Genomic DNA, 288358 nt, shown 5'->3' on the forward strand with positions numbered 1-288358 from the left:
CATTAGGTGTGTTATCTTAACTAATAACATTTATTAATTAGCTTATGAAGCCCGTATTTAATGTTACAGAAAAAAGTTCAGTGATCCGTCAGATCCTGTAGGTCGGCTAGTACAGTTTACTGCTGAACAACTCATTTTGTTAGTGTTAAATAACAAAGAAATCGAAAATTAATAGTTAGTTATACATCTTCAATCTCCCCTCGAAGCTCCGACAGTCCTCAGAGAAGCTGTCAATCAACTGCGAATCATGACGACACGCCCCGTTTTATAGCATCAAAATTGCTAGCTAAAATCTAAATGATCACAAAAACGAACAATTGAATATATATCAGCGTGATAATAACTACCTTAAATGACCAAAACCATGTTTCAGAAAGTTTTATTTGAAGCAGAATTTATTTTTAAGTTTTCACTGAAGTCTCATTCGACTGCATTGAGAGGGCGGGGTTTATGACCTGTACTGCATCCAGCCTCCAGGGGGCGATCAAAGAGCCCGCAGCTTCACTTTTCAGGACGTATGAGACACACCCGCCCCAGAGGCGGTTAGGATCAGGGATGGGGTTAGGGAAGGACCTGCTTTTTTCTAAAAAATTCACATTGTACAAATTTATACGAAATGACTACCTCGCAAAAAGTTATGTTTTCCTGTGAGATTGGGTTGAACATTCTCAGAACGTTCTGGCAAGGTTCTCTCAAAGTTATGAACAAACATTCTTCCAATAACATTACAGAACGTTCATTCAAGCTGATCTTAAACGATGTTGTCATGGAACGTTTTTGTAAAACCTTTTAGTTGGACGTATGTCTAACTTTTTTAAATATTACTTTTTGTTTCAAAATGTTCAGTGAACATTCAAAAGGAACATTCCTATTATGTTTGTAAAATGATAAAATGGAACGTTACCTTAAAGAGGACGTATATGCCTCTTTTTACAAGATGTAATATAAGTCTCTGGTGTCGCCAGAATGTCTGTGAAGTTTCAGCTCAAAATACCCCACAGATCATTTATTATAGCTTGTCAAATTTGCCACTATTTGAGTGTGAGCAAAAACACGTGTGTAAATGCAAATGATCTGCTGCTCCCGGTCCCCTTTCCAGAAGAGGGCAGAGCCTTAACAGCTCACGCTTCGGTTGCTCAAGAACAACAAAGCTGGAGAATCTCACGCAGCCAAAATGAGGATTGTCAGAAACGGCGTTCAGCCTTACACTGTTCAAACCGGAGCCATACACACAGGGCTAATGTTTATGATTGCTTTCAAATACTGTGAATGGTCTAATATTTTTCCAAAATATCGCTCTGACAGAAACACTCCTTTTTTAGCAATCGAGCTTGCCAGGGTCAACTTGCTGGCTATCCAAGCTAACGAGACTCTAAATAGTGTTCTGTGCTCATCTGTGCAGCCAACGACAGAACAGTTAGCATGCTTTGCTCAAACTTTTGCCATGGCGTTAGAACTGGTACACTGTTTTAGCTTGCGAAAACAAAATGACAGCTGAGTGATTTCAGTCCCTCTATTGAAATCTATTTTCAAAACTCAGATGCTTCAAAATATTCATAGAGAGATCTTAAAAGAAATCCATAAGTCTTCTAAAGAGACATGATCGCTTTATACAATGAACATATTAAATATAGGCTTTTATTCAAATCAATAATAATGATCAGCGAACATACATACAGCATTCAAATTTGGTAAATGTAAGATCATTTCTCATTCACATTCTCGCGTTAAGCAAGTTCGAGGTTCTGTTTATGTTTGCTAATCCATGTTTATATGGAGGGACAGAAAGCTGTCAGATTTCATTAAAAATAGCTTAATTTGTGTTCTGAAGATGAACAGAAGTCTTACAGGTTTGGAACGACACGGTGAAATATTGATGACAAAATTTTCATTTTTGGATCATTTATTGTGTTAATGGGAACATTATCAACTCGCTCTTGGAACTGGGATGTCACTCATCCGAAAAACGGTCAGTGATGGTCTCTAGGGACACGCAAACCCAGTTGAAGTTTGTGCATGTGTGTGAGAGCCATAAACATGAGGGAATGGACATCACAGCAGAAGGACACACACACATATGCCGTGACAGATTGTTGCCATGGAAGCATTGCTGCCCCTTAGATCATTTTCAGCCTCTCAGTCAAAAACAGTCAGGAGAAGAGGTAGTAAAAGCAGGAAGAGCCCTGGGCTGACAGCGCCCAGCTGTGCTCATTAATGTACGAGAGATGCTTCTGAAGAGCACGTCCAGGTACCGTTTAACTCGCTTTCATATCATGGATGTCCCCATAGGGAAGACAAAACACAAATGAGATTCCTTTAAAGGAACAGTTGACCAAAAATTTCTGGCATTATTTACTTACTCTCATGTCTCTTGATTTTTATGCATGAAACACAGTGCAGTTCTTTTCTAAACAATGACAGTTCATAGCGTCCACATCTGTCAAACTGAAAAAGGTCATAATAGGGGTCCATATGACTTGTGCACTAGTCTTCTGAAGTCATGTGATGGAGAAACAGTCATTTCCTTTAAGCCATTATTCACTGAATATGCAGCAAATAAGTTTGTAACAACATGAGGTTGAGTAAATGATGACAAAATTTTCATGTTTGTTTGAACTATTTCTTTAAAATCTCAACTGATTCTCCTAGACAACAAAGAGATTCAGTTCGAAGCAAACTCAAGAGATTTGAATTAAGGTGCCCTTATCATGGATTTCTGAAAATGACCTTTCATGTAGAGTGTAACATAGCTCTACGTGAATGAAAACATCCTGCAAAGTTTTAAATCTGAAAGTGCACCGTATATAAAGTTATTGTCTCTCAAAAGTAAGAGTCGACTCAGAGTCAATTAAACGAGTCATTTGTAAAACGAATCCCAAGCCGTTTCCTTGTGACATCACAATGAAACATTAGCATATTGCCCGCCCACTTATTGCGCGCACAGACACCAGGGAAAATTCATTTTTTCAACAATACCACAGCAGTACAATCTTTTGTTGTGTTCCCATCATTTCACCGACGACTGCTTCTCAAACCTCTGGGAGTTTAACGCAGGATTCACAAAACACTTGATCTTAAAATATGGATCAATGCCCAGTTTATTAGGACCAGCTTGCTCCTCTGAATCTCAATCTGTAAGTATGATTAATAACTGATGTTTATATTTTCTAGCGATCATTCAAAATTCATAGTTTTGTATGTTATGTTGTGTAACGTACAGTCTGTATGTCTCCTGCTAACCGGCTAACTCACGTTTCTGTAGTTCTGCTATTCAGATGTGGGTCCAATATTGTCTAAAATATGTTGATTAATGCAGCTTATCTGTCTTATTACTTGGAGTAATGATCAAGGATAGAGCAGGACTTTTGTTTACAGAGTGTAATGCATTATCAGCTATTCACGTTTGTGTTCGGCTAATGTGGGCCCGGTTCACGGTTTTTCTTTGTTAATAGTTATGACAAAAAAGTCTGTGTACACATCTGTCCTAAATGTGTATCTTATGTAAGAGGTTTTCAGCTTCGCTTGGCATTCTGATACAGTTCCCACAGGTGCACTTACATAAAGTATAACAGTGACGCTGCTATCACGTCTTATAAATAACTAAGGTGACAGTTTGTGATTGATCGACTACTTCAGACGTTTCATCGTCGAACTCGGGCTCGAATTGATATGGTAAAATCGATGCTATCTTTTCTGCCCATACATTGTATACAATGTCTTGCGAATTGATAGCTGTCATTCAGGTAGAGCAATGGGCGTTTAGTTTCCGGCACGCGGTGCACGCAGTAGACCAATCGCAAAGGATTGGGCCATCTGACCAATCAGAGCAGTGTAGGCATGGAAAGGAGGGGTTTAGAGACTGATTTTCTGAACTGCTTCAAACGAATTGTTTACAAAAGATTGAAAACTCAGGTGAAATTAAATGTATATTATAAGAAAACGAAAGTGTTTTTTGACCTTGCATGCATATAAACCTGTTGTAGGGGAGTCCCAAAACAATATTAGGAACCTTAAAAAAGGCAAAATTGGGGCACTTTAAAATAATATAACTCTGATCTAAATTCAAATACTAAAAAAAATTGTTGAAGAAAACCACTGATTCAAAGATCTCAATGTCTCAAACTCTGCCAAAGAATGCAATCAAAAGATCTCAATATGAACTCAAACATATCATCAAATTTATCCAAGGCCCAATAATCTGATTTATACCATCAACATGGATTTATAACTCTTTAATCTAAATGTATGTCAACAACAAGCTGATTTGTGTCTCTTTGTACATTTCTATTATGCATTTTATCGAAAATGAATTACATCGCATTCAAAGTACAGCGTTTAAAAGTTTGGGGTCAGTAAAATGTAAATAAATAACTAAATAAATAATACTTTTATTCAGTACAGATGCATAATATTGTGATAAAAATATAGTTTATTAAGATATTTATAATGGTACAAAAGACTTCTGTTCTTTTGAATTTTCTCTTCTTCAAAAAAAAAAAAAAAAAAAAAAAAAATGTATCTCCGTTTCCACAAAAATATGAAGCAGCACAACTGTTTTCAACATTGATAATAATCAGAAATGTTTTCTTGAGCAGCAAATCAGCATATTAGACTGATTTCTGAAGGATCATGTGACACTGAAGACTGGAGTAATGATGCTGAAAATTCAGCTTTGATCACAGGAATAAATTACATTTTAAAATATATTCAAATAGAAAACAGTTATTTAAAATTATTATAATAATACAGCTTTTAATGTATTTTGATCAAATAATGGTGAGCATGAGACTTTAAAAAACATTAAAAAACCTTACCAACTCCAAACTTTTGTTCATATAGTTAGTTTATATATTTATAGTTATCACAGTTCATACATTCCTTGAGAAATGAACCCATGCCTTCAGCATTGCTAGTTAACATCTGTACTAATGAATTCAAGTAATGATTTTATAAGAAACATCCGAGACACTTGCAGCATAACATGAGAACTCCATTAAGTCTCATGGGATATGAAAGAGCCATCTGGGTGCCTCATACACACATGCTCACACACTCTTACCCATAAACACACAAAGACACCCATTTTAGTGCAGTGTATTTTCACCTATCTGCACATTCGAAATGACTGAGTTCACTTACTCAGAAACGAAGAGGAAATCTGTAGACACAACTACAGGTATCAGAATGACTCAGCCAGTATGCTGCAAATGTGGTTGAGAGAGCAGGCTTCAAACGGACTAGAAAATGCTCTCTCCACAGCGACACAGATGAGGTAAACAGTCTCAGCTGGGGTTATTGATGCTTAATTGACTTCAGTACATCTGCAATTCCATTTGCATGGTTGAGCGTTTGAAGGCATTAGTGAAGTTCAGGTACATTGAGGGATGTTCTTTATGCAATGGCTCTAACTGCATAAGTGGCACATCTGTTGCATACAGAAATAAAAATGAATACGAAATGAGGTACGATTGTGTTGCTGATGAGATTATCCTATTCCTTGTTTGCAAGTGACTTTGATTTATTTACTCGCTAATGCAGGCATCTCGGACCGAGGCTGTATCTAACTGCATTGAAAGGCTTTTGCACTAGGCTATATGACAAACAGATTATATCTATTTATCAATATTTATCAGTTCTTATCTGGCACAGACAAAAATTAGGATGTTAATTTAATTTTTTTTTAATACCATGCATAAAATGTCCTTCTATTCTGACAAATCAGACAGAGATTGATTAGCATTCTCATTTATGTCTGAGTAACACAGGATTTCTGGAAGTAAACATTTTAAAATCATTGCTCATGGGAACCTACGTAGAGAAATGATGATGGAGATTTATGAAATGGCGTCACTAATGCTGACTGACTGAAGGCGTCACAATAACACACAGTCCCAAACCCTTCACTATAGCGACGAACCTGAGATGTGAAGTCAATTTGGTGGTTTAAAAAAGCCTAAAAAATAAAAATATGTTTCTAGTGATAAAAATATGTCACTAGTGAAACATCTAATGTTATATAACAAACCACTGTCATATATATTCTATGTTGCTTGCAAAATAAATATATTTGGTGAAACTACACAGCTACTTTTTTGATAGCCATCAAAGGTGCTTTTGGTGTAGTTACAATATTCACCAACAGGGGTTAAAATTTGTAGCCAACCCTCAATCCCTCATTATTTATTTTTAATTTAATTTAAATACTACAAAACAAAAGACATAAATGCTGGACAGGAATTATATATTATATATTATTATATTATTATAATAATATATTTTATATATATATATATATATATATATATATATATATATATATATATATATATATATATATATATATATATATTGCTAAAATGAGGAAATTAACTAGAACTAGCTTGGCTGAAAAGTTGTATGTGCAAAAAAAAAAAAAAAAAGCGCTGTAAAATACAAAGATAAAATGTTTTGTCAAATTACACTCCTAATTGTAGATTGTTAGCAAAAAAACTATTTTTTGCTGCACTACAATCCCCCTACTGATAAATATAGTATATCTAAAAATAAATTTAAAAAGTTAATATCATCACTGCTTTAGGTTTGAGACTTGTCCTGTTACCTAAACAGCAGCAATACAAATTAGTCAGGGTAGCGTCTAACCTGACTAAGGTCAAATGCAATAAAAAATGCACACTTCAAGTTCCAATTCATGAGGAAATTCCAGTGCTGTAAAACAAAACCTAACATTACGAAATCACGTTTTCTGTTTACAACCCTAAAATATGGACATAGAGCTGAAACAATGGAACCTCCAGCTTGTAAATGCCCAGCAATTTGTGGTTATGTAAGACAAGCACACTGAAAGTGCCGGCCCGGAGGCCAGTGTTTGCATTTCCTGTAATCTGAGAATCCATTCAGTCAAGCACGATGTAAATGGATGCCAGTCTTTACTGTGGCCAGCCTTGGCAGCGTCAGCACCCGGTATGCATGTTTCACCAGGTGAACACACTTGTAGTTTTATTGCATTCTTCTGTTGCTACATATGTAGAGAACAACTGCAAAATAGAGGGACTCACTTGCATAGGAATAATGTAGGTAGTGAGGTATCTCTCAGAGCAGGGCCGCTCACTGCTGTGTGGAAGATTGTCTTTCATTGCATCATACTGTTTGGAGGACAGAGCTACAATGTCATCAAGATATGGCCGCAAGCCAAGAAACAAAGCTCCCCTAAATATCTATCTAGGTTGCCTGATGTGCCGGCACCCTACCTGTTTATAAGGACACCATTGTTTTACCATAATTAGGTTGTGCATCAAATCGTCTCTAAAGACCAGCGGAAGTTAATAAAAGATACACACTTTAGCAAACAGTGATGTTATCATCTGTACACAAAAGACATGCTTTAAAACACAAGCTGTAAAAAAGGAAATTAATAATGTCAATGTTAGTTTCAAGGTGTCTCGACATTGTAAAATTAGGACTGTAACTTTAAAATATGCGCAAAAAAATGGCCAAAAAAACCACTGATGAGGACTTTGAGTATCTTCTGCACTTTTTTGAGATGTTTTTTCTGTAATTGTGCAAATCGATTAATCACGATTAAAGGTGCTAAAGAGGATGTTTTGTTTTATACATTTTTGCAATATTACTTGAAACTGTCTTCGCTAACTGATAAAAGACTATTTATAACCCCCAAAATGGATCTTTACAAAGTGTTCGTCATTCATGCTACATGCATGCATCGGATCATGTCAGTATAGTATTTATTTGGATGTTTACATTTGATTCTGAATGAGTTTGAGGCTATGCTCCGTGGCTAACAGCTAATGCTACACTGTTTGAGAGATTTATAAAGAATGAAGTTGTGTTTATGAATTATACAGACTGCAAGTGTTTAAAAATGAAAATAATGACGGCTCTTGTCTCCGTGAATACAGTAATAAACGATGGTAACTTTAACCACATTTAACAGTACATTAGCAACATGCTAACAAAACATTTAGGAAGACAAATTACAAATATCACTAAAAATATCATGTAATCATGGATCATGTCAGTTATTATTGCTGCATCTGCCATTTTTCACTATTGTTCTTGCTTGCTTACCTAGTCTGATGATTCAGCTGTGCACAGATCCAGACGTTAATACTGGTTGCCCTTGTGTAATGCCTTGAACATGAGCTGGCATATGCAAATATTGGGGGCGTATATATTAATGAGCCCGACTGTTACGTAACAGTCTGTATTATGTTGAGATTCGCCTGTTCTTCTGAGGTCTTTTAAACAAATGAGATTTACATAAGAAGGAGGAAACAATGGAGTTTGAGACTCACTGTATGTCATTTCCATGTACTGAACTCTTGTTATTCAACTATGCCAAGGTAAATTCAATTTTTAATTCTAGGGCAACTTTAACTTGAATTTCTTTGTATTGCAATTCAATTAATTCCTCCTTCTGTCATTCCAGTTCACATTCCAATTCACCTTCCTGTGTGGTGTGGCCAGTTCAATTTAACTTCACACTCATTGCCTGAAAGCAAATTCTTATATTCAGAATTTTGCACAACCTTGTCTTCATAGCGCTCAGATTGCATGTCACAGTCTTCCAGTCTCATTCAAACACTGCAGTGGATGACAGACATCATTGTGCCAGGAACCCACTGTGGCGTGCTGCTGATGTGTTTCCTGTATGGCACTGGCCTCTGGGCGCAGAGATGGGTTTCTCATTTTGTCCTTGACTACAGATTATGGGGAAACCAGTGCCAGGCCGCAGCATGAAACGCCTTGCAGAGCAACAAAGACACTGCTGGAGACATTTGGAGAAACCATGTCAATGCTGAATGAGCATGTGCTTGGGTTTGTGCATGTCTGATCACTCGGAACATACATACAATAACTATAAATCAAGATCAGACATTTTCCATATTCAATCTTACTCATAAGTTTTTTTTTTTTTAAACATGAGATCTATGGACCACATCTTTGGCCTGCTGTCAAATACTACAGATAGTAAAGTGCTTAAACAAACAGGAAACACATTTACAGTAAAACACTTATAATGGTAAGCTTGCAGCACAGGAAATAAATATTTAAAATATGCGACTTCACCCTTTTGAAAGTATAGACAAACCACATTAAACATGTTAGCTTGTAATTGTTGATAAAATCACTTAGCATACCAAGTTAATCCAATCTTTCAGCTCATGTCATCATCAGCTTAAACAGTAAACATGGTTACTTCTGCTTGTTATCTGAGTTAGGATAGCAGGAAGGGACATATAGAGGGTGATTTAGCTATCAGTAGCCTAAGAAGTAGGCCTAATGTTTACATGAGACAGCCTCCACCCACAGGAAGTTCATCTGCCAATAAAGTGCTTTAGGCAACTGCACAGCTCGTTTAAGTGCTTTAACAAAATGACAAGCTTCACTTTTATTTATTTAAACCCTGCTAGCCAGCTAGGTATTCATCATAAGTGTATTCACTGCAGGTTTTCCATCCTTCCATCCATCCATACATACATGCATTTATCCATTCATCCATCTATCCATACATGCATCCATCCATCCATCCATCCATCCATCCATACGTGCATCCATCCATCCATACGTGCATCCATCCATACATGCATCCATCCATTCATCCATCCATCCATACATGCATCCATCCATCCATCCATACATGCATCCATCCATCCATCCATGCATCCATCAATCCATCCATCCATACATGCATCCATCCATCCATCCATACATACATCCATACGTGCATCCATCCATCCATCCATCCATCCATCCATACGTGCATCCATCCATCCATACGTGCATCCATCCATACATGCATCCATCCATTCATCCATCCATCCATACATGCATCCATCCATCCATCCATCCATACATGCATCCATCCATCCATCCATACATACATCCATACGTGCATCCATCCATCCATCCATCCATACGTGCATCCATCCATCCATTCATACGTGCATCCATCCATACATGCATCCATCCATTCATCCATCCATCCATACATGCATCCATCCATCCATACATCCATACGTGCATCCATCCATCCATCCATCCATACGTGCATCCATCCATTCATCCATCCATCCATCCATACATGCATCCATCCATCCATCCATCCATCCATCCATACATGCATCCATCCATTCATCCATCCATCCATACATGCATCCATCCATCCATCCATCCATCCATCCATCCATCCATCCATCCATCCATCCATCCATTCATCCATCCATACGTGCATCCATCCATACATGCATCCATCCATCCATACATCCATACATGCATCCATCCATCCATCCATCCATACATCCATACGTGCATCCATCCATCCATCCATACGTGCATCCATTCATACATGCATCCATCCATTCATCCATCCATCCATACATGCATCCATCCATCCATACATCCATACGTGCATCCATCCATCCATCCATCCATACGTGCATCCATCCATACGTGCATCCATCCATTCATCCATCCATCCATCCATACATGCATCCATCCATCCATCCATCCATCCATCCATACGTGCATCCATCCATACATGCATCCATCCATTCATCCATCCATCCATACATGCATCCATCCATCCATCCATTCATCCATCCATACGTGCATCCATCCATACATGCATCCATCCATACGTGCATCCATCCATACATGCATCCATCCATTCATCCATCCATCCATACATGCATCCATCCATCCATCCATCCATCCATACGTGCATCCATCCATCCATACGTGCATCCATCCATCCATACGTGCATCCATCCATACATGCATCCATCCATTCATCCATCCATCCATCCATCCATACGTGCATCCATCCATCCATACGTGCATCCATCCATACATGCATCCATCCATTCATCCATCCATCCATACATGCATCCATCCATCCATCCATCCATACATGCATCCATCCATCCATCCATACATACATCCATACGTGCATCCATCCATCCATCCATACGTGCATCCATCCATCCATTCATACGTGCATCCATCCATACATGCATCCATCCATTCATCCATCCATCCATCCATACATGCATCCATCCATCCATACATCCATACGTGCATCCATCCATCCATCCATCCATACGTGCATCCATCCATTCATCCATCCATCCATCCATACATGCATCCATCCATCCATCCATACGTGCATCCATCCATCCATCCATCCATACGTGCATCCATCCATCCATCCATCCATACGTGCATCCATCCATCCATCCATCCATCCATACATGCATCCATCCATTCATCCATCCATCCATACATGCATCCATCCATCCATCCATACATCCATCCATCCATCCATCCATTCATCCATCCATACGTGCATCCATCCATACATGCATCCATCCATCCATCCATCCATACATGCATCCATCCATCCATCCATACATACATCCATACGTGCATCCATCCATCCATCCATCCATACGTGCATCCATCCATCCATCCATACGTGCATCCATCCATACATGCATCCATCCATTCATCCATCCATCCATACATGCATCCATCCATCCATACATCCATACGTGCATCCATCCATCCATCCATCCATCCATATGTGCATCCATCCATTCATCCATCCATCCATCCATACATGCATCCATCCATCCATCCATACGTGCATCCATCCATACATGCATCCATCCATTCATCCATCCATCCATACATGCATCCATCCATCCATCCATCCATCCATTCATCCATCCATACGTGCATCCATCCATACATGCATCCATCCATACGTGCATCCATCCATACATGCATCCATCCATTCATCCATCCATCCATACATGCATCCATCCATCCATACATCCATACGTGCATCCATCCATCCATACATGCATCCATCCATACGTGCATCCATCCATTCATCCATCCATCCATCCATACATGCATCCATCCATCCATCCATACATACATCCATACGTGCATCCATCCATCCATCCATCCATCCATACGTGCATCCATCCATCCATCCATACGTGCATCCATCCATACATGCATCCATCCATCCATCCATCCATACATCCATACGTGCATCCATCCATCCATCCATCCATACGTGCATCCATCCATCCATACGTGCATCCATCCATTCATCCATCCATCCATACATGCATCCATCCATCCATCCATCCATCCATCCATCCATCCATACGTGCATCCATCCATACATGCATCCATCCATTCATCCATCCATACATATGCATCCATCCATCCATCCATCCATCCATTCATCCATCCATACGTGCATCCATCCATACATGCATCCATCCATACGTGCATCCATCCATACATGCATCCATCAGTCCATCTATCTATCTATCTATCTATCTATCTATCTATCTATCTATCTATCTATCTATCTATCTATCTATCTATCTATCTATCTATCTATCTATCTATCTATCCATACATCCATACATACATACATACATGCATCCATCCATCCATCCATCTATCCATCCATCCATCCATCCATCCGTGCATCCATCCATACATGCATCCATCCATTCATCCATCCATCCATACATGCATCCATCCATCCATCCATTCATCCATCCATACATGCATCCATCCATACGTGCATCCATCCATACATGCATCCATCAGTCCATCTATCTATCTATCTATCTATCTATCTATCTATCTATCTATCTATCTATCTATCTATCTATCTATCTATCTATCTATCCATACATACATGCATGCATCCATCCATCCATCCATCCATCAATCAATCAATCAATCAATCAATCAATCAATCAATCAATCAATCAATCAATCAATCAATCAATCAATCAATCAATCAATCAATCAATCAATCAATCAATCAATCAATCAATCAATCAATCAATCCATGCATCCATCCATCCATCCATACATATGTGTTTCATAAACTACATATCAACTTACCATTCATTCTGTGATGGAAATGAAAGTGGTGGAAATGTTTTTATCATTATTATTATTATTATTATTATTATTATTATTAAAATACATGTTTTAAACATTTTTGTATAAAATGGCTGACTCCTTTGCTAAAGCAAAATTAAATAAATATTAAGTATTTAATTATTATTTTATACTTCATTTTTGTATCATTTGAGGAACAGTCATAATTTGTGAGAACATGTATAGTATGTAAGTCATTTTCAAACAGTAAATATTAAAATTTAGTTTATAAATGTATGATAATTTCAATCTTTGTTTAGATTATCATAATTCTAAAAATCTAATAATATTTTAACAATTCATATTTTAAGTTCGAAAGTCTGGGCAATTCTAAAACAATAAAAATCCACATAAAAGTGAAAGAATTGGCATTTAAAAATTCTCACATAACAAAAAAAAAGGTTTAAAAAAAGTTTGAAATATTTTTTAATGTTACAAAAAACCCTGGGACATAAAAGTGCCTGTAGTTGTCTGTGTAATTGACAGCAGGCCACATGTGTTGTACGTAGCCATTAGGTTGAAAATAACCCTTACTTTTCCTTGAATTGGGATGGTGTCCATTACTTTGTTGAACTTATAAGTTGTAAAACATGAAGACAGCATCCAAGTATGATGTAGTAGTTTAGTCTGTACCAGACTGACCACACTGAGATCATAATGAAATAGTAGCTCTCATGGGGTGTGTCCTTCTTAAACCCGCTGCATACTGTCATCTGCAGGACGAAACCTATTTAAGTCCTTTAAGTCGATGAGTTACTGTCAATACAACTTTGCACTGACACTTAAAAGGATAGCGCACCAAAAAGATGAAAGGGTTCACCCAAAAATGAAAATTCTGTCATTATTTATTCACCCTCATATCGTTCCAAACCCCTAAGACTTTTGTTCATCTTCACAAATTAAGATATTTTCTGAGATCTGAGAGATTTCTGTCCCTCCATTGACAGTCCATGCAACTTCCACTTTGACGCTTCAAAAAGTTCATAAAGAGATCGTAAAACTAATCCATATGAAATTTATCCAAATTTATCCAAATTTTCTGAAAAGACACAATAGCTTTATATGATAAACAGATTGAATTTAGGCTTTTATTTACATATAAACATTGATCAGCGCACATAAACAGAAGCTCAACTGCTCGATTCATATGGATTACTTTAACGATCTCTTTATGAACTTTTTGAAGTGTCAAAATGGTTGTTGCGTAGTTGTCAATGGAGGGACAGAAAGCTCTCAGATTTCATTATAAAATATCTTCATTTGTGTTCCGAAAACGAACAAAAGTCTGGAATGACATGAGGGTGATTAAATAATGACAGAATGTTCATGGAAAGGGTGAACTGTCCTTTTAAATGATGTGATCATTTATTCACCCTCATGTCATTACAAACCCATATAGTATTATTTTATGTGGAAATTTTGGAAGAATGGTTATGCAGTAAGGCTCTCCTATACCTTCTATTCCTTTAAAGTCACAGGGCATAAAACCTTGAGTCTGAATATGGTATTTTTGTAAAGAATATGATGTTTTTGTAATAAAGATTTTATCATTATCCCAGCTGCACCCTAAAGGTAACAGCTCTTAAATAATCTCCACGTTCAAACATGCTTCACATGCTCTAAATAAGCTTCTTTTCTGCAAGATATCGACTGAAGATTGCTTGTTGCCTTGCTGTAAATAACAATCATTTGTGCTTACACATCCGAATTGCTGTCATGCTGTGCGCTTGCATCTGAGTGCTAAACCCATCAGTCGACATCTCAGCCTAGCAGCCGATGGGGATTCCTGTTTGGACGTGTGATATAGGTCAACAGCAAAGCCGTGTGGAGCACAAGCCACTCAATATGGTTCGGTACGTGTCGTTTTGTCCATGACCCACTTGCAGATCGAAGGAACACAGTGTTCCCCTATCGCTCCAGTTGCTATGGTAACACGGCGGGAGAGAGACGCAGGCCGTGGACATCATTTATGCTGCCAGGCAGGGATGTGAGCAAGAGGAGAGTGACAGAGGAATAGAGACCGACTAACACACAGAGATCAATACATCTACATGGGAGTAGATTTATGAAATCCCATGAGGGGAATCCAGAACTCCCATTCATAAAACCACAGTTGCACATGCCAATTAGTGTTTCAACCAAAAGAGCCTTTTCTGCCAGTGGAGAGAATGAACTCAGCAGACTTACATATAAATAAAGGCTTTGTGTTGTTGTTGTTGTTGTTGTTGTTGAGTATCATTTGATACATCAGGCTTTTATGGCTGCTAGTATAATATAGTGAGAATATACTTGAGGAGGAATTTAGAGGCCCACACTAAGTAAAAATATGCAGTTTGGTGCAGATGCTGATATTTATATTGCTAAAAAGTTGTCAGTTGTCTCTCTATTTCTCCCAATAATACAGTATGCCTTAGAAAGATGGTAGTTAAATGATTCATTTTGTGATCAAAGTTATGTTGTTATTGTAGGGAGCAAAACGTATAATGCAATGCTACTCAATTATAATTGGAGAAATAAACTTCTTTTTGGGTTTGAACCCCACTCCTGGTAGGGACTAATCTTTAAAACTTCTGAACGGCTGACATGAGACAATGTGAACATTGATAGGCTAAAAGTAAACTTGTCTAGATGAACACGGATATAAAAATCATTGTTAGTAGTCACACCCTTAATGTATAACCAGGATGGCCGAGTGGTTAAGGTGTTGGACTTAAGATCCAATGGACAAATGTCCTCGTGGGTTCGAACCCCACTCCTGGTAGTGGCTAATCTTTAATTAATCTGAATGACTGAGTGAGAAATTTGTGAATATTGATCGGCTGAAAGTAAATTTGTCTACATAAATGCAAACATGAAAATCATAGGTACTTGTTGCTGACCTAACAAATAATCAGGACGGTTAAGGTGTTGGGCTGATGCTGCCTTCACATGCTATCAGAAATGTGGTAATTCTGGCTGAAAGTAAACTTGTCTAGATGAACGCAAACATGAAAATCATACTTACGTGTTGCAGCCTTAGCATATAACCAGTATCGCTGAGTGGTTAAGGTGTTGGACTTAAGATCCAATGGATAAATGTCCTCGTGGGTTCAAACCCCACTCCTGGTAGGGGCTAAACTTTAAAGCGACTGATATCTTTATGAAAATCATAGGTACTTGTTGCTGAGCTAACGTATAACCAGGATGGCCGAGTGGTTAAGGTGTTAGGCTGATGCTGCCTTCACATGCTATCAAAAATCTAATAATTCCCACTTCTGAAGTCATGATTAAGAGCTCATATCATTGACGTTTTGAAATGGGAGGGCGTTCATGTGCAATTTTTACCTAGGAAACTTGTATTTCTGATAATCCCGAAAGCACATGAAGGCAGCATTAAGATCCAATGGACAAATGTCCTCGTGGGTTCGAACCCCACTCCTGGTAGCGGCTAATCTTTAAAACATCTGAACGACTGATGTGAGAAATTTGAGAACATTGATTAGCCGAAAGTAAACTTGTCTAGATGAACACGGACATAAAAATCATTGTTAGTAGTCATAACCTTAATGCATATGACCAGGATGGCCGAGTGGTTAAGGCGTTGGACTTAAGATCCAATGGACAAATGTCCTCGTGGGTTCGAACCCCACTCCTGGTAGCGGCTAATCTTTAAAACATCTGAACGACAGATGTGAGAAATTTGAGAATGTTAGCTGAAAGTAAATTTGTCTAAATGAACACGGACATAAAAATCATTGGCTCATACCCTTAATTTGTAACCAGGATGGCTGAGTGGTTAAGGCGTTGGACTTAAGATCCAATGGATAAATTTCTTTGTGTGTTTGAACCCCACTCCTGGTAGGGGCTAAACTTTAAAACATCTGAATGACTGACACGAGAAATTCATGAACATTGATTGGCTGAAAGTAAATGTGTCTATATATATAAATGCAAACATGAAAATCATAGGTACTTGTCGCTGACCTAATAAATAACCAGGATGGCCGAGTGGTTAAGGTGTTGGGCTGATGCTGCCTTCACATGCTATCAGAAACTTGATATTTCCCACTTCTGAAGTCATGATTAAGAGCTCAAAAATGGGAGGTTGTTCATGTGCAATTTATACCTAGGAAACTCGTATTTATGATAACTTTGGGTTCGAACCCCACTCCTGGTAGTGGCTAATCTTTAAAACATCTGAACCACTGATGTGAGAAATTTGTGAATATTGATCGTCTGAAAGTAAATTTGTCTAGATGAACGCAAACATGAAAATCATACTTGTCGCAGCACTAACATATAACCAGGATGGCCGAGTGGTTAAGGCGTTGGACTTAAGATCCAATGGACAAATGTCCTCGTGGGTTCGAACCCCACTCCTGGTAAGGGCTAAACTTTAAAACATCTGAATGACTGACACGAGAAATTCATGAACATTGATTGGCTGAAAGTAAATGTGTCTATATATATAAATGCAAACATGAAAATCATAGGTACTTGTCGCTGACCTAATAAATAACCAGGATGGCCGAGTGGTTAAGGTGTTGGGCTGATGCTGCCTTCACATGCTATCAGAAACTTGATATTTCCCACTTCTGAAGTCATGATTAAGAGCTCAAAAATGGGAGGTTGTTCATGTGCAATTTATACCTAGGAAACTCGTATTTATGATAACTTTGGGTTCGAACCCCACTCCTGGTAGTGGCTAATCTTTAAAACATCTGAACCACTGATGTGAGAAATTTGTGAATATTGATCGTCTGAAAGTAAATTTGTCTAGATGAACGCAAACATGAAAATCATACTTGTCGCAGCACTAACATATAACCAGGATGGCCGAGTGGTTAAGGCGTTGGACTTAAGATCCAATGGACAAATGTCCTCGTGGGTTCGAACCCCACTCCTGGTAAGGGCTAAACTTTAAAACATCTGAACGACTGAGGCAAGAAATTCGTGAACATTGATTGGCTGAAAGTAAATGTGTCTATATAAATGCAAACATGAAAATCATAGGTACTTGTCGCTGACCTAAAAAATAACCAGGATGGCCAAGTGGTTAAGGTGTTGGGCTGATGCTGCCTTCACATGCTATCAGAAATTTGAAATTTCCCACTTCTGAAGTCATGATTAAGAGCTCATAGCATTGACGTTTCGAAATGGGAGGGCGTTCATGTGCACTTTTTACCTAGGAAACTAGTATTTATGATAATCCCGAAAGCACATGAAGGAAACTTGTATTTCTGATAATCCCGAAAGCACATGAAGGCAGCATTAAGATCTAATGGACAAATGTCCTCGTGGGTTCGAACCCCACTCCTGGTAGCGGCTAATCTTTAAAACATCTGAACGACTGATGTGAGAAATTTGTGAATATTGATCGCCTGAAAGTAAATTTGTCTAGATGAACGCAAACATGAAAATCATACTTGTTGTAGGCCAACATATAACCCGGATGGCCGAGTGGTTAAGGCGTTGGACATAAGATCCAATGGACAAATGTCCTCGTGGGTTCGAACCCCACTCCTGGTAGGGGCTAAACTTTAAAACATTTGAATGACTGTTGTGAGAAATTTGTGAACATTGATTAGCTTAAAGTAAATTTGTCTAGATGAACGCAAACATGAAAATCATACTAACTTGTCACAGCCCTAACGTATAACCAGGATGGCCGAGTGGTTAAGGCGTTGGACTTAAGATCCAATGGACAAATGTCCTCGTGGGTTCGAACCCCACTCCTGGTAGGGGCTAAACTTTAAAACATTTGAATGACTGTTGTGAGAAATTTGTGAACATTGATTAGCTGAAAGTAAACTTGTCTAGATGAACTCAAACATGAAAATCATACTTACTTGTCACAGCCCTAACATATAACCAGGATGGTCGAGTGGTTAAGGCGTTGGACTTAAGATCCAATGTACAAATGTCCTCGTGGGTTCGAACCCCACTCCTGGTAGGGGCTAAACTTTAAAACATTTGAACGACTGATGTGAGAAATTTGTGAACGTTGATTGGCTGAAAGTAAATTTGTCTAGATGAACGCAAACATGAAAATCATACTAACTTGTCACAGCCCTAACGTATAACCAGGATGGCCGAGTGGTTAAGGCGTTGGACTTAAGATCCAATGGATAAACGTCCTTGTGGGTTTGAACCCCACTCCTGGTAGCGGCTAATCCTTAAAACATCTGAACGACAGATGTGAGAATTTTGTGAACATTGATTGGCTGAAAATGGCTTGACTAACCCATGTTTTAAGATGAATGCAGACTTGAAAATTGTAGTCTGCAGTTGTTAACATGTGGCCAGGTCTGCCTTTCTCAAAAGTATTGTGAGCTAAGTTGATCGTAGGCTCTGGTGCAAATGGTTCACGAAATATGGATAAAAGAAGCTGTCAAGCTTCAAGAAGGATGCAAAGTATCATTAACAAAAAGCAATAAACCAATATTAGTTGTATTATCATTGTTACAACACAATGGTCAGTGTTGTAAGACACAGTACATGACCAGGATGTCTGAGTGGTAAAGTTGTTTGACTTAAGATACAATGGACAAATGTCCATGTGGGTTTGAACCTCATACTCCTGGTAAAAATAAATATTTCAAAGGCAGTCATGAGGTTGTATTTATGAAATGCAACTATTACTTTCATCACACTGGTGTGGTTGGTTTTGATGGGATCACAACTCAAAATATAGACAAAAAAGGGAACTTTCAAGACCTCAAACTTGTTTTAAATTACACAGTCATTTGCGAGAGAAATTGTTCTTGACCAACTCAAGTGCTCGAATAAACTTTTACTTTGAATTCAAATATTTCTTGGTTCTAACATGGCTTTCATTTTAATGAAACCAAAATAGCTGTACATCAGTGGATGTACCATATGTATCAGGAATGGGGGACATTTGTTTGCATTTGTTTTGTGAATTCGCCGGAATGGATATCGAGCACTTTAATCCATGTCTCAGCTTATTAAAAAGCATAAAGCAAACAAGCCATATGTTCCGGCTTAATCTTCATTTACTCTTTGTGGATTCCAGAGTATATTGACATTGAGTCACTGTTCATCCTTCTCACGTGGATTTTCTGAATACATTTGAATGTAATCGTTCCAGGGCTCACATCAGGTCTGATGTTGAACTGCTTACCATGCATTCTCTCCGGGAAGGAAGTCTCGTCCCACCGGAATACCGATCAGCTACATTGCACCTGTTGTCTATGCTGAGACATCATCTTTATGGCTGATTAGAGTGGTGATTACTTCCTGATAGGCTGGACCGTTGGGTTTGCCGGGGCTGGTTCTACTGCAGCTCATTAGAAGAAGGCCAGTGAAGTCTTACTAAGCAAAACTTGCAGAAGGTTTAGCCTGAAAAGTGCAGCCGGCAGCAAAAACACAAGAGAGAGAAGAATGACATTTTTGATGGTCTCATCATTGTACTATAATCTTCTGGGTTACGCTGTCTTTCTGAAGTTGTATCATCCAGTGAGGTAGAAAAACCATCATAATGCCCATTAAAGGTTATATTCTACATTTTTTTATAGCATTTTATTATTTTGTTATCTCACTGAAGTCCACTTATGATGTTGGTCAAGGTTTTTTTTGCAACAAAAACAGTTGCAATTTAGTTTAGCATGACCATTTTCCACTCTCTCACACTTAAAGGTGCAGTAAACAATTTCTGAGAAACACTTGATATTTGGAATCAATCCAATCAAACACACCCCTCTCTTCATTGCTCCGCCCCCCCAAATGTATGAAGATGCAATGCAGTCTCTTTATCAAAGCTGAAGCGAAGCAAAATAATGCTTTGTGAAAAATTAAGCAGAGATGGCGAACGACAAGGAAGTACAAACAATGAACATGCAGTACGCAAGAGTATATACAAGCAAGAGTTGGTTGTTAGTCGCCAGCAGCACACCAACCCCAGACAAACAATGACACTCAAAACTGTCCTATTACTATAGCTAACATTTAAACAACAGCATATCTTGGTTCTCTGAAACAGCAAAACCAATTTTACTCACGTATGTAGCAAAATCAATGCAACCTTGGTGTCAGGCTTTCAGTTTTCAGGCCTTCCCACTTAGGTCTATCCAGCGCTGGAAAGCTTTTCTATTATTAACGTGGGTCCTAAAGCTCTTTCCTGATCATAGCCCTGCTTTTTCTGCTGATATTCCTCTGACATTTCCTCTTTGTAATATCTCTCAGCCATCTTTCTTTGTACAGTCTTTCTTCAAATCTCCCTCTTGCTCACTCTCTCTCCCCTCCCATCAGTGTTTACACCTCCCTATTGGCTACAAGTGTGTTGTGCTGCTCGGTCCGATCCACTTTCAACAGCGTTGAATCACTTACTGCACCTTTAAGACCCTTTTACATGACTCACATTCTAGTCTCAAATACATTGTATTCTATAGAGAAAAAAGGTCAAACAACGGAAGCTCAAAGTTCACATGATTTCAATTTTGACCTCATTTGCTGCTGACTTTCCAAAATGCAGCCAGTGATTACCAAATAATTTGCATCATTATGTTGGTGATGTTGGCATGAAAATCAAATAAGACTGATCATGACTGCATTAAGATGGCATTCAGACATTAATCCACAAATTATGCAAATTAGACATTATATGCAAAATATTAATACATATAATACATACAGTACACTCATGTAAAGCGATATATATACCTTATAGCAAATCTCAGCTGCCTGATTTTTCTTATTTCATCACAAAAAGTAACTATATTATTGCAGTTTTCTATATAACGTTGGATATATAAATATGTCCAACTTCATTATATTGTATATGTTGTATATATAATAATATATATAATATATAAATATGGGCGGTCATATGTTAATGGGTGCATGGTTGGGATGCCATGACAATGATGATTTCAGAATGACCCATTTTTGCTTAGTTTCATTTAAATGGATTGGAGCGTACTTCCAAATCATTTACATGTACACTTACATTTATGACATAAAACGGAAGCTGCGATTATCTTTTCCTTCCCTATTGTGACGTATAGCCGAGTGAAACAGCTTCACGAACAAGAGAAAATGTAGGGCGGGACTTGATTTTGTCCATTGGGAATTGATTGGATTGTTGACTCATTTTGGTTTGCTATTGGTGGATCTCGTGAGTGACAGGTTGCCCCGCCCTCACACCAGTAAACACATCATCAGAGATCAGATGAGAAGAGATTTCCCTGCAAGAGGTAGGGGAAGTTATTTTGATTTACGGATAAATCATTTATAACACACAATGCAATAGTCCATATAAAATAAAAATTGTCCATTTTGATTTCATGGTGACTTTAAAAAGCAACTCAATTAACCAAAGCATCCAATCTGTGCTTTTTATTAGCATGTGCATTCCTGAGAATTGAATCAGTGTCCTCAGCATTGCCAGCGCCAGGCTCTACCAGCTACAAGAAAAAAAAGTGCATAGAAAGGCCTATTTTCCACAATATAATATTTTTAACAAAGAATAAATTATGCTTTCTTGAGCACAAAGCAATACCAAGCAGCAAATTATCCACAGTTGGAGGGCGTAAGGTGGGCGGTGCAAAAACTGTATGTCATCCTTAAAATAGCCATAAATGAAAGCTAAGGCTGTAATCAGAGAGTCTTACTAATTAATGAAACATGAAGGCAAAAAGGACCCCAAGCAGATTGTGACCTCAATCCTCCTCTGCTTATACGAACTCTCAGTGGAAACACCAACTATGCACAGCGTGACACTTTTCTTGGGTTTAGACTCAAGGGCATCCTTGGATAGCACATGGTGAATCACCTCCGCACCCATCCAGTGGGGTTTCTAGGGATGAGTCATCCTCATTAATGGTAGGCTATTCGGGAACATCCGCGCAGCCGCAGAAAAGCGCATGCACGCTCTGTCTTAGGCGGGATTCCCCTCTCAGCATGCCTAACAGAACCCCGGCTGTCAAGCAGTGCAGCGGATGGAGTCCAGCGACGTTGACGTTTCAGGTAGTTTATCTGCACGATGAGTCATCGACCGTATGGGTGGGTCATTCGCACACACTCAACCTTTATTCCACAGCAGAGACGAACTGTGCAATAATAAGAACATTCAATGAAAGGTTAATGCAATGCATATTTTTTTCAAGATACATGCGTCCTTGCCACAAAGTAATCCCAACTGCAATAGTAGCAGTCATTTTTCACACATTACCAACACATATATCATCAGAGAAGTCGATAAGAGCCCTCACGGCATTTAGATGGGCTGGTTTCACAGAGCTATTATTCTGCTGCGGTTCCTTGACATCATTGACATTGAGCCTGTCCTGGCTAATGCTTCCCCAGTCTGTGATGATAACACGTCTGTAAGGAATTGAATGAGAAGACACATTTGTCTTTGGCATGACATATTTCATTATCCATTCAGACCAACCGATACGACACCAAATGCTTGCAAGTTCCTGGCATCTAAATTAACATGATCAACAAACATGCTAAATAATGTCTTAATAAAAATATAACAAATACAAAATGGTTTTGTGAGGGTTAGGTTTAGGCTTAAGAGATCGAAAATAATTTATATGTAAAACATATTTAAAACTACATTAATTTAACATATAAATTATTATCTATCTATCTATATAATATATATATATATATATATATATATATATATAAATTTTTAATAATTCTATTTTGTAATTTTTTCAAAATTTTAAATTATAATATAATATTTGACCCTTATAAATTCCCTTATATAAAAATTAAATGCAAATTAAATGTTTTTGTCCTTAATAAATTTAAATGAGAGCATAATATTTAACATTTTCTGTTAAATAAATTAATTAATTAATTAAAACAATTTATGGAGATTTATTTCAAATGGAAATAAAAGTAATTTCCCCACATATGTAAACTAGGAACATTAATACAAACCCCTTAAAATATAAAAGAAATAGTAAAAAGTAAAAATAGATGATAAAAATGTAGAATAGATTAAAAGAGCATCTGAAATTTGTAAAAATGTTATTATTGTATTTTATATGTAATTGTATTAAATAGTGCAAAAAAAATTGATAAAAATTGTAAGTCCAAATTAAATGCATTGGGTCAATGCTTGTACACTGTAAAAAATGACCGTGATTTTAACAGTAAAAGACTGTAAAAATGCTGCGGTGAAAAACTGTCAATTGGTTTACAGAAAGTTTCCGTACTATATACGGTGAATAGCTGTAATAGATCTAACGGTACATTTAATGTAATTTTACAGTAAAATACCGTTAAATTCACAGTTTTTGGAAGTGAAAAATAACAATTAATTGTAAAATTTACATTAAAAAAAACGTAAATTGACATTCCCACAATTCCCTGCGTGACACTTCACATTTGATATATTTTCGTTGAAATAACTCTGTTTCTTCTTAGTTTTTCTCATTTTTTTTCTAATCAGTTATGTACATTAGGGTTTTATGTTACATCTAATGTTGTTAAATTAATGTTTATTGCATTTTTAAAATTTCATGCATGTTACCATGATGGTGTTTAGTGTGTGTGTGAATGACACTGTGTGAACCTTCTATATGTTAGTGTTGTCCTTCTCAGCTTGTGGAAAATCTGCTTGTGATGAACTTTGATTCATCATGTGACTCTTATCACCACTGTGTTTGGTGACTGTCAGTGTATTATAAAGGTACAAAACAGATATTAGTACTTCATTAGGTTGGTAAATTAACATTATATAAGTTAATGAAATACGTTATTTTACCGTAAATGTAACAGATTTTTTTTTTATGTTGCTACTGTATTTTTTACGGTAAAGTTCTGGCAACCACAGCTGCCGTTTTTTTACCGTAAATTTTACTGGGATTTTTTTTACAGTGTAGAAGATGTTTAGATGGTCTAGGAAACAGCATGCAGACTGAATAAAAAACCTCAAAACATGAATGAACTGAATTTGCATGGACGTACACTACTACACATCAACTGGTGTTTGCTGTTCATGTTTGTGTTGTATTTCTTTACTGTAGTCAGCATGTGTTGCATCAGTGCTTTGGCCTACTTAAAGTAGATTCATGCAGTTCTGCTGTCTAACAAAATGACCTGTGCTCTCACATCATCTGAGATATAGACTTCATCCAAAAACAACCATGACAACACGCTCATCACCACGGTAACCCGACTCATTGAGCTGCAGAGAGCAAGCTCGCCTAATGAGGGATACAGAGTTTTCCCTCTCCGCTCGTGGCTGCGGCACATGGTACGATTCATGCGGCACCTGTTGATTTATACTCTACTGTCAGACAGATACAACACTAGACAGCTCATGTCTCACTTCATACATGCACCAGACTGACTGCATCCACAGTACAGAGTCTATTTAAGTCTTATCTTTTTCTTCTCAGTGCATTTCAGTGCATCGTTTTAATGGCAGGTAAACCCAGAGGAAAACTGTAGAGATTGCACTTTCATAGCTCAGGAGACTTCGCGGAGTCCTAAATTACTGTATGTTTCATTTAAGAATCAGCTTTGTTAAGACACTCAAAGTTCAATGCAAAGGGAGATATTTTGTTTTACAGAATTCTCTGTTTAAGGACTACAACAAATGGCTGGTAGGGACTACAACGAGCTTCTTCCCACGTTACTGACATCACAAACCCCAAAATTTACATAAACCCTGCCCCCGCAACACACAACAAAGGGGGTGAGGCCATGTTGGGCTGCTTTAGAGAAGAGGATGAGTTGTTGTAGTAGAGTGTTGTTGCCATGCTGTCATTTTATGCCGGACTGCTTCACAAACGAGGGTCAATTCAACTCGAATCAACTCCACAACAACTACATAAGAAACATCCAGATGCATGTTAAAAGTTCTTCCTGAGTCTCTCCATCAGTGTCGACTCCGGTTTGAACAATGTAAGGCTGAACACCGTTACTGACAATCTTCATTTTGGCTGCATGAGATTCTCCAGCTTTGTTGTTGTTGAGCAACCGAAGCGTGAGCTGTTAAAGCTCCGCCCTCTTCTGGAAAGGGGGCCGGGAGCAGCAGCTCATTTGCATTTAAAGGGACACACACAAAAATGGCGTGTTTTTGCTCACACCCAAAACGGGGCAAATTTGACAAGCTATAATAAATGATCTGTGGGGGATTTTGAGCTGAAACTTCACAGACACATTCTGGGGACACCAGAGACTTATATTACATCTTGTAAAAGGAGCAATATAGGTCACCTTTAATAGTTAGTAAGGTAGTTGTTAAGTTTAGGTATTGGGTAGGATTAAGGGATGTACAATATGGTCATGCAGAATAAGGCATTAATATGTGTTTTATAAGTACTAATCAACAGCCAATATCCTAGTAATATGCATGCTATAAGCAACTAGTAAATAGTGAGAATCGGAGCCTAAAGTGTTACCAAAAGTCAAAAACAGACTTGTGTCATAATGACTTAGTATAGCAGTTCTGATTTTTATGTCATTATTCCAACTTCTTATCTCATAACTAAGACTTTTCATCATAATTTTGACTTTTTATGTCATATTTATGATTTGCCAAAGCATGATTTAGTTTTTTCTTATATGGCAGAAATGATCTTCCATATTCGAGCCCTGGAGGACTATGACAAAAGAAAGCTATCAAAAGATGTTTAGGTTCACATGGACATTTGGTGTCATCAAAGCAAATCTGAGAACAGTCTCGGCCATTATCGAGATCTTTTCTGACACTCCAAAGGAGAAACATATGAGATTACTAGGGTCTTTTGAAGTCTCAGTTTGTTCTCCATTTCATCTAATTGCTTTGGAGAAACAACTGTGATTTTTCTCTCCTAAAGCTTATGGAACTCAGTATAAGTTCTGGTGAAAACTCAAGAGGGTTGGTGCAGATGTTGGCCGTAAACCTTCAAGCTTATATGACCTGCTGCAGGGAGAGATTGATATCTGCAGTAATTTGAGTGGTTTTCTGCCCTGCGCAAGACGTGGCATGAAGTCAAGCCTCATTACAAGTATTAGTCAAACATTTATTCCTGCTGTTTGAAAGATCAAAAACAGCCACATAAACAGTCGTGTGGGACCGATTTACTGGACGTTTCTCTCCTGGAAGGCATTACTGATAATTCAACAGCATAAACAATTTAGAAAATAATACTGTCACAATGCAACAATAGCATACATGTCTTTTTTTATCTGTGCATGACTGTAATCGTGTCTGCCTCCCCCGCACGCATGGATGATGTCATCGTTGGCAGAAGGCAGCGCTTGTGATTATTTTGTTTATCACAGAACATAATATTCATATTCCTCTACAGTAACTGTAATTGTGACCGTCGCATTGGCCTTTTGAAATTGTGATTAATGAAACGCCCGAATCTCTGCAAACGGTGCAATGGTTTTGACTTTGCCAGCCGAACACAATGTCAAAGTTAATGGAATGTCAAGGAAATCCTTCAAAATCTGGATAATCTGTGATATCTAAATCTTTCCACCAAAACCACCCCAGGCGCTTATACCTTGGCAGTCAAAAGAGGAAAAGGATAACAAGCGGCAAACATGTTTGGCTTTAACACGAGAGAGAAAGAGACTGCATCTCCTGCTGGATGGATATCACCTGCAAGACAAATGCTACTAAAGCAGAACATGCGAGCATGAAATTTTGGAGACATAAAAGAGAGCGAGACATGGAAATGATTTTGTTGGATTGCACATACTCTTGGCTTGGCTGTTCAGAAAATTATATAATTGATTTTTTTTTTTTTTTTGTATACAAGTACAAAACTGTCACTTCATTCTGCAACAATGCAATATAATAAAAAACGTCTGTATACTATCCAACCATTCAGGATGATCTTCTATACAGCCAGGGTGTGAAACAGCAGGATGTGACTGTGAAATTGAAAAAGTGACACTTTATGAATCAGTTAGAAGGCAAACCTCAGCTGTTGACCTTCTGATGTCCTCAGAGATGTTGCCTATTTACTTCGGCTTGAACAAAGTTCACATCACCATAGAAGTTCTTGAATAATTGTGCATTTAGAGCATATATACACAGCACACAGTCCCCTTCTGATAAAAGCTATTTAACATGCATTTGTGAAGTTCAATGCATGTGATTCATACTATATATTTGTAAGGTCAATGCCATATAAAATAGGTCTTATATATAGAGATCCACCGATATATCGGCCAATAAAAGCAAAATTTCACACTATTGGCTATCGATACTTAAAAAAACAGCCGATAATCATGGCCGATATATCCTGTCAATCAAAAGAGGGCAGGAAAATGCACTGAATTTGTGCTTTGTGTAAAAAAAAAAAAAACAGTTTGATGTTCAATATTAATAGTAACTATATATGAATTAATAACATTCAGAAAGTTAAGAAATAATTGTGAAATGAAATTATCATTAATTTAAAAGAAGGTATAAAAGGCAGAACCCTCAAATATCAGTATCGGCAGATATCACTGAATAATCAGCTATCGGTGGAGAAATTTAATATCGGTACATCTCTAATATATATATATATATATATATATATATATATATATATAATGTTTTTCAGGTAAAATGGATACATTTTATAAACTATAAATAGGCCTATATAGGCTATCTTCTTTCTTTGATAGTTTTTTATGGCACATATAATCAGCATATGAAGAGTAGATGGAGAGTGGATCAGGTCACTTTTTTTTCCTTCCTAAAATACTGAACAGCTATGTCTTTCTACTAAACACTGAAATGTTTTAATGCCTTTTCCTTAAAGCATGCACTCAAAAAACTTTCACTGTTGTTAGTTTCACTCAAACCACCCTTGTTCACATTAGTTAAAAAACTCATGTAACTTTCTACTAAAAATGAGTATTGTCAGATTTACTTAAGTTTTTGTTCAGTCAACTTAACATTGTTGAGTGAAACGCACAAATTAATGTTGACATAACTAACCGGGCAGTGGATCCGTAGTTCCCAGCATGTTTTTCAAGGGACTGCATTAGGAGAGTAATTTTTTTTTTACTTGTTTTTCAGTAAAGGGAAAGATGCTGTTAGTTAATGTTAGTGTTTAATGTTCAGACATTTAGAAGAGTTTCTGTAATGTTTTTGAACTTTGTGGTTACCATTATGCAGAAGAGTGGCACCAGAATCTTGTATGAACAGCCTGACCTGACTGTCATGTAGGCATTTGGTGTTGATCCTCTATGGAAGTCATGGTGCCAACAATTATCACCATCTAGTTTTCCTATAAGCTTGCTTTAGGTTTGTTTTCATGAAAGCTCTATTCAGACACACGGACGGGACACGCACATGACTACACCATTTCACCCGAGCTGCTTACACAAGTGGGCAAAATCCGACCATGTTATGCAACGTCCTGCGGAAAGGGCTTACCTGTCCGTGCCACAGTGCCTCATTTTAGATGTGTAAACCCTTCTCATGGGAACACCATCATTTCCCATGAGGCAGCTGTTTGACTGAGGCCTTGGACCCCTTCAGAGAGAGCGAGTGTCTGACTGAATGGTGTAGTTGCGAGCGATCTCTGGAGAGCGCAGAACCCAGCATGTGTTTTATATGAAGGCATATCCGGAGAGATCAGACCTCAACCACAGGGTATTTTTTGAGCTTGAGGGCAGAAGGAGGAGGGATGAGGGAGGAGAGAGACTCTGCTTATAATGGATAATAGCATGCTGATTACTGCATACTGTGCCGTATACACTGAATGCTACCTACTTTTTGTGACATGCTCATTATATAGCAATAGTCAAAATGTCATTAAAAAATATTGTAAAGTTATGACTTTTTTGACTTTTAATGTCATAATTATGCCTTATCTCCTAATTTCTACATTTTATGTCATCATGTTTGCCATAATTTCGACTGTTTATGTCATAATTTCAACTTTTTAATGCCATAATTGTTTGTCATAATTTAGACTTTTATGTCATAATTAGTACTTTTTATCTCATAATTTCGACTTATGTCGTCATTTTGCCTTATGTCATAATTTGGACTTTTTAATGTCATTATGTTTTATGCCATCATTTATACTTTTCATGTCTTACTTTCTGTCATCATTTTGACTTTTTGTCATTATTTTGACTGTTTGTCATATAAGTTGGACTTTTTTAATGTCATAATTATGTTTTTATGTCATAATTTAGACTTTTCATGACATAATTATTACTTTTTATCTCATAATTTGAACTTTTTATGTTATCTTTTGGACATTTTGTAAATTTCAAACATTTTTGTCATAATTTCCATCTTCGATGGAAAGCTTCGATTATAAGCTTGACTTTTTTAATGTCATAATTATGTTTTTTATCTTATGGTTTAGACGTTTTGTGATGTAAGTATCACTTTTTATCTCATAATTTAAACTTTTTATGTCATCATTTTGACTGTCACAATTTGGACTGTTTATGTCGTAATTTCAGCTTTTTTGATGTCAATTGTTTTTTGTCATAATTTCGACATGTCATAAGTCGATTTTGTCAGTTTTGACTATGTATGCCATCATTTTGACATTGTCATAATTTCGACTTTTCATAATTGTTTATTGACATAATTTCGACTTTTCATGTCATAATTATGACCTTTATTTCATTATTTAAACTTTTTATGTCAATTTAGATTTTTATATACTGTATAATTTTGACTGTATATGTAAATTTCAAGAGTGGAATACTAACATATTGCTTAATGCATACTGAATGCTGTCTACAGTTATTTAAAAAATAATATGTGAAACAGTGAGAATTATGCCATGATAAACACTGTAAATGTCACTATGCACATACTATATACTGCAGACACACTAAATGTAGTATGCTAGTATGCTATTCCAAAATAGCCAAGGTCTAGGAGCCACTGTGGGAAAGCATCTGGACAGCCTCCAACGCCTCCCTTTGCTAACCAGGCATGAAATTCCTGCGGCAGTGAGCAAAATGAAAGAGTGTGTATGTTTGCGTGTATGCGCGCATGTGTGTATGTGTGTGTTTTCAGACAGATATAGAGCAAGAGAGAGAGAGGGTGTCCCGTACACAACAATCACAGAGGAGGGCAACATGTAATCATAATGACCAAGCCGAGAGGACGTGGGATGATGCAACATAATGAACATAAACGCAGGAATGCAGGGAGAGAGAGAGAGGTAAAGAGGAGGACAGGATGAAACTTAATGGCTTTTCCATTCGTCAGGAATGTGCTGACGAGCATGTCTCCTCAAATTAAAACACAAAGAGACAAAACGGAGAACATGCAAACACATGGCCGATAAAATCACCTGGCACTAAAAAACACCATTAACGAGCACGGCTGGTGTACGGCGCATGACCTAACTGTTGCATTTTTAATTCCGTGGCATTTACTGAATTAAACAGTCCAGTTATTATGACTGTACCATATGGGAATTCAATTATTTCACATTTTAAATGACATTTTGTGTAGAAATGTTAACATTTGAGTCAAAAAAGAGATGTTGAAAATCACACTGGAAATGGAACGTCAGTTTTTCAGATTGCATTGTGGGATACAAGTATGGCAAATGTAATATGACATATGTATATTCCGTACTACATATAGAAAATTTGTTTTCTGTGCACCTAAAAACCACAGGTATATATTGTTTTACTCTTAATTTATCACACGAGAAATGAAAGTCAGGTTGAACGGAATGTATTATGGGATACAGTGTGTTCTATTATACTGCACATTATGTCAAATGTATCTATATTCCGCACTATATAGAGAAACCTTTATTGTTTTCTTTATAGCATTATTGTATATATTTACTTCATAAATGCAATTTAAAGAATATTTTCTTTAACATTTAGAAAATTTCTATATACAATAAAAAAATTCCATATAGAAATTTCCTTTTTAAATGTGATTTAAAGAATATTTTCTTTAACATTTGCATTTTGTGCACAGTATATACTTACAACATGCTATTTTTTTCTTTTTTTTAATGCAATTTAAAGTATATTTTCTTTAACCTATATAAAATATAGTATATATTTACAGCATGTTACTTTTTCTTTTTTTTAATGCAATTAAAAAAATTAAAGTACATTTTCTTTAATATATAGAACATTTACATCTCATGCACAATATTCTTTTTTTTAAATGCAATTTAAAATATATTTTATTTAACAGAAAAATTGCATTTCGTGTACTGCATACTACTTTTATAAAATGTAATTGAAAATATATTTTATATAAAAGTGTCTTAACTCTTTACAGTCTGATGAAATAATGAATAAAAGAAATGTTAAAAACTGCAGGTATTTTTTTCCCACTTAATATATCACACTAGAAATGAAAGTCAGGTTGAATGCAGTGCATTGAGGTATACAGTGTGCTCCAGTTCATGCAAATTGTGGCAAATGTAGTCTCGGTATTCATTAATACAGAAAATTTGTATTCTCTGCACAGTATTAAACTATATTTTATCCAAAATTGTGATTGCATGGTGCGCATGCACTGTGGGATACAGATAGCCACTCTTTTGTAGGCCTAAATGCACATTTTAGCAAAGGTAATAGGTCATCCAGGAATTTTAAGCACACAGAAAATCACATACCGTGTAGAAATGGTAAGATTGGTAGAATGTTATGTTATTCTGAACATAACCAATGTATTTCAACTGTAAAACTCATTTTGCTCTGTTACCTGCCCTGACTTCATGCAATAGCATCTGGCATGACCTTTAATTGAAGGTTATCTGGCAGAGCGATATACATTAATCACTGCACTTTTGTGAAGCATCAATGGTGCGATCAGTCTTCCTGATTGGCTGAAGATCAAGCAATCAATGATAATGCAAAAGGAAGACAAGTTATTCAAGGGCAACACAGGGAAACCTGAGCCCTCAGGACAATCAAACAGACAATATTAGACTTGTCTGGCTAACAAGATGACAATATCTATTTCAGGATAATGACATCATATCTAGTGCCGCAGGTTCATTGATATAACACTCGTTCCATTCACGACTGCAGTGTGACTCATGTTATGGCAAAGGTTATTTTCATATCTGTGGTCATCCATAGTCCTACTCTAGTTTCACTGGTGTGACTAGATTAATCATACAAGAAGTGTGGGACTTCAAAAACAGTCCAGATATCTGGTCTAATAATGTTCTCCAAACGTTAGCACACAAACATTATTTATACGTGGTTTGTACCATTACTTGTTTCAGAGTTTCAGTCAGAACATTCAAAAGTAACATTCCCATAAGAATGATAAATGGAATGTTTGCGTAACCAAGAAGAAACGTTTTTAAAACATTTGAAAAAATTGGACGTTTTGAATGTTCAGAGAAATAACGCTTTCAGAACATAATGGGAACGTTAGCAAAACGTTCTTAGAACATATTTTTATTAGCTGGGTATCTATACACAAAATAGTAAAGAAAGTTAAAAATAAAGTGACTTTTGTGTACCAGGGGTTGATTTTTATTAAAAAATAATACTTTATTTCTTTTATTTTGATATGAAGGTCATAAGGTCATATTAAGGTTGTTTTGTTTTTTAGTATTTAGTACATTTAAATATTTATTATGTGAAAATTATATTATTTATATACACAGTAAAAAAAAATTGTGCCACTAATAAAGTATTCAAAATTTAGTGTACTTGGTTACCAAGGATACAACAGTGAAATATGAGACCTGATGTGTGAAGAGAACAAAGACTAATCAAGGAAAATATCACTTATCATGGAATATATTATTAAGCCAATCAAGTTGTAATGTTATCAAATTATGCAAAAAAAAAAAAAAAGTTTGAAAATTAGAAGTAGGATACAAAGATGAAAAGTCATAATAGTCATTTTGTTTCAGAAATGTTTAAAATATCATTTCTAACTCAGAATGCAGTGAAACATTAGAGATGTGGTAAAAATGACATTGGTGAAAAAAAAAAAAATGTCAGAATTATTCAGTGATGCACCTTCGTTTTTTCTAAAAGTCCACAATTCAGTTGAAGAAACACTTATATATCACAGTATAAGAACATAAACTGCTAATAGACTGAATGTATCGTGATTTGTGACATTCGCTGCATTCATTTCATAAACACACAGACTACAGAATTACCCTGGGCCAAAAATGTCTTTCTAATTTCACCCACAATAGAGTGAAATCGATGAGCAATCATCACACAAATGCTCTATTCTTAGCCTGCGGTTGTCCTTGAGTCCAGGTTGAGAGTGCATTAAGAGCCGTATAATGTTACACCCTGGATGAAACACAAGGACGGATGAAGGAGAAACTCAGGAAACAGACAGTGAGTCATGAGCTGTGCTCACAGCCATAAATCACTCCTCTATCTCTCAAAGCTGGATATCTTTGTCAATGAAACAAGTGTTCAATGGTACACATTCATCTGAAACAGTTCAATACGAGCCCTGACTGTACAGAAGGTAAAACAGTGCTGACAAAATCTACATTTCTGTTTGTCAAACTAAAAATAATTAAAGAGCCATGAATACATTGAGGGCTAAATGAGGGCTATATGGTATAAAAAATGCAAGATAAAAGCCAAATCTGACTGAACAAAGCAAGATTCTGTGTTCTTTTTAAGTGTGTAATTTAATAATTGCATAAAAATTAATGTTATTAATATTACTCATCGTTTTAAACAAAGCATTTATTTAATCAAGCTCCAAAAAATGTCACATGGGCAAACACATTTGCATATGCCTGCCTCCAGAGCAAGACATCGACGAATAGTTACACACCATCATCATTTCTGCAGAGACTTCAGAAGGAACAAGTTTTAAGAACAAGTGGATGGTTTATTTTTAATGGCGTCATGGATCACGTTGGAGGATTATATGTTTGTTCGGAGCATTTGACTGCAGTTTTTTTTGTAATCGAGGCACAGTGTAATGAGAGTTCACAAAGAAACTCCTTGACAGAAACTGTCAGCTGCACTGGATCTGACAGCAGCTACAACTGCAAGTAAACGATTTCATAATGCTCTGTCTATAAATGACGGTTTTAAACGGATGATGTTTTAAAAACACTTAATCATGTGAAACACCAAGTGGGCATTTCCTATGCAATGACATTAGCCAATAATAATAGTGCCTGTTTACTGACAAGCCTTAATGGAGCCATTCCTTAACAATGGATCATTTCAGACAGAGGGTCAGAATGAGGGTTGAAAAGAATAATTTTTTCCACATATTTGTTTGTTTGTTTGTGTGTGTGCAAAAAAAACGTAACATTATAATTGAGCGTTAAGGAACATATTTAAAAAAAAAAAAAAAAAAAAAAAAAAAAAACATGCCATGACCCCTTTAAAATGATTTCATAGTCAACACACACCACTGTGACCCAGTTTGGAATATTTGTGATGCTCAATTTAATTTAAGGCTCTTAAAAAAGGAACAAAAGAGCATATAAGCACTGAAGCCTTGAAATACTGATTGTCATATAAGCTCCGGACATGTTGAACTGCAGTGCTCATGTGGGAAACAAACATCAATATCTTTTCCAATCGTTTTACAAAAGTACACCCGTAGAAGAAAAGGTTCTATATAGAACCTTCAAGGGTTCTGTCAAGCGCTTCATATATAGAATCTTTTAGGGTTTCCATCATGGAATCATTTTATGGATTTAGTTTAAATAATTCTTTTTTTTTTAATTAAATTTTATTCATTAAACAGCTGATAACCCATTAAACATGCAAGTATTATGCAATCAATAAAGACATTTCTTCTTATATAGCGCCTATTTGGCATAAAGCGTTCTTTAAAATTGAGTCAAGAACCCTAGAGCTCTATATAGAATTCCACTGAACCTTTTTTTCCTAAAAGTGCACCGCTCCAAAAACAGTTTAAAAATCTTCCAAACCTCTTTCTTTGTTCAAGTGTATTGACATTAAAAGCTTCATGATGGTAATTTAAATTGAAATGGACAGAAACATGCTCAGGAAGTTAAAGAGTTTAAACCCTGTCCTCTCGTACCGTACATCATTACACGCTCACATTGCATCTGCTGAAAAATTGCTGGTCATCTTGTAGGCCATATTGAGTTTCAAGCAAGTATTGTCCATGATAACATTTATTTTGAATTAAGATGGAAGAAATAGCAACCACAGAGGAACATTGGCCTGGAAGTATGTTTGACTGGAAGACTATTAACAATGCGGTTGAATCTAAAACCAGGCAGAGATTCACGTGGTTATTTTGTATTAAAAAGTCACTCCGTTCCAGCATGCTGTTGATTTCCAGCAAAAGGGATAGAATTCGGAGCAATGCCGGGTCAGTCAAGGACAACATTTCCCGATTCCAGCAATACAGGAGGAAAGCTGTGACTGCAGCTCATAACCAGAGCATATAAACACTAACTGGTTGTTTTGGTCACTTTGGTGGCATCTGCTAAAACCTCCAATATAAATACAGAAGATATTTTCAGAGTTTGGGTTTGTTTGGGTTCCTTCTGTCCAATTTAAAATTTGGAAATATCTGCTGCCATTTTTGCATTTCATTATAGCATCTGTAATATTTTAATCATTTCCTTTTATATCAACAGAATAAGAACAAATTCCCAAACCCCATAATTGGTAAATATTTGCTTCTTGAGGCTAGACGTCAATTGTCAGTTGTTTACTCCAGCAAATTTTGTTTCTGAAAGCCAATTTCTGTTTAGAAACAAACATTTAAGTCCTGATGATTTCCATTCTTATTATACACATCGATCAGGCATAACATTATGAGCACTGACAGGTGAAGTGAATAACACTGATTATCTCTTCATCACGGCACCTGTTAGTGTGTGGGATATATTAGGCAGCAAGTGAATATTTTCTCCTCAAAGTTGATGTGTTAGAAGCAGGAAAAATGGGCAAGCGTAAGGATTTGAGAGAGTTTGACAAGGGCCAAATTGTGATGGCTAGACGACTGGATCAGAGCATCTCCAAAACTGCAGCTCTTGTGGGGTGTTCCCGGTCTGCAGCGGTCAGTATCTATCAAGAGTGGTCCAAGGAAGGAACAGTGGTGAACCGGCAACAGGGTCATGGACGCGCCAAGAGTCATTGATGCATGTGGGAAGTGAAGGCTGGACCGTGTGGTCCGATCCAGCAGACGAGCTACTGTAGCTCAAATTGCTCAAGAAGTTAATGCTGGTGTCAGAACACAGTTTGTTGCGTATCGGGCTGCATAGCACGTGGATGGCCGGGTGCGTGTGCGTCACTCCATGTGGATGTTAGGATTTAAAGGATCTAAGGATTTATATGTATGTATTGACAACTTGCCCTGAAAAAAATTATATATAATAATATTAATACACTGTAAAACCGAACAGTGAAATTAATTAAATTAAATGAGTTTGTTTTACTCAAATAATAATGAAAGTTCATTGTACTTAATAGAAAAAAGTTGCATGAACTCAAAATTTCATTGTAGTAAGCTGAACTTAATATGATTGAGTTGAGCTGCAGCAGATTTCTAATTCACAGCATGCTTTGCGTCAGACCATATAAAGAACTGTTGAAATGAAGTGTTATTTTGTGTGTTTTTGCACAAGATTAACATATGGAGATATAAGTTAATGTTTAATGTTGTGATTCTGGGGGGTTCTGTTATGTTAGTTTTGTAGGGTTACCACTGTGGTGAAGAGTAGAGCCTGTGGTTAGGTTGAGGATGAGCTGCAAAACATTTAAGACCACATATGTTGTTTGATTACATATATGCAAGTATGTAATGACAGTCTCTCTGATAGTTATAATAGCATGTGTTATTTGCTATGTAACATTTAACCAAGATCTGAATGTGATGTTTATGTAAATTAACTGTATGTAATTAACAGTTGGGAAAGGGATGCTGGTGACGGGATTATTAGTGAGAGACACCTGTGCACCACACTGGCCTTGATCCGCTTCCATGGCTCTCAGCCCCGCCCCACTTGTCACAAAAATTTTAAGTTCTACCAACTTTAAAAAAAAATGAGTTAGTTTACTTAAATGTTTTGAGTATTCTGAACTTATTGGGTTTTACAGTGTAGAAAAATGAAGGAGAATGGACAAGAATGGAAAAGGAAACAATAATATCGAACCATATCTTTTTGCCAACAGACATTTTGAATTGTAAAATATTATACAATTATACATATATGATTACATATACATGACTACATATACAATCAAAACCCTATAGTTACTGAGATATACAGTAGTCGTGACAAGTAACTAGTTCTGGTCTCACTTTATGCCTATGTATATTACAGGAGTAAATCACCCAAAAATGAAAATTATGTCATTTATTACTCACTCTCATGTCGTTCCACACCCGTAAGACCTTCGTTCTTCTTCAGAACACAAATTAAGATATTTTTGATAAAATCCGATGGCTCAGTGAGGTCTCTATTGCCAGCAAGATAATTAACATTTTCAAATGCCCATAAAGGTACTAAAGACATATTTAAAACAGTTCATGTGACTACAGTGGTTCAACCTTAATGTTATAAAGTGACGAGAATACTTTTTGTGCGCCAAAAAAAATCCCAAAATGACTTTATTCAATAATATCTAGTGGTGGGCGATTTCGAATCAGTGGTTCGGAGCGCGTATCAAACTGCCAAAGTCACGTGAATTATTGACATTTTGAAACACCTATGATGTAACAAAGCCTCTTTACTGAAATCACGTGACTTTGACAGTTTGATACACTCCGAACCACTGATTTGAAACAAAAGATTCGTAAAACTTAATTTACGTTCCAAAGATGAACGAAGGTGAGCAATTAATGACAGAATTTTCATTTTTGGGTGAACTAACCCTTTAAAGGTGCCATCGAATGTTTTTTTACAAGATGTAATATAAGTCTAAGGTGTCCCCTGAATGTGTCTGTGAAGTTTCAGCTCAAAATACCCCATAGATTTTTTTTTAATTAATTTTTTAACTGCCTATTTTGGGGCATAATTAGAAATGCACCGATTCAGGTTGCGGCCCCTTTAAATCGCGCTCTCATTTACATTTGATTCTGAATGAATTTGAGGCTGTGATCCGTGGCTAACGGCTAATGCTACACTGTTGGAGAGATTTATAAAGAATGAAGTTGTGTTTATGAATTATACAGACTGCAAGTGTTTAATAATGAAAATAACGATGGCTCTTATCTCCGTGAATACAGTAAGAAACGATGGTAACTTTAACCACATTTAACAGTAAATTAGCAACATGCTAACGAAACATTTAGAAAGACAGTTTACAAATATGACTAAAAATATCATGTTATCATGGATCATGTCAGTTATTATCGCTCCATCTGCCATTTTTCGCTATTGTCCTTGCTTGCTTACCTAGTCTGATGATTCAGCTGTGCACAGATCCAGACGTTAATACTGGCTGCCCTTGTGTAATGCCTTTCATAATGTTGGGAACGTGGGCTGGCATATGCAAATATTGGGGGCGTACATATTAATGATCCCGACTGTTACGTAACAGTCGGTGTTATGTTGAGATTCGCCTGTTCTTCGGAGGTCTTTTAAACAAATGAGATTTATATAAGGAGGAGGAAACAATGGAGTTTGAGACTCACTGTATGTCATTTCCATGTACTGAACTCTTGTTATTTAACTATGCCGAAGTAAATTCAATTTTTGAATCTAGGGCACCTATAACATGTAACAGGCTGCAAGGTGAAAGGCAGCTAAATGCCATTATTGTGTTGTCATTTAAAAAGAGTTTAACTACACCACTTCTTCCTGCTGTCTTACTTTTTAAGAGCATTCTGTCTTTATTGGCGTGAAAGTGTGACCTTAGCATTCCTTTTCATGGTTTCCTGCTCTCTGACACTCAACAAGATTTCCAGACCAACAGTAGGCCTACCATAATGCGCCGAGGCAGATGTGGCTCCATTGTTTTGAGCCGGGGGAGAGGGAGGGCCTTCTGTAGCTGTCTGGTTTTGAAAGCGTGCCGGGTTACAGCAGCGCAGACGCCGTGGCGGAGCTCCAGAGGTAAATGGAAAACCACAGTCTCCGGTCCACACAAGTGCAGCATGAGTCACCGGAAGGAGCCGCGCACTTGCAGAACTCATTAAGGGAAATGCAAGGCATATGGATTTCCTATGTCAATAAAGAGCGCTTGGCAGGCCACGTAAACCTCCTGGTGAATCCTGGAGGACTAACACACAGAAAATGTCTAAACTTGCATCTGATTAGCGTGACAGAACATGACTCGAATTAATACATAAAGAGTCCAGATTTCTTTCAACAGATCATTAATACCAAAGTTGGAGCATTTTATGAAACCACGTTGTGCGTGAAACGGGACCGCCGTTGAGGGGAAAACGTCTTGGCAGTGGAAGCTTTAGAAATGCCTCTGTCACTTTTAGTCAGTTTAAACTTGACATGTCCTAACAACTAAGGAGGGCTTCCACATTACTGCACTGTATTTCCATGTCTGTGTTTAGTTTTCAGTGTCTAGCGGGTGGGTTTTGTCCAGATCAAATTAATGCAGAGGATCAAATGCCAAGCCCGGACATGCATACCATACCAAACTCAGGTCCAGTTTTCCATTATCCGCTTTCAGCTAATTTGTGTGCAACAGCGCCATCTGGTGGACATGAGCTTGTATGACTCAAACCACTCTTAAAGGGTTAGTTCACCCAAAAATGAAAATAATGTCATTATTACTCGCCCTCATATCGTTCTACACCCGTAAGACCTTCGTTCATCTTCAGAACACAAATTAAGATATTTTTGATGAAATCCGATGGCTCAGTGAGGCCTCTATTGCCAGCAATGTCACCGAACCTCTCAGGATCCAGAAAGCTACTAAAGACATATTTAAAACAATTCATGTGACTACAGTGGTTCAAAATTAATATTATAAAGCGACGAGAATAGTTTTTGTGCGCCAAAAAACAAAACAAAAATAACGACTTTTCAACAAAGCTTTACGAATCTTTTGTTTCGTATCAGTGATTCGCATCAAACTGCTGAAATCACGTGACTTTGGCACTCCGAACAACTGATTCGAAATAAAAGATTTTTAAAGCTTCAAAGCAGTGTTTTGAAATCGCCCATCACTAGATATTGTTGAAAAGTCGTTATTTTTGTTTTGTTTTTTGGCGCACAAAACTATTCTCGTCGCTTTATAACATTACATGAACTGTTTTAAATATGTCTTTAGTAGCTTTCTGGGCATTTGAGAGTGTTAATTATCTTGCTGGTATTGGAGGCCTCACTGAGCCATCGGATTTCATCAAAAATATCTTAATTTGTGTTCTGAAGATAAAGGTCTTATGGGTGTAGAACGACATGAGGGTGAGTAATTAATGACATTATTTTCATTTTTGGGTGAACTAACCCTTTAAAAATAAAGGTTTTTTATTGGCATTGATGGTTTCATGAAGAACATCTATGGAAAGGTTATTTTTACTGGAAAAAGGTTCTTTAGATTTCCTATAGTATTCTATATATTCAAGTTCATTGCATTGTGGGAGTGGGATACATTATTTACATATTGTGCATAGTTTACACATTGCATACCACATAAATATTATTGCTATTCCAGTTTTTTTTTTTTTTTTTTTTTTAATTAAATAGCTACAGGCTTTAAATAACGTCAGAAAATGTGTTTAAAACGTGACTACATGTGCGATGCAATTTTGTGTGATTCAATTCTGAGCTCACTCATTTACTACAGAGATTTACTGCTAGTAGCTCTGTAATAAAACCAAAAACTAAGCTTGTTAGGCTTCATCTATATTTTTAATCTCTGCCCATCTGTGAACACGAGTCTTGAAGCTGGTGTTTCAGATTAGGCCCAACAATTCCCTATAGACCTGCACTTGTATGGTCTGAGAAACAGGGGAAAATAACTCCCCCCCAAAAAATGCATACAGATTGTAGCAGATTGCAGTCCTCCTTGTATGCATTCACAGACAAAAATAGTAATAGGGTGGTAACAGTTTACCCATGAACTCATTTGCCCTTTAGTATTTTAAGAGCAATATCTTGTTTAGCAAAGGTCACAAGCCACCGGCACAGAGTGGGTGGGTGGTTGTCTTTAAAGCATGAGCAATATTTTCCACCACGGACATGTCTTTAGATCTCTGACCCAAAAAAACAAAAAAGAAAAAAACACTGGGCAAGTTATGTAGAAAAACCTAATCTGAAATTATAAAAAGTTTGAAATTATAAAACAAATTTCATTTGATTATATATATATATATATATATATATATATATATATATATATATATATATATATATATATATACACGCATGCATATTATATGCATATTATGCATGAAATATGAGGGCTTCAGTAATAAATAAAATAATAAAAATCAGACAAATCTAATCTATCCATACAAAACACAAACAATTACAAGTTAATAAAAAAGCTTTAAATCAATTTAAAAAAAAAAAGAAAATCTTATGTATTTTTAGTTTTACATACGTACTTAAAGTATGGTATTATTATTATTATTATTATTATTATTATTATTATTATTATATGGGAGGGATTTAACAGACAGAATGTAATTAAAAAAAATACGAATTAAGATAATCTTTAAAAGAAAAACTCAATTTCCCATGATGCCTTCTGCTCTAGTGTGCGGTGAATGCGCGTTCTACCGGAAATACTCTTGTTGTGCCTGTGGATTTGATTTGTACAGGGCTGTCGTTTTACTGGCCTTACGGTAAGAAATCTCCAGCCTGCAATGCAAACCCTCCTTTCACGGCATGTCACAGATGGATATTTAACATCTGATCTATTCACCTGTATTTCTCTCTTAAGTTACATTAGCACCGTTTCTAATATCTGAAGACAAAGCTAATGATGCTAACTGCTTTAGCGTCCCATTTTATTTTCTCTTGACGGTTTTTGCTTCAAAGCAGATGAATGAACACGTATAAATAATTATGTAAATAAAAGACATTTTAATGAGACTGCGAGATATATTGGTTTATATATATTTTGGGTCGTTACCATGACCTACAAAGCTAAAGTTTAGCATGTAACGTTACAATAACTGGCTTAACATTAATGTACAGAAATACAGTGGTCATATTCATTAAAAAACAACTCAAAGTGATTTATAAGGTGTTTAAAAATCTGCGTTGTTGTTTATCATAATATTGCCTGTTTGTAAAAAAAAAAAATCGCTATTGAAAAAAGAATTTGTCACAGTAAATGCATATATATATATATATATATATATATATATAAAATGATAAATGTGTCTGTTAAACGACTTACCTTATTTATGTCGTGGCAGTTGCAGAAACCAGTGAAGATGAGTGATGGATTTGTTCAACTGCAATCCAGCTGTCACCATAAAAATCTGCTCAATGCCATGTGGAAGCTGAGGACCATGGGAAACCTGTGCGACATCACAGTGCAGGTGGACTTTCAAGGAGAGCTGGAGGAGTTTGAAGCCCATCAGGTGGTCCTCGCCGCATCCAGTGGTTACTTCAAATCCCATCTCTTAGCTAGTGACCAAGTGAAAAAGATTTTCCTGTGTGAAATTTCACCAAATGCATTTGCAAAATTCTTGGAGTATGTGTATTCTGGGAAAATGGAGGTGGAGAAAAGTTACATCAGTACTGTATTACAAATGGCTAATCTCCTGAAGTGCCAAGACTTGGTGGATGCATGTGAGGCAGAAATTCCCAGCGCCGTTTCAGCTGAATCTCTGCAGAAAGATGATGTGGATTCAAATACTTCAAGTACACAAGTCAAGACAAAACAAGAATGTGTGAAAAGAGCAATAAAGAGAAAAAAGACAGTGAAAGTGCCCGAAAATGTGAAGGAGACAGAACTGGACGTGCACGGCAGGAGAAGCAGTAGGTTAGCCGGTCGCAGAGTCTCTGTGGACTTCCCTCTGAAAAAGTCAAAGATACAAACAGAAACGTTGGACGAATCCGACACGGCAGCAGAAGAAGAACAGATGTCACATGATCCACAGGCAGAACCATTACAGGATGCTTTGGGTGAAAAAGACACTTGCGATGACACTGGGTCCGAGTCACCTCACGATGAGGGACCTGAGGAAGACCCTCAAGAATCAGACTACCTGCCTAATGAGGAAATGGACGAGGGTGACGAGGCAGATGAAGCAGAGAAGGAAATCAAGAAAGGAACTGCAAAGTACAGGTGTGAAAAATGCAGCCGCTCTTTCTACTACGAGAAGAGCTACATGAAACACTTGAAGGTCAGCCACGGGGTTCAAATGGACACCACGTTCCGCTGTGACATCTGCCAGCAGACGTTTGCCAACCGCTGCAATCTGAAAATCCACCAGAGGCACGTGCACAACGACGAGAGGCTCTTCCCCTGCGATATCTGCAACAAAACCTTCAAGCGCAAGAAGGACGTGACCCGCCACAGACGGCAGGTGCACGAGGGCGGCACGGACAGGCACTACTGCCACATCTGCGGCAAATCTCTGAGCTCCAAAACGGCCCTGACTCTGCATGAGAGGACGCATTCGGGGGACAAACCCTTCAAATGCGATGAGTGTGGATCCAGATTCTCCCAGAGTTCAGCCCTCAAGACACATCAAAGGTAGTGGGATACACTAGTTTGGCTGATTCAAGTGATTTGAACAAACCCCAAAATCTCCTACTCTAAATATTAGGGTGTTAAAATATGAATGCTTCATCAAATTGGCTTTTGTCAGTAAGCAACCACTCGTTATTAGCCACACATATTAGCAACCTGTTCTGAAAACCTTAGCAGCTGTATAGCAACACCCTGGCAACAAGCCACAACACGCTACCATCATGACAGCAAAATTTGCACAGGCATTGCTCACATTTTCCTCAGAAAAAGTGGAAATCTAATTTTTTTTATTTTATGGCCTATAATATAATATCACATATATATATATATATATACAGTACAGTCTAAAAGTTTGGAACCACTACGATTTTTAATGTTTTTAAAAGACGTTTCGTCTGCTCACCAAGGCTACATTTATTTAATTAAAAATACAGTAAAAAACAGTAATATTGTGAAATATTATTACAATTTAAAATAACTGTTTTCTATTTGAATATATTTCACAAAGTAATTTATTCCTGTGATGGCAAAGCTGAATTTTCAGCATCATTACTCCAGTCTTCAGTGTCACATGATCCTTCAGAAATCATTCTAATATGCTGATTTGCTGCTCAAGAAACATTTAATGTGTACAATATTTTTTTTCAGGATTATTTGATGAATAGAAAGTTCAAAAGAACAGTGTTTATCTGAAATCTAATCTTTTGTAACATTATAAATGTTTTTACTGCCACTTTTGATTGATTTAATGCATCCTTGCTGAATAAAAGTATTCATTTCTTTCATTTCTTTTCAAAAAAATAAAAATAAAAATTCTTACTGACCCCAAACTTTTGAACGGTAGTGTATAATGCTACAGAAGCTTTGTATTTCAGATAAATGCTGTTCTTTTGAACTTTCTATTCATCAAGGAATCCTGAAAAAAAAAAAGTACACAACTGTTTTCAACATTGAAAATAATCATAAATGTTTATTGAGCAGCAAATCAGCATATTAGAATGATTTCTGAAGGATCATGTGACACTGAAGACTGGAGTAATGATGCTGAAAATTCAGCTTTGCATCACAGGAATAAATTACTTTGTCAAATATATTTAAATAGTACACAGTTATTTTAAATTGTAATAATATTTCACAATATTACTGTTTTTTACTGTATTTTTAATTAAATAAATGTAGCCTTGGTGAGCAGACGAAACTTCTTTTAAAAACATTAAAAATCTTAGTGGTTCCAAACTTTTGGACTGTACTGTGTATATATATATATATATATATATATATATATATAATTTCATATAGTATGATGTCAGTATTTTGACAAAAAATACTGTTCACACCTGGTGAAAAACAAAAACCTTTCAAAATACATTTTAGAATACTAGTGCAGAAAATGAAAAGTGGTGGAATTATAATTGTTAAAAGGGTTAGCTCAACCAAAAATGAAAATTCTGCCATTAATTGCTCACCCTCAAGTGAAGATATTTTTTGATGAAATCAGAGATTTCTGTCCCTCCATTGACAGACTACGCAGCTACCACTTTCTAGGTCCAGAAAGGTAGTAAAGACATCATTAAAGTAATCCATGCGACTCCAGTGGTTTAACCTCAATTTATGAAACAATGCGAGTGCTTTGTTAAAAAAAAAAAAAAAAAAAAACATAATTTACCACTTTATTTACAAAATATTAATCTCCAACGCACGTTCGTGTAACAACGTCCGCTCTTATGTCAACACAACATGTATGCATCATGGTGTTCTCATAAACACATTGGAGATTAATATTTTGTAAATAAAGTGGTAAATTATGTTTTTTTTTTTTTTTTTTTTTTTGAGCAAACAAAGCACTCACGTCACTTCATAAAATTGAGGTTAAAGGGTTAGTTCACCCAAAAATGAAAATTCTGTCATTTTTTACTCACCCTCATGCCGTTCCACACCCGCAAGACCTTCGTTAATCTTTGGAACACAAATCAATATATTTTAGTTGAAATCCTGCATAGGGAGCAATGACACTTCCTCTCTCAAGATCCATTAATGTACTAAAAACATATTTAAATCAGTTCATGTGAGTACAGTGGTTCAATATTAATATTATAAAGTGACGAGAATATTTTTGGTGCACCAAAAAAACAAAATAACGACTTATTTAGTGATGGCCGATTTCAAAACACTGCTTCAGGAAGCATCGGAGCACAGATGAATCAGATGAACTGATTTAAATATGTTTTTAGTACATTAATGGATCTTGAGAGAGGAAATGTCATTGCTCCCTATGAAGGCCTCACGGAGCCATCGGATTTCAACTAAAATATCTTAATTTGTGTTCCGAAGATTAATGAAGGTCTTACGGTTGTGGAACGGCATGAGGGTGAGTAATAAATGACAGAATTTTCATTTTTGGGTGAACTAACCCTTTAAACCACTGGAGTCACATGGATTACTTTAATGATGTCTTTACTACCTTTCTGGGGCTTTAAAGTGGTAGTTGATCTTCATTTTTGTTCAGAAGATGAGCGAATGTCTTACGGTTTGGAACGACATGAGGGTGAGTAATTAATGACAATTTTTGGGTGAACTATCCCTTTAAACATGGTGGTTTAAATTGCAAATACTGAAATAGTCACATATATGTTATGCATCCTTAATGAACATCTTGGGTTATGCATTAATTATTTAAGCATTCTATCTTATATTTCCAGGATCCACACCGGAGAAAAACCTTTCGCCTGTGACCTCTGTGATGCCAGATTTACCCAGAACCACATGCTGTCTTACCACAGAAGATGCCACACAGGTGAGTGAACTGATTCTTGTTACTGAAAGAGAAATAATATGATGGCAAAAGATGATGACTTCCTCTTCTCTAGGTGAAAAGCCGTTCATGTGTGAGAACTGTGGGAAGAGCTTTGCATCCAAAGAATACCTGAAACATCACAACAGAATCCATTCTGGATTCAGACCCTACAAATGTGAAACCTGCGGAAGAGCATTTGCTCAGAGGAACTCCCTCCACCAGCATATGAAAATACACACAGGTATCCTTCACAAGTAGCTGAATATTGCTGTGCATTTCACTCAAGTAGTGCAAAAATGGTCATTTTATATTGATAATATAAAATAGTGGGAAAAGCTGTTTGATGAAAGACACCAATGTGCAATAAATAATTGCATTAATTATAATTACAATAAATATAGTTCATAAGCATAACCATAGGCTGGTGATGATAAAGCAATGCACTACTGATGTACGGTCACAGGTTCTTGTTTATTTTACAATAGGGACGATCATTAAAAAAACAGAACTATCTGTTTTGACACTGCTTTCTTCACAGGTGAAAGGCCGTATCATTGTAAGGACTGTGATAAACAGTTCACTCAACTCAACGCCCTGCAGAGACATCAGAGAATCCACACAGGAGAGAAGCCGTACATGTGCAGCATGTGTGGAAGAACGTTCACAGACAAATCCACCGTACGCCGACACACTATGGTAAAGAACCAGCTTGGTTTTATAAGTGGGGTTATAGTGCCTATAAAACATATATTCACACCCATGGGCTTTCAGTTCATTGCATTACAACATTAAATCATGATTTATTTAACTATAAATGGTGCAAAAAGTCCAGAAAGGGCTGTAAGTATCTTTATAGGTTTCAGTATGCCAACTAAACCCGTTACTGTTTCCTAACTTTTGGAACAAATTAAAACTTGTATTTAAAATCTGAAAAAGTATTTTTAAAGGGATAGCTCACACAAAAATGAAAATTATCCCATAATTTACTCACCCTCAAGCCATCCTATGTGTATATGACTTTCTTCTTTCAGTCAAACAGAATCGGAGTTATATGAAAAAATATCCTGGCTCTTCCAAGCTTTATAATGGAAGTGAATAGTAACCGATATTTTGAAGCCCAAAAAGTGCATCCATTCATCATGACAGTAATCCATACGGCTCCTGGGGGTTAATAAAGGCCTTCTGAAGCGAAGCGATGCGTTTTTATAAGAAAAATATTTATATTTATAACTTTGTAAACTTTAGGCTTCCATACGCAAGTCGAATCCCGCGGAAGAGTGAACTTTGACCTGAAGTATTGACGAACACGAAAGCACAGAGGATGGAGCAAAGCAAAACACTGGTCACGAATTAGAAGTCTAAAATGAGAATTTTTAAAGAGACATGTCGGTGGAGCTTGAGTTTGCTGCCCAGCCCTATTTATTTGAACCACAAGAGGCGTCTACTCTCACCTAAGCTTATGCTACTCCTACATCCTGCGTCATACGCCGAAACTCGACTCTCTTGTGAACGCGCTAACGGACGTTACCCGAAGCTAGTGGTTATAGTCTATAAAGTTTTAAATATGGATATTTTTCTTACAAAAATGCATCGCTTCACTTCAGAAGGCCTTTATTAACCCACTGGAGTCGAATGGATTACTTTTATAAGGGATGGAGGCGCTTTTTGGGCTTCAAAATCTCAGGTACCATTCACTCCCATTATAAAGCTTGGAAGAGCCAGAATATTTTTTAATATAACTCTGATTGTGTTTGACTGAAAGAAGAAAATCATATACACCTAGGATGGCTTGATGGTGAGTGAATTATGGGATAATTTTCTTGGGTGAACTATCCCTTTAAGTTGGTAGGGATTTAGTGGTGCGCATTGAATTGGGACTTAATATAATCAAACTTTTTCGATATTGCAGACTCATGACAAACAAACTCCATGGAAGAACTTCCTGGTTGTTTTGGAGGGAAATGTTGAAGACAGAGTCAAGAAATCTAAAGGCTCTTCTCAGAAAAAGGACAAGGCAGCGGCTGCTGTTCCCGAAGCACAGGCTCATCAGAGCGACACAGGGAAGCCCCAAGAAGTGTTGGCTGTGTCCGGAGAGCCCGTGACCATTTCTGGAGACTGGGCCGGACCTGGAACCATCGCGCTGGTCAGCCACTCCGCCCTGGGCGGTCTCACGGTCATCCAGACCGAAGTGCCCGTGGGCACACAACTGCAGCCGTTAGTCACCACGGACGGCACCAGCGTTATATCTCTGGATGCTTCTGCAGTTGGGATGCCCGTCACCGTTCCCTTTTCTATCCCCATTTCGGTCGCGCATTCCATCAGCGTTTCGTCATCGATATCCGGTTCTGTGCCCATCACAGTCACCGGTCACGTTTCAGATGCCATATTGGCTCCAGCAACGACTGCTGCAGCATCAGGAGCCGATGAAACAGAGAACGTTCTGGCTTCGGCTGCAGATGAAGAGTGTGTAGCGGTCCAGTCTGTTATGGTAGGGGAGACGGACTGTGCAGACACCCAACAGGAAGTCGACAAAATCATTCAGACTGCAGATGCTTCAAACGGCATAGAAATCTCAGAAGGAGAGGGTGCCGAGTAGATGATATCAACTTCAGTTTCAAAAACTCGGCAGAATCGATCAGTTGTAAATACTTTATGAAGGATATCAAAATGTTCATTTACAGTCTTGATTTGGTGCCGTGATTGGAGAAAATCATCTATATTGTGTGTAACTTGTACAGTTCTTAAATCACAACGTTAAATTCTTCTCTGGTTTGTTTCTGACAACATCACATACGATTTCCCCTTTAATTTCTAGGGAACGTCTTGTCATTATTTGTGTTTTTTTTTGTGTTTCTTGTAAAACCAAATATTTGCTTTATAATGCTTTTCATTGATATTTATTATGCTCAACACTACAAGTACACCTTTCAAATGATGTAATGCTTCCTTTTTAGTATACTACAATCATGTGTATAATGATTTGCAACCATGAAAACACTCCTTTAAGTCGTTCAATAAAGTGTCTACTGAATTCAGCTTCCTTTTTGTCTTTTAGATCAAGAGATGCCCAAACCAGGGCCCGCAGGCAAAAGTTGACCCATGAAGACCTTTAAAAAAAAGAATAAGTGAATAAAAAAAAAAAAAGTACATTTTAATATAATATAGTTGGATGTAATGTCTTTTCAAGTTAAAGATTTGGGCATCTATGTTTTTGAATATGTATTAATATATATATACACACATATATAGACGACCATTCAAAAGTTTGGGGTCAGTAAGATTTTTTTTTTTTTTTGAAAGAAATGAATACTTTTATTCAGCAAGGAAGCATTAAATTGATGTGAAATTTTTCTCTTTTTCTTTCCTTAACTAGCCATGTAATTTGATCATCAATGTACGCAGCACAAGCAGCATAGGTGTTACTTGCCATAATGCAGTATTTAGGCGGAAACCGACAGAACTGAATCATGTAGCCATTTCAGTACTGGTTTTTATTTCTGTACATTCTCACAGACATTCAAAGACATCAGTTGCTCTGTGGGAAAGTACATAGTTTGGTACGCCTTCATGGCTTCTTAAAAACTCTAGAGTATGGTAAAATACAGACGTCACGACACGTGAAACACAGAATGACATGCGCTGCTGAAGACCACAGGAGTGGAGAGTAACATGAGCTTTGCATTCACAACACGACACACAGAGAGCATGTTAATAAAGGTTATACAAGGATTTTATAAACGCATCAATTTCTGAGCTGATGGAGATGGTGATTTAACGCTGTAAAAAATATATAGTTAAATGGATTTTTTGATTAATATTAATAGAGTAATAATATATTTATAATATGTATGACTAATTATAATATCATTAGACTAATTATAATATTTTAGATAATAATTAAATTAAATAAATAAACATTTAAGAAAACAATCCAAAAGTAAAATTTCAAAGAGTGGATAAAAAAAAGAAATCATTTCCATCCGGTATGACACGATAAAGACATTTTTGTAGGAATTTAAATTCCCATTCAAAATGGTGGATTATGGGAAACTCTCAGTGCTGCATGAATGTCTGGTGTTACTTGAACACCGATTAAAATTAAACATGAGCTGCATTTTGAGGCCTGCATGCCAACTAGTGTAAGCAGACTACAAAAACTGCACAAATAAAAACAACAAAAGGTCAATGTCTAAATAATACTAATCAAAATACACAATCCTGCTGCACCGACTCAATAATTAATAATCTGTACAATTCATGCAGCTCTAGCACATTGCAATTCAGTGACTGTTGCAAAAGAACCCGAGGACTATCTCAAATTCCCATTGTATCCTCAAATCTCCGCGTTTCCAGAAATACCCTCGTAACGCACCAGGGAAACCAGAGCAGATCTTTGAACTGCAGTGCCAAATTTTGATATGTGCTATATTATATAACTGGATATCAATGTTAACAGTACAGGCTTATAAGTATATTCTCTAGAAATGCTGCTGCAATACATTTTGACATACTGTTTTGGGAAACCTGGACTAGGCCATTGCACAAAACTGATGTGAAATGGAAGTGGGGGAAGAGGGTGCCATGCAGTGGGTGGTCCAGATCATTTTAGGTCGCCCTCGTCACCCTGAATAGTCTTCTTGATCCGCAGAAGCATGGTGGTGTGCCACTGGTCCAAGCGTGAGATGGAGTCAAACTCCTTCACCTGAAAGATGGAGAGGATAAACTCTTATCATATGGAGGAACTGTAGAAGACTGAACTCAATACAGGGCTATTAGCATTAACTATAACTTAAACATTTTTTCATTGAAAGAAAGCTGAAATAAAACAAATATTAGTTGAAAAAATTTGAAATGTTGCCTTGGCAATAAACTGAAATAAGTTTGGGTTGAAGCACTAAAATTATTAACTCGAAAGGAGTAAAAACTAAAACTACTAATATAATAAATTAGTCCTAAATAGCAATATTTATAAAAAAAAAAAAAAATCACATAACAAAATTACTAAAGATTAAACAAAAACGAACATGAAAACTAAGAATATAATTAAAAATATTAATAAAAACTAAAATTGACACTGACGCACATTAGTGTCACCAAAAGGAATTGCAAAAATGAGGACCAAGTAGACAGTCCCGACCCAGACTCATGCCATTGGTTGAAGAAAAAAAATCAATTAAATTTATTTTTTAAGAATAAAATGGAAAGATGATTTCATGGATTTGCTTTTAAAGATGCTGACAGTAAAAGTCTTACCGCTTCTGTGAAAGCCTCAGCGTTTTGCTCCTCATGGGCCTCTAGAAGTTTCTGTAAGGACAAAAAGTCTTATAATTACACAACAATGAATATTAATTTTTGAAAGTGGTGTAAAACTTGATGTTTACAGCTCAATGACCACTTCAGTGATGGGGAACGTTCTTTGCTTGCTTTCTCTATATAATTTATTCCCAATTTGAATAACCGTTTCCTTTTTGAATGCTACTAAGATAACCAATGTGAAATCTTGATTTTCTAATACAATAAATGATTCTCAGGTTGCATTGCCTGTGTAGAATATGCCGTTTTTCCACAAACAAAACGTTTGTAATGTATTCTGTTAATAGACATCATTATTAAAATATCAAGGGCAATAATCCACAATAATAATAGTGCAGCCTTAAAATGTAATGAGTTCCTATTTTTTAATTTCATAATTATGACTCTGCATAGCCATACTGACCACGCCGATGACATGTGATGTCTACGCAAGCAGGTGCGCGGAGGTATGGAAAATTTTGACAGCCATGTAGGATATCGTATCATTGCATTCAGACAGAACGCAATGATTGGATGAACATTTTTGGTCCTGAGACTTCCACATAAGTATATGCACATGGTTTAATATAAAATATTCCTGTCAGATATGGTTCGAGTCCTTCAATGCTTTACCCACTAGTCTAATCAACCCTGATTAAAAATGTGTTTTTATATACATCACAAACTCTATAATCACAAACCTTCATAAGTTTGCATTCTCTTGAATCCGAGAAGGCTGGAAACATCTCTTCATACTTTTCAATAGCAATCTATAACAGAAAAGAAATCATACATGTCATCCGTATCAGTTCTCCATATCATTCAGCGCATCCTCGATCGAGAACTGACCTTTGCGTTTAGCTCATCCACGATGAAGTGACACAAAGAAGCTTTGAAGAAGTATTCTTTGGCGCTGTATTTCAGAAGGGGATTGTCCATGGTGTTGCTTCCAACCTGTTCAAACACACAGACAGGAATTCCCGAGTGATTTAGCAACTGCTGGTGAGCGAGTAATGTTGGAAGAATCTGCAGGAGATCGACAGATGGCATACCTGCTCGTAAATCTCTATTGCTTTCGGGTACTGTTCTAACTGAGCGCTGTATGAAGCCACCTTCAGCAGACACTTGTTTGCAGAGCTGTAAATGAAGAAAATGGACCATATCAAAGCTTAAACTAACATACAAAATGCCTTAATAATAAAACCTGGGGAAAACACAAGACCTTGACTATTTGGCTTACCTGTTTGATTCCTCTCCTTTGTAATAGTCAGCCGCTTGTTCATAATGTGCAATCGCCTTTGATCAACCAGACACAGAATCAATTTTGTAGTTTTAAGAATTCAGTGTCCTACAGAATAAATCTGTTCTACATTCTCAGTATATGCCATATAAATAAGATGCACCTTCGGGTTACACCAAATGACATTTTCGTACCTTCTCAATGTCCACCAGCTCTGACTCGTACACCTCAGCGATTGTGATATGATGCTTGGCTGCGATGGTGAATCTTCCCTGAGGATAGAACAGAGAAGACATTCAAAAAATGAATATCAACTGAATATTTCATTCAAGCTTTTCTAATATATTTGAACATCTACAACGTTTGCGGATTATACAGATTATAAGTCTCATCTAGTGACTTTATGAATTCTCCTAGATTTTGGAAGGAAGAGAAATGCTTTACGGTCTCATTATTCTGTTCAAATGCTCTGTGGGAGTTTTGCCTGTAATAGTTGGTGGATTGCTGGACAGTTAAAAAGTGAATTGCAGTTTAAAATGCTCCCAGATGAAACACAGAACAGAAATGGAACAGCCTGACTGAACATTACATGAACTATGATTTTGACTGCTATAAAAACATCTTACCATGTCTGTGTAAATATCAATGGCTGCGTTTAAGCACTTGATAGCCTCTAATCGCAAGCATTAAAGAGAAGGAGGAGGAAGAGTTAGACAGTCAGACTTATGATCAATGATATGGAAACAAAACAATTTATTGACTTCTAAGGGTATTTTTTGTCTATTCAGTGATTTACTCTTTAATCTGAGTAATTATATATATATATATATATATATATATATATATATATATATATATATATATATATATATATATATATATATACATATATATATATATATATTATTATTATTAAAATTTCTAATAAACTGTATATGAAGACTTCAGATGCAAAAGCCTCTAAGTGCCATCTGAAATTTTCTTCTAAAATGAGCATTTTTATCAAGCTCGTATGTTTTGGTTCAGTAATTTCACTTTAATGGCAATTAATAGGTCCTTTTCATTGCCATTAAAGTGAAATAACTGAACATAACTAAATATCTAAGTCTTCATATGCAAAATTCACTAATATTTCATGTACTCACCCTCAAGTTGTTCCAAACCTGTATTCATTTCTTTCTTTTGCTGAACACAAAAGAAGATGATTTGAAGAATGTGGGTAACCAAACAGTTTCTGGTCCCCACTGACTTCCATGGTATTCTTCAAAATATCTTCCTTTATGTTCGGCACAAGAATAAACTTCATGCAGGTTTAGCACAACTTGAGGGAGAGTAAATAATGACAATTTTCCTTTTTGGGTCAACTATCCCTTTAAGTGCAATGAATCATACATTCTTATGCCATATAGAGTCAGAGGACAGTGTTTATTGTCTGAGCTTCACTGTTCTGATGTTCTTCAAACTTCAGTGTTGTTATTGTTAATTAAAACTATTAAAAAATTGTTTCATTAATTGAAATATTATAAATAAGAAAAAAAAAACTAAATTAAATAGAAATATTAAAAATAAATAATACAAATGACAAAAATCACATAAAATTACTAAAACCATAATTTAAAAATTAAAACTGAAAACTAATTCAAAGTATTAATACATACTACAATATATAATACAGTATATAATGCTAAAACAACACTGTTCAGTTCAAACAGAAACAACTGTTATAAAATGAGATTCATTTAGTTAAAGGTACACTATATAACTTTTTTTCCTCTAGCCGTTAAAAAACAAAACTGCATGCATTTTGCGGAAGAACATTGTTTTGTCTGTGCTAAATATGGTTATCATACTGCTCATAAAACATTCACTACTAGGCTTAAGAGATATAACCAGTTTAGATGGAAAGGATCTCAAGCTGAAGACTTTACTGTAGCTTTACCCATTAATAGCCATAATGAACATAATCAACAACCATAATGAAATAACCCTTCACAATAGATAATGCTGTACAATGAACTCTGTTAGAGGCAATTTATCTGTTCAATAAAATACTTGACTCAATACCTTACAACATTTCAAATCTCTCAGTTCTCGACATCTCAGAAAAACACATGTTGATTCTTGTTTTATTACAAACTCTGTTGCTTTTTCTTTTTCCCCAGCAGACTCTCCTCTTTTTTCCCCAGAGATTGGCTTCCATGTCAACCTTTCTCACTTGTTGTGACAACTAACCTACACCACTCCCACATCATACAAGCATCAAAGGAGCCAGAGCAACTTTTCTCTATTTACAGATATGACAAGACACATACAGGCGAATGATGCATGTATGCAATTTCATGCTAGGTCTAAAATATAAACAATTGTAATAGGCTACTATAGTAAATCCGGGTAAGACAAAAACAAGTTTTGGAAGAAGGATTGATGATGTATTGACTTATTTTTTTAAATGTTGTCAATTTTGACAAAAAAAAAAAAAGTTACGTAGTGTACCTTTAATGAATCCAGTAAGCAATAAAGTGATAGGATGAACTGATTCTTAAAGATTTGGTTTAAGAACACATTTAGGATTATGTCAGGCCTCATACAGTATATTCATCATGAGATGCATCAACATCTGCTCATTCAGAATAAATCATCTCTGTGATTGTCATGAAACTAGGAGTTATCATCTGTGTCCTCACCATGTGGATCTGCCTTCTTGAAGGCGTTTCCCGCATCAACGTAGCTGGTGGCCGAATCGTGCTTATTCTGAAGCTGCATGTGAAGTCTGGCCGCCTGACAGAAAGCATTGCCTGCAGCTGGATACAAACACACAAACCTCATCAGTGCAATACGAATATATAATAAACATAATACATCCTGTAAATTACAAACAAAGCCATTTTAATATTGAAGATAACACTATAATAATTTGCATTAATGAGATAATCATTCAGAAATTAGCAGTGGTTAGTGGCCATTCAAACAATTTGAATGTGTGTTACATAATAATGATCTTTTAAGCATTATATAATACAATAATGATTGTTAAAGATGAAGTATGTAATTCCTGCACCACTAAAAAGCACATACCACTCCAGTTTTTGGCCATTTTGAACATGTTGGCCGCTCTGGCGTACATCTCACAAGCCTCTTCCACTTTGTGATTTCCCCTGAAAGATGTGAGAAAATTCAGATTTTTTTCCGTCCATTTTAATATCTTAAAATTATAATGATTGCCTAATAAATCTATAAGCCAGAAGTTAAATGACTTATAAATATTGGTCAGGATTAAAAAGCAAAATTTGATTGTATATATATTATTGGGTTAAGTTAGAAAAGCATAGCTGGTAATAAACAGAAAGACCTAGATAGCTTGTGTCCTGGTGGAAATATTCAATTGGGTCAGTTTTTGAAGTGCCTCATATCATATTAATCAAACCTATTCAAATTAAATCCATTTCCAACATACTAGGTCAGAGCTTGTTTACTATAAATAACACTGAATATATGCTTATATGTTTGGGATGGCAGTAGAACATCTCACTTTTATGTTGCTGTCAACACTGTGCTCTCTTAAAACTACTTTAATCGGCCGTTCTTTTAATAAATGTTAACTTTTAAAATAAGTTACAAGTCTAACTTGAATTATTAAAAAATAAGTACACTTAATAAATATTGAACTAGCAACACATATCTTGTTTTACAATAACTTTAACTGTATTTCATTATTAAATTAAATATTACATAATGTATAATTCATATATATATATATATATATATATATATATATATATATATATATATATATATATATATATATATATATATATTTAATTATATATATATGACACTTTTATCATTTTTCCTTCATAAACTGTATACTTTTATTCAGTAAATGTAAAAGTGTCATGACCTTCCCACTCGAATGCATTAACTAATAATATTTTGGGCATTGTGGTAGTACCACAAGACTGTGTTTCTTAGTATTATTATAGTGATATAAAAACAAAATGAATGTAAATACCGCAGCCACTGCGCCACTAATGCGCCAAACACAGAACACTTCACTTACTGGTCCAGTCATGCAATCACATCAAATATTATTGCTATTATTTGTTTTATTGTTAAGTCATTATGATTATTGCAAAGAAATTCAACTATCCTTTATAATAAACAAGTCTTTTTCTAGCGATTGATGCGCAAAGCGGCCTGTAACAGCTTGGCTCCGTTGTACAATGAAATTCATATATATTTTTAGTTTTTATGCATTAAAACACAGCGTTAACTAGTAAACCCGAAGCCAAAGCTTGAAAACATGATCATATTGCTTTATACGTTATACACTGTTTTAACGGACAAGCGGAATGGTGGGATAAATAGGGAAGGAAGCATCTGTTTAATCTTACCCAAACATTCCTCCTAAAAAAGAGCCAGAAGACTTCACTTTCTTATCGGCGTCAGCCATAAGCTGAATTGCCTCCTTTTCTTTCCCGGAATTGTCCATTACTTCTGTTGTTAAATTAACAAATAAACACAAAAATCTGTTTTCGCTTATCTGCTAGCTTCTCTCGCGCTCTGTCACTATGGCAGCGGGGGATTACTGTCATTGCGTTTATTAAGCGTGGGCGTACAGGACGCTCGATCGAGGAATTATGGGATTTTGAGTTCTGAGACGCACTGAAAAGAACTTCCTTTAAAGAGAATCGAACACGAATAACTACAACTCCCATACACAAACATAAACGCGCGTTACGTAATATTGCAATTATCTTATATCGAAATCATTGTACCCTCTCTTTTATAAATTTTGAGTTATAATAACAATTTTAGCTAAACAATATTTCAATGAATTGTTTTTACTTTAATTAGATTTGTGGTTTAGTGTACTTAGTGTATGTGAGGAATGGATAAGCATCGTAGGCTGAATTTTTTTGGGTTTGCACAGCTCAAATACAATTTGCATATATAGAGAACATGCTTTATTGAGGATTAATCAGCAACAAGCTTCTGCACTGCCACTGCAAAATATTATGATGAAAAATAAAAGGATCTTTCCATACTGAGCACTAGATGGCATTGTAGATCACCAGACTAGTTCACTACAGGGCGTCAAGGGCTGAAATATTGAAAGTAGCTCAGTGTTAGTTTGCATGGGCCATTAGCTACACAAATGTAAAAATACAAGCTTTTAACAGTACCTGACATAGTGTGCATATCTTAAAGTTGTAAAGAAACAGGCAGAACTTTAAAGTAGCGTGTAGTAGACTATTAAAACTCAAAGTACAACTCATCCACAAAGTACAACAAAAGCACCACACCTTTCCTCTGCTTATATAAAATTGTCATGAAAGGGTGGTTAGTTTCCGTTCCTCTGCTCTCTTTTGCAGCAATGTGTGGAAAACAATGACAGGTTACTGTTTCAAAACCTAGGGAGCATTTCTGGGCATTATAAGTGACCTCAGAATGTAGGACGGTCGCTCACTATTGTTTGAGACACAGCCAGTAGATAGGAGCAGCTTTGCTGGTGATTTTCCTTTGCTGCTTATATGTATAAGGTAGGAGAACAAATAGAAAGTGCTTACCTGCACAGTGTTAAATATTAATGAACACGGCCACAGCTGCAGAGTGACATTATTCATCAAAAGCCGTGTCAGATAAAAGAGTATTTCAACATGAAATATTTAAATGCCACATCTAGTTTCCTTGAATGAGATCAGCTTACTGTAACATTTACAATCATCCTGTATAAAAGATGATTTGAGAAAAATTGTTCTTGCTGAAAACCTTTCTGTGCTGGTCTGCTATGATTTGAGATGTAAAACCAAAGTCATACATCGATCAGGTATAACATTATGAGCACTGACAGGTGAATGAATCACCCTGATTATCTCTTCATCACGGCATCTGTTAGTGGGTGGGATATATTAGGCAGCAAGTGAACATTTTGTTCTCAAAGTTGATGTGTTAGAAGCAGGAAAAATGGGCAAGCGTAAGGATTAGAGCGAGTTTGACAAAGGCCAAATTGTGATGGCTGGACGACTGGGTCAGAGCATCTCCAAAACTGCAGCTCTTGTGGGGTTTTCCCGGTCTGTAGTGGTCAGTATCTATCAAAAGTGGTCCAAGGAAGGAACAGTGGTGAACCGGCGACAGGGTCATGGACGGCCAAGAGTCATTGATGCACGTGGGGAGCGAAGGCTGGACCGTGTGGTCCGATCCAACAGACGAGCTACTGTAGATCAAACTGCTCAAGAAGTTAATGCTGGTTTTGATAGAAAGGTGTCAGAATACACACAGTTTGTTGCGTATGGAGCTGCATAGTCACAGACCAGTCAGGGTGCCCATGCTGACCCCTGTCCACCGCCGAATGAGCCAACAGTGGACACGTGAGCATCAGAACTGGACCACGGAGCAATGGAAGAAGGTGGCCTGGTCTGGCGAATCATGTTTTCATTTACATCACATGGATGGTCGGGTGTGTGTGCGTCGCTTACCTGGGGAACACATGGAACCAGGATGCACTATGGGAAGAAGGCAATGTTCTGCTGGGAAACCTTGGGTCCTGCCATCCATGTGGATGTTACTTTGACACGTACCGCCTACCTAATCATTGTTGCAGACCATGTACACCCTTTCATGGAAACGGTATTCCCTGGTGGCTGTGGCCTCTTTCAGCAGGATAATGCGCCCTGCCACAAAGCAAAAATAGTTCAGGAATGGTTTGAGGAGAACAACAATGAGTTTGAGGTGTTGACTTGGCCTCCAAATTCCCCAGATCTTAATCCAATCGAGCATCTGTGGGATGTGCTGAACAAACAAGTCCAATCCATAGAGGCTCCACCTCGCAACTTACAGGACTTGAAGGATCTGCTGCTAACATCTTGGTGCCAGATACCACAGCACACCTTCAGGGGTCTAGTGGAGTCCATGCCTTGACGGGTCAGGGCTGTTTTGGCAGCAAAAGGGGGACCAAAACAATAGTAGGAAGATTATCATAATGTTATGCCTGATCGGTGTATGTGCAAGTGACTGTGATTGATTACTGTGTGTGTGTACTTGTTTAACCTACATTTCGAGAACCAAATTTCCCCACAGCAGTTAACCACAGCGGTCCCCACGATGGAATGGATTAATGAACATACAAAATGATGCTTATTTGAAAATGTAAAAATGCATAAAGTTTTCTGTGATTGATAGGACTAGTGTAGTGGGATAGAATAACAGTTGGTACTGTTTAAAACCCATTATGTCTATGGAAAATCCCCATGAAGACACTGAAACCTAACATGAATGTTTGTGTTTATGTTTCGGATCAGATGAATGCAGTTTTTGGGTTTTCTAGGTGATGGAACGTAAGTCAGATTGACAAACACATTCCTTGTTCTCAAACAAGCTGTCCTGTCCCCCAGAAACCTGATAAAACAGCAAGCTGCCCTTCTCCACGGGTTCCTCCTCCCAAATCTATTTTTATAAAAAAATAAAAAAAAATTTAGCCTAGGCCTATGTGTGCGCTTTACGTTGTAGAACAAAATATTCAAATATTATGTTTACCGCATTTTTTCATTCATATAAAATAACAAATGAGATTTTAAATCATATTTTGTCCACTGAACTAGGAAATGTCCACGGTTTTTATTTCAGAAATCGGGTCACCGTACTTTAATGTACAGATTCCATACACTCTATTTTATATTTATTTAATTAATATTGTTTTTTATTATAATGATTATTATTAATTATAATATGGTTAACCGGAAATTTTATAGCCTGAAGTTGTAGTTTACAATTTCATTCCTATCCTATATAGCGCACTACTTTCTACCCATAATGAAATAACGTACAACTAATGTATTACAATATTGGTGATATTGGGATCATCGTGAACAAAAGACACAGATTACATTCGTATTAAATGTTTATTCTGGCTCTTGGAGCGTTGTTCTGTTCTGCGTTGGCATAGTTACATCCACCACAGTGAGTGTGGATTCATACAGCAAGTTGCTGGAGTCCAGTGTGGCACCGAACAGCAAACATGCATGATTTCACTGCCCTGTAGTGAGGAAGCAGTATGAATGCATGCTGGGAGACAAGACCACACTGACACTCTGCAGCACATACATCAGAGAGGTTTACAGAGGCACATTCATTCAAATATACACCCATTTACAGTGAAGAGTTCATGTGAATTGCACAGCTGAAAAAAAAGTTTAAATTTGGTTCCGCTGAAACCATCAATGTAAATCTGTGGATGGATATAGTAGTGATAACAATAATAGTAGACATGTTCATAAGTGTAATTTTAAAGACAAAAGCCCTCAAAGTTTGTTTTTATAAGACAGGCCTCACTTTTAGCTAGTAAATAATGTTAAATAATAGCTATTCAATAAAATAGCTATTTCTAGCTTTAAATAAATTTGAATTTTGAATTAGGCATTTTTGTTGTTCATGAAATTCTAATACTATATTACAAAAAATGTTCAATACTCATTCTGCAGATAAAGAAATCAATAAATACTAAATCTGAGGGTCTCGCCAAGATCCTCTTATACAACAGAATATTAAGAATTATAAAACAAATAGTTACACATGATAAAATACACATTTTTTGCACCCAAATATACAGCAAATTGGCTAAATACAGCAAACCTACTGCCTTTGTGGAAGCTAGCGTTGCCCTTAATATCATTCTTTTGACATGATTATACTCTAAAACATTTCAGACTCAAAGAAAGTTTGGCTTAATGACGGAGTGAATATGTGCGTTAATTCTGGTGTATTGTGGGAAGATTACAGGCATAGAGTGAAGGTAGACTGGGTGTATGGCTCTCAAGAGGAACTGAGGCCGGAATCCGACTCCCCATTGGTCTCCTGGGATTTTCCTGCACAAGGAATGGAGGAGCACGGAATGCTGTAGGTGGAGCAGGCACATGTTTGGATGACATCCTTGAGAGCAACCTGTTCCTCTACTTTGAAAATGTTTGACTGCTCAAGCTTGTCTTCGCAGATTCTGTGAATAAAAAGAAAGAACAAATCATTATTTAATCTTTAGGTCAATCTGAGGGAGGGAATCAGACAAATAAAGGAGTGTCACCGAACAAGGAAAAGGCTAAAAGGAAGTTTCATTAACAAAAAGTTTGAGGTGAAGGGGAGTGGATCATACAAAGGGCAAAGATGTGAGTAGATGAATTATTTCTGTTGTTTTATGATAAGCATGTACACATGTTTGCCACAATCATCAAAACATCATGCCTTTAATTTCTGCAAAAGACCTTAGAGTAGACAGAATATTTAATTAGACATAAATGAAAATGAAGATGTAAGTGTTACAAGTACAGTCTGTGAAGTGAAACATTACAAATATGTCTTTCAAAAAATTATGGACAAAAAAAAAACCCTGAGGACAATGACCTAGGACAATGAGACATATTAAACAGACTGTGATTGTAGACACATTTTCATCCATATCAAATTCAAGTCAACTTGATAAAACATAATTTCATTTCAAATCAGAATTTATCCAGGTCAAATGCAAGTTAAAAAAAAAAACAAAATACATAATTAGCCGGCCAATAGCTGCATGGTCTGAGTGACATCAGCTGAAAATGAAATTTGTTTCAAATAAACATGTATTTAATTTGATTAAAGGTTAAGAAGACCCATTATAATGTCTTCTTTGGCATAAAATGCGCTGATGAAATGTTCACATTAAGGCAGTGTGTACACAACATCAGTGTCAACTAAAAACAGAAAACTTTTTATGTTTTGGCTGTTCCTTTAGACGACAACTGCGTTTTGGGGGCATGAAAATGCAAACTTTTGAAAACGGGATTCAAAGTGCACATTTTTGAAAACGATACCTTTATCGTCTCGCATAACCTGATATTGCTGAGTTCAACATGTTCCTGGGTCAACATTTTTGTTGATCCTGGAGCAACATTCAAATCAACCAATCAGATTTCAGGGACAAGTTTACAGATTATGTCAAAATCATGAATTGGTGCTTCTACATCAGTGTTATTCATCTATCATTTCCCTCTGATTTTTGGGATAACTTATGGGTACGGTTAGGTTTAGGGGTAGGAATAGGGTTAAGACTAAATTTTCAGACTAGAATGTTCCAAAATATGTTGACCCAGGAACGCATCTAACTCAGCAATATCAGGACGTGCTATCGTCTCCATGTAAACAACAAAAATGCCAATTTTTGTGAAAGCGGTGATGTCATGTGTTTAGTGTTTCTTTACAAAGTGACATCGTCAACTACTGGCCTGGCATGCAAAATACAGCAATTTTTAGTCGTTTTTGCAGATCCATGTGAACGGGAATCATTTTGACAACGTTGTCGTCTGTACGTGAAACTTTCTTTTCTTTCTTCATGTTGACTTTAAATATGGTGTCTGCCCTTACGAAGGTCAATAAATGCCACATTCTCTTTCATGATAAATAAAAATAACAACAGTCAGCCTAAAACTCGAAACTATCCTGCTTGTGTGAAACACGTTCCCATTTCATAGTCAAAAGAGGCTTCTGGGATATTATTTAGATTCACAAAAACAAGATACTCATTAAATGTTCCATCACCAACATAAGTGATTTCCATGGAACAATTTCTGTACTTTATAAGTGACACACATATATGCGTATATTTATATTTTTTCTACCATGATGTTTCTACCATCATGATGTCAGATGATATATGTGTGTTTAAGAACATTATGCATACTGGTCGACCCATTTCCGTTGTCTCCTGGAAGACTTATGTTTTACATTCGCCATTACAAATGACATGTCAAAACGTGTTCTTTGAGCACCCAACTCTAATACTAATAATTATACAGAATATCTAACAGACAACATTTGAATATAGTTTGGTTTAAGAACTGTCACGGCAAATGCGTTCAGAGTGAGATCATTCATATGTAGATAAATGCAGCTTTTTCTTATCAAGATACTCAGGCAAACTTGTTTGAGAGCAAAAGCCATCCATACATTCATTCTTCAATGATTAAGTCATTGAGGTCCACGCAAGGGATTCATGCACTGTTAACGTGGCTAGTACTAAAAAAAAAAATCCACAGTGGAAAAAAACAAAAAATGCACATCTGCACTGTAATTTGTCTAAAATGGGTTCTGGGTGGAAAACTAGGTCACTCATATAAAGAGGAAGTCTCTAATGGTCAGAATGATGTAACAGGAAGCTGAACCTTAACCCAGTGGTCAATAATTTCAATAAAAGCCACTTAAAAATCATAACTCTACAGTTTAACTGCCTCACATCATTGCTGTAAAACATGGTTATCTTAGTGCTAGTCAGTGAGCATGACCTGTCAGGCAGCAGGCAAATGCCAAAAAAAAAACAACAACTGGGAAGCAGAAGACATTACTGGTATCAGAGGAAGTTGAAGCATTGGGTTTTGGCACCAAGCATTCATGTATTCTGCAAAAAGAGGCAAATTACCATAAAATGATGTGAGAAATATTCAAAAAGGGGAAAGGAAAGATGTGGAAAGAGTCAATACTGCATATAAATATTTGGTTATCAAGGAAAAGTGGAGTCACACCACCAGGGCTTGACATTAACACCCGCCAACCCGCCAAATGCGGGTAGATTTCAGCTGTGGCGGGTAAGACAGCCACTCCCACTAGCCACTTTGGCGGGTTGAATATAATTTCAGCCTACAGCCAAATGAAAAGTAGCCAAGCTCGTCGTATCACAAAATTCAGTCACAATTCTTTATCGATTAACTTGAGGTTAGTGAAGGTGGGATAGGCGGAATCGCGCTGAATGACACAACAGAAGCGCTCGTGTGCGCTCTCTCTGTCGCGTGCGATTCAGTTCTCCTTGCGCCTGAATACAAGCACACACAGATGTCAAAATGCGTCGTGTGGAGTATCTCGCGTGAATACAGTCGTCTATGGCTTACGGCTAAGTGGACGTAAACAGGTGGGTAAAAACTGGATATCAAGTAAATCAAGTAAAATGACTCAAAATCAAGTAATTTAAGCATGCCAGAGTCAACTTTAATCATATAAAATGTAATTTCCCAACAGCAAAATTGTGGCCAGTGAAAATGCTGAGTGGCTAGTAACTTTGGAAAACCACTAGCCACATTGGCTGGTGAGCAAAAAAGTTAATGTCAAGCCCTGCACACCACACAAAATACAGGTTAAAACTGTAATCTTTTGACTATTTGGTAGTAGTGGGCTATTATTGTGTGTGTGTTTGTGTCTACCTGGTATACCTTACATTATGAGGACTAAATGTCCCCACATGGATTGTAATACCAGTAAATTTTGACCTTAAGGGAGACATTTTTTTAATATAAATCATACTAAATTAAGTGTTTTGAAAATCTAAAAATGCAGAAAGTTTTCTCTAAAGGGCTTAGTTTTAGTGTAGATAGAATGTACAGTTTGTACAGTATAAAAATCATTACATCTATGGGAAGTTCCCATAAAACATGAAAACCAACCAGTATATTGTGTATATGTGTATGTGTGTATATATATATATATATATATATATATATATATATATATATATATATATAAAATAAAAATACGAAAAATATTGACTTAATCTATTCGAAATTGCACTGAAAATTAACACAAAGTATTTGACAAGTACATGATGACAGAATTTTCATTTTTGGTTGAACTGTTCCTTTAAAATTCAATAAACAGGAACACTCTTAACAGCTCTTTAGGGGTTTTAATGCAGTGGAGAAGGAACAAAAATACAGAACGAATATCAGCTGAATAGTCAGAAACTGCAAAAAAACGGCAAACACAGCATGTTATGTAAAACTTCAACATCTGTCAGTGTTTGATGGAAGTGCGTCCTGTAAAACCTAGCCGTTTTTAAAGGATAAAATTTAAAACTACATTTTTAAGTGTGTGTACACACATACAAACACACAATGATATTTACACAACAGTTGTGGAGATCTGATTAAAAACTTATTTTTGTGGTGCACTGCATAAATTCAGAACATCATTGATTAGTTTATTAGTTTAACCTTTACCCAGAATGAAACACAGCTTCACTTAGACATGTGCTGATATGCCCGGACTATCAGGGAACAGTCATAAACTGCTGCGTCATTTCCACAGAAATTCACATACAGACTGACATGGGCATTAATGGTGTTGAAAGAGTCAACATGGCAGTCAAATTTACTATGACAACATGACCTCTTGTAATGCATTATGCATCTAGTTGATGATTACTCTTTCAACAATGTCTCTACATTCTAGAAACCGTTTCTAAAATTAAATCCCCTATCACTCGACAAAAACTCTGAATAACATGTAAAAGATATCCTTTATCGCATGTTGCGGCATGTCTGATTAGGACAGTGTTGTAAATGTTAGTTTAAGTTTATGATGACAATTTTCCACCTGCAGAATTAAACTGCTATTGCTACTGTACCTTTATGAAGTTTATGTGTAAATCACCTCTGACTATCTGATTTCACATGTGAATGAGTAACAATATAATATGCCAAATATTTGGACAGGAGAGGGAAAAGTACAAGTAAACATAGTTCATTAACATTCTCAGCCGTATTAAATACTGCTGTTGAATTAGCATGGAAAGAACCAATGACAAATCATAGCCCACCTGTCATATATGAGGCCATCAATGCCCTGGTCCCTCAGCTTCATCCTGTTCTCATGGTCGTTGTTATAGTCGCCCCAGCAGAAGACCACTAGTCCTTTGGACTGAGCCTCTCTGATGAAGTCCATGTTCCTCAAGAGCTCATCAGTGTGGGCGCTGATTCCCTGTGAGTGCATACAAAAGCAAGCTGTTTAGTCTTTGTGACGAAATTTGACATGGCACCAATTTAAAGAAAACAAAACAACCATTTTCCTCTTGCAGTTTAGACAAAACATGATTAGATCTCTTTTACTTCATAGTTTTAGAAAGTTTGTGATTACACACAGTTTTATTATGCTGCCAAAACTGGCCGTCTCTCCATGCTATTACAAAACTATGTTCTGAAGTATCAACAGCTGTGTTATTACACCATCGGGGTATCGGGTTCTCTCACCAGTATGTTCTCACTCTGAGCAAAGCTCATGGCGATCTTAGTGCTCTGACAGCGGATGTCCATGAGTTCAGGGTAGAGGTCTGTCACTCCTTGGGTCAGAAATAGGATAGGGTATTTGTTCTGTTTTTGTCTCACCCTGAGGAAGAGAACACAAATAATTGCAACCTAAACACAACATGCAATCAAGATTGACTGAAGATTTTCACTGTTAGTTCATATTAGTTAATGCATTAACTAATGTTAACAAATGAGAGCTTACTATATAGTGTTACCGTAAAAATATTCATTATCCTAAAGACTATCATTAGAATATGCACGTGAACTAGGCCTCGTACATTGTGCAAACATCAGGATCAAAGCATGAGAAGATTATCCTTCTCTTGCCGGCATTCTGCAGCACGCATGTGAGGATGATGTCCAAGAACTGATTCATGTTGAAGTAGGTGGAGAGTTTTGCATCCCAGGAGCCATCCTGTTTGGAGGAAACAGATACAGTGAGGGCGTTTTTTTTTTTTTCTTTTTTTCATTAACACAGAGAACAAACATCACACATATCGCTTGGGGCAACACAAACCTTAAACTGACAGATCCACTTCAGCTCAATGTTGAATCCCACATGATCTGGAACAGACTGGAATATCTGCAACATAATGTCAAATGAGAAGATAAGTAGTTAACCAAGCAGTATGGATGGGTGACAAAAATGTATCACAATGTTCTAAAATCTTTTGGTTGATTTAAAAAAAAAAAAAAAATTATTTATATCAGGGTTCCTACACATTTTCCATTTCAAAATTCCATACTTTTCCATACTCAAATTTCCAGACCTTCCAAACGATTTCTGCCATTGGTAAGCCTTGGTCTCCTTTTCTATGTTTTCTCTTTTACATGTTTGTAGTCCGGGTCCTACAGTCTTTTAGTGATTTTTAAATAAGTGTTTGATTGTTGAAGTTTTGTATTTAGTAATCACGTCTAGGCCCTTCTCTTCTTAAAACCACGTACCTGTGTGACTTTTGTTGGGGATTAATCTACAAGTACTAATATATTCCCTGTTGAACAGGGTAGCATAGTGACTTAGGTTGTTTCCCTTTCCGACCATACCACTCCCTACATAAGCGTAAATATTTAATTTCTCTATTAAATCGATACATTTACTTTATAGACATCCTTCTGTGATTTATCCATTCTGGTCAATGTTTGCTCTGTTGTTGGTATTAGTTGTTGGTATCGAAGCATTTCTATAGAGTAGCCTAAACAAGTGGAATATGATAGTTTCTGTAATATTTTAGTAATGTAGAACTTTCTAAACATATGTGCAAAGTGAAGAGAGGTGAAAAAGTGATGTGTATGAACTAAATAGTTGTCGGGGGGTCTGGGGCATCCTCCCCCAGGAGAAGATTTTTGTGATTTCAACATGTAAACGAAGCATTCTGGTGCACTCTGACAAGAACATAAATGGAAAAAACAACATTTGCTTCAAGTAAAAATAAATAAATAAATAAAAATAAATTGGCACTAGGGCTGTGCATTGACAAATTTCACAACTCAATGCGATTTTGATTCAGAAGCTTGCGATTTGATTTTGATTTGATTCAGTATTTGTTAATTTGGGGCCTATCAGGTACAGTACATGGCAAATTTCCTCAAAGAAAAAATCTCAACCAATGCTGTAAACTGTACAGGGAACCACAGCTGGTACATCATTATAATAATAGGTTAAAATGGATTTGTAAGCTACTTACATATAGGCTAAATTACACATAAGGAAGTTTTTATAATAATTTTTTAATAAATCTTTAATGTCAATTATTTTTCTACTCTTTTTTTATGTAGGCTAAACATTTAAATGGTGGCTGTCATAAAATGGATTTATACATTCAATATCGAAGCACATGTTAAGTACAAATACAATGAATATGCAATACCCTATAGTGCATATATTTAGCAAAATGCTCCTCTCAAAGTTAATTTTTGTAGTTAAATAACGAGTTTTTGGACATTTAATGGCTTTTCTGAGGTAGGCTAAATGTGATATTTTTACAAGCTATTTTATTTGAAACACTGATTGATCAATCGCATGTGACATGATTTCGGTAAGTTGTACTGCATATTTCAACATACCTTTGGAAGTTCATTTATGTTTATTTTGTGTTGTAATTAGTAAAGCGGTTGAGATGGTTGGTTCAAGAGTGCTACAGCGATCTATCATGCCACAGAGCACCAAGAAAGATTGCGACTCACTCCAGTTTATGGGAAAGTAGCCCATTTTCGATTCTTGTGAGAATCCTGTGACAAGCACACACTCGCCCCGAAAAAAAAACTCTTCGGATCTAAACGATTCACATAAATGACGTATTTTGATTCAAAACGGCTAATTTTGCCAAAAAGTGACTAGTTTGCAGGTATGATAAATTAGAAAACTGAATAGAGCCAATAGTCTGGAAACACAAATATTTTTCCATACTCTGATTTCTTTTTTCCATACTTTTCCAGACCTGGAAATTACTCAAATCAAATTCCATACTTTTCCATACTTTTCCAAACCGCGTAGGAACCCTGTTATATATATATATAAAATAAAATAAAATGCTGTCACACCTGTGAAAGGGAAGGGAAAGGCTGGTGCTCATATATATATTCCTCTTCATCCTGCAAGTCTAGACAAAGCAACAACACAAAAGCAATAATTATCTATTTAACAGTTAACTGTTTATTTAGCTCAATACAGCTCAACAGAGGCCTGGGTTCGGCAAGTGTTTTTAGAGCTATAAGCACTAAAAATAATACAATTAAAACACTGATTTACAGCAAAGACTGTGCTTATTAATGAACTATCCTAAGTATTACAAATGACTTAATAGCCAGGGTTTTTTCTTCATTATCAGAAAACACTTATACTGTCTTTTATGCACTACCACATCCTATATGAACTAATTATAAGTGAAATAGGGATAAAACACTGCTTAACAGTCTTAGAGTTCATGAAAGATCTGTCTTGAAAGATTTATATGTTATATAAAAATGTCTTTCACTATGCAGATTTTGAATTTGATTTTTACTTCTGGAACCTGACTGTTATATAATGATCAGTTATCATATATGTGTTATCATATAATGATCAGTTATCATATATGATAACTGATCATATTGTACTTTTGTTACATGAATTAATGGGGCAATTGTACCTTTGTGGTCATGAACTTCCATGGCAGTTGTATGGGCCAGCTAAGAAAGACAAACACATTTATACTCATCAGTATCAGTATGGAGATAATTGCATTACCTTATTGCATTGTTCAAATAAGGTAAAAGAACCTGAAAGAAGTCTTACTTTTAAAAGCTGAAGTTGATCAAACGTAAGATCCTTGACGGGAACTTCGAACAACACCATTGAATTCTTGTCATTTTTCTATAAAAGGACACAAAAATGTAAAAGGGTGAAGATAGATCTTTCTTTTTTATTATGTTTTGCAGTTTCAGCCTGTTCAAGTCTGAATTAAAAAAAAGGTTTAAGTAGGAAGTCTTCTGTCAGTTCAGTCAAAACAAAAGCTGTACTGATGGACACAATGTGAGTCGTTCAAATTATACTAGCAAATTCTCACTGCACAGACTAATGTGAGCCAAATGCAACTGTTACCTTTTTAGAAGAAATACAGCAGGTGAGGTCGTGGTACACGATTGGAACTAAATCTTTAGACAAATGAACATCAAACTCTACATAAGCAGCTCCCTGTGATGAAAACAAAACAGATATGATTTAGTCTTTTATATCATATAACAAAACTTCATGCATTTTGGTATAATTGCATTCTTTATTGAAACTCACATGGTTGGCTGCACTTAGAAATGAGGCAATTGTGTTTTCCCTGATCTTGTGATGCCTGAAATAAAAGAGCAACATATTTCTTTCTGTTAAACATGTACTTTTTGATACTTTGTTTATGCAGCAAATTTATGTGCGCTTATTGTGCTTTCCTGATGCCTCGTGGGCCTATCCATATCCATAATATCCATAATCCAAGCAGACAGGCTCTTGTAGCAGATCAACCACACTTTTGCTACTCACTTGGCAGCATGTGAGCTCCCTGCTCCTCGGTGTCCAACATCCAAAGGGCTCCTTTTCTTCCAGTATTTGGTGAAAGACTGACTCATGTCACACTGAAAGCCTCGGATAGGACGCGTCACCAGGTAATCCACTGAAATTGCATTAAGAATAAAAGGATTTACTTAATGTATTAACTTCAGTGAAGTGAACAGTTAATGGTTAAGCTTCAGCACATCAATAAATGAAAGGCATATAATCACATTATCTAGCCACTAAGCAACAATTCAAACAGGGCAGATCTCGCCAACATGACTATATTTACACAGTCTGTGACATGTTTACAGAGGCAAATGTTGTGTACAAGCAGCAAAAGAACAGGTACCATCATGGGCAACAGGAATGTACATTAGTTTTATGTTGTAAAACAAATAAGACCGGACAAAATAACATCAGTGCATTGTGGTACAGATCATACCTCTGACTTTTCCAATAGTATGTCTGGCATTTCGGCTCATGATGGGCAGGGTGACTACACCCAAATCTTTCCCGCTCTCCACAAAAGAGGATGACAAGAGGCATGCGGTGCCTACGTGGCCTGGATGAGCATCACCCTGAACCACAGGTTCACTCAAGTCCTCCTAAACCACAAAGAGATGATAGAATAGTCCTGAGTCACCAAGAGGATCCATGCAAAATTAATGTAAATCATTTACAAAATACTTTGTGATACTGTTGTGGTCATAATCTTTATATGAAGCAACACCGAAGGCTATCGTTCACGCACCTCGAAGAACTCAAAGGTGAGCTCTAGGTTGTCAGGGTCCATGGTGTGAATGGTGTATTCTGTCCACTTGGTGGGTTCCAGAGCGTATCCACATTCTGGTTGGGAATGACGAGACTTATATCCGCCATCACTGATCATACTGATCTCCAGCGTAGTGGTCATCTTATGCCATGATGAAGGGCTTTCTTCTTCTTCGTCGTCTTCTTCTTCTTCAATACCTTCCAGCATCAGCTTCAATCTAAAACAGCCATTAATTAGGCAGATTGTATTTTAACATGTTCTCAAAAAGTGAAATAAGGCATCAAAACAGTGTAATGTAAAGTGAAAAAGACAAATGAATGTTTAGTACTTGTTCTAGAAGGAAGTACACTCTTCGAATTGTAAAAACATAGTACATCCCTACTAGGGTTGCAAAGGGGCAGAAAGATTCCGGTAAATTTCCGGAAAATTTTCGGGAACTTAACCTGGGGAATTTTGGAAATATTCCAATTTGGAAACTTAACATGAATTTATGGGAATTAATTGGAAATTTTGGGAAATTTATACAGATTTATAATATTTATATAAAATGTATCATATAAAAACAAATATAAACATTTTGTTTGGTCATAACATGAAATAACAGTTATTATTTTTCACATTCAATTAATTCTAATTTAGTAAATATGTAAATTAAATATATTTGTATTGCAGCAATTATGTGTTATTTATTTCAGTGTCACATGATCCTTCAGAAATCAGTCTAATTTTGCTGATTTGATACTTATTTGTTATTATCATTGTTGGAAACAGTTGTGTTAGCATGTTAGAATGATATCTGAAGGGTCATGTGACACTGAAGACTGGAGAAATGATGCTGAAAATTCAGCTTTGATCACAGAAAAAATATTTATTTTTATGTATATCAATTATTATACCATTATTTTAAATTGTAGTTATGCTTCCCAATATTACAGTTTTTTCTGTATTTTTGATCAAATGTGCATGTTATGGACTGGGGGAATGCACAGTGCATGCAGGGGGTGTGGTCTCAATAAAGTAGTCTGCTGTGTGAGGAATGTGCAGGGTAAAAATTAAACTAAAATTGCATTAAATATGGTTGTTTTAACCAAAATTATGTTGCAAGATGTTTTTTTCAACTACATTTAAGTACCCTGTTATAGGCTAACCTGCAATTTTGCAAATTCCCTGTTTATTCGCATTAATTCCCGTTAATTCCCAAATATTTTCGTTAATTCCCATGGAAAGTTTCCAGCTTTGAAAATTCCCGGAATTTTGCAACCCTAATCCCTACATTAATTTTCTGATATTAAAAGAAATCTATTTGACTATAGTCAATTCTTTCTCATGTAAGTGACTCTAACAGAATTAATAAGAAATTATAAATAAGACCTTTATAAATAAATTTGACTGACTGACCTCAAGATAAGCTTTTTAAGACTATGTTCACACTGTCTAAATCTGATTATTTGTGTATCCAATTGGAATCTGATCTAAATAATTGACTGTCCAGTATCGCAACTGTTCTGATCTGATTTGTGTGTCCCATGGCTCTCTTTTGTTTTTTTCCAAAATATCTGCATTTTCTTTCCATAGCAATGATGTTGCGTTGGTATGCCAAAAACAACATGGACGGGTTTGCATTGTTGACAATGACAATATTTAGCAGCAGCGCTGGACTACTAATGAAGCAGAGACAGAAATTGAGGCGGACAACAACACAACGCAACCTTGTTTTCTGCAACAACGTCTGACAAGTTTACGATTTAAGTGGCATATGAAAGTGTTATATATATGCAAAAAAACCTGTGAAATCGGTTCAGACTGATTTAAAAAGGATTTCAAACCAAATGTGATTTTTTGCCATTCACACTTGCTAAATATGATCGGATATACACAAAAATCGAATTTGAACTGACAGTCTGAATAAGGTTTAAGAGTTAAATGTGTGTTCTGTTTTCTGTGAAGGCTGTTACCTGAAGCGTGACTTCTTAAATTTTTTCTTAGTAATAGATACTGGAGGTTTCACGGAGTAATGAAGCCTGAGACGAATTTCTGTCTGGCACGTCAACCAGCCAGAGTCCACACACTCAACACCATCTGCAGATCAAACAAATTTTATTTGCCTGTTAAAACAAGATGATATGAAAGAATGTTTTGAATTCGAGGTGAAGTTGCATTCAAACATGCGTTTATGTAATTTCAATTTTCAAACTTACTATGGACTCCAAAATGTCCATCGTCAATCACAAGCTCTGGTTCTGCAAGAAACAAACAAAAATTAATATGGAATGTTAACCACTCATGCTACAAAAGATAGAGTCACCAGTACAGAGCAAACAGTGCTGACATGAGACATTTATTTTCTGGTTTATTTCTTAAACAATCTAAATGTTAAGATAAAATAAGTCTTCAGTTTGCTCTGTACAGGATGGAGATCTACACATTTGTAGCCAGTATATTCTATACAAGCAAAACTCTGCATGTTAGAATTTAAGAGGAACACTAGAGATAGTAATGAAAGGATTATTATTTGGTTAAATGTATTTTAATAAAAGCTAAATAATAATAATAACAACCTAAATGCATAATTTAACATAAGTGTTACCATGCAAGCAAATTGTTTTTGGGGCAACACAAGCACAAAGAAATGCTGACATCTGGAGCAAACAGTTACATCATTAAAATTATGGATCCTGCCTAGCAAAAACTAAAAACAAACATAAAAATAGTATAATGCCCTTACAAAAAATGTAAATTGTTAAATGCATGTATTAAATGTGTGTCGTTGCACGCAAATAAAGAAGTGTTAAATGCATGTGTGTTTCAAAAACAGATTTGTAACTATTTTTAGTGTAAAAATCAACTCAAAATAATGAATGTGATTGTTCAAATGTTTTTTTTTTTCAGAGTTTAAAAATGTGAAGTGGCTAAATTAGGGGAGGGCAACTAAAGCAAAAAAAGCACTGCTTGTAAACCCAGGAATGCGTCAGCGGAAACAGCTGTTTGTGTAAGATGGGTAATAGCCCACTAGATGTTTTGGTTTCTAATAACTGATCCATAAGGTTCCCTTAAGTGGCTTTTACTGACATTACATCTGTCCATGACAAATAACACTGAAATCAACATTAAAGACAACATGAAATAAAAAGAAATGCATTATTTTCTTTAGAACATGCATCAATGATTCATGCACAACAAGACCGGGTTATTAGGGTTATTTACTTTCTGAATAAATGTCGCTGGTTTTATTGTGCATGATTCATTTATGCATGGTCTAAAAGAAAATAATGTGGGCAGGGAAAAATAATATTAACCAACAAAAATAATGGCCACTTTATGTTGCAGTAATGTTCTGAGATATAAAATCACATTACTTCCCACATTGACTTGAAAATATGGGAAATGTGTTGTGAATGTTTCATGTTGTCTTTAAAAAGCTGAAGTCAGAATGTATTGAGTATGTAGTAAGCATGAAGGACGGAGTCTACGATTTCATTAGACACATGTGCACTATTTTGGGATCAGATACCTGAGGGACTCAATGAGCGTGGCATCTGATGGGTCTCCCATCTACTGACTATGACTTGACATGGCCCACCTGCATTCTGTAATTCCAAATGGGGGTTAAGATTATGGACAGATTTTGGAAAAACAAAGCCCACTTTGGCCATTCAAACCAAAGTTTCACTCCCGAAAAAAAAAAAAAAAGAGGCATATTCACCACTTTCTGCCAGCCAGCCAGTTGGTTGACATCTGAAAGGTGGACCAATTAGTCACAAAAAACACATTGTCATTTTTCACAGTGTTTAACTAGAGATCTCCAGGTTATTTATATGTAAAAAAAAAAAAAAAAAAAAAAAAAAAAAAAACACTTTGAAAATCCCTGTTCTTACCATTTAGCTTAAAATGTTATTTAATGAGATTATTTTTTCTCTAATAGTTTGCTGACATGCTTAACTATGAGAAAATGGTTCTAAATTCTTAATTCTTGTTGAAAATAATTCTGCTTCTAAATTCTAAAAGAATATTTCTGGCTGTGAGATAGCAGTTGACGTGTAAATATTATGTATGAGGGACACAGCATGTTAGGAGGGGTTTGCAGGAAACCTGCAGTCACTGTTCCAGAAACTTCATTCTCCAGGAAAAAAAACAACAACAAACTTCCCAAAACAGAGTCAAGTTCAGCAAAAAGAGATTAACAGCTGTGATGAGAAAGACCTGGAAACCCCACACACACACTCACACAGAAGGATTTCAGACTCTTAAGACTACGTAAATTCTTAAAAAAAATTACATTTAAATACTTAAGCACCCTAAGAATTAAAAATGAATAAAAGAAAGCCCTTGAGGACTGTTTGAAAAAGACATAAATAGGGCTGTCACGATTCCTCGATTAAATTAGAGTAAAATCCATTTAATACATAATGTGCATAAGTTAATTGTTTATATTATGCATATTATATTATGTATTTTAACATTGTTTTTCTATAAAACCATATGATTACCTGCATTTGATACTTTATTTGAACCAAATATTATTGCCTTGTTGTTATTATATATGCATTTTAAGAAATTTTAAAGGCTACTGTTTGCTTAGGTCTATTTTTATTACCACAAAAAATATCCAATTACTCGATTAATCATCAAAATAATCGACCGATTACTCGATTACCAAAATAATCGTTAGTGACAGCCCTAGACATAAACACATCCCATATGCGAAAGAACTCTGTAACAACAATCTGCAGTCATACACGTATAATAAAAGTGTTGGATATAATCATGAATATCACAAATAATATCAGTACATACCACATAGATTATGATGAGTCTTTAAGAAAGATAAAAAAAAAAGATGTTATAAACAACAGATGCACCGATACTAAATTTCTCCACTGATAGCCTATTATTCAGTGATATCTGCTGATACCGACAGCGATAGTTTGAGGGTTCTGCCTTTTAAACCTTCTTTTAAATTAATGATAATTTCATTATAATTAATGAATCATTTTATTTTTAATTATTATATTTTGAAAGAAATGCAAATAAAAATTTTTGAATATTATGAATGGAATATTCTCTCCATTTCATCAACTTGTTTCAGAGTAACTGGTCTCAGTTATTATATAATTAATATTAACACACATTAACTAGATTTTGAACATTAAATTAATATTTCTTAACTTTCTGATGTTATTAATTCATATAATTACTATTAATATTGAACATAACTGGTTTCTTTAGCATTTTCTTTACACAAAGTCCAAATGCATTGCATTTTCCTGCCCTCTTTTGATTGACAGAATATATCGGCCCTGACTATCGGCTGTTTTTAACAGCGTGATAGCATGAAAATTTGCTTTTATCAGCCGATACTGCTTATTGGCTGATATATCGGTGCATCTCTAATCAACAAGAACATCTATAAATAAATAAAGCAGAGACTGCTCTTTAAAGCTGTTGGGAAATCAGTTCACTATTGGACGTTTAAAGATTCATTTATGTCTTATATCATGTGTGTTTACTAGGAAACGAAAATCTCACCTTAGATTCCAAAATGAATCCCTTGAAATAGCGATATCTAGTTTCACTCCCTTTAGGAAGCTGAATGGTAGTTCTCCACAGGGTGCTGTGGTAAGACGAAACAAGCACGCAAAACACAAGACAAACATGTGTCAAGGGTAACTGTGATTGTGCTAAAAGGAAAACATAAGATGGTACTGAACATGTACCCATCCTCCTCCGCTGGCTGTAAGGTCACAGCTTTTTGATGGCACCAGCTGCCCAGGGTTTCACAACTGCCAACCACTGCTATTACCTCACCTGATACAGAAGAGAGACAAAATAGTTAATTTTTTCTCTCCTGTCAACACTTGCACATAACAATTCTTATTATTAACAAAACATTTCTATATTACTATTATATCAATGGATTTTGTAATAACTTTCTTTAATGATGCATATTATTAAACACCTATTTACTTTAATAAATATACATTTATCAGCATATTATGGATGTCTTATTCACTGAAAAAGGAAATCATGTTTACCATTTATCGATAATTTACTTACATTATGCACTAATGTAAAAGTAGTAAAAAGTTTACTAATCAATCTTACACTTAATATTAACTTAACATTACTTTGTTATTCTCACAATTTATTCGATTTTAATTGGTACTGCTTTATAAATGCTTTATAATAACACTGGGCAGCTAGTTGTATTCCTCATTTGCAAGTCGCTTTGGATAAATGAAAATGAATAAATGTAAATGTAATATATTTCATTATTACCATTGACACATTATTACATGATATAATTATTTAAATCACATCAAGAAGTGTACTTAAATAGTTACAACCATAAAAACACTGTAAAACTGGTTAGTTAAAAATAAATTATGCAAACTGAATGCCTTCAGAGATTTAAAACTCTAAGTACAAAAGACTAGGAATTGCATGTTTTCCTATGTGGGAATACTTGTGTCATTAAGTTCAAACTCGGATCTGATTAAAGTATCATGTTTGCCTTTAATCTAAATGATCTCAAACAAAACAAAACTATAGCATTTGCTATATAAAAGATATTATGACTAGACTCATGTTCAGCAACTGAGCAAACTCTAAAGATCCCAAAGTCAAACTTGCAGAATTTTAATTAGACCACCTTGATTGTTTTTATTAATAACATATTTTAAGATTACAGTGCACCTTTAACTTAATCACATCTTGTAAGTGGCCAAAAGAAAAGATGATGTTATTTTATTTCACAGTTGAACTACTGATTCACAATATAATTATTTTTATTAAAAGTTGTACAATGTGTTATACTCTTTTATTTAATTTTTTCTCTTACCCAGCGCTGTGGTCCCTCTCACTGTCAGAGTCACACTAGTGCTGTCCATGACTGACACACGAGCAGACGGAGATGAGAATAAATAGACCTGAAACACAGGGAAAGAAACACATCTGTTTTCCAATGCAAAACAAACCAAGAGCATCAGCTGATCTGGATTTGCTCTGTTCCAATACCTTAGTTCTTTAAGATTCCATTTTATTATAAATGTATTTTAATTATATTAAAGATTAAAACACGCCCTGGTGGCAATATTAGAGAGGGAAAACTAATATTGTGTCAGATTTATGAATATAAAAACGGTCTTTAAGAGTTAAGCAACCGGTTCAACCACAATACGATGAAATCTGAACCGCTCGAGTTGGAGGAAGCAAAATCAACACGGTCTGAACCGGCTGCAGCCGGTTACTGTCAGTGACAACAACACCCGGTATCCGAGAATGGTGCTCAAACATAGTAAGCTGCCTACCTAGACAACATTGTTACGTTCAAACGCGACTATAGATGCCTAAAATGCTACCTAGATAGGGAGCCCAGGGAGGTTTTGAGACGCATTCAGCGTTTACTGTGCAGAAACGTGTATACATTGCGCAAAACGAAATGTATAGCGTACATTGAGTGTTAAGTCCGGCGGATACTGTAATTAAAAAAAATGATAAACTTGCAATTACCTGAGTTTAAAGATAAACATCCATCCTTTTGTGCAGAGGTACCGGGAAACGTTAATCGCGCGCTGACGTGCCCATGTTTACATGCACGCGGATCTGAAAGCCCGGTAATGCGACAGAGTTAACTGTACACCATTTTCTAAAACAAATTAATTATTACGTCTCTCAATTATTACGTCTCTCAATTATTCGAGTACGTGTACTTGTTGAAACCAAACATGCGATTTACAGGTTAAAATAGCGTTGAGAATGTGACTTTGTTATAGGAAATAAAAATGAGGGAGGACTTGAAGTGGACAGCTTGGTCCCGCCTATTTGCGTTTTCTGAGCGCATATGATTGGCGGAAGAAGTGATTGGCGTTTGATGGGCGGGTCTTCCTCCCTGACGCTTATGGATGGAGTTTCATCGACACAAGATATGCTTACGATGCAATTAAATATAATTAGTGTAATACAGTAAATTACAAAAGATTAGATTTCAGATAAACACTGTTCTTTTGAACTTTCTATTCATCAAATAATCCTGAAAAAAAATATTGTACACAAATATTTTGTACAATTGTACACATTAAATGTTTCTTGAGCAGCAGATCAGCATATTAGAATGATTTCTGAAGGATCATGTGACACTGAAGACTGGAGTAATGATGCTGAAAATTCAGCTTTGCCATCACAAGAATAAATTACTTTGTGAAATATATTCAAATAGAAAACAGTTATTTTAAATTGTAATAATATTTCACAATATTACTGTTTTTTACTGTATTTTTAATTAAATAAATGTAGCCTTGGTGAGCAGACGAAACTTCTTTTAAAAACATTAAAAATCTTAGTGGTTCCAAACTTTTGGACTGTACTTTATATAATGTAGCCTATATATGTATGTGTGTATATATAATACTATAGTAGGCCTATATATATATATACTATAGTATTTTTTTTATATTGAGAATATGCTTTCTGTAGCCTACATTTTGTGCATTATCTACCTTATTAAAAATGTTTAATGTTTACTTTATCATTTTCTTTCTGTTTGGCACTCTGCAAAAAATCAGTTCACAGCCATCCAATTACATAATCATTAAACTTGGAAACTTGGAAACATCTATCAGTCTGAACAGAAGTCAGAGGTCTTCTGAACATGAAAGTTTTTCCATATTGAGACTAATAAATTAATTTTATGGCTGGTGAGCAGATTAAGTTAACATAGGCCTACTGGAAGAAACAAGGCAAGTAATGTTTTTAATTAAAATGTAATAGAATATACATGCTAAATTCAAAAGGTTAGAAAGGACAGATGAACCTTTGCTGTAAAATGAGAACAGAGACATTGATTTTTCTCGTGACTCTTCTTTCAGTTGAACCGGTTGCATAATGAGGTGTCTCGACATGACAGAACACAACTCTGTGTTGCATAACAGAGGTCAGTCAGGCACACACGTGTTTAAGAAAAAGTTTAGGGGAAAAGTGATAGAGAGAGTAAAAAAGTTCAGAACAGCATGACCCGGATTCATGCAATACAAAGATAAACCATATCTTTAGTCATAAATTAGTTTTGCTTAGTCCTTGATTTCTTTATGATGGATGGTTGCTGCCTCCAGTAGCTCTTCCTGTTGTCTGTGTGAGCCATTGAGGGGTAAAATACAATTGGTCTTTTGAAATGAAGGCTATTGCTCCCAGAATGGTGAATGCTGGCTATTTGGCAGTGCTTAGCACAAATGAATGGATGAGACTGCAGGATTATAAATATTTAATGAGTCAGTCTCTTTCTCTCTATTTACCCCATTTCACCCTCCCACCATTTGGTCTTTCCTGTGAATAAGATAATAGAGAGATAATGAATAAGGTGTGTGCCTAGAACAGCTTTTAGATGGGGAATTAGTACAGTGTCAATTCCACCCCCCAAACCCATACAAAAAAAATAATTATAATGAAGCTTTTCAGGATGCAATTAGTTTTTCATGCTTGTATTTTCAAAAAAAAAAAAAAGGAGAGGAAGCGAGAACACTGGACAACTTCTCACTGGCTGATTTGGTTGTGGATTGGTGTAATAAAGAATGCTGAGTTTTGCCCTTCCAACATTTCAACACTTCAGGAAAGCCCTGAAGAATGCTGGGAAATGCGATTAAGGGTTTTTCTAAATAAGCCTTTTTATACAAAACAAAGAAACGTTCACAAAACTTTATCATTAAGAACTTGTATCATAAGGACATGTATTTTTGGCCTCTATTCCAATAGTCATAAAGAAATACATCTAAATATATTATTAAATGTTTCCCTCTCTTTAAATCTGAACTATAATATTAATATGATTATTTTTTGTTTCCATACATGTCTTTATTAGTTTAAGTATTTATTCTTTTTCAAAATGTAAAGTTTTTTTTTTTATATATTTTTTTCAATTTTAATGCAAGATCTGTTTCTTATTTGAGTAATTATGGGAAATTCAGTTGCAAGTAGGTAAATATGGTAGGTATATATACATTTTATTTAAGAAAAATAATTCAAAAGGGGTCATGAAGACACTGACGACTGGAATAATGTTGCTGAAAATTCTGCTTTCACATCACAGGAATAAATTACATTATAAAATATATTCAAATAGAAAACTATTATTTTAAATTGTAATAATATTTTAGAATATTACCATACTGTATTTTGTATTAAATAAATGCAGCCTTGGTGAGCATAAGAGACTTATTTCAAAAACATGGATGGCTTAACCATCCAGCTCTGCATAAACAATATTCCTGTAATATTTACAGATTTCTAAAATGGTGGCTGTGGTTTTTGTATAATGAAAAACTTAAAATCAGAGACATGTGAAAGATTTCAGATTGTGCTTCCAAAGTGGAAAGAACAGCGCAACCTAGTGGCATTATGGGTATATTGCATGAACACATGTACTACATACACTGCAGTTTACACTGTTTTCTTAGAGATGATGAGTGCCATGATGAAGAGTCATGGTTTGATGCTTTCAAACAGAAGTATCTCTAATTTATTCAGTTTTCAGTTGAGTTTTATAGCAGTTTGAACAGATACTGTGATGATAAGTTCAATGCTGAAGCCTTCATTTGAAGCCATCCCACAAAGAAGGGCTGGAAACTCTTGAATTTTTCATGAAGAAGTGTTTAATCTTCCACATATGAGGAAATCCTGTTAGCAGACTACTAGTTTAAAAAGTTGTTGTTTCTTCACTGTATGTTATGGATATGGAAGCTTGTTTCCGTCACGGAATAATAATAATAAAAAAAAGTAGGCTAAGAATTGCGAGAAAAAATTAAAAGATAATTAAAACTTTTTCTCACAATTCTGACTTTTTCTCAGAATTGTGTGATACAAACTCGTGATTATGAGAAATAAAGTCAGACATTTATGCGTTTATATAGCAATTGACCCTTCGCAAAGACCCGCCCCCCTTAGTTACTGTTCCTTTGTCCAACAAGCCGTGGCGCCGTCATGCCACACAGAGTGAAAAATACTTCACGGAGCAAAGAGGACACTGATAACACATCGACAGACAAGACAGAGCAGGTTACTTATGATATTAAACAAAGTCCCAGCTTTCAAACTGTGTATTTTTTTTAAAGAAATTCGAACAATAAAAACCGCTTTGTGGCTCTTTAATGTGTCGTGACAGATCGCTGTAGCGCCTCGTGAACCGATCATCTCTTTACTAGTTCATTTATTGCATCAAATAAACATGAATGAACATCAGAAGGAATGTTGTTTCAAACGCGGAAAGACGTCAATACACACCATTTTTCAAGTTCAAGTCCACTGAGGTTAATCTTCTAACTCCTGACTGCTTTGTCGGACAAAATGGTGGATTCGGCGTTATGGCTGGTTAGATCACTTGTCAATCAAACTCCCGGCGAAGGGTCAAATTCCGACTTTATTTTTCACAATTGCTTTTCGCTATTGCGAGTTTATATCTCACAATTCTGACATTACAACTAGCAATGGCGAGTTAATATCTTGCGGTTATGAGAAAAAGTCAGAATTGCAGGATGTAACCTCGAAATTGCCAGAAATTAAAAAAAGATGAGATTAAAAAAAGATGAACCAATGAAAGGATCTTGCTATTGACCCAACCTGATCTCACGGCAATTCCTATGTATTTTACGAGGTGACTTCACTCGAACAGATTCGTACGTTTTTTGCTAAATCGTACGTATTTTACAAGTTGCCAAATTCGTATGAATACTTACAAATGACCTATGCCCCTAAACCTACCCGTCATTGGGGTTTAGACAAATCGTACAAATTAATCACCTAATAAAATATGTACAAATTGGACGTAAGATAGCGTTGATAGACCTCAGTTCAGCTTAGACGCCATATTGAATTTAACGCAGATGAAAACGAATCTGTGAGGGATAGACTACTAACTGTAAAAAGGTCCTAGATCACGTAGTTTTCACAACTTTTTTTATACATACACCAAAATTTGGAATGATATTCCATATCACATAAGAAAAATACCATCCATCACATGTTTCAAAAAGGCATATAAACAGTTACACTTTTACTCACTGATCATTTATTTATTGTCCTACTTCTGTTTGCATCGTTTGTATTGTTGTTTTTAGTCATTTGTATTTGTTTAGCCTGTGCTAATGTTTTGTATAAGTGTTTTTTTGACCTTGTGTTGTAAATTGTGTTTTATGTTTTATGATCTGCAGAACAGGAACCTGCTGGAAACCAGTCAGGCCCGTTTAAATTGTACCTTAATGTTACTTTTTAACCTTTCCTGTATAATAAATTAAATGAAATGAAATGAAATGAACTCACAACTTTCAAAACTGTTTTATGGATTTTTTTCTACTGAAAGTTTTTCGGAAAGACGTTTCATCAGCTGAAAATAGGTACGTTGTTTTACAACAGAACAATCAATTAAACGCACTGTATTTCTATCCCTCATATCCTCGTTTTCATTCCTTTGAAAAATTAAATGGCACTACCCTGTTTAAGGTCTATTAAAGCACTTCTCCAAGTGCACTACTTTCCAAATTAAACATCTCCAAAACTGCATATCTCCACTGGGTCAAAGAGTTTTGTTGTTGTTGTTTTGTTTTTGCCCTCTCAGTTAATTGCAAAAAAAAAAAAAAAAAAAAAGGAAAATTAATTACTTTAGAACCCTTAATCAAACTCTTAATTTGTATAGATCCAGCAGATGGACTGGCATGAATAATGTCATCGTCAATCAAAGACAGAGGCGCTGCCAGTGTGAACAACAGCATAAGGGTTTTAATGTAGATCAGATGCCATTATAATGGATCTGACATCACTCAGAGGCCATTTGCACTTCAGGGCTGCATGCGGGTTGCTTCATTTGCATATTAGACGCTAGACATTGATGACAAGCCTTTATATGTGACCTTCACATTTCAATTATTTTGAGTGGGCAAAGAGAGGAGGCTTCAAACAAACACGACCGCAGGTCCTGCACATACCCGGAAGAAACAAAAGCATGTTCATTTTGTCATAGGTGGGACATAAAGAATAATGATAGGCAAAAATGAGATATCTGATTGAATACAGTTCACATTCATTTACATGAACAAGTGGTGTGATTAACTTTGAATGCTCCCATTTGGTATTTTTAAGACTAACTGATGTAGATTGTTCACTGAATTAGAATTAGACTGGTATTCATGTAATTGAATAAAAAGGACCAGCTAGAGGGCTCCTTTCAATCCTAATTTTGCAGTTTCGAGAGACTAAGTTGAAAGGCCAATTTCTTTTTCTTAGGTCACTTCTGTTATAAAGCACTTTTTGAACTCTAACTTTATAATAATAATAATAATTAGCATTTATTATAAATTCTTTGAAAGGGTAAATAGACTTTCAGAAATATAACATTGTTGTCCTCATGCAAGCCAACAGACTATGTTTTATGCTATATTACAGGGCCGGTGTCCTGACATTTCCTCCTACCCATCAGATTGTCCTACGAGGGCTTACTGCACATGCACACATCAATATGACACCATGTCATAATAAATAACACAAAATTACTGTATTTGCATTATTGCTTAGGGTTGGGGTAGGTGTAGGTGTAGATGTTAATAAAGCCTTAAACCACATTAATATCATGCTGGAAGCACAATCTGATAGGTAGCATTTTTCACTGTCAAATTGTGCTACTAACTGTTTCAATGGGAGCAAAATCTGCCAGAGTAGCACCAGTTTGCTGCCCTAGGCAAGATTTTACCCGGTGCCCCTTGTATTGCAGCCAATTCCACCACTGAACATTGTGTTCATACACTCACACAGAAACTCCATAGCTTCTCCACACACATAAAACAAATTATAATTTATAAATACAATACAAATAAGACTTTTTCACAAAACAACTATATTATAGATTGTAACTATATTGCATCTGAAGAGAGAAAAGGAGTACATGTGACAATTGTTTTACATTATATTATTAAAAAAGATGATAATGGTGAAACTATACAAAAATAGCACCTAAGCCACATTATAGCCTAAACACAAAGAGCAAGAGTAATTACACCAAGCATCCATGCACAAAATGTATCCATTGAACACTTCTCTAGCTAGCATACTGTTTAATTTTCAAAATTAGTTTTAAAAGTTTTTGTTTTCCAGCAGATGCAGCAACCTTCCACTAAACAATGGCACATTTGTAATGATACAGAATAATCTTCTTTAAGGCCCTGTCTACACCTGGTATTAAGATTTTGGTCGTTTGGATCACAAGTTGACGAGACACATACACATTTACACCCGGTGTTTTAATCAGGGGCGGTTTCTTCATTAGGGCATTAGGGTGACGCACCACCAAAGTGAGAAAGGGATGGATTTTTTTCAACCACAGTGTTACGCTATAGCTGTCTCTGCTAGGCTGTTTATTCTGCCTTTGGATATACGCTATAGCAGGGATGGACAACTTCAGTCCTGGAGGGCCACTGCCCAGCAGAGTTTAGCTCCAACCCTAATCAAACACACCTGAACCAGCTAATCAAGGTCTTTAGGATTAGTAGAAAGTTATAGGCAAGTGAGTTTTTATCAGGGATGGAGATAAACTCTGCAGGACACTGGCCCTCCAGGACCGGAGTTGCCCATCCCTGCGCTATAGTCTAATCAGCATCAAGTCATGGTCTGGGGAATACCGCCTCTTTTTGGGGGATTTCACTCTGGCAGAGAATTGCCCCGAGTGCTCTCATAGACTTCCATTCAAAAAACTTTTTTTTCGAACTGCAGGCACTGCAATGCAATCTGGGTTCCGGGAGGGCTAGCACTAACGTGCTTTCGTCATCATACATAACCTTAACTTGTGCAGCGATTGGTGGAAACATCTCTATTTATAATCTTTAAGCTAAAGTGACATCAAATAATTTCCTCAGTGCATAACTTACATTTCACAGACATTTTCTCTAAATGTTAGAAAGTTGAGAAAATAGTGGAAGCACAAACTTCCATGAACGAGCGTCGCCGTGCACATGTGCGCCAAACAGACAGAGCGCAATAATTCTGACTAAAATATACATTTAGCTAAAATGTAGAATTTATGTAGAATTTCAAACCTACAATTTTTGTATTTTTTTTTTTTTTTTGTATTTTTATGATAGCAGTAACTGTAAAGTGACTATTGTAGGGTAATCAAAATAGCCTAATAATTAGTCAGTGCTTTTTTTTTTTTCATTTTTAGTTTAGTGAATGTAACTTCTGCTTTAAAAAGCATTATTTTGTTTTTAGATTGTAGTGTCACAATGTTAGAATGTAGGCCTCATGTAATTTGACCCCTTTTTCTTGCACATAATATAACATAGACTACAAGGTTACATTCATGTTTGTTTTCATAGCCTTCAACATGAACATTGTTTGTAGGAAAATATTGGGCAGAATGTGAATTTTTTTTAAAAAATTAAATACAGATTATAATTTTTTTTTTTTTCAAATAGAAAAATACAGAGATTATACATCGCCATTCAGCCCAAAAATAGAGATATGTTTTGGCCATATCGCCCAGCCCTATGGCATGCTTTAAATACTGAATTTTCCATGTTTTAGATAAGCAGTAATAATACATTACATCACATTATTTAACAATTAGCCTATTCTGCATCTCTAATTCTTTTTTTTTTTTTTTTTTTAATTTTAGCACCAGCCGCCGCTGGTTTTAATCTGTCTCTTTTGTCCACTTTCAACCACTTCTGTCCTGATTTCTTCAAGGGGAGGGTCTATTGGTGGGTAAATCTATGGGCTTTTTCAGATCTTTCAATCTAATGGACAAAATAAGCTTGAGCTATTTACATGTGAAAACGCACAGAGATGATGGAAAAACATACAGAGAGCAGCAGCTTTTGTTTCTGCTCTGACAGCCATAAGACCACACCAACCACCGTGAGTGTGTATTAGAAATCAGGAATGGTGAGAGAACATTGTGCTTGGTACATTTTTCCTCTTCAAACTAAACTAGGCATTCAGCGGACAGATACAGACGCTACACGTTAGACTCCTGCTCCCTCTTGTTTTATACAAAAGCAATTGTTGATAGGCTGACTGTTTCGTACAGTGTAATGGACTATGTTTTCTTAGGGGAAGCTTTATGGTAATTATAAATATAATTATAATTAGGCCTATAAAATGTTTTTTATATTAAAGCAATAGGCTATTTCATGTCCAGATATTTATTTATTTTGACTTGGAGTTATGGTTACCCTGTTGTTGTTCAGCTATTTTGCAATAATTATCAGTTACTTCCTATATATGAAGAAACACCTGGAATGTTTTATGTTTATATGTTTTATATAAAGCTGCTTTGAAACAATCTGTATGGTATAGGCGCTATAGAAATAAATGTGACTGGACTTTTTATAAACTTGCAAAGGTATGATGCTTACCTGATGAAAACTGTCCATCACATTGCGGTTGTTGGTCTGAATTCTTGTCCTTTTCTCTTTTTTTCTGCTTTTTTTTCTGCCAGAGTTGATATGCAAAGATTGCATTTGGTCAACCTCACTGACATTCATCTTTGAAAGATCTTTGCCCATTATTCCAGGATTGAGCGGTGTAGTCTAATGTTTACTTCTCTCTCTTAATTCAGTTTCACACCTCGTTGAATGCCGCAGGTCACACTGCAACACCAGACCGATGTTTATACCTCCTCAGATCATATTATCCAAATGGGAGATCATGTCATAGCCCCGAGGCACGAGGGATCCGTCTGGTGCAGTGTTCAAATGTCAGATCTCAGTTAAACACCTCTGCCACTGCGAGTTCTCATCTGGATCAGGACTGACTGCCGAGGTCTGATCGATTTCAGATAGGGCATCGGGGGTGTGATCAGCTGACAAGTGTAACTTCGGAAGGTAATTGATGAATTAAAGGAGATCAGCAGGCTATCTCTGATGTGGAAACTTTTGGAAAGATTGGATTAAGTCACTAAATTGGCTGGTATTGTCTTTTAAGGCAGTCAGTGCTTATCAGCATCTCTCATTTCATCACTCTCTCATTGGATTATCTGAAAGACTGGAGGCTGAGATCATCAGAACTGTCTGCGACCTGTCTGTCCGTCAGTCTGTCTGTAAAATACAGAGACAGTTTAGTTATCCATTCTCACATGGTTCTGCAGAATATCAATCTTTAGAAAATGGTTCAGCTGGGTTCTATATATAACTTGTTTTTTAAGGACCCTTTATGTGATAAAGGTTCTGCACTCTTAAAAATACAGGGTCTTTATTGCCATTGATGAAGGACCTTTAACATCCATGGAACCTTAACATTGCACAAAAGGTTATTTATAGTGGAAAAAGGTTCTTTAGAGTTTTAAAATGTTCCTCGCATGAATAAAAAATTTTATTTTAAGAACTGTTCACTGAAAGGTTCTTTGGGGAACCAAAAATGGTTCTTCTATCTATGGCATCACTGTGAAAAGCCCATTGTGGAACCTTTATTATAAGGCAAAATGTCTTAAATGATTATTTTTCATGTTTAACAGGTTATTTCAATTTTTTTCTAATGATAAAGTATGTTTAGATCCCTGTTGAGCAGATTTTCAGTGAGACCTAATGCAGTAGTTCACATGCACAAAATATGAAAATATTTTCACAATAAAAATATTTTTATATACATATTTATGTTTCAGTTATACACATTAGCATTGACTAACACATTAAAATAATGAATTTTTATACAAAATAAACAACCTGCAAATGGATCACTGAAAGAACAACAACTGAAAGGAACAGTTGAGGAAAGATATTTTAGTATTTTATTAAAGTAGTTTATTGTACTTTTTATAGTGATAAATTGGGTTTTTCAGTGTGTGATATCGTGCTGTAAGTCTGCTGTGCATAATAATACCTGAAAAAAATGATCGATTGTCACTTAGTCATCACTTATGTATATGAAAAAGTACTTCATATACTGAAAACAACAAGATATTAACCTATCAAGACTTTTGAAAGAGTTCTGGATATACTGACATTATAATCAAACCAATATGAAATGTATATTTGCAGCATTTATTTACCATTTTGAATATGACTGAATCCATAACTGCATCTTTTTCTGTGCAGAGAACTAGTTTCTTGCAAGAATGAAAAAAAAAAAAAAAACTGATGTTCCCAGTACATGGACCTGTTTGTTCCCAAGGTGTCAAATTTTTATATTCAATAAACTCTCCATGCCCCATTATAGTCAGCTTGAGTGTTTCTCTCTGGATGCTCAAGTACTGCACCAAAATATGTTTGCTGCGTTGGCCTGAAACTGAACCGCTGCCTTCGTCTCGGATGAGTTATAAAGCCATTTCAGAGGGTAAACAGAGAATAACTCCTCTCCTGAGCACTTCTGCTGTCTACTTTAGTTTCTCTATTGTAGTCAACATTATTGTCTGTCTGAATGCTTCAGGTCTCACACATATTCCTCTCAGAGGATTTCATAATGAGAACGGGTCTCAAAGCCGAAAAAGAGCAGATGTTCGCAGTCTTTCTCTCAGCACTTGTCTGCTCGCTTTCTTACCTTAGATCCTGCGGTATATCAATAAACATGCAATCCTGCATGATCAGAACCTTTTTTATTTTAAATAAATTACTACTTTTACTCAGCAAAGATGCATTCAATTGATAAAAAGTGACAGTAAATATTTCTATTTCAAATAAATGCTGTTTTTATGAACTTTCTATTCATCAAAGAAAAAATGCATCACGGTTTCCAAAAAAATATAAGCAGCACAACTGTTTCAACATTGATAATAATAAGAAATGTTTCTTGAGCAGTGAATCATAATGTCAAAACAAATTAATGATGCTGAAAAATCATCTTTGCATTGAAAGAATAAATTACATTTTAAAATATATTCAAATAGAAAACATTATTATTTTAATTTGTAATAATATTTCACAATATTACTGTTTTCACTGTATTTTTGATCAAATAAATGCAGTCTGAGTGAGCATTAGAACATCTAAAATCTTACCAACAGAAATATCAATGTAATTATCAGTGTAGTGATTGAGTGCTGTTTGCATCTTAGATGCGCTCAACAAAAGATATGAGGGTTTAATTTAAATTATGGATCTGGCAGGGGATACTTATGATGATGTGATGATGTATGATATTTTAAAAAGGATGCTGTATTTGTGTTTTATGGGACAAGAGAGATGATGCAGTACCAGGTCAACACAAAGAGCAGGATGCAGTAGTTTCTCATCAGTGAATGCATAAAAGAGCAAGGCTTTCACTGCACACCTGCAGGAGTGCTTGTACTATAATAGGGTGCCCTTTTTTTTTTAATATACACCCTTTCAAAAGACCTAAATTCCCCCAAACTGCTCAAAATATCTGTTTTACTGTGGTCACTGTTTCCATTAGCAAACATCTTCCTATTTCTTTGATTATAAGATACTTGTTTGATGTAGACTGAATGCTCACAACAAGAATATGATCAATCTGTCTAATATATACGAAGCCTGAAGGTGCATTTTCCAGTTTTGTGCCATGTTCCAATATGAAATAAATACACTGGTAACACTTTACAATAAGGTTTCATTAGTTAACAAATTTAGTTATCATGAACTAAGAATGAACAATACTACCAAAGCATCTATTCATCTTAGTAAATGTTAATGTCATGTACAGTACAGTATGGAAATCAAATGTTGTCGTTACCAATACACTGTTTGATATGGAAAACATCCTTGGTGGTTTTAGTTGTTCTTAAATTTAATATTATTATATTCCATATGTTCAGTTACGGCAAGTATCCTGAGCTGCTTGTCATATTTAAAGGTACAATATGTAACTTTTAGCCCTCTAGCGGCTAAAAAAAACACAAATATGCATGCATTTTATGGAAGAACATTGTTTTGGTTGTGCTTCTACTCTGTATGACTGTGCGGAATATGACCCTTCACAACTGTTAAGAGAGCTAAATGTGGCGATTTATCTGTTCAATAAAAACATCTTACTCACCTGCTGAATAATAAAAAAGGACATCTCCACATCACTTTTACAACATTTCATATGGCTCAGTTCGTGCCATCTGAGAAAAATCAAGCTGCTTTGCCAACGTTATTAATTCCCCAGAGGTTTGAGATGGTGTTGTCAAATATTCCTACTTCGCGCCGATAGACGCCTGCTTTCAAAATGCTTTCAAATTCAAACACTTCCAATGTGCTTTCAAACGCTCTCGTGCGTTGATCATTGTAGCCAATCACAGACATATCCGATGAGCGCGTGAACACAATGGCCAATCAGAGGTGCTTAAAGGATTAGTTCACTTTCAAATTTAAATTTCTTGATGATTTACTCACCCCCTGTTGAACTAAATTGTCATATACAATATGCTAGTGCAAGTATATAACACTTAGTTCAAACTTTAACCTGTGGAGGGCAGTAATACACTTACCAGTGTATACACTGCCGGAATTCTAATAGAGAAGAAGAAGAGAGCTAGTTCAAGATGAGAATTTATTGTTAAAACTTATATACGTTTTTTTAATTTTTTTTTTTCTTTTTTTTTTTAAAGAAAATGAGCGATGGTTTCTCTAGATATATCTTGTCTGGGATAGTGTAGAACGCTTTGAAGCTGCAATGAAACTAATTTTGACCTTCAATCGTTTGGGCTCCATTGAAGTCCACTATACGGAGAATAATCCTGGAATGTTTTCATCAAAAACCTTCATTTCTTTTCAACTGAAAAAAGAAGGACATGAACATCTTGGATCACATGGGGGTGAGTAAATTATCAGGAAATTTTCATTTGAAAGTGAACTAATCCTTTAAGAATGCAACAGCACTCAAAGCGTCACATTTTTAAAATTTCAGTACCGACTTGTTACCAAAGTCGTACTTGTTGTCAACCTTTGCAACTTTTCTCTATTTACGGATATGACGAACCACACAAAGGCCAGCGGCACGTGTACGCAATTTCCCGCGAAAACCATCCCGACAGGTCTAAAATATAAAATAGGCTCATTATAGGCGTATACCATAGTGAAGCAGGGTAGTTTTGAGCAAAACAATTTAAATAGTGTACCTTTAAAGCAGTTTGCTATATAACCTTTCATTAAAAAACGTACAGAAATGATCTCTCGTTGAGTGTTTTTAAGCATAGTGAGTAGGTGTGCAACTTATCATTTAACAAGTAATTGTATCTATTTCTTTGCCAGGAGTTTCATATTGTTTCATTGACATCATGACTGCTTTGGAGTTTAACCTGGAAGCTGTCACACGATATATTCACAATACAACCGCCCACTATCGGACCACCAGCATAATTGAATACAAATTCAGAAATATAGCTCGTTTTATGATGCCGTGGATTCAAAAAAAGAAGAAGAAGATCAAAGCCACTAACCCTCTCAGAGTGTGGAGTCTTCTCGTGCATCGCTGCTGGCCACCGGCTTTTGTTTCTGTATGCAAATGCCTTTGATTAAAGCCAAACAACCCATAAGAGCAATTAGTAAATCATCTAGAATGTACAACAAGATACTTTGCACCCTGCATCTTAGTTATTCTCCCTGTTTATCGTGTCTACATATGCGTAGCGATGCCTCCAAAAGCTTCACTTTTGACTGAATAAATTATGAACCGGGATTTCGGCTGTAGAGGCAAGATGTCTGTATAATTCATTGCATTCGAGCTTCACAGAATGCAAGCATGATGGATAGGGATGTGGAATTTTTTCTAAGCGTGCCAGAGGTCTGGATTTCCCAGGGGAGGGGAAGAGATGACAATAAACATGATAAATACTGAGATGTTACTTGGTTCGTGCTGCAGTTTAGAGCATAAAACAACAGTTGCATGTTGGAATCCATTAGTATATGGTAGGAATATTCAGACAGGGCTATGCAATTATCACTTATTTATTCATGAGACTCGTTATGCTGTCTTTAATTAAAAGACATCTATCAATGCTTCTCAGAGCCAGTCTGACAGTATCATAGCTCGGTCAAATATCTTATAATATGTCAAGTGCAATTGCCAAACAGGAAGTTTAGTACTCCTAAAAACATACTTTTGAGTTGCTTATTTAGAAAATGTTTTGCTTTTAAAGGATTAATTCACTTTCAAATGAAAATTAGCCCAAGCTTTACTCACCCTCAAGCCATCCTGTGTATATGACTTTCTTCTTTCTGATGAACACAATCTGAGATATTTTAATAAATATCCTGACGCATCCGAGATTTATAACGGCAGTGAACAAGAGTCACGAGTATGAGCTGAAGAAAGTGCTTCCATCCACATTCATCCATTATAAACATGTACTCCACACAGCTCCAGGGGGTTAATAAAGGCCTTCAGAAGCGAAGCGTGTGTAAAAAAAAATCCATATTTAACAAGTTATCAAGTAAAATATCTAACTTCCGCCAGACCGCCTTCCATATTCAACTTACGAAGAAAGAGTAAACCGCCGTCGCATCAGTTACACTTTTTCCGTAAGTTGAATAGGGAAGGCGTAGGATGTAGCGAAAGCTTTTTGAACTGCGAGAGTTTCTTTGTATGTTGAATACGGAAGGCAGTCTGGCAGAACCTAGGATTGCTTGAAGGTGAGTAAAACTTGGGGTAATTTTCATTTGAAAGTGAACTAATCCTTTAAAACATCTTTAATGTAATAGCAGTCACTTTCTGTCAATTAAGTGTTAAACTTAATTAATGTAGATACAATTCAACTAGACATTCACAAAGGCCATTTGTAACACCCACACCTTGTAATTGCAGATGTATAAATGCAAAAGTATGACTAAACTTTATAATATATTTTGTACAAACTAATGATATTCAATACAAAACTTCCTCAAACACTAGAAACATAAAATGAAAGAAAGACTTTAATAGTGACACATGCAAATGTAAACACAAAAAGATAGTTAAACTGTTAATAAAGCAGATGTTACAACTAAATCAGGCCTAAAACATCAAAACATATGCAACTTTTAAAGCACAGTAAATGTTTAAAACAATGTATGATTTCAGTAATAAAACATCATGACTCTAAAAGCAATGAGACATGTATTTAAAAATGGTTTTGAATTTTTTAAACCAATAGCAATCATTACTGAAATTATTTTGGGAGTAGAGGACTGAAATGTGCATTTGTGAGCGTTACAATTCCGTCTCGCATGAAAATTTAAAGCCACATTACCGATTCTTCTCAAGCCTTTGCATCCTCTGCCTGTTTTGACAGGCTAAAATGTGGCCTGTTCCTTGTTCTGCTTGAGTGGATGATAAATCAAAGCCTCTCTTTTAACATTCTGCAGCGATGATAAACTCCAACCGCCCCATGATGGTCCTGTTACCACAGCAACTACAGTATCCCAGGTGCGATCCTTCTGCTGAAACTCAGAGCACCTGTACCAAACATTAGTTTGCAGTTTCACAATTCCCTCATGACACATACAACCCATGAATGAAGTGGGTGTCTGTGTTGCACAACATTCTGTCAGACTTCAAGTGAAAGGAGATTAATATTTATTTAGTTTTGTACAATAATAAGCATTATTCAGATATAAATTCAATTAATAATATTGCATTGCAGGATCTTGCATGGATTTAACTTGTTGAGTTGGCATTATACTGTTTCTTGTAGCTATACAATGGACTAAAATTTTCATATGTGACTGGAAGGTCTCTCTCTCTCACACACACACACATAATATATATAAGATATAATGTAATTATGTATATGTTTATATAATGTACTTTATGTGTGTGTGTGTGTGTGTGTGTGTGTGTATACATATAATAAAGTACATTATTATATAAACATATATACACACAGAGCTGGGTAGTAACAGATTACATGTAATCTGTATTATGTAATCAAATTCCAAAAATCAAGAACTTGTAATCAGAGTAAACTACTTTTTAAAATACTCGTAATCAGACTACAGTTTCTTTTTTATGGATTACATGATTATATATATATATATATATATTAAATAATACAAACCCGATTCCAAAAAAGTTGGGACACTGTACAAATAAAAAAGGAATGCAATAATTTACAAATCTCATAAACTTATATTTTATTCACAATAGAATATAGATAACATATCAAATGTTGAAAGTGAGACATTTTGAAATGTCATGCCAAAATTGTCTCATTTTGGATTTCAAAAGTTGGGACAGGTAGCAATAAGAGGCCGGAAAAGTTAAATGTACATATAAGGAACAGCTGGAGGACCAATTTGCAACTTATTATTTGGGTATAAAAAGATCCTCTCAGAGTGGCAGTGTCTCTCAGAAGTCAAGATGGGCAGAGGATCACCAATTCCCCCAATGCTGCGGCGAAAAATAGTGGAGCAATATCAGAAACAAGTTTTTCAGAGAAAAATTGCAAAGACTTTGAAGTTATCATCATCTACAGTGCATAATATCATCCAAAGATTCAGAGAATCTGGAACAATCTCTGTGCGTAAGGGTCAAGGCTGGAAAACCATACTGGATGCCAGTGATTTTCGGGCCCTTAGACGGCACTGCATCACATACAGGAATGGTACTGTACTGGAAATCACAACATGGGCTCAGGAATAACCGTTGCCGGCTAAAACTCTATAGGTCAAAGAAGAAGCCATATCTAAACATGATCCAGAAGCACAGGCTTTTTCTCTGGGCCAAGGTTCATTTAAAATGGACTGTGGCAAAGTGGAAAACTGTTCTGTGCTCAGACAAATCAAAATTTGAAGTTCTTTTTGGAAAACTGGGATGCCATGTCATCCGGACTAAAGAGGACAAGGACAACCCAAGTTGTTATCAGCGCTCAGTTCAGAAGCCTGCATCTCTGATGGTATGGGGTTGCATGAGTGCGTGTGGCATGGGCAGCTTACACATCTGGAAAGGCACCATCAATGCTGAAAGGTATATCCAAGTTCTAGAACAACATATGCTCCCATCCCATCGTCTCTTTCAGGGAAGACCTTGCATTTTCCAACATGACAATGCCAGACCACATACTGCATCAATTACAACATCATGGCTGCGGTCTGCAGTCCAGATCTTTCACCCATAAAAAACATTTTGCGCATCATTAAGAGGAAGATGCGGCAAAGAAGACTTAAGACAGTTGAGCAACTAGAAGCCTGTATTAGACAAGAATGGGACAACATTCCTATTCCTAAACTTGAGCAACTTGTCTCCTCAGTCCCCAGACATTTACAGACTGTTATAAAAAGAAGAGGGGATGCCACACAGTGGTAAACATGGCCTTGTCCCAACTTTTTTGAGATGTGTTGATACCATGAAATTTAAAATCAACTTATTTTTCCCTTAAAATGATACATTTTCTCAGTTTAAACATTTGATATGTCATCTATGTTGTATTCTGAATAAAATATTGAAATTTGAAACTTCCACATCATTGCATTCTGATTTTATTCACAATTTGTACAGTGTCCCAACTTTTTTGGAATCGGGTTTGTAATAATAATATAATAATATATTAAACATTGTTTTACTATCAGCAAACACTAACAGGTACATTAGTGTTAGTATTTTGAAGTATCTGTCCATACATTGCACTTTAAAAAGAATCTGTTTAACATACAAAAACCCTGCTAGACAAAACAAGCATTTGCTTATAGTTGGACTTTTAATTCAAAACTTGAAAGCCCGTGTGACAACTTGCCCCGATCTCCTGCTTAATGTAACTTAACACATAAAACTCCTGGACTGGAAAGTGATAAATGACACAGAAATAATGAAAATAAATCAGTATATATCTATAAATGCACCGATATGACAGTCAATTCTCCAATACTATACATGGGCTGGAGTGGAAGATTAGAAAATGTCATTTAAGTGGGGCTGGTGGGGGTCTCATTAAGGTTTCACAATAGGCGTGACGTAAGCAACTACGACCTCACGAGCTCAGACCGTGTCCCACCGCGCGCTCAAAACAGACGCAGCGCGCACTCCGAGCTGCAGCACGCGGAACGGAGCTTCTCTCTGCCGCTCGAGTCTGCAAAAGAAGACAAAACCCTTTCCGGATAAGATTATCAGCAGAAAACATCTGTGCACATCATGAAGTTAGCGGCTTTGGTCTGCTTGGTTGTTTTCCTCGCTGCGGGTAAGTGAAATTTCTCATACACAAGGAATCACTGCATAAATCATTTCAGCACCACGGTCAGCGACACGACAGTTTTGCTGCAGAACAAATAGTACATCACGATGGGAATTTTCGGTTTTTGCACAAGTAAAACGTATTGATAATTGGTGATATCAAGATGAATGAGCTTAAAAGCAGTTTGCATTACGATTTGCACGAAATATAATACAAGGTTTCTACTATCCCAGATGGAGAGTCCATACCAGTTGAGCAGGACAGCCGAAGAGAGGATCAGGTATGCTGTAGCGTCTGTTTGAGAAAAAAACCCCAATGCATTTCTTTTTCTACTTGTTTTAATCATGTACACACTTTCATTTCAGCTTACCCAGTGTTTAGTTCAGATCCTTTCAAAGGTGCTCTATAAGACTGATGATAGTCCAGTGCATCCAGAATGCAAAAACATCCTCACACCAGGTACGTTGTTACTTGTATTGTGTTGCTTCAATGTGTTCTTGAGGTAAAATAACATTGATTTATTAGTGGATGAACTCAAAGGTGACTTCTTATGAAAGGTTATTCTAGCATAACACTGTCTGCAGAGTGATCTTATACATTTGTTCAAAAAATATAATTCAGACATATATATGTGAAAACTGTCAGACTACATTATTGTCAATTTCTAATCTCAGTACATCGTGTTTAGAGGAGGAGACAGTTATGGGTCAGTGGTTTCATTCTAAGACTGTGGACTAATAATTGGATGTATTCGTGCAATGTATAAGCAGTGAAGCGAAAATGAGCTACGAGTTATTTGCATGAGTGTTTTGTGCCCATTTTTATCTCTCCCTGAATTCAGGATCAGGTCATTCCACAGTTGTTAAAAATGAGAAAGATGTTTTACAACTGGCTCAAGAGGAGCTGAAAAAACCACGAGGAGAGCCTAAAGTCAAGGAGGAGGATCTCATTGAGGATCTTCTCAAAGCTGACAAACGTGAAGAGCTGGATGATGAACGGAGCCAGGAAGAGTTCCCAAATTTCATGAAAAGAAGAATTAAAGACAGGCGTGAGGAAATGGATGATGAACGGAGTCAGGAAGAATTCCCAAGTTTCATGAAGAGAAGAATCAAAGAAAAACGCGAGGAACTGGATGATGAACGAAGCCAGGAAGAGTTTCCTAGTTTCATGAAGAGAAGAGTCAAAGAAAAACGTGAGGAACTGGATAATGAACGCAGCCAGGAAGAGTTCCCTAGTTTTATGAAGAGAAGAATCAAAGAAAAACGTGATGAACTAAATGATGAACGAAGCCAGGAAGATTTCCCAAGTTTCTATAAAAGAGGCAACAAGAATAAAAGAGAAGATTATGATGATGAGAGAAGCCAAGAGGAATTTCCTCAGAAAAGGCATTTTTCCTTAATTTACAAGCGTGATAACCCCGATGAGGAGCGCAGCCAGGAGGAATTCCCTCTATACAAGTATAAAAGGAGTCATCTTCTGGCCAGCAGAGAAAAACGTGAAGAACCAGACTATGATAGAAGCCAAGAAGACTTCCCAAGTTACACCCACAAAAGAAGCTACGGGGATGGAGAAGAAGAGGACGAGGAGAGTGAGGAGAGAGAAAAGCGGATCTGGAAGCCATCGCATAGATACCACCATAAGAAAAAGCACCACAAACGCAGTGAGAATGAGGGTCTTGAAGAACCAGACTATGACAGAAGTCAAGAAGACTTCCCAAGCTATACCCACAAAAGAAACTACGGGGATGGAGAAGAAGAGGACGAGGAAAGTGAGGAGAGAGAAAAGCGGATCTGGAAGCCATCGCATAGATACCACCATAAGAAAAAGCACCACAAACGCAGTGAGAATGAGGGTCTGGAAGAACCAGACTATGACAGAAGTCAAGAAGACTTCCCAAGCTACACCCACAAAAGGAGCCATGGGGATGACAGGCACCACAAACAAAATGAGGATTTGCTGAACGAGGACATGAACTCTCAGGAAAAAAGGTCTGAGGAATCTGACGAGGTAGATGAGGATATTGCAAAACGATACTGGAAACCTACTCATAGATACCACCATAAGAAGCACCACAAACGGGACTCTGAAGAGGATTATGAGGAAACACCCCTGGAAAAGCGGTATGAGGACCATGAGCTTGATGAAAATGAGCTGAAGAAAGGACACCAGAGTTCGGCAGAGGAGAAGCAGGACAAGGAGGCTGCATTGAGGTACCTAACAAAGAAGAAGAACGAGTTAGAGGAACGTCTACTTAACAAAGGTGACGTCTTTGAGAAACGCTCCCCATGGATTTACAGAGGATACTACCATCCAGCCTGGTACAAAAGAAGCCACAAGCTGGGTGAAAGTACTGACCAGCACCCCGACCGCAAACTGGAAGAGCTCGCTGAGACCCTCCGGTACAAAAGGGGCCTGCAGGAGCAGTCACCTGGGGAGGAAAAGGGTGTCTCCCAACAGAAGCTTTTCACACCAGAGGAGGTACAGTATGGCAGTTTCAAGAGACATTGCATTTATCACCAGGATTGCACCCTGAGAGTTACCAGAGGTTACACATCTTGCTCAGGGTTGATAGTTTATGGATTACCACTTGCTGGGTTTGAAACCCCATGACCTTTAACCACTAGGCCAATGGTTCCTAACACTTTCTAAAGGCCTTTAAAACAGTATATGCCTTAGAAAAAAAGTGCATAAATTGTACCTTTACAGGTACAACAGTATGTCACTGGTGCAGTACGCTCAAAGGGACATCTTCAGACCTTATTTACCCCAGAAAAACTTCACAGTACACTTAGAACAAAATGTTCTATATAGAACCTTAAAGGGTTCTGTAAGTTGCTTCATATATAGAACTTTTAGGGTTCCCATCATGAGACCATTTTATGGATTTACAGATTTTATGGATGCACTTTTTAGGAGTAGATAAAAGTACAAAGCTGTCCCTTTGAAGTTGCTGCCCCAAACTGACAAACTGTTTTAACCCTAAAGATACATTTTTGCACATATTTTCTTTTTGCCATGTACACATTCCTACTTTGATTCAACTTGTTTGTAGAGACACCAAGTCCTGGAATGGGTATGTCAGATAAGATACATCCAAAATGTGTACTGGTGGGGAACATTTGGGAATTGGTTTGGAAACCAATGCACTAAGTTACACCACCCCAGTTTAACAATTGGCCCCACTAAGCCCTAAAGCCTACATTCATAGTACAAACAGGAATAAAAAAAACATGGACTGACCTGAGACATCAGACAGGGATGCACTACAAAGAATGACATTAATGCAATCAAGATTTCCTTCACGGAGCGCTTGAAAAACAAGGCCAGAGTTTCTGCTTGAAGTAGTTTATCTGTATCTCTGCTTGCTAGACTTCAACACGGGTAAGTTGAGTGACTAAGAGAGGACGTGGGTAGACTGTAAACCTTTTCTCAGTTTTATTACATGCAACTTCAACTGCACCAAAAAGTCGTAATTACCTCCCAGCAAGAATGTATCTCCAGTGACTACTTGTGTCAAATATTCTCCTATTACAAGGACATTTGAGTTATCTGATATGCCCGCAAACTATGCAGTAACAATACTTTTACTTGAGGGTGTAGAGGGGTAGCTAGACTCTGTATTCTCAGAGACAGAGCATGCTAAGAGCAACATTCTTCATCCTGACAGGGATATTGTATAACTAAAGGCACTTCCCTTTAACTTTACTACTGGGACTCTGGAAATAGGATACTTCATTGACTAGACCAGGGGTGTCCAAACTCGGTCCTAGAGGGCTACTGTCCTGCAGAGTTTAGCTCCAGTTTGCCTCAACACACCTGCCTGGAAGTTTATAGTATGCCAAATAAGACCTTGATTTCTTGGTTCAGGTGTTTAATTGGGTTTGGCGCAAAACTCTGCAGGACAGTTGGCCCTCCAGGACCAAGTTTGGACACCACTGGATTAGAGCAACAAATTGTCTTTCATTCACAAAGAAACAACCTTTCTGGCAGACTGCAAACACAAAACAATTACAAACACAATTGTTTTGTGTTGGGACTGATTAAGGCAATGGTTTTTAAGCAACACTAAAGAGTTCTTAAACAAAATTAGCATTGCATTTAATTCCTATTCTTTTTTTCATCAGTTAAATGAACTTGAGAAACTGGCCTCTGTGGATCAACAGATGAAAGAGACAACCATTCCAAAGACCAGCTGAGACACCATCTTCCTTTGCTGCCTGATTTGATTTTCCATCAGCTTCATGTGTGCTCACTTGGGCTGTTTTAGACGAATGCATTATTATATGTCGTAACCGCATTACAACTGCATTAGACTTTTGTTATTGGTGTTAAGTCAGTGTACATTTAATGTGAGAGTCTGAGAAACAAGGAAAACAGTCTATAAAAAGCAAAACTAGCTTGATAATGTCATGTGAATTATTTATCTTTATTACATAATCTAAAACAAAAACAAATGCCCATGTACTATTGACTGTATTTAAGAGCATGCTACGTGAAAGATGCAGTGTGTGTTTAAAAATTGCTGTTGTTCTTTATGGCCTTCAACAGAACCCCTGCATTGTTTGCATTTAATAAAATGTGCAACTATGGGACCAAAGCTGATGGATGCAGTTATTTGTGTTTTGATGCTGGAAGCCTTTGAACATTATTAAAAACCGATAAATATACAGTTTACTTCAGCAATGATTGACTAAGCTTTTTTATGTAGACAAAATTTGGTTATTTGCAGAGTGCAGAGGATGGAGAAAAAAGAAAATGCATCTTTTACTTCCCCCACATGTTGCTAAAAAAATAAATAAATAACAATGATGGGAACGTTCCGTAGCTCTTAAATGCAAACCTTGGCAAAAAAAAAACAACACAAGATAACAGACTTTGAATAATAAAGTCGTGCAACCATACAGAGAATAAAGCACTGCCTAAATGTGTGAGTCAACACTGATTTGGTTTCTTCTCACTTAAATAAGTTAAACTACACTAATTGCCTTGGCAGAGCTGTCACATGACGAACTAATCTCATCCAGTTTCAGCCTCTTGGCGGCAGGCTCCTCTGATTTGTGCTGATTCCGAGCTTTGGCAGTGTCTGTAGCGACCGTGGTTCCGGACAGCAGATACCCTCCACCTCCACTCATGAGCAGCACTGGATGAGTCCGGTTGGGCAACACCTGGAACAATGATACAGAAGTAAATAAGTCATCAAAGCCCTTCTAGGGGTAGGCAGTATGACAAATCTTATTTCACAGCATGAGTCGTCTTATAAAATAGTAATTGTACAGCAGTTTTTGCTAGAAATGCAACAAAAAGATTTATAAACCTTGGTATACATAAACCATGGAAATGTCAATTTTGGGATAATACAGAAAATTAAATACATAAATGTATAAGGAACTTGACAGATGTACACTACAATTCAAAAATTTGGGGTATGTTTAATATGTTTTTGAAATTCTGAAGTCTTTTTCAAGTCAAGAATACAGTAAAAATACAATTTTAAATATATACTTTAAAATGTAATTTATTTCTGTGATGCAAAGCTGAATTTTCAGCATAAATACTCCAGTCTTCAGTGTCACATGATCCTTCAGAAATCATTCAAATAACATTTCTGTTAAAAACATCTGTGCAACTTAATATTGTTTTGTGGAAAGCATAATACTTTTGTATTCAGGGCTAAGAGAAAGTTCAAAAGAACAACATTTATTTGAAATATTTAATATTTATTTGAATATTAAATATTAATATTTATTTGAATATTTATTTTTGTAACTGTGTAAAAGTCTTAACTGTCATTTGTAATCAATTTAATGCATCTCTGATGAATACAAGTATTAATTTATTTCTAAAAAAATAAGTAAATAATAAATGAACCCAAACTTTTGAATGGTAGTGTAAATCAGAATATTAATAAATCAAAGGCTGGCATTAGAGCAAAACTGTGTGACAAATGCAGTAAAACTAATATTATAAGTCACATATTTCTGACTATCTCCTTATAGGATGAAGTAAAGAATTACCTGGTAATGCCTGAGCCAGGAATCTGTTAATCTGAGACTGATTGCTCCTCCCTGTTCCCTGAGCTTTGTGTAGCACTCAATCAGCGGCTGTCCAAAAGAGATCAGACAGTAAATATTGAAAGCAGTTATGAAAACACTTGACTCAAAGTGAACATGTAAATCTTCCATAATATTTTTTTAGGCTTTTGGAGAGCTTGACTATAATCTGCAAAATTGACATTTTGCTAAATAACCACTTTTGTGTTCTACACCATGAGGATTAGTAGGCGATTATAAAATCTTCATTTTTGGGTGAACTGCCTCTTTAACACATTTGTCGAATCAATCACTTTACCTCTCTGTACTGGCAGTACACTACGAACGGTCGTGATGGTGCTACGAACTTCAGCAGACCCATTAACACGGGACAGGGGTGGAACCGACTAGCAATCACCAACCTGAAACAAACATTCAAATCAGCTTCACCCATTATTAAACAGGTGAATCACTGGAAGACTTCATACAAATCTGCTTAAGATTAATATGAAATATGACTTGACAAGACTCGTCAATATTACCATTACATCAGCTACATGTTTTCCCATTTTAAACACAAAATGTGCACTTATTCATGTTATGAACTACCTGGAGATATACAATGTTTATTGGTTTTAAATGTATTCAGGGCTGGACAATAGAGGTTAAAAATAATATTTTAGGTATATAACAAAACGTGCATTTTTTTTAACCTTTAATTAAACAAAAACATACCCATCTGCATTTCTTCCCTCCAACAGAGCAGCAGCTGAGGCCAACTTCTTCCTCTTCTCCTCCATCTTCACCTTTTTCTCTTGAGCCTAAGGTGAATTAAATTAAGTGTGAAATTTTAGAAAAACTCTTAAAAGACACTTTAACCACCCTGACTAGTTAAATGTGCTCATGAACAATGTTCAACTTTTTTTTGTTTGTTTTGTTTTCTTCACACATCTCATTTCACAGATTTCTCCTCAAGCTGCTCTTCATTTAAACTTGTCTCCTTGGTAACCAACTAGACTTTTGAAAACACAATTTACTGAGGGCAAAACAATTTAGTTTTATATATGCACACACACGCATGCATACATTTATTATTTTAAATTATTCGAAAATGGACTAAATACAGCATTTTAAATGGTTTGTGGTTATTTCTAAGTAATAATTAATATGTATAATTATTTAAATTATATTCACATATTTAAATTATATTCACACAAAATACAGTACATTTTTAAAACAGTGGTGTTTATTTAGTGATATATATATATATATATATATATATATATATATATATATATATATATATATATATATATATATATATATATATATATATATATATATATAAATAATTAATTAAAGTAATAATTCATATTTATAGTTATTTAAATTATATTCATGTGTTAAAATTGGTATTTGACAACAAAATTCTATACAAAAGAAAAAGCACCAAATATAAATGAAGGCATGGAAATATGTTTCCAATACAGTTTTAATGTTAACATAATTCATATTTATAGTTATTTACATTATATTCATGTGTTAAAATTGGTATTTGACAACAAGAAAATTCTATACAAAAAAGAAAATGCACCAAATATAAATGAAGGCATGGAAATAACAAGAGATGTTAACATCTCTTGAGAAAAAGGCGGATTCAAGTTATAGTTTTTTTTAACCTTATTATTTTAATCTTTTTTTTTTTTAATTAAGCCCTGGTACATAACAGTAGTTGCAGAAACACCTAAACAAGACATGATACATGAATGCAAAAGTCATAAAAACAAAACTCTTACCCTCTGTTCTCTCAGTTTTTCTCTCTCTGCTCTCTTCATTTCTTCTTGCGGGTCGACGCTGACCTCCATATTCTGAGGTTCTGAGTTCTTCTCCTCAGACACACCTGAGGTTTCCTGAGAGGAGTCAGACCCACCGAGCCTACTGCCATTAGCCTGTGAATCTGTGTCCTTCTCTGACAAATCCAGGGTTCCTGCCAGCAGAGCGTTAACTTTGCATAAAGGGAACTCATGCAGCGTCTCGTGGAAGTGTGACGGAAAGCCGAAGCTCTCCATGCCAGCTCTCGTTGGCCCTCCACCGGGATACATCTGAATCACTGAGCCAAAACCTGAGAAAGGAAACATTTAGATCATCAGCATGGTGTAATAGTGGTATTGTGGTCAGCTGATATAGATTTTTCTATTAATATTGTATGAAGATAAAACAGTGAAAAGTAAAGTGTGATTACCTCCCATTCTCTCCATCACTGAGCCCAACACAAGACCAGCACAGGTTTCAAAAACAATGATTTTACTGCCAGCGTGGATGTTACCCAGAGTCAATACCTGAGCCAATGTGTCGTACCGCAGGTGACTAAAAGAGTGCAAATATTATTTACAATATACTATAAATGCCTGTGAAACATTCAAATCCTGACATGTACTAGTACAGGACTTTTTCAAACAGGGTTCAAGCAACAATTAAATCATTAAAAAAAAGTAAAATAAGCAATCAAAATAAAACACTTAGTAAAAACAGACTACATATTTTTTCTGTTCACTTGCATGTCACATGACCATTAACCAACATCATAAGCACAGAATTGTTAGTTAACTAAAAATATTACAAATTGTTTCAATGAACTGAAATAAAATGGAAATAAAATAAAACACAAATGTAAAAAATAGAAACAGAAATGTTGCCTTGGCAACTAACTGACATAAATTAAGTTGAATTACTAAAATTATTTCAAAAAAGAAATATAAATTAAAGCTTTAAAGCATTTATTATGTGCTTTTGTCATCTGAATAAGTTTTTTAGTGCTGTCAAATTGATTAAATCACATCTAACTTAAATTTGTAATTATATATATATATATATATATATATATACACACAAACAAACTTTTGTTAGCTGTGATTAATTGATTTGACAGCACTAAAAAAATAATTAAAATGACAGAAGCACATAATAAAATAACTAAAATTAAACAAAAACTGAAAATAAAAAATAAAAGCAAATTCAAAATATTAATACATGCTATTAATACATAATAGTATGTAAAAATTAATAAAACAACACTGGAGAACTGTGACCATGTGGATGTGTTATTTAATAAATAAAATATTAACCTAAAATCTTCAAGTAAAGGTGTTTAGGTCAAAGGGGTTCAGTTGACAATACCTGTACTTATATATATATATATATATATATACACACACCTAAAAGACTACTTAAAATAATAAACTGTACAAGTAGGGTAACTAGTGTGTTTGAAAATGACATGAGGGTGAGTAAATGATGAGTTTTCTTTTTGAGTGAACGAGTTTTCCTAGATCACATACCATATTTTTCCTGGCTCTCTGCCGTGGTACATCATGGCAAGGAGTCGAGTGGAGGGTTTCAGGACTGTTATGTCACTCTCATACCTGTATGTATAAAGCCAAAGTACTTGTTAACAGTTTCATTTTCTGAGTGATTGATAAAATATGAAATAAAACTCTTTGAACTCACTTTTTCTTTTTCTTCTTGATGTATTTCGCTTGAGCAAATTCAGTTTTGTCCTTGAATGTTGTACTGTTGTCTATGAGCTGCTGAACAATCTCCTTAAAAGCACATGAAAGGACATGTGAGAAAAAAAATGTCATTGTAACCAAATATGAAAACCTAAATACCTTCTATATGGGTATGAATAACATCACAAATGTTTTGGCTTGCTGTCAAGAAGTGTGCTGCTACTTTTCTAAGCAACTGGACTTAGAATATTTCACCAGTGAACGATTAAATGGCAAAAATCCCACAGGCTTACACTGAAGGAAGGACCAGAGTCATATTTTGGACTACATTCATCCCTTAAAAACTTGGCCACATTCACACAGCAACAGAATACAGTTGTCAGTCCTGTATTTAAGACCTTAAAAGCGATAGTTCACCCAAAAATGAAAATTATCCCATAATTTACTCACCCTCTAGGTGTATGACTTTCTTCTTTCAGCCGAACACAATCAGAGTTATATTGAAAAATATTCAAGCTTTATAATGGGAGTGAATGGTGCATTTTTTTTTTAAACCCAAAAAAAGCGCATCCATCCATCATAAAAGTAATCCACGCGGCTCCAGGGGGTTAATAAAGGCCTTTTGAAGTGAAGCAAAGCGTTTTTGTCACTCTTTGACTTAGATTCATGCACGGCTGTTAATGGAAGCCAGTTACTACAGTTTATAAAAAATTATAAAAACAGGTTACGAATATGGATATTTTTTTCTTAAAACACATGGTTTAGCTTCAGAAGGCCTTTATTAACCCCTGGAGCCGTGTGGATTATTTTTAAGATGGATGGATGCACTTTTTTGGGCTTCAAAAAATGTTTTGTACCATTCAATCCTATTATAAAGCTTGGAAAAGCCAGGATTTTTTAAATATAACTCCAATTGTGTTTGGCTGAAAGAAGAAAGTCATATACACCTAGGATGGCTTGAGGGTGAGTAAATCATGTGATAATTATCACTTTTGGGTGAACTAAACCTTTAATACGGCCCTCAAATCCTCCGCTCTCCACCCAAATATAAAAGCTGCTGTTGGTTAATGAAGATTTGATGGAACTCGTGGCTTTTGTCATGTCAAAAGAGATAAGACTTTTCAGTTTTATGGACGCCGCCATCTTTGATATTACTTTGGTCACTGTCTCTATGATTACGGTTATGAGAAATTGGATTTGACTCCATTGCATGCTCATACAGTTTTCGAGACACTACTGTTAGTTGCTGTTTGAACGAGATATTTCAAGACTCACACCTGTAAGTAAATGCGGTTGTTAATCCCAAAATAGTCCTTTACTCAGGTACATACCTGCCCCTTTAACCCTTGCTCTTTCAGTGTTTCAATATCATCTCTGGTCAGTTTTTGAGATCTCCCATCATCCACTATATGTCTGTTATCCTGGCCTGCTTCCTTAGAATCTATGACAGCAGAAAAGTGAAACAATCTCATTTCGTCTGCGAGAAAATAAATCAATACATAAACAATAACACAAATCCGTAATATCATTACCTAAAGAGTCTCCGGCACGTTTTACTGCCTTGGGTTTGAGTGAACCGCCAGCTTCGATTTCAAACATGGTCCCGTACAGCTGCCCAACCGCATTGTCCAAGAAGAACCACTGCTTCTCAAAGATTACTTTCCTAAAACACACAATACACACAATGTCAAATTAAAGCAAGTTTGGTGAGAACAAGCATCACATGAAACGTAAGTTGCAATAGTCTTTTCTTCCTTATTGTGAAATGGCTTCGCAAACAAGAAAAAATGTAGGGCGGGACTTGAATTCGAACACGGGTAATTGATTGGATGGTTGTGGTTTGCTATTGGTCAATCTCATGTGAGTGACAGGTTGCTCCGCCATCGCGTCAGTAAAGAGGGAGGGGAATTTATTTTGATTTGGTTACGAATCCATATTAATTAAAAAAAATAATGATGTGCGCGAATAAATCACTACAATATTAAAATAACAAAATAGTAAAAAAAAAAAATAATTGTCCATTTTGATTTCATGGTGACTTTAACAGGAGTGAAATGTAGTATGTCATGTCTACCTTTTTCAAATAGTAATAGTGAGGAATGCAATACATGACTAATTATTTTCACATATTAATGTTTTTTTATGTAAAGGTTTCAAAACTATAAAACGTTTTATGTACAAGTTCAAATTAAGTTTTGAATCCCACCGATTTCAGATTTTAGATCCCATTGTATACAAACACCTCATTGAGTGCAGAACCTGCAAAACTAAACGTATGAGAAAGATTACATTTCAACTCACTTTTTATTTTCGACCTGCACTGACTTGAAGACATCTCCTCTCTTCAGCACTACATAATCTCCATAACTTATCGCGCTCTCAGCATCACTGTCATATACACACTCCGCCATTTACTGTAATCAACGTGGATAAAGATCGACCGGAGGATGTTTAAAAACTAGTTTACGCTTTAACAAACCCGACGCACAAGTGGCAATTTCTATGTCTGCAAACAAAACAGTAATTTCCCACAAGCTATGCTCCTTTCCTTTCACACGTGTGTTTGTTCTGTCACTTCCTGTTCGGAGAGGCCAGTTAATCGAGTGCTGATCTCGGGAGGAAGACTAGCAAGTCACAGATCAAAGCGATTTTAGTCACTTAAAGATAAACGTGTATTTATTTTCATTTTAAGTGAACAAACCTCACATTAGGTTTATACTTATAAAAACTACCATGGTTGTCCTCGACACGTACAATGACCATATCATGGAATTATCTTGGCACTGCGATTGAAAAAAATACTATAAATAGTGTTTATGAACCATACTATAGTAAAGTGCCTGAATTAATTTGTTTGTGGTAAGCCTATAGTTGTTGTGGTGGTAATATAACAACTATAATATAGTATATATTGATATAGTCAAATTACTTTATGCAATACTGTACTAAGTTTTCTACTAACTATAGAGGGTGTATTTTACTACAAAACAGTTTACTGTAGTAAAACCTAAAGTATACCACAGTATTTATTACAGTTCATCAGTTCACTATAGTTAAGATTACAGTATGCTGTAGCATTCATAAACAAATTGTTGTAAATACTATAATATACAATTTACTTTAATAAATACTATAGTATTTTTTCCTGCAAGGATAAAAATCTCATTTATTTTATGGGCCATTATGGTTTCCATTATAATAGTGCATGCATTGCAATTACTGTATATGTATAGTATATATTATATACGGTTGGATCACATTTGGTTCTATTTTTCAAAACTAAAGGCCAATTTTATATCTAATTTATAAAAAACGTTTGACTGTATAGTTTGTACAAAAATAAATATAACTGCTGTTAAATATATTCAATTTCAAGTATAATAAATTATCAGTACTTGATTATGAAATTCAGACAAAAGTCAAAATTGGACCTCATAATGGAAGTGAAGATTAATTTAGACTATTTTAAGATTTTCCAGTCAATATAATGAAAATAAAATCACATTTAACAAAATGTAAACTTAAATTTAAAAGTAACAATTAAATTGCAAATTTATTTATTTTTCCAGAAAACAAGCCATAAGCACCTAGATATTTTGGTGATGCATTTAATGTAAACTCATTTAACATTCAAACATTCAAAACAATGTAGAAAGCACTTTGTTAGTACTTCAAAGAAACCTACAATTCAAATTCGAACCCCACCGTAACCGTACTGTATCCCATATCTATCACAAAAATTCTTGTATGGAAATATGCACTGTAAATTTTGTATATTGTTCAGATGAAAAAACAACTCATAGAGATGTCAAGAGTCAGCAAATGTATTGTATCAGATCCAAAATATACATTGAATAATCTGGTTTATTTTCCGTTTTGAGCACAAGGCTTGTGTGTGTCTTAATACAAATATAAAACAACTTAGGCAGATTTAAAAAACTATACAAATTGCTTTTCTGCAACACTAAGGGCCATGTCAGAGTCCTGACGTGTTGATTTGAGGTCAGTCTTGTCCTCCCGTGAGTTTGTGGAAGAGTTCTTCATCTAATGTTTCGTTCTGGTCTTTTGAGCGCGTTGAAAGGAAGATGTATCCTCCGATATACTCGTGAACCACTTTACAGTCGCAGCTCTGGCAGGAGAACGCAATGGACACGCTCTGGTCAAACTCAATGGCCACCTGCAACACAAATGAACACACTCAAAAGTCATCTTTGCACCAGCCACACGGGTTACAAAGGTTGTTTGAAGCAGTTTATTCACCTGTTTAATCTCCCAGTTGACGTTCCATTGCTTCATGCTGGAGAACCTCCAGGTGGTCACCGGCAAACCAGTCGACATGTCGATGCGGATCAGCCTGTTGGAGGAAATTCCCAGGAGCTCATCTTTCTTGCTCCCTCTGAATCTGTGGCATGAAAAAGACAAAGTGAAATGATTTTAATCTTATTTCATGGTTGAAGGGCTCTAAAAACCATAGTCAGACTCAGACTTGAGTAATACCAGGCACAATTCAATTTGTAGTTTATGACAAAAATCATCTTCAGCATGTGTTTGACTGATTCAGTGTTCAAACAGAATTTTACAGTATATTCAATTTCAAGCACCAGTGCTTGATTATGAAATTGAAAATTACAACTGAAATTGAACCTTTAAATGGAATGAAAACACTATTAAATGCCAATTTTATTTTATTTATTTTTTTCAAAAACAAGCCAAATGAACTTGGACATTTTGTACTTTTTTTGTTTACAGAAAAAACTGAACTGTAAAAAGCACTTAGTACATAACTTCAAAGAATCACAAAATTTGAATCATATTTGAGGAATACCAGTCAAAAAACTCATGTTGTTCAGCAAAATTTCTTGATATTACGGAAGAGGATTAGGGCCAAGCAATAATAAAAAATTAAAACCATCTCGAGATTAAAGTTGTTAAATTTCGAGAAAAAACTCGTTAAATTTCGAGAAAAAAGTCGAGATAAAATGTAGAGAATAAACTCATTAAATTACGAGAAAAAAGTCATTAAATTACGAGAACAAATTCGTTAAATTATGAGAAAAAACTCGTTAAATTTCGAGAAAAAAGTCGAGATAAAATGTTGAGAATAAAGTCATAATTTAATGAGTTTATTCTCAACATTTTGTCTCGACTTTTTTCTCGAAATTTAATGATTTTTTTTCTCGTAATTTAACAAGTTTATTCTCAACATTTTATCTCGACTTTTTTCTTAAAATTTAACACCATTTTTCTCATAATTTAACGAATTTGTTCTCGTAATTTAACTACTTTTTTCTCATAATTTAATGAGTTTATTCTCAACATTTTATCTTGACTTTTTTCTTGAAATTTAACGATTTTTTTTCTAGTAATTTAACGAGTTTATTCTCAACATTTTATCTCGACTTTTTTCTTGAAATTTAACAACATTTTTCTCATAATTTAACGAATCTGTTCTCGTAATTTAACGACTTTTTTCTCATAATTTAATGACTTTATTCTCAACATTTTATCTTGACTTTTTTCTCGAAATTTAACAAGTTTTTTCTCGAAATTTAACAACTTTAATCTCGAGATGGTTTTATTTTTTTATTATTGCTTGGCCCTAATCCTCTTCCGTATGATATAGCACTGGAAATTTTATGTCTGATTAATGTAAAAAGATAACAATAACAACAACAACAACAACGTCATATTCAGCACGAGTTTGAATGGTTCAGTGACTATATAATTTGTACAAACAGCTGTGAAGTATCTGTATATAACTTTTTGAAAAATGTAACTCTAAAAAGCACAACTTCAAGGAAAACTACAGTCTTAATCATAATTCATGGTTGAAGGGCTCAAAACCATATTCAGGCTTAGTATGTCCCTAAAATTGCATGGCACAAATCACTCTGTTGTTCAACAAAATTACCTGACGATATAGTACTTGATGCCAAATTCGGGCAGGGACTGCCAGGCTTGGATAAAACGCATTTTAGCCTCCATGAGGGAAAGGTGGGAAATATTGTGAAGGGCCTCCAAGATTCGTGTGGTCAGCTAAAAGAAGAAGAAGAAATTTTGCTATTATTGTAACAGATCTCAGATAGCCAATGATGTCATTGCATAATGAAAACAAGCCAAATGTGATTTCACCTGTTTGGTCTTGTATTTCTTTGCATATCGGGGAGAAACGAAGCACTCGGCGTTCATCTCCATGGACTCTACGTCAGGTGCTGCCTGGCCAGGAGGGGGCGCTAGACTCTTCATCTGCAGGAAAGACTGGATGTTCTTCACCTCGGTGCGGTATGAGCTGTAAGCCATCGTCTTTCCTTTAGAGGCCAAAATACAGGCAGCTTTCCACTTGGCGTACTGCGTCTCCTGTTTTCATTTGTTTTTGGCAGAAGAAACGAATAAATGCAAACTCCTCAGATTTAAGCACTCATGAAGCTTCTGATTGTAATTTAACCCTGTAAAGCCTGACATATGAAATAATAATCAGAAAAATCTATTTTTAAGTAATTTATTGAACCTTTATATGAATATAAATTATGAAATATTATTAAAATGTAAAAAGCCTGTTTTCTATTTTAATATATTTTAAAATGTAATTTATTCCTGTGATCAAAGCTGAATTTTCAGCATCATTACTCCAGCCTTCAGTGTCACATGATCCTTCAGAAATCATTTTAATATGCTGATTTGCTGCTCAAGAAACATTTCTTATTATTATCAATGTTGAAAACGGTTGTACTGCTTAATATTTTTATGGAAGGCGTAATATTTTTTTTAGGCGTAATATATCTTTGCTCAATAGAAAGTAAAAAAAAAACAGCATTTATTTGATATCAAAACCTTTTGTACCATAAATGTGTGTCACATGATCAATTTAATGCATCCTTGCTGAATTTTACTGACCCCAAACTTTTGAACAGTAATATACTAGCTTTGATATCAGCCAGACTGACTCCAGATATATTGAACATTTAGACAAAATATTAAATAAAAATGTTTGCCTATGTTTTATGTTTTGTATCATGAGGCTTTTATAGTGAGAATATGTAACTCACATTTGAGGAGGAACAATGATAATCAAGTAACCTAATTTTCTTCAGTTCAGTAAATGTTCATCATGAAATATTAATAACATTAATTACCGTTTTTCTTACATTCACTTCATAAAAATCACATGCGTACCTCAATCTGCATATAAAATACAAATATAAAACTCACATTGTCACAGCGAATATAAATCTCATTCATTCCGTCAGCTGCTGGCAATAACAGCTTAAGGCCGAACTTCCTCTCGGTGACGTTGACATCAGGAATGACCTCACATCCTGTACAATTAATGATATGCATTATCCCGCTGATGCATTGGCTTCATTAAAATGAATGATCTTCTCTCTGATTGGCCGCTCACCTCGTAGATGGAGCTGCTCGATGGGCTCTTTATTGGCAGACTCTTTGTTTTTGAAATAAGAAATGGTGGTGTCCTTAAAAACAAACCAGTACTCCTTATACGGCTTTAACGTCAATCGTTTGGGCCTGTAGAGCAAAGAAACGAACAGATAAGTAAATATGCACTGTATACTTTGTCTTATTGGAGAGTGGATATTGTCTTGTTTTACAAAACCATGTTTTTCCTCAAACAATTATCTGTTAATAATTTGCTTTGCTTTAAAAGAAAAATCTGTAACAACATACACTTGTATACTAAAATAGTAAGTTGATTTATTTTTCCTTAAACAATTTTTATAAACCTAAACTCACCTAAACAGTTTAAGTTTATCTTCCAGCTTTGGAATATCAGTGATATCTTCCTGGAAAGAAAAGCAAGAAAAGAAAAGTTAATATTCATACACTACCATTCAAATGTTTGGGGCTGGTAAAGTAAAAAAAAAAAAAACAGTATATTATGACATATTATTACAATTAAAAACAACTGTTTTAAATATATTTTAAAATGTAATTTATTCTTGTGATCAAAGCTGAATTTTCAGCATCATTACTCCAGTCTTCGGTGTCACATGATCCTTCAGAAATCATTCTAATATGCTGATTTGCTGCTCAAGAAACATGTTTAAAACAGTTGTGGTGCTTCGTATTTTTGTGGAAACCATGATCAGTTTTTTTCAGGATTCTTTGATGAATAGAAAGTAAAAAAACATTTATACATGCATTTATTTGATATCAAAACCTATTGTACCATAAATGTGTTTACTGTCACTTTTTGATAAATTTAATGCATCCTTGCTGAATAAAAGTTTTCATTTCTTTAAAAAAAAAAAACTGCTTAAACTAGCTTAAATATCAGCCAGATTGATTCCAGATCAACCTAATATCAGTCTTTATCAGAAATTAAAGCACAATCATCTGTCAAACAGCTGGAGGAAAAAAAACAAAAAAAAAACAAACAGGCTGGATATTATTTTGATATAAGTATTGTTGTAAAGCCAACATCCTTATGAAGAAAATCTAATCATAATATCATAAAAATCACAGATACCAGGATTTTATCAGCGTTCCGTCCTTCCAGGGTGGATTCTAAGTTTGAGAGCGCAGCCTCAACTTCATCAATCTCTGGTTCACTGAAATTGGTCAGTGGCTCCGTTGACAAGGTCAGTTTACAGATGTGATACTAGAAAAGATTCAAGTGTTTTAGATGCATTGCAAAAACAATTGCATGCATAATTCATTTTGGTTAGTCAAAAACAGAGTTCAAGACTCAGAAGACACGGACAAATTATACATTTCACCTTTGAATATGGTTAAAAATAAATGTTGAATAAAAAGTTTTAATGGAGAGTTCTCAGTGAATAACTAATGAAGCAGATTATAAACTTTAATGGTCTTCAATGCACATAACACTGCATGAGGCAGGACTTTGAATTAATCATTTTAGCAACAACTAATGTGCTAAAAAGGTGGGAAAATATCTGTGCAATGCATTATCCTGTCATCTGATATTCTATCTTTTTTTTTTCTTTGTTCAGGCATGTATCCCATCATGTGTCGAAACAGACTTTCCCTCCTAAATTACTGTCTGAGCCCACAGTGGCACAGTTAGCCAGATTTCCCATCTCACATAAGATATGATATACATACCAGCACAAAACCTCAGTGTATGTCTGACTATCTGCAGATACAGATTTTGTTAGTTCCATGTTCACCTATACTTTATCTCACTGTGTAACTGAACTCTATCTTGTGTTGTGGAATGTAACGTCTTTTGTCCTCAAAGTAAGTTATCTCATAGCTTCAGGCTAAAAAGAAAGAACGGCATGGCACTAAAAAATTGACCGTAACTCAAAACCATTTGAGAGGTCATGACACTGGATACTACTATATATGTTAGTGCATACTTGTCAGATGATCCAATCAGTTTTATTATAGTTAACAATAACTAAACCTATCTCTTGAACTCTGAAAATAAATCTGAAATAAAACAATGAACAGAAATGACCCAGCTAACAAAAACGGTCTAAAAACATTTTGCTAACATTCTCATTTAGATATGGAAATGTTATATTTGATTTTTTTTTTTTTTTAAATTTCATTTCCTCATTTCCTCTCTCAAGATCCATTAATGTACTAAAAACATATTTAAATCAGTTCATGTGAGTACAGTGGTTCAATATTTATATTATAAAGCGACGAGAATATTTTTGGTGCGCCAAAAAAACAAAATAACAAATTATTTAGCGATGGCCGATTTCAAAACACTGCTTCAGGAAGCTTTGGAGTGTTATGAATCAGTGTATCGAATCATGATTACGATCGCCTGTCAAATCGCCAAACTGCTGAAATCACGTGACTTTGGCGCTCCGAACCGCTGATTCAACACGCTGATTCTTCATAACACTCCGAATCTTCATGAAGCAGTGTTTTGAAATCGGCCATCACTATATAAGTCGTTATTTTGTTTTTTTTGGCGCACCAAAAATATTCTCGTCGCTTTATAATATTAATATTGAACCACTGTACTCACATGAACTGATTTAAATATGTTTTTAGTACCTTAATGGATCTTGAGAGAGGAAATATCATTGCTCCCTATGAAGGCCTCACTGAGCCATCGGATTTCAACTAAAATATCTTAATTTGTGTTCCGAAGATTAACGAAGGTCTTACGGGTGTGGAACGGCATGAGGAAGTAATAAATGACAGAATTTTCATTTTTGCGTGAACTAACCCTTTAAGGTAACATTCCATTTTTCAAAGATTATAAGAACGTTACTTTTGAATGTTCTCTGAATATTCTGAAACAAGTAGAATTTTTAAAATAAAATTCTAGAACACATCAGAAAAAAAGTGTTCAATGAATGATGTATAATACCATTTTTGTGCCAAGATTTTGAGAACATTTTTAAAAACCAGGTAACTCTGAATGAATGTTCCATTATGTTACTGAAAAAATGTTTGCACACAACTTTGAGAGAACCTTGCCAGAATGTTAGCCAAAGTTCTGAGAATGTTCCCTGTTAGCTGGGGAACTGAGAACAGGAGTCCTGTACCTGCAGGGATGCAAACATGATCATCTCTTCTTCAGTGCAGTCGATCTCCTCCAGCAGTATGGCCCATCGGGCCTGTTCATACAACTGTGTGATTCTCACAGCATCATACTACAAGAAGAAAAAGACCATTGCTAGTTTAGACATATCGGCCCATCTAACGTTATCATCCATAAACATTTGAGTCACATTTTAAAGAGGCTGTATTATGCCTTTCACAAAGTCTTGTTTTTGTTGTGGAGTCTACTAGAATAGGTTTTTCTTTGAGATGGCACGGCATAACTGGACCAACCAGCGGACCGATCTCGTTGCACAGTATCTGAAATGCTGTTTTGGTCATTCTGTAGCGCCTGAGCAAAGTCTGTCGTTAAAGCGCTTCGGTATAATTCCCTCCCAGAAGCACCTTGCACGATTGCGTTCACAAATACCAGGCATCTGAATGCAAGATAGATTGGGTTTCGTCTGCACGCTTTGAGGTGCAAGAAATTTATTATATACAAAAATTAATATATACATTGGCTTCTACTGCAGCAACTTCCATTTTTCTTATTTATTTAGCGCCAGTTTATCAGGAAGTGACGATTTTGTTCTCTTCAACTCATTGAATGGAAACAGTGCTTTGTTCGCAAATGTTTTATGCGATACTCCAAATTTCGCACAAGTTAAATTCGCAACTTTGTTGCATTACCTCTCTTCCCAGTCTGTCAGTAATACTGTTTAGTTCCTGTCTCTATGAAGCCTCTCATTCCAAAAAGTGCAATGTAGTCCGATTGGTCGGATGGACCAATGAGTTGTGATTGGTCAGCTGCTTCGAGCGAGGAAATGTTCAGAAACAGCGCGCACTGATATAACTCAGAGAATAACTCCCTTTGGAGTGACTTTGGGCTTTGTAACTTTGTAACTTTTTTTCATGCTCAAACAGCAACATTACACACTAAAGAAAGTTGAAATTGTACAAAAATCATAATAGTTGGTCTCTCACCTTTGGGTTGAGGTCAAAGAAGCAGTGGTATTTGAATCGCAGCAGGAGTCTGTCGTTTTCCTGAATTCCCTGTTCCATCAGTGAGCGAGAGGAATCCAGCCACCTGCAGAGCAACTTCTCAGTTAAAATTCACAAATTCATTGAATGCACTGCAACTGGTCAATAAATACAGCAATATATTAGCATGACAGACTTATTTTTCATGGAAAACTGCAGTATTTATTATAAAATTATTTATCCATGAGCCTCATAATCTTTCATCAAAAAAACTTCCCCTTGCTCTTGCAGTGACATTGTTGGGCGGGGCAACCCGTCACTCACATAAGATCCACCAATAACAAACCACAACAATCCAATCAATTCCTGATGGACAAAATCAAGTCCCGCCGTACATTTTTGCTCATTCAAGAAGCCGTTTCACTCAGATAAACATCACAACTTCCGTTTCATGCCAACTTTAAAACAATTAGTTATTCAAGGCTTCTGCCACTGTGATTTTACCATAGTAAATGGATGTTTTTGAGAATGCGGTGAAATATAGCTTGTATTAAACAGTAGAAACAACAACATGCTAAAAATAATGTATACATTTAAAAACAGTAATATTATAGTAAACAATGTAACACAGGTGTGTGGCTATTGTAATGACGCTGAATGCTTTTGATTAAATGTCCAATCAGATTTTAGAAACAAAACTATCTGTGTTATAAACTGAAGTATGAAGATCTATTAATAAAGACATTGAAGAACATCTCTCCATTCTTGGAGACATGAGGTCAAGGGTCAAACACTATCATTCAAAAGCTGAAAGAAATTAATGCTTTAAATTTAGCAAGGATGCATTAAAGTAATCAAAAGTGACAGTAAAGACATTTATAATGCTACAAAGGATTTCTATTTCAACTAAATGCTGTTCTTTTGAACTTTCTATTCATCAAAGAATCCTAAAGATGTATCGGTTTCCACAAAATATGAAGCAGCACAACTGTTTTCAACATTGAAAATAATAAGAAATGTTTCTTAAGCAGCAAATCAGCATATTAGAATGATTTCTGAAGGATCATGTGACACTGAAGACTGGAGTAATGATGCTGAAAATTCAGCTTTGACATCACAGGAATAAATTACATTCTAAAATAGAAAACAGTTCTTTTAAATTGTAATAATATTTCACATTATTACTGTTTTACTGTATTTTGATCAAATAAATGCAGCCTTTGAGAACATACGAGGCTTCTTTTGAATGGTAATGTAAATGTGCCTGTCTGTGTCTTTCTCTTACCCAGCATTAATGGCTGCTTTGTCCTCCATAGTAAGAGGCTTGTACAGTTTGGCCAGTTCCTCTGGTGGAAGGTTGGGCTGGCTGGCCGTCAGGGGACTGTCTCCGAACCACAGACTGGTGGACGATGCAGGAGAGCCGCTCTCCGGGTCATAGGTCGGAGTCATAGTTTTACTGTACAGACCAAGGGCTCCTGTAGAAAGTAGAAATGTAACCATGTAAATTATTATTTATTTAAAACACAACTGTTGCTAATTATCCAGAAGCAATCTACAGTATTTTCTAAAAAAAAAGAAAGAAAGCATATTAAAATGTTTACAACTTAAAAAACAAATATTTTTTTTATTTATAATAAATTTTTTATCTGGAAGCCTAAATGCATAATGCTTACATTATCACTGTGTATTATTTAGTCTGAAATGTAAAATGTACAGTACAGTCCAAAAGTTTGGAACCACTAAGATTTTTAATGTTTTTAAAAGAAGTTTCGTCTGCTCACCAAGGCTACATTTATTTCATTAAAAATACAGTAAAAAACAGTAATATTGTGAAATATTATTACAATTTAAAATAACTGTGTACTATTTAAATATATTTGACAAAGTAATTTATTCCTGTGATGCAAAGCTGAATTTTCAGCATCATTACTCCAGTCTTCAGTGTCACATGATCCTTCAGAAATCATTCTAATATGCTGATTTGCTGCTCAATAAACATTTATGATTATTTTCAATGTTGAAAACAGTTGTGTACTTTTTTTTTCAGGATTCCTTGATGAATAGAAAGTTCAAAAGAACAGCATTTATCTGAAATACAAAGCTTCTGTAGCATTATACACTACCGTTCAAAAGTTTAGGGTCATTAAGAATTTTTATTTTTATTTTTTTGAAAAGAAATTAAAGAAATGAATACTTTTATTCAGCAAGGATGCATTAAATCAATAATGGCAGTAAAGACATTTATAATGTTACAAAAGATTAGATTTCAGATAAACACTGTTCTTTTGAACTTTCTATTCATCAAATAATCCTGAAAAAAAATATTATACACAAATATTTTGTACAGTTGTACACATTAAATGTTTCTTGAGCAGCAGATCAGCATATTAGAATGATTTCTGAAGGATCATGTGACACTGAAGACTGGAGTAACGATGCTGAAAATTCAGCTTTGCCATCACAGGAATAAATTACTTTGTGAAATATATTCAAATAGAAAACAGTTATTTTAAATTGTAATAATATTTCACAATATTACTGTTTTTTACTGTATTTTTAATTAAATAAATGTAGCCTTGGTGAGCAGACGAAACTTCTTTTAAAAACATTAAAAATCTTAGTGGTTCCAAACTTTTGGACTGTACTGTACTTTATTCACCTAGTTTTTTTTTTTTTTTTTTTTTATTTAGTTGGCATTTATTTATTTATTTTTGGAAGAAAAAAAATAATGTATGTTTAACAGTCTTAGAATGTGTATTTATACAAATGCATTTTTTTAAATTTTTTTGTTTGTTTGTTTTGTTGATGCTTTTTCCATTGTAATAAATAAAATCCACAAAAAAGCAGTCTCCTCATGGCCATTTGCAGCAAATAAATACCTCCGCTGGTGATGTCCATGTTTAATATATCATCAATGGCTGATTCTGTGCCCTTTTCTTTTTTCTTTTTCTTCTTTGGATCATCTAGTGGTTTCAGAAGAGAAAGTTCTTCAGATCTTCTAATGTCTGTGAACAGAGACAGAAAACACATAGTTTAGTATCAACTAATGTTCAGAAAGAAAAACAAATTACACTGCTTTTTTTTTTTTACATGTAAAAACTAATTAACTGGAATTGTAAAAAAAAAATACAAATAAATTAAATACATAAAAAATATATTCATAAAATATTCTAAATATTTTTCTAGTTTTAACTGTATTAGGTGTGTATTTTTAAGTTTCAAATTTAGTTGTATAGCAGCATCTTTACATAGCTGAGTTAAGGCTGCTCTGTGCCTGCTCAAAATTCTGTGTAAAGACGCAATGCAGCATAAAAGCCAGCTCTGAGCCACCTTAGCCTCTAGTATAACAACATGCAGTTAAAACTGATGTGTAATGCATTTATGCCACCTCTGAGCAGCATTAAACAATATTTGTAAAGACACCCAATTGCCACTTCAGAAGCGTTTCTGTGCCACCTTTGCAGTGTAAATCTGGTTTTAAAAATCCCAGTTCTAGTATCAGATTCAATCAAAAGTGTTAATCATAATTGTCTGTTTTTAATGTGTGTCTGTAGGAGATGATTTAGTATCTAAATGACACAAAATAACACAAATCTGTATTATGTAACATGTAAGCATTGTATTTAATATGCAATAGGATTGCAATGCAGTTATATTAATATAATATGACTCTTACTGAGTGCTTTGCAGATCTCAACCACGGCTCTGAAGACCACACCAGAGAAGCTAACAGGGAGCCTGATGGTCTTCATGTTGGGCAGCTGGATACAGAGGGGTTTGTGTTGCGGAGTGTAGCGGAGGTCAGCGTTCGCCTGGACTCCATACTTATCCAGAGTCCAGTGAGTCTTCAGCAGCCAGCAGCTCTTCTGCTCCCACCAGATGGCATGATCGGACCAGTCCTGAGGAGCCTCTGACACACAGAGAACATCATACTGTGAGAACATGAGTCTGAGACAATGCATTTATCTCCACACACATATAAAGAGCACAACAGTGAAAATCCCAAAAACAATTCCATAATGAAACAGATTTTTGTGATAACAAACGTTAAAGACATGGACCCAAAGATAGTTCAAAATTCTGTCATTATTTACTCAACCTCAAGTTGTTCCAAACCTGTATGAAATTCTTTGTTCTGCTGAACACAAAGGAAGATATTTTGAAGAATGTTTGTAACCAAACAGTTGTGGGTTACTACGGACTTCCATAGTATTTTTTTCTATACTATGGAAGTCAGTGGTGCCTCATAACTTTTTGGTTACCCATATTCTTCAAAATATCTTCTTCTGTGTTCAGCAGAAGAAAAAAATTCATACGGGTTTGGAACAAGTTGAGGTTGAGTAAATGAAGACAGATTTTTCATTATTGGGAGAACTATGCCTTTAAGACAAGTCATTTCACATTTTGTTTCTAAATGCTCAAATCATGAAAAAACCTTATTACTTTATATCTATAAAAACATCTGTTCTATTACCTGTGTTTATTTTAATAAAAAGGCTGAAAAGGAAATTCAAAATTTGATTTATTTTAGTAATTATTAGGTATTATGCAGAAAAGTTGATGTAAAGCCCTAAAACACCAATTTCAATTTATCTTTTAGTTTAAACAGGTCAGTTTTTATAATTGAGTTTTATTGTGAGTAATGTTATTGCTAACTAAAACTATTAAAAACCGTTGACATCAAGCTGAAATGAAATAAAATACAACTATAAGATGAACTTAAAATAAACTTAAAATAAATTAAAGCTATAAATATATATATATATTTTAAAAAGCACACAACAAAATTACTAAAACTATACTGAAGTACTAAAATAATACTGTTATTTGCAATTTTTCTTTGCACAAGGTAGCATAGGACTTTGAGGAAATTATTATTAAAGAGCTGAACAGGAAATTAATTATGTGGAGTGGTTTAAACTACAACCATGAAATAAATCAGACCAGTTGCCACTGAGTAATACAAACATGTTTGATGACACCACAAATTCATAAACCCTGATGATTCTTCTTTTACTCACATTTCCTTCATCCTCCACAGTGATCATCATCTGACTCACCCCGTGATCACCTCCTTAAGAAATTCTGGGGTGCCTGTACTGTAATACACCTATTACGTTGACTATAATCTGGATTGGATTCATGAATGACCATTTCCAATAAAAAACCTACATGGCAAAGTATAGTAATTACAAACTGGGTCATCTGATGAGTCTATAGAGGAAAACAGGGTGTTTTGCTAACGTCTCCCTGGCTGACACAGTCATATAATGAACTTCAGACCCTGTGTCGGCAAACAACACCTGAGTCAAAGAACAATAGCTCTAAGCATGAGGCTATACAAAGATATGCAAGGCAAACATGGGCGTACCTGTGCATTTCAACCAGTGTTTAGGACTGTAGAACCGCACTTGAACGGGATCCAGAATACTTAGTTTTTTGTGTGGGATGTGAGCCTTTGTTCTTTTTTTAACAGGGGTTTCCCATAAACTCTGACAGCTATTTTCAACCCATTATAACCTTACAAAACCATTCTTATGTTGAAGAGCTTTGGACGTGTTTTTAAAATGCTTTAAGCTTTTCAGAATTGCACTAAGAACCCCTTTTAAATCCAAATGAAATTCCTGAATTTTAATTAAAGTAGCAAACAGAGTCTGCAACAAAACTGGAGTTAAAATGATGAAAAATGAATGAAATTTAAAGAAATTACTGCTGTAAGTGTAGTATTATTAATACATTAATTTTTTAGTATGAATTATCCATAATATATGTTATCATACACACAACATATGAAGTATTTCCAGAAGCAGTAAATAATATGAATAATCAATGTTTGAAATGTAACCTGTAATTTTATTTAATTTATATATTATTTCATAATATTTCATAAATTAACTTTAAATAATATTAAATTTATTTACCATGATGGAAAAACACTTAATATCTTAGAATTCTTTCATTTAATCAATATATATTATATAACTGATAGATTCAAATTTTGGTGTCAATATTTAATTTAATAAGATATATATATATATATATATATATATATATATATATATATATATATATATTTTTGGTTATATTATTGAATAATATTTGGATTTTATATATATATATATATATATATATATATATATATATATATATATATATATATATCCAAATATTATTCAATAATATAACCAAAAATTATTTAGACACTTTGACCTGACCATGTTTTAATTAAGTGTTATCTGACATAATTTAGATTATTTTTTTCTGACACAGTTTAACTCTGAGATCTTGTCATATTTTATTGCCATTTTTTTAAACTATAGTGAATAAACTGAATTAATGAATGAAATGTTCAAGATGGCTGAATGAATTTTGGTTTATATATATATAAATATATATTTATTTATATTATATTACCAATATTTTTATAAAATTATCTTTATGGCAAAATTTAAATCTGTATTGAGTGTGTCAAATTGTTTTGAAAGTACTGAAATGTATTATATATGTCAAAGTATAAATACTATTACTGCTAATAATAATATAAATACATTTTTTGTCACAAAACTGTAAATCAAATTTAGAATTCAACATTTGTGCTGTGGCCAATTTGTGTACTCATGTACTGATTCTTCAACAGAGAACTGTAAAACTACTCACTGATCTTCTCCACAAGTTTGAGCATGAGACCCCCGACGTGGAGATCCCCCTTGACCCGCAATTTAAACTTCATGCCCTCATCTCCCTCGCGCTGGTCCACCTGGATGGTGAGTTCCCAGGAGTTGTGTCCGTACTCGGCCGCAGTGGCCATGATTCTGCCTGCAATCAAATCACACACAAACACAATGTTACCAGCCACCACAGACACATTATATAGCCTGATCCAGGAGACTATTAATATGACTCAGTGTCACAATACTTTTTTTCTTCATATGAATTGCTTTATGATTTGAAAAAAAAAAAAAAAAGTTTTTGTTTGTTTTTACGTTTTGCTTTAAGTTTTTTTAACTTAATTGTTAACACTTTATAATAAGGTCTCATTTGTTAACTAATTAACATTAGTTAACTACATTAGTTAACATGAACTAACAATGAAAAATACTTATAAAGCATTTATTAATCTTAGTTCATGTTAATTTCAACATTTTCTAATACATTAATATTATTTAATGAACCTCAGCTAACATGACCTAACATTGAACAGTTATTTTTATTAACTAACATTAACAAAGAAAGACTAATAAATACTGTAACAAATAAATTACTGATTGTTAGTTAATGGATTAACTAATGTTAAAGGGTTAGTTCACCCAAAAATGAAAATAATGTCATTTATTACTCACTCTTATGTCATTCTACACCCGTAAGACCTTCATTCATCTTCAGAACATAAATTGATATTTTTTGATGAAATCCGATGGCTCAGTGAGGCCTGCATTCACAGCAATGACATTTCCTCTCTCAAGATCCATTAATGTACTAAAAACATATTTGAAACAGTTCATGTGACTTCAGTGGTTCTATCTTAATATTACAAAGCGACAAGAATACTTTTTGAACAAAATATCGACTTTTTAACAATATATAGTGATGGGCCGATTTCAAAACACTGCTTCAGAGCTTTACGAATCGAATCAGTGGATCGGAGCGCCAAAGTCACGTGATTTCAGCAGTTTAGCCGTTTGATAGGAGATCCGAATCACTGATTCGAAACAGAAGATTCATAAAGCTCAGAAGCTTCATGAAGCAGTGTTTTAAAATCGTCCGTCACTAGATATTGTTGAAAAGTCGTTATTTTGTTTTTTTTGGCGGGCAAAAAATATTCTTGTCACTTTATAATATTAAGATAAAACCACTGGACTCACATGAACAGTTTCAAATATGTTTTTAGAACCTTTATGGATCTTGAGAGAGGAAGTACCATTGCTGTCTATGCAGGTCTCACTGAACCATCGGATTTCATCAACAATATCTTAATTTGTGTTCTAAACGACACAAGGGTGAGTAATTAATGACATTATTTTCATTTTTAGGTGTACTAACCCTTTAACTATAATGGGACCATACTGTACCATAAGTAACATTAACAAAGATTAATAAATGCTTTGAAAACAAAATCATTGATTATTTCAGTATTTACATTACAGTACTCCATCTATGTTTTTTTTAAATCATAAACACCACTTTTGTTGTATGGCTTCTTAAGACTTGGAATATGGATTGTTTTATGGTGTTTTGTCCTTTTTTGGAGTTTGAATTGAAAACTCTTGTACACACTTGATGACAGAAGTTTATTTTTTGGGTGAACTATTCCTTTAATGTCTCTAATGACAACATCTACTAAAAGCGTGCTCACCAGAGGGAGTGACAGACGGAGAACTAGGGTGGAGGAGGGATGTGATTAAAGAACAAGAGAGACTTCAGCTTAAAATTCCTGACAAGCTGAGACAAGACCACAGGCAGAAACAACAGAACGACTCACACAGACCCGTCATCCTGATGTCTGTTGGGTTGCACATCAATAAACAACAAAGCCCAGGTCTTACGCACAAAAACACAGAGTCAAGATCTGCTGTGTAAACTACACAACCCAAAGATCTTTTTGTGTGACTCAAGACGGGAAAGCATTAATGTTTTAACAAGTTGCATTAGAGTTCTCAATATTGCCATTTAAAAATCAGGCCCACGATCACTAAGGAGGGTGGGGGAGGGTAAGATGTTTGGCTAGATTAGAGATAAAACACACTCTCTGAACTAACAAGACAACTATTTATACAGCCCCAGGGCAAACCTGGTAAGCGAGCAGGTTAACATGTCCGCAGGCATTAAAAAAAAAGAAAAGAATTTACACCTCCCTAGTGTAACAGATACTTGAATTCAGATATAAACAACTAGGACATTTAATTCAATATACAAGATAAATTCATCAATTCATGACTGCATTTGAAGATCATGCAAAAATTAAATGAGGACTGTAAATAAAAGCATCTGTGTATTTCAGAGGGATTCGCTTTTCCTCTGTTACAATATGCTGATCTGAAGATCAAGAACTTTTTAATCTACAAAGAACCATAACATAACTGAATACCCCTATATAAAATATATGCTGTACCTAAGGTGCTGCAAATGTCAGATAAAACCATATATGAAAGTATATACTATTACAAACAAGCAGAAAAAATAGTAGTGTTCAATCATCTCGAACTATGTAGGCCTATATCTGTATTGATTTTCCTAAAAAAGGCCTAAATTTCTTACTTTTCCAAAAGGAAAGAGTACAGAATGTATTGAAATGCATATGATCCGACATTTTTTCACAAATAACATGATATAAAACATATTTCTTTAATAGATATCTCATATCTAGCTTCATATCAAACTCTTAGCATCTTTAAAACTCATTTTAGACCATAAAAATAGCGTAGAGAAAACAGTTAATCTATATATTAATCTATAAGAGTAAAAGATAAATTATTTCACTCACCTGAATGCGTTCCCGAGGATTTTCCTTTTGGAAAGTGAAAGAGATCTCCTGTCCAGGTGTGCAAGCTGGAGAAAACCCCGCCCAGAATCCTTATCCTACTACGACGAAGGCTAGGCTCATGAATATTAATTAAATAGTGCCGCACATCTCTCAAACTCACCAATAGCGAAGGCTTAACTTGCTTACGTTAATTGCGTGTTGGTGACGTTACGGTGTTCGATTTCAACAGCCAAGGCTTGTTTTATGAATATTAATACTGGTTTATAAAGATTAGCAACACATACTTCACAATAGTAGCCCAGTGTGTACAGGAAGGGCCCGTAACGGAAGTGACTAAGCAAGCCCCAACGCAAATACCTGAACACTAACCAGGTTGTAATTGTTGCCCAAGCTATGACCACATAATGACTAACTTGTACGTGAGATTTCTGCACCAGTTCCAGCCAACAAAACTGAAAATTTAAACCGGATTATACCGCCAGAAAGGTTAGCTACGGTTACAATAGCTAGTCGCACTTTTTAATTTAATTTTGAACAGAATATATTAACTTACAAGGCATTAAACCCCTGTTTTGTGAAATGGTTTGCTTGAAAAGTGTATTATAGGCTAATATTTTGTTATTATTTAATGCGATATAGCTACAATGAATGGATTTTGTTAGCGTTGTTAAATATAGCCTACATAATAAACATTAAGTTTAGCGCAAACATGTTATTTGACTATTTTTATTTATTATTTCACAAACGTAGGCTATAATATAACAGTGATGATGAGGATGCTGATAAAGTATAAGAAAATGAGAAAATGCCCAAGTTCATGAACAATGAACTGAATTTAAATTAATAATTTGTAATTATTTTGATATATAAATTTTGTATTAAATATATATATAGTACCTTATAAACTTATTTGTATATCCTAATCTTTCTTTGCTTTCTAATTTGAAGTAAAAGGGTTAGTTCACCCAAAAATGAAAATAATGTCATTTATTACTCACCCTCGTGCCGTTCCACACCCGTAAGACCTTCATTAATCTTCAGAACACAAATTAAGATATTTTTGTCGATGGCTCAGCGAGGCCTGCATAGCCAGCAATGATATTTCCTCTCTCAAAATCCATAAATGTACTAAAAACATATTTAAATCAGTTCATTTGAGTACAGTGGTTCAACAATAATATTATAAAGCGACGAGAATATTTTTGGTGCGCCAAAAAAAAACTAAATAAGGACTTATTTAGTGATGGCCGATTTCAAAACACTGCTTCAGGAAGCTTCGGAGCACAATGAATCAGCGTATCGAAAATCACGTGACTTTGGCGCTCCGAACAGCAGATTCGACACACTGATTCATCTGTGTGCTTCCTGAATGCTTCCTGAAGTAGTGTTTTGAAATCGGCCATCACTAAATAAGTCGTTATTTTGTTTTTTTGGTGCACCAAAAATATTCTCGTCGCTTTATAATATTAATATTGAACCACTGTACTCACATGAACTGATTTAAATATGTTTTTAGTACATTTATGGATTTTGAGAGAGGAAATGTCATTGCTGGCTATGGAGGCCTCACTGAGCCATCGGATTTCAACAACAATATCTCAATTTGTGTTCTGAAGATTAACGAAGGTCTTACGGGTGTGGAACGGCATGAGGGTGAGTAATAAATGACATTATTTTCATTTTTGGGTGAACTAACCCTTTAATCTGTCTTATTCATTCAGTTCATTTGTCCAGCAGAGGTCAGGCTTGGCATAGCTACTACTTAAATGGTATCATGGAATTGCCATGTTTTTGTTTGTTTTTTATAATGTACCATGACATTCTTTGAAGTACCCTGGAGTCCCATGCAATTACCATGGTATATGAATATGATAATCATGCAATACAATACATTGATGAGAGAGAGACGTACTGGCACATTTTGTGGTCATGAAGTGGGAGAAAACTATTAGTTTATGAAAAACAGACAGGCTGTTCACAAGATTCACATATAAAAACTTTTTTTTTTATTATTCCTAAGCAAACTTAACCATGTGACATTTCAATCAATACAGAAATGCCTAAAATGTTTCCAAGCTGCGTTTCTCCAGCACAACACTAGGTGTTGCTGTACAGCTGGTGTTCTGCCAGAGTTTAGCCACAATTTCGGCTAAAGACTCACATAGTTTCTGTCTCCCTATGGACATTATTTTATGGTTTGGTAAACCTTACAGGGAATGTGGACTTGACCAAAATATCAAATGTCAAGGCTCAGCCTAAAGACCCTAAATATGCGCCGTTAAAGCAGACTCCCGTGGGAGAAGTGTCCTCTTACATTTATGCTAATTCAAACCATGTCCAACGCTTATGATCTTTTTGTTTTCTATTTGAAAAGCACAACGTTAACACTTGTGTTCAAATTCCTACAGGAACACCAGCAGGAATATTTCCTCATAAAGAGGGCAGTATATATATCAAACAGACGACCCTTTCTCTGAACTTAACCAATTACTCTCAGTTTATTATAGTTTGATCAGGCACTGAGCGGCATCTGCGTGTCAAATAGAGAATCTATTGTGCAGACGATTAGATCCTTCCCTAGCCAGTGTTAAAAACTCAGGTCGGGTCCGATTGCGATCTAAAACCTAAATCCCTGCTCGGAATCCACACACGGAGGCCGGTGGGATCAAGCTACGCTCGCGGTGCGCTCTTTCCCTAAGTGGATCAGTCCATTAAGAAAAAAGAAAAGAAAACATTGTTGTTTACATCCTCCGTATGACCTCATTTGACCTCTCTGCTCCAGCATTCCTGCCATAGTTTTGACATTTAAGCGCAAGTACACGAGGCAGACAGGGAAAACAAGGCTTAATCACACCCAAAGGGCGAGCGGGAGATAACAAAACAACTTCTTAACCTGAGAGTTCAGAGAGGTGATGGATGCCACTCCATCTGCGCATCAGCCTTTTAATTTTCTCTTCTCGCCTTTAAAGACGCTCTTCCTGCTAAAACCCGGCGGATGATTCTTTGAAAATGTTATTTTAATAATTACGAAAGCCAGGAGGGCCTCTTGGCGAGGTCGTTCCGTATGAACTTGAGTTTTGACGCCCAAATATGTTTCCACAGCAGGATGTGAGCACAAGAGCCATTGGAGACAGAGAGAGTAAATAGACAGGATAAAAAGTGCACTGAAACTGTTGGTTTTGTGATCGGAATAGGGCTGTCACTAACGATTATTTCGGTAATTGAGTAATTGGTTGATTATTTTGACGATTAATCGAGTAATACTTTTTTTTTTTTTGTGGTAATAAAAATAGAAAATTTGTTATGTATTATAACAAATGCCTGCAGAGGGCGCCAATGGTCTAGTGATTGTTGTTGTTACACAGCAGATCAAATCCTTAAAGGGTTAGTTTACCCTAAAATTAAAATTTTGTCATTAATTACTCACCCTCATGTCGTTCTACACCTTTGTTCAAATTCGGAACGCTAATGAAGACATTTTTGATAAAATCCAAGAGGCTATGTCCATAGACCGCAATTTAACCACCACTTTCAAGGTCCAGAAAGGTACTAAAGACATTGTTAAAAGTTTTTACGTGACTGCAGTGGTTCAACCTTAATTTTATGAAGCAACGAAAATACTTCAGTGTGCAAAAATAAAACAAAAATAACGACTTTATTCAACAATATCTTCTCTTCTGTGTCATTCTCATACGCTGTTTATGTTCAGCGCTTCCAGTTTCTACGGCAGAATGCCGGCTCATTATTGGCCGAAGCTGTTCACGTGAGCAACACGACGCATGTGTGTGATGCTTACACAGGAGTCAGCCAATAATGATCCGGCGTTCTGTCGTAGAACCTGAAAGCGTACATAAAAAGCATATGAGAATGAAACAGAAGAGAAGATATTGTTGAATAAAGTCGTTATTTTTGTTTTGTTTTTGCGCACAAGAAGTATTCTTGTCTCTTCATAAAATAAATTGGAACCACTGCAGTAGCATTGACTGTTTTAACGATGTCTTTAGTACCTTTCTGGACCTTAAAAGTGATTATATTGCCGTCTAATGACGAGTCATACATCTCTCGAATTTCATCAAAAATATCTTAATTTGTGTTCCGAAGATGAACGAAGGTCTTACGGGTGTGGAACGACATGATGGTGAGTAATTAATGACAGAATTTTCATTTTTGAGTGAAATAACTCTTTAATATTGGCCAAATGTTTACTTAATCTTTAATATTTGGCCACTTCTTTATGATACTCAGAGCGAGGGTTTAAACTTTTATTTTGAAATCGCGATGAACAGTTAGCATATTTAGAAACATATGTATTCTCTTGCGATTTACATTACAAACATGATGAACATGATCGTAACCTGCACGCATATATTACCCTCAGTGCATATATTTGTTTAATAGAATCACAGCCTTTGTGATTTCACAATACCACTATGCTATATTATCATTTTCAAATGGTTTTAATACAAGGTGCAGCTTTAGAAACAGTCTAATAATGCGGTTCATGGATTCCGTCCGTGGAAGGCACTACTTCCGGTATTTTCCTGGTTACTCGACAAGGGCAAATTGCAATCAAGGATTTTTAAAAATCGAGTACTCAAATTGAATCGAGGAATCGTGACAGCTCTAGACCGGGATTCTTATTTAGTGCTGTATTGCGACCAGATTAGGCCAGTCTAAAATACTTTAAGCTAAAACATTTTTACTGTGTAAAGAAGGCATTTTGCAAATATATTGCACGGAGGCCTGACGCTGAGAATTACGGGATACAGACTCTAAGCAGTGCAGTCCTTTCTAGTTAAAACTGATTTATGCCGTCCCAACGTTCCCACACTCATTATTTGTGTCTAACTTCAGTTTTACAATGTGCCTCTGCTCTCGATTAGCGATGAACCCCTCTAGATTTCTTATTTACAGCCACAGATTTAATTCAAGTCAAACATGTCAACATGGCTTAGGAAACAGTTGAGATCACTTGTGTGCACGGATCAGGCTTGGCTAAGTAAATATTACTGGCCTGTAGTGAAAATAAAGCCCGGCTCAGGTTACGATAGAATTAAACGAGCAAATGTTTGCTGTAGTGACGTTGGCATGTGCGCACACCGTACAATTATTCCACAGACCTCACCGAGTGAGCTAACTGTCTCTATCTCACACACACAAGCACAAATTACATAGTACAACCACGCGAATGATGATACATGCTGGGTCACTGGACTGAATTTCAGCTAGATGAGTTTAATATTTAGATGACAAAACCCATAAAGCAATAGTTCTACCCAAGAGGAAAACTTTCTTTCATCTGTGGAATATAAACAAAGATATTTTGCAGAAGCTGTTCTTTTGTATATATCATAAATGTGAATGGGGATTGAGGCTGTCAAGCTCAAAAAATGGGGGAAAAGCACCATAAAAGTAGCCAATACTATACCTATATTGCATTTCTTTTAAAATCAAAAATGCCATAATATTGTGAAATATTATTACAATTTAGAATAACTATTTTTTATTTTAATAAATTTTAAAATGTAATTTATTCCTGTGATCAAAGCTGAATTTTCAGCATCATTACTCCAGTCTTCAATGTCACACGATCCTTCAGAAATCATTCTAATATGATGATTTGCTGCTCAACAAACATTTTCTATTATCAATGTTGAAAACAGTTGATTATTGCTGCTTAATATTTATGTGGAAACTGCTACATTTTTTGAACAATAGAAAGTTAAAAAATACATTTGAAACCGAAACCTTTTGTAACATTTTTAATGTCTTTACTGACACTTTTGATCAATTTAATGCATCCTTGCTGAGTAAAAGTATTAATTTCTTTAAAAAAAAAAAAAAAAAAAAAAAGTTATGTATCCCAAACTTTTGAATGGTAGTATACTATATATACACATACAACTTATTTTCACAAAAATGTCATGGACATATTATTTTGAATGAATATCTATATCAAAGAAACAACATAACCTCTGCTTTTAAACAAAGAAAAACCCAGTTTTATTCTAGCTTAATGCATTCTTCTTTTTTTTTTTAATCACACTTGAATGTGGGCAAGTTTCATAAAAAAGCAACATTTTGAACAAAAAGCTGAAAAAATCAACCCCCCCCACCTCCCCTAAAGACAACAATGTGCATAATCAATGCTTTTATCGCTTGTTTTTGCTCCTTTTTTGCCTGTTTTGATCCAGAGATTCTCTACTCAGAAGATGCCTAATAGCACCCCATACCGTATAACAGTGAAAACACAGAAACACGGAAAATTCAGTCAATTGGCTGCATCCAAAATCACATACTTCCCTATTATACAGTAGAAACAGTATGTGACAAAAGAAGTGTGTCAGAGTTCTCAGTACTCATAAAAGCGTAGGCAAAAAGTACCCAGATGACTCCCGGCGAGATTCTGTGTATACGATGGGCACTTTACTATCCCATGAGGCCACGAGAGAGAAATTGTGAATAGCAGTGAACCGACGTAACTGACGCTGTAGGTCACATGATAATGACAGCATGGCTAATGCAGTACGTCCAGATTACATTCATACTACACACACTCATTCTATATAGAACATACTTTTTTAGTGATTGTGACGTAATTACTCAAAATAAGTAAGTATTAAAGAGAGTATGCGATTTCAGACACAGACATCTCATAGATAATGAAAAATTCTGCCAATGGCAGGGAAAGAGTTAAAGTGTCAAAACAATCTTTTAGCATCACTTTTAGACAGGTGCTGGTGAAGCTAGAACTGATGAATATATATATAAATACAACTAATGAAACAAACAAAAAACATGCTAATTTATGTAACAGAGTAAAAAACCATGATAAACAGCACCATTTAACAAAATATTTAGCTAAAAAAGACATCAAATGTTGAAACAGTGAATTTTTTTTTTTTTTTTTACCTATTCTGTGAAATTAATCATTTCGCTAAAAGAAATTGCACCACATAAGGACAGTTAAATGACAGATTATTGTAATATGGCTTCATATGGGAAACAAAGTCACATAAGTACACAACTTTGTAGCATTTTGTCATGCTACACATCCTAATTATTGTTTAAAGTTTTAGCTACTAATGCTTTTTTTTTTAAACATTCCTACAAAGTAAAAGTTTGGCAGACACAACTGTGATAGCATACACAATAGCCAGCGGGTTATTAGATCTATTTCGAATAGAAAAACAGAAACTTTTCCCTCCATATCTGCATGCTAGTCTCTAAACGCTTAAGGCAATGAAAGCCTGTACGTGTGACAGTCTAATTTAGGAAATGGTCTACCCACGCTGGTTTCAGTGCTATACGGGGCTAAAACATTCAATAGTAAAACAATTCTTCACTGCCTCTCTGCAGACCTCTGCCATGTTTCTGAAACCTTACGAAATGAAAGCCAACAGGGGGTAGTGTGCAATCATTCTCCTCCATCTGGCCTGTCCACTTAAATTAGTCGGGCCTTGCATCCAACGGCATCTGTTTCCAATATGGTGCAAGGACGGAAGGGTGGGTGCTTGGCTTTGCAGCGGAAAATACAGCCTACTGTACTTTTAAATAGCCCACGGGAGAAGCGGGACGGATGTGGTCCGTATATCGCCTTATCCCCAGATTCCTTGTTGCTGGACTGCCACTTCTTCGGCTTTGAAAGATGTCAAATGTACAATTAGGAAGGAATTCGTGTAATGCCGCCTGTGCACGTGAGCGCAGCTCTGGTGGCACACATTTCCCATATCCCATGTTGCACTGCATTTGTGAGCATGCATTGCTTTAAACGCTTGCAAATAAGACTTCAAACGGTACCGCTTCCATGGATTTAAAAGTGTTGCTGCTCCCCCATAATTCAAATCTTAAGCAAAGTGGGGTTTTTTTTCCATTGCCAATTGCATGTTTTACACCAAACTCTTGGTGCAGCAGTGAAACGGTGTTGAAAAAACGACCAGACTAGTGATGTTATCTTGACACGGCTACAGTTGTGAACGAACAAAGCCTTTATATAGCAGTCAGACATCACTTCACGGCTATATGCGAACATAAATATTCCTGTTTTTACACATGTGCACATTCTTACGGTGCTAAATCATAAATCCAGAGCCTTTTTAACTTGTTCCTAAAGTGAGGAAAGGCAGTGAAGACAGTCCATACTTCTGGACTGCTTAGACCAGCAGGTTCGAACCCTCATCCAGTGATGCTCAGACATTTCCTGTCCCAGAGCAGCCTGACTCAAACCGCAGCTTTAGCAGAGCTCAGTGGTGACTGCAGCAAACGTTTCAGACAAAAAGTACAAGAGCCACTTGCAAAGATTATTTCTGGGCACCGAACTAGTGTAATACAAAAAGGTGAAGGTTTAATTTGTGAGAATTTGTTCATCATCTACTCACCCTCATGTCATTCCAAACCCGTATGATGCTAGTCTGTGGAACACAAAAGGAGATGTTTTGAAGAATGGTGATGCAATCACAATGCAATCCCAATGAGTGAGGACTAAAGTTTAAAGGACTTTAAAGCACCACAAAAGCGGTCCATTCCATTTGCACATAAGCATTCCTGAAGCTCAAAAAGTAGAGCATGGTTCGATTCGCAGGGAATTTGCATGCATAAATGTAAAAATATGGCAAATATTCTCAAATACTACGGAAGAGGAACAGACTGAATTTGATAATCTTTCCGTCCAGTGATTGTTAGCTTGAGAACCATTGTGAATGGATTAATAAATCAGTGAACTGAACTGGAGAACCAGATTCATTCATGAATGAATCATTCAATAATCAGTTGATTCACTGAAGATCTGATTCAAAACATGGATTTGTTAATGAAAGCACAAAGTAATATAATCTACTTTTAGGATCATTTTATGGTGCTTTTGCATTCTTTTTAAAGTTTGCAAACTAATTTTACTAGTTAGTTCCATTTGACTGTTCTCAAAGATCCGCCCCCTTTACTTTTTACTGTTTCTATGTCCGACAAACCATGCCGCTCTCACGCCACACATCATGTTCTCACGCAGTGAAAAATACATTGCGGAGCAAAGAAGACACTGAAAACGCGTCAACAGACAAGACAGATCAGGTTATGTTTGATATGAAACAAAGTCTCAAATTTAAAATTTTGTAATTTTAAAGAAATTTAAACAATAAATACCGTTTTGTGGCTCTTTAATGACAGATCGCTGTAGCGCCTCGATTCAAGCGGCTCATGAACCAATCATTTCTTCCAAGTTAATTTATATCAAATAAACATGATTTAACATCAGAAGGAATGTGGTTTCAACCGCGGAAAGACGGCAGTACACACAAATTCAAGATTTAATCTACTAACTTAACTCCCCTGGCCCTGACTGCTGTGTCGGACATAATGGCAGGTTCGGCGTTATGATTGGTTAGATCGCCTGTCAGTCAAACTCTCGGCAAAGGGTCAATTCTCACTATTAAGTAGTTGCTTGTTAGCATGCATAATACTAGGATATTGGCTGTTTATTAGTACTTATAAAGCATGTATTAATGCCTTATTCTGCATGAGAATATTCTACATCCCTAAATCCTACCCAATACCTAAACTTAACAACTACCATACTAGCTATTAAACGATTAGTCCACTTTCAAATAAAATTTGAAATTCAAAATTTCAACCTATTCAACTTACGGAACGAATGCGGCGCCAGTTCCGTTTTTTTCCGTAAGTAGAATAGGGAAGGCGTAGGACATACAGCGAAAGCTTTTTGAAGAATACGGAAAGCGGCAGCACGTACAAGGCGATCATTTGTGTTTATAAAGCATATACAGTTGTATTTTTGTAGAAAATGACCGATTGTTTCGCTAGATAAGACCCTTATTCCTTGTCTGGGATCATTTAAAGCCCTTTGAAGCTGCACTGAAACTGTAATTTTGACCTTCAACCGTCTGGAGGCCATTGAGGTCCACTATAAAGAGAATGATCCTGGAATGTTTTCATCAAAAACCTTAATTTCTGAAGAAAGAAGGACATGGACATCTTGGGTGACATGGGGGTGAGTAAATTATCAGGAAAATTTTATTTGAAAGTGTACTAATCCTTTAACAAACAGTAATTAGGAGTTTATTGAGGCCAAAGTTGTAGTTAATAGATGAGAGTTACTAGTGAGAATTGGACCCTGATCTAAAGTGTGATGCTAATTTCATAGAAAAAAGCAAACAGTACATTCCACGGAAGAAAGATAGGATTTGGAACGCCAAACACAAACAAACAAACAAATCAAAAATGACGTAATGTAATTTTTTTTTTTTTTTTTGGTTAACTACTCATAGTAGCCCAGTAAATAAGCCACCAGATTTGTTTAAACATCATGACAAATGAGTTAATGTTCAGATGGTTTGTAATTGTTTGTTGTCGTTCACATATATCTCGGTAGCAATAAGTGTTAAACAAAAGATCGTTGTGAAAAATGATTTGTTATTGTACAGGTCTCAAGGGACGCCACGCACAGAGTGCCACATTGAGTCGCGATCTTAGACACGGGGCTGAAACAGCAAAGCGAGGTGTTGTGTGAAACCATCTGGAAGAGATCTGGCATTTTTCAAAATCCATTTTTGTTTATCCAGAGTCAAAGACACACAGAAGCGAAGCGGCCATACAGTTTCCAACGCTGAATGAATGAATTCCATTTTTCCATTCACACTCAGGAAGGAGATGCACTGCAAAATCTGATAAGGCTGATGACAAATCAGAAGAATTGCTGACAAGCTTCTGACATTTTTTGGCATGGCTTTCCAGAGCCCTCCATGCATGCTGAAATATAGATCACTATGGAGGGCTCCTCTCAGCACTGAGATACTCAAGAAATGTGGTAAATATTTTTTGTAGAATATTTTGTACGCCTGCAACATCAACTATTTTCATTATAACAATGAAAAATACTTCTGAAGCATTTATTAATCTTAGTTCTTGTTAATTTCAACATTTAATAATGCATTATTAAAATCTAAAGTTATATTTGTTAACATTAGTTAATGCACTGTGAACATTAACATTTTATTAACTAATACTATCAAAGGTTAATAAATGCTGTAAAAAATAAATTGTTTATTGTTAGTTAATGTTATCTAATGCATTAACTAATGTTAACAAATGAGACCTTACTGTAAAGTGTTACCAAAAAACTAATGAAACATTTAATAAACAAACAACAAAATTTAATAAAACATTTCAAGTAAAAATATTTATTTTAATATTTTTGAAATACATAAAAACAATATATTTTGTCTGATTAATAATGATTACCCATTAGATGCCGCCTTAATATCCTGATCCAAACCATTTTTGTTCACATTTCTTAGCACATACTTTAAAAACTACATATTTTGAAGAAAATGTTATTGCTTTTACTTGCACAGTCACTTGCTTGCCTTGGCAAATGCCACTACTTATGTTTCTGGTTGTTTTATTTGGAGGTAAAAATTTCAGTTGCAATTTGGAAAGTGAAGAGCTTACTGTCAATATTTTCGTGATGCTTGACTTTTGACATTTTGAAAACAACAGTAAACTGTTTAAGTTAGATGCAATGCTTGAGGCAAGAAGTGACAGAAAATAAGATTTATGGATTGTAATTTACGCTTCTATGGTAAATCTGTTTCCGAGCTAGGAATAAAAGTAAATATTTGAATGTTTCGCACACTTTATCGAGTGTCAGTTGAACTTCTGCCGTGCCCGTGTTAGTTTAGACGTTTCTAGTGCTTTTGGAGTCGGTTCCTTCCTGTTCCTATAGCCATGGTTACAGCCTACTAATCCACAGACATTTGTTACAGTTGAGAGTTTTGAACTGGAGGTTGCAGAGGGCAGATTTCTCACACATGGAGAAGGAATTCAGACCATTGAAAGATCCACGTCCCACACTGTTTTGAGATTAAATACTTGTATAATAATATATATATATTCAAGTGTTCTCCACATGCTTCAGGCCGCACTATAGCAAGACTCCCACCCTTTTTCTGTCGGATGGCATGCCGAATTCATCTGCGGTCATCTTCAAAAGAGCCGAACGCCTCCGGCAACACCTCCTTTGTGTTTACGCGCCGCCTGAAACATGTTAAAAGGTTTCATTTCTCATTTAAGGCGAGCATCGTTAACATAAGCTGTTTGTAAAATATTCACTCTACCTTATATTTGGCAGTCAAAGGTCAAGAGGATCCATCAGCAGCAACATAAGGATTATCCCGTTGACATTCCAATTTCGGAGTCTTTTCTCTCTGACTCATGGGAGAAAGGTCCTGCTCTGTGCTGGCAAGCCAAGCATCAAGGAGCAATTACTGTCGCATTAGGGATCATCATGACATGCTGCTCAAATACACAGAGAAGCTACTGTTTTCATCTGTTCCTTGAATGCACGTCCATCAGGTAGACACATTTAGCCTGCCTAAAGCCCGCCTGGAGAACTTTGAAGTGCGCTCGCGAGGAACAAAACTCACAGGTGTCCTCTAGTTGAACCGATCACAAACGATTTAGCACCTCTTGGCGCAATTTCACTTCATTATTCACGTATCCTTCCACTGTTCTTTTAAGAAGAAATATGGATACGGTATATTCCGTTGATGTGATGTTATCTTTGGCAGGCGAAGAGGAAATGATTTTATCTTCCCCCTTCCTTACGCTGAAATATTCACTACAAAGCATTTGCTAATGATTGCTTCTCAATTACGTTTGTCAGAAACGTTTATAGACACAGTTACAGGAATCACAAATAAAATGTTAATAATGCAGGATTTATCAGCTTTTCACTTCAAATGTGTTGAAATAATCACTACATATAATTTACTAATGATTTCTTATCAATTACACTGAATTGTTGTTGCATTTTGGAGTTGCAGTTTTTTTAAAAATGAGTAATTATCAACTTTTTTGTTCAAATATATGTTGAATTAGTCAATGAAATAACAATTGCTTCTCAATAACCCTTTCGCACTATGCATTTCATCAGAAACCTATGTAAAAGCTGCACTTACTGAAACTGAAATATAAAAAATGCGCATAATAATAGAATTATCAGCTTTTTACTTAAAATATATATAAAGTAAAATCATTTGCTTATGATTGCTTCTCAGTTATGGTGACTTACTGTGTTGCATCATGGTCTTCGTCATTGCCATTTGTACAGTTTAGGAGCTCCTGACAGTGGAAACAAAAAAAACAAAAACATAAGATAACATGACATCATCAGGTGTTTACTTGAAATATTTGCTACAAATCATTTGGTAATTATTTCTTCTCAGTCGCATTGAATTATCACATTGCATTTTGGAGCTGCACTGAGTTTGCAGACATTTGCAGTTTCCACAACTGCAAGTACATGAGCAAACTTGCGCAAATGTTGCCACTGGAATATAAAACAAAGTACATAATAATAGAATTATCAGCTTCATACTTGAAATTTGGACTAAAGCATTTGCGATTGCTTCTCAATTATGGTGACTTTCCACATTGCTTCATATTTGTCAGAAATGTTTGTTGATGTTTATAGATTCCTCACAGTGGAAAACACACCAGAAACATAAGAAATGATCAGGTTTTTACTTTTGAAGTTTGTCAGAAACATTTGTAGACAATCTCAGTTACAGCCACTGGAATATACAAAAAAAAGAAGCTATAATAGAATGACCTGCTTTTTATTTAAAATGCATTTAAATATTCACTTCAAAGAATTGCTTTGACCTGAAATATCACAAAATATCAGGTCATCAGAAACGCCTGCAGACATATGCAGTTCCCGCCACTGGAATTGCAAATAAAACTTAAGCAACAATGGACTTATCAGCTTTTCCTTTTTTCTTCAAGTGAAAGAGCATCGGAATTCTTGACATTCCTGTCAGAGCCGGCTCTGGTAATGGATCTCAAGATGGCAGGTCTGCATTGTAGCAGCTCATCTGAGATGTTCTGGGATCGCTCTCGGCTTACAGGAACCTCCCTGAAAATGGCCTCAGGTGCAGGGATTACCGCTCTTTTGCGTTCTGAACAAAACCCAGGCAGAGTTTCCCCTCTCAGTCCAAATCCCACAATGGGAGTTTACATCATAACCACAAGAAAGAAATGATGTCTCGCCAAACAATGCGTGTTTATCTGACCCTGGACCTTGCGGGATCGCGCTCAAAGTGACTTCTTAGACTTTCGTTAGTTGTGGATGCAACAAGAGAGGATTGAGCGATTAGATGATCATCCTCGGGGTATAAGGCTTCAGATGGGTTTTTTTGTTGTGCGATTTATTGTTGCATTACTGAATGAAGAAAGCAAACCGAATTACAAATGTTTCCACTGCACCACCAAGCAGCAAAGTTAATGTTTAAAGTTTAAGTTAGCAATTAATCACACTGATCCGCAATTTTACAGATGCTTTATTCCTCTGCCGCATTCAGCCTGCATGGGTAATGTTACACAGAAACCGGAACCTGACGAAATATTTGCGTAATGGCACTGGAATGGGCTTTTAACCTATACAGCGCTCACCGTTTAGTCAGTGGTCAGTGATTTTACCACAGCAGGCCTTGAAACCATTTCCGCAAACACATGGCATCAAGGCTGTCTATGGTAACAATTAAGCCTTTAAAGATGCCTGGACACCCTGAAAAGACAAATTAAAGCCCATCCTTCCTATACACCAACCAGCCCACAATGTCTGGAGCTGGCGACCCCATCCTAGAGCTTTCATCCCGATCGCTCATCTAGCAGAAATTGATTAAAGGCCCTCTAGATTACTTCCTTTTCACAAAGCTATTATTTTCCAATAACAGGAGTCCAGATTGAAGACTGTTTAACCGTTGTGTCCCTCCGCTCATTCTTATTTGTGTTTTTGTTAGAGGTAAATGAAGCGGCCTCGCTGTTTTTCTCGCTCGTCATCAGGCCCTAATACCGGAGCTGCTCGGGTAACATTAGACGCTTAAACGTCTCTGAGCACCAGACCTGTCACGGCTCTGAGTGAAACCAGTCACCCTCCAGACCTCGGCACAAAGGGCCCGGGTCACAAAAGGTTCTCTGAGAGAGTCTACTGTTGTATTTAAATGCTTTTGAAGTCACAAACAACAGAGTTCATCTGGATAATAGTGGTCCCTCATGACTTTGACCTCTCAGGGACGAGATTCCCCCATGACTGTAAGACTCCTTTTCTTCCTACCGCTCCACTCATCACCTAAGAGTCATGCTATCCCTTCCGGGGGTCATCGGCAGGGTTAGCGGGGTTAAGGGATCAATGCAATTTCTGCTGCCCTTAACAATGGAAGCAGACTTGCCGTTCGGGGATTAAAAATGTGGAAGTGAAACAGACTAACTAGACTATTAGCACTAGATTAGTCTGGCAACAAAGGGAAAAGTTGGCTGTGTAAGAAAGGAAATAAAGAGGATTACGATGGTGAAGCAACATCTCAAGTTCTTGTTATGGTTTTTCAAAACAGGCATGTTTGGAATTGGAATACGTCATGCTTTCTGCTTTGAAGGGATAGTTGACCTGAAAATTCTGGCATTATTTGTTCCAAATTTATGACTTTTTTCTTCTGTAGAATATGAAAGGTCAGTCTTTGAACGATCGCTTGCCACTTTGTTCAATACAATAGAAGTGAATGAGGACCAGCGCGCCAAAATGATGGAAAAAATGCGCCATAAAATGGTGCGCAAGATTTGTGCACTATATTCAAACGATAGTTTGTGAAAAACAGACTGAAAATTAAGTCATTATTCTTTCAAAATTATTTAGAGGCACAATATGTACAATTTTTAGATTAAAATGTCCAAAAACCACTACAACAATATTATATATTTAGTTGACTTGTGTACTTACATTATCCCAGATGTTTTCAAGAATGTTTAAATCCAGAGAAATAAGCAATTTTAACTAGGACACGGACCGTGTCCGTGCGTCGCCTATCAATGACATCATACCCGCGTTACCCTTGATTTACAGTTTTATTTTGTAGAAATAAAAACACCAAAACACCAAAATGGAAACACCAAAAACATTTTAAAGGTGCCCAAGAATGCTTTTTCACAAGATGTAATATAAGTCTAAGGTGTCTCCTGAATGTGTCTGTGAAGTTTCAGCTCAAAATACCCCACAAAATACCCCATAAAGTTTTATTCTGAGTGAATTTGAGGCCTTTTTGTGGCTAACGGCTAATGCTACACTGTTGGAGAGATTTATAAAGAATGAAGTTGTGTTTATGAATTATACAGACTGCAAGTGTTTAAAAAATGAAAATAGCGACGGCTCTTGTCTCCGTGAATACAATAAGAAACGATGGTAACTTTAACCACATTTAACAGTACATTAGCAACATGCTAAAGAAACATTTAGAAAGACAATTTACCAATATCACTAAAAATATCATGCTATCATGGATCATGTCAGTTATTATTGCTCCATCTGCCATTTTTCGTTGTTGTTCTTGCTTACCTAGTCTGATGATTCGGCTGTGTGCAGCTCCAGACGTTAACTGGCCTTGTGTAATCCCTTTCATAATGTTGGGAACATGGGCTGGCATTATGCAAATATTGGGGCGTACACCCCGACTGTTACGTAACAGTCGGTGTTATGTTGAGATTCGCCTGTTCTTCGGAGGTCGTTTAAACAAATGAGATTTATATAAGAAGGAGGAAACAATGGGGTTTGAGACTCACTGTATGTCTTTTCCATGTACTGAACTCTTGTTATTTAACTATGCCAAGGTAAATTCAATTTTTGAATCTAGGGCACCTTTAATATATTAGGTGTTTTATTAGACAAGTGAGCAACTGTTTATATACATTCATCAACAGAAAACGAATCATTGTTATATAGCTGAACACAGTAAGTCTTATTGTTTAAATCTCGTTTTCTTGATTTACTGTGAGTACCATGTTTTACCATGCCTAATATCGATCTAGCTTACTGCAGCATGCATTAAGTATCTCATAGTAGTTGCAGGGTGAAAGCACAAAGTAGCATTAGAACAACTTTCCAAAGTTTTTTTAAATATGATAAAACAGCACTGCATTACCCCACAAACGCATGACCGGAAGAAGCGGAAGTGGCAATTATGGCATAGCTCTCAAACTGTGTGTCGCACTCGTCTCTCATTAGCAATCACTCCAGCGGCCTCGTTCCGCTCCTACGGCTTTCAGCCACACCCTGCTTCATACTACAATAATGTTAATATATCTTTAAAACATTAGCTCATCCATGAATATGATTTCTGCCTGAGTTCCGTCAGATTCTTTTCCACTGGCTGTAGACGGGAAGACAACACCTCCCATGATTCCGCGAATTCAAGGCGTCATCAAGCTATGCCTTTGTTTTGAATAAGCGACCTCTAGCGGCGAAGGTTACATATTGTGCCTTTAAATTTTGAAGTACATTTGGCATAATTGTTTACATATAATTAGGCACTTAAAAAGAGAAGAAAAAAACATCTTCTTGGAGAGTTCATAATTTAGTCCAAAACTTATGGTGCTTTTCGACTGCGCGGTACTACTCGGCTCGGCTCGGCTCGGCTCACTTTACTTTCGTTTTGCTTTTCCACTGCGGTTTAGTAGGCTGCCGCTTCAAAGTGGGTGGGATTATAGGCTGATCGTATAGTTGCGCCGCCTCTACTGCCATGGATCCACTCCTCGGCTACCATCGAGTCTGCTCCTCGTCTACTGATCACGATACATCCATTTCTTTTTTCCATTGCTCACTGGATTGTGACTGAATCAATGAGCTGGAGAATCAAATTCAATTCATGAATAAATCATTCTTTTGAGTCAGATCTTCTCAATGAATCATTCAAAAAAACGCACAAATCAGACTGATTCAGTTCTCAAGTTTACCTCACTGATTCAGTCTGACGGGCAAGATTATGAGTGAGTAATGACTCAATTTTGGTCTGTTCATCATACAAAGGCATTATATGGCTGCAGAAGACTTGGAATACAGCGCAAAAGTCACTTACGGATTACTTTTACGATTCTTTTATGGTGCTTTTGGATTGTTACATTTCAAAAATGTCAGTCTCCATTCACTATAATAGCATGGAAAAGTGACCAACATTTTAAAAACTTGTCCTTTTTATGTTCCACAGACGAAAGAAGTGCATGAACAGAATACGTTCATTTTTGGATGAACTAATCCTTAAGAATGAAGTTGAAAAGGTAGAAAAACAGCTGTCTGATATAATTTTTGAGAGGAACACCAGAAGAACGCTTGGACTTTCAGAGTGTGCTTGGCAAACAGGATGTTCCACCACTTTAAATACAGCAGTTATCCAAAACACCTGAAACACCTGCTTTTATCTGGACTCGGTATCGGAACAGGAACATATTTTCCATTCTTGTTCACTTGTGTATGGCAACTTCAACCCATTCACGTCTCACTTTGGCAACATGAGACATCTGAAAGAACTACTGCGCATGAAACAACGACCTCAAAAGAGGGGGAAGTCCGCTTGGGGGAAAAAAACAATATGCTTACAAATGGTTTTGCCAAGAAAGCATTACAGTACATACGCACATGCAGGTGGTCCCAGACACGCTACACAAACAGACGTGTTTGATCGGACAGCATCTTCCCTGGTGGCTTTAGTGATTAATCTGATGGTGACTGACTTTTATCTGGAGACACCTCACTGTTTGGAGACAAGTAAGAGCAGGTGCTGTTATGTCTCATGTCGTAGGCCTCTATTCTCAGCTCAAGAGCATTGTTGGAAAATTGTAAGGGTCAATGAAGAAGATCTGAAAAATAAAAACACAAAAGAATGAGTAAACAGCACTAGCACAATTTACCATCCTTGTGCGCTTGAGCATTTTCAGCACTGCTAATAATGTGTTGTAAGCTGCAAATCAGCATATTAGAATGATTTGAGGATGAGGATCATGTGACACTGAAGACTGGAGTATTGATGCTGAAAATTCAGCTTTGCATCACAAGAATAAATTACATTTTAAAATATATTCATATAGAAAACGGATATTTTAAATTGCAATAATTTTTCATAATATTACTGTTTTTACTGTATTTTTGATCAAATAAATGCAGTCTTGGTGAGCATACGAGACTACTTTCAAAACTTCCTACCGACTCCAAACTTTTGAAGCAATAAAATGTAGCTTTTAAGGAATATTGTCGATTATTTACAACTTAATGTACATGGGCGTACTAATCTAGACATCTTAGTCTTTACATAAGGTGTTTGACATTTCAAAGCAAAGTTTACACACTTATCTTTAGTTCTTCGCATCCCATACTGGTGGCCAACACAGCAAGCTTTCTGGAGCAGAAGATATGACTTGCATCTCTCCCGAGCAGACCTTTCATCATCAATTTGAGCGTTAAAAGAACAAGCACGTTTTAACGAGGAACCACAGCGTACTTTTTGACGGAGGGAAACAAAGCTAGCTTTTGTGCGCCTGTTCTGGGAGGCCAGTAGCTCTTGTCATGTACATGTGAAATTAATTATGAGGAAATACTAAAACACTTGGGTGGAAATTGCTTTTCACCAGATGTTCCGCATGTGAGGATCAATTTAGTATTCTTAGCAAAGCGAAATGACTCCATAAGTTCGATTCTGGCCCCTTTGATGAAAGCCAATCTGTCACTCAAGGCACGTAAAAAAGGAGCTGAACTTCTATGCTACTGTTTGTTCCACTTTATGGAGCCTGAGGTAATATGATTACTTAACCAGGTTAGGAAAATAGAATGTTTCGTTCTTAGGTAGAATTTGACATAATGACAAGGGGGGCCCAGTCTTTCTCAATGATCCATACACAAACCAAGCAAGAGGGCCTTTTTCTCATTCTCAGCGACAGGAACGGAAAAAGCCAAATGATTCAAAGATGAATTACAGTCTCTATGTGAGATAACTGTGTGATCTGAGAATTAATTACATGTCTTATTTACTTTTAAATAGGACCTCTGTCTCCTCTCATTGAGTTTCTCTTCTGTCTTTAAAAACGCTGCATGGCTCACATCCACGTTAACAGATCCACAGGCAGTCCTGCAATACAGAATATTAAAATAAGGTTGGGAACACTGACTTGGAGCCGGATTTAGTTTGGTAGAGTTTGGTCTGGAATGCTTCATGGGATTATATTTGATTAATAATGTTGTCGCAATGCAGAGAAATGAGGCGCAGATTATGCACTCCATCTTTTAAAATTATGCATGTACTGAGCTCAATCTCAATTGTTTATCCTAGTCAGGACTTTTGCTACAAAAGTCTCCTCTAGAGTTTCAAAAGATGACTCAATGTTTCAAATTCAAGATAAACTCAAATATTTCCCAGCAAATTCATCCAGAACCAAATCATCTGTGCTATACTATGAATATTGAAACTTAACTGAGAACTTAAAAGAAATATATTCAAAGAGGATGCATTAAATTAATCAAAAGTGTCAGTAAAGACATTGATAATAATAAGAAATGTTTCTTGAACAGCAAATCAGCAGATTAGAATGATTTCTGAAGGATCATGTGACACTGAAGACTTTCAAAAAATTCAGCTTTGCATCACAGGAATAAATTACATTTTAAAACATATTAAAATAGCAAACAGTTATTTTAAACTAAAATAATATTTCACAATATTACTGTTTTTACTGGATTTTTGATCAAACAAATACAGCCTTGGTAAGCAGAAGATATTCAAATCTTACCAACCCCAAACTTTATGTATCTCTAAGCAATAAAATGTTTCTCTGGTTTTAGCTTTTAAGGAATATTGTGGGTTATTACAACGTAATGTCTATGGGCAGCATTCGAGACATGCTGACGATCACCACAGACAAAAACAGTAAAACAGCAGGCAAGAGGGCAGCAGAGTGTATAAACATTTCAAGTATGCGACTATCACAGTGTTTTTAAAGTATAACCATAACATGTGTTTTCTTGAGACCAGTGTAACAGAATCAGTTCCCAACCTTGTCTGTGCAAAGATATAAACAATCTTTCAACCCATGTCATGATCAGCTAAAAACAATAAACCTGGGTACTTGCACTTGGTATCCAGTCAAGGAAGGAACATAAAAGGGATGTGATGTATAGTTTGGAATAGCATACTCATAGTATGCAGGATATCCAATGCATATCCAATACAAATTCTCATCAATGTTACCCATCACATTTTTATGCATCATCTAAATCTCTCAACACCAATAAAAATAGCAGACAGTATACAATACATATTAGATAGTATGCAATGAGCCGTATTTATTCTGAAAATAGCCAGCATTTGTTTACATGAAGCAAACTCCAGGCACAGGGATTAAGTCAGTAATGCACATCCAAACATTCATCTTATTTGAACATAATTCATAAAAAATATAACTATCTTTGTGCTGAAGTATTCTTATTTTACATGCTTTAACAATGATAGTTTAGTCATGACAACTCTAGGAGAGTTTGGCATGGTGATGGATCTGACAACGTTAATGTATTTGGTCTTTGTGGAACCGATCTGCTACACTGCTGCAGAGCAAGTACAGAGACTTGCTACTGCTAATACATCCACAGACATGCAGCTGTGAACATGAAAGACATGCTGTTGATGCACATATAACATACATGAAATTACCCATAGCAGATCTAGACAGGTGGAGCAGGGGGAGGTGGAGGGTTTCTAATAGCGCACTGCAAACACAGAAACAAACTATTTAAAAGTACAGCAGCAAGCTCATTGGCTGCAGAATCAGTCCAATCAGCTTGATCCATGTTAGATGATGTCATTGTTTGCAGATTTCAGCCTGCGTCATCTAGAGATTCATGACTGAACTATCTATAAGTGAATTAGCGGGGCAACTGAAGAACAGTGAAAATGTTTTTTCTTAGTTATTATAATCGATTGCATGCCACAAATGCTATCCATAGACATTAAGTTGTAAACAACCTGAAATTTTTTTTTTTTTATCTCTGTATTTTGAGAATGTGTGGCTATATTCAGAATAGCATACAGCCATGAGATATACATATGCAATAATCAATTACCGATATATGTTCACATCTATGTTTGAACTTATTATTTGCTTGGACTACAAATTTGTTATTAAAAATTGCAAAATGGCCATTAAATATTTCCAAGTGTTTTACAGTTGTTTGCTGCATGCCTACTAATTCACTGACTATTTTTAAATAGTGTACATTATATACTGCACAGAATTCAGTTCAAAGTAGGTTACTTACTGAAGTATGTTCTGAGCATAACCTCTTCCTGTTTCCTCTGTAAGGTGGTCTCTGAACATCAGGTGGAAGGGGTACCAGCAGATTCAGGGAGGTCTTCGAACCTGGATCAAAGAGGTGTATTCTTGAGCATCTGGGGTTTGTTTACGACAATGTTAGTGGCACATCACGGTAATGGAGTGTGTGACGAGAGAGAGAGAAAGAGAGAGAGAGAGTTAGGGAAAGAGAAAAGGAGAATTACAGGCACAGTGTTTACCCATGCGGATGAATAGACATCAGCCGCTATTTGATTCTCTGCTGTAATTTAAGGCAGTGTTTGATCCAGCTGATTATTCTCTACACTTTGTGAACCCAGAGCAGTTTTTCACAGAGATAAATAGAGCAAACAGGCAATTAAGTCACATGACCCGAGAGGGTTGGAAAGTTGCTGCATACTGATTCTTACTAAATTCTGTCTTCATTTACGGTTTTCTTCTGTGAACATTCAGAATAATGTGCTGGACAAAATTTTGTCATTTTACAATAAAAAAAACTTTATTATTTTAATACATTTTATTTATTCCTGTGATAGGAAAGCATTGGTATTGTATAAGTATACACACACTTCCACAAGGTGGATTAAATGAAAGTGTTAAATTCCAAGAGCTGGTCGCTATGAAAACATCACGGGCCAGGGTTATGTCAATATCAGCTAAAATGCAGAAAAGACAAGCGCAGGCATTTAGATAAGTGTTGATAAGTGCACAATCGCATCTAGCAAAATACACAGTTGAACATGAGGATCCCGTACCGTGCCACAAGAGGCGTGCTCAGTTAAATGTTTACACAGCTGCTCTCAAGATTATTATTATTGTGAAACCACACACTTTTAATGTTGCTGTGTGGATGCCAAGACGTGTCTGCTCTTTACCTCCCTTCTGAGCACTTCCAACTCCTCTCCATACTGCATAGAGCTCAAAGTGACAGATTCATGGGAGATTCGGTGAACGTTCGGCCATTATATCGCACATGTCTCCGGCTGTGTTTTAGAAAGATAAATAAAGAAGTTGTTGCTGATTTTACGAAAGAAAAAAGTCTGCTGTATGCACCTTACTGGGCCTTTCTACAAATACTTGGCATGCTCTATCTGTATAGAGAGACTAGTTTTAAAGGGATAGCTTAAATAGTAAAAATTTGTTTAAAAAATCCAACAAGAATTTTAGAAGAATGTCTGAGCTGTTTTCTCCCACAAAATGATTGTGGATTAGTACTAGGGACTGTCAAGTTCTACAACAAACAAAAAGCATCATAAAAGCAAAATGACAAATATAGTACAGGTGCCCTAGAATCAAAAATTTAACTTACCTTGGCATAGTTGAATAACAAGAGTTCAGTACATGGAAAAGACATACATTGAGTTTCAAACTCCATTGCTTCCTCATTCTTATGTAAATCTCATTTGTTTAAAAGACCTCGAAGAACAGGCGAATCTCAACATAACACCGACTGTTACGTAACAGTCGGGATCATTAATATGTATGACCCCAATATTTGCATATGCCAGCCTATGTTCAAGGCATTAGACAAGCCAGTATTAACGTCTGGAGCAGCACAGCTGAATCATCAGACTAGATAAGCAAGCAAAGACAACAGCGAAAAATGGCAGATGGAGCGATAATAACTGACATGATCCATGATATCATGATATTTTTAGTGATATTTGTAAATTGTATTTCTAAATGTTTCGTTAGCATGTTGCTAATGTACTGTTAAATGTGGTTAAAGTTACCATCGTTTCTTACTGTATTCACGGTGACAAGAGAGCCGTCGCTATTTTCATTTTTAAACACTTGCAGTCTGTATAATTCATAAACACAACTTCATTCTTTATAAATCTCTCCAACAGTGTAGCATTAGCCCGTTAGCCACGGAGCACTATCAAACTCATTCAGAATCAAATGTAAACATCCAAATAAATACTATACTCACATGATCCGAAGCATGCGTGACGAACATTTTGTAAAGATCCATTTGAGGGTTATATTAGCTGTGTGAACTTTGTTTATGCACTGTATTATAGTCGAGAGCTCGAGATTTAAAGGGGCCGCAAAATATGACTTATATACTATTTGTGAGTTATTTACTGTAAAACTTGCCTTGAAAAGAGCCTGACAGCTGTAGTCACCATTCACTTTCATTGAAAAGAGCAGCTTGGAAATCCTGAAGAAAGAAAATCGCAAATGGGATGAGTACATACTGACAGAACAGTTTAATTTTTGGAGGAACTATCCATGTAAGATCTCAGAGGAGAATGCCACTCGCTTGGTTTTTGTGTCCTCTAGCCCAAAAGCGCTGGCATGTTTTTGTACCATCAAGGGTGACCGGAAGGGCAGAAATAGATTTGGACAAAGTTCTAAACTCAGGAATACTTGACAATCATCCCTTTAAGAAGTCCATCTGAGGTATGGGATGTACTTGTAAAGGTTCTATGTAAATTGTGTATCTTTCCATGAAATAACACAAGCCTCTCACATGAACTCTCCCCATTTTGTTTGACGTGTACCCAAATGCAGTGTTTAGGTTTGTCTATCTTTGGTATGTGCACTTAAGGTTGCCTCTCAAGTGTAAACCTGCAGGCCAGGAGACACAACCCACCATCAGATGCCTCCATATATCCCTCTTTGCAGACGTGGTGTCAGTCAGGCGAGCTCAAGTGCCTGTTGAAGACTTTGTCAAAGTCGAGGGGAAAGATTAATGTCTTGTTTTCTCTACTTGTCAGATGATATATGTGGAATAGGTACGAAGTATGCTGCCCATTTCGAGGTCACGTCTAACCGTAAGCAGAAAATTATATTTGTGAGGGGAAAAAAACAGAAGACTTGGCCCTTAAAAACTTGCGTAACTCACGGCGCGAACCGCGCACCAGCCACGTCCACTACTGCGCAGACTCCGTCGCGTTTCCTTTCAGCCGTCACTTTGACGAATGTCTATCGCGGCTGCTCTTTCCGTCGTAGCATATTTGATCGGTAGTTGCGTTTTTAATTTGCCACTGCATCCATTAATTCAAATGAGCCCCCTCAGGATAGGAGTTTTTAAAGGTTTCTGCTTCTATGTATAGCCGGAGCTTCTTATGTCTGCGGAGGAGTCTATAAACAGCTGCATGTGCTTAAGCGGAGAAATGTAAATCTTGACACGGGATGTTTATGCAGCCCAAGCTTCTAATCATGCGAACGTATAATTCAGTGACATGTGGTGTCTTTACGAGACCAGTTTGATTCAAAGGGCAGATCCCTGTATTTACCAGTCTCTCTCTGAACCCCGAGCGCGTTATATCTCTCATCTCAACTTCTTCAGATCTACTCAAGTTTTCTTTCAAAGCGAGCTGTTTTGGAATAGATCACCAAAACTGTAAACACATTGTTTATTGTAAATTAATTTTAAAAAATTAAAGGGTTAGTTAGTGAGGCCTCCATAGGGAGCAATGACACTTCCTCTCTCAAGATCCATAAAGGTACTAAAAACATATTTAAATCGGTTCATGTGAGTACAGCACGTTAAATATTAATATTATAAAGCGACGAGAATATTTTTGGAGCGCCAAAAAAAAAAAAAAAAAAAAAAATAATGACTTATTTAGCGATGGCCGATTTCAAAACAATGCTTCTGGAAGCTTCGGAGCGTTATGAATCAGTGTGTCGAATCTGCTGTTCTGAGCGCCAAAGTCACGTGATTTCAGCCGCTGGCAGTTTGACACGCGATCTGATTCATGATTCGACACACTGATTCATTTGTGCTCCGATGCTTCATGAAGCATTGTTTTGAAATCGGCCATCACTAAATAAGTCGTTATTTTGTTTTTTTTGGCGCTCCAAAAATATTCTCGTCGCTTTATAATATTAATATTTAAACACTGTACTCACATGAACTGATTTAAATAGTTAAATAGTTTTTAGTACCTTTATGGATCTTGAGAGAGGAAGTGTCATTGCTCCCTATGGAGGCCTCATTGAGCCATCGGATTTCAACTAAAATATATTAATTTGTGTTCCGAAGATTAATGGAGGTCTTACGGATGTGGAACGACATGAGGGTAAGTAATAAATGACAGAATTTTCATTTTTGGGTGAACTAACCCTTTAATTACTCTTTACTTAGGCCTATCAAACGTGTGCGCTAGGCATTTCTGAATTTCTGACTGAAAGGGAAGTCGTTATTCACTGAAAATGCCATTTTGGTTATAAGACACACTGACTGAACATATTTATTGATGTCCAACCTGAATCATATAGGCGCAGTGTTTGAAAGCGATGACAGAGGGTAAGCTTTTAATTAAAAAAACGGCTTAACTTTTGGTCTTTTCTTCACACAAATCTACCATATGACTTCAAAAGACTTGAAATGTATCATGTGAGTCATATGGACCACTTTTATAGTGCTTTTTTGGCCTTGACAGATGTGGTCACTATGAAGTGACGCATGGAAAGAGCTACATAAAGATTCTTCAAAAAATGTCTACTTTTAAGAAATGACATATTACATGAAGTTGAAATAATGACAGAATTTCATTAGCTACTTTAAAGGGTTCAATTCAAAGAGCACCGCCTCACACTGTTTAAGCGTGAAGAGAGCTACAAAACCACTTTTACTCCAATATTATGACATTGCCTTCTCTATAAAACATTTAAACATGATACATTTTCTTGGAAGTGAGTAAAACTGTGATGAAAGCCTGTGTCTAACCTGCACCTGTTTAATAATTTGCTTGAACTACAACCTGTCTTTTGTCCTTAGACAGACAGTCACTATCCATTTTAATATTTCTATTATTGCTGTCTTGTCTTAGAAGGATTTCCATTACTAAATATAGCGCTATATAGTCCAATAAACCCATCAATATAACTCTGCAAAGTACAGAGAATGTATCTATAGTTCAGAAAGTTCAGAGAACTTCAACCTGAAAGCATGTGGGACATATTTCGACATCCTCTTTATATCCAGAATAAAATTATGAAACAGTCATTGGTTATACAGTCGTATTGGCTATTTTTGTTCATTTTTTAAATAATCATTTTTCAGAATTGTCACAGAGTTAAACGGTAAATGAAGACAGAATTCACAGAATTTGAATCAGTATATAAATGTTTCATGATAATTTTGTCCAAAAGACTACTCAAAAGTGAAGAAAATGCAGAAAAAAAGTTTGGGGTCAGTATGATTTTTTGAAAGAAATTACTTTTATTCAGCAAAGACACATTAAGACGATCAAAAGTGACAGTAAAGACATTTATGTTGCAGAATATTTCAAATGAATTATGTTCTTTTGAACTTTGTATTCATCAAAGAATCTTGAAAAAAATCATCAGTTTCCACAAAAATATGAAGCACCACAACTGTTTTCAACATTGATAATAATCAGCAAATCATCATATTAGAATGATTTCTGAAGAATCATGTGACACTGAAGATTGGAGTAATGATGCTGAAAATTCAGCTTTGATCACAGGAATAAATTACATTTTAACATATATTCAAATAAAAAAAGTTATTTTAAATTGTAATAATGTTTCACAATATTACTGTTTTTACTATATTTTTGCAACCATGGTGAGCAGACTTTATATATATATTCAAAATATTTATATACTTTTTATAAATGGGGCATATTTATATCAAATTGGGATTTTTCTAGTAGAAATGATTACATTGTGAAAAAGTGGAATATATGACTGGTGGGCTTGGTGATGCCATAGGCAGTAGGATTACAAAGACAAGCATTAATAATGTGCATTGATGAATCATTATCAAAATACTGAGAATGTATAATTAAAGTAAACAGAGTCAATTTGGATCCGACTTTAAACTTGAAGCATTACAAGCTGAAAACAACAACAGCACATTATCACATTTGCTTGAAATGATTAGTGGGATTCTAACCATCATTGCAAAGACTCGAGGGGGTGGTCCGGGACAGGGTTTAAGAGAACTCAAGCACGTCCGATGGCCAGTGGAATGTGTAGTGCAGCATTCTGCCAAACAACTGTTAGCACAATGTAAGGGTCTCAATCTGCAGAGTCATCTCCATGCCTTTTCCCAGACAGACCCATGGAATGCAGGTGATGACAGAAGCTCCACTCAGCTCCGTTGGAGGACACAGGAGAGACGCTCTGGCACTTTGATGCTCCTTAATGATGGCTGCTCTTCATCGGTTAGCCGGAGCGCTCAATAACATGCTGCTTGATTCATCCATGCAGACAGATGACTGACAAAACCCCATGTTCTACACTCACGGAGGTTTGGGATGGAGTCAAGAGGATTTGTGGGTGGAATTCTCATATTTCGTTCTGCATGCAGCTTTGTGTATATTGAAATAGCTGTGATGGTTAGGAAACCAAAATTCTTCGACTGTTGTTCTGAGTTTGGGGTTGCCAAGCTTAAATTGTCTGGGCTTTCTTTAGGGTCAGAACTAAGGTGACCAACAACAGACAGTAAATAAAAAGTGTAAGAGCTGATGTTCTACGTGCATATTTGTAATGTTAAACAAACAAAAAAAAAAGTGGACGTGTTTAATTTTTAAGTTAAACTACCTCTAGCTTAATTACTCACCCTCATGTCATTCCACACCTCTGTTCATCTTCAGAACACAAATTAAGATATTTTTGATAAAATCTGATGGCTCAGTGAGGCCTCTATTGCAAGCAAGATAATTAACACTTTGAGATGCCCAGAAAGCTACTATATAAAGACGTATTTAAAACAGTTCATGTGAGTACAGTGGTTCAACCTAAATATTATAAAGCGACAAGAATACATTTTGTGCGCCAAAATGACAACTTTTCAATAATATCTAGTGATGGCCGATTTCAAAACACTGCTTCATGAAGCCTTGAAGCTTTACGAATCATTTGTTTTGAATCAGTGGACTATTGAAATTGCGAAACACTTATGACTTAACGAAGTCTCGTTCACTGAAATCATGTGATTTTGGCGCTCCGAACAGTTGAACGTCTTACGGGTGTAGAAAGACGTGAGTAATTAATGACATAATTTTCATTTTTGGGTGAACTAACCCTTTAAAAATATCTTAATTTGTCTTCCGAATATGAACAAAGGTCTTGCGGGTTTGAAACGACATGAGGGTGAAAAATTAATGACAGAAATTTCAGTTTTTGGATGAACTAACCCTTTAAGTAGACAATGTATAGGCTCAACCAATGGTGTGAATTTGGGGCGGGGCTATCGGTTTTCCAAATAATTGAAGACAAAGGATGTTAGGGAAACCTGTTTGGAAACCATAATTTTATTTGCCGCTCCCTAAGTGGCTTAAAAATTACACGCATCATCTTTAAATATAACATTCAGTCAATTTAGTAAATAAAACTTCTATTAAATACTGATTATTAAGAATATTCTTATTATACAGATAGTCTAATATTATAGCCATTCGTATTTTTTTCTCAAATACAGCTTTATGGTGGCTTTATTGTTGCTTCAGCATCAATATGACGGAATTGAAGAAATTCATTGTCTGAACAATGAATGGTTGGTTTTTTGACGAAATTGCTTTTGTTCTTCGTCGCTTAAGCTAAAACGTCTGCTAAATGCATGAATGTAAAGGTCAATAAATTGACTTTCCAGACAAATGCAACAATTTTCAGTTCACGGCTCCAAACATAGGAATGATCTTTAAAGTTTGATGCAAGAAAAGTCAGAGGTTGTTGCTCTTCCATACGGATCAAAGATTCCGTAAGCAGTACGAAGCCCCTGAAAGCTGAATATTTAAGGTCAGTTCTTCATTTGCCATTTAAATGAGCGCCTCCATGATGCCGTTCCCAGGAAAGCAAGCATCAGGCCGGAATTTTTACCCACAGGCTGCAGCGATCTACCATTTGGAGAACTAAACAGATAACTTTGAGCAAATAATGAGATGGAATTTAAAAGATAACATTTCATCCAATCAGAGAATAATTAGATCAGCCATCAATTCATTAGATAATGAATTTAGGTTTTTTAATGGGGCATTGGGGTAAAATTGAAGCACACAAACACTAGCAGACCTTGTGGACACAATCTGCTCACCCTCACCGGTAGACAATAAGTCAAAGATAAACATTCTTTTCACTCTCCGCGGTCCTCTTGTTTTGAGCAATTAAGGCTACTTAACATGCATTGTGAAGTGTTATCCCTGAATCTAAAGCACCTTTGGCCAATGCTGAGCTTAGAGCACTATGTTCATGACCAACTGTTTTGTCAACAAGGCGAATGTTAGGGGAGCGGCAAATGGGAATAAAAGCGTGTAAAGGATTTTTATTGTAACTTTAACAGGCTACATATTCCTTATTAAACGAGCGCTCCCAAAGCTATCTGTAATCTTTTAAGTGATCATCTGATTTGTGCACCAAGCTCACTTTTACTGGCCGGGACTGGTAGAGACCAGTATCACCTAAGGAATGGAATGCATCAGTGTATTTTAATTGCTAAGTGGATGATCCAGGGATTATCCCTCATAAGATGTTATTGTCTTGGAAGCACACAAAGATATCTTTTGATCTCAATGGGGTTTAATCTACTGCTGTCTCTCCCATCTCAATGGCCCAGCTGCTTTTGTCAAAACAAACTTGCCATCAACACATAATTGAAATGAATACCTGGAACCAATGAGGGGTTTTCATATGCGGATTTCTTCTACATACGTGCTGTTGACTAAGCAGACGTCCATGGATTTGTCTAATAGTAATGGTTTCAGTCTGACTTTCCTCAGCTGTGACATCTGACCTCCATGCCCCTCGATAGAGTCACCTGTCCCTCTCTATGGAGCACAAAACAATATTTTATAGCCAATTGAGGTATATAAACATAGCATAAATAAAATCTACATTAAAAATCTAAATGTTTGGGCTGCTTCATGGCTACTGCTCTCCCCATTCAGGAGAGGAGGAGTGCCAGGCGAGGCCACTTATAAACCCCCTTGGTCTGAAAGAGCAAAGGGCACTGCATTTGCAAACTCTTGTTAATGAATATAATCCAGTTGTAAAACAAGATTTAATCCAGCCATTAACACATCTTGATCAATGATAACCAGGGATTTACCTTCTTCATGAATGGCCAAAGGAATCTTCCTGGCACGGCTGAGGGTTAATGTCATGCCATGCTTCAAAAAACATTAACTTTTTTTTTATAATAAAGCATGTTACCTGTGGATTAAAGAAAAAAAGTACACCTTATTTATGCAAAACAAACACACTGTTGCATTATAGAAACCTTTTAACCCCTCGCCAATCGATACATTGTTATTTAAATAGAGAAGAAACACTTCTCCAGAACCTTGTCTGCTCCTAACTGTAATTCTCACCTTGGTGGTGTGAACTGTTTGTGATTTAAGAAGCTTTATTTTGTGTAGGCTTATGTACATACAGACACATAGATAGATAGATAGATAGATAGATAGATCTAAAATATAAAGTAATGTATGCTTTTACACAATTTTACAGTATAATTACACCTATTTTCTAATGACAGGGGGGTGGGGTGTTAATACTGGGGGACAGGGACTCCCAGGGGGTCGTAGAGGGGTGCTATGTTGTATTTTTGTAGCGAGTGGCCACTGTCGCCTTTAGGCAATTTCCTATAAAGCTGCTTTGGAAAAAATGTAGTGTAGAAACATGTAGAGTAGTGATATAGAAATTAACATTATTGAATTGAAAGTGTTTCTCTTCAGGTTTATGTATCTCACTGTACTTTAATAATGCATGGGTAAAAATATATGTCAAAACTGCCAATTACAAACAAAATAAATATTTTAAGAATGGTTTTATAGTGCAATACCAAAATAAATGTCAATTATTTATCTATTTTTTTACATCACATTTACTATTTTTTCTATATTTGCCATTATAAATGGATTTTTATAAATGAAAACACAGTTGCCTTTCTATTTTATTGGGGAAGGGTGGGAGAGTGTTTTGACATAATAGAGTTTGATTAATCAAAATATCTGTAAAATATTAAGTAATGTATACTTTTACACTATTTTCTTTTAACATGGGGTTTAAAAAAACAAAACTGGGGGCCGGGGACTCCCAGGGGGCCGTAAAGGGGTGCTATCTTGTCATTTTCGTGGCCACTCTCTCCCTCAGGCAATATTTTCTGTAAAGCTGCAGTGGAAAAAAATCGTGTGAATATATGAAATAGAAATATTAAAACAGGTTTCTCTTCAGGTTTATACATCTAAAAGAATATTCACAAACACTGTCAGCTTGAAACAACACATATTTTCCAAGAATTTCTTTTGGTTTAATATTGCAATGACAAAATGAAATGTCGATTTTTTTTACAGCATGTTTACATCACATTGTAAATGGCTCTTTATACATAAAAATGCAGATGCTTTTATATTATAATAAGGGGTCATCATAATTCGGAGCGTTTAAAGTTGGAAAACCCCAATTTTAAAAATCTAATGTTATTTTTTTTACTGTATTTATTATAACTCTGTGATTATGCTACGCGTTTTAACTATACTATTTTCATTGTTTTCCCCTTTAATCTCACTAAAGTGTTTACTGTGTAGGACACATAGAGTATGTGCAAAGACAAATTCTATCCATCAACACGCACACTGTGGGCATGTTCAAACGTTTGAATGGAGAGAACGCGCCGCGTTTCAATGGACTTGAATGATGACAGTCATTGTGTGACATCACCAGACAACAAAAAGCCTCGCGCTCGCGGAGCGAAGCGCTCCAATCAATGGCACAGACGCGGCGCGTGGTGCACGCAGAGATGAGTCTCCAAAAACTTCTGCTGATCAGTGTTTTTTGTTTGTTTTAAACAAAAAAATGACAAATTCAGGAATCTGCGATCTCGGGCTGTCACTTTTGGGATTGCTGCTTTCTTTGACCTAAGCGCTCGCGCTCTTCGTTAGAGTTTAGTAGGCTACAGTCTAGTTTGAAGTGTTGCACAAGTATGAACAAGAAGAGGCGACCTGAGCTGCGGCGACTCTCTGTCGTGGGATAAAAAAAAATCGCTTGTGGATTAAAACACGAATTCATGAGGAACTTAACAGACGACGGGAACGCAGACCGGCCACAGCGCTTCCTCCTTCGGTAACGCTACAAATTATTTCTTTGATATTAGGTTTTGCAAACAGCGCGAGTGTTTTAAAACCAATGCTGACATTTCTATAACTTAATGCATCGTATATCACCTTATATAAGTGCAAACACGTTGTCTGCAAGGCTAGGAGTTACGCGCAAATGAAAAGAAAACACTTCTCTGGTTCCTTATCATCAGATCTCTTTGTCGTCTTTGTTGCTTGAGTTGTTTTTGCGTAAGATCTACCACCTGTAGCCTCACAACTCTGCCTCTCTTTTGCCTTGTCTTTTGCTAGACATTCAGTCCTTTTGAAGACTTTCCTTTCATGATCTAAAGGCAGACCCCCACCCAGACACTGCTCTCTTATCTCCCTTTAATTGCAGACTCCATGTCTGCTGTCTTCATGTCTCCCTTCTTTCGATTTCTTTTGATTCACTCTTTCCTGTTTCATCCCATTTGTCTGACATCCTCTTTGGAGTCTCATGCTTTCACTGTAGATCAATCTCTTATTATAGCCTGCGGCAGCATATTATTCTTAATCTTTGTGTGTGTGTGTGTGTGTTCATCGCCTCACAGACATCTCCAAAAGATCTAGATATGTCTGTGGTTTGAAGCAGCCACAGGTTGAATGTGGCCAGGGATCTTTTCCATGCATATGTGGTTGAAGCTCTGGGCTGGTAGTCAAAAGTGTTTTTAGGACTTAAAGGAACAGGTATTCCATAAAAACCAAACAAGCCTTAAACTTCTACGAGTGATTGAAGGTTTGAACCCATCTATGGGTGATCTATGAACCATTGTGCCATTGAGCAAGGCACTTAACACCAGATTGCTCCAGGGGGGCTGTAGTTATCATGAATGCACTGTATACTCTTAAAAATAAAGTTATTTAATGGTTCTTTGAAGGATTTGAGGTTTATCATTTTTACTGTGCATGTTTCTTGAGATCAGTGTGTTGTTTGCAGTGCAATTTCTTAAAGTTTTAAGTAGAACTTAAAAAGGTTCTCCTATGACATAATGCTTTTTTTAACCATGAAAATGGTTGATGGTAAGAAGAATGTTCTTTGCCTAAGATGCAATAAAAATAAACTCATTCGTCAATTTGATAGGACTCATTTCTATTCCCTCTTCACAGGAACTGACTGATCATGGTCGCTGTGGTCCGCGCTCTCACGGTGCTGTTGCTCGGTCAGGTGTTGCTGGGAGGTGCAGCTGGACTCATTCCCGAGATCGACCGACGGAAATACAGTGATTCGGGGAGACACACACCGGAGCGCTCAGATATAAACTTCCTGAACGAGTTCGAGCTACGGCTGCTCAACATGTTCGGACTGAAGCGAAGACCCACGCCGAGCAAATCAGCGGTGGTCCCTCAGTATATGCTGGACTTGTATTATATGCACTCTGAAAACGATGACCAGAACATCCGGCGCCCGAGGAGCACTATGGGAAAGCACGTGGAACGGGCAGCCAGCAGAGCAAACACAATACGAAGTTTTCATCACGAAGGTGAGGCCTAATTTTTTTGTGCAGAATTATTTTCCTGATTTGTTATCACAACATTTTTTCTTCTGTCAAATCAATTTAAAAGGTTAATGTGGTTCAGATAACATAATATTTTGAGTTTCTGTCTTAAATCACCTTCAATTGTATTAACTCAAATTTTTAATTTCAATGAACTCAAAGTTTTAAGTCAACCAGGTAACTTTCTTTTTTAAGTTGAGCCAACAATTCTTTTTTGTTTTTTTCTCAGAAATTCAAATATCAAAATTCAAAATTTCAGTTTGAGGTTTTGTTTATTCCCAGAACATTCTAAAATTCTAAGGAATGATGTGATGCAACCATTTGGAAACTACTGACATTCCATAAACAGCTCTTACTATTATTAAAGAAGCAAAAAATTGCATCCTAATGGTGACTTTACTGCAAATAATTGATAGGTGTTTGAGTGCACTTAGAGTAGTTTTCCAGACAAGGTGTGGAGTTCATGCACTAGTTATTTTCCAAGAATCCACAGATTACAGTAACAAGCCTTATGAGGAAATTCAGGATGGTATTTGTGCAGAGGCTGTTAGTTTTGCTGTTCTCCATCAAGTTCTGACATTGATGTTTTCGAGCCATCAATGGGGGGCAGGGGGCTTGTTTTTGCACCACCTTTCATAGAGATATTGTTTGCGTGTGTGTTTAGCTTTGCTCAACTCTGTATCACATGCCCGAGTAATTCTAGCCTAACTGCTTGAGCCAGTCGGGGGATTGTGGGTGGCCTTGTTGAATGGTCAGATTTAAATTCACTAGAAACAGAATCTGTTTTTTTTATAATGAAATCAACCCCAGTGTGATCAGGTGGCATGTCAATTAAGTCTCTTTTGGCGTGTTATCTGATTTAAACAATCGAGAAACATGCCCTCTCTTGCTCTGGAAGATTTGAGCCTGTGAATGTCACTGGCCTTGTTCATGGAAGGCTTCTTTCTGGAGTCTGTTTAGAGGTCAACATAAACTATAGCACACAATTTAGAAACATTTCACTTAAGTTTCATGGCAACCGAGGAAAAACTCGCTGTACTGTGGTAAAGAGAGGGGGAGGGATCCATACGAGAGTCATTACAGGCTTTTTAGGCGGCCCTGTAAAATGGCACAGATTCGGATGGATGACATCCAGTGGTTGAGCTGACACACTGCAAACAAGGATGCTGTTTGTGTGCTCACATTGAAACAAACAATTTAAGCGTTTGCGTTAAGTGTTTTCCCTGTTTATTCCAAATGAAACTTTTCTTGTGCACTCTGTAGTAATTGAGCACCTCCTATGCCTCAGGCTTTTCTCATTGTCTTAATTTGGTGAACTCAGTGGTTGAGGATCTAACAGGAACTTTATTACATCCCTCAAAAAGTTTTTGAGGCAGAATTATGTAATTATACAGAGCTGCCGAAAGAATTTTATTTGACGTCAGTTCTTTTGAGAGATTCTTAGCCAAGATACGCAGTCAGTTTTGAAGGTAGCCGTCATAGATGTACGACTTGCTGTTTTGGCATAACATACAAACAGAAATTAGGAATGTCAATACGCTCATAACTGTGGCTAACTGCTTTCGACAAGCCCCGACATGTTCGCAGTCACTCCCCCTCAAGACGGATTGACTGGGAGAAAAAGGAAAAGGTGAAGAAAGACAGACAGAATGAGGGAAAGAAAGAGCTGGGCTTTCCCACATCAAATAAAGCGTGCTTATCTTCTGTAGGCTCTTTGTGATTATGAAGCAGATAGGTTGGATTATTGGGAATGGAATTTCCAAAACGTTTCTTTTCAAAAGAGATTAAGCGAGCTCTTTGGTCTAAGAGCGTTTTATTTTAGGGCATTGAGTCGTAGGAGTAGCTGTTCCTTTGCTGATTGCAACCTTTATTCAATAAAGACTTGGAAACAAGAGAATGTTGTCACTCTACAGCCACACAAACAGCCCCACGCTCGCAGCTAGCCTTTCATTTTAACACCTGGTTCTACCGTATAATCTCTCGCTCAAGCCAGACAAGAAAATGCTGAGTGGAAAGTCCAAAGTCAAAGCAAAAATGTCAGGTTTCAGCCTGAAGAAGTGTACAGTTCACATCTCCTGACAGAATCGAACAGTATTCTTTTGTTGACATGATTCTTAATGGACTCTTTCTTCTGTCTTTCCAGAGGCTTTCGAGGCACTGTCCAGCCTGAGAGGAAAAACAACACAGCAGTTTTTCTTCAACCTTACCTCTGTTCCCGTCGAGGAGCTGATCACGGCCGCGGAGCTGCGTGTTTTCAGGGACCAGGTTCTCGGTGACGCCGGTGCAGGTGGCTTCCACCGAATTAACATTTACGAGGTGTTCAGGCCAGCGCTGACCCCCTCCAAAGAGCCTCTTACCAGACTTCTCGACACCCGATTGGTGCAGGACTCTCACACGCGCTGGGAAAGCTTCGACGTGGGCTCGGCCGTGGCTCGCTGGGCCCGTGAATCCCAGCACAACCACGGGCTCTTGGTGGAAGTGCTCCATCCTGAGGAGCCGGAAGGATCCGAGGAGGCAGAGAGGAACCGGAGGAGGCACGTCAGGGTCAGCCGCTCCCTTCATGCGGACGAGGACTCGTGGGCGCAGGCCCGACCGCTTCTGGTGACCTACAGCCACGACGGTCAAGGTTCGGCTGTTCTGCATTCGAACCGAGAGAAGCGGCAGGCACGGCGAGGGCCGAAGCAGCACAGGAAGCAGCACCGGCGCACGAACTGCAGGCGGCACGCTCTCTACGTGGACTTCAGCGATGTTGGCTGGAACGAGTGGATCGTGGCGCCGCCAGGCTACCACGCTTTCTACTGCCACGGCGAGTGCCCCTTTCCGCTGTCGGACCACCTGAACTCCACCAATCACGCCATCGTCCAAACGCTGGTGAACTCGGTCAATTCCAACATTCCCAGAGCCTGCTGCGTCCCGACAGAGCTCAGCCCCATATCGCTGCTGTACCTGGACGAGTACGAGAAAGTCATTCTTAAAAACTATCAGGACATGGTGGTGGAGGGCTGTGGGTGCCGATGAGAACGACATCTCCCCAATGAAGACTTTTATTTATACAAAAGAACATTCAAAGAGCTATTTTGGAGGAAGAAAAGAAATATATATGAATATATTTATGTTGACTGAAAAAAATGGGAAAATAAATATTTTAATGAGAGTGCTTGCTTTTTCCAGTGGCTTTGAAGATGTTTTTTTTCTGTCCCATGTACATTTCAAAATGAGTGCAATTGCACATGAAGTATAATGCTCAGATTTTTATGATGTATTTATTGCATAACCACTTTATTTGTAAATGATGTGTATTTATCATGAAAAAAAATATATGACCTTCATTCAGTGTGCATCTGGGAATACATTATTTGAAACCAAAAAATAAACCATGGATGAAGTTCTCTTTAAAAGTCATGATGTAACAAATAGGCTGTTGCATAGATCCACGTGGTATATAAAAGTTGGTGGTTACTTTATGCAGTACTGCACTATAAAAAATGCTGTGTTAAAAACAATCCAAGTTGGGTTGAAAATGGCAGCAAAACCCAGCAGTTGGGTTAAATGTTTGTCCAATGTGCTGGGCAGTTTATTTAACTCAACTATTGTTTAAAATTACTGTATGGCTGGCTTAAAATGAACCCAAAATAGATTGGAAATTAAAAATCAGACACATAATTACTAGAGCCAACAGTAAAAATCAAAAGGTGAACATTTAATATTAAGCAATTTAATAAATTGTTTGATTATTATTAATTAAACATTAATAAATGTTCATGTATTAAACATATTAATTTCCAACGTACTTTGGGATTTTAAGCAGGCAATACAGTAATTTTTAAACAATAGTTGAGTTAAATAAAACTACCCAGCAGGCTGGGCAAACATTTAACCCAACCTCTGGGTTTGTCCATTTTCAACCCAACTTTGGTTGTTTTTTTTACCCAACATTTTTTTAGAGTGTTGAATTCAGACATTTTCATTATGCAAACAGTTCAAAAGGTGATACTCTGGTTTGAGTAAGAATCAGAGACAAGCCAGAATCCAAGCCCTCCAAAAGCTTGAAAATACCATAGGCAAAGTTGGGTTTTGGACAACATCAGCATAAATACTTATAATGTTGGGGTGAATTTCCATTGATAAGGGACAACACAAACTATGAAAAATAATGAATTAAAAACATAGAAAGTGCATCAACTAAAACATCTCTAAATTGCGTTTTAATTAGGTTCGTTGTGTACTAACCTTAAAATAGCTTTCAGTCAGCTAGCTAAAATTATGTGTTGACCCGATTATCTTCAAAAAGAAACCTGGGCCGAGTTTAATCCACCAATCAGGAATCACTGCTGCTGTGATGTGTATAATTCACCATTATGATGTCATCTAAAAGAATGCGGTTCTTTAATTATAATTGCAAGTTACTTTAATGCATTAATGCCAAAAGAAGCATTCTGATATTGTCCAAAATTTTGCTTAGGTTGTTTCTAAACTCTGGGAAGGCACTGCATAATCTCAAAAGAAACAGAAAAGAAAATGCATATTTACATGCTGTTTTTCTAGTGTGCGCAGCCATATTAGTAGCATTTTTTGGCTCTCTGTTAAGTGTGGACACACAAAAGTATATCAGCAAAGGAAGTATCTTAGTTTTAAATAGATTTACCAATCACATCCATTGGATTTGGATCAGTGTGGAAGACATGAGAAGATAAGATGTAATTATGTGTCATTCTGTGATGCAGTTCTAGCAAACTACTGCACTGGTACTCTAAACATGATTCACATCTAATCTAAACTCAAATATTCATGCAGAAACATTGCAAACATTGAAATCTATTTTCTAAATAATAAATCACAATGACCCTAAAGCCCACTGAGGGCTGAGCAGCTTTGATTTTAGCCTAACTATGTGTGTTTGGCTACTTTTCTTCCAATCTGAAGTTTACCCAAAAGTGTTCTATTTCTTGCTACGTTAGTTTGTCATTGTATAGACCAAACCGCAGCGCTGGTATGGAAAAACTCAACAGCCTTTGTGGTTTCTATTCACCAGATATTCATTCAGCCCCAGAAGGAACTGTTTTCCTTTTTAAAAAAACCCCAGAATGAATGCTTTTAATGAAAATTACATTTCATGCAACTGTAAAAGCTGACTTCCTCCATCCAGAGCAGGGAAACATTCTCAGGGAGTGTTAGATTTAATGGTTTGTCTTTAAAGAGTCCATAAAGCTTTAATTGAGTTGTATGGCAATACAACTTCCCTGCCATGTTTCACATTTAACATGCATTTCCCCATGTCCCTCCTGTTCTGTCAGCCTACAAGGTCCGACCCTTTGACTCCTTACTACCCAAGAGATCAGGGGAATACTATAGCAGGGTCAGGGTCACTCCAGAGAGCCATAAAACATTTCAGTCGTTGGATTTGCCAAACAACTATATCAGTGGCATACTATGCTACGCTTTCACATGGACGTACCTCGGCTGTGTCATTCCTACTATGCAGTCATTTTTTTCATGTCCGCTTTATTTATATACAGTACTGTCAAAAGTTTGGACACATTACAATTTTTAATGTTTTTGAAAGAATTCTCTTATATGCTCATCAAGCCTGCATTTATATGATCAAAATTACAGAAAAAACAGTAATATTGTGAAATATTATTGCAATCTAAAATAATGGTTTTCTATTGTAATATACTTTAAAATATAATTTATTTCTGTGATGCAAAGCTGAATTTTCAGCATCATTACTCCAGTCTTCAGTGTCACATGATCCTTCAGAAATCATTCTAATATGCTAATTTATTATCAATGTTAAAAACAGTTGTGCTGCTTAATATTTTTTAATAACCTGTGATACTTTTTGAGGATTCTTTGATGAATAAAAAAAAAGAACAGTATTTATTTTAAAAAATAAATCTTTTGTAACAATATACACTACCGTTCAAAAGTGTGGGGTCAGTAATTTTTTTCTTTCTTTTTTGAAATTAATGAATACTTTTATTAAGGAGGTGTTAAATTGATAAAAAGTGACAGTAAAAAATTATATTGTTAGAAAAGATTTCTATGTTGAATAAATGCTGTTCTTTTTAACTTTTTATTAATCAATGAATCCTGAAAAAAGTATCACAGGTTACAAAAAAATATTAAGCAGCACAGCAGTTTCCAACAATGACAATAACTGAGTATCAAATCAGCATATTAGAATGATTTCTGAAGGATCATGTGACAATGAAGACTGGAGTAATGATGCTGAAAATTCAGCTTTGATCACAGATTGATATGACATACAGGTGCTGGTCATATAATTAGAATATCATCAAAAAGTTGATTTATTTCACTAATTCCATTCAAAAAGTGAAACTTGTATATTATATTCATTCATTACACACAGACTGATATATTTCAAATGTTTATTTCTTGTAATTTTGATGATTATAACTGACAACTAAGGAAAATCCCAAATTCAGTATCTCAGAAAATTAGAATATTGTGAAAAGGTTCAATATTGAAGACACCTGGTGCCACACTCTAATCAGCTAATTAACTCAAAACACCTGCAAAGGCCTTTAAATGGTCTCTCAGTCTAGTTCTGTAGGCTACACAATCATGGGTAAGACTGCTGACTTGACAGTTGTCCAAAAGACGACCATTGACACCTTGCACAAGGAGGGCAAGACACAAAAGGTCATTCCAAAAGACACTGGCTGTTCACAGAGCTCTGTGTCCAAGCACATTAATAGAGAGGCGAAGGGAAGGAAAAGATGTGGTAGAACAAAGTGTACAAGCAATAAGGATAACCGCACCCTCGAGAGGATTGTGAAACAAAACCCATTCAAAAATGTGGGGGAGATTCACAAAGAGTGGACTGCAGCTGGAGTCAGTGCTTCAAGAACCACTACGCACAGACATATGCAAGACATGGGTTTCAGCTGTCGCATTCCTTGTGTCAAGCCACTCTTGAACAACAGACAGCGTCAGAAGCATCTAAAGACAAAAAGGACTGGACTGCTGCTGAGTGGTCCAAAATTATGTTCTCTGATGAAAGTAAATTTTGCATTTCCTTTGGAAATCAGGGTCCCAGAGTCTGGAGGAAGAGAGGAGAGGTCCAGTGTAAAGTTTCCACAGTCAGTGATGGTTTGGGGTGCCATGTCATCTGCTGGTGTTGGTCCACTGTGTTTTCTGAGGTCAAAGGTCAACGCAGCCATATACCAGGAAGTTTTAGAGCACTTCATGCTCCTGCTGCTGACCAACTTTATGGAGATGCAGATTTCATTTTCCAACAGGACTTGGCACCTGCACACAGTGCCAAAGCTACCAGTACCTGGTTTAAGGACCATGGTATCCCTGTTCTTAATTGGCCAGCAAACTCGCCTGACCTTAAGCCCATAGAAAATCTATGGGGTATTGTGAAGAGGAAGATGCGATATGCCAGACCCAACAATGCAGAAGAGCTGAAGGCCACTATCAGAGCAACCTGGGCTCTCATAACACCTGTGCAGTGCCACAGACTGATCGACTCCATGCCATGCCGCATTGCTGCAGTAATTCAGGCAAAAGGAGCCCCAACTAAGTATTGAGTGCTGTACATGCTCATACTTTTCATGTTCATACTTTTCAGTTGGCCAAGATTTCTAAAAATCCTTTCTTTGTATTGGTCTTAAGTAATATTCTAATTTTCTGAGATACTGAATTTGGGATTTTCTTTAGTTGTCAGTTATAATCATCAGAAGAAATATAATTTGAAATATATCAGTCTGTGTGTAATGAATGAATATAATATACAAGTTTCACTTGTTGAATGGAATTAGTGAAATAAATCAACTTTTTGATGATATTCTAATTATATGACCAGCACCTGTATATCTTAAGAAGTTAACACGCAATGAAACTAATTATATATTTATAAACCATTGCTTAAATTTTTTTTTAAGTTTCAAAGGTATGACCCGGGTCACTTCATGACCGCCATTTGCATTGAAGTTGTTTTACAGAACACACTGAAACTGCAAGCATAATACTGAAGTTATGCTCCAATATTTTTAGGACCTGTTTACACCTGATTTTGGTCAGTCGTATCACAAGTGGATGACACTAAATACAGGTGTAAACAGGGTCTAAAACGTTTTGAGCTTGTCCTTTTTCGACCAAAAAAATGCATTTGACTGGATTGCTTTTGTAGTGTAGATGCTTTTGTGGTCGAAGGTGTTCGAACAGCCACAAAAGACTGCCTATTCTCTGTCTTCTGACCTAATGCACTATGGGAAGAACGTTAGCCAGACGGGATTTAAATTTTGTCAGCTGAAGACCCAAGTTTGGTTTAAAGACAAAAAACCTATCAAGCACAATGTTCTCTCACCATTCCTGATTTCTAACATGAACTCACAGAGTTTGGCATGGTCTTGTGGCTCTCAGAGCAGAAACAAAATGTGCTTTTCCGTTGTCTCTGAACACGTCCATGTAAATTGTATGAGCTTATTTCATGCATTAGATCGAAAGATCCGAAATAGTCCATACATTTACACACCCATAGGCCCTCCCCTTGAAGAAATCAGGGCAAAAGTGGTTGAAGTTGGACAAAAGAGACGGATTAAAACACCAGGTGTAAACATGAAATGTGTCGTCTACTTGTGATCCGATCGACTAAAACGCAACTTAATACCAGAAAAACTAAAACGCAACTTAATACCAGAAAAAACTTAAATGAAAATCTGCCTTAAAAATTGCTGTATGAACTCTGTTTCAGTGAAACTTTACAATGATAAATTGAAGATGCACCTTAGTGAATAGAACAGTTAGTTTGGCCAATTTTCTTTTTAAACCATCAAAAAAGGTTGGGAAATACAAACATATGGCTTTGCGAGCATCAGTCTGGGCACTGGTTGGGAGGGATTCAGTTTGGCAAGGAACAGTAATTTGATTCGTCTCACTTAGTGCAAACCACACCGAAAGTATCTGTAGTTCCTCTGACCAGATTCATGCAACATCAGAATCCGATTTCCAGATTTCTGGCGGTCGGCGTTTGGAAACTATGCAGCGTGTACCTTTGATGAGGGGAACCCGACCGAGCTGGAATATGACTGCTGGCCCCGTGCCAGAGGGACGCTGAAGTTCGGACAGGGTCTGTGGCGGATCGGAAGGCCTTTGTTATCCCACAGCGGCACGCTAATTTGAGAGAAGGTTCACTACGCCTTTCTGTGAAGCGTCCGTACGATGACGTCCAGCACACTTGGAAACGGAGCGTCTGTGGAGTAGCTCAAAACACATCAAAAAGCCACGCATCCACATGTTGCTGAAAGAGGAAAGAAACACACAGAAATGACTTTTCCAGAGTGACCGACAAACCCAGAAATGATGGGTCTAATTCTTATGCCCCTTTAAAGAACACATTATTCTATTACATTATTAGATTTTATTGTGTGTGTGTGTGTGTGTGTGTGTGTGCAGGAGAGGGTCCGTTTTTTTGGAAAACGAGACAGAATAGAGGCCCTATGTCTGTATATGAAGGCCAGGCCAGCTAAATGTTAGGAAATGACTCAGATGTATTTATGAAGTCTTCTGTTTGTTTGTGCTTTTTCCACTTCGGCTCCTGGAAAAGCAGATTATTTGCACATCAACCGGTTAACCCGGCACAAAATCTTTGAGATGGATTCATTGCTACAGGCCGCGGGTGCAAAGAGCCAAGGCTTTTCTTGCTTTGGTTAAGCTGACCAGAAATGTCACTGGAAAATCTTATTGCCACCTGTATTTTCCCTCAGAAACCCTTGAAAATAATTTTTTATAATCAGTGGTGTTTGCTAAGGCGAACATCACTTCTATTGCTCATACTTAGGGTTAGGGAAATTAACAAACCCCTAACCCTAAGTATTAAAGACAGACATTTATGATACTTCAGATCGTGTGGCTAGTTGACAAACTTTTTACACAATCAGATGTACACTATTTGCCTGGCATATAATAAAATTAGTATGAAGTAAAATCCAATAGAATTACAATGAATCTCTATATCTTGAATCTGGGCTCTTTTGATTTGGGACAGTAATCAAGAACATGCCATAGCAACTGCATAGCAATGTGGTAAAAGCCACTCTGAACACTCTGCATAGCAACGCCCTGGCAACCACACACAACACCCGTGGATGAACATTACTCACATTTTCTTCCAAAAGTGTAAAAATCTAGTTGGAACTGAAGTCAATTTGTTTTACATGGGTTAACAAGTCAGCTTAACTTGATTGAGTTGTGGACAGTGGTTCCGCATGTTGGAAGTGACATAAAATAAAATAGCATAAAACCACCATGTAGTAAAGCTGCACAATTCTGGATAAATTAAGAATCACATTTTTTTTTTATTTCTTTGTTTGTTTGTTTGTTTCAAACAGAGATGATGATTCTCCCACAATTCTGAACAGACAACTAAGCAAAATAACATGTAATTTATAAAAAGGGTTCTGACAAAATATTAATTACTGCAGTAATTAATATGAATGAATTATTTTTAAAAAATCGGTTTGAATAAATGATTCAATGATACTTGTTTCATTACTGGATGAATCAGTGTTTTTGAACAAATCTCTTGAATGAACGATTCAATGACAAATACACTTTTAACAGCCACTTGTCACCACCTAGTGGCGTAATGTAATCGATACAATCATTATTTAAAGGCCCGCTGAAGTGTCTTGAAATGCGCAGCATTGTTCAATATGTTGACGTAATTTCAACTAAAACAGGAAGACAGAGCGATATATTGAACAGCCCCGTCCCTTTTTAAATATAACCAATAGCGTTTCGTTTATATCTCCATTTTGGTCCGTTTACACTGAAACACAACCCCGGCGTTTTCAAACTAAAATGGGCTCTGCAGTGTTTTCAAAAATGTCTCCGTTTTCGAGGTTTGAAAACGCCGGCATTGTGTAAACAACAGGCGTAACCATAGCAAAAGTTATGCATTTTAAAGCGAAAACACACTAGTGTAAACGGGGCAGTACTTCTGTGATTGTTTTAATATTTGTAACACAGAAATAGTGATAGTCTGTGGTTAAAAAGACAATTTGTGAAACTGTTTCATACCTATACACGATAACTGCTCTCTCTGGCTCAGCGGCAGCGTCAAAACAAATTTGAATGTTTGGCTATGATTTTGTCAACGGTTTAATCATAGATGCAGGTGAATCGTTTAGGAATAAGATCACGTGGGTTTGAATCGAGTACGCAATCTTTTAACGATTAATTGTGCAGCTCTACCAGGTAGGTGTCAATTCAAAAATCTAACTGAAGTCCCCAAAGAATTAGAAATGAATTAAATAAATAAGTTCAGATTTTAATTGGGTAAATTAAACAAGAAGCATACATTTATTTTTATTGTATTTTTATTGAATTATTTTTTTTTTTTTGCCTGCACTGAAAAAATTGAATAGATTTTACACAAATAATTACAAAGAAAAAGCAAGTAAGACTTAAAACTTGACATTTTGAAGTAGAAAGGCCGAAATAGTGTATTTTCATGTAAAATGTATTCAAATAAGCTTTGTTTCATTTACAACTTCCAAAAAAATCTGTTTTTACAGTGTGGCACAGGACAATAAAATGCACAAATATGTGTTTGTATCTTAGAATGCACACTTATTGTTGCTAAAAAAAATTTTTTTGTATGTCCCCGAACCCATGCACCATTTGTTGAGCACACTAATCACCATGGCATCCTCTCAGAATAGAGACAAGTCATTTTTCTTTGCACCAACACACGAACCCACAAGCAAACACATGAACACACACAAACACACCCACAGAGCAGGTGCCTCAGACCGAGTGAGTCAGAACCCTCTCGTGGCCTCATGTCAGATCCACTGTTTGCTCTGATTCAGTGCCAGCACACTGCGACTCATACCTTCAACTATTTGTTGTTGGGACACAGGCCTCTTTCCCCTCACAGTAAACCACATCGCTCATGTTCCCCAGAGACTCTGTGTAGTAAACTTTGGTCATTTTTCTTGACATTTATTGGCTGATGGTAACCATGGCAGTACAGTGACTTGGTGTATGAAAGCATTTTGATGTTTCTCATAAAAGCTTTGCGTGGAGGATGTTTCAGTTTGGAACACTCTAGTGAGCAAGCATGTAAACAGATGGTCAAAGGAGATATTTGGGGTGTTTGTTTCTGAAGGGCAGCTGTAGCGCAGCGCTAAACGCAGTTGGTGGTCTATCTGTTCTCTATCTTTACAGGAATTTTGGTGATGCATGCACTTAGGTAAGGTCCTGTTTGGATGGCTCAACTAATGGACATGTTCAAGTGAATCTCACGAAGACATGTCCAGGTCACATTTCATCCCAAAATCAAGAGGAAAAAAGGGTTTGTACAGATACTGTTAAATGAAATTCCAGGACTTTCGAGGACTTTTCAAGTACTACTTTTTTGGTTTTTAAGGAATACAATCAGAGATCTCACTTATCAAACAATATCTTTATTATCATTCAAACCCTATCTTTCAAAAAGGTGCAAATAAAGTGCAGATGCAAAGTATGCAATAACTGTGGCAAATTAACAAAGCCTTAGAACTTTCAGCACTTAAAACAGCAAATAGAAAGAGTGCATACATTTTCTTATAAAACGGTCACTTGATTCTGATTGGTCAATAGCTGTGATTTATGCACAATAAAACACGGCTATGACCGCTTTACCCAACGATTCTGTGTATCACCACACAACACCCTTAGCAATCACTCTTAGCAACGTAAATTGATTGTTCTCAGTTGATATTGTTCATTGAAGCTTACTGTATTATGTAGAAGAGTATTGTGAGAAAGAGATTGAGTGAGCGAGTATTACCTGCATTCAGATTTAGCATTTTCCTTCAGGTCAGTCCAATGTCTATAATAAAAAGTTGTCTGCTGCGATATCTTGTCCTTTTAACGGTTAAGGGGTTTTCCCGTGACTGACAGTGCTAGTCAAAGCATTTGTCAGTTTCGTTTTGTTCCGTGTTCAAAACAATTCAGTCTTTTCAATGTAAAAGTCTTCACTACTGACTGACACACTCATAAAGACAGTCTTTGCCGCCATCTAATGGCGTAATAATGTCACTTTTGTTGCTGTTCACGGTCAGGGACTATTTTTCCAGAGGAAGGAAGGCTTTTAGTGAAAGTTTACTTCATGAAAGTTGCACTGATACATATTTTTGGCTTTAATATTTGTATTGTGTGGTATCCCTTTTATAAAAGCAATAAGGTACTTGAGGCTAGTGCTGTGTCGTGAATAAGTCACGGTTGAACGCCCTTCAGCCGTGACTTATTCACAATACAGCACAGCCTCTCGTACCTTATTGCTTACATACGATTCTTATTAAAAGATGGGACGGAACAAAATGTAAATGTCAATGTAACTAAGGGTGCTTTCACATTAGCACTTTTGGTGCGCACCCGGGATTGACGTCAGAGTTCGGTACGTTTGGATGATGTGAACACGGTCTTCTGAACTCGGGAGCGCACCCGCGAACCGTACCCGAGTCCACTTAAAAAGAGTTGTCTGGGGTGCGGTTCAAGTGAACTCCGGTACAGTTGGCTTCTGATATAAATGCAAACGTACCAAATTGGGGAAGTGAACCGCTATTAATGCCGTATAATTTGATAAAAAATGTGTGTTTGTGTGTGTTTTTCACTCACTTTCCCGACGAGCGTGACCGACGTGCTGCAAACAGAGAGCTGTAGCGTAGCTTTTCTCATTTCTGCTCGCCTTCAGCATTCTACATTCGCGGCAGATAGACGCAAGAGCCGTTATGAACAAAACCAACGGTTCAAAAACAAAAATATAAAAGTGAGGAGAGCAACGTTATGCATTTTGCCGCCTTCTCCTGTGCCATCGTTACTAAGCAACGGAGTAAACAGTAGAGTTGTGACGTTCGCGAACGAACCGATTCTTTTGAACGGCTCATAAACATGAACGATGGGAGCCGAGTCGCGGCTGGAGGGGAGCCGTTCTTTCTGTCGTTCTTTTTTCCTATGCGTGTTTCACACAGATGCACACAAATGAGCTCCTCCGCGAGACAGAACAGTTATAGGTGGAGGGGCGCACCCAGCGCAGGCCAACCCTTTATAGCGTGATGATATTAGTTATTAGTTGTGCACGCATCCTTCACGTGAGTACTCCAGTGGAAAAAACCCTGCGTTCCTCTGTCATTGGGTAGGAGCGGAAGTTGAAGGGGCTGATGTCCTATTTGCAAAGTTTACAGTAGTAATAGTATGTAGTATGTAGACATTTCCATTTTATTTATTCTAATTTTATCTACTTTAAATATTTTTTTGTTTTCTATCAAAATGTTCTTGTGTGATAACAATGTTCTTGTGTGGAAGTGTTTGTAGTAAAAGCTGTTTTGCACAGAAATTCATTGCAGCCGGCTTTGTTTTTGATGTTTATTTGTGAGTAGGTATTGTATGAATAACATAAGTCAACGTAGCTTTACACACACACACACACACACACACACACACACACACACACACACACACACTTTGTACTAAAGGTAAATCCAAAATAGTGATGTCACTGTCTAAGCAGAGGGATTTGTGCAACCCTATGGAATATAGTCCACACATGACAAATGAGGTAATAATCAATATTTCAGAATAATTCAAACTCAGATATTGGTGTGTGATATCCGAGTTTTAATTATTTGACTACAAATCTCACCTCATCATTCCTCCCAGTGATTATTTCCAGGATAAACTGAGATGCCCCCAAGCTGGCTTCTTAAAACTGACAAAATATTTAAAAAGAGCCAAAAGAGCCGTTCTTTTGAACGGCTCTTTGAAAGGAACGGATCGCGAAGATCCGGATCCCCTCAAAGAGCCATAAATCCCATCACTAGTAAACAGTTGCTGGTTTGATGACGCAAACGAACCGCGGGTCGGACCCAAATAATGTGAACACAGTCCAGTGGGCGCAGGGGGAGGGGGGAGCAATCGAACTCGGGTTCGGTCCAGGCAATCGAAACAAGTGTGAAAGCACCCTAAATGTCAATGAAACTAATTACCAATTTATTATACTGAAATCTAATGTCTTGTTTGCACTAAAAATATTGTTTTTTTTTTTTTTATACTACTTGCAACTTATGTAATAATATATATTAAATACAAAGTTTGTAATGGCAATTACTATTCAACAAATAATATTTTATATAATAATGTTGGTGTGCTAAAACCCTTAACCACTGAAAGGATACTATGACAAATATATTGCTTTCCTCATTCAAATTGATTTTTTTTTCTCCCCATGAAAATATGACTGACCTGAAGAATGAAAGCTGTATCATATACTTAGAAATGTATAAACAATATCACACTCATAGCCATGCAAAATGGCTCTATATCTATATCAGATGGGCTGCAGCATTAATTATGTGTTTTTTCGAAACATTAAACACCAATTTCATATATATTGTCTTTCAATAATTCTAGCACTTTTCAAGTACATCTTCATAAATATGGCTGTTTTCAAGGGTTTTCCAAGACTTCAATTTCAAAAACTAAATTCAAGTAGCCTACTTAAAGCACATTAAGCACCTTGTACAAACTCTGATATACAAACAAATTTCTTTTTTAAGCATCAAAAATACGGTTAATAATAAGAAAATACATGGTCAGTATTCTGAAAAAGCCTATATGTTAAGTACTTTCTTATAAGAAAAGGCTATATTTTCTATATTTCTAAACATATTTATTTTTATTATATATACATATGGAACTTTAAGAAGTTGATATACAATATGCTATATTGTTGAAAAAATGTTTTTGAAGACATTTTTGATCAAATAAATGCAACCATAGTGAGCATATACAGTGCCTCCACAAATATTGGCACCCTTAGTAAATATGAGCAAAGGTGGCTGTGAAAAAAAATCTGCATTGTTTATTTTTTTGATCTTTCATTCAAAAAATTCACAAAATTCTAACCTTTCATTGAAGGAAAAGAATTGAAAATGGGGGGAAAAGCTCATTATGAAATAAATGTTTTTCTCCAATACGTTTGCCACAATTATTGGCATCCCTAGAAATTCTTCATAGTCAAATATCTCTGAAGTATATTCCCATTCACATTTACATTTTTTAGCACACCAGGGTGACAAGGAGCATGAAATTGTGCAGCCATGACTGCACAATTTCCACAGGAGTACAAATATATGTAAACACAAAGGCCAAATCCCCTTAAACATTCACCAAAATGAGAAAAAACAAATAATATAGTTCTGATGTGCAGCAAAAGATCATTGAGCTTCACAAAATAGAAAATGGGTATAAGAAAAAAGCTAACGCATTGAAGATCCCCATTTCCACCATCAGGGAAATAATTAAGAAGTTTCAATCAACTAAAGATGTTACAAATCTGCCTGGAAGAGGACGTGTGTCTATATCGTCCTAATGCGCGGTGAGGAGGAAAGTTTGAGTGGCCAAAGACTCTTCAAGGATCACAGCTGGAGAATTGCAGAAATTAGTTGAGTCTTGAGTCTCAGAAAGCCTAAAAAAATGAACAGCACCTACATCCCCACAAGTTGTTCAAGTTGTTTCAAGAAAAATCCTTCTTTGCTCATCCAAAAACAAACTCCAGCATATTCAGTTGTCAGACAAGACTGGAACTTCAAATGGGACCGGCTTCTATGGTCAGATGAAACAAAAAAAATAGCTTTTTGGCAGCAAACCCACCAGATGGGTTTGGTGCACACATGGATAAAAAGTACCCCATGCCCACGGTTAAATATGCTGCTGGATCTTTAATGCTTTGAGCCTATTTTTCTGCTAGAGGTCCTGGACATCTTGTTCAGATACATGGTGTCATGGATTCTATCAAATACTAACAGATAAAAAATCAAAACCTGACCACTTCTGCTAGAAATCCAATAATGGGCTGTGGTTGGATCGTCCATCAGGACAATGATCCAAAACACACATCAAAACCAACACAAAAATGTGTCACCGAGCACGAAATGAAGCTTCTGCCATGGCCATCCCAGTTCCCTGACCTGAAACCTAAAGAAAATGAGTGGAGTGAACTGAAGAGAAGAAGCACCAACATGGAGCTGGAATCTGAAGGATCTGGAGAGATTCTGCATGAAGGAATGATCTCTGATCTCTTCTCAGGTGTTCTCCAAACTCATCAGGCATTATAGAAGAAGACTCAGAGCTTGTTATCTTGGGAAAAGGACATTGCAATAATTGGGTGCCAATAATTGTGGCCAACATGAACTAGAGAAAAACATCCATTTCATAATGAGCTTTTGCACCCATTTTCAATTGTTTTACTTAAATGAAAGGTTAGAATTTTGTGAATTTTTTTAATGAAAGATCAAAAAGATAAACAATGCAGATTTATTTTCACAGCCGCCTTTGCTCATATTTACTAAGGGTGCCAATATTTGTGGAGGACACTGTAGATACTGCTTTAAAAAAACTTTTGAGCAGTAGCAGTAATGTATGTGCACATATAACAATTAAACAATATATAAGGAACCTCTAATTATCTCTCTTATTAAGGGAGGAAAACCATTCTGAAGAATGCACTGTCTGGACAAAATCATTTTTAACTTTTATTATTAAAATGAATAATTTACACAGTTTTTCCTCTGATTTTAGAGTGAAATATGACCTGGGATTTTCTTAACTCTATTTTCCTTACAATTCTGAATACGTCTGAGGCACCTTGGAAAGAATACACACTGTGCCAAACAACAGGCACCTAGACGTGAACGTGACCCATTCAAGAGAAAATAACACTGGATGATTGAGAACATTTTGATGTGTTTACAAATCAGAAACACATTAATAGTTCACCTGCAAATGCTAAAGCTTGGCGGATTACAAGATTACTAAAGCAACCCTATAGTTCACTGTACACTTGCAGTCCCAGTTCCATCACAGATGTTAGTATCCTCAAGGATCACAGCAGCAGATGGCATTGATCTTTCACATTAAGTTTTCCTCCGGCTCCAAACCCAGCTGATTCGCCGTACATATGGAGCGCTCTAAGAAGCTGATATACAATACGCTATATTGCTGAAAAAATGTTTTTGAAGACTTTTTTGAATACATCTGCTCTGGTTTTTCGCTGCAAATGAGTTACGTTCAAGGACTGTATCAATGTCATGTTGATTCTCTCTCAAAAGTAAACGCGTTCAGTGTACACTCGGGCTAATCAGGCTAGTTTGTGTTGAAAAAAGTACGGTTAAGGACACACACACCTCGCCGTTGGTGGCCTAACTGCAAAGCCTAGTCTTGAACCTGCTGCTTAGAATGGATTAACATGGGGTTGCAGCCAGCTGCAGGGCCTTGGAGCCGGTTGAGGGTGGGTAAGGTTCGCTACCCTGGGTGGTATGGCGTTAATTCCCTCCTCACACGTTTCCCATTAGTGTAACAGGCTACATATGAAGCACTAGGCAACGCTGGTCAGGGACACAAGGCATGCCAGCCCAGCCTGATTCATGGCACCAGTCAATGTCGATAAGTTTGAGCCAAATTCTGCCATGCACTTCAGAGAATGAGTAATGTCATGCCATACCAACCAATTAGCATGACGCTTCTTGTTCGGACGTCATCTGGAAGTTGGATGGAAATGAGTAACTTGAGCGGTAAATACTATATTTACTGAGAAATGGGTGACTGTAAAGTTTAATTGCATCGGTTCGGACTTACATTTGTGTTCGCGGTTCAATTCTATATATTTATATCTATAATATTTTGGCCTATAAAAATGTTAGATTTATATATTTGAATAGTTTAGATTATACAGTTTTAACATAAACTAATAAACTTAAAGGGGTTCTTGATTATGATTTCACTTTTTTAACTTTAGTTAAAATTGTGTAATGTTGCTGTTTGAGCATAAACAACATCTGCAAAATTACGAAGCTCAAATTTCAATGTAAAGGGAGATATTTTCTTTTACAGAAATCACTTTTTAAGGACTACAACAAACGGCTGGTAGGGACTACAACGAGCTTCTTCCTGGGTTGGTGACATCACAAACCCTAAAATTTACATAAACCCCGCCCTCGTGAACATGCAACAAAGGGGGCGAGGCCATGTTGGGCTGCTTTAGAGAAGAGAAAGAGTTGTTGTAGTAGAGTGTTGTTGTCATGCCATCATTTTATGCCGGACTGCTTCACAAACGAGGGTCAATTCAACGCTGGATTTGCACAAAAGATTAACATGACGGCATATGCTGGTGGATGAGTTTAATCAACTCCACAACAACTACATAAATTTATTCACTAACCATTCAGAAACATCCAGTTTTATTCTAAAAGTTGTAACTTCTTCCTGTGTCTCTCCAGCTTTTGTTGTTGTTGTTGTTGAGCAACCGAAGCGCGAGCTGTTAAAGCTCCGCCCTCTTCTGGAAAGGGGACCGGGAGCAGCAGCTTATTTGCATTTAAAGGGACACACACAAAAGCGGTGTGTTTTTGCTCACACCCAAATAGGGGCAAATTTGACAAATTTGTCAATAAATGATCTGTGGGGTATTTTGAGCTGAAACGTCACAGACACATTCTGGGGACACCAGAGACTTATATTACATCTTGTAAAAAGAGGCATTATAGGTCCCTTTTAGTGTGATGCATATTCGTCAGTCAACAGGTAAGAAATAGTCAAGGTTTCTGCACAAAAACAAACAAAAAAAAATGACTTCAAATAATCATATTATTCAAATTGCACAAATCTGTTCATTATGTTCATCAATCAATTCAATTCATTCAGTTAAAATGCATAAACAGTGAAATAAATAAACAACAAATAAAACAATACATAAATAAACCTGGTTATTGTGCATTTAAAACACATTCAGTTTATTAGTACTATTACAAAAATCGTACCCGTTTCCACCAAATATGCATCACTTTATGTTTATTAGTTTATGTTAAAACCGTGTAATCCAAATGGATGGAAATTATATGCAATTCAAATACATCAAATGTTAAATTTAGGCCTGAATACATCTGAGTTTGATTGCGAAGGTTGTTTGATGCATGCCATCGCCTTCCTCGGGTTAAGCTCTTAAAACTTTTGTATGCGACTGCCTCTTACATAAATGTGGCTGCGATGAGGTAGACTTAACCAGCGTGTGTGTGTGTGTGTGTGTACAGAAGAGATGGATTGCCTTATGCCTGCCTCACCTCAGCTCACTTCCTGTGAGTCACTTCCTGTCCCAGGCCCAGAATCCTGCTGTCCTCTGGCTGATGTCATGGCAGCTTTCCACTCCAGCCTATGGAACATAAACATCTGGCCATAAGATCATAAAGCGGAGACGAGTGCCAGCGCTCTGCTTCAGCCCACCCCATCAGTGACTGCATCCTAGCACATTACAGTCAAAAACTGATTTATTATGAAGAGTAACGCTCTTTGCATGTGCAACATGGCTTTTATGATTCAGAAGTCATGTACACACTCTTAAAAATAAAGGTTCTTTAATGACATGTATGGTTCCATGGAACCTTTATATTCCACAAAAGGTCCTTTATAGTGAAAACATGATTATTAAATTAGTAAAACGTTCTTTACACTAAGAAAAAAAGAGAGGTTCTTTTAAGATCTGTTCACGTTTCTTCTATGGTATCGCTGCTAAAAAAAAAAAAAAAAAAAACTTTTGGAACCTTTTTTTTTAAGAGTGTATAATTAAAGTCACTTGGTTCTTTCATTATTTTTCTTGGCATACCTTTCTGATAAAGACGGCATAATTCATTCCAACGCATGGCGCTCAGGCTCAACGTCTCCAAGCGGACACCTCTATGTTCGCAAGGAGGGCAGGAAATGCCGGAGAGTGGTTGTCAGGCAAAAAGGAGGAAAGTATCAGCAGGTCAAAGGTCAAAGGTGAACGCAAAAGGGCAATGGGCATATTTCAACATTCATTTCCCTCCTAATTCATCCTTTCGGTGCATCGCTTTTTTTGTGTCTCCTCTTTCATTCGGTTCCGCCCCATTTGTCCCCGCCGGCCGCCTGTTGACAGCGAGTGCAGCACTAATAGTCTGCTGTGGGAAAGTTAGAGCGGGACATTCCGAACACCAGAATCTATTCGACAGAACAGTTGAAAGATCACATATCCTTACAGATGTGTGAGAGAACGGGACGGGAATGTTTGGTTAGGGCCAAGCATTGGCTCTCCTTTTTTCTCTTGGTCCCTTCTCTAGCTCAAACACATTCTCGAGCTCTTCTTGAGCCATCTTGTATATGCCTGATTTGAAATACATGAAACCAACAGGTTTGTCGAAGGCAGGTTTTTAGAATGACAAAGGAACAACAAATTCTGTAAATGTGCACCACATGTAGAATGGGGAAGAGTTCAGTGTGCATTTACAGTTAAACTGTAGCAAATTTAGAGATAGGCACAACATGCGTCAACTAATACATTATTCAGGGAAATAAATGGAAACATTTGCCAAATTAGCTCTTGTGGTACAAAATCATGAACCGGGGTAGCAACAAACACCAGAGGATAAACTTAATCTGTATAATATGTAAAATCTATTTAACAATACTAAAGCAAATGTTTTTAATATTTTTAATACAATAATTAATATAATTATATTTGTAAAAATTTTATAATTTTCCATTGAAATATATATTATATTATATTATATTATATTATATTATATTATATTATATTATAATAATTACTTTAAAAAAATCTGAAATTAAAATAATACATAAAATAAATAAATACATGCAGGCATATACTCCCAACAAATGGTTTGGCATATGGATGGATGCTTTGATAAATAAATAAATAAATAAATAAATACAGTAAAACCAAAATTTATTCAGACACCTTGAACATTTAATTCATTAATACAGTTTATTCACTATAGTTGGTAATATCACTATAAATAGTAATGAAATATGACAAGATCTCAGAGTAAAACTGTGTCAGAAAAAAATAATCTTAATTATGTCAGATAACACTTAAGTAAAACATGGTCAGGTCAAAGTGTCTGAATAATTTTATGAATTTTACTGGTAGTCCACTGCATGAAGAAATTTTGGGTCACAGTTTATTTATTTTGCTATCCTCACTTACATAAATGAACTATAGTGTCCTGTACCCACTAGTAAAAATATATAAAAAAAATGCCTATATATGCCTAAAAATGCCTATATTTTTTGAATTTTCAAGATCAAACTTGGTGGGTTAAAGGGTGTATATATATATATACATTTATACACACATACACACACACACACACACATATATATATATATATATATATATATATATATATATATATATATATATATATATATATATATATATATATATATATATATAGATACACCCTTTAACCCACAAAGTTTGATCTTGAAAATTCAAGATTATTGATGGTATCATAATTCAATAAATTCTTTGAGATGAGGTTTAGTTCATTTTTAAACTTTTAACAATTAAACGCAGGGGGAATGTCTTACTCCATCTCACCCTGCCTTCCCCTTCAGGGCCTCTTCATAGATGGCATGAGATAAGGATCGACTAAAAAAAGAATTGACCTCTTCTTGGTCATTATTTCTAGGCAAGACACTTCAGTACCTTTTCTAACCGAGTATAACTGAACGTTCCAGGACATCCCATAACTCTTACAGTAAAATAGTTGCGCAACGTTCTCCGAGACAGTTTTACTAACATTTCCCCAAATATTTAGATGAGAGTGAAAAGGCTGCGCATGGCACAGGAGAGCATTAATCATATAGCTCGACTGAAGCGCTCTATAAGAGTGCAGAGTATTTGCAGAGTTTGTAAACATCGCCGACCATCTCAGCAAAAGCCAATGCCATCGGCGTTCCAACACAGCGTGTTTGTTGACTGTGATATAAAATAGTGCTGTGGGGTTTTGGGTTTCCAGAGAAGGAGCTGGGCTCGAGTATATTGAGTCCATGTGGGGAAGACGGTTTTAATCGGAGCGTTACCCACATTTCTTCCTGTTTCTAATTTGGAGCTGCGGTGGTTTCTGTCCCCTGGCCAACAGCCTCTCATCCACCGAGTGTCCATTTCCTCTGAAGTGAATAGTAGCAGGTGTGTTGGCATGGCTTGAGGAGAACAGACTCCATCTTTTTCTCCGCCTGCCCTGCATTTGTCTTCCTTTCAAAGTTAGAACATCCTGTAACAACATTGTTTACGCCCACTCTCCTAAATACATAAAGTGGATATTAAATCATTTTAAAAAATATCATATGCTCTAGAGTTTCAGAACTATGATCAGATTTATCTAAATATGGATTCAAATATTTCTCATTTAATATTACCAAGACCAAATGATCAAATCTGCATTAATTTTTACAGATTATGTTATGGAAGTCCATTTCCATCACATATGGGAAAAAAAAAAAAAAAAAAAAAAAAATTGGTAAATCATAATTATGACATAAAATGTTACAATTATAAAATACTAAGTCAGAATTACGAGGTAAAAAGTACAAAAATTATGATGTTTAAAAGTCATTTTTATTACAGAAAAAGTTAAAATAACATCCTGTAATGATAATGGTAAAAAAAGTTTAAAATATGACATTAAAGTCATAATTATGAGATAAATGTCAAAATTATGACATTTAAAAGTCATAATTCCGGAAGAGGATTAGAGCCAAGCAATAATAAAAAAATAAAACCATCTCGAGATTAAAGTTGTTAAATTTCGAGAAAAAACTCGTTAAATTTCGAGAAAAAACTCGTTAAATTTCGAGAAAAAAACTCGTTAAATTTTGAGAAAAAGGTCGAGATAAAATGTTGAGAATAAAGTCATTAAATTACAAGAAAAAAGTTGTTAAATTACGAGAACAAATTCGTTAAATTATGAGAAAAATGTCGCTAAATTTCGAGAAAAAAGTGGAGATAAAATGTTGAGAATAAACTCATTAAATTATGGGAATTAGTCGTTAAATTACGAATTTGTTCTCATAATTTAACGACTTTTTTTCTCGTAATTTAACGAGTTTATTCTCAACATTTTATTTCGACTTTTTTCTTGAAATTTAATGACTTTTTTCTCGTAATTTAACGAGTTTATTCTCAACATTTTATTTACTTTTTTCTCGTAATTTAACGACTTTTTTCTCGTAATTTAACGACTTTTTTCTCGTAATTTAACGAGTTTATTCTCAACATTTTATTTCGACTTTTTTCTTGAAATTTAATGACTTTTTTCTCGTAATTTAACGAGTTTATTCTCAACATTTTATTTCGACTTTTTTCTCGAAATTTAACGACTTTTTTCTCGTAATTTAACGAGTTTATTCTCAACATTTTATTTCGACTTTTTTCTCGAAATTTAACGAGTTTTTTCTCGAAATTTAACAACTTTAATCTCGAGATGGTTTTATTTTTGCTTATTTTTGCTTTTTTTTATTATTGCTTGGCCCTAATCCTCTTCCGTACATAATTATGACATAAAAAGTTGACAAAATTTTTCAATTATGAGATAAAATGTCAAAATAGTGACAATAAAGTCATAATTATGACATAAAAGTCATATAATTATGACATAAGTTAAAATTATAACACAATAAGTCATAATTATGAGATAAAAATCAAAATCATGACATAAGTCATAATTATGAAATAAAATGCCAAAAATGTGACATTAACAAAGTCATAATTATGACATAAAAAGTTAAAATGATAACATCCTAAGTCATAATTATGAGATATATGACATTAAAAAGTCATAATGAGATAAATTGTCAAAAACATGACATTAAAAAAGTCATAATTATAAGTCATATAATTATGACATAAAAAGTTACAATTATAACATCCTAAGTCATAATTATGAGATAAAAAAGTTTAAAATATGACATTAAAAAGTCATAATTATGAGATAAAATGTCAAAATCATGAGATTTAAGTCATAATTATGACATATACATTTTAAATTATAACATACCAAGTCAATTATGAGATAAAAAGTCTAAATTATGACATTAAAAGTCAACTATGAAATACTAAGTCAAAATTATGACAAAATGTTGACTTTATATCATACTTTTTTAGGTCATAAATTTTGACTCTCTGTCTTAACTATGATTTACCACGGCATGATTTTGTTTTCCTTATGTGGTGGAAATGGGCTTTCATAGTATTTAACAAATTACTCATTTGTGTCCATTTTCATTTCTTAGGAGACACATGAGACTTAAATAAATCATCATTGAGAACAGCATGAAGTTTCCTGAAAAATGAAAATCTCACCAATAATAATTTTCCCTGAACCTCCCCAGGCCTGGTTGAAAGTCAGAACATCCTGTAACAACATTGTTTAGCATCAAACTAAACAGGGCAACACACAAGCATCATGATGCAAGATGTCATAAAAGCGTCCCGTGTCGTATCTACACCCATCTCCTCCACCTCTTCCTCGCATGACTTCAGAGCTGGAGAGCTGAACCCACCCACTGTGATACACCAGGCCTCCTTGCCGAAAAACAAACGGGAATGTCATCTCCCGGGAAAAGGGGCGACCTGTGATTGGCAGAGAAGGGAAGAGAAAGTCAAAATCTGTTAAAGCTCATTAGGTCCAGTGAAAGCAAACGCATGACCTTGTCCCGTCACAGGAGATGTGCTGTCAGGACACTCGGATTGGCATTAACCTCAGGCGACCCCACCTGTAACTTCCGCAGCTACTCGTTTTCGGCCTAATGAAGGTTTGCTTTTAAGGGGCGTCGTCACTTCCCTTGATCTCCGCTCACAGTCGGCACAGATTAAACAAATCCGATCTGGTCGATGCAGCATGCCGCTTCCTTCCAGCGATTCATCCTGAGGATTTAAACATAAAGTCATAACTTCCAAGCTGCTTTGAAGACCATATTTATGTGGCGAATGATCCATGTTTTCCCCAAGGAGGACATGCGTTGCATCGATGATGAATCGCAAAGGTTAACACGCACACTCCCACAACAAAAACAACACCAACAAAAACAGTTGCTTCCCATGAACCGTGCCTTACCTCCACACTCGGACCAGAAGCGATGTAATCTCGGCGTGATTAGTGGGCCGCGTTATATCGAAAATCTGATAAAGTGTTCATTTTGCATGTGAAAACCGCATCCAGTTGGGCCGTAAACATCAGCCAGAAATCTTTTCATCTCTGAGAGGTTCCAGGTTTTTCCTTAATGTGGTGGAGCTTAAATCAATAGAGGATACAGTCCCACATTAATCTTCACGCTGTGAGTTTCACAGCTTTGAAATATGAGCCACAACCATGAAGGGAACATTGTTGCGAGCTGTGTTTCAGGTGCATCCTAAGTCGGGCAGCTTAAACGCATTTTCGAGACTTTCGATGAATGTTTTATATTTCACTTTGGCCTAATGCGCTTCCTCCACATGTGAACTCGCACAGTTGTGCTCGAGCGTGCGTTGCCTTGAGGTCCGACTGACGTGAACCTTACGGTCTCTTCAAATGACTCCCTGCTGTTAGATGTTCGCTACACCCGATTGGACAGGCATGTCCCGGCTCGGTGTCGGCTCGCTGCCTTTTATCTGGGATCAAATCGGAGCGAGTAGCTGTCCGCCTAATTGTATCACATTATCTCGTCATTGTTCTCAGCGAGGAAAGCTTGCCGAAAGCTCATCTGCCACATCATAGGGCCCCTATTAACCTCTGACCCCAGTTCCGTGTGCACAGACCGGGTTGCTCCTCACACCCAACCCTGGGCCCATTAACACGTCGCTGCGGCCCAGAAAAAAAACTATTTTGACGGGCTGTAATTGCTCCTGAGTGACGGGAGACAAAGGCGGCTTTTGAGCGGCTTGAGATTTCCTTTCGGATGGGATGCGAGACCCCCGTTGAGCCCGTCTCCACGCCCACCTTGCGGCGGCCCCGTTTGAAAGTGTGAGATAATGAGGGTTGGTTTTTTTTGGAGGACGGCGCCCAATTACATGCTCCAAATCGAGGGCGGAGAGTGCTGATTAGGCGACGCGTTCCCTTTCTCCGAGCCTCCGAAGCGACCTCCCTCAGGCTCGGGGTGCGTAATGAGTTTACGTTAGCTACAAAAGGTCAGGGGCCACTAAAGGTCGTGGCATTTCCTTTAAGGCAGCGCACTGTGCAGCAGGTGCTGCCATGAGGTCATTCTGACTCGGGCTGCCAGTGAAGAGAAAACCAACAGTGCAGTCCGTTTGCAAACTTCCAGAAACAAGGCTGTGTTTGTTATGACGGTGCGTCGAGCCAAATTGATTTCGCGTTACCTTCCTCCAGGACACTACTTGAGAAACCGGCAGGAATGGAGCAGATCTGTTCAAACAGAGCTAAATATATACTTGTGTATATAATCGCCTGTGTTGGTTTTGTTTTGCGGCTCGGGCTAAATTAAATTCTGAGGTAGAGCTGTGTTCCCTGAGGCTCTGAAGGTACGGGATACAGGATACATTCGGTTATAGGCTTATTTTTGTTTGAAAACATTCTCATCTCACAGAATTCTATGTGGCTCTGTTACTCGGAAAAATTGTACTTTATGTGCCAATTGTATGTTATAACTTGTGCAAAATAGGTAAATGATAACCTACGAAAAAGTGCACAGCCTTTCACAAAAGAGATTTCTTGAGATTTCTTCAGTTTTTGTAAACAAAAGTGGAGATTAAATCATTTCAAAAATATCACATGCTATAGAGTTTCTGAAGAGATCTCAACAATGCCTCAAACTATGATCAGATTTATCTTAATATAAAATATTTCTCATTAAATATTACCAAGACCAAATGTATTCTGTATTCATTTGACAGATTATGTTATGGAAGCCCATTTTCGACCCATATGAAAAAATAAATGCTTTGTTAAATCATAATTATGACATAAAATGACAAAATTGAGATATAGCAAAAAAAAAAAAAAGGGACTTCCATATTATGTTAGCAAATTACTCATATATGTCTATTTTTATTTCTTAGGAGACTTAAATGAGCCATAATTGAGAACTGCATCAAGTTTCCTGAGCAATAAAAATCTCACCAATAAAATTTTCCCTCTGGACACCCCTTTCTCCTCAGTTTAGCCACTCATTGGAAATGTACATTATGAGGATGGAGTCTCCCATAGAAATGCTGTCATGCTCTTATTTTTAAGTCTGACGTCAGTCAGAGTCGAAGAGGCATGGGAGACTTTTAATACAAGTCTCTCAGTCTGTCATTATGAAACTGGAAACCACCTATCAGAGGCAGAGTGACTGATGTGGGGAACTCTGGTCCTGTCCGCTCGTTTCCTTTTGCCAGTCATTTCCAAAAGCTATAGCTACGGGTGGTCAGTGATGACTGAAATGGTGCAAATGTAAATAACAAATATATGTATTTTGCAGACTGACAAAAAGTTGTGTTGAATAATGCTATTTTATATAACGAATTCTGAAGCTAACCTGAATTGTCGATAATTGATTTTCGCAAGTTGTCTTTGATAAATCTGTGGTGTATGGCAAAGAATTCAAGGTATTTCACTGATCAGTTTTTCATCATCCATTTCGTTAGCATTACAGCAATGTGACATATGGAACGCCCATTAGGTGGCAGTCTGTATCAGTGAATCTTATCACTATGCATTTACATGTATGCATTGGTGGACGCTTTTCTCCAAAGTGACTTGCATTGCATTCAAGGTACACATTTTTTATAATTTCATGCGTTCCCTAAGAATCGAACCCATTACAATGGCGTTGCTAGCATCATGCTCTACTGTTTGAACAACAGGAACACCTGAAAGTTTTTGTACTTCTTAAAGTCACAATGTTGTCAGTTCTAGTTTTTTTAATATTTATTTTTATTCACGGATAATGATTTATCCGTGCCCTTTTTTTTCATACATGTGCCCTCATAATCTTAAATAACTTTCCCTCACTCTTGCAGCGACATCTTTTCACTTTTTTGATGACTTGTTTACTGACGTGAAGGCGGGGCAGCCTGTCAATCATATGAGATCCACCAATAGCAAACCTCAACCATCCAATCAAGTCCCACCCTACATTTTTTCTTGTTCGAGAAGCTTTTACTCGGGAAGTATAGGGAAGAAAAGACTATTGCACAGATACCAGTCTTTAATCAAAAGTAAGTTAATTAGAAAAGAATTTAAGCTATTTTCTCCCTGACTAAAAGTGTGGTCACATTAGTGACTGTATGAAGCACAGCTCACACAGAAGCTACTTTTACACCAAGCAGCATTGTGGCGAATTCGAGCGACAAACAAACCCATTACGACTGTTGAATCAAACATAAATAAGAACTTCATTAAAGGGATACTTCACCCAAAAAATAAAGCTCTGTCATCATTTACACGTCGTACCAAACTTATAAGACTTTGATTAATCTTCAAAACACCAATTAAGATATTCTGAATGAAACCTCAGAGGTTTCTGTTTCTCCTTTAGAAGGTCATAAATGCATCGTAAAACAAATCCATATGAATCGAGTGGTTTAATCCAAGTCTTGTAAAGAGAGAAGATTGCTTTATATGATGAACAGAACTAATTTTTTATTTATCTTAGGATTTAAAATGTAATTTTCACATACATCACCTAAGCTTTTCTTCAAAACAATCTTAATTTGTGTTTGAAGATGAACCAAAGGCTTGTGGGTTTAAGACAACATAAGGCTGTGCAAACGAGGACAGAATTTTCATTTCTGTGTGAACTAACCCTTTAAGTCTATTAGAGACCAACTCCTGAGCAATAAAGACACTATGAACAGCTGAGATCTTTGTAACACTCACTCAGAGCCTCAGATCAGCGATTGTCCTTCAAAAGCAGCCTAGATCGCTCTCTTCCCACAGTCCAGTCCTCATGTGACTTTGTGGATGAACACCTGCACAACACAGTAAGATTGTTGGGCAATTAGAGGCCTCTGACCTTTTCAAAGGGAGGAGAACCAAGCCCTGGTTTGGCCCTGTTAGGAGTGGTATCACCCTACTCAATAGGCCTGTTTCTGGCCTTGCTTGCTTACTGTTCCATGAAATGTGCCTGTGGAACAGTGCAAACTTCACTGAAACAGACTGGACACTGTTAGACAACAGTGCTGCCTTTGTGTAGGAATTGTCAAAGCTGGCCCTTTCCTGATGGTCCTCCCTTTCTTCTGTGCCTCAGCTGTGAGCAAACAAAGCAAACGCCAAGGCCATGAGCTTCTACATAGCCGGCCATGTTGGAATGCCTGTCAGTTACTACAAGTGTTGGCATTTTTGTCTCAATTTTGTTTTATTTTCGCTTTATGCACGGAAAGTGTAAGCCGTGCATTGCGATGGAACCCGACGAGGCCATTATTTTGTCAAGTCATACAGATTGTTTCAAAGCAGCTTCATCGATGAAGCAAATTCATCAGATATGAGACAAAATCTAATTCAAGCAGCTCTAAACAGACAATAGTGTCATTATTGAGCTCAAGTCAGTTCAGTGTTGATTCAGCTCAGTTCAATAACTGTAAAAAATCAATTATGAAACAAGTTCAATTCAGCTATGAGCAGCACTACAGAAGACAAGTGTTGTTATTCAGCTCGAGTCAGTTCAATGTGGATTCAGTTCAGTTAAATAACTGCATAAATTTGATTCAGAGCAATTCAACATCCAGAGCAATTTAGCTCGAGTTTCGTTCTCATCCAATAGTGTCAGTGTAGTCAGTTTAATAATATTAAAGAATATTAAATGTCTTTAAACCCTAACTAATCTAGCCAAAGGCATTGGATGTTGTAGGGTACCACACACATGCATTTGCAGATCTGACGTGTGATACGTTACAGCAACTCTGCAGAAATGTTATCTGTTATGTTCATTGCAGGAAACATTTCAAGAGCCACATGAGATGCTAAAGCGACCAGTAGAAGACTTTAATCCACATTTTACTCCCAATTTGCTCCCAGTTTTGAAAGCTGGTCTACTGTAACTTAATTCAAAGTTAATTACTTTTCCTTTCTAGCAGCTTTTATGTTTTGTCACCTGTATCAGACCATCACATAAGCATAACTACATGCTGTTTCAGTCTGCAGTTCTTACCAGAACCATACATGGGCCATTGGGAAAAACAAAAACTGAACAAAATGTAGATGAAATCTATAGACGTCTGGAGTAAAAAACCCAAATGAACTACCCGAGGCACTGCGAACCCAACAGCTTACTCCCAAGGCAAAGATAGATTTGGGGAAGCGTTTATTTAAGCAGATTGGTTTTGCGACTGAGGGATTTTTCCTGTCCAAATGAAAACCAGTAGCACTCGGTTTGAAGCCTCCATTCACTTTGCATAATGGTTCCCAAGGTTGCTCTTTTTTATTTCTTGGCTTTCCGTGCCAGTATAATTCAATTTCTCAATCCAAACCAAATATTTGCAGTGTGGCCTACATTTCCACACTGAGCTGCATGCAGGTTGGCGGCATGGGCACTTACGCATTCCTCTGACACACAGAAGAGATGACTGACAGCCGAGCTTTGCCGTACACCTTGCCACGGTACCGTGCTGTTGTAACCCTCTTGTAAAACTTTGCTGTTGTCTTTTGTAAATGCCCCCACTCCTGACTTGAGATTCACTGTCTGAATTTAACAGGAAAATGCTTTTAAATAAATAGTTCACCCAAAACATTTACATTTTGCCATTATTTACTCACCCTCATGTTGCTCCACTCTTTCTTTCTTTTATTCTTTCTCTTTCTTTTTTTCCTTCTTTCTTTCTTTCTTTCTTTCTTTCTTTCTTTCTTTCTTTCTTTCTTTCTTTCTTCTGTGAAACAAAATGAGATCTTAAGTATAATTAAGCGGTAACACTTTACAATAAGGTTCATTAGTAAACATTAGTTTACTACATTAGTTAACTTATACAGCATGTATTAATCTTTGTTAATGTTAATTTCAACATTTACTAATACATTATTAAAATCTTGTTAACATTAGTTAATGCACTGTGAAGTAACATGAACAAACAATGAACAACTGTATTTTCATTAACTAACGTTAACAAAGATTAGTAAATATAGTAACAAATGTATTGCTCATGGTTAGTTCATGTTAGTTAATACATTAACTAATGTTTAACTAATGAACCTTATTGTAAAGTGTTACCAATTAAGTATTAAGTTCAAGTTTTCCACCTACAAGGAAAGTAGGTGGTGACAGAGATGGTAAAGGAAAAAACAAAAACAAAAAAAAACTCCACATTTTAACCGCCTTTTAATTGACAAAAGCAAGAATGAGATTCTAAAAAAATCATATTCGGAACTTTGGAGCAAATATAAAATATAGAAAATTTTTCTTATAGACACGCACAATTAACTGAATAACTAAATTACAATTTCACATTATTTTCTGAATTGCAGTTCAAGAGATTCAACACACACACACAATCAAATAATATTTAATTACTGAATGAATCAGTTTTTGAACATGTCAGCTGTGCAAATTATTGGCAAATGAAAGTGTCACTTCCCTAAATGGGCGATTTCAAAACACGGCTTCATGAAGCTTTGAAGCTATACGAATCTTTTGTTTTTTTGTGTATCAAACTGCAAAAATCACGTGATTTAAAGAAACGAGACTTCATTATGTCATAAGTGTTTCGAAATTTCAATGGTTCACCACTGGGGGGTGTGTCTTTGGCAGTTTGATACACACTCCAAACTGCTGACTCGAAACAAAAGATACGTAAAGTTTCGAAGCTTCATGAAGCAGTGTTTTGAAATCGCCCATTACTAGATTGTTGAATAAAGTCGTTATTTTGTTTTTTTGGCGCACAAAAAGTATTATTGTCACTTCATAACTTTAAGGTTGAACCACTGTAGTCACATGAACTGTTTTAAATATGTTTTTAGTACATTTCTGGGTGTTTGAAAGTGTAAATTATCTTGCTGGCAATGGAGGCCTCACTGAGCCATCGGATTTTATGAAAAATATCTTAATTTGTGTTCGGAAGATGAATGTCTTACGGGTGTGGAACGACATGAGGGTGAGTAATTAATGACAGAATTTTCATTTTTGGGTGAACTAACCCTTTAAAGACTCTTTCATAAAGACTGAACGAATCAGTGTTTTTAACTTGGTTAAGTGAATGACTCAGTGACTCGCTCATAAAGACAGTCACTTGTTTTGTTGAGGAATGAATATGTGCTGTCGAATGAAACTGACTCAATTACTTACCCAAAGTTACTCACTCAAAAAGTCACCACCTACTAGTTAAACAACCTGCAGAAAAAATAACAACAAAAAGTTTCATTATGCATATTTAAAGTTCTACACTGAAAAAAAAAAATGGTGTGGAAAAAATTGCTAGTAAATTTCACAAACATGAAACAGCAAAGTTACACACTGGATTAACGTAAATCTGAAACAGTATTTTCTTGTAAAATGTCTTTTTTATTTACAACTTTCACAACAAAAAATATAGTCTATATATATATATATCATTTTAAGGGAAAAATAAGTTGATTTTAAATTTCATGGCATCAACACATCTCAAAAAAGTTGGGACAAGGCCATGTTTACCACTGTGTGGCATCCCCTCTTCTTTTTATAACAGTCTGCAAACATCTGGGGACTGAGGAGACAAGTTGCTCAAGTTTAGGAATAGGAATGTTGTCCCATTCTTGTCTAATACAGACTTCTAGTTGCTCAACTGTCTTAGGTCTTCTTTGTCACACCTTCTTCTTTATGATGCGCCAAATGTTTTTTATGGGTGAAAGATCTGGACTGCAGGCTGGCCATTTCAGTACCCGGATCCTTCTTCTACGCAGCCATGATGTTGTAATTGATGCAGTATGTGGTCTGGCATTGTCATGATGTCGTCGATGACGTCGTCCTGAAAGAGACGACATCTGGATGGGAGCATATGTTGTTCTAGAACTTGGATATACCTTTCAGCATTGATGGTGCCTTTCCAGATGTGTAAGCTGCCCATGCCACACGCACTCATGCAACCCCATACCATCAGAGATGCAGGCTTCTGAACTGAGCGCTGATAACAACTTGGGTTGTCCTTGTCCTCTTTAGTCCGGATGACATGGCATCCCAGTTTTCCAAAAAGAACTTTAAATTTTGATTCGTCTGACCACAGAACAGTTTTCCACTTTGCCACAGTCCATTTTAAATGAGTCTTGGCCCAGAGAAAACGCCTGCGCTTCTGGATCATGTTTAGATATGGCTTCTTTTTTGACCTATAGAGTTTTAGCCGGCAATGATGAATGGCACGGTGGATTGTGTTCACCGACAATGTTTTCTGGAAGTATTCCTGAGCCCATGTTGTGATTTCCATTACAGTAGCATTCCTGTATGTGATGCAGTGCCGTCTAAGGGCCCGAAGATCACGGGCATCCAGTATGGTTTTCCGGCCTTGACCCTTACGCACAGAGATTGTTCCAGATTCTCTGAATCTTTGGATGATATTATGCACTGTAGATGATGATAACTTCAAACTCTTTGCAGTTTTTCTCTGAGAAACTCCTTTCTGATATTGCTCCACTATTTTTCGCCGCAGCATTGGGGGAATTGGTGATCCTCTGCCCATCTTGACTTCTGAGAGACACTGCCACTCTGAGAGGCACTTTTTATACCCATTTTAAAATGTCTCACTTTCAACATTTGATATGTTATCTATATTCTATTGTGAATAAAATATAAGTTTATGAGATTTGTAAATTATTGCATTCCTTTTTTTATTCACAATTTGTACAGTGTATACATATACATATACATATATATATATATATATATATATATATATATATGAACGGACGGACAGATAGATTGATGTTTATATGTTATGTAAATTATATAAGGGAATTAAATGATAATAAGGATAATCCCAAAATAAAATAAATACAACAAAACTTAAAAAATAGCCAGACACATTCACATACTAATGCGAAAATATGCTTAACACAATGCAAAAAATTTAAAAACACATTTATATATATATATATAGCACAATATATAGATTTACTATAGATTTTGATTTTGTGGTTGAATATGTTTTCACACATTTTCTTTACAAACCTTTACAAAGCAGACGAATTGATGTGTGATGTCAAGTAAAGAGAAGATGGACCTAAAAGGCCTGTACATATGACCGTTTTCTACATATCTAGGCTGATTTACGATACTGTGTCTTTTGAGTTCCTAATTGTACAACTAAAATAAACCAGCTTCGGCCCATAAAATTACGTGCTTTAGAGCAACCCAGCGGTATTTTCCATCATGAAGTAGGTCATGCGACAGGTGAGAGGGACTCTGTTTGTTTGCTGGCGGTCGGTGGCCATCTTTTCCACGCAATTAGATGACTTCTATTCCAGACACTCAGCTGGCCGTCACAGAGGCCGCCTGTGTCTCCGTGTTGATGTGGACCTGCTGTATCTTCACCACGACCCAAAACGGGACTCAGAGCTTCCTGTGTTGAGAGACTCTGTCTCCTAGAGAGAGAGAGAGAGAAAGAGAGAGTGCTGTAAATCTGGAAATGTTGAGGAAAATTTGGGAAACACCTCAGTCGACGCCCTGCGAGGTTGATTCACACAGCTGTGTCATAAACACGGCATGAAAAGCGTCACGCCACTTCGTGTCACCTCTCGACATGTGCATGCCATTTTGTAGCACTAAAAACAGCTTGGCTGGAATCACATCAACGCATATCGTCTTCGAAATTTTCGTAAACCGTGTCTGAGGTTATTTCCTTTACGCATGTGATGTTTATACACCCTGTTTTTTAAAAGCCAGTGTGTGTTGCCCAATTATATCTGAGGAAATGAAAAAACACATCTGCAATTCAACAGGTGCCTCTTGGCATCCAGCATGTTCCACGTCTGGAAAACATCTGCATAGGTGGTCTCTCTCTCTCTCGTTCTCCAAACTCCTACTTTTTCTTCCTCTCTCTAGGGTCCGAGTGCAGGCAAGGCTGATTGTAAATACGGCAAGGACCTCAGAGCCAGAGAAACAGCCGTATATTTTGGGAGAAGAGAGGCTGGCTTTTACCAGAGCATATTTTTAATCGCACAACGCCAGCACGGATAGGCCAGAGTTGCACAGCTGCTCCTCTAATTTGTTTAAGCATGTACAAATAGGCCGTCCCACATGAGCCAAAAAAAGTGAGAGGAGGTTTTGCTCTACATGGCATTTTTGTCTGACCAGAGGAGCAAAAAAAATCAACAGCGATAGAGACGGACTGGTCATTTTGAGTGATTTTACAGCAAGTTCCCACAGGATTTGTCATATATAAAAAGTCCCGAAGCTCAGAACCGGATCCAGAACGATCGAGTCGTGCACTCCAAATTCGTCAATGTTAAAAAAGAAATATGATACCCAGATTTGGGAGACCTTGCATGTTTTGAAGCGTACAAAAAGAATCGTCTCGATTTCAGCAGATCTTTGGAAGGAACGCAGAGGTCCTGTTGAATGATTCAAGTCATGGAAAAGATATTTATAACAAAGCCTTTCTATGTTCTTTATCCCAGGAAGGATTAGAGGACAAATCTGATTTGGCCCTACCTATGAGCTGCAGCTATGAAACTTTATGGATAGCAGTATCTAACCACATAACAGGGTTATTATAGTTAACTAAAACTAAAACCATAAAAAAAGACATTTTTGTTACTTAAAATAAATATTAATTGACATAAAATATAATATATAAAACAGCTTAAACTTATTTTACTGTGGTAGATTTGTCGCTCGCGTGTAGACAGCATCACTGATTATAATGGTTTCGATTGTCTTTCGTCGCGTCACGCCGCTTGCGTCGGCCATCGGGTGTAGACATGGTGTTAGTTGATATACTAGAATGAGCAAAGTAAGAATTAATAAAAACTATACAGACATTTAAAAACAATCTAATAAAATGACAAAAATACAACAAAATGAATACAACTTTCATTAAAATGACATGCAAGATAAAAAACAAAAAAAACATTCAGAATATAAATATATCAATGTATCTAAAAAAAGTATCTCAATGATACTAAAATAAAATTGACTTGTAATAAGTAATTATACCAGAACCACATAGAACCAGAATGGGGAAAAATGAATTAAAGTGCCCCTATTATGCTTTTTCGGACATTGCCTTTCAGGTAGTGTAAAAGGTCTGCAAAGTTTTAAAGATTAAAGTGCATAACAAAGATGGTTATCGTCTCCTTAAAGGGTTAGTTCACTCAAAAATTCTGTCATCAATTGCTCACCCTCATGTTGTTCCACACCCTTCGTTCATCTTCGGAGCAAGATAATTAACACTTTCAAATGCTCATAAAGCTACTAAAGACATATTTAAAACAGTTCATGTGACTACAGTGGTTCAACCTTAATGTTATGAAGTGACAAGGATACTTTTTGTGTGGCAAAAAAACAATATCTAGTGACGGGTGATTTAAAAAAACTGCTTCATGAAGCTTTGAAGCTTTATGAATCTTTTGTTTCGAATCAGTGGTTCGGAGCGTATATCAAACTGCCAAAGTCATGTGATTTCAGTAAACGAGGCTTCGTTACATCGTAAGTGTTTTGAAATTTCAATGGTTCACCACTGGGGGGCGTGACTTTGGCAGTTTGATACGCACTCCGAACCACTGATTTGAAACAAAAGATTTGTAAAGCTTCATTCAAGTCACATGAACTGTTTTAATGGTCCCGTTCTTCGTGATCCCATGTTTCAAAATTTAGTTAGTGTGTAATGTTGTTGTTAGAGTATAAATAAAATCTGTAAAATGTTAAAGCTCAAAGTTCAATGCCAAGCGAGATATTTTATTTAACAGAAGTCGCCTACATCGAACGGCCAGTTTGGACTACATCCCTCTACTTCCTTCTTTAATGACGTCACTAAAACAGTTTTTTGACTAACCTCCGCCCACAGGAATACACAAGAGTTGCGTTTGTAGAGTGTGTTTGTCGCCATGTCGTCGAAACGCTGTTATTTTCATCCCGCAGTCCAATCACCGGGTCTGATTCCGGCTCAAATTGATAGGGTAAAATTAAAGACATGTTTACAATAACACTGAGCGCGTGCATCTCCACGTTATGGTAAGAGGCGTGACGTTTCCGGGCAAGGAGCGCTAAGCTGCTGTCGAATCACAACACAGGAACCGCTGGCACAATCAGAACTCGTTACGTATTTCTGAAGGAGGGACTTCATAGAACAAGGAAGTCATCAGCCCGTTTTTATGACAGTGGAAACAGCGGTATACAGATAAGTAAATTATGTGAAAAATACTGTGTTTTTTTACACGCGAAACATGAACACATGTTATATTGCACACTATAAACACAATCAAAGCTTCAAAAAACCACGAAAAACGGGACCTTTAAATATGTCTTTAGTAGCTTTCTGGGTATCTGAAAGTGTTAATTATCTTTGTCAATGGAGGCCTCACTGAGCCATCAGATTTGATCAAAAATATCTTAAAGGTGCCCTAGAACATGTTTATAAAAGATTTAATTTAAGTCTAAGGTGTCTCCTGAATGTGTCTGTGAAGTTTCAGCTCAAAATACCCCATAGATTTTTTTTAAATTATTTTTTTTAACTGCCTATTTTGGGGCATCATTATAAACGCGCCGATTTATGTTGCGGCCCCTTTAAATCGCGTGCTCTCCGCCCACGGAGCTTGCGCTTGCCTTAAACAGTGCCTTAACAAAGTTTACACAGCTCATATAACCCTCAAAATGGATCTTTACAAAGTGTTCGTCATGCATGCGTCGGATTATGTGAGTATTGTATACTATTATATTGTTTACATTGATTCTGAATGAGTCTGAGGCTGTGCTCCGTGGCTAACGGCTAATGCTACACTGCTGGAGAGATTTATAAAGAATGAAGTTGTGTTTATGCATTATACAGACTGCAAGTGTTTAAAAATGAAAATAGCGACGGCTCTTGTCTCCGTGAATACAGTAAGAAATGATGGTAACTTTAACCACATTTAACAGTACATTAGCAACATGCTAACGAAACATTTAGAAAGACAATTTACAAATATCACTAAAAATATCATGGATCATGTCAGTTATTATTGCTCCATCTGCCATTTTTCGCTGTTGTTCTTGCTTGCTTACCTAGTCTGTTGATTTAGCTATGCACATCCAGACGTTCTGCCCTTGTCTAATGCCTTTCATAATGATAATATTGGGAACGTGGGCTGGCATATGCAAATATTGGGGGCGTACACCCCGATTGTTACGTAACAGTCGGTGTTATGTTGAGATTCGCCTGTTCTTCAGAGGTCTTTTAAACAAATGAGATTTATATAAGAAGGAGGAAACAATGGTGTTTGAGACTCACTGTATGTCATTTCCATGTACTGTTATTTAACTATGCCAAGATAAATTCAATTTTTCATTCGAGGGCACCTTTCATTTGTGTTCGGAAGATGAACGAGGGTCTTACGGGTGTGAAAGGACATGAATTTTCATTTTTGGGTGAACTAACCCTTTAAACAATGAATCGATTCTGAACTTTCGAAATGAGTTGTCGGCAATTCCAGACTCACGTCCCGTTACATACTCTGTAACAATGTAACAAATTTGCATAATGCCAGTCTAAGGTCTTCGTTGGCTCCCCGTGAACGACGTCTACTTTGACACTCCCTCAAACACTGTAGTTGTAGCTGAGACTGGAAGAGTGTGCTGTCGACATGTCGAGGAGGCTGTTTTCAGCACTGCAAATCCACTTTGGTGCACTTAAAAAGGATGAGGACTCGTGCTGGAATTGATACAGTAAAACATACACCATTGTTACCGTTCGTATCACTGCATATACAAGCACAGAGGAAGCCTCCAGAGCTGAAATTCAGATATGGTAATGGGTGTTTTGTTTCTGACACGTGCTGTAAGCTGTAGACCAATCACAACAGACTGGGCCAACTGACCAATCAGAGCACTCGGAAAGGAGGGGTTTAGAGAGACTGAATCTTCGAATGCACCATTTTCAGACTCTTTGAGAAATTGTGTGTATTATGAGAAAAATAAAGTGTTTTTTGACCTTGGATGCATGTAAACCTTCGAAACAAAATTAGAATCCTTTAAAATAGCATAATAGGGGCATTTAAATAAAAAAAAAAAAAGAAAGATAAATAAAAGAAGTTGAAACAATAAAATAATAATAATGATGATGAAAAGAGCAATAATAATAACTTAGGCATAAGTACACTTTTATACACTATGCACTAACCCAAAACTGCGAAAACATGTCTTCTAAATCTGAGAGGTAAAAGTATCAGACTATCATGTTCTTCTTAATGCAAATCCTTGTTCCCCATCCCTTTCTGTATATCCCATTCCTAAAAATCTGTCTCAGATTTGTAGCTTTAAAACATACAATTTAAGCTTAAGTTAAGGAGTGGCCTCCAAAGCACCATTTGTAAGCATTCGGGAGGCACGATGCATCGCGATACCTGCCCACACGACAGTTGATGTCTGAGAATTATTGGTTTTGGAAACTTACACCCAGTGAAAGAGCTCTCATACACATAATTAGCCTAGTTTAAAAGCAGATTATAGGATTGACGCGTAAATACGAGGTTGCCTGTGACGTCTGTCAAAGCCGGTGTCCGAGTAAAGTTAGAAACGTGAAATGTAAATGAATAAGCGAATGGAAAAGTCAAAGTGGAAACTCTAAACATTTGCTCTTCAGAAGTCGGAAAACAGGTGCAAACAAGCTTCCCTTTAATCTGACCATCTCTCATTCACTCCATCGTCCCAAACAGAGCGCACTTTTTCCAACCCTGACTAACAGAGGGGTATCCCTTGTTCAGGACGCTTCTGATTTATTGATATTGCATAAAACAAAGAGAAAGGGGAAACTTTGTGCATTTGGAAAGGAAAATGAGGGGAAAGGAAAGAAAAAGACATCACTGCAAAAAAAAAAAAAAAAAGGAGTTGTTCTTTCTCAGTATTTTTAAACATTCTTAAATTAAGATGCATTTATTTGAGATATTAAGTCTTGTTTGCTTAAAACAAGAAAAAATATTTGCCAATGGGGGTCAGAAAAATCTTGTTTTCCCTTTGAATTAAGTTTAATTTTCTGAGCCCATTGGCAGATATTTTTTCTTGTTTTAAGCATAAACTCAATTTTACATAACTTAAAGAGGACAGGTTCAGCTTTCTTTAATAGTGTGTAATGTTGCTGTTTGAGCATGAAAAAGTTCTGCCAAGTTACAAATCACAAAGTCACTCCAAAAGGAGTTATTCTCTATATCAGTAAACACGGTTTCTGAACTCCCTGAAAAGCCTCCATTGTAGTCTTGAGTTTTCTTCCAGGAACAAACATGTCACAATACCCCTCATTTAAATAATTCCCGCCCAAAGCATACACAAAATAGGGGGGAGCAAAGCCTGGTTGAGTTGAGTTAGTAGTGTGTTGATACTCGCGGTTACGGTTAAGGAGCGCTGTGCTTGGTCAACCACTCGAAGCGCTTGACCAATCAAAACACACTGGTCCAACTGGCCAATCAGAGCACATTGCACACTTTGGAAGGAGGGGCTTCATAGAGACAGGAACTAAACCGAGCTTTAAAGGGGTGGTTCAATGTTTTTTTTCTAGGCTTGATTGTGTTTTTGGGGCGCAGTTTAAAGGTGGTACAGGGGATGTTTTCGTCGACTGAGTTTTTGAAAAGAGCGCATGCGGAAGAACAATCCCCCTCCTTCACAGCTCATTTCAAGTGAACGCCTCCCAAAACTCGTGCACGAGTGTTTGTTTACCACCGGCATTCGCTGTGTTATTAAGCCGGGCACACATTTTACGACTAGCTAAAACATTCTGACTATGCTCAACATACAGCGATAGTTTCCTGCTCCTGAAGCAGATTTATATACTTTCACATGGAATTTGAACACAGACTGTAATCGCAGACTAAACGCAACTGGCTCTGACTGGACGCGTTTGAGCGTTTTTAGTATTTGTGTCAAAGTGTTCAGATGCTGTTACTGCTGTTTGTTAGCTTTCAATATACAGTTTTATCCTGATTAAATCTTTACTGTAGCCGAATACATGACTGAGTAGTCGCATTTTTGTAAAGGTAGCGTTTAATTTATGGCATGAACAACTGTAGAACAAAAAATCCAGCATTGAACTCGTGTAGATTCTGGAAGCTGTCTTCAGCTCCGCATCCAGTGTAGAAAATATCAAAGATTATAATGGGTTCTATTATCTTTTGAGGCGCGGCGCCACTCGCGTCCGGTGTACACAACTCTTCCGCTTTCATTATGCTGCATGACACGGCCTCGCCCACTTTGTTGCGTGTTCCCGGGGGCGTGTTTTGCAGGGTTTATGATGTCACCAACCCGGGAAGAAGCTCGTTGTAGTCCAAACCGGTCGTTTTTGTAGGCAATAAACTGCCATAACTTTAAAAGACAATATCTCCGTTTGCATTGAACTTTCAGCGCTGTAACTTTGCAGATACTGTTTATGCTCAAGCAGCAACATTACACACTAACTAAAGTTAAAAAAGTGAAATCGCATTGAACCACCCCTTTAATGACAGACTGCGAAGAGAGGTGCTGCAACAATGTAAAATATGTGAAAAATAATGTGTTTTTTGAACATTCAAGCATGCTAGTAGACCCCAAAACAATACCAAGACTTTGTAAAAGGTCATAATATGGGCTATTGCTTATCAAATAAATGTATCTGGATTTAAGAATTTTTTGATATTTGTAACCAAGACAAAAATTCTAAGTAGAACATCTTTTTTTTTTTTTTTTTGCAATGATGTCATAAGTAGGGCTTAACACATTTCGTTTCAGTTTCTGATATGGAGTAACTCTTCAAGAACGCACCCGTTGAGAGATTTGTTCACTCTGGAACAATTTGCACTGGAAATCCCCTGTAGGGTCTTTAACATATGCGTGTATATGCTCGAGCGGGGTTTCCCCGTAAGCCCCATCTAAACGACATGCTTCAAACACTAAACTAGGTGCTAATGAACTGGGTCCTGACAAAGTTTACTTTCCTGGGTTGAGTCCCACCGTACAATGGTCCCATTCAGTGGCTCTCAACCGTGGAAAGTGTCTGTAAGGTAATCCCGTAAGAGTTTTGCGAGACCTTTTCAAAATTTTCAATATGTCTCTCTGCCTGCACGCGCTGCCATTCGGCCCGTGCCAACGATAACACTAATATGCATCAGCTGATACTAGCGATCGGTGCGGAAATTTGCATGAGGCAAAATGACATCCTTTCACGAGTCTCTGGCATAGACGTCTAGCCTTTTCTGCCCTATTACTCACCTGGTGCTCTTACAGCCTAAATATCCGAGCTTGCAGCGCTGCCAGGGCTCTTCACCGGGCACGGGGCCTGAAACAGAACCAAGCAGCCTTTTAGTGTACCTAAATGCACTGGGCCTTATTACAGGTGCTGGTAAACGTAAATGGCAGGGCTGTTCGGTTAAAAGATTGTGGCTATTTTATGTGGGGACTTACTGAGCGGGAACATGCTGTTTATTTTCGTTGTTTGTGCATGTAGAGACTTTTGACTATCAGGATAAAGTTTGGTCTGGCTAAGAACTGCCTACTCAGGATGAAACCATCTGGCTGGCATGCAAAGCAACAAACCACAGGTTTTTTTTTTTTTTTTGTACATGCCATTATGTGCCAAGTTAATCTGAAATAGTTGATACCATAATAATAGACTGAAAAACAAAAAACATTTTTTATAATAATAGTACTGCAGTGTTTGCCCGGTGCTCTCACGACAACTACAACTACAGGTGCAAGATGTACAATATCGTTTTTTTTTTTCATTTTTTTACAAAAATGGTTACCCATCTTGAACCATCTTGTACAATTTTGCCCTTTCATGGAAAATATTATGACTTCTCATGATAAGACTGGGTTAAAAATGCACAAGAAATTATGACCTTGTAATCTGAATTTATATGCGACCAAAAGCACTGCTTATTTCACAGAAATCTCTTATGCTTACCAAGGCTGCACTTATTTGATCAAAAATACAGTAAAAACATTAATATTGTGAAATATTATTACAATTTCAAATAACAGTTTTCTGTTTTAATATATTTGAAAATGTAATTTATTCCTGTGATGCAAAGCTGCATCATTACTCCCGTTTGCAGTAGCTATGTTCGCCAAAGTTGCGAATTTAAAGGGTTAGTTCACCCAAAAATGAAAATTCTGTCATTTATTACTCACCCTCATGTCGTTTCACACCCGTAAGACCTTCATTCATTTTCAGAACACAAATGCTCAGAGAGGCCTCTATTGCCAGGAAGACAATTAACAATATCAGCTACTAAAGACATATGTAAAGCAGTTCATGTGACTGCAGTGGTTCAACCTTAATGTTATGAAGCGACGAGAATACTTTTTGTGCACCAAAAAACAAAATAACGACTTTTTGACAATATCTAGTGATGGGCGATTTCAAAACACTGCTTCATGAAGCTTCGAAGCTTTAGGAATCTTTTGTTTCGAATCAGTGGTTTGGATCGCGAATCAAACTGCCAAAGTCACGTGAACTATTGAAATTTCAAAACACTTATGATGTAACGAAGCCTCGTTTACTGAAATCACGTAACTTTGGCACTCCGAACCACTTATTTCTGAACAAAAGATTCGTAATGCTTCAAAGAAGTGTTTTGAAATCGGCCATCACTAGTAACGTTGAAAAGTCGTTATTTTTAGGGCTGCACAACGATTAATCGCGATTAATCGTTTGCAAAATAAAAGTCTGTGTTTACGTAATAAATGTGTGTGTTCTGTGTATAATAATTATGTATATATAAATACACATACATACATATGTATATTTAAGAAAAATGTTACATTTATATATAATATAAAATATATTTAAATATATATATTTATTTATACATGCATATATTTCTTAAATTTATACATGTATGTGTGTGTATTTATATATACAGAACACACACATTTATTATGTAAACACAGACTTTTATTTTGCAATCGATTAATCGTTGTGCAGCCCTAGTTATTTTGTTTTTGAAGCCACTGTGGCTCTTTTTCCTACATTATAAATGACTTGCATCTCAAACCATGCAGTCAGAACGCAATACACGCTGTCATGTTATAGTGCATCCGGATGCCTGGTGTTTGGGACCGCAATCGTTTGAGAGTTTTGAAAGGGATTTAAACCAAATTATTTTGATGACAGACTTTGGCTCAGGCGTTTCAGAACGACCAAACCAACATTTGAGTGGCTGTGCAATGTGCCTGGTCCGCTGGTTAGCCCAGTTATCCTCTGTTGAGGCAAAGTCACGTGAGTTTTTTGTTGCGCATCGAGGGATTTATTCGGTAAACGCGTTTCCATCGTAGTTTATGTGCACGTCTTCTTATCAGATAAAAAATGTATCCGCCTCAGTTGAATGCATACATTTTTTAATGCTCACTTTTCGCATCTTGACATTTTCATCTAAGTGTTTTTTTTGTGACATTAAAGTAGATGTAGCTAGTGTCACATGATCCTTCATTCTAATATGCTGATTTGGTCCTCATTTCTTCTTATTATCAATGTTGAAAACTGTTGTGCTGCTTAACATGTAATTTACTTGCAAAGTGCCTTTAAAACAAAGATCTGACACCACAAACCTGGAAAACTTTGGCAAATCCATCGACTAATTTTTCCTCAAAGGTGCTCGTTAGCAGTTGAAACCAGCTCTTGACATTTTTGTGTGCAATATGCTTCAAACTGTGGGCTGAGACCAAGTCTGAATTAATCACACGACCCTTGATGAAATCTCTGACAGACATACTGCGTCAGCTGAAACAATATCACTCCCTGTTAACACCCCGAGCTGTTTTTGTGTTTAGACGACATTTGGCTGTTGGTAAACTCACAATGCATAAAACTCGAGCAGCCAGACCTGACTGTCAGATCGCAAAATACATTTACTTATATTTATCTCCAGCGCACTCGAAGAGTGTGTAGCTCACAGGGGGGAGACATCCACAGGAGGGAGAAACCGCAATCTATCTGGCAGATTACCTCCATCAAAACATATGGGCCTGTTCATCCATATCATTCACGTTTCTGGGCCACAGAGATATAAAACACTAGCGGCTCCATTCTGTATTGTAAGCTGCTAAACGGTAGCTGTGATAATTCAACATGTGATATCCCTTTCCAGAGCCACTCTATATCTTTAGGGGGTGATGAGAAAGGTATGGCCGGTCTTTGCATACGACAAGCCGTATTTATGGCTTTCTAACCTGACAAGCTGCAAAGTTATATTTATATCAGATGGTTCCATGCGAGCAGAGGCATGGGACTTGGCTGTTTTTGATGGAAAGTTAAGATCTGCAAGCGGACAGAGTTAATTGAAAATGCATGCGGCCCTTGGATTTCTTTTTTTCCCCCTGAATCTGTGTGCGTGTGTGTGTGTTTACGTTGTGTGTGTGTAAGTGCGTGTAGGGGAGGGAGATGGTGACGGGATTGAATGCGTGTCTTTCTGTTTTTTTAAGATACACCTGGCCCCAGTAACGGTTTCATAAGCTCAGATGGAAAGATCTACAAGCAGAGACACGGGTTTGCCTCTTTAATGAACTGACAAAGGTCCCACCCATACAAATAAACAATTAATTATGGAAACAGAAAGGCCATTTATAGAGGGTCAACACATGAACACAGAGACAGTCAAGTCCAATAACCATCAGACTTATGAACCTATAGACAGTTTCTATCAACATTTCATATGCAATCTGCTGCTAGATGTACTAAGAAATGACACATCTACAGCTTTATTCAGACTGACAGCACACTACACATGCACGACAAAATTATGAGCGATGTATATTGTTTTTATATGTTATGGCCAATATTAGAAATGCTATGCTACTCTGTCTAAATATATTAAGAGCTATAATCAATCATTTTAACTGCTACAAGTGAAATTAGGCATCACAACATTATTTTGTTCAGTGTGAAAAATGGATATTCAATCAGATTGCTAAAGAGTGCTATTAGATTACTAGTCTTTTGAAGATTAACTTTAAATTAGTGTAGATTACCTTTGCTATCAACTTTACCATTCAAAAGATTTTTATATCCATGCATCAGGTTGTGCATGCACATTTAAAATCTTTTGCAGTAATTCGTTTATCCACAAGGTGGCAGCCATACCCTGTCGATTCATAAGGAAGTCAAAGGAAAACTGCATAAACAGAACAGAACGGAACGCACGCGAGCTACAGCAACCTACATAGACGAGAGACTGTGAGAAGAGGTTAGAATATACCCTCATTTGTACAACTCTAGCGTTGAATGAAGAGTTGAATGAAGTATACTTTCCAAGGCTGAGTGCATACACTAGCGTTCATGTAAAAAAAGCGAAGTATACTCAGGGCTTAATGCTGATTTGCTGCTCAAAAAACATGTCTTATTATTATCAATGTTAAAAACAGTTGTCCTGCTTGATTTCTTTCATTTATCTGAAATAAAAATATGCTTTAAAAATATTTAAAAATGTAATGATCAAATAAAATGCATTCTTGCTGAAAAAGATTTTTTTTTTTTTAAATCATACACAACATTTTTGAACAGTTGTGTAAATGTAAGAATATGGGTAATGGGACCTTTATATATCCAATATTGGTCATACAATAATTTAAAATAATCACTAATATCGATAACGGATATAGTACCAAAATACCAAGCAGCCCTACTAGCATATTTGCCCCAAATCTGTTTGAATAGCAAATAAAACAGCAAATAAAATGTGTGCAGATGAATTTAGTAAAATGGAAATCATTTTAAAACACTTTCAAAGACCCCATAAAATAAAACCCCATAAAATGTCTTAAATAAAACATGATTGCCTATACAGTACAAATATGATTTTTTTTTTTTTCAAACCAAACTTGATAAGAGAAAACAGTGAAAAAAAATCTAGTTGTCTTCCCTTTTGCCAAATAGGTTGGAAAACTTCAACATCCATAATGCACTGGGCATGTTGCCATCCAAGGCCACTCCCACCAGTCTGCTATGGATATGCTTGACCAGAGTTAAAGGGTTAGTTCACCCAAAAATGAAAATAATGTAGTTTATTACTCACCTTCATCTCGTTCTACACCCGTAAAACCTTCGTTCATCTTCGGAACACAAATTAAGATATTTTTGATGAAATCCGATGCCTCAGTGAGGCCTCTATTGCCAGCAAGTTCATTTACACTTTCAGTGCCCAGAAAGCTACTAAAGACATATTTAGAACAGTTCATGTGACTACAGTGGTTCTACTAGAAGCCTCACTGAGCCATCGGATTTCATCAAAAATATCTTAATTTGTGTTTAGAAGATGAACGAAGGTCTTACGGAGTAGAACAACATGAGGGTGAGTAATAAATGACAGAATTTTCATTTTTGGGTGAACTAACTCTTTAAGCCCTGGGTATACCCTTTTTTTTACGCGCACAGTCGAACACACAGCCTTGCAAAGTATACTTCACTCGACTCGTATGCATACACAGGCGTTCAAAGCATGCACAGTTTTGAGCAATCTCTCACCACGAGTTGCAACCCATGTAAACATCTTTGTATTCTTTCATGCTAGAGTTGCAGAACCTCTTCACACAGTCTCGTCTATGTAGGCCTTTATCGTCGCTGTAGCTTGCATGTGTTCTGGTTTGTTCTGTTTATGCAATTTTTCTTTGACTACCTTGTGAATCGACGGCCCCAGGGTACAGTTGCCACCTTGTGGATAAACTTATTACTGCAAAAACAATTAAATGCGCATGTGCGGCATGCGCATACAAAGTACAAATCCGGTGGTGTGCGTACAGTTGCACGTTCTCTTCTGAAGAGGAAATTCGCATCACGTGCACTGCACGCTGACCTTTGCATACCGGTAAAAACTATGCTTTGGGCTTCAAATAACACTTCGCTTTAGTAGGAAATACTTCTTAACAAACTTTTAGTCATAATGGTGTTAACTTGTATTGTTCCGGGGTGCAAGAATTCAAAGAGTAGGCCTAAATGTTTTTAGCGTGAGTGAGTTACTTTTTATTTGACAACTGAATCAGGATGTTTGGGTGCGATCAAACTAGCCAATAGGCTTTAGTGACGTCACAGCCATGAACACTGAAGATGTTTTACAATTTGCACTGGTGGCATTAGTAGGATGGACAAAAATCAGTGTAGTGCAGAATGAGTCATCAGTATTTTTGGGTTTGTTTTCCCAGAAGACAAAGACTGTACAAAGCTAAAGCTGAGGGCCTCAGCGCTAACAGACATGGAATAACAGCCACAAAACTCTAATTCTGATTTCATGGGGTCTTTAAATGTCAAGCGCCTGACTTTTACTGTCTATTATTCAAACACATGCTCAAACCCACCCCGGCACGTTGTGTTTTGCGGCCAGAGCACAGCCGATGACCAAATGGCACAGCTAAAGCCAGAGTGCAGCATCTCAGGTGCAAAACCAGGATGGACTGTACCAGAGCCAAGCATGAAACCTCTCCAAACCCTGAGCCTGACTCATAAAGCCGTCACTAAGCTGCGTGCGAGAGAAAGGTCAGGTTCTAGCTGCATTCATAAAAAAGGAAAGAATGAAAGAAAGAAAGGAAGAATGAGGGGAAAAAGGCAGCAGCCCGGGCTTTCATGAATGGACCATTGTGATGCGCGGCAGTCTCGTCAGTGAATGTTTTCAATTCCATTTGATCCTGTAGTAAGGCTGCTAATTGGTGAAGCGTGTTCCACAGGTCAGCGTAAGGTTTCTCTTTCCACAAACGCACACTGCTCCCTCTGTGGATGGCAATAAGAGCAAACAGGCCCTACAAACAGCCATAGGCGACCATTTGGACGGTCAGAGTGATTTACCGTCTCGCATCGGTCAGAATTAGCTGTAAATCTGGTTGGAGGACGGTGACTTTTGCAATGGAATCATTTGTGGTTTCCACACTACGTCAGGAATGATGCTTATGCAAAGAGCAAGTTGAAACGACAAGGGTTTGACTGTATTCTGCACACGTTTCCATTCCAGTATATTATTAGATGATGTCCCTCTCCTAACCTGAGTGTTTCACAACTTCGACCACCGTCAAGGTGCGTGTGCACTGGTTTGTTTGCCTCGAATAACAAACAATTAGATTGCGATCTGGTCTTTAAGCAGAAACACACTTCCACCAAATATGCGCCTGGCCCACAGTGTTTGCATCCTTCGTTTCTAGCATCACTCACCCTTTCACCTCTATCTCTCCTCTGCTTCCTTAAGAGGGACTGGAGTTGGATTACCGCTCTAATAGAAAACAGGTGCTTTCATAAGCGTAAGTTGCACGCACATGGGGAGTAAATGCAGAGATGCTACAGTCATGAGAGTGTGCGTGAAGCAACTGTGGATGAGGCTCTGACTTTTCCACAGGTTTACACCGCCACCTTGTGGTTATTTCATGAACTGCACATGTCCAGCATGGATTTCTCTGTTTTTCCAATGGGATCTAGTTCGGGGGACAATCGTTCAATCAATCAAGTTGTTTTCCTAAATACAAAAATAATAATTCTATAAGCCAGTTTTAACTGAATCAGAATCACAGGATTCAGGATTTCATGAATTGCAGAGTCACACAACAGCAAAATGTCAAGTTTTTTGAAAAAATATACATATTACACAATTATTTTTTGCCAGTGGTTACGATTAAAATGATTAATAAAGCCAACAAAAATTTCATCATAGCGTTTTAATTTTATCATATAGAGCACCACATGGCCTACATACACAAAGCTGTTTTCAGATAGCTTTATAAAAATATTGATATCAAACTTTGGTCTATTGATTGTTTATTTTATTGCTTCAAGTAGCCTACATTTCAGTTACCCAGGCTAAATATAATAAAAATAAATAAATAAATAAATAAATAATAATAATAATATAATGGAGTATATAGGCCTACATATAAGCAGAGTTTTGGGCGGGGCCGGCACTTTGCCACTTACACTGAATGTAATAAAATCAGAATAATTTTCTCGTTTTGGTGATAACAAAGTAACTTTTTTGGGGGTGATTTCAAAACACTGCTTCATGAAGCTTCGAAGCTTTATGAATCTTTTGTTTTGAATCAATGGTTCGGAGCGTGTATCAAACTGTCAAATACAGCAGCACACTTCTGTTGTTCAAAGTCCTGCACTGTCAAGGAAAAAACTGTAGACGGCGCTGGTTTAAAATGTTTTTTTAATCTATCACACCTCGTGAACAGGTAGGCTATCAGAGGCACACGAGAATAGAAATTTAACTGAAATGTCACACACACGTGTTTCCATAGCCTACTAATGATCATGCCAGGAACATATTGTAAAATTATGAAATCAGGCATTTATCTTCATTTTAAATCTAGGATATGAAAACTAAATTTCTGAAAAACAAAATATAGGCCTATGTTGTTCTGAAAGTTATTTGTGGTTGTTACAGTTCAACCAAATTTCAAATTTAGATTTTGTCAAAGTCAAATTTCAAGTTTGATGTCAATGTGAGAAAGCAATTGAGTAAACAGCACTTGGCATGTTTGATGTCAGACAAGGCACTAATGTTTTGCATATTAATACAAGTCCTCAAAAAAGTCCTGAGAAGACTTTTCATTGTGTTCTAAACACACACGCACACACACACACACACACACACACACACACACACACACACACACACACACACACACACACACACACACACACACACACACACACACATAAAGAGAGAGAGAGAGAGATGTCAAATCAAATTTACATGTGAAAACCACCAATAATTTATTTAGTTATTTATATTTTACAGCTAATTTCCTTTAGGTTATATTTCTGTCTATCACCAGTGTTTTTAGGCCCATTTTTTCATAGTCTTAGTCAAAGATAGGTTACCAAAAAAAAAAAAAAAAAGTCAATACCTACAACAACAAATCAATCTACTTTCACTTCCTGCTTTCACTTCAGTATAAGCATTATAAGTTTCACTTTACACATTTCCACTCCCAAAGAAACTCCCATGTTAACCATGAAGAATGATTGGTTCAGATCTTCTATAAATAACAAAAACCTCCAGGCAATATTTGTAGTTGCTACAAACATTCTAAGGTATGGTTTTGAATCTATTACTTCTTCTTCTTCTTCTTCTTCTTCTTCTTCTTCTTCTTCTTCTTCTTCTTCACAACTTTTTGAAAATGTATATCTTTCTAGTAATAAAATAGTTCTATTTAGTAATAATTCTTCTATATTAGTTGTTCTGGAAAACACCTTATTAGTGACATCATAATTAAGTCTGTATATAAACTTAAGTATGATCTAATATATTATGTTTTGTTTTCTCAGATTTGATTTAAACAATGGACAATATTATTAGCTTCAAGAATAAAACTTATTATGAGGATGACTTAAAAATACCATTTTTTAATGTAACTTTTTGTTCTGATAAAATATTAGATGACAGTTTAAAAATGTTAAACTCTACATCTGATCCATTAGTTATTGAATGTGGCAAGATTATGCCTTGTGATGGCAGAAATTTAACAAACCAAAGTGTCTGTTACATTTTAGTTTGGTCATCAGATATTGACAAAGGTTGGATCAGCAGAGGTTTAGGACTTTATTATGGGTCTGGATTTGTAACTACAGCCAAACATGTTCTAGAAAATGACAAATGTCATGAAAATGATAACATATATGTGCTTTTCCCAACTTTTGAAATTTGTTTAATTTATAAAGCCCGAAAAATCTTCCATAAAAACCCTCACTTACCGTTGAATTACGATATTTCTTTTATTGAATTACAAGGATGTTTAGATCCATTACAAAACATAAAAGTAGAAATAGGTGAGTTGCATGAAAATGACACGCTATATTTTAAAATATTTGAGACAGGGTGTTTCGTAAGTAAGTATTGTAAATTAAAAAAACCCAATACTAATATGACAAGTCAAATGTCATCTAAAGAATACGAATTTGTTATTTGTAAAGCAGGCAGAAAAGGAGACAGTGGAACTCCTATTTATTCCAGCTCTGGCACATGTGTTGGATTATATATTGGTCAATTCAAAGCAAAAAACTCATCAAACCATGAGGAATATGGCAGAGGTTTACAATTTGACAGAATTTTATTAAACACATCTAATGACTTTCTGTTCCTTTCTAATCTCTGCAACCTTTATCATTAATCAAGAACAAATTCCACAAATTTTTTTTCCCCTAAATAAATTGGAAATGATGAGTAAAATCTGTTTTGGTGGACAGGGTTATTATCATTATATTACGGATTGAGAAACACTTTTTAAACGTCTACTAAAATTTGTCAGCAAGGAACGTAATTGGCATAGATACAGTTCTCATAGCAATAGTATTGTCCATTGTTTGGCAACTAACCGAAGAGAGATCTCATGCCTTGCCCACAACAAAACCTTGTAAGTCGTTTGTCAAAACAACTTGTGCATATATTTTGTAGAACAATTTACTACAAAATAGGTTCAATTATCAAAATGTCACATTCCAAATGTACTTTACAGGTGATATATGTTGGTCTGGAGCATGTGGAATCTACATAAAGGTGGTGCAGGGATAATCTTGAAAGCTTTGGTAAGAAAAAAAAATATTATTTAAATTATTCCTGATTTTGGGACAGAAATGTTTGGTAACACTTTATTTTATTTTTCAGTGTCTTTGTTACATATTTTGTAGTATTGTCATGTTTGGTTTTTATCATTTTATGCATGCTTTATGATAGAACCACAAGTTAATATTTCCTCACATACACCATTCTTGGTATCTATGATACTACGAATGTGTATTTTGATGATCTAAATGATCGTGTTGATACCTAGGCAATATATATATAGCATTACAACAATCTTTAATAATTGCATCAACACCCAATTACATATGCAAAATATGTAAAGGGTCGTAAACTTTCCCTCCAAAAGCTTAAGTTAACATTGGCTCACTGACCGACCCCTGGGAGGAGCACCCACGATTCTGGTCCTGCCTGTAAATCAACATCACTTTAATGATGCGTTCAAAGCTACATGTTAAGAAAGAGTTATCTTTCTGTGGCCACGAAAAATATCCTTTCTGAGTTAATAGACGATCAATACTGAGTGTTCGCTAGACGAACAGATTAATTTATTGTAATATTAAGTCAGCTGCAACAAGTTAATTCTATGACAGAAAATTGTAAATAAATGTTAAGATATGTTTCAAGATATATCTTTCTTCCTCTCTCTTTTATGCAACTAGAATGACCTTCAGACTGCATATATCACTTCTGGGTGAAATTATGATCAGACGATCTCTCTTCGTCAAATTACATCCCCTACCAATACAATGCAAGCTGCCAGGAGAGGGACTGTGTCTTGCCCAACACAATGGTAATTCTTTCAATCTAGTATAGCCCACTGTAGATAAAAATAAATGAATAAAACATTACTTATATACTTATGCATGAAAGCATGCATGCAAGCTTTTTCAATGAAATGATTTATTATTTTTTCCCCAAAATGCAATAAATCCATGACATCCATGCAATAAATCCATGACATCCATGGTTTTAGAACCAAACTCTTCAAATTTTCTTACACAAAAAAACCTTTCTTTAGTGGCTAAATTCAAAGACAAAACGTTTATAATTTACATCGTCGTAAGTGTTGTAACAGACAATAGTGCACCTGATTATATTTTATCTGATTCTAGTCTTTCATGCATCCAATAAAGCTCCTCTCTTTGTTGAACTTTGATAAGTTTTTGAGCTTATGCACAGGTTTTTTTGTTTGTTTGTTTTTTAAATCTATGAATTCCTTCAGTATTTGGCATGGATGTTTTATGGCTTTTTGGCTGTTTTTGAAAATGTACTGAAACAAAATAGTAAATATAATAACTCAAGATATTTTCTCTCTCTCTAGGAAAATGACACTCCCTGCACCTCACTCCAACTCTCAGTGTCATGTTGAAAAATACAACCATCTACAACCATCACTTTTGGGTCAAGCCACAACCTTATAATCTCTCCTTGAATCATTTTTTTTCATTGAATGAATAAATGTTAAGCATTGCAATGTGTTTGTGTTAATTTTTCACTTCTGAGTACTGTCCATCTTACAGATAAGATGATAAGAAAAGATAAGAATCTTTATTGTCATTGTATGTAGTACACAACAAAGAAATGAAGTTAGAGAACTCTAAAAGACGCTTACAACAGTAAGTAATAAATAACTAATAAAATAAAGGTAATAATAGACAGTGTAAATTAAACAATTTATTAGACAGTAGTGCAACCACAGTATAATGCTATATAAAGTGAGGTAGTGCAAAAACATTTTAACAGCATCGATATTGCACTTATGTTCATGATTATAGCAACATTCACAATATACTTATATAATTATGAGCAGAAAAGTATATTATGACAGTATAAACATTAATACAACAGCAATATATATATATTAAAAGATATAGTGCAAGAGACAGTCTTGGTAATGGTAGGGTGCTCCGTCCCCGACTGGAGCTGTCCCCGGAAATGTCCCCGTTTTATATCTCGTTCAAAATACATTGCAAAAACGTCTGGCCAGCATACAGCAGAGAGGTTTCTTAATAGTGCTTTTAAAATATCTATTTTTTTTTAAACATATCTCTCTATAAAAATATGTTAAACAGTTCAATACCGCTTTTTTGCAGTGTCCATATACACCGGCAGCGCGTTCACGCACACCGCAGTTGTACAGAGTCACGCCTTCTGTCACTCATTCAGAGCAGCGGCAGGCCTCGAGACTCTCTCGTGGTCCGGTTGAAGGGTTTTTTTTTTTAATATGTATATAACTGATATAACAACTTTAGCACATGTTTCAGCTAAACATTCATTCAGTGTTTCCCATTATGACTCTGTGCGCCGCCACCGTTTCATAATGAACCGAAAATTTAAAACATAAATGGTCTCCGTTGTATTTTGCCAACGAACTGAAATCGAAAACGTCATATGGCTTTGTGTCTTTATAAAACAGAAAAATACAGTGATTAAGTATATGTACAGTCTGTGCTGCGTGTTTTAAAGAGAAGTGCGCACTTTGCTCACACGATCAGCTGGAGATTTGGTGATCAAAATTAAAGCTCAAGGATTTATCTTAGAAATTGGCTACAAACTAGTAGGCCCTATTTTAATTTCCCTATACGTTGTGTAAAGTAGCCTAACCACAAAAATAAATAAATAAATAAATAAAAATAATTATTTTAGAGTGCATTTGTTTCAATAGCCTATATGGATACTATTGTCATATGAATAAATATATAGCTAGGCCTAAAACATTATTATATTATTATTTTATTGTAATAATTGTTTGGCATCCTAAAACACCTAAAACGATGTAGACTTTATATCACAACTAAAAAGATGTTTTGAACCCCCGTTAATGTCCAGGTACAAGTTAATGCTGTTTCTTTGTTCAATGTGCACACTGTAAATGGGTTGAAGCTCTTAATTTTGAGCTTCCAAAGTGCACCAGATTGATGCATTTAACCTTAAAATGTACAAAATTTTCTTCCGGGGGTGCATGCCCCCAGACCCCCCTACAGGAGGTATACCGAACATTTTACAAATTCCAGTGGGAAATAATAATGTAGCCTACATTTTATGAACTTTACTCAAGAATACTACAACAAAGCTCCTTTCATGTCAGCAAAGCTGTTAACAGAAAATTAAAATGTCATTGGACAAAAGTTGTAATTTCGTACAGTATAAACAGCTTGTGAAAATTAAAATATTCAATTCAATAATAAATGTTGCAAATATTATTTGTGTTATTTATCTCACATTATATTTTGTAATGTGATTTTTCAAAATAGTGTAATAGTTTTTTGTAGTTAGGCCTACTGGCTAGTTATTTTGGTGAATTGTATTAAAACCAGACCAAAAATGCTAATAATAAAATTAAATCATAATATTTATTAATGTACCTAAAATGTGAAACCCACAACAATAAAAAAAAAAAAAAAAAAAAAAAAAAAAATGTACTGTCCCCGTTTTTTAATTAATGGATAATAACAAATGAGATTTTGGTGGTATTTTGACCACTCACATAGGAAATGTCCCCGGTTTCCATTTCAGAAATCTGGTCACCTTAGGTAATGGTCAATGTTCACTAAGTGTCCTAATCTATGTGTAAACAGTACACATTAACAAATGTGTGAATAGCTAGTTAAATTGCAAGTTTCAACTTTGATTTAAAGTGGCCACAGTTCTGGGTAAGAAACTGAGTAGATGGCTTTATAATGCCTACCTGATGGTAACAGTTCAAAAAGTTTAAATGATCCTTTGTGCACTGGAAATGACACGTTGAACGGCCCTCCTATCCACTGCAGTGTAGTTGAGATACCATGTTGAGATGCAGCATGCACTGTTAAAGGGGTGATGTATTGAGAAATTTTTTCTTGAGCTTTTGACATATAAGAGGTCATCATACTATAAGAATATCCTGTAAGTTTCAGAACTGAAAACTTCCTTGTTAGTCCAATAAAAGCTTTTATTGACACCAGACCCAGCAAACGAGGGTTTTACAAAGTGGGGATCTATGACGTCAAAGGGCAGCAAGCAACGCCTCTGCAGCAGAAGATCAACGCCTACTTCATCACTGCCTGTTTAGCCCCGCCCACCGATTTGCGCATGACATGCAATAGAATAGGTAGCCTAAGTAACATAGACCTACATGGTGCTAAACCAGATCGAGCTACCAAGCAATAAACATGCCGTTGAGGATTACAAAATTTTGTGCAGTGCCTGGACTCGACAGTAATGCAACAACATGTCAGTAACTGTGTTAATTCTAATGCCTGATCTGATATGTAATGATTCAGTCAGATGTTCTTCATGTGTCAGTAAATCAAAACAGTGACTAAATGTCAACTTGCGTTGTTTCTCTTAGTAGGATGAAAATAATCTGTTATTTAACGCTGATTAAATTATATAAAGAAAGCGATCAAAGAAAGCTCCCTTTGCAATCGTTGGAGCAGTGCGTACTGAAGCTGTCAATCAAACAGCACGAGTTTATCATGACTGACGCGCAAAACACCCATTTAATTCAACGAATCTCTTAGTGATATCACGTTTGCACTGTTAGTGAAGATGAAAGCATTTGTTAGTGTACAGAAATTGAGTTGCAATGACAAGATCACTGCTTTCATGCACTCAACAGGTCTGTGATTGGCTACACAGTGTTCATCTCTGCAACCTTTCATGCCACAATCTAAATATAATGCCATAGATCTAAATGTAATGCAACACTTTTCACGATTAGTTAACCTTGAGAGCTGTAATAGTAAAAACGCGCTAAAAGAGAGAGTAATACTTTTTACTCTTTCAAATGGAAAGATGTTAGCCAATCACAGCAGTGGGCGTTTACATTGAAGTCTCACAGCAGACCTTAGAACAGAGTGTTCAAACCAGAGGGCTAAAATCAGGGTAGGAAAAATGTATTTTATTCATAAATTATGACCATTTTGTATGTACAAAACCATACTAACATTATAAGTGCACCCCAGTAAACATTATAAAACAATAAAACAACGCAGTACATGACCCCTTTAAAAATAAATGTAATTTTACAGGTAAGGGTGTGTCATTATACAAAAAATACCTGTTTTTTTACAGATATTTGCTGTAATTTAAATAAACAGTAATAAACCATACAACACAATGCATTCTGGGTAATATTTGCTGTTTTTGAGAAAGTAGACTACAGCAGTAATGTGAATTAGCAGTGCTCAAAGTTGACACTCAGAGGCTGTGTCCCAAATCACACCCTATACCCTCATTCACTTGTTCCTACATTAGCTTTCTTGAGACAGTGAATTACACTGCTGTTAACAAGCAGAATCAATGAAGGGAAGATAAACACAACTACAGTTGACTTCAGACACAACATTAGATGAAATGAACTGAAGAGTAAAGAATAAATTAAAAGTTTCAAGATCTGATTTAACAACTCCATAAGCAGCATTACCAGCTTCACTTATTACTAACCAGACTGACTTTATTTCTGTCACACATCTGCATAAGTTTTCATTAAAATTTAACAGAGGTTTAGATATTGATGTTTTATTGTTTTATTTGATGTTACATAACCTTATCACATTTATCCTTGACTTTTTTTGCTACAACAAATGTGTTTCAAAAACATACAGTCACAGCAGACAAAGAAAAACTAATGTTACCATTAAAAAATAAAAAATTACCATTAAATTACCATTACAACCAGTAGATGGCTTTTCCATTTTGGACAGGGCCAATAAAAGGTTATAACTGAACTATTTACACTTGATATTTATTTTGCACAGTTTAGGGACAAGTTAAAGATTTCAAAACTAGTTTTATTTGATGCAGATAATAGCTATTATACCAAAGTTTGAGAGACATAATACCAAACAACTAGTTATACTGATTTTTTTAGTAGGCCAAATCTTGTAAATCTTGAATGTCTGGGTTTCCCTCTTCCTTGAGCTGGCATTTTATTGATTGGAAATGTGAGATGACTATGATGCAAACAGGAAGGAGCAGGAATATTTTTGTAAGGAGCGTCTCTCTTACTATTAACAGAAAGAATGTTGTTGTGCGATGACTTTCTGAGTGCTACGTTACATTTGACTTCTTGTAAATCACTAAAAGAAGACTTCTTGTAAATCAGAAAAGAAGCTTGTGATATCATTTCATATAAAATTCTTCAGAACTGCCACTGTCAATTAGCCTAGCACATCCTTACCATACATGAATAATTCAAGCAGATGTTCCAGAGGTTTATATTTTAGTTTTATCATTTTAAACATAAATATTTGATTAATGTGAATCTGGTATGTCACATGGTAGCACATGGTAACCCTCTGTATTGGTAAGAAAATGATCTGTTAAAGGGTTAGTTCACCCAAAAATGAAAATTCTGTCATTTATTATTCACCCTCATGTCGTTTCACATCCGTAAGACCTTTGCTCCTCTTCAGAACGCAAATTGAGATATTTTTGATGAAATCTGAGAGCTCTCTGACTCCTCCATATAGACAGCAATTCAACTACCACTTTCAAGGCCCAGAAAGGTAGTAAAGACATTGTTAAAATAGTCCATGTGAGTACAGTGGTTCCACCTTTATTTTTAAGGATTAATTAATTAAGGAATTAATTAACAATTAATTTCACACCATTTAGCAAAAAGTGATTAACTAAATGGATCATAACTATTCCATAAATATAATTTAGTACCATAAAATCGAATTATTTAATTGAACTAAGAGAAGAAATCGGTCATTTCTGCCACGCAAGCAGCACCAGAGGGTTAATGTGTTGCAGTCAATGGAGGGACAGAAATCACTCAGATTTCATTAAAATATCTTCATTTGTGTTCGAAGATGAATGAAAGTCTTATGGGCTTGGAATGACATAAGTGTGAGGAAAAGATGACAGAATTTTAATTTTGGGGTGAACTAACCCTTTAATACCTAAATAGTAATATAGTAATATCCTTAATATATAATATATAAATATTATAGTATAGTAATATAAAAATTAAGTTCACTTAAAGAAAAGTTAGAAGTATACTAGCAGTATAGAACTACTAAACTAGTCCTTTACTGAGAGTATTCTTCAACATGTGCTTTTATAAACTAAAAAATGTGCTACAAGTACTTAACTGCTATCAGTATAAGTTCATTTGTAGTACATAAGTTTTAGTGCACTTATAGTTGCAGTACAAATTAAAAATGTAGTTTTAAACTATATGTACTTAAAGTTTGCTTCTGTTTCACTTATAGAATATAAAAATTGGGCCAATTTAGTCTCAAGTAGTATTGGAATAGTACATAATTTACATTGTTATATTTCATAAAACTGAACAAAAATACATATCTAACAGATGATAATGTACAATGAGCTGTGTTTCTAATCTCAAACAAAGTTTTTGCATATTAGTTGTTCGAGGGAAAACAAATCATTAGTGAACATTAGACTCTTTAGACATTAGAATCATTAGACAACAAACAAATATTTATTGTACACTATAAATTAAGTTGTTGAAGTTGCAGGATTGCAGTATTGTCTAATAACAGTATCTTTTGTTTTCTCAGATTGAGATCTGATTCAAACAATGAACAATATTATTAATACAGAAAACAATTGTCAAACTATTGATACTTTTCCACTTACTAATGCAAATCTATTCTTATGGGTATAAATTAAAAATAAAATTTTTTGCTTCAACTTTTCATATGAATAAAACTTTAGATGACAGTTTAAAAATATTAGAATCTATTTCTGGTCCTATAGTTATCCAAAATGGCAAAATTATGTCAAATAACAATGTAAAATTAAAACAACAGTTTCCCTGCTATATTTTACTTTGGCCATCAGATGGGAAAAGTGAGATCAGGACAGGTCAGGGGTTTTATTACGGAACCAGGTTTATCATGACAGCCAAACACGTTTTAAAGGATCTCGAAAAATTTAAAATATTTGTCATTTTCCCAAATTATGAAAGCTGCGTAATATTTAAATGCTGTAATACCTAACTTTCCTAATAGATTTTTTGTAAATCAGGATATTGCTTTATTGCAATTACAAGGATGTGTAGATCCTCTACAAAACATAAAACTAGAAATAGGCGAGTTATATAAAAATGATGTATATTCTTACATTTTAAAATCTGCTTAAATAAAATACAACCAAATGACAACATGAAAAAGCAAATGGCAGCTAATGAATTTGTTATTTCTGAAGCAGGCAAGGAAGGAGACAGTGGAACTCCTGTTTATTCAATCTCTGGCACAGTTGTCGGATTGTATATTGGTGCTTTCATAGAAAAAAAACTCATTAAAACCTTCTGAATATGGCAAAGTTTTACTATTTGATAGAAACGTTATTGGAAAAAATATCAAAACTTAATTTTTTCTGATCCAAAACTTCTCAAATTATTTCAGTTATATATTTAATACATTAAAAACAAGTTTGATTAATGTTTTTATTAATCAACAACAATAAAGATTTAAATTTCTGTAATGTTATAAAGACCTTCATACATATACATATATATATATATATATATATATATATATATATATATATATATATATATATGTTTTTTTTTCATAAAATAATCTTTTAATCTTTATAATCTTTCTTATTATTAGTTAGGTAGTTGTTAAGTTAGGTATTGGGTAGGATTTAGGAATGTTGAATATGTGCTCTATAAGTAGTAATAAACAGCCAATATCCTAGTAATATACATGCTAATAAACAACTACTTAATAGTGAGAATTGACCCTAAAAGAAGCAGCTTCAGCAGAGCTTAGATACGCTTAGAAGATGAGTCTGGTATCAAGATGCTTAAATTATGATGGTGGAGTTGGGGATGGTCTGTGTAGGGATGCCAAAACAGCTGATGCCGGAGCAGGGTGAGCGGCTGCTTATATGCTCCAGGAGTTAATTGAAAGATTAGATGGGTTCACTCCTCCCATAATTATGCTTAGGAACTTCACTTAAAGCAGGGGTGTCCAAACTCGATCCTGGAGGGCCACTGTCCTGCAGAGTTTGGCTCCAACTTGCCTCAACACACCTGCCTGGAAGTTTCTAATATGTCTAGTAGACCTTGATTAGCTGGTTCTGGTGTGTTTAATTGGGGTTGGAGCTAAACTTTGCAGGACAGTGGTCCTCCAGGAGCAGGATTGGACACCCCTGACTTAAAGCATCTACTGACATTTGTCAGCGAGGGAACTGTAACATTGGCATGGTTACAGTTCTTGAATCAAATAATATTGTCCATTGTTTGGCAACTATCCGGAGAAAGATCTTGTGCCTTCCCACATTAAAACCTTGTGAGTATTTTAATAAACATTGTTAAAAAGACATTCTGTAGAATAATTTACTACTAATAATATACTATCACGGCACAAAAGTGTTTTAAATGATCTAAATGTTTACAGGTGTCGTATGGAGCAGGTGGAATCTTCATCAAGGTGTCTTGAAGCTTTGGTAAGGAAACTTTCATCAGAAACACCCACTTAAAGGGTTAGTTCACCCCAGAATGAAAAATTCTGTCATTAATTATTCAACCTCATGTCATTCCACACCTGTAAGGCTTTAAGGGTTGTAAGGGTTTGGAACGACATGAGGTTGAGTGATGAATGACTTTTTCATTCTGGGGTGAACTAACCCTTTAAGTGGGTGTTTCTGATGAAAGTTTCAATCAAATCGATTAAACTGATCTAAATTATTACTTGTTGTTGGAGACAGAATTTTTTTTTTTTTTTTTTAAATAACTCTTCTATTAGTGTTATTTTGGTGTGAAACCAGATTTTAAGGAACTTTTTATTGCTACAGGACCAAGATTAAACCTTGTCAAAATGCATTAAATCCAGATATAGACTTTTTTACTGAGAGTGTTGGAATCTTTGCAAAGATTCTTTTTTTTTTTTTTTTTTTTTTATATTGACAGATCTGTTTCAGTACATATCTTCAAGATATCTCCCACCTACACACTGAATACGTCACTTCTGGGTCAAATTATAATCACATGATCTTTCTTCGTTAAACTGAATCTCATACTTGCTGTAAAAACAAGCAAGCAAAACAAGGCTATACCAGGAGAGAAATTGTGTCTTAACCCACACAAGTAAGTATTTCGAATATTGCAGATAAAATAAATAAATAAATAAAACTAATCAAATGTGTTTTTATTCTACTAGTTGCATAAAACCTACATGAAAGCTTTTTCAATAAAAGTATTTAAATTTTGTTGTAATTACATTATTTGTGTTGAGTTTATGAGTGTTAGTGTTGACACACAATCATCAGAAACTTTGCAAAGATTAATGATATAAAACCATTTTTGAATTATATTTACAGAAACAAAATGGTAAAAAAAAAAAAAACTATTACGATCTATATCATGATCTCTCTCTTTCTCTAGGAAAATGACTTCCTGCACCTCACTCCATCTCTCAAAGAGATAGAAAAAATCAACCACCAACAACCATCACTTTTGGGCCGAGCCACAACCTTACAATCTTTCTGTCACAATTATGCTTGTTTAACCAGTTTTGGTTTCGTTGTCAAGGGCTTATTTGCTCATCTTTGTTTCCTGTTTCCATTTGTTCTTATGTTCTCGTCTGTCAAGTTACAATGGTTATTTAGGTAACAATTTATCGATAGCAAAACTGGAAAAGTGACTGTGGCAAGAAGTGGAGTGAGCGTTAATTTAAGGAGTGTCTCTCTCACGCTTCATAACAGAAAGAAAGGCTAGCTTTGTGCAATCATTGAGTGCTCTGTAAACTTTGGTTTCTGATAAATCACTTCCAAGAAAAGAAGCTTGTGATTTTATTTATTTCCTTCTTATCGATTCATATGAAATGTTTCAGTACTGCAATGAAAATGAAAAGTAAATCCCATCAGAAAATTTAGGTAGCTGTTGAGGTTTCTATCTTAATTTTATCCAAGGCTATAAGGCTTTGTAAGAACAAATATTTGTTTATTTTTTATTTGCTTTCTTGATTCATTTCATTCTGGTCAGTCAGCATGCAGTTTATTTTGTAGCTTTGGTCCAGGAGATGATCCCATCATATTGTTTTAATCAGTGGATAGAGAAAGATACTGTCATTGCATTCTGTTGTTTTAACAGGTACTTTCAAAGTATCATATATATTCCGATCCACCAGATGGAGACAAAGACTGTTTTACATTTATAATTTGTAAAAATTTACTCTAAACAGCCACAACATTAAAATCACTGACAGGTAAAGTGAATAACTTTGATTATAGGCCTATCATTACAATGGCACCTGTCGAGGGGTAAGACATAGGCCTATTAGGCAGCAAGGTGGTTAGTAACTATCAAGATTGGTGCAAGGAAGGACAACCAGTGATTTAGCGTCATGGATCATGAGTGCTCATTGATGCACATGAGGAGTGAAGACTAGCCCATCCAGTCATACTTTAGATTTAGTATCTGAATCAAAATAACACACTTCCCTTTGTTTTTCTCACCCAAAATCAATATTTCAGTCTTGTCCTGATTCATTTTTAAGACAATACTGTCTAACATTTGGGATGGTTAAACTGGAGAGGAAAATGCATGCCATATCAAATAATTTCTTACAATAGCATTAACATGTTTACATTTAATAAACAAAATTATAATTATTTATTAATAGATGGACTAGCATTAAAATAAAGTTATAAAAGTTAATATGACAATATTCATTCAAGTATCAAGGTGTTTGAGTCATTGAATCCACAGAGATAAGCGGATATGAGAATCTTAAAGGCCTTCTGAAAGCGAGGGTAGAAAAAACCATAGATCAAGGGGTTACAGGTGGAGTTAAAGTATCCAAACCAAACCAAAGCATCAAAAACATCACCAGGAGTCACAAAATTGAGGAAAGGATCAACAGCAGTGGCGGTAAAAAAAGGCAGCCAGCAGAGATAAAAAACACCCATGACAATGGCCAGAGTTTTAGCTGCTTTTCCTTCTCTTTGCGCAGAGCTTTGGCTCTTCAACCCTCCTGCTGCCGCAACAGTCACTCTTTCTGACATAACCTTTGCATGTTTTCTTGCAACATGGAAGATTTTCATATACAGAGAGCTCATGATCGTTCCAGGAAGGAAGAATGTGAGAAGTGAGCAAATAAGACCCCACTGTTTGTTAAAAAACAGAACACAACTTCCCACACAGTAAACCTGCATGATAAACGACTCCAAGCCAATTTTGTTCACCCCTGAAAACACAATAGAAAAACTATAGAGAAATGCAAACATCCATGCGAAGGTAGTAAATACAGTCACAGTGTTGTTTGTGACCCTCATTTTGTACCTTAAAGGATCACAAATGGCCCAGTACCTGTCAACAGATATTAAGCTGAGATGTATCAAAGAAGAAATGCTGAAGGTCATGTCTAAACTAGAATGCACTTTACACACAACATCTCCCAGATACCAGCAGCCTTCAACAGATCGCACCATGCTGTACGGCATGACCAAAGAGCCCAGCAGACAATCACTGGCAGCCAGAGAGCGAACGATCAGATGAGTTGGAGACTGTAGCTGTTTGAAGTGAGAGATGGAGATGATGATCAGCAGATTCCCAAAAACTGTTGTGAGGATCATCAGCACCATGAAAACATACATTGCCACTTTAAGGACAGTAAGACGATGAGCTCTTGGACAGGAGTCTGGCAGGAGTGGATAGCAGAGAAACACATCCTCACTGTATATGTCTGTTTCATTTGAGGTCATTACGAAGATATAAACTGATAGGCAGGATCAAAACACGCTATTTCCTTTGTAAATGTAAAAAATAAAATCACACAGATATCATTGAAACTCTGAAGGGAATCAGTCAGATAGAGACCAAAAAACAAAGAAAATATACAGTACATGCACATAAGAAACTACATATAATCTATGGATTCAGCAGCTCCATTTGAGCTATATATATACTCAGGTTCCAAAACAGGTAACACCCTGAAGCTCATAAACATATTTGAATATGCTAACAGTGCTGCAGTAACTAATTGTGGTACATGCGGCGCCCCCAGGTGGAGACAAAATGACTATCTATCTATCTATCTATCTATCTATCTATCTATCTATCTATCTATCTATCTATCTATCTATCTATCTATCTATCTATCTATCTATCTATCTATCTATCTATCTATCATGTTCATGTCAGCAAAATGTAGTTACTCACCCAAAACATTTAATTCATGCTTCAAAACCTAGTTATTTTGTCAGTAAATTGGCCAATACCACCAAAATAAAAAGTCTTTTTATCATCGTGTGAGACACACTGGTCAAAATGTTTAGATGTTTTTTCACTATGGAAATATTTGTTATATCCAAATTGCATGTGTTTTCTACTTTTTTGTTGACACTGTTTTCTACACTATACAAGAATGCCAGTTTTATCTGAATGCTCTTGTGTCTTACACCTATCTTTATAGATAAAGATTTCAGCAGTAGATAAAAATTTACTAGGAAAAGTCAATACTGTAGTAGTCTCAGCCTCAGGCATCGCGCCCACAGCCCATTGGCTGAATGTCTGATGCATAACACTTAACTGCAAACACTTCAGGATTTTCGAAGTCGTCATTTGGTTGGTTGGATGTCCGGGAGACGTGTTTGTTGCATTCTTTAACGCTCCTCCTGGAAACAAATGTTGTGAAGCCAAACCCCCTCGTTGAAGAAGAGCGCAGTCATGTTAAAGGAACACTCCACTTTTTTTGAAAATTTTCTAACTTCCCTATAGTTAAACAGTTGAGTTTTACCATTTTCGAATCCATTCATTGCGCCTGCTGCACTAATGGTACGGCAGCAAAGTTCCTTGATTATTATGCCGGAATGAGAGTATAGTTCCTAGCCATATCGGCCTAGAAAATCGCAACTTTTCATTTTCCGTCAGTCTTAGTACATGATGTAACTACAGAAGAGTCAAGATTTAAATAGGAAAAATATAGAAACTCTTTAGTCATTTTTTGGCGAGATGCTAACAGTCTAATCAGATTCAATGAACAATGCTAAGCTGCAGCTAAAAGTGGTACCGCCAGACCTGGAGATCGGCTGAATGGATTCGAAAACGGTAAAACTCAACTGTTTAACTCTAGGAGAGTTGGAAAATAAGCCTATTTTCAAAAAAGTGGAGTGTTCCTTTAACAACTGTGACAATGAGTGCTTACCAGGATCAACTAAAGGCTGGATTTTCAAAAGTATATGAAGTTTGTGGCTCCACTGTTGCACGTTCTTGAATGAATCATTATTAGATGCATGCCGGTCTGTTATTGTAGGGACATCGACTTTACATTTTCACGCCCCTAAACATGATGTGGAACAAAACGAACTGTGATTGGTTGCATTACATGTCAAACGTCCTCTTGGGCGGTCCTTGGCCAATGAAAGCTGCGATGGAGTCAAGACCTTCTGCCGTCAGTCTGAAGCTCTGGCTACGTGAGACTAAAGCCTCGTTTCCACCAAAATTACCTGGAACAATTTGTCCCATGAACTTTTTTACCCCCAGACCTGTTGCTGTGTGCATTTTCATAGCGATCTAAAGTATCATGAAGTTTAAGTCCCATGACGTACGACTGTGCGCAACTTTCCAGCTCCTGCTGGATTTTGTCCTCCAAATATAAGCTTAATAAAGCCTGAAGCTCGTCGTCAGTCCATCTGTCATATTTTTAAACTCCAATGTTGATTCGAATAGCGAATAACTCTTACTGCACACACCGCAACAGACTTTTGAAAATGGTGGTTGAAATAAAATGCTGCGTGAACGCAACCTATCAGCATGTTCAGAGCCCAAGTCCCACCCCTAAAAGTTCCTGAACTTTGAAAAAGTACTACCTCGTGGGCAGGGACATTTTGAGGGGAGAATTTTTAACCGGAACTTTATTTAGACCCTGGTTCCTGCAGTCAAAATACACAAAGTACCACCCCCACCCCAACCTCATTAGATCCTGGGGAAAGTTCCTGCGGTGGAAACAGGGCTTAATACTGTAGTACACTACACAAAAAGAAAATGGACATTTGGCCACACTTTATATTAGGTGTCCTTATCGACTATGTATTTATATAAAAAAAATTGTTCAGTGTACTTATTGTGTATATGTTGTATTGCAAAACACTTAGCGATGCTATTGAGGTGGATACGGGTAGGTTAGTGACAGGTCTGGTGGTATGGGTAGGTTTAAGGCTGGGTTAAAGGGTTAGTTCACCCAAAAATGAAAATAATGCCATTTATTACTCACCCTCATGTCGCTCTACACCCGTAAGACCTTCGTTCATCTTCAGAACACAAATTAAGATATTTTTGATAAAATCCGATGGCTCAGTGAGTCCTGCATTGAGAGCAAAGTCACTGTCTCTGCTCAAGACCCATAAAGCTATTAAAAACATATTTAAAACAGTTCATGTGACTACAGTGGTTCAACCTCAATATTATAAAGCAATGAGAATACTTTCAACAATATCTAGTGATGGCCTATTTCAAAACACTGCATTGAAGCTTCACAAATCTTTTGTTTCGAATCAGTGGTTCAGATTGCTCAAAATTGATCAAACTGCCAAACTGCTGAAATCACGTGACTTTGGGGATCCAAATCACTGATTCGAAACAAAACATTTGTGAAGCTTCAATGCAGTGTTTTTAATTCGGCCATTAATAGATATTGTTGAAAAGTCATTATTTTGTTTTTTTGGTGCACAAAAAGTATTCTTGTCGCTTCATAACATTAAGGTTGAACCACTGTAGTCACATGAACTGTTTTAAATATGTCTTTGGTAGCTTTCTGGGCATCTGAAAGTGTTTATTATCTTGTTGTCAATGCAGGCCTCACTGAACCATTGAATTTTATCAAAAATATCTTAATTTGTCTTCCGAAGATGAACGAAGGTCTTATGGGTGTGGAATGACATGAGGGTGAGTAATAAATGACAGAATTTTCATTTTTGAGTGAACTAAACCTTTAAGGGGTAACGGAAGGCTCAACAGTGTAATTACAGCTGTATTTTTTTTAAAATACGTAAAAAGTAAAAACATGAATGTGCATTGTATCAAATAATTCATTTACAGTGAATGTTAGTACAAAGTAGTTAAAGACATCTAATATAAAGTGCGACCAAACATTTTTATACAGCACATTTATTTTTGAAGAAATGCATTACATGTAAACTGAAAATTCACAGTTCCTTGTTCATTTTACATATTCTCTTACAGTATGTCCTCCCCTAACACCACATGTTCTTACATATCTTCCTATTGCTCTTCCATGACAAACAACTGTGTATTTTCAGTTTACATGTAACATATTTCTACAAAAATAAACTGCTGTTGCTGTTTAGGGATTAAGACGTTCCTGCATGTTCAAAAATGATAGTGATTGTGCTGAGAAAACTCCATATAGCCTACTGTATGCTTCCAAACTTGATTGGCAAGATTGTGATTCTTATTTCATTACAATGGCAAGCCATTTCAGAAGACATTATTCCACTATATAGGTATTTAAGGAATGAATATACATGCATGTCTGACAGATTTTGATAACTGAATGGATCATTTTGCCTATAGAGGCTAACATGATGAAAGAATGTTTAGAAGTTGTAAAAGAGTTCAACCGTTTCAATGAGAATCAACTCATCAGTTTGGATCAACAAAGATGTTGTGCAAATTGTACTCATTCTTTTGCACACATGTGCCAAAACACATGCACATTGCTTAAATAAATAAGAAATCCAAATCTGATGTTGAAACTAATTGTTCAGAGACCTGAACTTGTTGTTTTGAGAAGAAAAAAAGTCTCATTCGAGAACTGAGCCAAAGCGATTGAGAAAAAACTGTAATACAGTTTTATGTGGATAAGAGATGGGATAATGACTGATGAATACTTATAGACAGAATTCAGAAAACAGAATTTTTCAATAATTTTTTAGATTAAAAGGTGAGTAAAAAGTAAGTCTTACCTAATATTAAGCATTTAAATAACTCCAATGTTAAATAATTAAAAAAAAAAAAGAAATATTAAATAAAATATTTTAAATTCACATGTCATTGTGAACAAATATTTTCAGATCCTAAATCAAAATAGCACACTTAAAAAGTACCCTTTATTTTTGCACCCAAAAAGCAATATTTCAGTTTTGTCAATATTCCAATAATATCTTTCTTCCAGATGGTTAGTCTTTTTTTTATGGTGATTTTCAGAGAAAATGAATGCCAGGCCAAATAATGTCTTACAATAGCATTAACATGTAATAAACAAAGCTAAATTCATTCAAGTATCAAGGTGCTTGAGCCACAGAGATAAGTGGATATGAGAGTCTTGAAGGCCTTCTGAAAGCGAGGGTAGAAAAAACCATAGATCAAGGGGTTACAGGTGGAGTTAAAGTATCCAAACCAAACCAAAGCATCAAAAACATCAACAGGAGTCGCAAAGTTGATAAAAGGATCAACAGCAGTGGCGGTAAAAAAAGGCAGCCAGCAGAGATAAAAAACACCCATGACAATGGCCAGAGTTTTAGCTGCTTTTCCTTCTCTCTGAGCAGAGCTTTGGCTCTTCAACCCTCCTGCTGCTGGCACAATCGCTCTTTCTGACATAACCTTCTCATGTTTTCTTGCAACATGTAAGATTTTCATATACACAGAGCTCATGGTCGTTACAGGAAGGAAGAATGTGAGAACTGAGCAAATAAGACCCCACTGTTTGTTAAAAAACAGAACACAACTTCCCACACAGTAAATCTGCATGATAAACGACTCCAGGCCAATTGTGTTCACCCCTGAAAACACAATAGAAAAACTGTAGAGAAATGCAAACATCCATGCGAAGGTACTAAATACAGCCACAGTGTTGTTTGTGACCCTCATTTTGTACCTTAAAGGATCACAAATGGCCCAGTACCTGTCAACAGATATTAAACCGAGATGCATTTTAGAAGAAATGCTGAAGGTCATGTCTAAACTAGAATGCACTTTACACACAAAATCTCCCAGATACCAGCAGCCTTCAACAGATCGCACCATGCTGTACGGCATAACAAAAGACCCCAGCAGACAATCACAAGCTGCCAGAGACTGAACGATCAGATGTGTTGGAGACTGTAGATGTTTAAAGTGAGAGATGGAGATGACGATGAGCAGATTCCCAAAAACTGTTATGAGGATCATCAGCACCATGAAAGCATACATTGCCACTTTAAGGACAGTAAGACGATGAGCTCTTGGACAGGAGTCTGGCAGGAGTGGATAGCAGAGAAACACATTCTCATAGTAAATGTCTGTTTCATTTGAGGTCATTACGAAGATATAAACTGATAGGCAGGATCAAAACACAATATTTCCTTTGTAAATGTAAAAAATAAAATCACACAGATATCATTGAAAGTCTGAAGGGAATCAACCACAGTCAGACCAAAAAACAAAGAAAATATACAGTACATGCACATAAGAAACTACATATAGTCAATGGATTCAGCAGCTCTGTTTGAGTTATATACACTCAGGTTCTGAAACAGGTAACACCCTGACTCTCATAAACATATTTGAATATGCTAACAGTGCTGCAGTAACTAATTGTAGTAAATGAGGTGCCACCAGGTGGCGACAAAACGACTATCTATCTATCTATCTGTCGGTCTATCTGTCTGTCTGTCTGTCTAAATGTAATTCTCCATGTTTTGTTTTTCATTTCCCACCAAAGAAAGTGACCACACCACAAATTTAGCCCATGAGCAAAAGCAAAACTGAGGTAAGCGATTTAATAGACAAGATAATATTTTAGTTCACCTCAAAATCAGTTTCATCAAGCCAGGCTTAAGAAGTAGCCTGCTTATGACTCAGAAATACTGTACTATTCAGTGGGATTTGGATTTTGGAATGTGAATTGGTATATATTGACATGAAAACACATTGTAATTTAATGTCAATATGAAATATGCTGATATACTATTAATAATTTCCCCCTCTTTTCATTTTGTAGAATGTAAGTTTCAACTACATAATTTTATTTGGCAATATAGAGTGCTGCAGTCATTATTTTAGTATAGGCCAACCTGGAAGTTCCCTCGACACCCAATATGATTTTTCTATTGGCTTTTGGATTATTGCAGAAAATGAGCTCTGTGACCAAAACAAGTTTATGATTCTTACGTGTTTTGTTCATCATGATAATCTTCATTCATTACAAATAAACAGAACTTTTATGAATTTTGAAGCCTAAATACAATCGGCAGAAGTCAAAAGCCAAACGTAGGCCATAAACAAACTACACCACGGTCACATGACTGCAGCATCACCATCACTAAACTTCCGACAACTCTTTCAGTCTATGTTTAAAAGCAAAGAGTGTGAAGATAGGAAGAGTGTGATTATATACACAACGAGGCTGTGAAAGTGGAGTAGTGTGTAGATGTAGATGTGTCTTCCTGTTCGGCCTGATGACGTTTAATGTCCCTGACAACCTCTGTAGTCCCATTTAGACACTTGTAAGCAAACCCTCTTTTACAAGACAAGTAAAAGCTTTAACAAATAACAAGAGGGTATTACTGATGTGTATTGTAGAATAAAATGTGAGAATATCTTGAGCTTGTACTCACCAAAGACCTTATTTCTGCATTTAACCAAAACATGTTGACTTCAGGACGATGGATCAGGAAGTGCTAAAATGCTAACTCGTTTCTGGAATAGAGGGTATGCACGTGACGTCACCGTCGACCGTTACGACTGCGGTCACGCCCAATGAGTGGCAAAAGACTAAAGGGGCTCACACACTGGACGCGAAGCTCAGCGCCTCGCCACATCTTTAAAATTCGAACGCATTGTTTTCTATGGGTGTACGCACACCGGCGGCGACATTCGGCGCCCAGCTACAATTCATAAAAAAAAAAAAAAAAATGTGTTCGAATTTGAAAGACGTGTCGCGGCGCTGAGCTTCGCGTCCGGTGTGCGAGTCCCTTGAGCGGCAGCATTGGTTTTCAGCGTGAACGTCGCGAAAAACACACAAAACACATCCAAAACGGGAAAGAGCTTTGTGATTGACTGTACAAATAGCTTTGACACAAACCCTGAGGTAGGCTGTGGGACAACGGGTCTTCGCAGGCCCGCTGTCAGGCGAAACTGGGTTTGCCCAAAAAAAAAAAAAAAAAAAGAATCCCAAAAAAAATATATGTTTTCGCCGTTTTCCCTATTAAATCCAGTCACGCAGCAGGTTCCCTTTCGATACTTCACTCGTACTGCGTATGGGGAAAAGTCTCCCTTTTTCCCCGTCACTGAAGCCTTTTTCAATAACGCAGTGTAACTGCACCGTCATTGGTTCACTCATAGACAAGTTGTTGAACCAATGGCGGCGCGGCATAGCTGCGCGACCTATGGTGAGAAAGCGCGCAAACTTTCCCGCCGAAATGGGCGGGGTTAAGTGCTATATAAGCAGGCGTTTCGCCATAGGATTTCAGTGTTTTCTCCTTCAGCGACGACTTCTACTTCTCCTCGCTGATCTCCGCCTGAAGCCGAAGAAGCTCGCCGCCTTCCAGAAGCTCTCGCCGCCGTCTGAAGAGGCTCCCGCAGCGGACTCAGCTGGACTCGCCGGACGGAGACAGCGCCCTCGCTGACTGCAGCCCGCAGCGCCGTCTTCGAGTCGCCGCCTCCCGCTTCCCGCTCCCGGCCGCTTCCTAGCGTGTCTCCTGCCGCCATCCGGCGCGCCTTCCTGAGGGCTTCTCCACGGCTTATTGCCGCTCTAAAGAGCGTAAACAGCGGTTTTCACCGCTCCATTGAGCTTCCGCGGCCCTCGCCGCTCTAAAAAGAGCCCCCCAATCGCCGTTATCACGGCGGCGGCGTTGATCCAATTGCCGCGCCACTCATGTCGCACGTGCAGAGCCCTCTGCACGACGACGACGGTCACACCGAGTGCGTCGCTTGCCTGGGCAAGTCCCACGCTGACGGCGCGCTCGCTGGAGCCTCATGCCCGCACTGCGAGAGCATGAGTCTCGGTTCCCTGCGCTCGCGGGTCGCCTTCTTCACTGAAGGCGATCTCGCCGCTCGCGCCCTCCCGTCTCCTTCCTCCCGCGAGCCGGCAAGGAAGAGACAGCGGGGTAGAGCGGCCCAGCCCCCGCGTGCCTCGCCTTCTCCTCCAAGGGAACATTCTCTCGTCTTGTTCTCCCGACCCGAGCAGCGTCCCTCTGCCAATGCAAGCGACCTCGTCTCGTTTGGAGGATCGGACGACGAGCAGGATGACTCCATGTCCCTCGCTGCCTCCGAAGCAGAAGGTTGGGCTGGTGAGCCGGAAGATCCCGCTCCCCCACCTCCTTTGGAGCCCATTGAGCACGGCCAAGGCATGGATGCCGAATTATTCCGTATCCTGTCCAGATCCGTGGAAGAGCTGGACCTCGAGTGGGCCCCTCCAGAGGAGCCTTCTCGCAGCCGCCTGGACGAATGGTTCCTCCCAGGCCGCCGCCAAGCGCCTCGCCAGCGCTCAGCTCCCTTCTTCCCCGAGGTCCACGAGGAGCTCACTAAATCGTGGCGCGCTCCGTACTCCGCCCGCCTCCACACGACGCATCGCTCTGCCCTCACCGCCGTCGACGGCACCGAGGAGAAGGGATACGAGCATCTGCCACCCCTAGATGAAGCGGTGGCTGCTCACCTCTGCCCTCCCGCGGCTGTGGGATGGAAGACGAAGAGGGCCCTTCCTTCCAAGCCCTGCCGGACCACATCCACTCTGGCTGGACGGGCCTACACCTCGGCGGGCCAGGCTGCCTCTGCGCTCCATACTATGGCCATATTCCAGGTCTTCCAGGCCAAACTCCTCCGCTCGCTGGATGAGTCTGGAATAGATGCACCGGCCTTCAAGGACCTCCGCAGCGCCACCGATCTAGCCCTGCGAGCCACGAAGGCTACGGCCCAGGCCATTGGCCGCTCAATGGCCAGCCTGGTAGTGTTGGAGCGCCACCTGTGGCTCAACTTGACGGAGATCAAGGACCTGGACAAGACGGCCTTCCTGGACGCTCCGGTCTCACCCTCCGGTCTCTTTGGGCCAGCAGTGGATGGCTTTACTGAGCGCTTCACCGCGGCGCAGAAGTCGTCTCAGGCTATGAGACACCTTCTGCCCAAGCGCTCCAGCTCCGCTTCTGCTTCCAGCCGCCCCAGGACTGCGCCGGCTCAGCAGAACAAGCCAACACCACCCGCCGTCCAGGCAGCGCCACCTAAGGAGCACCGCCAGCGCTCGCGCCCTGCGAAGCCCCCTCCCTTCCCGAGACGCCAGGGACCGCGGCCCAAGATTGTGCTGGACCCGGTGACTTCGAAGACGTCCTGATCTCTCAAAAAGGAAGAGGATGGGGGATTGTCTCGTTGCGACCGGACCACCCCAAAAGCTCCTGCGTGCAGTTTCCTCTCCGCCTCGTTTAATTCCGGGCATGGGAAACATGCTTCATGCTGTAGCTGGGCCCACACTTGTTGCGCCCACTCAAAACGTTTTCACGGCGAACACTATTTTACTTCATCAAAAAGAGAGCAAATTTCCTCTTCCTCCTCTCTCGGTGTGCGGCCCCCTCTCCGACGGCCTGCCATCCGATGTCATTCAACCCCTTGTCACTCGGGCCGAGGCTTGGCAAGCCATCCCCGATGTGTCAGAATGGATCCTGGGGATCGTAACTCAGGGCTACTCGCTCCAATTTGCACGACGGCCCCCTCGCTTCGGCGGGGTGCTTCAAACCTTGGTGAACCCGGACGACGCTCACGTCCTCCGTGCCGAGGTTATGACAATGCTAAGAAAGGGAGCTGTGGAAATAGTTCCCCCTGTGGAGCGCGAGTCGGGCTTTTACAGCCGCTACTTCCTGGTCCCCAAGAAGGATGGCGGTCTCAGACCCATCCTAGATCTCAGACTTTTGAATCGCTCCCTCATGAGACGGAAGTTCAAAATGCTGACGCTGAAGCAGATCCTCGCGCACATTTGCCCCGAGGACTGGTTCTGTTCGCTGGACCTGAAGGATGCGTATTTTCACATCCAGATAGCCCCCCTTCACAGGCGATTCTTGAGATTCGCATTCGAGGGGGTGGCGTACCAATATACGGTCCTGCCCTTCGGGCTGTCTCTGGCTCCTCGCACTTTCACCAAGTGCATGAACGCGGTTCTAAATTAGAACCGGGTTCTAAATTATCTCGACGACTGGCTCATCCTAGCCCGTTCGCGAGCCGAGCTGGAACACCACAGATCCGTGCTCCTCAGCCATCTGCAATGCCTGGGTCTCAGGGTCAACTTAGCCAAGAGCTCGCTGTGCCCCAGCCAACAAATTTCGTTTCTGGGGGCAGTCTTAGACTCAGTCCGTATGACGGCAGTAGTCTCGTCAGAGCGCGCTCTGGCGATTCAGCAGCTCGCGGCCTCGGTCAAGAACAAAGCCTATCTCCCTCTGAAGCTTTTCCAGAGGTTGCTAGGGTTGATGGCTTCCGCCTCTCCAGTGCTACAGCTCGGCCTTCTTCGGATGCAGCCTCTGCAGTACTGGTTGAAGTTCCGGGTTCCTCAAGGTCAATCGGGCCTGTCTTCTAGCCCTGAAACCTTGGTTGAACCCTGCCTGGTTCAGTCTTGGAGTACCCCTGCAGGCGATCTCACGAAGGACGGTGCTCTCAACGGACGCCTCCAACTCGGGTTGGGGCGCTGTGTGCGAGGGCAGACCGGCCTTCGGCTCGTGGAGTCACGAGGAAAGCCGTCTACACATCAACTGTCTAGAGATGCTAGCAGTGATGAAAGCCCTTCAAGCTTTTCAGGCTCACTTGACAGGACGCCATGTCTTAGTCCAATCGGACAGCATGACAGTGGTGTCATACATAAACCATCAGGGAGGTCTCTCGTCCAGCCGCTTGTGCGCTCTGGCGAAACGTCTTCTGATATGGGCTCTGCCAAGACTTCAGTCACTCAGAGCGACTGGCAAGACCAATCTGGGCGCGGACATGTTGTCACGGAGCAACATCCCCTCAGACGAGTGGATGCTCCACCCCCAGACGGTTCTCACGATTTGGGAGTTCTTCGGGAAAGCGGACATAGATCTCTTCGCCTCAGAAGACAACTCTCACTGCCCAACATTTTTCTCGAAGAAGGTCGATGCTCTGGCCCACGCATGGCCCAGCACGCTCCTTTATGCTTTTCCTCCGATCGCACTGATCCCTCAGGTCATCAGGCGCATCAGAGAAGACCAACACAGAGTCCTTCTGGTGGCCCCGCTCTAGAGGAGCCAAGTCTGGTCCTCGGAGCTGTTCAAGCTCTCCACGAGAGCCCCCTGGCCGATTCCCCTGAGACGGGATCTCCTCTCTCAGGCAAACAGAACGATCTGGCACCCACAGCCAGAGCTCTGGGCTCCACACCTCTGGTCCCTCGATGGGAGCCGACTAACCTTCCCGGGGACGTTCTAAATACCATTTCTCAGGCAAGAGCCCCGTCCACGAGACGCCTCTACACTCAAAAATGGTCGGTCTTTGTTGAATGGTGTTCCTCACGCAACATAGACCCTGTGGAGAGTGACGTATCCTTCATACTGTCTTTCCTCCAAGAGCGTTTGGATATGGAGCGCGCCCCTTCAACGCTTAAAGTTTACGTGGCAGCCATCGCAGCGTTCCATGCTCCTATTGCCGGCCAATCAGTGGGGCGAAACGGCCTTGTAGTCCGTTTCTTAACGGGTTCTAGGCGATTAAATCCACCTCGTCCCCTTACTGTGCCCACTTGGGACCTTTCTCTGGTCCTCAGGGCCCTAAAGGGCAAACCCTTCGAGCCGCTGCATTCAGCTGACCTCAGGTCCCTGACGCTAAAAAACGCTCTGCTACTTGCGCTAGCATCGGTCAAGCGTGTTGGCGATTTGCAGGCCCTCTCTGTAAGCCCTGCATGCCTCGAATTCGGACCTAATGATTCTAAGGTCATTCTGAAACCCAGGCATGGCTACGTTCCCAAAGTGCTCTCAACTCCGTTTAGAGCTCAGGTCATCTCACTTTCCGCTCTTCCTTCCTCTACGGATGAACGAGAGTTGGAATTACTCTGCCCTGTCAGGGCATTGAGGACTTATGTGGAGCGATCTCAGCCTTTCAGGCAGTCGGATCAGCTCCTTGTTTGTTTTGGTGGCCGCACCAAGGGGTCTCCGGTCTCAAAACAACGTCTCTCACGTTGGATAGTCGACGCCATTAATCTGTGTTACTCCTCCCTGGGTGCTGAATGCCCCATAGGAGTCAGAGCTCATTCCACTAGGGGAATGGCTTCCTCATGGGCTTGGTCCAACGGAGTTTCCATAAAAGACATCTGTGAGGCAGCCGGCTGGTCTTCGCCGTCCACTTTTGTCAGGTTCTACCATCTTGATGTCCCGACCTTACAAGCTCGGGTTCTTTCAGTGTGATTGGCGGCCCCTTATGAGTTCCGCCTCACGCCGTTATAGGATTCATTTCCTTGTAGTGTAACAAGGGATACGGCGGCTTTGCCTTCTTACTTGTTTCCCTGGTCCCCTCCTGGCGTCCGAAACAAGTTTTGTCGTTCCCTGCCGTGGCACGGCGCGGTTGAATTCGTTCCCCATACGCAGTACGAGTGAAGTATCGAAAGGGAACGTACTCGGTTACTAACGTAACCTCGGTTCCCTGAGATACGGAACGAGTACTGCGTTACTTGACGTGCCACGAGGCTGCGGCTCAGAGTCGTCGCTTCAGTCGATTGCCACTGAAATCCTATGGCGAAACGCCTGCTTATATAGCACTTAAAAACCGCCCATTTCGGCGGGAAAGTTTGCGCGCTTTCTCGCCATAGGTCGCGCAGCTATGCCGCGCCGCCATTGGTTCAACAACTTGTCTATGAGTGAACCAATGACGGTGCAGTTACACTGCGTTATTGAAAAAGGCTTCAGTGACGGGGAAAAAGGGAGACTTTTCCCCATACGCAGTACGAGTGAAGTATCTCAGGGAACCGAGGTTACGTTAGTAACCGAGTACGTTCTTTTGCCACTCAGTCCAGCTGAGGGAGCGCGCTTTCGGCGGGAAAGTGACGTCGATGCATACCCTCTATTTGGCCTACAAAAATACGTTATGATGATAATACACAGACACGTCAGAAAAAGTGCTTCAATCAAGAATTATTTTTCTGAATTAGTAGGCTTACACTAAAAACGGTTGTTTAAACTCTTCAAATGTTTAAATGTTTGACTTCAAGGCACATATAGGCTGTGCTGGACACAGGAGACCCAAGTTTAAATCCTGCTCGAGCCTCAAATTCATTTGAATTACTTACAACAAAACAAGTCCTTAAAAATAAACTGTTGAAAATGTTTTCTCAGTTTAGTTAAGTTCATTACATGTTTTATTCGGATAGAGTCCTTCTATAAACCCACAAAATGCCAGTCAAGGACCTGATTTTGGTGCACCATGGTTTATTTTAACTAGATGAATTTAATATTATAATCTATATGAATGTATAATGTAAAATGGTTAGGTTGTTATCTCAAAATGAAAAGTAAGCATTCACTGTAATCTCATGAAACTAGGAATTTGAAAATGACATTTAATATAGTTGTCTCACTGAATAACATTGTCGTCGCTGTGATACATCAACTGCCCATTTGTACTGTATACATAGCCTACATATAAATAATTGTGTGCATTATGTGAAGAACCTTTCCTTTGATTTTAACCTCTTTCCAACTGGTATACACAGAACACTTTGAAACCTGTTATATATTAAAACTCATTATCAGATATATATTTGTGAATTAACATTTTGCTGCAATTGCTCACTTTTGATCTTGTTTGATCTTCCATAAATGTCACTCAATCATACTGCACACACACACACACACACACACACGATACAAAAAGTTATGATGCAATGTTTGTGTTTAGTCTGCAACAGAACCCAGGAGACTTATTATCATTTCTCACTCTTAATGACAGTGTGAGTCTCAAAGGCTCTCACCGTTGAAAGTCATTTGTCCAGTTTTATGATGAAACAGGTTCCAGAGTGGTTAACTGTCACATCTCAGATCAAATCAACCCATTATCCTTACAGATACAGATAAAGTATTACTAGTCATTAGCTTTTTATTCTTTATATGGAAGACACTTTTGATTGTGTGTGTATTTTAGAAACTATGGTTGATGTATTGCTAATGGTCATTGATTTACATTTGCTTCCATCTAAATCATTACAAAAGACTGAAAGATCCTTCAACAGGCTTATGACAGGCCAAAAATAAATTTTATTGGGAGTTTAAGAAAACTTAAATAAGCAAAAGTTTTAATCATACTCGGACTAGTGGGTAATAAAAATGCAATTAAATCTTCACTCTAACGGATGAAAATTACAATATTATTATTAAACCTGCACAAGTGCAAAAAGTTATTATAAATGTATATATACACATTTATATATAATTCAATGTCTAATAAAGGTTATATAATTTCATATTCATTCAAATGTCAAGGTGTGTGACTCATTGAAGCCACAGATATAAGCGGATATGAGAGTCTTAAAGGCCTTCTGAAAGCGAGGGTAGAAGAAACCATAGATCAAGGGGTTACAGGTGGAGTTAAAGTATCCAAACCAAACTAAAGCATCAAAAACAACACCAGGAGTCACAAAATTAAGGAAAGGATCAATAGCAGTGGCGGTAAAAAAAGGCAGCCAGCAGAGATAAAAAACACCCATAACAATGGCCAGAGTTTTAGCTGCTTTTCTCTCTCTCTGTGAAGAGGTTTGGCAATTACCGCCTACACTGGGGGCAACGGACACTTTCTCTGACAGAACCTTTGCATGTTTTTTCACAACATTGAAAATGCTCAAGTACAGAGAGCTCATGATAGTTCCTGGAATTAGGAACACAAAAAGTGCACAAATTAAGCCCCATTCTTTGTTAAAAAATAGAACACAGCTACCAAAACATGAAATCTGCAATATGAGTTCTTCCAAACCAATGTTGTTTACCCCTGAAAACACAACAGAGAAGCTGTATACAAATGAAAACAGCCATGTGAAGACAATAAATACAGCCACAGTGTTGTTTGTGACTCTCATTTTATACCTTAAAGGATCACAAATGGCCCAGTACCTGTCAATAGCTATTAAACTGAGATGCAGTATGGAAGAGATACTGAAAGTCATGTCCAAACTAGAATGCACTTTACACACAACGTCTCCCAGATACCAGCAGCCTTCAACAGATCGCACCATGCTGTACGGCATGACCAAAGAGCCCAGCAGACAATCACAAGCTGCCAGAGATTGAACGATCATGTGAGTTGGAGACTGCAGCTGTTTGAAGTGAGAGATGGAGATGATGATCAGCAGATTCCCAAAAACTGTTGTGAGGATCATCAGCACCATGAAAACATACATTGCCACTTTAAGGACAGTAAGACGATGAGCTCTTGGACAGGAGTCTGGCAGCAGTGGATAGCAGAGAAACACATTCTCAGAGTAAATGTCTGTTTCATTTGAAATCATCACGTCGGCCCGAGATAATGACTTACATGCAGGAATAAAATACAATATTAATTTGGTAAATGTAAAAAGACACACAAAAATTGACCAAATTGAGCTCAGAATTATTTCATAAATAATGATACGGTAAAGACAAATATCCAAAGAAAGATGAATATAAATACAGTACATGCCCACACAATATAGACTAATTTGTTAACTGGACTCAGAGCAGTTCAGTCTTGTTCATATATACTCTCAGATTTGAGGTAACCCCCTACAACTGTCCATGTAACCCATAGTTACAAAAACAACATGAACTCAAGAGATTAAAATGAAAATAAAAAACTTTCTGTCCTGTAATGGAGGTTAAGGTTGCCCCCTAGCTCCTGAAAGATATTACTAAATGGGGTTGGGGCTACTGTGCCTTAAACATTTTTATTTATTGGTTTAAAAAGTAGTAAAATAGGCATTATTCATTAAATTGTTTATATCATTGTAGTATTGGAGTGACCACTAGACTCTCTCTCTCTCACACACACACACATACAATCCATCCCTTTATATAGGCTACCTCTTTGGAGGGCACTGAAGTGTTTAATCATTTTCAACATATATTTTTAATAAAAATAACTCTATAAATGTGTTCCAAATGACACTTCCCAGATAGCAACTTTGTGCCGGCCCAAATCCAGCCCACATCTGCCATGCATGGCAGATTTAAATACTTACACATGGAATTTTAAACACTGACTGTAATCACCGACTGAACGCAACTGGCTCTAACTGGACGCGTTTGAGCGAGATCAGTCATAAGTATCAATTTACATTCATAATCTGCCTTACAATCGTTAAGTGTGTGCGGGACTTTAAGGAACAAAACAGACTGTCATTGAAATCTCGCAACAAAACAAAAACGGACATTATTTAAAATCTTATAACCCAGCAAAACCGACTGTTATTGAAATCTCAAAAAGGAATATAACCAACTGTCATTAAAATCTTGTAAAAGAACAAAACATACCTTATTGAGATCTCGTAACTGAACAAAACTGACTGTCATTGAGATCTCATAATCGAATAAAACAGACGTCACTGAAATCTGATTAAAACCGATTGACACTGAAAACCAACCGTCACTGAGATCCAGCCCACATCTGCCATGCATGGTATGATGATCTGGGCCACATATGGCGAGCCACAAGCAGGCTATAACAATGCCACATGTCAGCCAAGATCAAAGAAATAAACCAAAACTAGACCTTATCTGAGCCACAACTTTGTATATATTTGTGACGAGCAGGGCGGGTGAAAGCCGTGAGGGAACGGCCTTAAATCTCTCACAGAGGAGCTCCGGAAGCATAAGAGGAGCAACGACAGTGAAGGACGAGAGAGGACCAGGCCTGGACTTTATTTTATGTTTTATTATGTTTGTGTGTCCGGTGGCTGCCGTCCAGGAGGGAGCGGAGGAGTCGCCGCCGTTCACCGTGGGCCGGAGCCTGCTGCCGTCCGCTATGAGGGGGAGGAGCAGGGAACGGGGGACTCGCTGCCGGCTGCCCTCAGTCAGAGGAGCCATCGCTGGCCGCCAGGGGGCAGAGGAGGACCGAGCCGTCCACCGAGCATCCAGTACCATCGCATGGCACCGCGAGAAAGGGCCTCTCGGCTGGCTGAGGACCGAGCGGCAGTGTGTCCGGGAACCGGACCAAGATTTTTTTTTTCCTCTCTTCCCTCTCTCGTTCTGTTGCTCCCTGTGCTTCCATCTCCTTTTCTCTTGTCTCGTCTGTCCTTATCCCAAGGTGCTGCGGCCGCCAAGACAGGCCCCCAGGGGGGAGTAGAGCGCAGTCTCAGGAGTACCCCCCGGCCTGCGAGGGGCGATAGGGGTATGTGATGAGCAGGGCTGGCGAGAGCCGTGGAGAACGACGCGAGCATCAGCTGCAAGTTGCACCGGCCTCGAATCTCTCACGGAGGAGCTCCAGAAGCATAAAAGGAGGAGCGATGACAGTGAAGAATGAGAGAGGACCAGGCCTGGATTTTATTTTATGTTTTGTTATGTTTGTGTGGCCGGCAGATGTCCGTGAGGATCTGCCGGCATTACTTTCGTTTAGTTCTTTATTTATTTTATATTAAAGTTATGTTGAATGTTCGCCGGTTCCCGCCTCCTTCTTCCCATACATAAAAACTATGTTACAATATTATTTATAGAATCATCTTAGCATTAACAAGCCTGTTAGCAAGCAGAATCACTGAAGGAAAAAAGAGAACAGAAAAAACAAAATTAACCATCATTGAAAACTTACAGTGAAACAGAGCTAGTCATCATTAAAATCTTGTAATGGAAACAAACTGACTGTCTTTGAAATCTCATAAAAGAACAAAACCCACCATCATTAAAATCTCGGAATAGAACAAAACCGTCCGTCTTTGAAATCTTGTAAAGCCGGGAACACATTTAATGACTTGCTAAAACATTCTAAGACTGTTCTCAATACACAGCGATTGTTTCCTGCGATTTAAATACTTACACATGGAATTTGAACACCGACTGTAATCGCCGACTGAACGCAACTGGCTCTAACTGGACGCGTTTGAGCGAGATCAGTCATAAGTATCAATTTACATTCATAATCAGCCTTACAATCGTTAAGTGTGTGCGCGGCTTTAAGGAACAAAACAGACTGTCATTGAAATCTCGCAACAACACAAAAACGGACGTTGTTAAAATCTTATAACCCAGCAAAACCGACTGTTATTAAAATCTCAAAAAGGAATATAACCAACTGTCATTAAAATCTTGTAAAAGAACAAAACATACCTTATTGAGATCTCGTAACTGAACAAAACTGACTGTCACTGAGATCTCGTAACCGAACAAAATCAGCCGTCACTGAAATCTCATAATCGAATAAAACAGATGTCACTGAAATCTTGTAAAACCGATTGACAACGAAAACCAACCGTCACTGAGATCTCATAACCCAGCAAAATGGGCCGTCATTGAAATCTCATAAAAGAACAAAACATACCGTATTGAGTTCTTGTAACTGAACAAATGAAAATTTGACTGAATGACAATGAAAACTGAACGTCATTTAAATCTTGTAATGAAACAAAACTGATCATCATTTAAATATCCTAACGAAACAAAACCAAATGTCTTTGAAATCTTGTAAAATAAAAAACAAAACCCAACCGTCATTGAAATCTCATAACAAAACAAAACCGTCAACCACTGAAATCTCGTAAGGGAACAAAAATGAAAGCTCTAGAGTAAGTTCTGCCAGGAAGACTCAATGTTACATCATCTATTAGTTTAGATCTACCCAATCATTATCTTACACTTGGAGTTTAAAAGATTGAATCTCAATCAAAAGTGTCATACAGCAGTGCATGCTGGGAACAATAGTACAAAACTATTTTCAAAATTATTAGTACAAAATTAGTACAAAATTATTTTCTTTAATTCTAACTATTTGCTTTTATTTTTTGCTGTGGTTTTTGTTCTGTCTTTTTGTGATGTCCAGAGTTGATCTGATTGCCTGAATATTTTGTTGTCACCATTGTTGAGATTCATATGCTGATTGCCCATATCTGTGTTTATTCGTTCTAATGTGTCAGGGGAGTGTTCTTAAAACTAGTGATCGACCGATGTATCGGTTTACCGATATTTTTCCCGATATTTAAGCATTTTTCCATAATCGGGTATCGGTTTTGTAATATCGGATTCGCCGATTTATTGCGCCATCTTGTGGCCGCTTTGAGATTTCCACCATTGCAGCCCGGGCGTCTGAGGAGATCAGTCAACAACTCAGTGCACAGGTAAAGTATATGTTCTACTTGGTTTGCTTTAATTAATCAACTTTATTTAACATAACAGACATGCACAAATGAGATCTGAGACATAAATTCCGGATATAGTTAATTTATGTAGCTTGTTTCTAAACAATTGAGACGAACTCATTGAGTCACGTAGTGTAATTCGTCATGTCCTGCCCCAATAAAGACGCAACTTTACATGAATTAAATAAAACAGACATGAATGAGTGCATGTTGAAAATAAAAGCGCTGAATTTAATTCTCTATCTGTTGTATTTGCTCACCATTAGTCTAGAAGAAAAAGTTCGTTCATATTGCTTAGCAACTGACCGATGATCAGGAGGCTTAAGCACGGCCACTGAATGAAACTTTTGACAAGATTATCTTGTTTAAACACCCTAGATTATATTATCATTTACTACATAACAATTATTTCGCTAATACACATATAAATATAGCCTACCGCTTTGTGGAAATTAATTATCTCCATGCGCGATCGCGGTTGATTAAGTTATAGTCAAACAGCACTTTGTCAGTTGGCATTTCATGATTAACGTTAGATTAAATTTAGATCATAAAATGCCAACTGACAAGTGCTGTTTAACTTTATATAGTCTATAAAAAAAAGTTTGTTCATATTGCTCAGCACCTGAATGGGTATAATTTAGATATAAATTATATAATGTAATATATTTTTTTATTGTAATTTGAAGATTTAATTTAACATAAAAAACTGCTAACTTTCAGCACTTTTTTTTAAGATGACTGAAAGGAGGAAAAATCAAAGTGAGGTATGGACTTACTTCACTCAGCCAATGGCAGGAGTAGCAGTTTGCAAAGAATGCCAAATGAACATAAGCATGGGGTCAAAATCTACAACAACAAAAAATACCTCCAACATGTGGAACCACTTAAAGATACATCACTCAACTATCTTTGAAGAGGCAAAGAAAAAAAGAGATGCTGAAGAGGCAAAGACATCCAGCCACATTCAAGCATCTCTTCCTATGATGTTTGAAAAGCAGACAAAGTGGAAGACGCCTGATGTCCGCTCAAAAACACTGGACAGGATGATTACAGAAATGATAGCTACAGACAATCAGCCTTTCACCATGGTTCAAAATAAAGGCTTCCAGAGACTCATGGCAACTGCAGAACCAAGATATACTCTGAAGAGTGAGAAGTTCTATCGCACAGAGATGTTCCCCAGTATTAACAACAGTATCGTTGAGAAGGTTAAAGCACTGCTTAAGCCTGATAACGCAAGTTATAACTTGGCTTTTACTACAGACTGCTGGTCCGGTACAACTGAATCCCTAATGAGCTTGACATGCCATTTCATTGATGATCAGTGGATTCGCAGACAAGTAATTCTAAACACAAAAGCAATGATGGGATCACACACTGGAGAGTACATTAGCGAGATGTTTTTGGGCATGCTGGAAGAATGGGACATTGACAAAGATAGAGTGGTTCTTGTTCTCAGGGACAGTGGTGCTAACATTGTTAAAGGTATGAGAATTGCTGAACTGCCTGACATGAGCTGCAGTGCCCACATATTACAGCTAGTTGTCAATGACGGCCTCAACTCACAAAGAGCTGTCCAAAATATCCTGTCAGTGCTGAAAAGCTGTGCTACACATTTTAATCATTCAGTACTAGCTAAACAGCGTTTAGCAGTGATCCAGCAGGATCTTGGGCTACCTGCACATGCCATCATTCAGGCTGTCCCGACCCGACGGAATTCCACCCTGCACATGCTGGTCAGGATGCAAGAGCAGAGAAGAGCTCTGAACATATATGCCAGTGAGCATAGTGGGTTCACTAGCCTGAGTGCTGATCAGTGGAGTATTGTCAGCAATCTTATTGAGATACTTTCTCCAGTGGAGGAGGTCACTCTTGAGATGAGCCACTATGAGAGTTCAGCATCATGCATCATCCCATCTGTCAAAGTTCTGAAGATGTTGCTTAGCAGTCAAGGTCCCTCCTCTCATGGGATTAAAACAATGAGACAGGAGATGCTGGAGAGTCTCACCCGACGGTTTGCAAAAGTGGAGGAGTTGAAATGTGCAGTCCTTGCCTGTCTTCTGGATCCAAGGTACAAGGAACATGCCTTTTCATCTGACACCACACTGTTGAATGCAAAAGTTTGGCTTGAGGAGGAGACAGAAACCTTAGAGCAAGACAACAACGTACAAGGTGAAGGAACACAGTCAGATGATTCCACCATTTCAAAAAGGCCCCGTACAGAAGAAACCCAGAAGAAACTGATTGATGAGATGTATGATACTCTGCTTGGTGCTACTAGTTCTGAAGTTGGTGGGTCTAGCCTTGAAAGAGAGCTTCAGCAGTACCTTTCAGAATCAGTGATTGATAGAAGGATGGGCAAGCCACTTGAATGGTGGAAACAAAATGAGAAAAGGTTCCCCATTCTTGCTCGTCTGTCAAGAAAGTTCCTTTGCCCCCCATCGTCTTCAGTGCCCAGTGAACGAGTCTTCAGTGAAGTGGGAGCCATTTATGAAAACAAACGAAGCAGGCTTACAGGGCAGAATGCTGAAAGACTCTGTTTTCTACACTACAACGTAGTTCTGCTTAACTGGGAGTATTAAGTTACACTACTAAATAGCTATGCACTTCTAAATAGCCCCCCCGCCCCCACCAATATGTTATAATCATTTTTGTGCTTTATTTTTTTACATCAAAGCTTTTATTTTAAAACAAAGACACTTAGTAACAGTGCACTTTATTTTTTTGGACTCAGACCCCTCTATTTATTTGTGTATAAATATAAAGTTTTTTTTTTTTGTATGCAAGGAGGGAGTGATTGTTATAAATAAAATGGTTTGTTCAGCTCATTTGTGTTGTAATAATTGTCAAAAACAGAAGTATAACAGTAAATAAATATCGGTTCTGCATATCGGTTATCGGGTAAATAAACATGCAAATAATCGGTATCGGTATCGGTTATAAAAAATCAATATCGGTCGATCACTACTTAAAACACTAATCAAAGTAATATCACACCTTCTGTTCTCTTCTTTTTAAACAATGTCAAAAGATGGCTTAAAGGTGCTAAAGAGGATCTTTTCGTCAACTGAGAAACAAAAGACTGTTAATGAGTTTTTTAAATGAGCGCATGCGTAAGAACAACCCCCTCCTTCACAGCTCATTTCGAGGGAACGCCTCCCAAAACTCATGCACGAGTATTGGAACACGAGTGTTTACCACCGGCATTTGCTGTGTCGTGTTAGTGGATTCATTATGTCGGACTCACCGCAGGTAACTCATAATCTGCAGTTGTTACTCCTGACAAAAACATTGCATGCGGCGCCTGTAGAGTGTGGAAAGTTACTGGAGAGCGCAGCCGCGCACGTCTCGCACGTCTTGCACAAGGAACGTAATGGCAGTGATTGACAAGCCAGAGGGCCAATCGTTTATGCGATGATCGCGTAAACGATTGGCTGATGTTTTTAACACTCTGAGGCCTGAGGTATCGCCGACGATACCACCGCGTTTTTTTTCTTACCAGTGTGAAAAAGACTCAAAATACTCTGTCAATGTTGCATATACAATTAAGAGTTATACACCATTTTAATCTGTGGAATAACTTCTTTTTATTTGTGTACACTCAGAGTAAAAACAAAATGTTGTGCTTTTTGTAAAATAAAGAAAACTAACATGATGCGTGATCTCTCGTCTCCCTCTGAACGAAGAGGGAGAACGAAGGTGCACAGAGCGCCCTCCGGCTGCAAGTATGAATTGAAAACACAGTATCCAGCACTCATAGTAATGAGAATAAATCCTGAATAAATATTACTCCTCTGTATAGAAAATTGACATAAACATATGAGAATCCATCAATATTTCTCCAAATGTGCATGCTTTTAAGCTAAAAGCCTATATGAAATGCCATAGAGGTAACATAATTGTTCAGACACTTTGCATCACAGAAAAACATTATATTTTAAACAATATAATAGAATACCATTATTTTAAATAGTAATAATATTTCACAGTATTGCTGTTTTTTCTGTATATTTGATTTACACCATCATGAGTTTGAGGGGTTTTTCACAGCTTACCTGTCTGAAAGACCTCATTATTTATGCAGCTCATTAGAGCTCTTTATGCGATTATTTTGTCTTCTCAGGTGAGAATCACCCATTATTCATGCTGATTCACATGCATACTGTGTTTCTTGACCAAAGATGTTTTAGAAAATTTAAATCTCTCTATTGTTTTATATGACGGAGTAGGAAGGATATTTTTTACATAATTTTGAAGCAAAAACTCTAGTCTACAATCTCCAATACCCAGAAGTCTTGTGAACACAGATTTAATATTATTTTTTTGGCCTTATTTCAGTGACTTAAGTTTTTTGTTTTTTCAATAACCACGCATAAACGTTATTCCTTCAAAAACACAAACATGTACATACATGTTCCTCACATATTATGGTAGCCTAGTTTGTGCTGAATAGAGTGTAATGACACTTTTGTCATTTATATGTTTATGAACAACTGAAAAAAGCACAAATGTCAGGGCATGTCAAAACTTCTCCAGGCCCCAAATCAGCCTCAGACTCCAGAGGGTTAAGGCCCTACCTCGTGCACAGATGATGTATATTAATATTATTCCTTTCAGTGCACCTAATTTATCAGTTAGTAAAGACAGTTTCAAGTAATATTGCAAAAATGTATAAAACAAAACATCCTCTTTAGCACCTTTAATTTTAACAATTCTCCTGATTCCTGTTGAACAAGCATTAAAAAGGACAAAAGCTTGCTTGAATCAGAGCTCTGGCGTGACTGTGTGCAGCGCGTTACAATACTGAGTTCTGATTGGTCAATCGCTGTTATTTATAGTTTGTTAATTATCATACAGAGAATTAAGATAAGATTGACAAAATATACATAACACTATTAATATAAAGGTAAAAGTGGCTTTTTGTAATTTTTTTTCAACAAGGCGGATGCCATCCCCCCATCCCCCCTAAAATTGCGCCCTGGGTTGTTCTGTGTGTTTTTGACCCACCAAAAAGAACTGGTTCATTATAGTGATAGGTGACTACACAGCGAGCAGCTGTGCAGCAGATGTGTTTTGTTGTTGTTGTTTTTGCCAATATTTTTTTACCGTATATCTTGTCATATAAGTGAAGCAGGTAAAATGGTAGTCTACAAAAAAATATTGCTTACATTTATATTTTATAACTGGGATTGTTTGGGGTAGCAATTCTTTTTGTTAGGTTTTGTTTTATTTTGTGCCCTGAGGCCACCTCTGATTATAGGTGCTGTAAGCCATTTTGCTTTGCATTTTGGCATGCTTTTTCTGGTGTTTAGTATTTGTAAACTAATGTGTCTAGCCATTCCCCTTTTCTATTAAAGAAAATACTTTAAAATGGATACGACATGAAGGTCTCATTTTGCATAGGCTTGTTGTACATTTTGAGCATTATTCATCCATATGGGTACTTACTTCAGGTGCATGTTCATAAGCTTTTATGATCTCATAGTGCTTCACATGCAACAGGTTTTAGTATCACGATGACAACCAGAAGTTTACTGACAAATTTTAAAAAATGAACTACAGGATATAAAGGAATTACAGGAAAAAAAAAAAAAAACTTTATTGTGATGTCTGAAATAAGTGTGAACAGCGTTCATTCAAAAGTCAATGTGTTTGAATCCTTGATGCCACAGATATAGATGGATATAAGAATCTTAAATGCATTCTGAAAACAAGGGTAGAAAAATCCATAAATCAAAGGATTACAAGTAGAGTTCAAATATGCAAACCAAAACAAAGCCTCAAAAACATCAGTGGGGGTTAAAAATTTGAAAAAAGAATTGAGAGCAGCAGCAGTAACAATAGGCAGCCAGCAGAGCAAAAAAACACCCATGACAATGGCCAGAGCTTTTGCTGCTTTTCTCTCTCTGTGTGCAGAACTTTGGCTCTTTAACACTCCTGTTGCTGCCACGGTCACTCTTTCTGACATAACCTTTGCATGTTTTCTTGCAACATGGAAGATTTTCATATACAGAGAGGTCATGATCGACCCAGGAAGAAAGAATGTGAGAATTGGACATATAAGGCCCCACTGTTTGTTAAAAAACAGAACACAACTTCCCACACAGTAAACCTGTAATATAAGCATCTCTAGTCCAACTGCATTTACTCCTGAGAACACAATAGAAAAACTGTACACAAATGAAAACAGCCATGTGAAGGTAGTAAATGCAGTCACAGTGTTGTTTGTGACCCTCATGTTGTACCTTAAAGGATCACAAATGGCCCAGTACCTGTCAATAGCTATTAAACTGAGATGCAGTATGGAAGAAATGCTGAAGGTCATGTCTAAACTAGAATGCACTTTACACACAACATCTCCCAGATACCAGCAGCCTTCAACAGATCGCACCATGCTGTACGGCATGACAAAAGAGCCCAGCAGACAATCACAAGCTGCCAGAGAGCGAACGATCAGATGAGTTGGAGACTGTAGATGTTTGAAGTGAGAGATGGAGATGATGATCAGCAGATTCCCAAAAACTGTTGTGAGGATCATCAGCACCATGAAAACATACATTGCCACTTTAATTACAGCAAGACGTTGTACTTTAGGACAGGAATCCAGCAGGAGTGGATAGCAAAGAAGCACATTCTCAGTGCCAGTTTCATTTGAAGTCATCACGTCTGCTTCAGATGCAGAGATAAATTCCTCAGTTGTAGAAAGGCAAATAAGCAAAATAATTTTGTAAATGATAGGTTTGTAAAGGCCAACATCCAAAAAAAGGTGAATGTATATATAGTACATGCCCATATAGCTTAACTCTCTGAATGGAGCAGCTCAGTCTTGTTCATATATACTCTCAGAAGTTTGAGTTAACCCCCCTACATCTGTCAATGTAACCCATAGTAACATAAACAGCATGACGTATTGCATCATTCAGAAACACACAGACATCAAGAATCAGCATATGAATCTCAACAATGGTGTCAATCAACAAGATATATACAGATCACAAAACAAGCAACTAAGTCACAACAAAACAGCAAAAATAAAAGACTTCTTGAGAGATCTGTGTTATTTTATTTGCAATTGATTTTATGTAAAGCAGAAAGGATACCTCATTTTTTTTACACATACGCTAATGTACGCGCACGGTCAAACACACAGCATTGCAAAGTATATTTCACTTGACTCATACGCATAGACAGGCGTTCAACGCATGCACATTGTGACAAATTGCAATACCTCTATGTGTTACAACCCATATAAACATCTTTTGCATGATAGAGTTGTACAAATGAGGGTAATTTTTAACCTCTTCGCAAAGTCTCTCATCTGTGTAGACCTCCTGTGTTTCTGTAGCTTGCATGCATTCCTGTCTGTTCTGATTATGCAGATTTTCTTTGACTACCTTGTGAATTGATGATCCCAGGGCACGGTTGCCACATTGTGGATAAGTAATTACTGCAAAAATAAATTAAATGCCATGTGTGACCTGCGCGTACGCGTAAAAAGTGAAGTATAATTTGGCCTTAAGGCTGTGGCTGTCAGTCGTAGTTGTGTTTCTGCTCATCATCTCTTCTCTTTTTTCTGTGTTTGTTTTTCCTCTTTTCTTCTCTGATTCTGCTTGTTAACAGCAGGTGTTCATCACTAACATTCAGTCATCACTCGATTAATTGCTTAATTATCTCATAACTCCAGCATTGATTCACCCTGCATTCCAATTTGCATACTATCCACCCTAAATAGTATAGAATATTACTGATGTCACATACTATTTAGGATGGATAGTATGCACATTGAGACGCAGGTTAGGTGTTACTTTAGCACTCTGAGCACATATCTGAGCAGTACTTTTAACACTGAAGATTTTACTATGTGGCTCTTGCATGGTCTTGGTTTGGGTCTGGGCCTTGGGCTGCATCTGAAATCGCATACCTCCCTAAAATACAGTAGGCAAAAAACAGTATGTGACAAAATAAGTATGACTGAATTCACAGTACTCATAAAAGAGTATTCAAAAAGTACCTGGATGACCTACTATTTTCAGTGAGATTCTGAAATGTGCACATGATGTACATTTTACTATCCCGTAAGGCCACTGGAAAGGATTTGTGAATGGCAGTGAAGAGACACAACTGACGCTAGTAGGTCCGGATTATATTCATACTACACACATTCATATGAAATAAGTACTTTTCTAGTGGCTGCAAAGTAATTACTTATTCATAATAAGTACTCAAGAGAGTATGCGATTTTGAATGCAGCCATGATCTTGGAGGACTGGTCTTGATTGCACCCACAGGCGGCGATTCATGTTTCTGCTGGTGGGTGCCCACATTTGCCAACCAAACAAAACCACATATTCTTTCAATGAGTGTTATCGCGAGTCACATTCTCACTGATATACCTGATGACACAGAATTCTCTATCAGTAGTCAATAAAAGATATGGGCTAGCCTATTCTCATACATTATGCACTCTAAAATGGTTAATTAAAGCTTCTTTACAAATTATTTAGAATAGTATATTTAGAATAGTATAGTTCTAAAAATATTTGTAACTGTCAAAAACTCTATTCAAAGCCACTTTGTAACTACACAGACTATGAACTTTCAAATTTTAAGTGTTTTCCCATGTCATGTCTTTTTTCTCTTTTAAGTTTTTGAACAGATCATGTAAGTGAGGCCAGCTTCACTTGTTCAGTTGAGGATACAAATCAGGAAATTTAAATCAAACAAATTGCCAAAATGTGAATGTTTTTTAAATGGAGGCCATTTTAATGTAAATCCATTAAAATGTCAGTTTAATATATTAAAAAATCAATTTAAAATGTTAATTTCACAAAAATGCAGGCTATTTAGGTTGATCTACTCTGAAATATATATATACATCTGAACATTGTAGGCCTGCAAACAAATTTCTGCAATTTATTTGAAAATGTCTATTTTAATCATTTTTTGAGCATTGATTTTAACCCTGCATGTGTCATGTCCCAGCCCATTTTTTTTCCCACCTGATTACTTAAAATATTAAAATCACTGCTTCCAAAAGCAGAAAGTACATAAGAAACAGAGTAAATTTACAAAATGGCTTCAGCATAACATAATTAAAAATAATTACACAATTTATTGCCTGTAATGAGTGTGCTGTATATTCATTCATAAATCAAGATGTTTGAATCCTTGATGCCACAGATATAAGTGGATATAAGAATCTTAAATGCATTCTGAAAACAAGGGTAGAAAAATCCATAAATCAAGGGGTTACAAGTGGAGTTAAAATATGCAAACCAAATTACAGCATCAAAAATATCAGCTGGAGTAAAAAAATTGAAAAAAGGGTCAAGAGCATTAACAATGAAAAAAGGCAGCCAGCAAAACAGAAAAACACCAATAACAATGGCCAGAGTTTTCGCTGCTTTTCTCTCTCTGTGTGCAGAGCGTTGGCTCTTTAACCCTCCTGCTGTAGCCACAGTCACTCTTTCTGACATAACTTTTGCATGTTTTCGTGCAACATGGAAGATTTTTATATACAGAGAGGCCATGATTGACCCAGGAAGGAAAAATATAAGAACTGGACATATAAGACCCCACTGTTTGTTAAAAAACAGAATACAATTTCCCACACAGTAAAACTGCATGATAAATGACTCCAGGCCAATAGTGTTCACCCCTGAAAACACAACATAAAAGCTGTACACAAATGAAAACAGCCATGTGAAGGTAGTAAATACAGTCACAGTGTTGTTTGTGACCCGCATTTTGTACCTTAAAGGATCACAAATGGCCCAGTACCTGTCAACAGATATTAAACTGAGATGCAGTATGGAAGCGATACAGAAGGTCATGTCTAAACTAGAATGCACTTTACACACAAAATCTCCCAGATACCAGCAGCCTTCAACAGATCGCACCATGCTGTATGGCATGACCAAAGAGCCCAGCAGACAATCACAAGCTGCCAGAGACTGAACGATCATGTGAGTTGGAGACTGTAGATGTTTGAAGTGAGAGATGGAGATGATGATCAGCAGATTCCCAAAAACTGTTGTGAGGATCATCAGCATCAAGAAAGCATACATTGCTACTTTAATTACAGCAAGACGTTGTACTTTAGGACAGGAATCCAGCAGGAGTGGATAGCAGAGAAACACATCCTCAGTGTCAGTTTCATTTGAAGTCATCACGTCTGCCCAAGATGCTGAGATAAATTTGTTTGTAATTGTAAAAAAGCAAGCAATTATAAGTATATATTATATATAGGTAAATTATGGCTTGGTGGAGACCAATATCGAAAGAAAGGTGTATATATAGTACATGCCCATCTAGTTTAACTCCCTAAACTCAGAGCAGCTCAGTTGTGTCCATATATACTCTTAGATTCGAGGTAACCTCCCTACATCTTTCACTGTAACCCATAGTTACAAAAACAACATGAACTCAGGAGATTAAAAAGAAAAAAATCAAACTGTGTCTTGAAATTGAGATTGACTAAAAACAGAATGTGTTACTTATTGAAATGTGTTTCTTTGACCTTACTGACCTTAAAATCATTGGTCTTAAAAAAATGTAATAAAAGAGTGACATACTTCATATACAAGAGTGTGATGTGATATAATATGCAAGGCTCTCAGGAGAATGTAAACATTTTGCGAGCAAAGGCAAAGTTTCTCGGGGGAATGCAAAACATTTGCGAAAGAACGCAAAAGCATTAACTTATTTTTCCTCCCATCTCATATTTTTTTTCAACCACCATGTGCCCTTAGGGGCTCCTTAATTTTGTAAATACAGTCGTGGGAAAAATGATAGAGCATAAGTTGTGTGTTTTTGCTCTTGTGGTTTTTACTTATATGATGTACCATGGCTGCCAAAAACATTTCTGTAGACAAAGGAAAATGAAAATAGATATTTTTGCTGACGTTGCACTTTTGATGTCACTTCACGAACTAGAGGTTATATTGTGAGTTTTACCCACATCAGGAATTTTAATTGGGTTTGCTATTTATATACCTATTAATTGCACTTTGATGCTTGTGTATAGACAATACACGAGTAAATGCGAAGAGAAGAGTGAATGAAGAGAAAAGAGCTGTCTTTGTAGGCTATTAATAATGGTCTTGACTGAGATCAGAAAATATCAGTTCATTTATTATTTTGATGATGTGTACAGACTACAGTGAGTTAAAAAGTAAGCAAGTTTTCATTCCTTTTTTGTATGGAGTTTCAGTCAACTTCGGGCTGAAACTTTTCACTGCAAAAAATGCTGTTCTTACTTAGAGTTTTTGTCTTGTTTCTAGTCAAAATATCTTAAAGTTCTTAAATCAAGAAGCATTTTCTTGACAAGTAAAAATTATTTTCTTGTTTTCAGGAAAAATAAGTCAAAATTAAGTAAAACAAGCAAAATAATCTGCCAATGGGGTAAGCAAAATAATCTTATTTCAAACCAAGAATAAGCTATATAATATCGTTTTCAGTTTGGACTAAGATTATTTTGCTTACCCCATTGGCAGATTATTTTGCTTGTTTTAAGGAAAAACGTGCTTAATTTTGATTTATTTTTCCTGAAAACAAGAAAATAATTTGTACTTGTCAAGAAAATGCTTCTTGATTTAAGAACTTTAAGATATTTTGACTAAAAACAAGCCAAAATACTAAGTAAGAACAGCATTTTTTTAAGCAGTGTTCCTGGGACCTGGCAATCCTCATTGCTTGGCGTGAGCCCAGTTTGCAATGCCAGAGACACAGCAACATGATATATATTTCAAGGGAGGACCTGATTTGTCACCACACAGGTCCACTGTCAATCTCATAATTCACAGTGAAGCTCAACTTCAAAAGGAATTATTTGAAAACACTCGCTCTGTTCCGCTCGCTCCGCGCCAGTGAACACGCTCTGTTATCGGTCAGTAGTGGGCGTTCCTGTTATTGGTTGGCTAGTAACATTTATTAATGACATTTATGTATGTCATTCCATGTTATTCACATTCTGATAAAAATAAACATTGAGGGAGAAAATATTATACTGTATATAAAGTGACCTGTAGGCAATAACAGACTTCAGAATGGACTAACATAATAATGTAAGAAATTTAATAATAAAACAGACTTGAAATTTGACTTGTGTCTAAACAACAGTTAAATACGAATAAATCATAAAACTGGGACTTTTTTTTTATTTATTTTTTTTACCTTTAGTTAAACTGGGGCCCTATATGAGCCTATAGGGCCTGTATGAGTGTATGTACACTGAGTGTGCTCCTCACCACCTCATACATTTATATGATTTTTAAACAAAACAAACTACTTTTATGATTTCCTTTTATGATTTCACATTTAAATTTTTTTGCAGTAATTCGTTTATCCACAAGGTGGCAGCCATACCCTGTCAATTCATAAGGAAGTCAAAGGAAAACTGCATAAACAGAACAAAATGGAACGCACGCGAGCTACAGCAACCTACATAGATGAGAGACTGTGAGAAGAGGTTAGAATATACCCTCATTTGTACAACTCTAGCGTTGAATGAAGAGTTGAATGAAGTATTCTTTCCAAGGCTGAGTGCATACACTAGCGTTCATATAAAAAAGTGAAGTATACTCAGGGCTTAATGCTGATTTGCTGCTCAAAAAACATGTCTTATTATTATCAATGTTAAAAACAGTTGTCCTGCTTGATTTCTTTCATTTATCTGAAATAAAAATATGCTTTAAAAATATTTAAAAATTTAATGATCAAATAAAACGCATTCTTGCTGAAAAAGTAATTTTTTTTTTTTTTAATTATACACAAAATTTTTGAACAGTTGTGTAAATGTAAGAATATGGGTAATGGGACCTTTATATATCCAATATTGGTGATACAATAATTTAAAATAATCACTAATATCGATAACAGATATAGTACCAAAATACAGAGCAGCCCTACTGGCATATTTGCCCCAAATCTGTTTGAACAGCAAATAAAACGGCAAATAAAATGTGTGCAGATGAATTTAGTAAAATGGCAAAAATTACCAAAACAACTGAAATCATTTTAAAACACTTTCAAAGACCCCATAAAATAAAACCCCATGAAATGTCTTAAATAAAACATGACTGCCTATACAGTACAAATGTGATTTTTTTTTTCAAACCAAACTTGATAAAACTGTGAAAAAAATCTAGTTGTTCCCATTAAGTCAGTCACGTTCGACGTTACGTCGATACTGACGTAATGGGGTCTCGCCTGGGAGCCCAATCACCTCCAAGGATACAAAACAAGCCAATGGGAATTGGCCTGTGAGATTTACATGCCGGGCCCCTCCCCCGGCATCCGGGTATAAATAGGGCCGGCATACTCACCTTCATTCATACTTTTGCTTCGGAGTCGATCGGTTGATCATCCTTCACCTCCTTCAAGAGTGAAAATTCTGAGAGAGCAAACAGCAATTTTAATTGCTAAGGACTAGTTCCTTTAAACAGCAATTTTTATTGCTTTCTTCTGTTCGTTCTCTGGTGGCTGCTCGAATCTCTCCAGCTGGTTGGGAAAGGCACGCTCAGCGGTGGGTGTGACGGCGCGCTGCCCACTCGGAGCCATGCGAGTGGACTCCACTCGCAGCCTCAACTTCGGGACGCACTGCCTCCCAGGTTGGGCCACAGTGCTCCATGCTGCCCCCCCGTGGGTACTTCTGTTGGTTCCACTCGTTCGGTGCTTGGGGGCGTGGCTACCCCTTCCCAACCCGTCCCGTTGGCTCATTCGGACATTCTCAAGTGCGTTCGCACCCAGGATTGGTTTGCAGCAATCGACCTGAAGGACGCGTACTTTCATGTCTCGATCCTTCCTCGACACAGACCGTTCCTACGGTTTGCGTTTGAGGGGCGGGCATATCAGTACAAGGTCCTACCCTTCGGGCTGTCCCTGTCTCCTCACGTCTTTAACAAAGTTGCAGAGGGGGCCCTTGCCCCGCTCAGGGAAGTGGGCTTTCGCATCCTCAACTACCTCCACGACTGGCTCATTCTGGCCCAGTCCCGAGAGCAGTTGTGCGAACACAGGGACCTGGTGCTCAGTCACCTCAGCCAGTTGGGGCTTCGGGTCAACTGGGAAAAGAGCAAGCTCTGTCCACACTCCGTGTGGTCATCACACCGAGTTGTCGCCGCACATTCAGCCCGTGGTAGGACCTTGCTTTTCTACGGGCTGGGGTGCCCCTAGTACAAGTGTCCAGGCATGTTGTTGTCACAACAGATGCCTCCACCACCGGCTGGGGTGCCATATGCAGTGGCCAGTCGGCGTCGGGCTCCTGGACAGGACCCCATCGCCACTGGCATATCAACGGCCTCGAGTTGCTGGCAGTACTCCTTGCGCTGCACCGGTTTCGACCGCTGCTGCAGGGCAAGCATGTACTGGTCCGGACGGACAACACATCGACTGTAGCGTACATCAACCACCAGGGTGGTCTACGCTCCCGTCGCATGTCGCAACTCGCCCGCCATCTCCTCCTGTGGAGTCAGCGCCGACTCAGGTCGCTGCGCGCCTCCTACATCCCGGGCGAGCTCAATCATGCGGCCGACGCGCTCTCACGACAGCTCATGCTCCCGGGGGAATGGAGACTCCACCCCCAGGCGGTCCAGCTGATATGGAGCCGATTCGGGGAAGCACAGGTGGACCTGTTCGCTTCCCAGGAGTCCGCTCATTGCCAGTTGTTTTATTCGCTGACCGAGGGGACCCTCGGCACGGATGCACTGGCACACAGCTGGCCCCGGGGCCTACGCAAGTATGTGTTTCCCCCAGTGAGCCTCCTTGCACAGACACTGTGCAAGATGAGGGAGGACGAGGAGCAGTTCTTGTTAGTTGCGCCATACTGGCCCAACCGGACCTGGTTCCCGGAACTCATGCTCCTCGTGACAGCCCATCCCTGGCGCATCCCCCTGAGGAAGGACCTCCTTTCTCAGGGGCAGGGCACCATATGGCACCCGCGTCCCAATCTGTGGAATCTCCACGTGTGGTTCCTGGACGGGACGCGGCAGACTTAAGTGGCCTCCATCCGCGGTAGTTGACACCATCACTTTGGCTAAAGCCCCTTCTACGAGGCACGCCTATGCCATGAAGTGGAGTCTGTTCCTTGAGTGGTGTTCCCCCCGGAAATGCCCGGTCGGTGTTGTGCTTTCCTTCCTTCAAGAGGGTTTGGAACGGAGGCTGTCCCCTTCCACCCTGAAGGTCTATGTGGCTAGCCTGACTACGTCAGACTTCCTACTTCCGCTCAATTTCATTTTGCTTCTGTACTCAGTCTGATACAGCGTCAGAGCTTTGTGTTTGCCACCGGTCTGGAAACAGCCGGGCCAATCAACGAACAGAGGGCTGGCTGAGAGCCGTGACGTAGATGCTAAGCGCCGAGTTTTACATTGTAGGTTAGAGAAATCGAAAACCGAAACGACAGCGGAAATGGGAAACGAGACACGGGATGCAAACTTCGGGATGCATTAACTTAGCATAATCTGCAAAAGTCGTTTACAGCCATGTTCACTCCGGTATTTCGCTCACATCATCATGTGTTTACAACAGGTTTACAGTGGAAGTTCAATCATAGATTTGAGTTCGATGCATGATGTCTGTGCTTCGATGCGGCTGTACAGGCGGATAACATACGTCATAACTAAACGTATCTGATTGGCTTACGGGTAACCAATGATTTTAAACTTCAGACAAGCGTCCCCTAGCGAGAGAGAAAACACTTCTCTATTATGCCATTCCAGACTCTGTCTACGAAGCAAAGTGAAGTAGCAGAGTCTGGTATTACCAGGCTACTATGTGGCTGCCATCGCGGCGCATCACGATGTGCTCGATGGCAAGTCACTAGGAAGGCACGACCTGATCATCAGGTTCCTCAGAGGCGCCAGGAGGTTAAATCCCCCTAGGCCTCGCCTCATTCCCTCCTGGGATCTCTCCGTTGCCCTCTCGGGCCTTCGGGGAGCTCCCTTCGAGCCCCTTGAGTCAGCCGAGCTGAAACATCTGTCTCTCAAGACAGTGCTCCTGACCGCGCTCGCTTCCTTCAAGAGGGTTGGGGACCTGCAAGCATTTTCGGTCAGCGATTTGTGCCTGGAGTTCGGGCCGGACTACTCTCACGTTATCTTGAGACCCCGGCCTGGATATGTGCCCAAGGTTCCCACCACTCCCTTCCGGGACCAGGTGGTGAACCTGCAAGCACTGCCCCCGGAGGAGGCAGACCCAGCCCTTGCGCTGCTGTGTCCCGTTCGTGCTCTGCGCGTTTACGTGGACCGCACGCAGAGCTTCAGAAGCTCTGAGCAGCTCTTTGTCTGTTTTGGAGGTCAGCAGAAGGGAAAGGCTGTCTCCAAACAGAGGTTGGCCTACTGGATAGTGGATGCCATCGCCTTGGCGTACCAGTCCCAAGGCGAGCCGTGCCCCCTCGGGTTGCGAGCTCAGTCCACTCGGGGTGTTGCTTCCTCCTGGGCGCTGCCGCACGGTGCCTCTGTTGCAGATATTTGCAGAGCTGCAGGCTGGGCGACACCGAACACATTCGCGAGATACTATAATCTCCGAGTGGAACCGGTGTCCACCCGTGTGCTGTCTACTCGTAGATAGCCATGGGTGTTCGCTTGCTGTGCCATTTCCCTCGGGAGAGGGAATGCGAGCACTTTTTCCGCTCCTCAGTTCAGTTCCCCGTTCCCTTTCCTCCCGGAAGGTAGGACCTACATCAGAGATCTTCCATATGCGTTACTGTTCTCAGACCAGTCCATATGTGTCTTCCACACATTACCTCCCTTCGGGCAGGGTGTGGTCTCCGTAGCTTTCCCCTCCTCGGGGAACTCTTTCCTGGCGTTTTGGTCATGGCTGGAAAACGTGGGAATTGAGTTCCGAAGCACTCTTCCCCGTGGGTAAGGAACAGCGGCTTCGACCGTTCCATTGTAATGCCCTGTCCTCTCCATCCCACTGGTATGGAAGACATTCCTGGGCTTACTCTGGGCACTGGAGGGTTGCGAGTTTGGGCCGCACTTGCATTTTGCACACTACGGCCTGCCAGCATCTGCCTCCCTAACACTCGTAACGTGGTTCAGTTGCTATGGCGCTTTCCACGGGACCCCATTACGTCAGTATCGACGTAACGTCGAACGTGACTGACTGAATGGGAACGTCTAGGTTACTATTGTAACCCCCGTTCCCAGAAGGAGGAATATATATTACGTTACGTTCCCCTGCCATAGCTCTGAGTCACCGCTGAGCGGCCAGATACCTATCTCGGCTCCTCAGCAAAAATATGAATGAAGGTGAGTATGCCGGCCCTATTTATACCCGGATGCCGGGGGAGGGGCCCGGCATGTAAATCTCACAGGCCAATTCCCATTGGCTTGTTTTGTATCCTTGGAGGTGATTGGGCTCCCAGGCGAGACCCCATTACGTCAGTATCGACGTAACGTCTCCGTTCCCTCCTTCTGGGAACGGGGGTTACAATAGTAACCTAGACATTTTCCCTTTTGCCAAATAGGTGGGAAAACTTCAACACCCATAATGCATCGGGCATGTTGCCATCCAAGGCCACTCCCACCAGTCTGCTATGGATATGCTTGACCAGAGTTAAAGGGTTAGTTCACCCAAAAATGAAAATAACGTCATTTATTACTCACCTTCATTTCGTTCTACACCCGTAAAACCTTCGTTCATCTTCGGAACACAAATTAAGATATTTTTGATGAAATCCGATGGCTCAGTGAAAGTTAATTTACACTTTCAGTGCCCAGAAAGCTACTAAAGACATATTTAAAACAGTTCAAGTGACTACAGTGGTTCTACTAGAGGCCTCACTGAACCATCGGATTTCATCAAAAATATCTTAATTTGTGTTCAGAAGATGAACGAAGGTCTTACGGAGTAGAACAACATGAGGGTGAGTAATAAATTTGGGTGAACTAACCCTTTAAGCCCTGGGTATACCTTTTTTACGTGCACAGTCGAACACACAGCCTTGCAAAGTATACTTCACTTGACTCGTATGCATACACAGGCATTTGACACATGCACAGTTTTGAGCAATCTCTCGCCACAAGTTACAACCCATGTAAACATCTTTGTATTCTTTCATACTAGAGTTGCACAACCTCTTCACACAGTCTCTTGTCTATGTAGGCCTTCATTGTAGCTGTAGCTTGCATGCGTTCCGGTCTGTTCTGTTTATGCAATTTTTCTTTGACTACCTTGTGAATCGACGGCCCCAGGGTACAGTTGCCACCTTGTGGATAAACTTATTACTGCAAAAACAATTAAATGCGCATGTGCGACATGCGCATACAAAGTACAAATCCGGTGGTGTGTGTACAGTTGCATGTACTCTTCTGATGAGGAAATTCGCATCATGCGCACTGTACGCTGACCTTTGCATACCCATAAAAACTATGCTTTGGGCTTCAAATAACACTTCACTTTAGTAGGAAATACTTCTTAACAAACTTTTAGTCATAATGGTGTTAACTTGTATTGTTCCAGGGTGCAAGAATTCAAAGAGTAGGCCTAAATGTTTTTAGCGTGAGTGAGTTACTTTTTATTTGACACCTGAATCAGGATGTTTGGGTGAGATCAAACTAGCCAATAGGCTTTAGTGACATCACTGCCATGAACACTGAACATGTTTTGCAATTTGCACTGGTGGCATTAGTAGGATGGACAAAAATCTGTGTAGTGCAGGATAAGTCATCAATATTTTTGGAAGACAAAGACTGTACAAAGCTAAAGCTGAGGGCCTCAGAGCTAACAGACATGGAATAACAGCCACAAAACTCTAATTCTGATTTCATGGGGTCTTTAAATGTCAAGCGCCTGACTTTTACTGTGTATTATTCAAACACATGCTCAAACCCACCCCAGCATGTTGTGTTTTGCGGCCAGAGCACAGCCGATGACCAAATGGCACAGCTAAAGCCAGAGTGCAGCATCTCAGGGGCAAAACCAGGATGGACTGTACCAGAGCCAAGCGTGAAACCTCTCCAAACCCTGAGCCTGACTCATAAAGCCATCACTAAGCTGCACGCGAGAGAAAGGTCAGGTTCTAGTTGCATTCATAAAAAAGGAAAGAATGAAAGAAAGGAAGAATGAGGGGAAAAAGGCAGCAGCCCGGGCTTTCATGAATGGACCATTGTGATGCGCAGCAGTCTCGTCAGTGAATGTTTTCATTCCATCTGATCCTGTAGTAAGGCTGCTAATTGGTGAAGCGTGTTCCACAGGTCAGCGTAAGGTTTCTCTTTCCACAAACACACACTGCTCCCTCTGTAGATGGCAATAAGAGCAAACAGGCCCTACAAACAGCCATAGGCGACCATTTGGACGGTGAGAGTGATTTACCGTCTCGCATCGGTCAGAATTAGCTGTAAATCTGGTTGGAGGACGGTGACTTTTGCAATGGAATCATTTGTGGTTTCCACACTACGTCAGGAATGATGCTTATGCAAAGAGCAAGTTGAAACGACAAGGGTTTGACTGTATTCTGCACACATTTCCATTCCAGTATATTATTAGATGATGTCCCTCTCCTAACCTGAATGTTTCACAACTTCGACCACCGTCAAGGTGCGTGTGCATCGAATAACAAACAATTAGATTGCGATCTGGTCTTTAAGCAGAAACACACTTCCACCAAATATGCGCCTGGCCCACAGTGTTTGCATCCTTCGTTTCTAGCATCACTCACCCTTTCACCTCTATCTCTCCTCTGCTTCCTTAAGAGGGACTGGAGTTGGATTACCGCTCTAATAGAAAACAGGTGCTTTCATAAGCGTAAGTTGCACACACATGGGGAGTAAATATAGAGATGCTACAGTCATGAGAGTGTGCGTGAAGCAGCTGTGGATGAGGTTCTGACTCACCTACAGATTTAAACCGCCACCTTGTGGTTACTTCATGAACTGCACACCTCCATCACTGTTCAATGTGATGTATGCTGTGTCCCAATTCAGAGGCTGCATCCTTCCAAGGATGTTTAGCCTATGGAGGATTGTTCTTGTCGCCTAGCAACTGTGACAGCTGCCATCGATGAGTGGCAACAATGTTTGTACTAAACTTTTTTGAAAGTTATATTAAACTGTCTGAAAACAAAACAGGGTTCACAAACTGTCTAAATATGTTCACTTTTGTCCATTTCTGTATATAATAAAGAGTATTAACTATATTCACAAGTTTTTTTTTTTTACATTTGTATCTTTAAATATTGGAGTAAGCTGAAACCCAATGTGTTTAAAAGTGTAAATCAGCAATTTCTCTCAAAAAACTCCTGTCTCACTGGCACGCAATTAAGTCCGGGGTAGGCAAGGCCGCGAAGGATCCATCTGTTGTATCCTTCATTGCACAGGAAACAAAGGACACATTTGTAGGCCACATTTGAAGGAGCCATAGACAGACAGATGGACGGACATATAGGCCTATCCTTGATATCTAAATTACACTTCTCAACTGATTAGAAATATTAGAAATATTTCTCTAGGACTGTATGTTCAATACTGTCAAAACAATTAACGTTAATAATTAAATTAATTAACAAAAATTATTTTGATTTTATCATCCATATCTGGGTCAATGACATGACGCGTCATTTTTTTGTCCAAAGGCCTTAATAATAAGTACAGCTAGTTCTTTTTTATTGAATCCAAAAGGTTTTAATTATATTTTGCTACATATAAAGGTATTTTAAAGATTTTGAAATGTCAAAAGGTTTAACCGTCCAAAGGCCAATTCAGCCATTTTATTAATGATATCTTAACATGTAAAAAATGTATATATTTTTTATTCTGGCATGATTTTATAACATCATATATCAACATTGTGCACAATGGTATTAAAATTATGTGTAGAAGTCGTTTTGTTATGAGAAAGAATGTCTGGAAAAATGAATTTCATTGATGTCATTCGGAGTAACCAATATAAAGGGACCATTTTGGATCAAGTCATGCGGTCAATATCACGTGACAGGAAGTGACATCATTCAGATGCCTGCAAAGGACCACATGGTCATGAAGCAAAGTAATTAACTCTCTTTTAACTATTTGAAAAATTTATGTTTTCACTTACTCATACACATGTCCAGATACATCAGTACATTCGGTACAACCGCTTATAAAACATGGAAAATGTTGTAATATTTTAAAAACGTGTACTATATATAAAATTTTTGATTGCCCTTTTGCTAGCTAGTTAGCAAGCCAGATATCAGCCTGTTAGCATTATTTGAAAATATTGGCATAACCAAAATATTGTCTTAACCAAAAGTGTAATTTGGTAAAACTGAAATTTTGGTTAAACCAAATTACTTTTTTAGGTGAAAAATTTTGTCCTTCTTGTAAAAAATGACAAAAGTAGTGTTAACTTCAAAAATTAATTATATCTATCTCCATTAAGTTCTTTTTACACTCATAAAAACCTTATTTGTCAATGACCCATTTATCTTATTATATAGATTGTTTTAACCTAAAATCTGGATTTTAAATATTATATATATATATATATATTTTTTTTTAAATCATGGGCATGCTCTTTATAAAATACCCAAAAAGGCCTACCTTGTGCTTGTATGTTGTTTAACCTCAGTCACAGCCAAGCTAGCTGCTGTATTTATCTGTTGTGGTAACTTCCGGTCTTAACACACAGGCTAAACAGTTCCACGAGAATTGCCCCAAACGTCCATACAAACAACACTTCATGCAAATATTGCTAGTGTGTATAAGAGTAGATGATTGAGTGGAAAACTTGCCTTGCCATTACGCCTGTTCCCCAATTTCCTTAACGCTTTGTATGCTTAAAACAAATGTATTGAGGATTATCATTTAATATAATAAATAAATAACATGATTTAAAAATGCCAGAGTCTCAATATCGATGGGTCGAAGAGAATTTGTTGATCGGAATACATTAACGTCTTAATGTGTGTGATGTAAAATGTGGTGTGAGTGAATTGGGGCCTGCCTGTTAAAATCTTGCCAAATAAATAAATAAATAAACAAACAAACAAACAAAAAAACTGTAATTGGTGAAGAATAGTTTGGCAGAAAGTGATGCACATATGTATAACGTGGCTGTTCAATGTCCTGCATTGTCAAGCGATGGAGGGTAGATGGCGTTGGACCACTTTTAAAAACAGCACCTCTTGAACAGGTTTTTAGCCATGCAAAGCCTATAACATTAGGCTATAGGCCCTATTCAAATATGTTCCCACACTTATTTCCAAACTAATGATCATGCCAGGACAATATAGTGAAATCATCAATTCAGTCAATTATCTTTGAAATTTAGAGATGAAAACTAAATGCATAAATATAATAGATTAAATACCAATATTTTATTTCCTTTTTAAAGTTAAGCTTTGACTGTCAAAAATCTTCATTTATGACATACTTTAGGTCAGTTTTAAATATCAAGAAAACCCTAACCATCACCACTGCATATTTAAATGTCAAACGTTTGTTCACACAAAGTCAAGTAGTTAGGCTATTTTAATTGTTTATTAAAGATTACAATGTAAAATACAATGGAGGCTGATATTTTTTCTTATTACCATTTATTGTTATGACTAAACTAGTGTTAACTTAGACAGGTTGTAACACAGGATCTCCTTCAATATTAGTTGTTGAGGTTAATAATCACAGATCTTATTGTATTAGACAAATGTTGCTACTTTGTGTTAAATAATGTTCTAAAAGTTATTTGTGGTTGTGTTACAATTTGAAAAATATCTTACAATCATCCCTGGGTTTACCTGTTTACTTTTGATAGTTCTTTGTGAATGCTTCTCAAATCAGAATGTAACAAAACAACGTTACTCTAATCTGGCCACTTTTTTCAGTAACGAGTAATCTAACGCATTACTATTTCCAAACCAGTAATCAGATTAAAGTTACTTAACAAAGTCACTGTGCGTTACTATTTTTGTCATTTTCCTTAATAAAAATATATATTTATTTCTTCTTGCATCTCGGGGAGTGAAGTCATGTATGCGACAAGTCACGTTTTCAGCATGCATGAAGTTCACGTCACGTGTACGTACCACGCAGCGACACAAATGTAAACAATGGAGGGAGGCGAGAGATGTGCGTTTTCTAGATGGAAATACAGTCACTATTTTGAGTTTGTGTCAGCTAAAGATGACAACATTAAGGTCCGTTGTACACTCTGTGCTGGCGGCGACAAAGTGTTATCTAGCTACAAAAACACTACGTCGAATTTGAAAAAACATTTGGAGTCGCAGCACTGCACAGTCAAAGTTATAGAGCAAGTCACACCAGGTGATGAGAAGCAGAGAGCAGGAGGTCCCCGACCACCCAAACAACAAAAGCTGGACTTCGGTGCAAAACCAGTAAGTGGGGGAGAGTTGAAGAAGTTAGTTGGGCAGTTTGTTGTGGAGGAAATGCTGCCATTAAATACAGTTGACTCGCCCTCGTTTCGTGCCATAATAAACAAGATCCCTACCACTGTCAATGCCGCGCTGCCTCACAGAACAGCTTTTTCTTCTTTTATAGTCTTTTTCTTTATTTTATTTTTTTATTAAAACAAGTATTTATGTTAAGTGAAGTCAAGAAAGACTATTTTATTTTTTATTAAAACAAGTATTTATGTTAAGTCAAGAAAGACTGCCTTTATTTTTTGTAAAAACATGTATTTTTTCAGGAAATAGCTTTTAAGTTCTACTTTAATTGTCAGGAGATAGATTGTTGATGTTACTGTTAAAAATACACTTCCAATAAAGTGAGTGTTGGCAAAACCGGTTGTCATTTTTATGTTGTGGGCAGCTGCTAAATATAACGAATAAAGTAACTTGTAAAGTAACTTAGTTACTTTTAAAATCAAGTAATCTGTAAAGTAACTAAGTTACTTTTTAAATCAAGTAATCTGTAAAGTAACTAAGTTACTTTTTCAAAGTAACTGTGGCAACACTGGTTACAAAACATATAATTTACATTTAATAACCCCTAGTAAACTGGTTCCATTAATCTGCATACATACATGTTTTAAGGGGACTTTAAATAGACAATGATGTATGTTCTATCCTCTGACACTAACCCTACCCCTAAACACAACCCTCACCAAAAACTTTCTGCATTTTAACATTTCCAAAAAAAAAACAAAAAAACATCATGATTTATAATGTCACAGACACGTCAGGTTCCAACATCCACCAATCACAGCGCACACCGTCTCCAGAGAACTGATCACCGCCACCTGCACCTCATCACTTCACTCATCAACAGGACTATATAGAGCACACGCACACAGCACTCCATGTCCGGTCTCGTTCGCATATACTTCCTGTACTGCTTACCTCAAGGACTCCTCTTCGTATACTCACCTGTCTCCAGCGTGTCTCCTTCCCTCTGTGTGCCTCGTCTCCTGTGTGGGTGTGCTCTAGCCAGCTCCAAGTATCTCCAGCGATCTCCAAGCTCCAGAGTGTATCAACCTGCAACGAAAAGGACAGTAACTATTCCCTGCATTATCCTCTGAACATCATCTGCATCCATTCTACTCACCTGTTTGATATCCATTGCTCTACTGTGGTCAATAAACTACCCATACCTGTTTACATCTGTGTCTGCCTCCTGTGTACCGTAACAGAAGACCGGACCAACACCGCAGACCCAGTATGAGCCAGCCGGATCCTTTCCAGGCTTTGGTGGATGCGCTTCGGCGAACCCTCACCACCAATCCACCACCACCATCTCCAGTCACTTCTCCCTCACCTGCACCAGCGAACACCACCGCCAGCACCACAGGACCTTCTTCACTGCCGCCGTAAGCCAGTCCCATGGCCAAACCGGCGCCCTACTCAGGATCGGCGGAGGATTGCAGCGGATTTCTGCTGCAATGCGAACTGGTCCTGGAGATGCAGCCGCACCTGTACCCGAGCGAAACCTCCAAGATCGCCTTCATCATATCACAGTTAAGCGGCAAAGCATTGAAATGGGCCGATTCCATCTGGTCACAACATGGTGCAGTAACGCAGTCCTATTCGGCGTTCATTTCCCACTTCCGGGAGGTGTTCGGGAAACCTATTACAGATTCGTCTGCTGGTGAGAAACTCTACAATTTAAAACAAGGGTCAATATCTATTTATGATTATGCTTTGCAATTCAGAACGCTTGCTGCAGTTAGCGGATGGAACGAACAAGCCCTCATCACTACATATCGTCAAGGATTGGAACCTCGGGTACGGCTGCATCTCGCTGCATGCGAGGATTCCATCGGCCTTGAGAAGTTCATCCAGCTCTCCATTCGCTGTGCCACTCGCATGCAGGCGTGCCTCCAAGAGCACCAGGACCCGTCACTTTCCAACACGCTCCTCTGTCGATCCGAACCCGTCAGCTCCCCAGAGCCAGCCAACGAAGCTATGGATGTCGAGAACTCCCGTCTATCTCCCGCTGAGCGCCGCCGTCGGCTGACCCTGAACTTATGTTTGTACTGTGGCGCTCCTGGGCACGTGATTGCGGCGTGCCCCACACGACCTCCTCGACCCATGGTGAGTGCCATCATTCCTTCTACTCATAAGATGAAACCACTCACCACTGTCGTCAATCTTACTGCCGCTGATGTCTCCCTTACAGTGGTCGCGCTCCTCGATTCAGGGTCAGCCGGCAACTTCGTCTCCGGTGCCCTCTGCCGGCAGCTACGTCTCAAGACCACTCCGTCTCCGACGATCTACCAGATCAACTCCATAACAGGCAAGCCTCTCAGCCGCAAGAGTGTTCGTACAGTGGCGGGACCCCTCATGCTTCAAGTTGGCCTACTTCATCGAGAAGAATTACATCTGCTGGTTCTGGAGGATTCCACCGCTGACGTGGTTCTAGGGCGCCCCTGGTTGGAGCAGCACAACCCGGCGATGTCCTGGAAGACGGGCGAAATCCTGAAGTGGGGCGACACCTGTTTCTCTCGCTGTCTAACTGAACTTCCTGTGCCATATACTCCATCTTCTGATCTCTCCCTCTGTGCAACTTCCATCGAGAGTACAGTTGAACAACGCTCCATCGACATCCCCAAGTGTTACGCCCCCTTCAGCGATGTCTTCTGCCCGCAGAGGGCTTCCAATCTGCCTCCACACCGGCCATGGGACTGTGCCATCGACCTGCTTCCGGGTGAACCAGTGCCGAAGGGTAAAATTTACCCACTTTCCATCCCGGAGGAGAAGGCCATGGAGGATTACATCAAGGAAGCCCTAGCCCAAGGATACATCAGGCCGTCTACTTCCCCTGCTGCTTCCAGTTTCTTCTTCGTGGCTAAAAAGGACGGAGGCTTGCGGCCATGCATTGACTACCGATCACTCAATAAAATCACAGTGAAGTTCAGATATCCCCTTCCTCTCGTCCCAGCGGCCCTGGAACATCTCCGTGGTGCCACTGTGTTTACAAAGTTGGACCTCCGCAGCGCGTACAACCTCATCCGGATACGTGAGGGGGACGAGTGGAAGACCGCCTTCATTACACCCACGGGGCACTACGAATATTTTGTTATGCCGTATGGCCTGGTCAACGCCCCCTCCGTATTCCAGGACTTCATTCATGAGGTGCTCCGGGAGTTCCTCAATCGTTTCGTCCTCGTCTACATCGATGATATACTCATCTACTCCCGGAGCCAGGCCGAACATCGCCGACACGTTGCAGAGTTCCTCACTCGTGTACGCCAGTTTCATCTATTCCTCAAAGCAGAAAAATGTTCCTTCCATCAACCCACCGTATCATTCCTCGGATACATCATAGACCACAGTGGCATCCGGATGGACGAGAGGAAGGTGGAATCCATCACCAACTGGCCAGAACCCACTACCATCAAAGAACTGCAACGCTTCCTTGGATTCTCTAATTTCTACCGACGATTCATCAAAGACTATAGTTCCATCACTCATCCACTCACCAGCCTTCTCCGTAACAAGCCCAAGTCTCTGTCCTGGAACCCAGCAGCCACCAACGCATTCAACCGCCTCAAAGAAGCCTTCACCACCGCTCCCTTACTCGTTCATCCTGATCCAGAGAAACCCTTCATCGTGGAAGTGGACGCCTCTACCACCGAAGTGGGAGCGGTGTTGTCACAGCAGCAGGGGACGCCAAGTAGACTCCATCCATGCGCCTTCTTCTCCCGCAAGCTCAGCCCGGCGGAAGTCAACTACTCCATCGGTGACAGGGAACTCCTCGCTGTAAAGCTTGCCTTGGAAGAGTGGAGGCATTGGCTGGAGGGAGCCAAACATGCGTTCCTGGTGCTAACCGACCACAAAAACCTGGAGTATCTTCGTTCTGCAAAACGATTAAATCCAAGACAAGCTCGCTGGGCCATTTTCTTCTCCCGATTCAACTACACCATCTCCAATCGCCCAGGCTCAAAGAACATAAAAGCCGACGCTCTCTCCCGTCTCCATGCTCCAGATGAAAAGCTAGAAGAACCCGAGCTCACTCATCGTAAGCCCTATCACTTGGTCAGAAGAGACCATTCCCTCCTCCAATGCCTCCACCAACCCTCCACCGGGCTGTCCACCCGGCTTGCTTTACATCACCCGGACACGACGCACTCAAACCATCCACTCCGCTCACACGTCACCCGGGGGTCAATGAAACCCTCTCGTTGCTGAAAGAACGCTTCTGGTGGCCAGGGATGGCATCTGATGTCAGAAGGTACGTGCAGGGCTGTCGGGAGTGCACCATCTCCAAGAGTCCTCGTCATCTGCCAGCTGGGAAACTCCTTCCTCTGCCCGTTTCCAACCGACCATGGTCACACCTAGGAGTGGACTTCATCACAGACCTCCCTGTTTCTGATGGAAATACCTGCATCCTAGTCATCGTAGACCGTTTCTCCAAATCCTGTCGTCTCATTCCACTACGAGGATTACCCACTGCCATGGAAACCGCGGAGATGCTCTTCAACCACGTGTTCAGGTATTTCGGAATACCAGAAGACATAGTATCAGACAGAGGACCCCAGTTTATTTCCAGAGTGTGGAAGGCATTCCATTCCCTCCTAGGTGTGGCCGTCAGCCTAACTTCGGGGTACCATCCGCAGTCGAACGGGCAGACGGAAAGGAAGGTCCAGGAGATCGGCCGCTTCCTCCGTACCTTCTGTCATGACCACCAGGACTCTTGGAACCAGTTCCTGGGTTGGGCCGAGTACGCCCAGAACTCTCTCCGGCAGTCGACTACAGGACTCACACCATTCCAGTGCATACTCGGCTACCAACCCCCACTGTTCCCCTGGACCGGGGAACCCTCTAACGTTCCGGCAGTGGATTACTGGTTCCGAGAGAGCGAGAGGGTCTGGGACTCAGCGCACCATCAGCTGCAACGAGCCCTGCGCAGACGCAGAATGACGGCCGACCTTCGCCGTTCCAACACTCCAGTCTTCCAGCCCGGTCAGAAGGTCTGGCTGTCTACCCGGGACATCAGACTGCGTCTGCCCTGCAGAAAGATGAGTCCCAGATTCATTGGCCCATTCACCATCATCAAGCAGGTCAACCCAGTCACCTATCAACTCCAGCTGCCACAAGGGTACTGCATTCACTCCACTTTCCACGTCTCACTCCTAAAACCTCACTACCCTTCTGCTCTCTCCACAGGACCTGACGTGGATCCCGCCGAACCCCCCCTTCCACTCATCCTGGAGGACGGAGCGGCATATGAGGTTCACGAGATCTTGGACTCCCGGCGTCGTGGTGGTCAGCTGGAATACCTAGTCGACTGGGAAGGATACGGCACCGAGGAACGTTCCTGGGTCCCAAGAAACGACATCCTTGATCCCACCTTGCTCCAAACTTTCCACGACAGTCACCCTGATAGACCGGCACCGCGGGGAAGAGGACGACCACCACGATGTCGGGGTCCTCGGCCCTCAGGAGCGGGCTGTGGAGGGGGGGGTACTGTCACAGACACGTCAGGTTCCAACATCCACCAATCACAGCGCACACCGTCTCCAGAGTACTGATCACCGCCACCTGCACCTCATCACTTCACTCATCAACAGCACTATATAGAGCACACAGCACTCCATGTCCGGTCTCGTTCGCATATACTTCCTGTAATGCTTACCTCAAGGACTCCTCTTCGTATACTCACCTGTCTCCAGCGTGTCTCCTTCCCTCTGTGTGCCTCGTCTCCTGTGTGGGTGTGCTCTAGCCAGCTCCAAGTATCTCCAGCGATCTCCAAGCTCCAGCGTGTATCAACCTGCAACGAAAAGGACAGTAACTATTCCCTGCATTATCCTCTGAACATCATCTGCATCCATTCTACTCACCTGTTTGATATCCATTGCTCTACTGTGGTCAATAAACTACCCATACCTGTTTACATCTGTGTCTGCCTCCTGTGTACCGTAACATATAAGCTGTTTTCCTCATTGACACTTAAACATGACCCCACAAGATCGGGTTTTACTATCCTTGTGGGGACATTAGTGTCTACATGGACCACATCAGTTTGTGTTCAGTTTGTTTTTTAACACCAATAGTTTTATATATATGAAAGGAATCAGCAATAAATAAAATAAATTACTGTCTCCCACCATTCTTAAAGGCCCACTGAAGACTTTTGGAACGCACAGCATTTTTCAATGTGTTGACGTGATTTCAACTGAAACAGGAAGACAGGGCGATATATCGAACAGCTCCATCCCTTTTTTAAATATAGCCAATAGCGTTTCGTTTATGTTACCACTCGGCCAGAGCCGTTGGACCTCAGTTTCCTTCTAATCTCTAACTGTTTCTCCTCCTAATGTCCTTTATATCGCTTTAATATAACGTACAGCATTCTATGCAGAATTTAAATGTGTCTGATACCTTTTGTGGTCTGAGCCGACTCGCGGATATGATCCGCTCTGTGCTCTCGTGTCCCTGGACCAGAGCAGACTGCTCGCGTTGCGGCAGTTCATGTGACAAAGGAAAGCATATTTACACTGTCTGAATCGTTCCCTATTCACTATGCACTATGTGCCATTCACTATGTAGAAACTAGTAAATGTGTGAGCAAATGACGATTACAGCCGAGGCTTCAGCATCTGTAAGAGTGTAGGAGGAGGCGGGACTTCAGATTCTAGAGAGCATTTGATTGAACTGAAGATTTTATGAGAAATTGAAGTGCGATGTGATGTCATGAAAATCCTTGATCCATTTTAGCGGAAGACTGTAAGTTTTGAATGCTTATATCTCCTAAATGTGAATTTTGTCACAGCAGCTTATTAATAACCTTAAGGCTAACATATTCATACTAAAAGCTAAAAAACGTCTCAGGTTACGTATGTAACCATAGTTCCCTGAGAACAGGGAATGAGACTCTCCAATCACAACACTCCAATCCTATTGGCCGGCGACAGCCTCTGACGTCATTACGGTGCGAACTGTGACATATAAAGAGAGGGCCTGAGGAAGCAGTCAACACCTACTCGTCTTTGAGGGACTGTTCAGCAGGAAGCCCGAAGCATGGCAGGGCTGAGCCTAAAAGAGGCCTTCCGTGGAAGGCCTTCCAAGGCTGCTCAAGGCATCTGGGACCAACAATCCGTGGAAAATGATCCCTTAAAGGGAATGTGGCCAGGAGACCGAACGGAATCCCAGCCAGTCACTAGAGGGGAACAAAATCACCCCCAACGCCACCAAGGAGGCCGTAGTAATCTAACGAAAGCCAAACATATTCTGGGCCAGCCCTGCCTGATACACAGAATCTTCAAAGCGCAAACACCAAAGAAGAGAGCAGATAAGAGTGACTGCGAAAGAGCAGTAAGCAACTCAAACCCGCACGCAGAGATGGGCATCCTGGAGAGCGGAACTCAGCCGAGCGCTATAAACCCTCGCATTGAAGGGAGTATAATCCACTCGTCCTAGGATCAACTCAGTGTCTGATTAAAGCGCTGAGGAGGCTGTGCGCTAGAAAAACCCCGGTACAGGGGAGCACAAACCAGCCTAGGGCTAGTCTGAACGAGAGACTTCATAGAAGCCTACAACCAATGACCAGCTTAGGGAGCTAAGCACAATTACACAGTCAACCCAAAGGGAAGTACGAAGCTCAACCTAAGACAAACCATACTGTAGGCACATAGTCATGGAGGCCGACCAGAAGGGGCCTACAACATAACTAAAGTTCTTACAAATGAATATGGTGGTATTCAGGATGGCCCATAAGGCCATTCGACTGAAAACATAGCATGCTGAGCGCATGGCCAACCAAGTAATTAGGTAGCTGTGAGTGCCCACGAAACAGTCCGCCCAACACAATCCAGCGAGCAGTGTACTCGGTAAAGAACCTTTTTACTCTTTAAGCAAGAGGAGTACATCGTACGCCATCACGCGCTAAAGAAGGCCCCATGGGCCTATAACCTCAGCAGACACGTGGCATCAGCTCGTGGCAGTGTTATCAAGGATCAGGCTAAACAGACCGACTACAAAGGAGGTCATCAGTCAGCCCGAGCCCTGGCCAGCCAGCGACACAAATCCCTTTTAACTGTTTTCAGTAAAATTGTCAGAGAAAACACTCAAAAAAGGTACATGCCAGCATGCTCCCAAAGGAGGCCCTTAAGGCCTACCCATCACACGTGGCGTCAGCTAGCGGCCACTAAAGTTCTAGGAGCAAAATAGAACCGAGTAACAAACAAGGTAGCTACTTAGCTCAACTAGAGCTAAAGGAAACCAAGCTCAAGGAAGCAGATGCATAAAACCAGACAAACAGTTGGTTTTAACACAAGAGCTCACCTCGAGAGGCAAGCCACTCAGAAAATGTACTCAGTAAAAGCACCTTTTACTCGCTAAGCAAGAGGAGTAGAAAGCCAAACTCCAGCGTGATACATAGGAGGCCTGTGAAGGCCTACAACCCGTAAACACGCGGCGTCAGCTAGTGGCAATCATGACTCATCCATGGTGATAAGTCACATAGAAACCCACACAAAGCTGTGCCAACATGCAGACCGAAGGAGGCCCTGGTGGGGGCCTTCAACCTCCCAACACATGGCATCAGCCAGTGGTAGCTTCATGACTAAGACCAGCCAGCAGGCCAAGTACTCGAGAAAACCCTTAGGTAGGAGAAGTACACACTGCGCTAGGCCTGACCTAGGGCCTACTCATACAGAGGTGCGCGTGGCCGATGGCGGCGTGAGTCATACGACATGACTCAACCATGGAATGAGTCTAGATACAACCAACCCAGCTGGGCCAACACAGAGGCTACAAAGGAGGCCTGGCAAGGCCTACTACTTTTAGCACCATGTGGTGCCAGCCAGTGGTCATAAACAGGACCCGAGCTCAAAAGGGACCAGCACTAAACCCTAAAGCTTACTGAGGGTAACTAGCTTACAAAATCTGAGCTTAGGTGCACACATTCCAACAGGCAATGTACCCAGTACACATAATATGCAATCATGGTCTAAGGAAGGCCTGCAAGGCCTGCTACCTCAAACATCATGAGCATAAGCTTGAGGCAGTGCTAAGCTAAGTGAGCAAACTCACGATCGTAAACCAACAGCGCCCAGAAACAAGCTGTATAAAGAAAGAGGCTGCCAAAGGAAAGCCAACAATCTAACAGCACATAAAAACAGCTGCTGTGGTCATGATCGACTGGGAGCTAACAGAGATCAAACTTATTCTAACCAGAATAAATCTCCTCGAAGATAAGGGCCTGCCACCTGGGAAAAACAGCACCAGGAAGGCTAATAACAGCCTATCACACTAGCTGTTAATCTTAACTATAGCACCTACATTCCAAAATATGAAGGGGGGAAATGAGCATACGGCCAACAACTCCCTCAGGAGGAGGCCAGAACTAGGAACTATACAACCACGAAGGGATAGTGATAATAGGGCTGATGTAATAAACAAACACCTAAACCTAGCTCTAGACTAGCCACTAGCTAAGGCCTCAGGGTCAAGCAAAGCTTGGGCTTCATTTTGAATCCTTCAAATATGAGGAGAAAATTAAGCACTGCAAGCAAACAGTGTCAGGCGGCCAATAAGCCGTCCTGCACACAAATAACTGAAGCAACGAGTGCTAACTCAAACCAAACTAAATTATTAGCTGAGAAGCTACTCTAACATAGGAGGCTACAAAATAGCGGCCATAAACCTAATGCTACAGTTATTTTGCCCAAAAGAACCCCTTCTAACTTTACTGACTACATGCTCAGGAAAGCTATACAGGAAAAACAAGGTCTACACTTTTTATAAACATAAAAATATAGACCTAGTTTACCTTCCTGCGGCTTGTAGAACGAAGATTTTCCCTCCTTATTTTAATGCATGAAGAAGGATGAAATCAAAAGTTCTTTTAAGCCTAAAAGCACTTTCACTATCAAGCCAGAAGGCGGCCTTTAGAAAACATATTATCAAAAGGCCAGCCAACAGCCTAACTGTAAAAGAAGCACCTGAGCAAGTAGAAAGATCTCAAACTCAGGAGGCGGAGGAAGAAGGGGTGAGGGCATATGCAATGTTTCCCCCGCAACGAGAGGGAATCGAATACAGACGCTAATGGTGTACATGATCAATCACCTCCTCAAACCTGATTCTTCCTCCTCAAGCCCAGCCATCTCTGCGCCTGCTCTGAAAAGAGGTGGTGCCTGAGCGGCCATACTGGACCTCTGGCCCTGTCTCAGAGCCTCAGCTCAAGATGGGCCAGCCTCCTGATAAACTACATGCTCAGAAAAACTATACAGGAAAACAAGATCTTATTTAAAAACATAAAATAGACCCATCTCATATTCCTGCGGCTAAAAGACTGAAGATCCTAATACTCTTTTTTACATGAAAAAGGATAGAATCTAGGGTTCTTTTAAGCCTAAACGATCCTCTCATTATCAAACCGAAAAAGCGGGCAGACAGAAATAATTACTATGGGCCCAGCCATCGGTCTGACCATAAGAAGTATCTGTGCATGATATAAAATATAATATGTATATATACACACACACACACACACACACACACATACATATATATAAATATATATATATATATATATATATATATATATATATATATATATATATATATATATATATATATATATATATATATATATATATATATATTGGAGGTGAAAGAAGAAGAGGAGAGGGTAAATATAAATCGCCCTTTAAATAGCTGCTGGGATCAATTACAAATGCAACGGTGTTTACAATCGATCACCCATTACTCTCGCTTCTTCCTCCTCCCGTCTGTCTGGCTCAGATCCAAATCTGAACGGCTAGGTGGTTTTCCATGCCCTCCCGATCTCAAACGCGGAGATCAGGAGAGAATAAAAAATCTATGGGAGCTGCAATATTCATGGACAGAAAGGAACCGTTCATCGAGCCGTCCGCGCACGGCCCCTTTCTTAACACGCTCTCACGGCAGCCAGCCACTCATCCTCGCCAGCCCCGGGGAAGCCGAGAGAGAAAACAATTCTCTCAAACTTCCCAACGAGCTCACCTGCGAGCCCTATGCCTGCAGCCGCCGTATTGCCTCAGCACACACGGGGCTATAATCACCAGGCACAGATGCAGACACCGCCTCCCTCAGGAAGAGTGCCAAACGAGAACGGAGCGTCCCGATAGGAGAGACGCTCACAGTGAACAATAGACAAACACACAGACGGCGCCTTCAAACACTGTCTATGCGTTCATCTATGCTCTCCAGACAGAATAACGAAAGGGATGTGTAAATCAAATGTCAAAAACCTGGGACACGGATGAACACATTCTCCTGAACGTTTGTAGACATAAATGGAGTAATTCCTTACCAGTGTTATGAAACAATGGCATGAACAAGACAGTCCCGAAAAGACGAGAAGATGTTGACTGCTTCCTCAGGCGCTCCCTTTATACGTCACGGTTCGCACCGTAATGACTTCATAGGCTGTCACCGGCCAATAGGATTGGAGTGTTGTGATTCTTGGCATTTCAAACACCTGTCACGAGTGACAGTCCCCCGTAGCGTGTCAAACGCAGAGTTGAGTTCCCTTTTGAAAGGGAACTTACATTTTGATTTCAGGGGGACTTTAATGTATATTTCCAAATATATTCATGTACATATTCCTGTAACTCAAAAAGAAAAGCATGGTGATAGCAATGTCAAGTTCATAGGTTCAATTATCAGGGAAATGCAAAAACTAGTTAAATATATATCTTGCAAGTTGCAACGTATACTGTAAGTAGCTTTTAAGATGTTGTTCGAACTGTGATGCAGTAGGTGAACCTGTCTCAAACACATCACATTTCACTTTTTAGACAGGATTAACATCATGTGATCTATACACTTATATCTATAAGTGGTAGGGATGGCAAATTTGGGCTTGATAAAAACTCAGGACATGACATTTCTGAACAAAATAGCAAAATGCAAGTAGCCTATTATGATAAATGTAAAAGTTACTAAAATATATATCCTACAATCATCCCTGGGGTCCTTATTTATTTTTGATAATGCTTTGTGAATGTTTCTCAAATTAGAATGGAACCAAACATATTTCAGGTTTTACACGTTTGTGATAAAATCATATGTGGTAAGCAAAATATGTGATAAAAGCATGTTCACATGTCAGAAAGGTGACTCATGTATAGTTTCATATTCAACAGAGACATGAAGTCCTGAGAGAAAGACAAGACCAGATCGTTCTGGTCTGTTTTTTTTTTTTTTCCATTTCCTTTTTTAAATCAAACAATTAGCACCAGTTCATACAACAGGCCACATCAGTCAAGTTTGCATCAGCTGACTATATCTTATATCCATGTCTACATATACCACACAGATTAGACCGTGTTATATTTAAAGGGTTAATTAATAAAAAATTTAAAATCTTGCCATCATTTACTCCAAATCCCTATATTTTTTAAATGAAATCTGTCCCTACATTGAAAGTCTAAAAATAAATCTATATGAATTGAGCGGTTTAATTCTAGTCTTTTGAAGAGACACGATCACTTTATATGATGAACGCACACACACAAAAAAAAAAAGAGTTTAATTCTTCAGTTTAATTTAAATGAGCTAAAACAACAATTTCTTAACATTTCGTCACAACTTAATTTCATTGTGTTCAATCTTCCTAATATATTTAATGAAGTTTACATAATCCATTTGTGTTACATAATCCAATCATTTTTGTTGACATACAACTAGAGCATTACACACACACACACACACACACACACACACACACACACACACACACACACAAACACATTGTAACGTGGCTGTTTTAGAAGGATCCAGATGCAGTTTAGGAGTTTATTTAAACAAAACAACAGAGGTAAATCCAGGGAGAGAACACAAGAGTCCAGACAATAAACAGGTTCATCCATAACAGGGAACAAGAACTAAAACAAATGCACGCAATACATCCGAGTAGGATAACACCAGACAAAGAACATGAGAAACACTAGAGTATATATATACACAAGGGGTGAATGGCAAACAAGAAACACCTGGAACAATCAGAGAACTAATCAACAAGAAAAACTACATAGGACTACAAAACATGGTGCTAGGACAGGAAATACAACAAAAATCCACAAGACAGGGAAACACAGGGTGCTTCTCAATTCTTATTTGCGCATCCTCGCTTCCTTTCCTCGCTTCCTTTCCTCGCGTCTTAGCTCCACCCCTTCAGGATGCGAGGGAAGGACACAAGGAAAAGAAGCGAGGACAGAGGAATTGAATCAAGTGAAATTATATATCCTCGCTCCCTTTAGCATCACTTCAAAGCGTCATCAGTTGCACTCGAGGGATCTACCCACATGTTATTAAAGTTTGGTTATTTAAAAAAAATATAATAAATATTAATAAAGCAAGATGCCCCGCTGAAATATATGACATGTAAAGTTGATTTAAACTGCATAAATTAAAGCATACATTTAAATTATTGTGACAGATATGAAGGGGGAGGAGAATTTATGCATGCGTCAGGTTTCTCGGCGAGAAAGACTTCCGCAAAGGATGCACCTGTGTATCCTCGCTCATAACTCCTCGGGAAGCCTCCTCACTCCTCGTTCCTCGCCTCCTCGCAATGCAATTAGAGAATTGATATGTCCTTCAAGATGGCTGAGCCTGATCGGTTTCCGGATCATAGGATGGAGGACGGAGGAGCGAGGAAACGAGGAGGGATATTGAGAAGCACCCACAGGCTGGGATCATGACGTGCGAAAAAAAAACAAAAAACAAAAAAACGAATATTCGAATCCCAAAATTGAAAATCGAATACCAACCCACTGAACGAATATTCGAATAATTGGATATTTGGGTCCAGCCCTAGACAGCAGCCTATAAAATGTCTGCTTCTGTCTCAAGACCAATGTGTACTTCATTTTTTGTGTGTACACTAAGTAAAAGTAAAGTAAAAAGTGAAGACATGACCTTGGTATAACCTTGCATAATCAATTTTATTTAGTCTTATTAAATATTATTTTTGAATTGACTAGGTTGATTTAGGTGTTATCACATGAAGCAAGGTTTACCAGACAAAACATTTTATTGTAACTAGAGGATGTCCCTTCCACAAATTTATCCTAAACAGATGTTTAAAAATGTAGGTTTAAAATTCATCTTAATGGCTGTCAACATTCATCACTTTAATGAACAAATGTCTTCAAGAAAGTGAAAGTATTCATGCATTAGAACTTTTTCAATCAATCAATCACTCACTTTGCTGTTCAGAGGAAACTATGCCTTCAGCAGTTTCTATAATTAGTGTGTTTACCTGAAATGTCTGAAACCACATTACTTGAAAACAAGTTCTCTTGTTAGCCTGAAACTAAAACAACATTCCATAGGCCATTCCCTAGAAGTGACAAGTAGGCTGATCTTATGGATAATGGCATGAATGAGACCAGACTGGAGTCCCTTTGAACCAACAGCTTTTATGTGTTTTGAGCATATGCTCAAAAAAAAAAAACGGACCCACTTTATATTAAGTGGCATTAACTACTATGTACTTACATTTAAAGGTCCCGTTCTTCATGATCCCATGTTTCAAACTTTAGTTAGTGTGTAATGTTGTTGTTAGAGTATAAATAAAATCTGTAAAATTTTAAAGTTCAAAGTTCAATGCCAAGCGAGATATTTTATTTAACAGAAGTCGCCTACATCGAATGGCCAGTTTGGACTACATCCCTCTACTTCCTTCTTTAATGACGTCACTAAAACACTAAAACTTTTTGACTAACCTCCGCCCACAGGAATACACAAGAGTTGCGTTTGTAGAGTGTGTTTGTCGCCATGTCGTCGAAACGCTGTTATTTTCATCCCGCAGTCCAATCACCGGGTCTGATTCCGGCTCAAATTGATAGGGTAAAATTAAAGACATGTTTACAATAACACTGAGCGCGTGCATCTCCACATTATGGTAAGAGGCGTGACCTTTCCGGGCAAGGAGCGCTAAACTGCTGTCGAATCACAACACAGGAACCGCTGGCACAATCAGAACTCGTTACGTATTTCTGAAGGAGGGACTTCATAGAACAAGGAAGTCATCAGCCCGTTTTTATGACAGTGGAAACAGCGGTATACAGATAAGTAAATTATGTGAAAAATACTGTGTTTTTTTACACGCGAAACATGAACACATGTTATATTGCACACTATAAACACAATCAAAGCTTCAAAAAAACACGAAAAACGGGACCTTTAAATTAATCATTTGATACAATGCACTTATTGTGTACATACATGTTTTTACATTGTACTTATATTTTAAAAACACCTGCATGTAATTACATCTGTAATTAATTTCTGTAATTACATTTATAATTACACTGTTGACCCATCCCTTAACCCTTACCCCTACCCTTAAACCTACCCATACCACCAAAGCTGTCCCTAACTTTACCCATATCCCACCTCAATAGCTGCAAATGTGTTTTGCAATTCATTATGAACCCAATAA

The 288358-nt window shown here is 37.6% G+C and overlaps 13 protein-coding genes, 5 long non-coding RNA genes and 4 other non-coding genes across 31 annotated transcripts; 11 read left to right on the top strand and 11 right to left on the bottom strand.

The window, feature by feature from the left end:
* Window positions 1–16553: 16553 nt before the first annotated feature.
* On the top strand, window positions 16554–16636 carry trnal-uaa. The gene has a single exon. It is a non-coding gene; the product is annotated as a tRNA-Leu (tRNA).
* Window positions 16637–17280: 644 nt separating this feature from the next.
* On the top strand, window positions 17281–17363 carry trnal-uaa. The gene has a single exon. It is a non-coding gene; the product is annotated as a tRNA-Leu (tRNA).
* A 441-nt stretch (window positions 17364–17804) lies between these two features.
* Window positions 17805–17887, top strand: trnal-uaa. Its single transcript has one exon. It is a non-coding gene; the product is annotated as a tRNA-Leu (tRNA).
* A 749-nt stretch (window positions 17888–18636) lies between these two features.
* trnal-uaa lies at window positions 18637–18719 on the top strand. The gene has a single exon. It is a non-coding gene; the product is annotated as a tRNA-Leu (tRNA).
* A 3528-nt stretch (window positions 18720–22247) lies between these two features.
* On the bottom strand, window positions 22248–43294 carry LOC125278454. Its single transcript, XR_007187146.1, has 3 exons — window positions 43168–43294; window positions 23211–23322; window positions 22248–23048 (listed from the first exon to the last, which is right to left on the bottom strand). It is a non-coding gene; the product is annotated as an uncharacterized LOC125278454 (long non-coding RNA).
* Window positions 42532–50297, top strand: gzf1 (GDNF-inducible zinc finger protein 1). Its single transcript, XM_048207646.1, has 6 exons — window positions 42532–42607; window positions 43193–44475; window positions 47172–47266; window positions 47340–47507; window positions 47805–47962; window positions 49176–50297. Exons 2-6 carry the CDS (start codon window positions 43205–43207, stop codon window positions 49860–49862), a joined length of 2379 nt encoding a protein of 792 aa, XP_048063603.1. The 5' UTR covers window positions 42532–42607; window positions 43193–43204; the 3' UTR covers window positions 49863–50297.
* A 441-nt stretch (window positions 50298–50738) lies between these two features.
* Window positions 50739–58398, bottom strand: napbb (N-ethylmaleimide-sensitive factor attachment protein, beta b). 2 transcript variants are annotated; one of them, XM_048207647.1, is made up of 11 exons: window positions 58190–58398; window positions 56874–56953; window positions 56483–56599; window positions 54425–54471; window positions 53993–54070; window positions 53799–53854; window positions 53611–53695; window positions 53408–53512; window positions 53260–53328; window positions 52520–52570; window positions 50739–51968 (listed from the first exon to the last, which is right to left on the bottom strand). In XM_048207647.1, exons 1-11 carry the CDS (start codon window positions 58285–58287, stop codon window positions 51867–51869), a joined length of 888 nt encoding a protein of 295 aa, XP_048063604.1. In that variant the 5' UTR covers window positions 58288–58398; the 3' UTR covers window positions 50739–51866. The 2 variants fall into 2 exon arrangements, with proteins under 2 accessions (XP_048063604.1, XP_048063606.1); XM_048207649.1 differs by lacking the exon at window positions 54425–54471 and having other exon boundaries at window positions 58190–58251.
* A 3284-nt stretch (window positions 58399–61682) lies between these two features.
* Window positions 61683–80497, bottom strand: gpcpd1 (glycerophosphocholine phosphodiesterase 1). Of its 4 annotated transcripts, none has more exons than XM_048207650.1 (22): window positions 80194–80497; window positions 79523–79610; window positions 78399–78489; window positions 78211–78295; window positions 77479–77497; window positions 76388–76419; window positions 76196–76271; window positions 74883–74924; window positions 74640–74763; window positions 72664–72901; window positions 72355–72517; window positions 71901–72030; window positions 71661–71715; window positions 71472–71564; window positions 71166–71243; window positions 71020–71059; window positions 70433–70491; window positions 68409–68474; window positions 68170–68306; window positions 67835–67970; window positions 67405–67565; window positions 61683–62787 (listed from the first exon to the last, which is right to left on the bottom strand). In XM_048207650.1, exons 2-22 carry the CDS (start codon window positions 79569–79571, stop codon window positions 62607–62609), a joined length of 2055 nt encoding a protein of 684 aa, XP_048063607.1. In that variant the 5' UTR covers window positions 79572–79610; window positions 80194–80497; the 3' UTR covers window positions 61683–62606. The 4 variants fall into 4 exon arrangements, with proteins under 4 accessions (XP_048063607.1, XP_048063608.1, XP_048063609.1 ...); XM_048207651.1 differs by lacking the exon at window positions 80194–80497 and adding an exon at window positions 79699–79922; XM_048207652.1 differs by lacking the exons at window positions 76388–76419; window positions 77479–77497 and having other exon boundaries at window positions 80194–80495.
* Window positions 80498–98324: 17827 nt separating this feature from the next.
* On the top strand, window positions 98325–103328 carry chgb (chromogranin B). Its single transcript, XM_048207654.1, has 5 exons — window positions 98325–98737; window positions 98965–99011; window positions 99097–99190; window positions 99573–101209; window positions 102856–103328. Exons 1-5 carry the CDS (start codon window positions 98692–98694, stop codon window positions 102925–102927), a joined length of 1896 nt encoding a protein of 631 aa, XP_048063611.1. The 5' UTR covers window positions 98325–98691; the 3' UTR covers window positions 102928–103328.
* On the bottom strand, window positions 103139–110899 carry trmt6 (tRNA methyltransferase 6 non-catalytic subunit). The gene is made up of 11 exons (XM_048207655.1): window positions 110571–110899; window positions 109802–109932; window positions 109601–109710; window positions 108268–108359; window positions 108099–108182; window positions 107003–107127; window positions 106557–106882; window positions 105496–105581; window positions 105080–105182; window positions 104746–104832; window positions 103139–103896 (listed from the first exon to the last, which is right to left on the bottom strand). Exons 1-11 carry the CDS (start codon window positions 110678–110680, stop codon window positions 103699–103701), a joined length of 1452 nt encoding a protein of 483 aa, XP_048063612.1. The 5' UTR covers window positions 110681–110899; the 3' UTR covers window positions 103139–103698.
* Window positions 110900–111704: 805 nt separating this feature from the next.
* Window positions 111705–184885, bottom strand: fermt1 (FERM domain containing kindlin 1). Of its 6 annotated transcripts, none has more exons than XM_048207659.1 (25): window positions 184617–184885; window positions 184078–184166; window positions 172969–173216; window positions 160421–160524; window positions 160024–160139; window positions 151358–151458; window positions 149081–149177; window positions 147695–147915; window positions 142304–142353; window positions 141348–141468; window positions 141173–141267; window positions 126396–126554; window positions 123415–123648; window positions 122618–122743; window positions 121024–121213; window positions 119742–119844; window positions 118763–118870; window positions 116755–116886; window positions 116019–116068; window positions 115669–115793; window positions 115479–115585; window positions 114402–114626; window positions 114181–114305; window positions 112530–112671; window positions 111705–112446 (listed from the first exon to the last, which is right to left on the bottom strand). In XM_048207659.1, the coding sequence occupies exons 12-25, from the start codon at window positions 126544–126546 to the stop codon at window positions 112273–112275; spliced, it is 1992 nt and encodes a 663-aa protein (XP_048063616.1). In that variant the 5' UTR covers window positions 126547–126554; window positions 141173–141267; window positions 141348–141468; window positions 142304–142353; window positions 147695–147915; window positions 149081–149177; window positions 151358–151458; window positions 160024–160139; window positions 160421–160524; window positions 172969–173216; window positions 184078–184166; window positions 184617–184885; the 3' UTR covers window positions 111705–112272. The 6 variants fall into 6 exon arrangements, with proteins under 6 accessions (XP_048063616.1, XP_048063614.1, XP_048063615.1 ...); XM_048207657.1 differs by having other exon boundaries at window positions 141348–141525; XM_048207658.1 differs by having other exon boundaries at window positions 141348–141525; window positions 147691–147915.
* LOC125278461 lies at window positions 129600–157965 on the top strand. Its single transcript, XR_007187148.1, has 3 exons — window positions 129600–129705; window positions 151402–151508; window positions 157428–157965. It is a non-coding gene; the product is annotated as an uncharacterized LOC125278461 (long non-coding RNA).
* Window positions 161946–167279, top strand: bmp2b (bone morphogenetic protein 2b). The gene is made up of 3 exons (XM_048207662.1): window positions 161946–162435; window positions 163557–163930; window positions 166089–167279. The coding sequence occupies exons 2-3, from the start codon at window positions 163570–163572 to the stop codon at window positions 166961–166963; spliced, it is 1236 nt and encodes a 411-aa protein (XP_048063619.1). The 5' UTR covers window positions 161946–162435; window positions 163557–163569; the 3' UTR covers window positions 166964–167279.
* A 13732-nt stretch (window positions 184886–198617) lies between the features above and the next one.
* LOC125278769 lies at window positions 198618–214406 on the bottom strand. Its single transcript, XR_007187269.1, has 3 exons — window positions 213996–214406; window positions 207074–207140; window positions 198618–199287 (listed from the first exon to the last, which is right to left on the bottom strand). It is a non-coding gene; the product is annotated as an uncharacterized LOC125278769 (long non-coding RNA).
* A 1362-nt stretch (window positions 214407–215768) lies between these two features.
* LOC125278462 lies at window positions 215769–218836 on the top strand. The gene is made up of 5 exons (XR_007187149.1): window positions 215769–215873; window positions 216108–217192; window positions 217295–217364; window positions 218022–218152; window positions 218684–218836. It is a non-coding gene; the product is annotated as an uncharacterized LOC125278462 (long non-coding RNA).
* Window positions 218837–225905: 7069 nt separating this feature from the next.
* On the top strand, window positions 225906–228110 carry LOC125278464. Its single transcript, XR_007187150.1, has 4 exons — window positions 225906–226619; window positions 226728–226776; window positions 227240–227416; window positions 227714–228110. It is a non-coding gene; the product is annotated as an uncharacterized LOC125278464 (long non-coding RNA).
* Window positions 228111–228450: 340 nt separating this feature from the next.
* Window positions 228451–230240, bottom strand: LOC125278463 (trace amine-associated receptor 4-like). The gene has a single exon (XM_048207664.1). The coding sequence runs from the start codon at window positions 230032–230034 to the stop codon at window positions 229000–229002; it is 1035 nt and encodes a 344-aa protein (XP_048063621.1). The 5' UTR covers window positions 230035–230240; the 3' UTR covers window positions 228451–228999.
* Window positions 230241–234380: 4140 nt separating this feature from the next.
* LOC125278770 (trace amine-associated receptor 4-like) lies at window positions 234381–236220 on the bottom strand. The gene has a single exon (XM_048208106.1). It carries the CDS (start codon window positions 235586–235588, stop codon window positions 234563–234565), a length of 1026 nt encoding a protein of 341 aa, XP_048064063.1. The 5' UTR covers window positions 235589–236220; the 3' UTR covers window positions 234381–234562.
* An 8098-nt stretch (window positions 236221–244318) lies between these two features.
* Window positions 244319–245906, bottom strand: LOC125278771 (trace amine-associated receptor 4-like). Its single transcript, XM_048208107.1, has one exon. The coding sequence runs from the start codon at window positions 245904–245906 to the stop codon at window positions 244704–244706; it is 1203 nt and encodes a 400-aa protein (XP_048064064.1). The 3' UTR covers window positions 244319–244703.
* A 4382-nt stretch (window positions 245907–250288) lies between these two features.
* On the top strand, window positions 250289–252136 carry LOC125278805 (zinc finger BED domain-containing protein 4-like). The gene has a single exon (XM_048208140.1). It carries the CDS (start codon window positions 250289–250291, stop codon window positions 252134–252136), a length of 1848 nt encoding a protein of 615 aa, XP_048064097.1.
* Window positions 252137–254253: 2117 nt separating this feature from the next.
* Window positions 254254–256346, bottom strand: LOC125278772 (trace amine-associated receptor 3-like). Its single transcript, XM_048208108.1, has one exon. The coding sequence runs from the start codon at window positions 256339–256341 to the stop codon at window positions 255187–255189; it is 1155 nt and encodes a 384-aa protein (XP_048064065.1). The 5' UTR covers window positions 256342–256346; the 3' UTR covers window positions 254254–255186.
* A 263-nt stretch (window positions 256347–256609) lies between these two features.
* On the bottom strand, window positions 256610–259862 carry LOC125278773 (trace amine-associated receptor 4-like). The gene has a single exon (XM_048208109.1). It carries the CDS (start codon window positions 259721–259723, stop codon window positions 258695–258697), a length of 1029 nt encoding a protein of 342 aa, XP_048064066.1. The 5' UTR covers window positions 259724–259862; the 3' UTR covers window positions 256610–258694.
* Window positions 259863–288358: the final 28496 nt, after the last annotated feature.

This window comes from Megalobrama amblycephala, linkage group LG11, assembly GCF_018812025.1.
Source record: "Megalobrama amblycephala isolate DHTTF-2021 linkage group LG11, ASM1881202v1, whole genome shotgun sequence".
Classification (NCBI taxonomy): domain Eukaryota; kingdom Metazoa; phylum Chordata; class Actinopteri; order Cypriniformes; family Xenocyprididae; genus Megalobrama; species Megalobrama amblycephala.

Bases quoted from the DNA above. Each gene is read 5' to 3' on its own strand.
- gzf1 (XM_048207646.1), top strand. From the start codon at position 43,205: ATGAGTGATGGATTTGTTCAACTGCAATCCAGCTGTCACCATAAAAAT. The intron at 47,267-47,339 runs GTGAGTGAACTG...CCTCTTCTCTAG, and splicing joins CCACAGAAGATGCCACACAG to GTGAAAAGCCGTTCATGTGT. The intron at 47,963-49,175 runs GTAAAGAACCAG...TCGATATTGCAG, and splicing joins CCGTACGCCGACACACTATG to ACTCATGACAAACAAACTCC.
- napbb (XM_048207647.1), bottom strand. From the start codon at position 58,287: ATGGACAATTCCGGGAAAGAAAAGGAGGCAATTCAGCTTATGGCTGAC. The intron at 56,600-56,873 runs GTATGTGCTTTT...GTTTGTATCCAG, and splicing joins AATGGCCAAAAACTGGAGTG to CTGCAGGCAATGCTTTCTGT. The intron at 51,969-52,519 runs GTAAGACTTTTA...TCCATCTTTCAG, and splicing joins CTGAGGCTTTCACAGAAGCG to GTGAAGGAGTTTGACTCCAT.
- gpcpd1 (XM_048207650.1), bottom strand. From the start codon at position 79,571: ATGGACAGCACTAGTGTGACTCTGACAGTGAGAGGGACCACAGCGCTG. The intron at 76,272-76,387 runs GTGAATATGCCT...TTGGAATTACAG, and splicing joins TGGCTGGCTGGCAGAAAGTG to AATGCAGGTGGGCCATGTCA. The intron at 74,925-76,195 runs GTATCTGATCCC...TGTTTCTTGCAG, and splicing joins ACGCTCATTGAGTCCCTCAG to AACCAGAGCTTGTGATTGAC.
- chgb (XM_048207654.1), top strand. From the start codon at position 98,692: ATGAAGTTAGCGGCTTTGGTCTGCTTGGTTGTTTTCCTCGCTGCGG. The intron at 99,191-99,572 runs GTACGTTGTTAC...CCCTGAATTCAG, and splicing joins CAAAAACATCCTCACACCAG to GATCAGGTCATTCCACAGTT. The intron at 101,210-102,855 runs GTACAGTATGGC...TTTTTTCATCAG, and splicing joins AGCTTTTCACACCAGAGGAG to TTAAATGAACTTGAGAAACT.
- trmt6 (XM_048207655.1), bottom strand. From the start codon at position 110,680: ATGGCGGAGTGTGTATATGACAGTGATGCTGAGAGCGCGATAAGTTAT. The intron at 108,360-109,600 runs GTATGTACCTGA...TGTGCTTTTAAG, and splicing joins AGCAAGGGTTAAAGGGGCAG to GAGATTGTTCAGCAGCTCAT. The intron at 108,183-108,267 runs GTGAGTTCAAAG...TTATACATACAG, and splicing joins ATCAAGAAGAAAAAGAAAAA to GTATGAGAGTGACATAACAG.
- fermt1 (XM_048207659.1), bottom strand. From the start codon at position 126,546: ATGGCCACTGCGGCCGAGTACGGACACAACTCCTGGGAACTCACCATC. The intron at 123,649-126,395 runs GTGAGTAGTTTT...TCTGTGTGTCAG, and splicing joins CAAACTTGTGGAGAAGATCA to AGGCTCCTCAGGACTGGTCC. The intron at 119,845-121,023 runs GTAAGAGAAAGA...GTTGCTCTGCAG, and splicing joins AAAGCAGCCATTAATGCTGG to GTGGCTGGATTCCTCTCGCT.
- bmp2b (XM_048207662.1), top strand. From the start codon at position 163,570: ATGGTCGCTGTGGTCCGCGCTCTCACGGTGCTGTTGCTCGGTCAGGTG. The intron at 163,931-166,088 runs GTGAGGCCTAAT...CTGTCTTTCCAG, and splicing joins ACGAAGTTTTCATCACGAAG to AGGCTTTCGAGGCACTGTCC.
- LOC125278463 (XM_048207664.1), bottom strand. From the start codon at position 230,034: ATGACCTCAAATGAAACAGACATATACAGTGAGGATGTGTTTCTCTGC.
- LOC125278770 (XM_048208106.1), bottom strand. From the start codon at position 235,588: ATGACCTCAAATGAAACAGACATTTACTATGAGAATGTGTTTCTCTGC.
- LOC125278771 (XM_048208107.1), bottom strand. From the start codon at position 245,906: ATGTACTGTATTTATATTCATCTTTCTTTGGATATTTGTCTTTACCGT.
- LOC125278805 (XM_048208140.1), top strand. From the start codon at position 250,289: ATGACTGAAAGGAGGAAAAATCAAAGTGAGGTATGGACTTACTTCACT.
- LOC125278772 (XM_048208108.1), bottom strand. From the start codon at position 256,341: ATGTACTATATATACATTCACCTTTTTTTGGATGTTGGCCTTTACAAA.
- LOC125278773 (XM_048208109.1), bottom strand. From the start codon at position 259,723: ATGACTTCAAATGAAACTGACACTGAGGATGTGTTTCTCTGCTATCCA.